Source organism: Globicephala melas, chromosome 16 (assembly GCF_963455315.2).
Source record: "Globicephala melas chromosome 16, mGloMel1.2, whole genome shotgun sequence".
Taxonomy (NCBI): Eukaryota; Metazoa; Chordata; class Mammalia; order Artiodactyla; family Delphinidae; genus Globicephala; species Globicephala melas.
The window spans coordinates 50,962,884-51,251,241 of NC_083329.1; the positions used below are offsets into that span (position 1 = coordinate 50,962,884).

At 37.7% G+C, this 288,358-nt stretch overlaps 1 pseudogene; it reads left to right on the forward strand.

Annotated features, from left to right (window-relative positions):
* Nucleotides 1–5,437: 5,437 nt before the first annotated feature.
* LOC115856282 (serine/threonine-protein kinase MARK2 pseudogene) lies at nt 5,438–9,349 on the forward strand (annotated as a pseudogene).
* Nucleotides 9,350–288,358: the final 279,009 nt, after the last annotated feature.

Below are 288,358 nucleotides of genomic sequence, written 5' to 3' on the forward strand. Positions count from 1 at the left end.
ATTACTTAGTTCTTTATTATTTCTCAGTAGTATTTGTAGCTTTCAGTACACTGCAACTACATATCTTCACATATCTTGTGTTAAATACATTTCTTAGTTTAGATGGTTGGTGATATAAAGAGAATGAAATTTTTAGTTTGATTTTCCATTTCTTCACGGATAATATATAAGCACAGATATTTATTTTTGTAAATGAACCTTGAGTTCTCTGACATTATTAAATTCACTTATTCAGATAATTGTTTTGTCAATTTCTTAGGTTTCTCTATATAAAAAATCATGTTGCCTGCCCAAAAAGAAAATTTTACATCTTTCCATTTCGTGCCATAAAGTCTTTTCTTAGCTTCTTTTTTCATATCTCTTTTGTCATCTATGTCTTTGCTGATATTTTATCTAGTTGTTCTATCAATGGAAAGAGAGAAGTGTTACATCTTCAAAAATGATGACAGAATTGCCAATTTTTAATCACTTAAATTTTTGATTCATGTGATATAAAGGATATAATTTTTTATGTCTTCTTCTTGAATTGACCATTTTATCATGATGAAATATTCCTCATCATTTAAACGTGCATTGACATCACAAGAACAAAAAATCAGAGAATTAAAATTTGTAGTAAAGTCTCCAGGTAAATGATGTATTTTTCTTTATCTTCTGTTGATTTATTTTCCCAAGTTTTCTTTTGGCTGAGATTCTGTGACTACAGAAATCCATTTACTGTAGCAAATGGATAGCTGAATGTGTCATACTAAGCAATCAAAATAGAAGGCTTTGCATGTGCATGGATGTGTAGGTGTACATAGGCAGATCCTTTGAAATAGACCTTGAGAGATACTATGATAGACTCTAAAGAATGTGATGATTGAGAAGACGTAGGTGGGAGAGGAAAATTTGGGAATGATGCCTAGACATCTTGTTTGGACATCTTAGTGGATAGTTATGTCTTTCAGAAAAATAAAAAATACAGAAGCAGCAGCAGGTCTGAGAGTGCAAAATAATGACTACAGCTCTGGACAAGTTAAGTTTAAAGTGTCTGAGGAGTATCAAGGTGATGTCCAGTAGACAGCTGGATATATGGTCTAGTGCTCAGGAGGGAGGTGTGGGCTGGAAAAGAGATTTGGAAGTCATCAATGTCCTGTCAAGGGCTTGTCAAGTGGAAACTCAAGTGAAAGCCCCAAGATTCATTTGATACCCAACAGACAAAATAAAATACCAGGAACTTCTTTGTGCAAATTGTGCATTTCTCTCTGAGAAACCACATTCCGATGGTGGAAAACTTTAGTGTTTTAAAGTTGCAGTCCCCCTGTGAAGTGCAATTTTTGATACGTGATAATACTGTCTCTGTCCCTCTGCCATAAAATCTATATTTGACCAGGTAAAGCAAAAATGGAAATAATAAAAAGAAAATAGTACACAATATTTTAACTTAATAAAAGCAGCTTAGCTGTTTTATCCTGGACTCTGTAATTATTGACATAACTTTTAAGTAAAGGGAGTTATGAAAAACATTGGGAAGAGGAAGATTATAAACGTGTGTGTGTGTGTCTGTGTGGTTTTTTATTGTGGTAAAATGCAAATAACAGATAATTTACCATTTTATTCATTTTGAAGTGTACATTCAGGGTATTAATTATATTCACAGTGTGCAACCAACCTCATTATGGGAAGTCACTGCTAAATGGGTACAGGGTTTCAGGTACAGAGACCAGTAGTTGAAATACACTGATACGTATTAAATGTCCTATTTTGTGATGTGACACACACACGTACACATACATAATTTGGTTTTATCATCACACGCCTATAGTTTTGATATTATTATCTCATTTTACAGAGCGTGAAATTAAGCCTCGAGAAGTGTCTTAAACACAAGGGCAGATCTCACTCTTGGAAGTGAGGGATTAGATCTCAAGCCTCTCCACTCCCACTTTACCTTGCTCTTTTTCAAGACAAACTTTTGCCTAAAACACATTCACTGTTATCTAGCTCCAGAACTTCTTTTTCTTCCTAAATGGAAACCCTGAACCCATTTAGCAGTTACTTCCTGTAATGAGGTTGGTTGCACACTGTGAATATAATTAATGCCCTGAATGTACACTTTAGGCTTCAGGTACAGAGACCAGTTGGTGTGAGTTAGACATTAACTGCCCAGCAGTTTTCCCCTGGCAGTGACCTCCCCTTGAGAGTTGGGCATTACCCCAGCGAAGTGAAAACAGTGGAATAAAAACAAGCAGTGAAACGAATGGCAAAGCTTTACTGTTCTTTCATGGCATAAGTTCAAGTTCATTTGTTACACAGTATATATACAGAAGTAGACTTTGAAATGTGGTGAAGAGATTTAGGAGGATCTAAAAGACATCCACAGAATTCAGGAAGAAGTTGCTGAGGAAGTGCATGATTTAATCAGTAAGCAAATAATGAGGTTATAGTTGAAGAGTCAGAAGCAGAATGAGGCACCATATTGAGGAATTAGGAGAAAAATGAAGGATAGGGGGTGTGGAAGGCAAAAAGGGAAAGAGTAGGAGGGAGAAGATATTGATTTAGTCAGATTTAGCCATTCAGCAAGTCTTCTTTTTGTAGGGAGAGCTGCTAAGTCATGTTTATCCAAAAGCCAGTGAAACAAGGTGGAAGGTCCAGCTAATCAGGAGAGTGGCTTGATTTGTCAATTTCCTGGAGACAGAGCTTTAAAAAAGGAGGGTCCTAGAAACTTGCGGGGGAGGGTGTGACTGTGCATCTCAGAGATAAAGGGAGAAAGATGTCACCTATTGACCACAATGGTGTCATTAGAACTCTGCTCATCAATGCTTAGAACTAAGAGTAGATATTAAATTAAGTCAGAAAATCAACTTTTTGATTCATTGTTTATTCACTCGTGTTCACTTGCTCATGCATTTATTTGTTTAATCAACAAATAAAATTTGAAAATCTATTACATGCATGGTCAAAGATATTCCAAAGGTTTTCTGTTAGGTGTTGGGTGATAGGAAGAAGGAAAGACAAAATTTTAGTGTGAGAGCAAGGGCCTGACCTAAATATAAGAAATTCAAGAATTTGAATCCATTTTCAGATGTACCTGAATGTGAAGATGGTAGGCTCACGTGAGCTTCCTCAGGTGTGCTGTTCCTACCCAGTTAGAACTCACTTTAAAAAAGCATCAGTTACAAAGCCTGGTTATAAGCTCTTTGAAACTTAAATCATATTTCCTCAAAAACTCAATATCATGCATGGCACATTCTAATGTTTTCTCCATAAATATCTCATTAATCCCCAATGTGGCAGGGAATAAAATTACCAGGGTATTAAGGTATGCAGTGAACCTTCCCGTGATATCCTGAGAGTTCTGATTCAGAAATATGGCCTTAATTGGATTATAGCATAGTTGCATTTAACTGTGGAAATTCAACTAAACAACACCGGGGAAAAAGTTAGAGTGGGGCAGCAGTAAAAAAAGGAACATTTTAAATAGCAAATGTTCCCATATGACAGTTTCTTCAAAGAGATGACGTCAAAGGATACACATGAGATGGTGGCTTAAGGCTGTGGTGCCTTCAGTGTGTCTCATCCCCACGCACCTACCTTTCATAATGTGAATGTCTCCCACTGCTAGAAGTGATCCCTGAGTTAAAGATACGCAGGGGGCTTTTGAGTTGGGAAAGTTCTGTGTATGGAAGACAGAGCCACTGTTGCATCTCCTAGGAGCTTCATGCATCTTTAAGATTTATCTCTTGGAAATTTTTGGCTTCCTCTCCAATTATAATGGGTTCTCCAATAAGAAAATCTCTGTTTCTCCCTGAAAACTCCCACTTTCCTCCTTGATGACCCAAATTTCCTGACTCTCATATCTGTATTTTTAGTACAACCAAAATTCTATGGCAATTCTGAGTGGTCCTGTGTGTTCTCCTTTTCTCAGTGACAGAAGCCAGGGGCAGTACTGTTCAGTTCTTTCCTATGTGCTTTCTTTGACCATATGTGTCCAAACTGATATTATCTCAAATACTAGAGATTTGACATTAGCACTGCATCTACATTGTGAGTTTAATAGATACCTGAGAACTAGATGAACTTTACAGTTCATAATAAGTTGCATCCGTTGTATAAGTAAATGTATTTTTCCTCAGGAATCAATTGTCTCAGTGGCAGGGTCCACTTGTAAAGGCCTCTGTATCAAAAGCAGACTCCGGCTCAGTCACTGAATCTGTTTGCTCATAATGGCAGCAAAAGTATAGGGATTAGAAGTGAAAGTACAGCCACTGCAAATGATTGTCGGAGAAAGGTCTTTGTTTTCGATAGAATGTGGTAGGAAAAGCTTTGACCCCTGGTGGAAGAAAAACAGTACCTATCAATAGACCTGGCATATAGCCTGTAGTCAGTAGATACTGCACTGGAGGACAGTGGGCCAGAATAAAGTGGGAAGCCCCGAGAGTGAAGAAGCCCACATATTTCTTGATGTGGATTAGTATATTTATTTGAATTTAAGTTAAAATCTATCATAGTGTTATTATTTTATGAACAACAAAGGAAGATAAAGTATAGTCAACTTCCAACACAATACTTTCTGACATAGAAATTTAATTTATTTTTTAAATATAAATTTATTTATTTTTTTGCTTTTGGCTGTGTTGTGTCTTCATTGCTGTGAGAGGGCTTTCTCTAGTTGCGGTGAGCAGGGGCTACTCTTTGTTGCAATGCATGGGATTCTCATTGCGGTGGCTTCTCTTGTTTGGAGCACGGGCTCTAGGCACGTGGGCTTCAATAGCTGTGGCCTGTGGGCTCAGTGGTTGTGGCTCATGGGCTCTGGAGTACAGGCTCAGTAGTTGTGGCACACGGGCTTAGTTGCTCCACGGCATGTGGTATCTTCCTGGACTAGGGCTCGAACCCGGTTCCCTGGCATTGGCAGGCGGATTCTTAACCACGGCACCACCAGGGAAGCCCTAGAAATTTTATTTTAGATGTATTTAGATATAGTTCTAATATATATCATGCTGCTCTATTCTATAATGCTTTGAATATACAATATCATCTGTTTCACTGCTTAGTCATAGTGTATTATTTTTGAGGACATTTTAAAAGGCAACTAAACGCAACGCATCTGGTATTAGCAATGTAAATAATACATAGAACCATGATACAATGGATGGCTACGGCCAAGCATGCCCATTTCAGGCAATAACACCCTACCTCCCAAGTAGCTCCTGGCCTGCTGCCTGGATGGTGCATATTGAAAGACTCCATTGATTTGAAGGGATATCAGACTTCAGGAATTTGTACTCTGAAAAAAAACATGAATCTTAGAACTTTTGAAATGGCAAAGATGAAGTAAAACAAGCTCTCTGCTTTTATTGTGATGAACTTAATAAACGTAAGTGTAGCTGTACTCCAATCAAATGATGTGCAGATATGTGGGACAAGAATTAATTCTGAAGAAATTGATTCGAACATGTCGAAATTTGTCACCATGACAGGAAAATCGTTATTCCAGGGGATTTGCTGTCTGTACCTGGTAACAGATACCAAGCTTTGCATTAGAGAAAAAATACAGAGGTGCAGTGAAATCTTGAGCATCTAGGGGACATTCTGCCTTCTACAACACGGATGGCTAACATTTGCATAGAGAGAGTGCATTGTATGTGCCAGGCTTTGTCATGCACTATTTCTGCTAAACTTCATAGCAATCTTATGAGTTAAGAATCACTGTTAGCACATTTTATTGATGAGGAACAGAGGTGCAGAAAGGCTAAATAACTCACTTCGTTAGCTAGTAAACAGAGGGTCACAATTCAAGATGCAAACCTGAAGCATTTCTCACTCTGCTATGCTGTCTCCTGGCAAGTTAGCCTGGGCTAGTAGCTTTCTCTTTACCTGCTAGATGTTCATAAATTAGGCATTTGTGAGTTGGGAAATCACTCCGCAACTTTGGCTTTCTATCACAAGCAATTACGATTCTCTATTGGCTCCAGCGTGAAACCAGTGAATGCAGGTGCCCTCGGCATCAGAATATTCAAGAGTGAGTGGTGCAAGGCACTTGTTTGTTTTTCTTCATATACTCTTCCTCGAAGTTTTTAGTTGATGGGATTTTAAAATTATTTTTCAACTATAAAACTAATAGAGTTAACTGTTAGAATGCTAGTCAGTATAAAAGTATACAATGTAAAAACAAAAGTGTTTCCCTCTCTTTTTGCCCACTACAAGGGTAAATCACTGTCAACACTTTGCTCTGCGTCTTATATGATGATTTTTAGATTCATATACAAATAAGGTGTAAGGTTTATAAAAATTATACCAAATTATTCATGTTGTTATGAAATGTGCCTTTTTACTCACCAATATAACATCACAACAAAAATTATTGGTTCATGAATTGCAAAGAAGGATTAAATAATTAAACTATAGTATCAGAAGGTGGAGCTGGGCCTCAGTATTTCCTGAAATCAAAAATTTGTACACTCTTCTCTAAACTCAGATTCTTGCATATTGTCAGCTGGATTGTCTCTCTCATTGCAAAGCTAATAATTTCTACAGGAAGGGGAATGAGGCTACCAAAAAATTCCCAGGTTCCCTTTTTTATTTCCACTTCAAAAAAAATCTATGGCATGACTTTAACTGATTCAGCTTGGGTTAGGTATCCATCTCTGGCTCAATCAACTGTATGTAAAAGTCCGGGGAATCATGACTGTCACATCCTTGTTCAATTACCCAAGTCTGGAACATTGGGTAATTGTGGGCCTACAGACAGAGAAATTAAAATATGCCAGTTTCCATCTTAAACCACATTGTTGGGAGCAGGAACTGGGTGTGGTTTCAATAATGGTCTCTCCACATCTCTAAACAAATATCACAAGGATAAAAGTTATCTGGATGAGCAAAATGATAGGAATCCATTAAGCAAAGGATGAATGTACCATACATAATTTGTCATCTCTTTATGGATGGACATTCATCTCAGCTCATGTTCTTCATCATTACAAATATTTTTCATTATTATAAATAATACTGCTGTGATCATCCCTGCACACATATCTTTGTGTCCATATAAGCATTTCCATATGTGTCCATATAAGTATAATAGATTTATAAAAATGGAACTGTAAGTTAAAAGCACATGCATGTTTTAATTTCATAGATACTGTGAAATCCCCACTGAAAGATATTTACACCAGTTTACACTACCACCAATGGTGATTGTTTGTGTACCTAGCAAATCCTCTAAAAACTACTGGATACAATTAACTAGAGGGAAATTAAGCACTTTCTTATGTGGATTATAAATCTGTCACTTCAAGATAAATATTGAAATTCCTAGGCTCTATTTTTATATAACTTCAAGTTATGTATTTCTGAGAGTGAATTGACAGTGAGTATGAATCTCAGTACTAAACTTTAGAAAATTCAGGGTTTATTTTCACCAAGAGAGGAAAAGCTATTTAATCTCAAGACTGAGAAAACATTCTACCTCATCACGGAATATGCTAGTGGAAGAGATGTGTTTGATTACCTAGTAGCTCATGGCACATGAAAGGAAAAGAGGCTTGAAGAAAATTCCACCAGAAAGTATCTGTTGTGCAGTGCTGCCAACAGAAGTGGGTTGTTTATAGAGACTGAAAGGCAGAAAACCTGCTCTCGGGTGCTGACATGGACATCAAGATTGTAGACTCTGGTTTCAGCAACAAATTCACCTTTGGCAACCAGCTACATAACTTCTGTGGCAGTAATTTTGCTACCCCAGAACTACTCCAGGGAAAAATTTAAGATAGACCCGTGTGGGAGGTGTGGAGGCTGAGAGTCAATCCTATATGCAGGGGTCATCTGATTCCTGCCTTCTTATCTGAAGAAGCCATGGGAGAAGTTACTGAGTGAAATATACCATATTCCCTTCTACTTGTCCATGGAGTGTGAAAACCTGCTCAAGAAATTTCTCATTCTCAGTTCCACCAAGAGAAGCACTCCCAGCAAGAGAGGCACTTTTGATCAAATTATGAAAGATTCATGGATAAATTTGGGTCATAACGATGAACTAAAGCCTTATGTGGAACTGTTCTCTGACTGCAAAGACCCCCCCAGAGTTGATGGTGTCAATAGGTTACACACAATAAGAGATCAAGTACTCACTGATGGGCCAGAAGTTCGAGGTGATGGCCGCCCATCAGCTCCTGGGACACAAGAGCACAGAATTGGAGGGCTATACTATCGCCCTGAGGGCCCAGCCTTTACCTAATCTGACCAGCAGCAGCAATCCTTTCCCATCTCACAAGGTACAGAATAGTCTCTGCCAACCCCAACCAGTGGGGTGTCAGCAACAATGCTGGTCCTGCCATTTCCATCTCTAATTCTCAGAATACTCAGAGTAGCAGTGCAGAAAATCAGCAGCCTTCAGATGGCCAGGAACCAGAACAAAATGCTAGCAGCACGGTCAACTTGCCTGCCACCTCTCTGATTGTCTTGGCAAAGAAGAAAATAACTCCTGTTCCCTACGCAAAGAGTGACCTAGGTTCTGGGGCCTCCACCAGCTTCTACTTCTGCTGCAATTGACCCAGCCTTTGCCCTGCCTGCACTAGAAACCCACGACAGCCTTGGTGCAGCCCAGCCAAGCCTCCGGGTGCTGCCTCACAGACAGCAATGGCGAGGTGCCTCGGCACTGCCCCGTCAGCATGTCCCTGTGGCTTCCCACAATGGTGGAGCCCCAGACAGGAAATTCCTTCCAAGCCGAACAGCTCTGACATATACACAACCAGCAGAATTTGCCCTGTGGGAAGACCCGAGCCTCTCCCTCTGGCAACAGTCAGGGCCAGAAGAACTAGTGGAGACTCTCAAACTTCACCTGGTGGGCAGCAGAAGCAATGATAAAAAGAATTTCAAAAGGCTAAGTGGTGCCCACTCTACTTTACATGGAGTATGAAGTATCACAAGCACATGGAGTCTGCTGGGAGATGTGCAAGGTCCTGGATGCAAACAGCTGCCAGTGTGAGCTAAACAAACAAACAAAAATATTGGGCTGGCCAAAACGTTCGTTCGGGTTTTCGTAACATCTTATGGACAAACCCGAACGAACTTCCTGGCCAGCCCAATACTTGCTGCTGTACATGCATAGTTCCCAGGACCAAAAGGACTACATGCAGTGGAAGATGGTGGTGTGCAAAGTGCCACTGAGGTCTCTCAATATGTTTGACTTAAGTGGATATCAAGCATTTCCATGGCCTTTAGAAACGTTGCCTCTAACATCACTGTGGAGTTTAAGCTTGAAAAGGCTGCCACGACCCACCAGAGAGATAAGAGAAGTAGGCTGGCTATAGCTGCTCTGCCCCCGGTGTGGACTAGTGTATTTCCCCCTCTGGCACTTCTCCTCTTCCTGTGACTTTCTCTGTCTTTTCTTCTATTTTTGCAGGGGAGAGGAGATTGGTCTACTGAAATAAAGACAAACCATCCAAATGGAAACACAACACACATCTCTCTCTCTCTCTCTCTTCCTGCTATTAACTCATAATGTCTATTAGCATTTCTTTGAGCTGACTAAAGTAAAGCGTTCTTTATAATAATAGACTACATGTTACATAGTAAATGCATTCACCTCATGCCCTCTAGAGCAAAAGGGAAGCATAAGATATAAAATCTCTGGATCAGACGGTTAAAACTGTAATCATTTAAAATCAAGGATGGCATGAGAAAACAGGAAAGCACTGGGCTACTTCTGCAAAGAAAAATAAATTTCTTTTCTCTGGGATAAATATAAGCCAATAAAGCTTAGCCAAATCACCTCATGAGTATAAATGTTTCCCAGGCAAAGTTATAAAGTGCTAAGATGAACACATCTAACCTGTTGCGATAAAGCTGTTCAGTAATAAGAGCCCCTGGATTCCATAGCTCTAGGATGGATTAAATATTTTATCTTCTAAAGAACAGTAATCAGCTGGGGAGAGTGAAGGAATTGGCTTTATTTGATATTTGATTTACTTTCCCTGCCATTTCCATGGGTCACCTTTTGGTGCTGACTTTCAATTCAGCGGCTGTTGTAGCACCAGAATCCTGAATTATGAAAAGAGTGGTTTCATTTAGGAGAAGTAAATATTCTAGCAGCTGTGAATTCAGGATTTAAAAATCATTCTAACTTGCTGAAAACGAACAGTCCCAGCAGAGTCAAGCGAGAAGCAAATGGCAGAAATACCTGTATGAGTCCATTCACTGGGTGTGTAGTGTGTTTCTTATCTACGGCTTACCTTGTTATTTGCTTGTTTTTTTCCCCATTTTCACCTCCCCAGATGCCCCTAACCACTGCATCTCCAACTCTCCTTCTGAAGACCAGCTGATTCCTTCATTCTCTTCATTCATTCAATAAAATATTGCTCATCTATGAAGATACAATATTTAAAATAATTTTCATAGTAGGCACGCATAAACAAATATACTGTACTAAGTGCTATTTTAGGGTACCTACTGATGGCTGTTGGAACAAAGAAAATAATATAACTAACTGTGAGTGGAATGATTAGAAGATGAGCAGAGATATGAATTGCAAATATACAAGGAATCACATTTTAGGTAAAAAGAGCTGTAGTAAAATCACAGAGTCTCAGATGTTCTCTGAAGTAGGTAATAATTGGTTATGACGTAGGGATGACACAGGGTATGACGTGGCAAAGTGGTAGGAGATGACACAGAAAGAGAAGTTGAGATCAGATTCTGAAGAACCCTGAAGAGCAGAAGACCTTGGTCTTTATTCTGGAGGTGAATCATCAATGACAGTGATTAGATGAAGGGTGTATTCTAGGATGATCACTCCATTTTCAGGATAGAGAATTTGCATTAAAAATCCCAGTTTCTAGATTTTTCCACAACATGCAGAAAAAAATATATGAGACCACAGATTTTGATAATACATGCCAGTTACCAAGGTTGTTGCTTTTAAGAGAGATACGTTTTTAGCGAAATTCCCAGTGAGTACAATTCTCCCCACTGTAAGTAGGCTATAGGAAAATGAGGTCACTTCTTCATATCTTAAAGTTAAAGCAAGAGGTAATGTGAGTAGGGAGGCTCTGAGTGTCTGACTCTCTTTTGATCTTCTGTGATGATACTCACCAGTAGATGAAGTTCCTGAACTAAAATCAATACTCAGTGGAAAGTAACTGCTTATAGGAGGCATAATTTAGAGTGTCAGCCTAATCCCAGTCCCTTCCTTGGTGAACTTCCCCTCTCACAGTCCCTGTATATTTGATACAATGAGGAAATTATCCCCAAACCCTGGTCCCAAGTGATTGGACAGATCATAGGCACATGACCTAAGGGCAGTCAAGCCCTTAAACTGGCCTAGTACACTTATTGCCTGACTTGGTAAGATTCTCTACCTTGCACCCAAACCATGATCTGTGAACAAGCATCTTTGGCATCACCAGGTAATTAATTAGAAATGCAAAATCTCAGGCTCTATCCAATACCTCCTGAATCAATCTGCATTTTACCAAGATTCCCAGATGGTCCATATTCATATTAAATTTTAAGTAGCACAGCTCTAGACCAGCAGGTCTAGAGAATTTAAGTTAAGAAATATTAAAAACACGTGAGTGATCAGCAGACTGGAAAGAAACAGACATGCAAGTATAACTGTGTTCTTGTTCATGGCCAGTTACTTCAACAGAAACGCTGTGACTCCTTTTGCTACTGAGGTGCCTGTAGAGCTACCCCATTTCTAGACGCTCCTACCAGTTACAGGTGTTCAAGTTCCTCCTGCAGTGTTTCTGTTCTTAAATGTCCAAGAGAGTCACATCTTTCATGTGGGTATTTGTAATTAAATTCCTTCCTCTTGGAACCAGTTTGAGATTTTGTTTCCTACAGCAAAAGTTGCCAAAAATCAAACACTTCTTATAGTAGCAATCACTGAGGAGTTAATGAGAGCAAATCTCTGATTCAATTGAGTAATTCTAGTAAGAGCAACAATTTCTCTTGTGCAAAAAATTGGCAGCAATTCATTTCCCCAGCCAGACCTGGTCAATGAGGAAGAAGCATATCACTCTCATTTAAGACTTGCATTAATCTCCTTAGTCTAGCATGATGACATTCCTTGTACAGAAAAGGATCATTTACTCAACCTGAAAGAGGGAAAGAAGCCATGTCAAGAGAAAATTGTCCTCCCTTTTCACAGGCAGAATTGGCAGTTTTTTCTGATGCTTCTCTAGGGTGAAGAGGGGGTTCGATGTAGACATTCCAATTTTAAGTTCAGGAGGTTTGGCTTTTTCCCAAGACCTTTGCCAGGAGAGACTGTCTCTCTCTTTTTTTTTTTCTTGTGTAATTTTTTTTTTTAAGTATAGTTGATTTACAGCATTATATTAGCTTTGGGTGTTCAACATAGTAATTCAGTATTTTTATAGATTATACTCCATTTAACGTTATTACAAAATAATGATTATATAAATCAGACAGAGAGAGACAAATACAGTTATGTTATCACTTATATGTGGAATCTAAAAAATAAAACAATCGAATGTATATAGCAAAACAGAAACAAACTCACAGATATAGAAAACAAACTGATCTCAGAGAGGCAGCTGTGAATGGTGGCGTGAAGCAAGATCTTAATTCCCTGTACAGGAATTGAACCTGGGTAGCCTGGATGAAAACTAGGATTCCTAGCCACCACACCCGCTGGCTCCCGTCCCCAGTGAAAAATGCATTTCTCACAGAGGCAAAACTGTAAAAACAGGTACAAAGTTTATTATCAGAGACACAGCACAACAACAAGTGGGAGAGCACACAGAGAAACAGTTTGTTTAGTTAAGATGGAGGCAAGGCAGAGATGCACACCTGGAGAGAAAGGGTGTGGGCGTCCTCCCTAATGAGGAGGAGTGCAGTAAAGAGGCTGTTAAGTCACTTATGTAGGGCAGTTCTTCCAGGTCTTTGTTTACCTTTGGCCAATTATCTGGTTTCTTTTGCTGCACCTGCCCTGCCCTAGGACCCTCCCCAACATGCGTGGGCAACTTTTTTCCAAGATGGATTACAGCCCAGAGGCCTATGGGACGGCCTTAGCATCACATATTATGGAGTGGTGCCCCCTCCTTTTGACCGCCAAGGAGCCTTTCTGCGCATGTGCAATGTTTCCCTTGCCCCAAGGATAGGAAATGTATGACCTCTTGATCTTTTAACAGGGTTTAGTCCCACTCTGTCCCTGCCATAAGAATGTCCAATGTCTGGTTATTTACCCTATTTCTGTTGCTGGTTTTTATATCGAGGTGCAGATCTCGAAATATAGACAAGTGTCCAGTCATAAATATGTAATCCTGGAGCCCGCTTGTCTCTTGCTTCAGGAAATATAAATAGGGGACTGGTAATGAATGTCTGGCCTGGAGCCCATCTTCTCACCCCAGGAAGTGTGAACAGGAGGCCAGTTGTGAATGCCTAGCTTGGAGCCCAACTATCTCCTGCCTCAGAATGAGTGGATATCAGTTGGGAGAAGGATGGGGGGTGGGGGGCAAGATAAGTGTACAGCATTAAGAGATATAAACTACTATGTATAGAACAGAAAGAGTATATTGTACAGCACAGGGAATTATAGCCATTATTAGGAGAACCTGTCTCTTTACTGGCATTTCCTCCTTTGTTTTCATAAACTCCTTTAAAGAAAATCCTATCCATCAGGAACATTCTGTCCTGCCTCATTGCAAGATATATGACCTTGAGCAAGTTGTTTAATTTTTTTGCTTCTTCATTTCTTTATTTATAAAAGGGGGACATAAAAACCCAGTCATTTTATATATATTATTCATTATATAGAAAATAATATAAATACGTATATATCTGTATGTGTGTGTGTGTGTGTGTGTGTGTGTGTGTATATATATATATAAAATCATACTTGGGTATCCACCCTCCATATCCACAGATTCAACCAACTGTGGATACAAGGGCCAAATGTATATGTACTTTTCAATGTCAGTTATATAAATGCAAGATATTCTTAAAATGTTCTGTGATGTCTTAGTACTTTTTCAATATGTTTTAGCAGTGGAATTTTTTGTTCAAAAATATTACATATTAAATAAACATAAGATCTGGTGGTTTGGTTGAATTAGCTTTGTGGTGATGAAGGTAGTGATCTGAGGAATTGACTCTTCAAACATTGTAACTGAATGTAGAGTTTCATAAAGCATAGTGTGAAAATCAGATTTCTATATAATTTGAGTCATCATATATTCATCTCAACAATTATTTATAGAGTGCCTGAATTCTATATCAGGAACATGGCCAAAATACAAAGATCTCAGTTCACCTGGGAAAGAGATAAAAAAAATATATTACATGGTATGTGTTGACAGTTGATTTTGGAGTAAGTATTATTGAAGTACAAATCTCTCATCAGTTACCTCTGCCTAATGAAAGTGGAGTAAAACTTCACTTGCCTAATGGTGGTTGGGAAGAAGAGAAATGAGGTTATATTTGACCCAGACCTTTCAGAATTTGTAGAAAATTTTGTGTTAAATAAGTGAGAAAAGAGTGCTCCAAGCAAGGGAAAACAAAGGTAGGTAAAGCCACAGTGCTATGAGTGAGTGGCTTCAAGAACATCACATAGTCTGATAAGATTGGAGTTTGGTTTATGAGATAGAGCAAGACAGTGGTGGAGAAAAGCTAAAAAGGGTTGGGACCAAGTTGTGAAGAGTTTTGACTTTCATGGAGTTCTGTCTATTCGGCAATAATTGTTTAATAAAAGAAAACAAAAATGACTAAATGTCTATTTTGGAAAAACCTCTGTGGCAACCATGTCAAAAAGAGTTTTCTGGATCATTTTTTTTTTTGCTCCTGCAGTTCCACAAGCCATCCTGTCATCCTGTTTTCTATTTTCCAGGAATCTGACCTGCATAGATTGCATCAATGTGCTGCCATGACCTCTAGCTTCTGGTAAGGATCCATCAATGGGAGACACCCGCAGGAGACTAGAGAGGGGTGGAAGAGAGGGCTGATAGGCAATTCTTTGCCTTCCAGTGTTCTCCCTTCTGGGTAACCACTGGTGAACTGCATCTCTGTGCCAAAGGCCACAGTTCCTGCTGTGTGGCTTTCTTCAGTTTATGGTAGTCATTTCTTCCTTTTCCTTCTTTCCTATTTATTTATCAGGATGGACTCAAACATTGTATTTTTTCCAGTGGGATTATAATCTGCTACTATCATAATCATTTTCAAGTCAGATTGTCAGAATCTTGGCTGTTGAGGGTCCTTCAAGCCCTCGAGCCTTCATGTCCTCTTGACATGTCCCACCATTCTTTGAGTATTTTCTTACTTCGAGGCTCAACACAACATTCAAAACTCTTCTCATACTTTTAGTGCCTCAGCCCTGGAATCAGCCATTTCTTCATGGAGGTCTAGTTCCTCCTAGTGGTTCAAGGTATGCTCATTGCTGTTTTGGTGCTGCTTCTAGGTCTCTCAGCAGGCAGACTTACGGAAGGTCTATCAATTTATATTGATAACTCCAAATTTAATCCAATACCATAGAATTCTGGTCTTCTCATTTCCATATAATTCCCTTCTCCAACCCTCAGAAATCTGGTTGCCGCTATCCTTAGTATATATTTATGTATTTGTCCAATTCTAGAATACATAGAAATTAGTTTCAGAATTATTAATTCATATTACTGAGAAAAGGAAATCTCCTCAGGTTTAGGACATGTTGTCAGTAGGTCTGTGCTGTCATGAGCCCTGGGATATTGCACCATTTCTTCTTAGTTTCCCTTAAACTCCATTACACCTCTGCTAACAGGCTTTTTATTAGACACTCTTTAAGTATCTAATTTGACTCTGTCATCTGCTCTCTACTGGGACAATAACTGATAAAATGTGCTAGAGAATGACTACTTATAAGGGGTTTAGAATATGTAGAAAGAGACAATCTGCCCTAGCTTTTATCAATATTCAGGCACTGAGCACTTTGTGTCAGCACCAGTGGATTTTATCCAGTGCCTGGCATTATCATGAACAAAACTGTAGTGAGCCATGCAAGAAGAACTTTATATTACGAGATGTATGCAGACAGAAATTTAGGGAAAGACATATACCCTTTATACACTTTAGAAAATTAAACACCTAATGTTTTAGTTATTTCCACTCTGATTAATAACATTCTATTATTTTTGCATCTCCACTTGTGTCTGATCTGGGCATGGTTCCTCCATAGCTACCTTTCCATTGGCAAAACTCATGAAGAAGCACAGGACATTACTGAAAAAAGCCATGTAGCAATGTGTCACAAAGACATTCTTGGCTAATGTAGTCTTGCGATTTATAATAGGATATGTATATTTGTTCTTCATCCTTATTTCAGGCACAAAGCTTCTAAAGCCCTTGGATGTCCTGTGAAAAGAGCAATAAAGGTGTCTTTTTTTAGTTTAATGCGGTGATTTTGCAAAGCATCTAAGGATGGAGGCAGGTTGCCAGTGGAGCCAACCATGTGCTTACAGTGTTGGAACTTTAAGTTCCACCCTACTCCCACCCCCACCTTTTGAGAGGGGAGAGGGGCTGGAGTTGCGTTCAGTCACCAATGGCCCATGATTTAATCAATCGTTGCTATGTAATAAACCCCAAATGGCAGGCTTCTGAGAACTTCAGTGTTGGTGGACACATGGTGGTACAGGGAGAGAGGCCCTCGGAGAAGTTCTGCACCCTTTCCTTATACCTTGATGTATAAGTATCTTCATCTGGCTGTTGAGTCATTATTCTTTAACACCCTTTGTAATAAACTAGTAATCTAGTGAGTAAACTGGTTTTCTGAGTTCTGTGAGCTGCTCTAGCAAATTAATGAAACCCAAGAAGGGGGCTGTAGGAAATTCTGATTTATAGCTAGTTGGTCAGAAGTGCAGGTAGGGCAACCTAGACTTATGATTAGTGTCTGAAGTGGAGGGCAGTCTTGTGGAACTGAGTCCTTAGACTGTGAAATCTGATGCTATCTCTCCGTACATAGTATGAGAATTGAGTTGAGTTGCAGGATGTAGTGCTGGTGTCAGAGACTTGCTTGGAGATGTGGGAAAAAAGAATCCCACACATTGGTATTCGATACAGAATTGTGACTTTAAAATTTAAACTTTCTCTAGTAATAACTGGAATATGTACATTATTTGTCTTGAGTGTTCATACATCTCAGAGAAGAAGAGAAATAAAAGTTGACATCCTAAGGCTGAAAAAAAGTTAGCTAGTTGAGTAATGAAAGTTTGTATTAACTATGTGACATGATTTTTCATACATGTCACTTTACAATAATTAGCAATAATATATTGATCATGGTACTGGGAAACATGGAATTCCTGAGCCCTGTGGCTAAGAATTTAAAGTGGTAAATGCTTTCTTAAGGGAAATGTGTTTTTTTAAATATACTGGCTTTGTCATAGATTGCTTATACTATTTGATTCAGAAACAAACTCTTCTCTAATTTATTCTTTAAAATATCATGAAAGGGCTTCCCTGGTGGTGCAGTGGTTGAGAGCCCGCCTGCTGATGCAGGGGACATGGGTTCGTGCCCCAGTCTGGGAAGATCCCACGTGCCACGGAGCGGCTGGGCCTGTGAGCCATGGCCGCTGAGCCTGCGCGTCCGGAGCCTGTGCTTCGCAATGAGAGAGGCCACAACAGTGAGAGGCCCGCGTACCGCAAAAAAAAAAAAAAAAAAAAATCATGAAAAATGACCAAAGAGAGTTGTGATACATCATTTTCATCTCAACATTATTTTTAGTAATTAAATCTTGAAAACTTTTGAAAATATTCAACATTGATATATTTCCTAAATCTATTTTGATGAAGCTTTTATAAAATTATATTTTGGTTCAATAAATAATGGTGGACAATTAAATGCAATACATTAAAATTAAAAAAAAAATAGGACATGAAATCAAAATTTAACTATTAACTCATATTAAGAATTATGGGGGGAACCTTCAAGATGGTGGAGGAGTAAGGCGTGGAGATCACCTCCCTCCCCACAAATACATCAAAAATACATCCACATGTGGAACAACTCCTACAGAACACCTACTGAATGCTGGCAGAAGACCTCAGACTTCCCAAAAGGCAAGAAACACGCCACATACATGGGTAGGGCAAAAGAAAATAGAAACAACAGAGACAAAAGAATAGGGATGGGACCTGCCCCTCTGGGAGGGAGCTGTGAAGGAGGAAAGACTTCCAAACACTAGGAAGCCCATTCACTGGTGGAGATGGGGAATGGGTTGGGGGAAGCTTCAGAGCCACGGAGGAGAGTGCAGCAACAGGGTGCAGAGGACAAAGTGGAGAGATTCCCACACAGAGGATCAGTGCCGACCAGCACTGACCAGCCTGATAGGCTTCTCTGCTCACCCGCCAGGGCGGGTAGGGGCTGGGAGCTGAGGCTCAGGCTTCAAAGGTCAGATCCCAGGGAGAGGAAGGGGGTTGGCTGCGTGAACACAGCCTGAAGGGGGCTAGTGTGCCACAGCTAGCTGGGAGGGAGTCTGGGGAAAAGTCTGGACCTGCATAAGAGGCAAGAGATCATTGTTTCAGGGTGCTGAAGGAGAGGGAATTCAGAGCACCACCTAAATGAGCTCCAGAGATGGACGAGAGCTGTGGCTGTCAGCGCGGACACTAGAGACAGGCATGAGACACTAAGGCTGCTGCTACAGCCAACAAGAAGCCTGTGTGCAAGCACAGGTCACTATCCACACCTCCCCTCCCGGGAGCCTGTGCAGCCTGCCACTGCCAGGGTCCCGTGATCCAGGGACAACTTCCCCTTGAGAACACATACCATGCCTCAGGCTGTTGCAGAGACACTGGTCTCTGCCACCTCAGGCTTGCCCTGCATTCCATACCCATCCCTCCCCCGTTCCTGAGTGAGCCAGAGCTCCCTAATTAGCTGGTACTTTAACCCTGTCCTGTCTGGGTGGGAAAAAGATGCCCTCAGGTGACCTACAATCAGAGGCAGGGCCAAATCCAAAGGTGAACAGCAGAAGCTGTGCAAACAAAGAAGAGAAAGGGAAATTTTTCCGTGCAGCCTAAGGAGCCACAGATTAAAGCTCCACAATCAACTTGATGTACCCTGCATTAGTGGAATACCTGAATAGACAACGAATCTTCCCCAAATTGAGGAGGTGGACTTTGGGAGCAACTGTAGACTTGGGGTTTGTTTTCTGCATCTAATTTGTTTTGGGTTTTATGTTTATCTTAGTTGAGCATTTAGAGGTTATTATCATTGGTATATTTGTTTATTGATTTGGTTGCTCTCTTCCTCTTTTATATATATGTTTTTTCCTTTTTCTCTTTTTGTGAGTATGTATGTGTATGTGTATGCGTCTTCGTGTAATTTTCTCTGTATAGCTTTGCTTTTACAATTTGTCCTAGGGTTCCCTCTGCCTGTTTTTTGTTTGTTTGCTTTAGTATAGTTTTTAGCACCTTATCATTGGTGGATTATTATTATTACTTTTGGCTTTGGTTGCTCTCTTCTTTTTTTTTATTACTTTTTAATTTTTAATAATATATTTTCATTTTAAGAACTTTTATTTTCTTTCCTTCCTTTCTATCTATCTATCTTTCTTTCCTTCCTTTTTCTTTCTTTCTTTTTGATTCTCCCTCTTCTTCTGAATCATGTGGCTGAGAGGGTCTTGGTGCTCCGGCCAAGTGTCAGGCCTGAGCCTCTGAGGTGGGAGAGCCGAGTTCAGGACATTGGTCCACCAGAGAACTCCCAGCCCCACATAATATCAAATGGTGAAAGATTTCCCACAGATCTCCATCTCAATGCTAAGACCCAACTCCACTCAACAACCAGCAAGCTACAGTGCTGGCCACCCTATGCCAAACAGATACCAAGACAGGAACACAACCCCACCCATTAGCAGAGAGTCTGACTAAAATCATAATAAGGTCACAGAAGCCCCCAAACACAGCACTGGACACAGTCCTGCCCACCAGAAAGACAAGATCCAGCCTCATCCACCAGAAAACAGGCACCAGTCCCCTCCACCAGGAAGCCTACACAATCCACTGAACCAACTTTACTGACTTGGGGCAGACACCAAAAACAACAGGAACTACGAACCTGCAGCCTGCAAAAAGGAGACCCCAAACACAGTAAGTTAAGCAAAATGAAAAGAAAGAGAAAGACACAGCAATGAAGGAACAACACAAAAACCCACCAGACCAAACAAATGAAGAGGAAATAGGTAGTCTACCTGAAAAAGAATTAAGACTAATGATAGTAAAGATGATCCGAAATCTTGGAAACAGAATGGAGAAAATACAAGAAATGTTTAACAAAGACCTAGAAGAACTAAAGAGCAAACAAACAATGATGAACAACACAATAAATAAAATTAAAAATACTCTAGATCGAATCAATAGCAAAATAACTGAGGCAGAAGAACGGATAAGTGACCTGGAAGATAAAATAGTGGAAATTACTACTGCAGAGCAGAATAAAGAAAAAAGAATGAAAAGAATTGAGGACAGTCTCACAGAACTCTGGGATATTAAATGCACCAACATTCAGATTATAAGGGTCCTAGAAGAAGAAGAGAAAAAAAAGGGACTGAGAAAATATTTGAAGAGATTATAGTTGAAAACTTCCCTAATATGGGAAAGGAAATAATCAATGAAGTCCAGGAAGTGCAGAGAGTCCCATAAAGGATAAATCCATGGAGAAACACTCCAAGACACATATTAATCAAACTATCAAAAATTAAATACAAAGAACAAATATTAAAAGCAGCAAGGGAAAAGCAACAAATAACATACAAGGGAATCCCCATAAGGTTAACAGCTGATCTTTCAGCAGAACTTCTGCAAGCCAGAAGTAAGTGGCAGGACGTTCTCAAAGTGATGAAAGGGAAAAACCTACAACCAAGATTACTCTACCCAGCAAGGATCTCATTCAGATTTGATGGAGAAATTAAAACCTTTACCGACAAGCAAAAGCTAAGAGTATTCAGCATCACCAAACCAGCTTTACAACAAATGCTAAATGAACTTCTCTAGGGAGGAAACATAAGAGAAGGAAAAGACCTACAATAACAAACCCAAAACAATTAAGAAAATCGTAATAGGAACATACATATCTATAACGACCTTAAATGTAAATGGATTAAATGCTCCAACCAAAAGACATAGACTGACTGGATGGATACAAAAACAAGACCCATATATGCTTCCTAAAAGAGACCCACTTCAGACCTATGGACACATACAGCCTGAATGTGAGGGAATGGAAAAATATATTCCATGCAAATGGAAATCAAAAGAAAGCTGGAGTAGCAATTCTCATCTCAGACAAAATAGACTTTAAAATAAACACTTTTAGAAGACAAAAAGAAGGATACTACATAATGATCAAGGGATCAATCCAAGAAGAAGATAGAAAATTGTAAATATTTATGCACCTAACACAGGAGCACTTCAATACATAAGGCAAATGCTAACAGCCAAAAAAAAGGGAAATCAACAGTAACATAATCATAGTAGGGAACTTTAACACCCCACTTTCACCAATGGACAGATCATCCAAAATGAGAGTAAATAAGGAAACACAAGCTTTAAATGACATATTAAACAAGATGGACTTAATTGATATTTATAGGACATTCCATCTAAAAACAACAGAATACACATTTTTCTCAAGTGCTCATGGAACATTCTCGAGGATAGATCATATCTTGGGTCACAAATCAAGCCTTGGTAAATTTAAGAAAATTGAAACTGTATCAAGTATCTTTTCCAACCACAACACTATGAGACTAGATATCATCAGTAACCAGAAGAAAATATGTAAAAAATACAAACACATAGAGGTTAAACATTACGCTATGAAGTATAACCAAGAGATCACTGAAGAGATCAAAAAATGCCTAGAAACAAATTACAATGAAAACATGACAACCCAAAACCCATGGAATGCAGAAAAGCAGTTCTAAGAGGGAAGTTTATAGCAATAGAATCCTACCTCAATAAACAAGAAATATCTCAAATAAACAACCTAGCCTTACACCTAAAGCAATTAGAGAAAGAAGAACAAAAAAATCCAAAGTTAGCAGAAGGAAAGAAATCATAAAGATCAAATAAGAAATAAATGAAAAAGAAATGAAGGAAACGACATCAAAGATCAATAAAATTAAAGCTGGTTCTTTGAGAAGATAAATAAAATTGATATACCATTAGCCAGACTCATCAAGAAAACAAGGGAGAAGACTCAAATCAACAGAATTAGAAATGAAAAAGGAGAAGTAACAGCTGACACAGCAGGAATACAAAGGATCATGAGAGATTACTACAAGCAACTCTATGCAAATAAAATGGACAACCTGGAAGAAATGGTCAAATTCTTAGAAAAGCACAACCTTCCAAGACTAAACCAGGAAGAAATAGAAAATATGAAAGACCAATCACAAACAATGAAATTGAAACTGTGATTAAAAATCTTCCAACAAACAAAAGCCCAGAACCAGATGGCGTCACAGGGGAATTCTATCAAACATTTAGAGTAGAGCTAACACCTATTTTTCTCAAACTCTTCCAAACTAAAGCAGAGGGAGGAACACTCCCAAACTCATTCTATAAGGCCAACATCACCCTGATACCAAAACCAGGCAAAGATGTCACACAAAAAAGAAAATTACAGGCAGATATCACTGATGAACATAGATGCAAAAATTCTCAACAGAATACTAGCAAACAGAATCCAACAGCACATTAAAAGGATCATACACCATGATCAAATTGGGTTTATCACAGGATGTAAGGATTCTTCAATATACACAAATCAAGCAATATGATACACCATATGAACAAATTGAAGGATAAAAACCATATGAACATCTCAATAGGTGCAGAAAATGCTTTTGACAAAATTCAACACAGATTTATGATAAAAACCCTCCAGAAAGTGAGCATAGAGGGAACTTAACTCAACATAATAAAGGCCATATATGACAAACCCACAGCCAACATTGTTCTCAATGGTGAAAAACTGAAACCATTTCCACTAAAATCAGGAAAAAGACAAGGTTGCCCACTCTTACCACTATTATTCAACATAGTTTTGGAAGTTTTAGCCACAGCAGTCAGAGAAGAAAAAGAAATGAAAGGATTCCAAATCAGAAAAGAAGAAGTAAAACTGTCACTGTTTGTAGATGACATGATACTACACATAGAGAATCCTAAAGGTGCTACCAGAAAACTACTAGAGCTAATCAATGAATTTGGTAAAGTAGCAGGATACAAAATTAATGCACAGAAATCTCTTGCATTCTTATACACTAGTGATGAAAAATCTGAAAGAAAAATTAAGGAAAAACTCCCATTTACCGTTGCAACAAAAAGAATAAAATACCTAGGAATAAACCTACCTAGAGAGACAAAAGACCTGTATGCAGAAAACTTTGACACTGATGAAAGAAATTAAAGATGGTACAAACAAATGGAGAGACATACCATGTTCTTGGATTGGAAGAATCAACATTGTGAAAATTGCTCTACTACCCAAAGCAATCTACAGATTCAATGCAATCTCTATCACACTTCCAATGGAATTTTTCACAGAACTAGAACAAAAAATTCACAATTTTTATGGAAACACAATAGACCCCAAATAGCTAAAGCAATCTTGTGAGTGAAAAATGGAGTGGTAGGAATGAGCCTCCCAGTCTTCAGACTATACTGCAAAGCTACAGTAATCAAGCCAGTATGGTACTGGCACAAAAACAGAAATATAGATCAATGGAACAGGATAGAAAGCCCAGAGATATACCCACACACATATGGTCACTTTGATAAGGAGCCAAGAGTTTACAATGGAGAAAAGACAGCCTCTTCAATAAGTGGTGCTGGGCAAACTGGACAGCTACAAATAAAATAATGAAAGTAGAACACTCCCTAACACCATACATAAAACTAAACTCAAAATGGATTAAAGACTCAAATCTAAGGTCAGACAGTATAAAACTCTTAGAGGAAAATACAGGCAGAACACTCTATGACAGAAATCACAGCAAGATCCTTTTTGACCCACCTCCTAGTGAAAGGGAAATAAAACATAAATAAGCAAATGGGACCTAATGAAACTTAAAAGCTTTTGCACAACAAAGGAAACCATAAACAAGACAAAAAGACAACTCTCAGAATGGGAGAAAATATTTGCAAACAAAGCAACTGACAAAGGATTTATCTCCAAAATATACAAGCAGCTCATGCAGCTCAATATTGAAAAACAAACAACCCAATCCAAAAATGGGCAGAAGACCTAAATAAACATTTCTCCAGAGAAGATATACAGATTGCCAACAAACACATGAAAGGATGCTCAACATCACTAATCATTAGAGAAATGCAAATCAAAACTACAATGGGGTATCACCTCACACCAGTCAGAATGGCCATCATCAAAAAATCTACAAACAATAAATGCTGAAGAGGGTGTGGTGAAAAGGGAACCCTCTTCCACTGTTGGTAGGAATGTTAATTGATAACAGCCGCTATGGAGAACAGTATGGAGGTTCCTTTAAAAACTACAAATAGAACTACCATATGACCCAGCAATCCCATACTGGGCATATACCCTGAGAAAACCAGAATTCCAAAAGAGTCATGTATCACAATGTTCATTTCAGCTCTATTTATAATAGCCAGGACATGGAATCAACCTAAATGTCCATCAACAAATGAATGAATAAAGGAATTGTGGCACATATATATATAATGGAGTATCACTTAGCCATAAAAAGAAACGAAATTTGAGTTATTTGTAATGAGGTGGATGGACCTAGAGACTGTCATACAGAGTGAAGTAAGTCAGAAAGTGAAAAACAAATACTGTATGCTAACACATATATATTGAATCTAAAAAAAAAAAAGGGTTCTGAAGAACTTAGGGGCAGGGCAGGAATAAAGACGCAGATGTAGAGAATGAACTTGAGGACATGGGCATGGAGAAGTTTAAGCTGGGATGAAGTAATAGAGTGTCATGGATATAAGTACACCACCAAATGTAAAATAGATAGCTAGTGGGAAGCAGTCGCATAGAACAGGAAGATCAGCTCGGTGCTTTGTGACCACCTAGAGGGGTGGGATAGGGATTGTGGGAGGGAGATGCAAGAGGGAGGATATAATGGGATATATGTATATGTGTAGGTGATTCATTTTGTTATACAGCAGATACTAACACACCATTGTAAAGCAATTATACTCCAATAAAGATGTGAATTTAAAAAAAATTATGCACTCAATCCATTAGAGTTTGTAAAAGTAATGTTATCATATGTAAGTGAAAGAAAATAAATTGGTCAATTTGAGAGGATGCTAGTGAAGTTATTTTTTTTGAAAACAGTTAAATTAATGGGAAAGTATACAATATTTGTTTACTTTTTATTAAAAATATACCAGTAGGTAAATAGGAATTGGGGGGAAGATTTTATTTATAGAAGCACTCTAGGTAATACATGAAGAAAAGAATATTAACACTGGCTTATTTTGCCACACTCAATGAATTATTAGTGGACATAAACATTGTTTTCCAATGCTTGCTGTTATCACAAAAAGAGAGATAACTAGACCTTATGTATGCCTTGATGGAAGAATACAGCACTACCTGTAAATATGAGGTATTTTTACTCTCTCAAAAATATCAAAGCTGAGTCAGGTTAAACCTCTAGGCCCAACTATTTATTTAGAGGAAAAAAAGATGCAGAGGAACATATTAAATAACACTTTGATGATATAAGCAGTTTACAATCACTACAGAGGTTTTTAAAAATTTCAAGAGAATCAATAGTATTGGAGAGGAGATGTATAGATTAAATGAGATTTAAGAACTCTATTACCCAGTTGAAAAATGTCATTTTTGTTATTTAGATCCTGAACCAAATTTAAAAATTATGGACTCAGAAAGATCATCAATGTTATGGCCTCTTAAAATTTTAACCAACAAATTTATTGAGTTTTCTTACTGGTTTTCTTTGTGAGAATTTTTTGACTGATTCTCTCGAATTTCCTAGATGTATATTCATAGCATCTTTGGTAATGAAAAATTTCCTTTATCTTTTTCAGTATGTATACTTTTCAATTTTTACATTTTTCAGCTTTATATGGTGATTGATTCCTGATCAGTGTGAAATGTTAGTGAAGAGAATAACCGTTCTTGTTTGTTCTTCATAACTTGTTTTTGGCTTGAGAGATTATGTCATTTACAATTTTTTTAATTTTTAATTTTTTTATTGAGGTATATAGTTTTGGGTGTACAACACAATGATTCATTACTTATTTATATTGCAAAGTGAGCACTATAATAAATCTAGTTAACATCCGACACCCTACATAGTTACCAAAAGAAATTTTTTTTCTTGTTATGAGGACTTTTAACATCTACTCTCTTATCAATTGTAATATGCAATACAGTATTATTAACTATGATTTTTAATAATATTTAATATTTAAAAAATAATACTTAATATACTAATTTTAGTAATACCCTTTTTTCTGTTTTTACAAGAGGTTTACTCTTAGAGTGATGACTTTCATGAAATGACTTTTTTCCCAAATATTATAAATTGATTCAAACACTTTAAGTAACACATATAAATCATAAAAATTATCATCATCATAACAGAAACAAATAACCAAGTATAATTGGTTACCCAATTAAGAAATAGAAAATTATCTTCAAAGCCCAGTCAGATGCATTTTCATCACCTATAAGGTGTGTTTTTTGTTTTGCATTGTTTTCTGATTATAGATTTTGTCTAGCTGTTAAAAGTAATTTTTTAAATACTGCAAAATATGAAGAATGAAATTAACAACCAATTTCACCACCTAGCAATGAGCACCCTTGTACTTTGTATAAGTACTTTGTACAAGTGCACCTTGTACAAGGAGCACTTTTGTACACTTCGAATGTTTAGTATATAGTACATATGATTATGTGTTTAGAAAATATAATCATACTCTTTTCACTTGAAATTTTAAAAATATTTATAAATTTTTTTTATTATAAACATTATTATTGAATGTTAGATCTCTATGAGCATCTCTGACTATTTCCTTATATAAGGTTTTTGATGGTGAAAGTAGTGGATTCACGAGTACAAACATGTTTTAGTTATTAAGTATTCCTAAATAGCTTTTCAGAAAGGTGAAACCAGCTACATTTCAACAGCGTTATATTTTGCAATTCACTGTATGCTAATTTCTTACATATAATAACACACTAACTTTTTGTTCAGAATTCATATATTTAATGATTTTTAAAATAATTTGAAACATCCACACTGTTTCCTTAGGCAATAGACAAATTATTTTTATTTGTCTTTCTTTTAAGTTTGTTCTTCTTCATTTTTATTCAACATTTTACAAATTCACAATTAATAAATGTTGGCATTTTCTTATTAAAAATAAAGGGGTACAGACCAAAGTGAAAAATCAAAGTCTTTATGTTTTCAAGTTCTACATGTTTATTGTCGTATGATTGCTTCACAATACTGTGTTAGTTTCTGTTGTATAACAAAGTGAATCAGCCATATGCATACATACGTCCCCATATCCCCTCCCTCTTGAGTCTTCCTCCCATCCTCCCTATCCCACCCCTCTAGGTCCTCGCAAAGCACCAAGCTGATCTCCCTGTGCTATGCTGCTGCTTCCCACTAGCTAACTATTTTACATTCGGTAATGTTCATATGTCGATGCTACTCTCACTTTACCCCAGCTTCCCCTTCCCACCCCATGTCCTCAAGTCCATTCCCTATGTCTGCATCTTTATTCCTGCCCTGCAACTAGGTTCATTAGTATCATTTTTTTTTTTTTTTAGATTCCATATATATGCATTAGCATGCAGTATTCGTTTTTCTCTTTCTGACTTGCTTCACTCTATATGACAGACTCTAGGTCTATCCACCTCATTACAAATAACTCAGTTTCGTTTCTTTTTATGGCTGAGTAATACTCCATTGTATATATGTGCCACATCTTCTTTATCCATTCATCTGTCGGACATTTAGGTAGGCTCTATATCCTGGTTATTGTAAGTAGTGCTGCAATGAACATTGTGGTACGTGTCTCTTTTTGAATTATGGTTTTGTCAGGGTATGTGCCTAGTAGTGGGATTGCTGGGTCATATGGTAGTTCTATTTTTAGTATTTTAAGGAACCTCCATACTGTTTTCCATAGAGGTTGTATCAATTTACATTCCCACCAACACTGCAGGAAGGTTCCCTTTTCACCACACCCTTTCCAGCATGAAATGGTGCACTCCTGATGCTATGTTGGTAGTAACGTTTGACTGATATATTTTAGGTCAGACTTTACAAAGTTAACTGGAATTTTACAGGTGACATCAAACCAGGTGTACTGTACTCCCACAATATCTGTACTATACATCATACTTGTCTATGTTAAAAATTCCATTCCACCACTTTTTCCATAAGTCTGACATGTTGAGAACCACAGAACAAAGTTAAAATGACAGATATTTATTAAACGTCTGGCTGCTGTAGCATTAATGGGCTTAGAATCTTGCATTTCTAGTTTTCAGCTGCCAGTTCCCAAGCAAGTGATTTTACTGATAAAGGATAGCTTTGACAGGGAAGAAGGGAGAAGGGCAACATGATTTGGAAAATTGTACAGGTTTAATGGAGGGTATTTTCAGAGCCAAAAAGAGAAATGCCTTCAGTTTTTTTAAGCTTCTCTTAAGTTGATTCCAGGATACCAACACTGCCTTCCTTATCAAATGTAGCCCAAGGAGGTCAAGAAAAACAGCCCACCCAGTGAGGCAGACAGGCTTTCAAAGAATTGAAAGTCTTAGATGATTTTGGCAAGGGAATTTGGATAGGATACAGGTAAAATGATTCTCTGAGAGATTCTTTTGACCTCACAATTTTAATATTTTATTGTATTTATTTTCTTTTTCTTTTTTGACCTACCTCCTAGGCACTCTATAGTTCAAAAACTCAAAGTACATTGTATGCTCCATGTGGAAAAAGAGGTTGGGAAAAGTTAATTTAACATTTTTAGCAGAGCCCATATCTGGAGATTGTCCATGCACACAGGGATTTGGAGTCTTACTTCACCATGAACATGCTCTGCCATGAATGTTCCACCATGGCCCATTAGACTTCAGCAAGATAATGCCTATCTGACTCAATCAGTCCTCTTGACACACACCTGAGCTCAAGTATCTAACTGTTTGGCTGGGCTTCCAGCCAGTTTTCTGTGTCTTTTCTGTGACTGCATTGCACAATCTCTATTCCTTTTCTACTAATCATTTCTCTTTCCCACAGATAATCCAAACCTAAATTCACATTTCAAATAATTATTCACAGCAGTTGTTGGGTTTGGCCTAACATGAGTGATTGATTTTTTTTTAAGTCTCTTGGACACACACAAGGATTATATGCTTAAATAATTAATACGAAGAATTATGAGCACAGCACTCTGGGGCTCCTATGTTGCTCTGACTGCTGTTTTCTCCCTGGGCGCACATGCAGCTGTACCCTTCTTTGGCCCATGCGGGAGTGTGTGCAACTCCCTGCCATTTGTGGACCTCTGGTACCTCCTGTGCAAGGACCACAGGATTTCTCTTTTCCCATGAGGGTTAGCCTGACTTTTCACCTCAATGCTTCTATCTCCCACCACCTCCCTGCGGTTATGTAATTTCATTCAAGAACCCACATTAAATAGAACAATAGGCAGGAAGGGATTTTACCTTCAATCACCTTTTGTTTTGTACTGCATCATAAACCTTCTCTAGATCGATAGATAGATAGACAGACAGACAGATATCTTGGGTATGGAGATAAAAGGGAAGATGTAAAGGAATCTAAGCACTACGTAGGCATTTGGGTAGATGAGTCATAAAAATGAGTAATCAAACCTCTTCCCTTTCTTGGCATATAGTTTAATTCCATTTACTTCATATATTTAGATAATTTTATAGAAAGAATTTTAAAACACTTTGACAACAAGACTCGGCAATAATCGGGACTTTTTCAGATGATTTGACTGAAGCCAATATACCCAACATATGCAGAATATATTTTTGAAGATTTGTTAGTAACACACTGAAATTTTATTTTCAACACACAGCAGTTGGGCAGCAGTAGAATTGGATGTGGTTGCACATATCTGAGTGTATTCTATAGAATCTCTTCCCTAGGAACTTCTAGCTGAGCTGCTGATGTTTCAGCAATGTTTTTCAGCACACAGAGTTGCATTTTAAAAGGATTTAAATGCTAAACCTAACCAACAGTCTTTGAAAAATTCTATTTTGCCATTAATTTACTTAATAAGGATCCACAGTACACTACTTTAGGAGACAAATACAAAACAGTAGGAACAACATAGCCTGAGTCTTTCTAGAATCTAGAGAATCATTTTAGATTCTCTTAAGAATGAAAGAAGCAAATAGATTTGGAGCCAGTGAGATGTAATGGAAGGTGCCAGGAGATCTAGGTTTATGTCCTCCTCTATATTTTATCTATTCGATCAGAGATTAAATACATGTTGGCATTGTTTAAACACTAAATTTCTGTATAAATACAGATTACTTATATTATTCCTAAATCCTAAGATACTTAGGAACGAGTTCCATCCTCCATAAAATAAGAATAGGGTGTAAGGTTTTCCTCCCAATATTGTGGGAAGTTCACAATAGTGTACCTACATGTATTTAATCCAGAATTCTCTGATCCAGAATATGAAATAGGGATTCCATTATCTACATTTTAAAAATGAATGAAATCGTAGAGATTTTAAACTTAAACAAGATACATAACCAATATCATGAGATGCTACTTTAAAATAATGTATTGAGGGGCTTCCCTGGTGGCGCAGTGGTTGAGAGTCCGCCTGCTGATGCAGAGGACACGGGTTCGTGCCCCGGTCCGGGAGGATCTCACATGCTGCGGAGCGGCTGGGTCCGTGAACCATGACCGCTGAGCCTGCACGTCCAGAGCCTGTGCTGCGCGGCGGGACAGGCCACAACAGTGAGAGGCCCGCGTACAGCAAAAAAAAAAAAAAAAAAAATGTATTGAGCTCCCTGTTAGAAGAAACCTGAACTATATGGAATATCTTTCTCCCTCCCTCCCTGATCCTCACTCAAGCAATTAATAAAGTAATAGCAACAAGCTTTCATTAATTGCTTACTATAGGTTAAGTGCTATTAAAATGCTTTCTTGTAAAATGCTTTCTTATATCATTTTTTTAAAAAAGCCTGCATATGCCAGAAGCATCAAAATGTTTTTGCCTCAAGTAGTGCTGTTGGCGCAATATGATATGATGGGATAGACCCAGGGCTCAGGTATTTCCTCCTCTGAACAAAGCAGCAGAGATTGGGGAAGTAAGTAAAGAACATCCTAAAAGAACAATATTAATACGAAGGGTAAGGAGCAAAGATAAGCGTGACTTCAATGCAGTAGATAGAGAGAACTCCACATTGAGCAGCTTAATTCCATGAAATACTAATAAAAATACATAATATCAAGACAGAAATTGCTTCTAAAATTCCATGTATTCATTCATTAGTTCAACAGATATTTGTTAAGGTTTCTGAACCTTACATCTGCGTTAGGTTCTTTTGTGAATTCTTTGGGTACAGAACTGAAAAAAATATTACTTACATAGAAGATGTATTTTAATCAAGATTAGAATTAAGTGCAAATAATATTAGAAAACTAAGTAAATTTGAAATATGTGACAACATTTTCTCAGGAAAAAGTAGAAAACTTGGCAAGGTAATAGCCATGAAAAAAATGTCTTTAATGGGTGTTATGTACTTAATTTCACATGTTTTAACAAAGTTGTGTCATCAGTGTTCCTGGTGGTAAATATTCCATAATTTCTGAGTATCTTTGTGGCTTACTGTGATAAAGCTAAAATAAAAAATATATTTTATGTTTATAAGAGGAAATAGATACACACAGACACTTAGATAAATAGTATTGTTTAGTAAACCTTTATAAATTTAATAATTTTTCAAAAATTATTGGGGTATAGTTGATTTACAATGTTGTGTTACTTTCTGCTGTACAGCAAAGTGAGTCAGGTATACATATACATATATCTAATCTTTTTTAGATTCTTTTCCCATATAGGTCATCACAGTGTATATATATATACACAATATATATATATATATATATTTATACAAAACAAGTATGCAACAGTGTTTGCTTTTATATATATATTTTTTTTAAAAAAATATATATATTTTAAAAAGTAAATATATTTAAAATATATATATTTTTTAAAACATATTAAAAAAATATATATATATCCAATCTTGACCTTCTTTAATTATGTTAATTTATTATTGTAACAAAGGTAACTAGCAGTTAGGTCAAATACAAATACCATTGATGGTCATTTTCAGTGTCATATAGCAAGAATTATTAGTAAGTACTATCTTTATGAAACAAATTTCTCAAAATAGATCTTAATTAAAAAATAAACAGCTTTATTGAGATATAATTTACATGCCATAAAGTTGACTCATTTAAAGTGATTTTTAATGCTTTTGAATATATTCACAGAGTAGTGTAACCATCACCATAATCATTTTAGATCATTTTTATCTGGTACCCATTAATGAACATTTTAATTTGTTTAAATTAAACAAGCTTTTGCTCTCCCACCCACACAATTCCCACTCAGCTCTCAGCAACCACTAATGTACTTTCTGTTCCTACAAATTTGTCTGTTCTAGACATTTCATATAAATAGTATCACAAATGCATGGTATTTTATGACTGGCTTCTTTCCCCTATCATAACACTTACTGTTTTTGCTATTCATCCATGTTGTAGCATGTATTAGGACTTCATTCTCTGTTATTAGCAAATAAATTTCATTATATGGACATGCCACGTGTTGTGTATTATTTAATTCATCCATTGATGGACATTTGTGTATGAGTTTTTATGTGGAGATATATCTTCATTTCTCTTGAGTGGAGACTTAGGAGTGGAATTGGTAGGTCATATGGTAACTCTACGTTTAACATTTTGAGGAATGGCTAAATTGTTTTCCAAAGGGCTGCACCGTTTTATATTCCCACCAACAGTGTATAAGGGTTATAATTTCTCCCAATCCTTGTCAAAACTTGCTATTGTCCGTCTTTTTGATTATAGCCATCCTACTGTTTGTGATATGGTATCTTATTTTGTTTTTTCTCCAGTGACGCCTCATACTCAGTCATATTGGGTATCTATTCATGTGCTTATTTGTTATTTTAAAATCTTCTTTGTAGAAATGCCTATTGAAATCCTTTGCCCATTTTTAAATTGATTACTGGCCTTTTAAAAACTATTGAGTTATAATATTTTTAAAAAATAAATATATTATGGATATAATTACCTCATTAGATTTATGATTTACAAATAATTTCCCCATTCTGTGGGTTGTCTTTTTCCCTTGTTGATGGTATTCTTTGAAGCACAAATATTTTCAGTTTTGATTAAGTCAAATTTTCAATCTTACAGCTTATGCTTTTGGTGTTATAACTAAGATATTATCTAATGAATGGTTGTGATTTACTCTTGTATTTTCTTCTGAAAGTTTTATAGCTTTACTCATACATTTAGGTTCATGATGCACTTTGAGTCACTTTTTGTGTATGGTATGAGAGAAGGGACCAAATTAATTATTTTGTGTGTGAACATTTATTTGTCCCATACAATAATTTTTTTTGTATCTTAACATCCTCTTCTCCTTCTGTGGTTATCATATTTATTTCCCTTAAATCTTAATGAAGTGAATGACATCAATATTTTCTGGTATTGTACCATTCTTCTACTTCTGTTATGAATTTAACTTGATCATAATATTTTATTTTAATACACTACTAAATTTCATTTGTTAATATTTTATCTAGAATTTTTCATCTCATTCTGTTATAATTAAAATATCCATTTATTTTACAACCCTTAAATTTTTCTGACATCGGTTTTACCACCTTATGAAATGAACTGGACAATTTGCTAAATTTTCTACTTTTGAGCAATTTTATTTATTAAATACAATGAAATATTATCTTAATGTAATGGCATCCCTCTGTGTGTGTGTGTGTGTGTGTGTGTGTGTGTGTGTGCATGCATCCACATGCACATTGGCTTACAGGAGAATAAGAAAGGATTTTTGAAAACAAAATAAGTAGTAAAATAATATTTTTGCATTTTTATTACTTTAACTCAATTTATGTTATGTTCTCCTAAAAACTATTCTGTTCAGTCTATTTTCAAACACATTTACATTTCAAATTTTATATAATGTTCACTCTACATGGTTTTGGATCCCATTTTCATTCACAGTATTTTCTTTATTTCAATCCTGTTTCTTCAGTCTTACTATGTTTCTTTATTTTCAGTCTTTTTCCACAAACCAGTTTTTAGTTTTGTGTGTCACTTCTATCTTTTAAAATTTTTATGATTTAAAAAAATTTTTCGTTACAAGTCCACTCTTTTCCATATTATTTTCTTTCTACATTTTGAAGTGGGGAAAAGGTAGGTAAGGAATGTAACTCTTTTTTGATTTACTTAGTTGATTCTTTCAAATGCTATACTACTTCATTTTTTCTTACTCTTAACTGAACTTAATGCTGCAATTTTTATGTATTACTTCAGCTGCAAGCCACATGGTTTTAGTATATATTACTTTTGTTACTGTTTAGAATGGAACCTTATAAATTCTGTTACACTTTCTTCTTAAACCATGGAATAATTAAGGTATCCTTTATTTTCTCACTATGTAGAGTTTAGATTGTTATTTAATTGAAGATTTCTAACTTATTTTATTGTAATAAAAATGTAGTCGGGATAGTGTTGATTCTTTGAAATTGGTTAGATTTCATTGATAGCCTCATATTTTGTCATTTTCTTTCTGAAATGTTACATTTGTCTTTGAAAAATCAATTTATCCTTTATTTTAATATTGCTAATTGTCTAACTTTATTTAATTTTACTTTGCAAATCTCCAGCCATAGCTTCTGCAGCTTCAAAATGTATAAATCTAAGAGCCATTCTGTCTTCAGCTTACAGTGTTTGCCTTAATTCTGAGATTCTTCTTCATTTATAATGCTTGGGCATTTCCACCTTTTAATTCTTAATTCTGCTATGTATACCAAGACACATTGTTATATTTGTCGAGAAGTATTATATGTTTAGAGAGAGAAGGTTGAATAATCAGCTCATCTTTTTTTTCAAATTTACCAGGAGTCCATAAGAGTAATTTTTAAAGTTTTCAAAATAGGATAATTTTTTAAAAACTGTCCAGTCCAAATAGTAAACAGACAAAAATTGCTTATAACTTTGAAGAAGAAAGATTCCAATACTTCAAAAGACATTACAGATTACATAAAAATAATCCTTCTCAATTCATTTTAAGGAACTAAAAATACCACTTTAAAAAAGGTAAAGATAATACAAAGTAGACAATTATAACACATATCTCATTATTTTAGAGGTTAAATGTTTATATAAAAGTGAGCCAAAGATTTTTATAATAAAACAGCAAAACACTATAAGGTAGTGTTTATCCAATAAATAGAAAATACATGGATGGTTGAGGTTAGAAATCTGGTAATATCTAAAAATATTTTAATGGATCTCAAATGTGTTTATCCAGTTTTACAATGAAGAAACATTTAACGAAATGCAAAGTAAAATATCTGTGCTGCTAGAAATACTAAGACTAGAATGATACTTCTTTAAGATGATGTCACTTTTAAACCATAATAATAAAAACAACAGTCATAAATACTATAATCATCATTTTAATGCTTGAAACATTCCCATTAAATCAGGTCTATAACAATGTCATATGTAAACCACTCTTTAAGAGTTTTCTGGAAATTGTAAGCAATCCAATTTTCAAAGTATGAGAAAATGGAAGCATATAATTGGAAAAGGCTGGGAAATTAATCATTATTTGCAGATCATATGACTCTACCATGAGTAGAGCTTAAACTGACAAAAATTATTAATTACAATAAGAAATTTAAGTAAGGTGTGAATAAAGAATACAAAACAACTATCTTTCTATGTATGGCAGCAATCAGTGGTAACACTTAAGTAAATAAGAATAAATTCTAAAAGAAAATTATAGCAACTATATGAAGAAAACAAATTACTGACTCACATACAATAAAAAGATGTGAATTTAGAAAACATAATTTAAGATATATATATTCTCATAAAACTTAACTATGAAAACTATATCAGGTTTCTTTTCAAGAAATACACAGTTTTAAAATTCATTTTGAAAGATAAACGCTCTAGAATTCTCATATTTCAAAGAAATAATATAATAATAAAGTATGAGCTGTTCTTACAGATACAAAGCCCTGTTAGGATTTTCTGGTCTTGTATACTTTCAGCACATTGATTGTCACCCTTAAACTGTACTTCTAGGGGCCAGATTCACACTTTCCTATAAGAGTGGTCTAACTAACGCCATGATCCATTTTGCAGAGGTATTATTTTTTATCAACTCTGGCAGTACCAACATCTTTGTACAGTTGTGTTGGTGCAATTATTAGGATAATTTATTTGCCTTCTTGCACTATTTTTAAAAACCTAATGAAGAACAAAAATTTATATCTCAAAAACTTAACCTTGTTTAGATGATGATGAATATCACTGGATTTGGAAAAAAGTGATCTTTGACCTTGGTCTTACACCCAGAAGATTGAGCTTGATGTACCATTTTTAATAAAGATTAAAATTCAAGAACAGATTTCTGGAATGGAACGTTGCATATATATACTGAACCCTTTAAGTTAGAGTGAAGCTGTGTCTGGTACCTCTCTCACTTCTTATGTCTTTTCACTTGCTTATCTTCTTCATTACCATGTAACCTCACTGAGGGTAGGGACTTTATTTATTCCATACTCCTAGAACAATGCCAGACACATGATATGTACCTCCTTAATACATGCAGGGAAAGGGGAAGAAGAACCTACTTCTTATGTATCTCACATGGCACCGTGGGAGGCTAGGAAACTGGTGATGGTGTGAAGATGCAGTCGGAAGGGAGAGGCTAATGTGTGGGCAAGAAGAAGGTGTGTTGAAGTCCTGGGCTGTGCAAGTGGACATTTCAGCTCTTTCTGTCTCATTTCCTTTCCCAAGATAAAGGTCAGAAAAGCAGTGCCTACAGAAAAACCCACAAATTGGTCAAGGGACTACTCACTAGCATAGAGCATCACAATTTGAAGGCAATGACTAGAACCAGTTCTGGAGCTGTTGTGACAAAGTACAAAATCCAGTATCCATTGCTGTGAACACTGGTAGTGGCTACACTTAAGCACCAGGGGAGCATACCCTGCCCATGGAGCACATCTCAGCACCCAACAGCTGTGGTCTCGTGATTCCTGCTGTCAGTGTACTTTTGTGAGTTCACCCTCGAGTTCTGCGAATACTGGGAAAGGGTAAGAAGAGAAAGCCAGCACTTTACCCGGCTGAAGGAGTGGAGTGCAGAAAGTTTTAGTTTTTTCTGTTTTTATGAACCCATTGTACCTCCCAACTCCTCTAAGCTGGGAAAACACCTGTTATGCCTCCCTTGAGCTGGCCAATTTTTTTCTGCATTACAAGTGGAAATACAATTCCCTTTAGGCTTCAGAGTCTACATTTATAGGGAAATTTCCTGCTTGTTTTTCTCTTCTCAGTTTCCAATTCAAAATGTCTCAGCAAGTTTTTCTGTAAGCACGCTATATATAAATGAATGTGTAGGAGCCTTCACTACATATTAGAGTCCAGGGTATTGTGATACACATCTGGGAAGGATGTAGAGGAAATCCTCTAGGGTGAAGGCAAGAGCAGGCTAAGGCAGGCTCTGAAGATTAAGAGCTGCAAGTATGTCATTATCACACTCTGGCTGACCCTGCTGAGCCCCATTCAAAAACTGAATATACATTTAAATTGGTAGAAAGGCTTTCCTACTAGGAAGAGATTTCAGACTGGAGGGGTGCAGTTTCTGACTGGGCTTGTTTATCTTGTTATACATCAGCAGGATGGCTGCAACAGTTCTTCCTCCTGTCCCACCATTCTTGTTAACAATTTGAGGGGAAGCATCTTTATATGATCTCCTTTTAAAATGTTAGTATAATAAGCCAATGAAAAGAAATTGATTTATAGAATATTAAAGTGGTATTTAAAATTTTTATTTTTATACTATGTGGTATAACACTTTACAAGTAACTCTGGTAATTTCAAAAAGGAAGGAAAATTATTGCTACCCTATCACCTGTATCCAACTTTTCATGGTGAATTTTATTACGTGGTTATCCTCTATCGATTTTTTTAATCATAAATGTAAGCATAATTTCTATATAACTATGTTGTTGAGTTTTAAGAGTCCTTTGCATATTTTGGGTAACAGTCCTTCACCAGAAGTGTCTTTTGAAAATATGTTCTCCCAGTTTGTGGCTTCTTCTCGTTCTCTTGATATTGTCTTTCCCAGAGCAGAAATTTCAATTGTAATGAAGCTGAGCCTCTCAATTATTTCTTTCATGGATTATGTCTTTAGTGTTATATCTAAAAAGGCATCACCATACCCAAGGTCATCTAGGTTTTCTCCTATACTATCGTCTAGGGGTTTTATTGTTTACATTTAGGTCTATGATCCAATTTGGGTCATTTTTATGAAGGGTGTATGTCTGTTTAGATTCATTTTTTTGTATGTGGATGTCCAGTTAGCCCAGCACTATTTGTTGAAGAGACCATCTTTGCTCCATTGCATTGTCTTTGCTCCTTTGGTCAAAGATCAGTTGACTGAATTTATGGGGGGTCTGTTTCTGGGATCTCTATTCTGTTCCATTGGTCTGTCTTTCCTTTCCCCAGTACCACACTGTCTTCATCGCTGTAGCTATACAATAAGTCTTGAAGTCAGGCAGTGGAACTGCCTCCAGTACCTTGTTCAGTAGGGTGGCCCTGGGACAATGGTCTGCTTCTGGGTCCACAGTTAGGTACTCAGTTGGCCCACAGTGTGTCTATTACCAGGTGGGTGGCTGGTGTGGCTCCCACCAAGTCTCAGTGAGGTTCTGCCACATCATTGAATGGGTCTCTGGGTGAGCAAAACTGGTCCTGGACCATGGCTGAGAGGAGATAGAATCAAGCCCCCAGGGATGTTTCAAGTTCCATAGACACATTTGAAGCCTGCAGGCCTGGTTTTAGAGGCATAGATGGTTGTGTCTCCGGCCAGATCCCAAAGGAGGCTAGACTGGTCCATGACCATGGCTGGAGGGGTTGGAACTGAGTATAGAGGGGTGTGTGTGTGTGTGTGTGTGTGTGTGTAATATATGTATATATCTGATATCTACATAAGCATACATAATCTAATATACTGTTGGTATTATTTTAAATAAACTGTTATCAGTTAGATCATTAATAAGAAGAAAAATAAAAGTTTTTTATTTTATCTTATTTCTTCTTCAGTACTCTTCCATTCTTTGTGTAGATACAAATTTCTGACCTATATTATCTACCTTCTTTCTAAAGAACTTCCTTTAATAGGTCTTGCAAAACAGGTCTACTGGCAACAAATTCCCTCACTTTTTGTTTTTCTGAGAAAGTCTTTATTTTTCCTTCACTTTTTAAGGGTAATTTTGTGGAGTATAGAATTCTAGGTTGGTGAGTTTTCTCTTTGAACATTTTAAATATTTCCCTCCCCTCTCTTCTTGATTGAATGGTTTCTGAGGAGAAGTCAGATATAATTCTTATCTTCCTTTATAGGAAGGTGTTTTTTTCCTCTGCCTTCCTTCAGAGTTTTCCCTTTATCTTTGATTTTCTGTAGTTTGAAAACTGTATGCCTAGGTATAGATTTTTGGGGGCATATTTCTTGCTTAGTTCTCTGAGCTTCCTGGATTTGTGGTTTGGTACCTGGCATTAACTTGATAAAATTCTTAGTCATTATTGTTTCAAATATTTTTTCTCTTTTCTCTTTCTTCTCCTTCTGTTATTTCCATTATGTATATATTATACCTTTTGTAGTTGTCCCACAGTCCTTGCATAGTCAGTCTTTGTTCTCATTGCTTTTTACTTTTTGAGTATACCTCTAGTTCAGAGAGTCTTTCCTCAGCTATGTCTAGTCTACTAATAAGACCATCAAAAGAATTCTTCATTTTTATTACAGTGTTTATTTATCTTTAGCATTTCTTTTTATTTCTTTCTCAGGATTTCCATCTCTCTGCTTACATGTCTATCTGTCTATTGCAGGCCAACTGTTTTATCCATTATAGCCCTTAGTATATTAATCCTAGTTGTTTTAAATTCCTAATCTGATAATTCCACTGTCCCTGCCATGTCTGGTTCTAATGCTTGCTCTGTCCCTTCAAACTGTGGTTTTGGCTTTTGGTATGCCTTGTAATTTTTTCTTGATAGCCAGACATGTTGTGTTGTACCAGCTAAAAAGAACTGTTATAGATAGGCCTTTATTAATGTGGTGGCAAGTTATGCGGGGAGGGGAAGTGTTCTACAGTCCTATGATTAGGTCTCGGTCTTTTAGTGGGCCTATGCCTCTAGACTGGATTTCACAAGTGATTCTCAGGTTACTTTTCCCACTTTAAATGGGGCAGGATAGCTAGATTGGGTTGGAGTTGGGTATTGCCTTTCCTAGGGTCAGTTAGAGTCTGATTCCCTAGCATTTTAGGTTCTGGTTAACTAGTTTCCCCCAAGGGTAGACTTTCTTAAGAATAACAGTGTTCTCTGGTGTATTTCAAAATGGTCCCTTTTCTCCTCGTTCTGCACAGTAGTTTGACCTGTGACTCCCCTCTCTTATGGATCCAAGAAGAGTCGACTTTTCAGTCTGTTCAGCTTTTTACTTGTTATTAAGATGGAGTGGTGACTTCCAACCTCCTTACATGTGGAACGAAACTAGAAGTCCTATTTATAACTTTGTACTTTTTTCTAAACTAATTTCTTCTAGTAAATATTGATCTATATTTCTTGAAATGCACCATCTTACTGGAGCTTGTTGTGGAAATGAGGTAGTAGAGATTTAGTCCACTTCTGTTATTTTACAGATGAAGAAAATGGGGACCCTCAAAGAGCAGTGACATGCCCAAGTTCCTGCAGCCAGTGACCATTCAAGGCTGAAGCACACTGAGGGTTCTTCTCATCCAGGTAACTTTCTCTGCAACAAATAGGAGGGGAGTGAGTGAGTGTAGGTGGGTTAGTGGCTCCAGCAAGCCTCTCCTGACTCACAGTGTGTCTAAATGAGGTGTGCAAAAGGCAAGAACAGTGACCACATGTTGCAAACCCTGAAGGTACTGAGAGAAATTCAGTTGATGGATTGAATTTTTAAAAAATACAATTTCAAGAAAATGACTACTCCACATTCACAGTCCAGATCAAAGGTGAGTTTTTAAGGGACTGAGCAGAGTACTTTTCTCCTTCATTTGCATTCCTATATCGTTTTGTTTTAACTACATTTGACATTTACCACATTTTATTTTAATTTCCTGTTCAAACGTCTTCCTCCAGGGAGTGTATTAAGCAGAGCACCATTTATTATTACTTTTTCTAGTCCTAATATTTAACTCTGGCACATGATAGTTGATCAATATATATTTGGTGAATTGATTGCTACGTATTATCATCATAGGTAGCTTTAAGCACGTAGGTTTTCTCAATTTTCGCAAAAGCATGAATTGATTGAAATTCTTCCAAAACAACCATTTAATAAATGTTTATTCAATATTGGCTCCTACTTATGTGCTGTGTTAAGAATAAAGATAGAAAGATGAACCAATGCTGTCATCCTTGTCTTCAATGGACTTTCATCTTAATGGGGCATACAGAAAAAGCATCAATAAACACAGTATGCTAAAACTATAATAGAGAAGTACATAGACACAGGACAGGCACCTCCTACACATAGGAACTCTCCCAATAAGCTTCCAAGAAAATAATAAAATTTGAGGTGGGCCTTGGCAGACAGATACAAATTTAACCATGTGCATATGCTAGGAAAGGGTCTTCCATTCAGGGAAAAAAAGTGTATTCTAAAGGGACGGATGTTAGTGTGGGTGGCAAGGGGATGGGACAATGATAGAGTGGTTGGAACAAAAGTTAGTCTGGGAAGTGAGGGTTAATAGATGAGTAGATGAACTCTTGCCGCAGTGTGGAATGGGGTAGCAGGAAGTGGACATAAGTTTTCAGGTTTTTGGTAGGAGTGTTGATTTTTGACCCCTAAAATTAGTTGTGAACTTTTCCTTTCCCAGATGTTTTCCTACATTAATCTACTACCATTTCAACACATATATGAGATTCTTACCTACTCAGTTAATCTTGGTGGAAAGCAGCCAGAATTATTAGCTTTTCACTTCCTGTGACCCACTTAGCCAAATACCTTGAACACATTCACTTCTCCCTGTCTCTGAAGTCACTTCCCAAGTCCAATTACTGTGTCTCTAACCTAATCTACATTGTTATCATCCTTTCTCCCTATTTCCATTCTTCTTGTCCTTTAATAAAATTCCTACACAAAAGCCACAGTCAAATCTCTTATAAATGTCAAATGAAAAGTGTTTCCTCTACCACTTTGACTCTTTATAATATCTTAATTCATGTAGAATAAAACTCATACTCATTTAAATCTATAATCTTGCATGCTGTGGCTCATGCTTAATTTCGTGACACTGTTCCCCAAGTTTATCATGCTGCAGTCACAGGGACCTGGTTTCAGTTTTCCCACATGCGTCTATCCCTGTCTTTCCATATTCTTCATAAGACCAGCTCCTTTTTATCCTTCAAGTCTCATTTAAATCTCATACTCTCGGAGTCTTCCTCAAACATGTTATATAAAACAGATTGCTTTGATTTATTTTTAAACTTATTTATTTATCCTCACTTGTTGTAAACTAAAATACAGATGCAGAAAACTGCTATAGAATGCATGTACAGTTATTTGATTATTGTGAGGCTAACATCTTTATTAGCACTTGACCAATCAGGTAAAAATATATTGTCAGCCATACCAGAAGCCCCTCAAAATGCCTTGTTCTCAGCAATACCTCTCATATTCCCCATAAACAAATATTCTCCTAAGTTTTAGTAATCACTTCCTTGCATGCTTTAGTTTCATCATACAAGGGTACCTCCCTAAATCTTATGCTTTGGCCTCATCCATTTGTCTCTGTTTTGTTTTGTTTTGATATATCTTTCCAATGGATTTTGATTTATAGGTTTTACTTCTGTCATTTTTTCCTTATGTTTTATTTTTTAATTGAAGTGTAATTTACATAAAATAAAACACACAGATTGTAAATGTACATTTCAATAAGTTGTTTCGAATCTATGCATCCCTGTAACCACCAGTTCATCATCTCAAAAGGTTCCCTCATCCCTTTTTTCTGTCAATTCCATCTCACAGAGGCAACCATTGTTCTGATCTTTATCACCATAGTTTTTCCTTGTTCTTGAATGTCATATAAAGGGAATTATGCAGTGTGTACTCTTAAGTTTCAAAGTTCTTTCACTCAACATAACGCTGTTTCATGTATTAGTCATTTGTTTTCTTTCATGGCTAAATAGTATTCCATTCTATAAACATACTATATTATTTTTAATCCATTCTCTTGTTCATGGACGCATCAAAATATTTCAACTTTGAGAAGATATCAATAAAATGTGGACATTCTTATAGACGTCTTTTCATGACTGTGTTTTCTTTTGGGGAAATTCCTAAAAGTTAAATTGTTGGATTGTATAGTAAGCATACGTTAAACTTTATAAGAAACGAACTGTATTTCAAAACGTTTGTACCATTTTACATTCCAACCAGTAATCCACGAGCATATCAGTTGCTTCACAAATTTGCCAACAATTGGAATGGAATAGCCATTCTAGTGGGTGTGTGTAGTATCACATTGTGGTTTGTTTTACATTTATTTGATTACTAATTCTCTGAACATCTTACCATGTGCCTTTTGGAGAACATTATTTGTGAAGTGTCTGTTCAGGGTTTCCCCTATTTTAATCGGATACTGGATTATTTTGTCTATTCTTATGTTACAGAAGTGCTTTATACACAGACACATACATGTTCACACACAGACACACAGGCCTCACAAGCATACACATCTGTCAGCCGTTATGATGGTGGATGTATGTATTGAGAATATTTTCTCCCAGTCTGTGCCTTGTCTTTTTATTTTCTTACTGGTATCTTTTGAAGAGACTATTTAATTTTAATGATGTTTAATTCATTGACTTTTTATTTGATGTTTAGTACTTTTTGTACTAAACATCCAAGAAATTGTTACCCACTCCAGGTTCACAAAAGTATTCACCAATGTTTTTATCTAGAATGTTCATTGTTTCAGCTTTTATGTTTATTTATATTGTAAGTCTCACATTAATTATTGTGTATAGTATGATGTACAGGTCAATTTATTTTCATACGAATGTCTAGTAGTTTCAGTGCCATTAAAAAAACCCCAAACTATCCTTTCCTCATTGAACTACTTCGGAAGCTTTGTCAAAAAATATCAGTTGACCTTATATGTGCAAATTTATTTCTGTAATGTGTTAGCCTATGTTTTTTTAACCCTTAACCCAATATACTCTGTGTTGAGCCCTCTAAGTTTCTTCTTTTCCAAATCTTTTTTCACTTTGCTAAGGCCTTTGAATTCCCATGTAAATTTTAGAGTTATCTTGTCAATTTAATAAAAGCCTGCTGGAGTTTTGCTTGGAATTGTCTTGAATTTTAGATCACTATTTCTCAATCTTTTTAAAAATTGTTTCACCCCTCCCCCCACCAACTTCAAGGAGAAAAAGTAAATTCTATTTAAATCCTCTCAAGCAAGCTACATTAAATAATAAAGAATAACATTCTATCAGGTAGGGTTGAGCCTTGGAAAATGACAAGCCATTGTAATATCTGAGGATTTTTTTGAACAAATTTTCATCCTTTCTAAGGGGTGATGTTGTCCCTGCTGAGAACATATGCTTTAGATCAATGTGGGGAGAACCTTAACAATGTTTAGTCTTCCATTCTATGAGCTTGCTATCTCTTTCCATTTATTTAGGTCCTCTTTAATTTCTCTGGCAATGTCTTCTAGTTTTCATTGTACAGCTATTTCACCTTTTTTGGTTAAAATAATTTCTAAACAAGAATTTTTGTTTCCTTGTGCCTTCAAAAAGTAGTATTTTCATTGTATTTTTAATCATCTATTGTTAATATATAGAAATACCATTAATCTTACTACATTCCATGGTAACTTCTGTCATTTCAGTAATAATTCTGGTAATAGAATTTAGTCCTTTTTGACAGATTCCTCCCTTAGGATTTTAAACCTAAACCATCAAGCGATCAGCAAATAAAGGCAACATCCTTGTGCTTTATTTCTGTTTTCTTCTAGTAACACCTTCCTGAGGGGAGGTTTATAAAAATTTAAGTGAGGAAATACCTTATAAAGTGAAAAGTAATAGGTGTAAGTATTTTTGTTATTTTTCCTTTTCAGTCTCCTCTCAATATCAACTAGCACCAACTGCAATCAGCCAGTGTGCCCATTCTTGTCTTTTTCCTCTCTCGGAGCAGTGTGTCTGCCAGAATGGATGGACTGATTTCCTGGATGAACAAAGGTAGGATCACAAAGCTTTACCTTCATTAGAGGGCAGCTGAGAAAAGGGGAGGCTTCCCAGCTGGCCTCCAAAAGAGAATACAACAGCAGGATTTGGCCAATTACTACAAGTTTGTATAAAACAGTGTTTTCTTTCAGGCTACCTCCCTGGAGTGTAAGTCTACTATTGTGGTTCATAGCCAGTTTCTCTCAGTGCTGGCTGACTTTGATATCCCAGGAGGCATGTGAGAAACTGCAGTCCTGGCTGAATTAAGGTCAGGAGAAATGAAAAAATGCAATTACAGTGGAGACACGTTCTATTCTATCATCTTGTTTTTGTGTATGGCTATGTTCGCTTCAGTATTGTGCAAACTTGATAATTAGTTCCTTGAAGATTTCTGGTACTGGCTTGAATTAAATTGAGGAAAACGCTTTCATCAAACATAGATCTGGATATAGAGGAGCAAATATGTAATACAATGGGAATAAAGAAAAACAGAGGTAAATGCACATGAGACTGGAAATAGAATGGGCTTGTAAAAGAGAGTATAAAAAAGGAAAAAAAGAGCTGAAAGGAAGTTCCAAAACATATCTTGAAAATCTACCACATAGCATATATTTTATATATTTTTCTTGCCTTTTCATAAGCTTTTTTTTTTCTTATTGTTGAGTTGTAAGAGTTCTTTACAGACATACTTCATGTTATTGTGCTTTACAGATAGTGCATTTTTTACAAATTGCAAGTCTGTGGCAATTCTGCATTGAACAAATCTGTCAGTGCCATTTTTCCAACAGCATTTACCCACTTCATGCCCGCCTGTCACATTTCGGTTATTTCTCACAGTATTTCAGACTTTTTCATTATTGTTATGTTTATTAAGGTGATACGTGATCATTGATCTTTGATGATACTACCATAACTCACTGAAGGCTCAATGATGGTTAGCAGTTTTTAGCAATAAAGTATTGTTTTTTAGTTTCTTTTTTTAACATCTTTTTTTAAAATTTAATTTTATTTATTTTTTTATACAGCAGGTTCTTATTAGTCATCAGTTTTATACACATCAGTGTATGCATGTCAGTCCCAGTCGCCCAATTCATCACACCACAACCACCACCACCCCGCCACTTTCCCCCTTTGCTGTCCATACGTTTGTTCTCTACATCTGTCTCAATTTCTGCCCTGCAAAGCAGTTCATACGTACCATTTTTCTAGGTTCCACATATATGTGTTAATATACGATATTTGTTTTTCTCTTTCTGACTTACTTCACTGTGTATTGACAGTCTCTAGATCCATCTACGTCTCAACAAATGACCCAATTTTGTTCCTTTTTATGGCTGAGTAATATTCCATTGTGTATATGTACCAACCGTCCTTTTCCATTTGTCTGTCGATAGGCATTTAGGTTGCTTCCCTGACCTGGCTATTGTACGTAGTGCTGCAGTGAACATTGGGGTGCATGTGTCTTTTTTTTTTTTGAGGAGAAACTTTCATTTATTTTCCAGACATATAGCATTCTTTAAACTTTTTTTGTGCAAACTACTTATACTAGAAAATGAATCACAGAGATATAATGTACAACACAGGGAATATAGTAAATAATATAATAATTTGGTGTGATGTGTAATCTAGAAAAATATTGAATCACTATGTAATACACCAGAAACTAGTATTATATTGTAAGTCAACTATGCTTCAATTAAAAAAATTAAATTTCTCTTGTAAAACGTAACATAGATAAATAAAAATGAACAAACCTTGAAGTGGAGGTGGATTTAATCTCAAACAAACATTAAGTACCACCACTTAAATCAAGAAATACAAAATGGCCAAACTCTGTAATCTCCCCCTGTGCTCCCTCTTCCTTACTACTCCTCTCTGTTCCAAAGTAAAAAACTATCATGACTTTTATTGTCACTACATCTAGGCTATTCTGTAGAGTTTGCCACCCATGCATGAATTTTCACATATTAAAGTATTGTCCTGCCTGTTTGTGAACTTCATATAAATAGAATAATCCAATATGAATTCTCTTGTGCTGACTTCTTTTTTTTTTTTTTTACATCTTTATTGGAGTATAATTGCTTTACAATGGTGTGTTAGTTTCTGCTTTATAACAAAGTGAATCAGTTATACGTATACATATGTTCCCATATCTCTTCCCTGTTGCGTCTCCCACCCTCCCACCCTCCCTATCCCATCCCTCCAGGTGATCACAAAGCACCGAGCTGATCTCCCTGTGCTATGTGGCTGCTTCCCACTAGCTATCTATTTTATGTTAGGTAGTGTATATATGTCCATGCCACTCTCTTACTTTGTCACAGCTTACCCTTCCCCCTCCCCATATCCTCAAGTCCATTCTCTAGTAGGTCTGTGTCTTTACTCCTGTCTTACCAATAGGTTCTTAATGGTATTTTTTTCCTTAAATTCCATATGTATGTGTTAGCATACAGTATTTGTCTTTTTCTTTCTGACTTACTTCACTCTGTACATCAGACTCTAGGTCCATCCACCTCATTATAAATAGCTCAATTTCATTTCTTTTTATGGCTGAGTAATATTCCATTGTATATATGTGCCACATCTTCTTTATCCATTCATCCAATGATGGACACTTAGGTTGCTTCCATCTCCTGGCTATTTGTAAATAGAGCTGCAATGAACATTTTGGTACATGACTCTTTTTGAGTTATGGTTTTCTCAGGGTATATGCTCAGTAGTGGGATTGCTGGGTCATATGGTAGTTCTATTTGTAGTTTTTTAAGAAAACTCCATACTGTTCTCCATAGTGGCTGAACCAATTCACATTCCCACCAGCAGTGCAGCAGGGTTCCCTTTTCTCCACATTCTCTCTAGCATTTATTGTTTCTAGATTTTTTTGATGATGGCCATTCTGACTGGTGTGAAATGATATCTCATTGCAGTTTTGATTTGCATTTCTGTAATAGTTAATCATGTTGAGCATTCTTTCATGTATTTGATGGCAGTCTGTATATCTTCTTTGGAGAAATGTCTATTTAGATCTTCTGCCCATTTTTGGATTGGGTAGTTTGGTTTTTTTTGTTATTGAGCTGCATGAGCTGCTTGTAAATTTTGGAGATTAATCATTTGTCAGTTGCCTCATTTGCAAATATTTTCTCCCATTCTGAGGGTTGTCTTTTGGTCTTGTTTATGGTTTCCTTTGCTGTGCAAAAGCTTTGAAGTTTCATTAGGTCCCATTTGTTTATTTTTGTTTTTATTTCTATTTCTCTAGGAGGTGGGTCAAAAAGGATCTTGCTGTGATTTCTGTCATAGAGTGTCCTCCCTATGTTTTCTTCTAAGAGTTTGATAGTTTCTGGCCTTACATTTAGGTCTTTAATCCATTTTGAGCTTATTTTTGTGTATGGTGTTAGGGAGTGATCTAATCTCATACTTTTACATGTACCTGTCCAGTTTTCCCAGCACCACTCATTGAAGAGGCTGTCCTTTCTCCACTGTATATTCCTGCCTCCTTTATCAAAGATTAGGTGACCATATGTGTGTGGGTTTATCTGTGGGCTTTCTATCCTGTTCCATTGATCTATCTTTCAGTTTTTGTGCCAGTACCATACTGTCTTGATTACTGTAGCTTTGTAGTATAGTCTGAAGTCAGGGCGCCTGATTCCTCCAGCTCCGTTTTTCATTCTCAAGATTTCTTTGGCTATTCGGGGTCTTTTGTGTTTCCATACAAAATGTGAAATTTTTTGTTCTAGTTCTGTGAAAAATGCCAGTGGTAGTTTGACAGGGATTGCATTGAATCTGTAGATTGCTTTGGGTAGTAGAGTCATTTTCACAATGTTGATTCTTCCAATTCAAGAACATGGTATATCTCTCCATCTGTTTGTATCCTCTTTAATTTCTTTCGTCAGTGTCTTATACTTTTCTGCATACAGGTCTTTGGTCTCCTTAGGTAGGTTTATTCCTAGATATTTTATTCTTTTTGTTGCAGTGGTAAATGGGAGTGTTTTCTTGATTTCACTTTCAGATTTTTCATAATTAGTGTATAGGAATGCCAGAGATTTCTGTGCATTAATTTTGTATCCTTCTACTTTACCAAATTGTTTGATAGAATTCGCCTGTGAAGCCATCTGGTCCTGGGCTTTTGTTTGTTGGAAGATTTTTAATCACAGTTTCAATTTCAGTGCTTGTAATTGGTCTGTTCATATTTTCTTTTTCTTCCTGATTCAGTCTTGGTATGTTGTGCATTTCTAAGAATTTGTCCATTTCTTCCAGGTTGTCCATTTTATTGGCACAGAGTTGCTTGTAGTAACCTCTCATGATCTTTTGAATTTCTGCAGTGTCATTTGTTACTTCTCCTTTTTCATTTCTAATTCTGTTGCTTTGAGTCTTCTCCCTTTTTTTCTTCATGAGTCTGGCTAATGGTTTATCAATTTTGTTTATCTTCTCAAAGAACCAGCTTTTAGATTTATTGATCTTTGCTATCGTTTCCTTCATTTCTTTTTCATTTATTTCTGATCTGACCTTTATGATTTCTTTCCTTCTGCTAACTTTGGAGTTTCTTTGTTCTTCTTTCTCTAATTGCTTTAGGTGCAAAGTTAGGTTGTTTATTCGAGATGCTTCCTGTTTCTTAAGGTAGGATTGTATTGCTATAAACTTCCCTCTTAGAACTGCTTTTGCTGCATCCCATAGGTTTTGGGTCGTCATGTCTCCATTGTCATTTGTTTCTAGGTATCTTTTGATTTCCTCTTTGATTTCTTCAGTGATCACTTCGTTATTAAGTAGTGTATTGTTTAGCCTCCATGTGTTTGTATTTTTTACAGATCTTTTCCTGTAATTAGTACCTAGTCTCATAGCGTTGTGGTCGGATAAGATATTTGATACAATTTCAATTTTCTTAAATTTACCAAGGCTTGATTTGTGACCCAAGATATGATCTATCTTGGAGAATGTTCCATGAGCACTTGAGAAAAATGTGTATTCTGTTGTTTTTGGATGGAATTTCCTATAAATATCAATTAAGTCAAGATCATCTTGTGTAATGTATCATTTAAAGCTTGTGTTTCCTTATTTACTTTCATTTTGGATGATCTGTCCATTGGTGAAAGTGGGGTGTTAAAGTCCCCTACTATGAATGTGTTACTGTTGATTTCCCCTTTTATGGCTGTTAGTATATGCCTTATATATTGAGGTGCTCCTATGTTGGGTGCATAAATATTTACAATTGTTATAACTTCTTCTTGGATCGATCCCCTGATCATTATGTAGTGTCTGTCTTTGTCTCCTGTAATAGTCTTTGTTTTAAAGTCTATTTTTTCTGATATGAGAATTGCTACTCCAGCTTTCTTTTGGTTTCCATTTACATAGAATATCTTTTTCCATCCCCTCACTTTCAGTCTGTATGTGTCTCTAGGTCCGGAGTGGGTCTCTTGTAGACAGCATATATATGGGTCTTGTTTTTATATCCATTCAACCAGTCTGTGTCTTCTGATTGTAGCATTTAATCCATTTACATTTAAGGTAAATATCCATATGTATGTTCCTATTCCCATTTTCTTAATTGTTTTGGGTTTGTTATTGTAGGTCTTTTCCTTCTCTTGTGTTTCCTCCCTAGGGAAGCTCCTGTAGCATTTGTTGTAAAGCTGGTTTGGTGGTGATGAACTCTCTCAGCTTTTGCTTTTCAGTAAAGGTTTTAATTTCTCCATCAAATCTGAGTGAGATCCTTGCTGGGTAGAGTAATCTTGGTTGTAGATTTTTCTCCTTCATCACTTTAAATATATCCTGCCAGTCCCTTCTGGCTTTCAGAGTTTCTGCTTAAAGATCGACTGTTAACCTTATGGGGATTTCCTTGTGTGTTATTTGTTGTTTTTCCCTTGCTGCTTTTAATATGTTTTCTTTGTATTTAATTTTTGACAGTTTTATTAATATGTGTCTTGGTGTGTTTCTTCTTGGATTTATCCTGTATGGGACTCTCTATGCTTCCTGGACTTGATTAACTATTTCCTTTCCCATATTAAGGATGTTTTCAACTATAATCTCTTCAAATATTTTCTCAGTCCCTTTCTTTTTCTCTTCTTCTTCTGGAACCCCTATAATTCGAATATTGGTGCATTTAATGTTGTCCCAGAGGTCTCTGAGACTGTCCTCAGGTCTTTTCATTCTTTTTTCTTTATTCTTCTCTGCAGTAGTTATTTCCACTATTTTATCTTCCAGGTCATTTATCCATTCTTCTGCCTCAATTATTCTGCTATTGATCCCATCTAGAGTATTTTTAATTTCATTTATTGTGTTGTTCATAGTTGCTTGTTTCATCTTTAGTTCTTCTAGGTCCTTGTTAAATGTTTCTTGCATTTTCCTATTCAGTTTCCAAGATTTTGGATCATCTTTACTATCATTATTCTGCATTGTTTTTCAGGTAGACTGCCTCTTCATTTGTTAGGTCTGGTGGGTTTTTATCTTGCTCCTTCATCCGCTGTGTGTTTTTCTGTCTTCTCATTTTGCTTATCTCACTGTGTTTGGGGTCTCCTTTTTGCAGGCTGCACATTCGTAGTTCCTGTTGTTTTTAGTGTCTGTCCCCAGTGGCTAAAATTGGTTTGGTGGGTTGTGTAGGCTTCCTGGTGGAGGAGACTAGTGCCTGTGTTCTGGTGGATCAGGCTGGATCTTGTCTCTCTGGTGGGCAGGTCCACGTCTGGTGGTGTGTTTTGGGGTGTCTGTGGACTTATTCTGATTTTAGGCAGCCTCTCTGCTAATGGGTGGGGTTGTGCTCCTGTCTTGCTAGTTGTTTGGCATAGGGTGTCCAGCACTGTAGCTTGCTGGTCGTTGAGTGAAGCTGTGTGTTGGTGTTGAGATGGAGATCTCTGTGAGATTTTCACCATTTGATATTCCAAGGAGCTGGGAGGTCTCTTGTGGACCAGTGTCCTGAAGTTGGCTCTCCCACCTCAGAGGCACAGCAGTGACTCCTGGCTGTAGCACCAAGAGCCTTTCATCCACGCAGCTCAGAATAAAACGGAGAAAAAGTAGAACGAAAGAAAGAAAGAAGGTAAAAGAAAATAAAGTAAGGTAAAATGAAATAAATTTATTAAAATAAAAAAATTATTAAGAAAAAAAATTTTTTTTTAATTAATAAAAAATAAATAAATGGACAGATAGAAACCTAGGAGAACTCGTGAAAGCAAAGGTATACAGACAAAATGTCACAGAGAAGCATACACATACACACTCACAAAAACAGGAAAAGGGGAAAGAATAATATATCTTGCTCTCAAAGTCTACCTTCTCAATTTGGGATGATTTGTTGTCTATTCAGGTATTCCACAGATGCAGGGTACATCAAGTTGATTGTGGAGCTTTAATCCACTGCTCCTGAGGCTGCTGGGAGAGATTTCCCTTTCTCTTCTTTGTTCGCACAGCTCCCAGTGTTCAGCTGTTGATTTGGCCCCGCCTCTGCATGTAGGTCGCCGAAGGGCGTCTGTTGTTTGCTCAGACAGTACGGGGTTAAAGCAGCCGCTGATTTGGGGGCTCTGGCTCACTCAGGCCGGGGGGAGGGGTGGCACGGATTGCGGGGCCAGCCTGCGGCGGCAGAGGCCAGTGTGACATTGCAACAGCCTGAGGCACGCCTTGCGTTCTCCCGGGGGAGTTGTACCTGGATCCCGGGACCATGGCGGTGGGCTGCACAGGCTCCCTGGAAGGGAGGTGTGGAGAGCGACCTGTGATCGCACACAGGCTTCCTGGTGGTGGCAGCAGCAGCCTTAGTGTCTCCTGCCCGTCTCTGGGGTCCGTGCTGTTAGCCACGGCTCGCGTCGGTCTCTGGAGCTCCTTTAAGCAGCACTCTTAATCCCCTCTCTTTGCACACCAGGAAACAGAGGGAAGAAAACGTGTCTTGCCTCCTCGGCAGGTCCAGACTTTTTCCCGGACTCCCTCCCGGCTAGCCATGGTGCACTAACCCCTTCAGGCTGTGTTCACACCGCCAGTCCTCTCCCTGCACTCCCGACGACCGAAGCCCGAGCCTCAGCTCCCAGCCCCGCCCACCCCGGCGGGTGAGCAGACAAGCCTTTCGGGCTGGTGAATGCTAGTTAGCACCAATCCTCTGTGCGGAAATCTCTCTGGTTTTCCCTCTGCACCCCTGTTGCTGTGCTGTCCTCCGCGGCGCCGAAGCTCCCCCGCTCCGCCACCCGCAGTCTCCACCCGCGAAGGGGCTTCTAGTGTGTGGAAACCTTTCTTCCTTCACGGCTCCCTCCCACTGGTGCAGGTCCTATTCTTATTCTTTTGTCTCTGTTTATTCTTTTTTCTTTTGCCCTACCCAGGTACGTGGGGAGTTTCTTGCCTTTTGGGAGGTCTGAGGTCTTCTGCCAGCGTTCAATAGGTGTTCTGTAGGAGTTGTTCCACGTGTAGATGTATTTCTGATGTATCTGTGGGGAGGAAGGTGATCTCCACATCTTACTCTTTCACCATCTTCCCCCTCTCTCTGCATGTGTCTTTTTGAATTATGGTTTTCTCTGGGTATATGCCCAGTATTGGGATTGCTGGATCATATAGTAATTCTATTTTTAGTTTTATAAGGAACCCCCATATTGTTCTCCATAGTGCCTGTATCAATTTACATTCGCACCAACAGTGCAAGAGGGGTCCCTTTTCTCCACATCCTCTCCAACATTTGTTGTTTCCAGATTTTCTGATGATGCCCATTCTAACTGATGTGAGGTGATACCTCACTGTAGTTTTGATTTGCATTTCTCTAATTATTATTGATGTTGAGCAGCTTTTCATCTGCTTCTTGGCCATCTGTATGTCTTCTTTGGAGAAATGTCTATTTAGGTCTTCTGCCCAATTTTGGATTGGGTTGTTTTTTTTTTTAATTTTGAGCTGCATGAGCTGTTTATATATTTTGAAGATTAATCCTTTGTCTGTTGATTCATTTGCAAATATTTTCTCCCATTCTGAGAGTTGTCTTTTCGTCTTGTTTATGGTTTCCTTTGCTGTGCAAAGGCTTTGAAGTTTCATTTGGTCCCATTTGTTTATTTTTGTTTTTATTTCCATTACTCTAGGAGGTGGATAAAAAAAGATCTTGCTGTGATATATGTCAAAGAGTGTTCTTCCTATGTTTTCTAAGAGTTTTATAGTGTCCTGTCTTACATTTAGGTCTCTAATCCATTTTGAGTTTATATTGTGTGTGGTGTTAGGGAGTGTTCTAATTTCATTCTTTTATGTGTAGTTGTCCAGTTTTCCCAGCACTACTAATTGAAGAGACTGTCTTTTCTCCATTGTATACCCTTGCCTCCTTTGTCATAGATTAGTTGACCATAGGTGTGTGGGTTTTGATCATAGGTGCGTGGGTTTATCTCTGGGCTTTCTGTCCCATTCCATTGATCTATATTTCTGTTTTTGTGCCAGTACCATATTGTCTTGATTACTGTAGCTTTGTAGTGTAGTCTGAAATCAGGGAGTCTGATTCCTCCAGCTCCGTTTTTTTTTTTTCCCTCAAGACTGCTTTGGCTATTTGGGGCCTTTTGTTTCTGCATACAAATTGTGAAATTTTTTGTTCTAGTTCTGTGAAAAATGCCAGTGGTAGTTTGATAGGGATTGCATTGAATCTGTAGATTGCTTTGGGTACTATAGTCATCTTCACAATGTTGATTCTTCCAATCCAAGAACATGATATATCTCTCCATTTGTTTGTATCATCATTAATTTCTTTCATCAGTGTCTTATACTTTTCTGCATACAGGTCTTTGGTCTCCTTAGGTAGGTTTATTCTTAGGTATTTTTTCTTTTCATTGCAGTGGTAAATTGTAGTGTTTCCTTAATTTCTCTGTCAGATTTTTCATCATTAGTATACAGGAATGCCAGAGATTTCTGTGCATTAATTTTGTGTCTGCTACTTTACCTAATTCATTGATTAGCTCTAGTAGTTTTCTGGTAGCATCTTTAGGATTCTCTATGTATAGTATCATGTCCTCTGCAAACAGTGGCAGTTTTACTTCTTCTTTTCCAATTTGGATTCCTTTTATTTCTTTTTCTTCTCTGATTGCTGTGGCTAAAACTTCCGAAACATTGTTGAATAATAGTGGTGAGAGTGGACAACCTTGACTCATTCCAGATCTTAGAGGAAAAGATTCAATTTTTCACCAATGAGAACAATGTTGGCTGTGGGTTTGTCTTATATGGCTTTTATTATTTTGAGGTAGGTTCCCTTTATGCCCACTTTCTGGAGAGCTTTTATCATAAATGGGTGTTAAATTTTGTCAAAAGCTTTTTATTCATCGTTGAGATGATCATATGGTTTTTATTCTTTAATTTGTTAATGTGGTGTATCACATTCATTGATTTGTGTATATTGAAGAATACTTGCCTCCCTGGGATAAATCCCACTTGATCATGGTGTCTGATCCTTTCGAGGTGTTCTTGCATTCTGCTTGCTAGTATGTTGTTGAGGATTTTTACATCTATATTCATCAGTGATATTGGTGTGTAATTTTCTTTTTTTGCAGTAGTTTTCTCTGGTTTTGGTATCTGTTTGATGGTGGCCTCATAGAATGAGCTTGGGAGTGTTCCTTCCTCTGCAATTTTTTGGAAGAGTTTGAGAAGGATGGGTGTTAGTTCTCTTCTAAATGTTTGATAGAATTCACCTGTGAAGCCATCTGGTCCTGGACTTTTGTTTGTTAGAAGATTTTTAATCACAGTTTCAATTTCATTACTTGTGATTGGTCTCTTCATATTTTCTATTTCTTTCTGGTTCAGTCTTGGAAGGTTATACCTTTCTATGAATTTGTCCATTTCTTCCAGGTTGTCCATTTTATTGGCATAAAGTTGCTTGTAATAGTCTCTTAGGATGCTTTATATTTCTGTGATGTCAGTTGTAACTTCTCCTTTTTCATTTCTAATTTTGTTGATTTGAGTCCTCTCCCTCCTTGTCTCGATGAGTCTGGCTAATGGTTTTTCAATTTTGTTTATCTTCTCAAAGAGCCAGCTTTTAGTTTTATTGACCTTCGCTATTGTTTTCTTTATTTCTGTTACTCAGTTTGATTGATCATATTAACTGATAAATTTTGTTTTTAGTATTTTTAAAAAATTATTCTCTATTTTAGGAATCTACAGTCTACAACATGTGGCCCAAACGTGGTCCAGCACCTGTTTTTATATGAGCTAGAATGTTGTTACTTTTGGAGAGTAAATGGAGAAAGAAAGGAAAAAGAAAAATATGTGAGAGTGACCATATGTGGCACACAGAGCTTAAAATATCTACTGTTCTTTTCAAAAAAAGCTTGCTGACCCCTGCTCTGTTTTATTTCAAAACACAGTTTTTAGCACATGCTGTCACAACCCTACTCATGTTCTGTGTATGCTTATCCAATTGCTGGTACATGTGCCTCTTGACTTAGGTAGTGGTGGTTCCATTCCATGTGCAATGGCCATTCATTCCTTGACACCTATGAAGAGTCCATAGGTGCCAAAAAATGAATGCCCCCTGGCAGCAGTCTTCACTAGTGGATAAACATCCACCCTCTTGCCCCTCAAGTGGGAGAGAGAGCTCTAAGGCACGCATTCTAAGCTAGCTCACAGGGCCCAAAGGGATGAAGCTCTGGTTGACAGGGTAGTGGCACACTTGATACTACATACTTTATGGCTTCCTTCTGTCCCCTGTCCTGCTTCCTGACTCCCTGCTGGTATTCTCTCCCAAACAAACTACTTACATTCCATTCATGTGCTGTTGCCTAAAATAGTCTTTGGAATGTTATCTTCTATTTTTTCTGCTTCCTTGAATTTTACCCAGTTCCTTAATTTCATACATAATGCAATCCTGAAAACATGTACAGGTTAAATATGTATACTTTCAGAAGATAGACTTACATTTTATAAGTTCTTAGATAGCCAAATATATCATTTAAAACTTTCTCCTGACAGTAACCTTTAGTCACTAATTTCAAAGGCATATTTTAGATATCTTATAACTAAGTTTTAAACTTATTTTTCTTCACAATTTCTCACACAGTTGACTGTGCTCATCCCATGACTAACTCAGCCTAAAGATTCATCTCTTTAGATACCCTTAATAATGTTTACCTCTGAGTTTTATCCTGTATATTATATTTGTACTGCCTATGACAAGTAACTTCATTTTTAATTTTCTTCTCTTTCCACGTTTTTAATTAAAACAATCAGATCCAAATGAAATTAAGATAACTGGAAAAATACTATTCAGATAAAGACAGTTGTGCTGCTGCTAAAATATGTGTTTGGCGAACTGGCAATTTCACCTTGAAATATTTCAGTGTTGCTATTCATCAGAAGAAGAATGAAAACCATAATTGACTTGAGAAAGGTATTTCAGAGCGAACAATGCATTTTTCGAAAGAATGCCATACATACAAGTTAATTTTTTTTTTTTTTTTTTTAAATCAAGAACCCCCTGCTAGCTTTTTTCTCTGTTTCTTCCAGGAGTTCCTACAGCTTTGTGTTGCAGGAGCTTTTTAAAATTCTAGTGGTTTTTCTTGCTCTGCTTATTCTTGCAGAAGGAGACATTTATTTACCTTGTGTTTATTTAGCCTGGTGGTTCCCAACCATGATTGTACAGTGGAATCAGGGGTGCTTTAAAGACAGTACAGAGGCCTGGGTCTCCCCTCCTGAGATTCTGATTTAATTAGACTGCGATATGGACTGGCCATTGGGAATCGTGAAAGCATCCTGGATGATTTTAATTCACAGACAGAATCAGCTAGGAGTTTAGGCAGATTCTATTGGACTTTGATATGTTCTTGTTTGAATCATGTTACAAGAGGAAAAATGATGCCGTACATAAATTCACAATATAATCCCAATAGGGGGCTCTGTTTCTCTTCTGACGAGTTTCTTTTCCTTGTGTTTTATTTGAAAGATGGAAGTTGTATGTTCCTGGCTCTTTGCAGAGTGTGGCCAAGTGCTCACCTACTGTCACTCTGTCTTCCAGGAGGATGCACCTGTACCACCAGCTCATTGCTTGGCACTCCTACTCTGAGCACCAGGAAACCAGAGACTTTCTATTGCCACTGCTGTAGCATAAGCATTGAGCCTAAGTCTAGAGAGATTCTAAACAGTTGTTGCTTTAAGGACCTCCCGTCCTCATGTCTGCCATCACTTTGCCCTCTCATGGCCCCCTTGTTTATCAGGCATCTCTTCTAGACAGCAGAATATAAGGGTTTTACTGGGCTCACATCCACTTAATTCTTTGATTATCTAAGGCAGACATGGTTCCAGAATTTTCCTTTTGGAGAAACTTAAGGCATTCCACTGGAAGGGCACTAGAGCTCTTTTTTTGTGTCTTCTTGTGTACAGCAAGCATGGTGTTGTCATCAGTCTCAAGTGTTTGTTTGGCGTTGCTTAAGAGAGGCTGGTGGAGACTGTCATTATGACTTTAGGGAAAATTGCAGAACTTTCTTCAGTTTAATCTGATTACACTTTCCTAGTCAACATTTTTGAAATTTTGGTACATGGCTGTCAAGATTCCCTCATTGCTAATGCCAATGAAGGTTCTCTTTAACTCCTACCTTGTTCACTTCAGTGGCGATCTAGGAGTCAGGAGATAACTGTGGCTGCTCTCTTACATTCTAAGGAAAATGTGGTTAGGGACTTTTGATTGAGCAGTTCGGGTGGACAGAGTACTCTAGTGGGATATGGTACATTGTCAATGAAGCCAGCAGACATGGGTTCATCCCAAGAGGATGGTCTGTTCTAAGATCAGAGGAGCTGCCAACAGTGGCAGCCTTGCCATGTAGGTACATAACACATACGTGTATAATATGTAGTGTCAGAGATGGAACTTCCACTCCTAACCCCTGCCACTGTGTCTTCCAAATTATTTCATGTAGCGTACACTGCCTTTTCTATCATTATTGGGCATCTGCCTGAGCAAGTCGGGCCAATCATAATAATTTACCTGATAGGCACAGTTCTTTGGTTTGTGGATGATCTAAGCGGGACCAATCAGAAACTTCCCGAGGACATTTGCAGAGAGGCAGAGCTTCCATCCCAGTCTCTCTAGTGATAAAGTTTGAAAATGTGAGACAGAGGAGTCATCAGTAGCCATATTGCCTGCTCTGTGGATGAATACAATTGACAGCTGATGCTGTCAAGCAAAGAGAAGGGATGAGACTCAGAGAAGGTACTGGGTGTGTCAAGTTTCTGAGACCCAACCACCCAGTTGTATCCAGATTTCCATCTCTTGTGTAGCCAGTCAATTCCCTTTCACCTGAAATGCTTTAAGCTGGGTCTCTGTCACTTCTAAACCAAAGAGTTCTGAGTAATAACAGCACTCAAAGTGTAATCAGAGGATCTGAGTTTGAGACCTGCCTCTGACCTTGGGAATTTATATTATAGGCATTCCGGCAAAATGACAATAACAATACCAGCACGTTAGAGATAAGGTGAGAAAATTCTTGCCTCGGTGTCTGGTATGTAATTATAGACTAGAACAGCACTCAGAAATTAGTTACCTTCCTCTTTCCGTTCCCACTCCTCTCCAACCACCAGCTAAAAGAGCAACAGAGTGAGATCCCAGACACCCAGCAAAGTCCCTGTTCTTACTTTCAGTCCTAAGAAAGGCTCTGCTGTGTATGTTTTAGTTTGGGATCCAGTATGGTTTCACCTGAATCAAGTCCTACACTGTTAAAGAAAAATATAAAAGCAAGTCTTTTTGATCATTTTCCTTGCCTGAGAATCCATATATTTCCCTCTTTCTGAATAACTTCATGCCTTTTCTTAATGTCTGTGATAATGTACAGATCTACAAGCAATTAACCTGCTCCTTGTGGCTCATGTTCAGAACTAAACTCTCATGTTCAGGAAGTAAATGCTGGCAAAGTCTTAAAACACCCACAGAAGTCAGACAATGCAACCGTCAACAGAAAAATAAAAGAACATTTCATGTTATTCAATTTCAACAATATCTGTAAACATCTTGAGGAAGCCAAAGTCTTCTATTGATCAGTTTAATATGTCATTCTACTCCAGAGGAAAATGGTAATAAAATGAATGTCGTTAAGTGTTCAGAGACTACATCACAATATGCTATGTGTGACAGGTCTCTCTGTACTCAGAATTTTCCACATTTACAAATAAAAATCATCTCGTCCGCTTCCTAAAATTGTTCCCTGGTATAAAATTATATCTGTGTAATTTTATATTTCAAACTCTTGTCTTGTTCTCATTTGTGCATTTTCCTCCTGCTTCTACTTTGGTGAGGGTAATATATTTATATCATCACTTCGAGTTCAGAGACAGCAGAGAGAATGAGATAAACACACCAGGGGCCTGACAAGGCCACGGAATACCTCACTCTGTTCCTGTATACTGCCTTCTATTACAGAAATGCACTTGTCCTTGGAAAAGTATCTGTTTATTTCCTACTTTTGAATAGCTCACTGTCTTTATGCCACTCTACTGCCGAAGTTCCATCAGATAAAAAATAGAAACTAAGCCAGGAAAAACAACAGACAGGCTTTGGTGTCTCAGAAACCATGTACACTTGTCAATTAACATGGAGTATCATTTCTTTGCATACGAATATAAACATCTGGCATTTAAAATCTGCTTTTAGCCACTGATATTTAGAAGAAAGATTATGAGCTCTGTGGTCAGTAGATAGCTAGTTCCAGTCCAATTTCTGTTGACTAATTATATTTCTCCAATGAAAAGTAATTTATCCTTCTGAGTATTATGTCTCCACGTTTTGTAAAATGGGAATAATAATTACACATGACCAATAAGTGGTTTAAGGTAGAAATGAGATAAGGCATGTGAAATAAAATCTAAAGCATTTTTGCAAATACCATATTTTAGAGTAAAATCAACCCAAGTAAACTTCCCAGAAGGGTCATTGATGTTGTCTTCTGGAAGAATAATCCTCACAAGACAAGTGTCAAATTGCTTCTTCTTTGCGGGAGGAGGGGGAAGTTAAACCACCTAATTAGCCATCCATATTTTTTTTAACCACTCAAAGTCTCACTTTCCACTGACATTTGAATGACCTAAGAACACTTCTGAATTGCTAATGGAAGAGAGGCACAGAGGTGACTACAGTAAAAACACCTGCTGGGGGCTGTGACAGAACTGTTACTCATAATGACCCCAGAATCAAGAATCAATGCCCCATATATCAGTCAAATGGAATTCTTACTTGGTATGCGGTTAACTGAGGGAGCTCTTGAGATTCTTAAGTAACTATTTTAGAATTGATCGCATGCAGGCTTGACGGTTTGCACCATGGGACTTTAGAAAGCCAGCGTGATGCTTCTAAGATCCAGCACTAAGCATGGTATTTATCTGTTCTACATGCTGCAGTGGCTCCCCACGTAGGGCTTAATCCTTCCATACGATACCCCAAATCTTTTCCATCTGACTTCATTCTCTCTCCTCTCATGCCACTATTCCCACACGGTAGGCTGGCCTCTCCAAGTTTCTATGCATGTCATACCCTCATTGGTGTGTGTAAACGGAGGCTTTTTTTGTCCCATGGAACTGTATTATCAGTATCTCTAAAGGGCACTTCCTACTGCCCTTTCCCAGTAGGAAGTGAATAAGTGCTGATGAAGCAGCCTGTAAGAACTATATATTCTATTTCAATGTGAAAAGAGCAATCTCCCGAGACAGCAGAGACTAGATGGACCACCTTTTTGCTTTTCGTCTGCTGTGTGGCTGTCAGGAAGGCCATCTGGGCTGCTCTAGCTTTCAGTAGAAAGGAATCTACCTTACATGCCACCAGGCAGTTGTCATTGAATTCATGATCCTTTCTTAACTCATGATTTTCGTTATCCTCATGTTGCGAAAGCCAGGGATTTGGTTGTTTAACAATTTCATACCAAACAAAGCCAGACAGTCATTTATAAAACATGTAAGTCTCTGAGAGTGGCAGAATATGGTTTAGAAAAACGTAAATCTTGGATAAATATTTTAAAGTATGTCATACCTTTTAAAAGACATTAACTCACAGTAGACTCCTTGGAAGGCTCCTTTTTAGCCATGAAAAAATGTCAAAAATACTATGCACTGAATCAATATTTCACAGAATAAATAAACATAGTCCATTATGAATAGAAAGAACCCATCAGTAAATTTGGAAATGCTTATACAAAAAGATTATTGCTTACACTTAAAAGGATGTGGTTATCTTACACTTTTGACAGAAATATTTGGCCTGGGGTAGAGACGGGCCTCAGGCTAGAGAGTAGAGTTAGGCTGCATTTGCCTCAGAGGGCTGCTGGTGTCCTGGCAAGATCAACTCCAAACCCGAAATATGTGAACATTTCTTAACTTTATGGAATACAACAGGACACCAGCACCGTCCACACCACATCCTTTGATTTGTTTCAAGATATTTCTCTGTAGGAGAGAATTTGAATCTGTAACTGAAGCTGAGATATATAGAAATATATCTGTGGGCCTTTTTCACCAGTGAGAATGAATATATAAAAATTGCAAAAAAGCTTTAATTTTTAAATGCTTTAATGCCCTTCTGTTTGATTAGCAATAAATGCAATCTTTCTCTGTACCCTGCTCTCTCATTTTCCCCCCTCCGCTGGTGGTAGAACAGATGTTCACCTTTGTAGGGGTCGCAGATGTCCTCATATCTACCTTGGGTGGGTATCTCTCTATTCCTCTGGTACCTGAGGTTCTGCTCACCCTTTGCCCTGTTGGAGGCTACACCTGGGGTGCCAGGCTGTGGTTTTTTCAGCTACTGATTTTCTACTCCATCCTCTTTGGCCAGCAAAATAGTTGTTTGTTTGCTATCCATCTTTCCAGGTATTGTTGGAATAAGCAACATTTAGGAGTTTCCTATCAGAGAGTTATTGAGCACACAGAGCTCACAGGCATTAGGGAGAAGGGATGATAATGATGGGACTTGGTGATGGTCTGGGTTGGGCAGAGAGTAGTCAGAAGAGCTTCCTAGGCATCTGAGAGCTCTGCAGTTTAGGGTGTTAAGAGCAGAAGCCTAAGAATCAAGCGTCCTAATTTTAATCCTAATTAACTAGCTCTGTGACCTTGGGTAAATTATTGAATCTCTCTTCTCCTCAAATGTAAAATGTGAATAATGAAAGTTCCTGCCTGATGGCCTAATTGAGAAGCACTTAGCCTTATAATTGGTGTAAGGTAAGCACCCTCGGAAAGTCTCTTGATATATAGCCTTCTAATGTCAAGCACAGTAATGATGGCGTACCTCCATTTTTTTCTATTGAAGTGTAATTTACATATAACATTATATTAGTTTTGGGGATACAACATAATGATTCAATATTTGTATATATTGGAAAATGATCATCACCAAAAGTCTAGTTACCATCTGTCACCATACATGGAAACAATTTATTTTCTTATGATGAGAGTTACACCTCCATTTTTAATTATTAATCCATCAGCAACCTATATTTGATGAACTTTTCTCTTTTATAATGGGCCAAACATTGCCTTTCATTAACTTCATCCATGAATTCTGCCATCAGTTGCTGTGGTAAGTGAGAGTTTGCTCTTTTGCATGTATTGGTTTTTAAAATATCTGAAGGCAACTATCCTTCCCCCATGAGCTTTCATCATTTCGGGGTAAAATGACCCACTATTTCAAAAGAAAAATACCAAGTCCTAAAGCCATTTTGTCCTCCTTCTTGTCTATACACATTCTAGTTTATCAGTACCTTATTAAAGTGTATCACCCAGAATATTCCAAGTGTGATTAAAAATATGCAGTGCAATTGAACTTCTACTGGAGCAATTCAATATCATATTGGCCTTCTCACCACTGCTGGCACACTGGTGGTGCAAAGTGAGTTTTAAATTACCCAAACCTCTAGAGTTTTTCACATTCCTGTATATCTTGCACTTGTGCAATTGATATTTTTAAGTTACACACTGGATTTATACTCCCCTTGGCTAAATTGAATTTATCAGATTCAGCTGTTTCAAACTGCTGAGAAATTATGGATCCCTGATTTGATCATTCACTGTAACACAGTTCTCCCTCCTTTGTGTCATTCTCAAAAATTATAGGCATGCCATGTATCTTTATGTCATTTATAAAAATCTTGTCCCCAACTTCCAGTTAAATCTGATGAATTAAACAGAATTATCTCTGCTCCTTTCTCTTTTTTTTAATTGAAGTATAGTTGACTTACAATATTAATTTCTGCTGTATAATAAAGTGATGCAGTTATATATATCTTTTATATTCTTTCCATTGTGGTTTATCTCAGGATAATGATTATAGTTCCCTGTGCTATACAGTAGGACCTTGTTCTTTATCCATTCTATACTGAATAGTTTGAATCTGCTAACCCCAAACTCCCAGTCCATACCTCCCCCTCCCCCCCTCCGCCTTGGCAACAACAAGTCTGTTCTCTATGTCTGTCTGCTCATGTCTCGTAGATAGGTTCATTTGTGTCATATTTTAGATTCCACATATAAGTGATATCATATCCTGTTTGTCTTTCTCTTCCTGACTCACTTCATACATAGTATGATTAGTTCTATCCGTGTTGCTGCAAATGGCATTATTTCATTCTTTTTTTGTGGCTGAGTAATATTCCATTGTATATATGAACCACACCTTCTTTATCCATTCATCTGTTGATGGACATTTAGGTTGCTTCCATGTCTTGGCTACTGTGAAGAGGAATGCTATGAACATGGGGGTGCATGTATCTTTTTGGATTATAGTTTTGTCCAGATATATGCCCAGGAGTGGGATTGCTCTTTTCTGAAAGTCTGTTTAAATGACAGATAAGAGGGAGAAACTTAACTACTTGCAGAGATGGCTGCCAACAAGAAATAACCCCATTCCTGTGTAGAATCTTAGAGAGGCTCTGGAACTGGAGGCACCAGATGCTCTGAGAAGCTGGGTTCAGATTTGGAGCTGGGAAATTGTGTGAATTCTACAAAAGGATCATTTTGACTTTCAGTTCCTCTTCCTCATCTCATCCATCTCAGGGGTTTCCCCTCTACTGACTTTGTGGTATTGAAGCCATTTTGCCCTCCTCCTCCATATTCACTCCAGTTTATAAATAACTTGTTAGAGTAAATGACCCAGAAAATTCCAATTCCAAATCAAATAAGTGTTCCAACGAACACTTTTTTTTTTTTTTTTTAAGAAATTGAATCAGTTAAGTCCTGGATTTGGGACTACCAATGGAGATTAAGGGTGGAGGTGAGGTGATATACTGAAAGCAAAATGATGCAGTTAAAACTATCAGAGTGAATCATGAAAACATCCCCCCAGAATAATTTCTTGCTCAGATTCAGAAAGTTACATCAAGATTTCTATCTCCAGGCAGAAGATTGGGAGCTGCTTCTTCTTTTGTGGTAGCACTGACTACCACAAAAGAAAAGGTTTAGAGACACTGAAACGTGAAGCACCCATTACGCTTTCCAAGGCCTCACTCAGATATGAATGAATGGCCAAGAATCCACAAATATATAAATAAATCTACAACATGAAAGACAGTTTCTATCATATCTATTTATATTATTCCTAAAGCAATGATAAAATATATCAAATCCATGAGACAAGAAAATATAGAATACTAAAAAAGGAAGAAAATAGTAAGAAAGAGTTCTTCCAAATTAATATAGGTATGCAAATTTTTAACGCAATCGAAAGATTGAAAGGTAGGAAAAAATCTCATGTAAATTAGAGCAAAAAGGCAAACTATGTCCCATAAATAACTAACAGGAGTTCCACAAAGAGGAGAAAAAGGGTCGGGGGGGGGGGAATTAAATAAAGAATAATACTGGAAATTTTCCCATTAGTAAAGAATTCAAGGTTATAAAACCCCAAATTGTCCAGATCAGTAAATGTAAAAATAGCACCCCAAAGCATATTTTCATGGTATCTGAGCACCCTGGCTCTGAAGAGAAGTCCTCAAGAAATGCCAGAGTGGGAAAGAAAAGGCAGGCTTCTCAGCAGACTTGGAAGCTGCATGGCATTGGATGTCTTTATGTTCTAATTTCCTAGAAAGCTGAAAGTGAGAAAATGATGATGTAATATCCTCAAAATTCAAGATAAAAACTATATCCAACCTAGAATTAAAATTTTTACAAGACTGATGATGAAAATATGAACATAGTCTTTCTTTCAGAAAGAATTACCAGAGGATATAGTCTTGCCAAAGGAAGAAAAAACCCGAGAAAATGAAAGCATTGTAATTGACTGACCTAGGCCAGCTCTGACTCAAGCTATGAGGGGGGCTTTACTCAGTGAGGGGAGAACAGGCTGAAGTGGGAGAAAACCAGGGGAAGGTCTCGTTCTTGAACACCACAGTACAGGAAGAAAAACCTCTTCATACTAACAAGTTTTAAGCTTCTATTCAAGTCAGATCCACTAGCATTCTGTTAACCTAATGGTTCTCAACACCTTCAATTTCATCCCCTGCCCAGGGGACATTTTACAAAATTTGGAGACACTTCTGGTTGCAACTTGTAGGGAGACAGGGGCACAATTGGCATCTAGTGGGTAGAGACTATGGGTACTGCTAAACATCAGTGCTCCACAACAAAGAATTATCCAGCCCCAGATTAAACTTAAGGCTGACACCAAGGAACCCTGTGCTAACCTAATCAAGTCCCACGGACAAGCCCAATGTCAAGTGGTTAGGAAAGACCCACCAGGAGGTTAGGGCAAGGGTCTAAATGTATAATACTGCTGAAAAGGGAGTGAAGAATCAGATGGGTAATTTGATCGGACTCATTAGTGTACAAAAATTGAAAATTCCTTTCCAAGAATGTGGACAAATCTTTCATGGGAAATGGGTATTGCGTTTATTTCCTAGAAAGGAAACTAGGGATTATTATTGAATTTCTTTGATTCTAAGATGCGTACTTCTTTTTCACATTCAAACATCTCTTACTATTGATGGTGTATAGATTTAATGAAACACATTAAATGCTTATTATGTACGTGGCCCAAGATAGGCAGTAAATTCAGAAGAACTCTTAGAGATAGAAATAATTACATTTTGCAGATATAAGTGAGGATGAGAACCCCACTCCACATGCTAGGTGGACAACATTGAAGTCATAACATCTCTATTTGTGTTTCTCACCTACCTGCAAAATGAGGATACTGGTTTGATATTGCTAACTTGTACATTATATGGAATAACACATGCAAAGTAACTCACAGTGCCCACACAGAAAGCATGCATGATAAAGTACCACAAATATATCTCACATGGTGTTAGACTCCTGGCAACTACCACCTAAATTCAGTGGTCTGATATTTTTGTTTTCTTACAGGGCTCGGGCTTAACACACATATTCCTTAACATGTATAAAAACAGCAGGCTAATCAGTGCAGCTCTTTTGGGGGTTCAGAAATACATTTATAAGGTAATGTTGAAGTCAGCATTTGTAAAGAGGAGTTAAAACAAATCTTGTGACACATTTAAAGAAGATAAATGAGTAACACTTTAGCTGGCTTCAATATTTATTCCTCTAGATCAAAACTTACATCAACCTTCCCATTAAAATTTACTCTGAGCACCTTATATATTAGTTAATATGAAAATGCAGTTTTTCCTTATACTCTAAATTGTCATGAATATAAATACATATTATTATGAATAGATAGACCTTGGAAATTGACTGCATTTATAAAGGGGGGAAATCACATAGCAATAACTTTCTATTACCATGACTGTGTAGGGAAGAAATCCTATGTTACTGTGGTACAAAAACAAAAATATGTTTAGCAATGAAAGATAAGTCATAGGTGGGAGTCCTGGGAGAGCTGCCTGCTCCTTTGACTGATGTTCCAACCATATCTTATGCTTGCATCTTCTCAAGCAGATCAAATTCATTTCTAACACATTTTTGCTTCTGAGTTAACATTTTAAGATTGACTGTGGCTTGGATCATCTGGCTTTCCAAATAGATCTGGGAGTGTGTAGCTGCATACCAATGAGGACTTACAATTCATTTCAAATAAAGCTCAAGGCCACTGCAGTAAAAGTCCAGGGCTATCACAGAAAGTGACTACTTACTGATAGGATATGCGCTATGTCAATTTGCCTGTATTTTGTGTTTCTCTACCGTTAGGTACCACATACAGTCTTGTCACTGTGGGGAGTTAGAGAAAGTGGTTGGCACAATTTTGTGATGATTATAATTCAGCCTCAAATTACTGAGAATAAGATTTTTGGTTGATTTACCTTTGTATTATTAGAACCCCCGTGGTTTGCTGTCTTAACAATGAGGACTCTAATGACTGAATGACATACCCAGAAATACTTGTTCTGGGCTTTCTTCCAAATTGTAAAGAAGATGGCAATGTCATGGCTGCCTTATTTTGACCGTGTAATCCTAATCAAGGTCTCAGGTTAGATTCAGAGATGGTGGCACTGAATGGGGAGAAAGAACCATAAATTAGGAGATGAAAACTGGTTTTAGTCTTGATTTTCTACAACTCTGGACTGTCACTCAACTTCTTTGGATTTCCTAGGCTGGGTTGATGCAGTGACTCTCCATCTTGGCTGTACATCCTAATCACCATAGAATTCTGTAAAATATGCTAATGCCTGCCTTACTCCCAGGTTATTTGGTGGGAATCTCTTTAGTAGAGACCTGAGTCTCCATATTTTTTAAACATCCCCCAGATATTCCAGTGGAAGCCAGGATTAATCCCACTCCTCTGGCTGATTCCTAAGAGCTTTTCCACACTACTTAGTACAGGTGGGGGACTTGCTATCCATTCACCTTTTATTCCTTTCCACCAGATTTTTATTTTACCCTCCACTTATTTTCTTTTTCCTTCTTATATGACTGACTTACCAACCCCTACCCTAAAATTGTGAGCTCATTTTCAACATAAACCTGTATTACTGGTAAAATCAGGCAATTTTTAAATCAATATTTTCCTCATACGAAGACACAGTGCTGAGGTTCCTTCAGGTTCCAGAGCTGAAATCTGTCCTGGAAAAAAACCCAAAAACATAGTTACATGGCAAATGGGGTGGGATAGACATGGCTCGCATTTGTTCTTTTTCTGAGTCTTCTGATGGAAGAATTTCTTTGGGAAAAAAAGGTAACTACTTGACAGAAGAGTTACTTCCTGTTGAAAATTATTCCTTGTAGCTTTAAAAATACAATTCTTCCTTGTATCTTTAAAAATAAATTAGTTTGGTTATACTGTGTTGTTTATGAACTGTGCCTGTGAAGACCACCGGCCCCACATACAAGGGATTTCTCAATTTCTCCTACTAAAGAAATCCTGGAGCATATACCGTTTTATATTCTGATGGTGAGAGTCTGAGTTGACAGTCTAGATTAATGCAGCCTTCAGCATCCAAATCAGGAGATTAGCAAATTGTAGGGAAGCTGTGATTGGTGGATACAACATTGCTATCTGATGTGCTCTAATTGACACCTGGTGGATAGAATTTTTTTCTATGTCATTGCTTATAAAATTCTTGTAGATAAAAACTCTAATAAAGAGCTCGCTTTGTTATTTATTTTGACTTGACTTTACCAAATGCACTGCAATCAATCATCATCTACTTCATTTCTCTCTTTATAGCCTAGAATGAATAACCTTAAATTAATCAACTGATTACAAATTCCTTAATTCTATGCATTACATTTCTCATTCTTTGCAGTTCTTTTAAGTAAAACTAGGAATTAGACTCATGGGGCTATGCTGTCAGTACTGGCTAGGTATTTAGTAGTGACAGACTTACATTGTTTCCATACCTCTGGGAAGTTTCCAGGAAGGACAAAATTACATTCATTAAATATCTGAATTACTTGGGAGGAGAATAGAATTCTGTCTGGTCATGCCCTTGAGAAGTGTACATTTTTATTGTCTCAGTCTCCCTCCAGTGGTTCTTTGGGGAATCAGGAAAAATCCAGTAAGTCAACCCCTTCTCTTGGTTAAATAATCACCTAGAGCATCAGGTAAATATATTCATTCATTCATTCTTTTTTTTTTTCAACAAATATCTATGAGTGCTGACTGTGTGTCAGACACTGTCACAGGCAGGCCCTAGGGATGAGAAATTAACTAAACAAAGACTCTGCTTCCGGGATTCAGCTAATAGAGAAAGGTCAAGTGACACTAAGTACTATGGAAGAAAATAAAGAGAGTAATGGACAGAGAGGGAGGGAGAAAGTGCTGTGTCATGTATCCAGTAGTCAGGGAATTTCTCTCTAGTACAGTAACATTTGAGCAGTACATAAAAGAAACAAAGAAATCAATCAAGCTGATATCTAGGGAAAAGTTTTCAAGGCAGCAGTAACATAGTGTGCAGAGGCTCTCAGGCCACAGAGTTCTTGGTCTGTTTGGGGAACAGCAAGAAATCTGGTGTGGCTGGAACAGAATGATGAAGAAACAGGGTTGCAGAAAGGTCAGATGCTCAAAAAGGATCAGGTCATTAGGGCTCTGTAGGTCATGATAAAGACTTTGCTGTTTATTCTGAGAGAGATTGTTGAACTCCCTCATTCTTATTTTTGAAGGATCAGTCTGGCTTCTGTGAAGAGAATAAGCTTTGCAGGCAGTCTTTGGGGCAGAGAGACCAGTTCAGAGGCTTCTTACATGGTTCAGGTGAGCAATGGTGATGGGTTGGCTTAGGGAAGTGTGACTGAGGTGGTATTAGGTGGTCAGATTCTGGACTCATTTTGAAGATAGACCTGAGAAATTAGATGATGGATCGAGTGTGGCATGAGAAAAGAGAAAGAAATCAAGAACACTCTCAGTTTTGTTCTACAGATCATTGTCTTGAGTTCTATTATAGAACTATCTCAGGTTTGAGAGGGAGAGAAAACAGGATTCAAAATCTTCTGTAAGTTCTGGATGATTTTCTTAAATGTTATGAGCCTCAGTTTCTCCAAAGGTACTTTACTAATAACTATATCTAACACATTAGTTTAAATTAAGTAATAACCATAACTGTATTAAACTCTATATGTACATCTTAATCTTCACAGCAACACTATGAGAGAAGTGATGTTATCCCAGTCATATGGATGAGGGAACTAAAACATGAAGAGATTACAGAATTTGTTCAAGGTCATACAGAGCTAGATCTAGAATTTGAAATCAGGTCTGTTTGATACCAGAACCCAAGTCCCCACACAGTTCATTGACAACCATAAAAATAATAGTAATCATACTAATACAATAACTAACATTGTGTACAGCATGCGATGTCTTCTGTTTATTTCCTCACATACATTATTCCTTTTAATTCTTGCAACTCCGTACCAGGTCCATGTATTATCTTTCTCTTACAAATGAGGAAGTAGAGGTTTGTAATGCTCATCTATACCACATAGCCAATCAGATAGCACACCTGGAAGACTGGCTTAAAACTCAGATCAACACTACACAGAGCTCTCTCCTCAACTAATGCCAAGATGCTTCTCTACCTCAAGGATTTAGTGTGCATTCCTTCCGTAGATGTGGGGAAAGGGGGAGTGGCAGGAAAGCTGAATGTGGAGATTCTTAAAAAAACCCCGCCAGAGCAATAAGCAGGGACTGGCCACTTCAACTCTCTGGCACATTTCTCTGAGGTTAATACTGCAAGATGTTAATCTGCTTCTTCCTCCAAAACCAGAATTTATTTCATTTTTCATTGCTTAATTTTTCAGAAATGATAGGTATTTATCAGACAGAACACTTTTGCAATTCATAAGTACTCTCCTTTCACCAGCAAATCCAATAGTTTCATGTTGTCAGGAAAAAAGAGCTCAAGTAAAAACCGGGTCATTGTTGGAATTTTTCTTTTCCTTGGTGGAATGAAAGTAAAAAAAAAAAAAAAAAGAAGAAGAAAAAGAAAGAAAAGAAAAAAAACGTCAACTATTTCAAAGGTAAAATCTAACTGCATTTGGAGGATAATAAAGAAATGTAATTTATTATAAAACAACATTAATAGATTGGTTTCCATTTGTTTTAACCTCAGTTGTTATGAAGTCCCAATATAAATCCAGCTGAATGTTTTTTCAGTGGACTTGTAGTTTTCTTCTTGCCACCATTTGGTCAAAATCTCAAAGGAATTAAATCAGTTCTTGAGTATGAAGTGTATATGATATTAAATTGTGAATTAGTGGGACTTACAATGTAACAGCATATCAATATTTGAAGATATTGGTACTTGATATCCTGTCAAGGAAAATTTCCCTCCAAATTTTAAGCTGGAAAGTCACTGGAATAACTGTTCAGAAAAGAATCACAACTACATGATTTTTTAGATTTTTGGTATGTATGTTGAGAATTGTGTACAAATTGAAATGTCTATATACTGATCCTCAAAACAACCAGTAACACCTCAATTATGAAAGAATTTCTTGAAGCAAAAAAAAAAAATCAGTTCTTTATAAACCTACTTTTAGAAAGGCAGAGATTAAGGCAGTTATAGAGACAGCAGTAGACAGAACTCGTTACAACTGTCATTTAAAAGGGAGAATCCATTTATCCTGATGCTGAAATGCAGCTACAGGGATATTTCTGTATATTCTGTAGCACCATGGAAAAAGGTATGAAGGGAGTAGGCAGGATGCTTAATGGCGGTTGAGGTATGATGTCTTGATTTCTAGAACATTAAAGGTGCAAACATTTGTTGAACACCCTTGACATGGCTGACACATGACTAAGCACTCTCATATGCTAATTTAATCTTCAGGACTACCACCAGAGCGAGAGAGTTTTGTCCTTCCCATTTCAGAGATGAGGAAACAGTCTCAGAGAATTGAAAATGTCTAAAACACATATGGAGTATATGGGGAGCTGCTAGGATATACATCCATATCCGTATGACTTCTCCTCATGGCTGCTGTACATTGCAGTGCCTTTTCTTAGCATCATAACCATCCGCTAACTTCCTTGTAAAATGGGAGTATTTTTCTGAAAAGATTAACTTTAGACAACATGTGTAAAGTGTACGGTATAATGTCTGGCATGTTTTAGGAAGTTTTATTGTTTTGTTGTTTTTGTTTTTTACTGAGAATGCTTTCTATTTTATGGAGTTACATGACCAGAGTGCTAAGGGCAAACCATCAAAGTTCATAATGGTCTCTTGACATTGAAAAGTAGAGAATGCAAATTACTAGAGTTTAAATTAGTAAAGAGCTATTAGTTATATATTATGTGTAAAATATATATAATATAATACTGTATATGTATTTTAACCTTAAAGGTTTTACCTGGTGCATGTACCAGTCAGGGTTGTACAAGAGAAAAAGAACCAGTAGGATGGAGATATGTATACTATAATATTATGTAATGTTATACAAATATAATACTACAAGGTACAAGATTATAATATTACAATGATGTATAAAAATTATAATGTTACATATATATATGTAATGTGTCTGCAGTCCACAGACAGAATTTCTTCTTCCTCAGGATACTTTACATTTCCCCTTAAGGTCTTTCAGCTGATTGGATGAGGCCTACCCCTACCCAGGTTACCAAGGATAACCTTCAACTGATTGCAGATGTTAACCACATTTACATAATATCTTTATAGCAACACCTAGATTAATGTTTGATTAAATAACTGGGTCCTATTGCCTATAAATTTGACACATAAGACTATCTATCACAGTACTTATTTGCCTCACTGTGCAAAAGCAGGAAACTTGCCTGAATCGTTTTGTCACACTTGATAATCAAGGTATTTTTTAGGTTATCTCCCATGTGGGTGGGGGAACCAATGGGGGAAGAGGGATGGCTTTTCCTTGTGTCTGCACATTTTCCTTAAAAAGTAACTATTGTAGTATTTGTTCTTGCTTATTGAATTATTTGCAAAATGCCCTGAATTCCATATTTTCTTGAAGGCAAACACTTGTTAAATTATTCATAGTGCTTCTTTCTAAGAATAATTTGATTACCTGCTGCCTACGTCAGCTAGGAGACTGTAGTACAAAACTTTGAGGTTTATAATGTTTTATGTGCATTTTTCCTTGACTAATCTAACCTGTATTTAGAAATGGGAAAATGATAAACTCTGAAAGCAATTTATGGAGTATGCTTTATGCTAATGGGGATTGGGATTTTAGAAAAGGTGATCAGAGAAAGCCTTGCTGACAAATTGACATTTGAATAAACATCAAAAAGAAATGAAGAGGAGAGTCATGTAGACAACTGAGCAAAAAGTATTCTAGGCAAAGTTCCTCTGATTGGAGCATGTCTGGTGTGCTCCAGCAAAAATGAAGAAGTGGTGTGGCTAGAGGGGAATTAATGAGAGGAAAGTGATAGTAAAAGAGAGCAAAGACAAAGAGAAGCCTGATTCATGTAGACTTTTAGGTCTTGTTGGTGTTAATTAGATCATTTTTAAATAATACTCTCTTCCCTACTTCCATGGGAGGATATACTTCCTTGCCCCGATTTTGTTGACTTGGCAATGTAACTGACATTGTAACCAAATAAATATGCTGCTCAGATCTCCTTCAAAAAAGCCTGCTTCAGCCGTCATAATTGGAACTAGAGCTTCTAGTATGGTCCCTCTGATACATTACTATGTTCACCCAGAGACTGTACTTCTACTGGGCTGTTCTTAGCCAATTACTGAGCATTGCATGTGCATGAGTATCATTTTTGTGGAACGCAAGTCCCCTGGCATGGGACTTTTGGCTCAAAGTTTCCACATTGGTCTAGCTGACACTTTCTTAGAACTGCACTGCAATCTGATATTCACACTACCCATTTCTTCTTCCTTCCCCACTCCTTATAAAATTGTCAGACCTGCATTGCAACTTTGCACTGAAAATTCTTCCTGCCTACTACTATCCAATTCTTTGTCCTTCACTGGCCTTCTTCTACTGAATCTCTTGCATGTCTAATCCCTTTCTAGCATCTTGTTTTTAGCAGATCTGAACAGACACACTTAACTTGGCTTCATACTGTTATATTGTACTCCCTGCACCTTGATTTTGGCTTCTCATGTGACATGCGTTGACCAAAGGTAAGGGCTAGGTGAAGCAGAACTGGACACAATCTCTAGCTTGAATCAATTGCAGCTGAGCCTAGACTACCATCACAAAGTCACAAACAATCATTCCACAGCCATGAGCATAGATAAAGTATTGTAGTTTTAAGCCATTGAGATTTAGCATAGTTTGTCATACAACATTATTGTGACAACAGCTAATTGATACACATAGTAAAATTTTGACTTTTCCTCTGAATTAGATGGAAAACCATTAGAGAGGTTGAAACAAAAGATGACATAATCTGAATGATCCTGTTTTAGCAGGTTTATTTATTTTCTTTTTTTAAATTGAAGTATAGTTGACTTACAATGTTGTGTTAATTTTTGCTGTACAACAAAATGATTCCGTTATACACATATATACGTTTTTTAGTATTCTTTTCCATTATGGCTTATCACAGAATATTGAATATAGTTCCTTGTGCTATACAGTAGAACCTTGTTGTTTATCCATTCTTATTTAATAGTTTGCATCTGCTACTATTACATTAGCAGGTTTATTTTTATTACAATGTTGATAATAGAGGTGAAGAGATAAAGGGCAAAAACAGAGAAATCCACTATTTGGCTTATGAAATAATCTAGTCAAGAGATAATGGTGGTTTTGACCAAGATGGAGAGAAGTGGTAGAAATCATGATATTCTTCAAAGATAGGAAAGACTGGATTTATTGATGGGATGAAGTGTAGTGTGCAATAAAGAGGAGAAAATGACAACACCAAAGTTTCTGACCTGAGCAATTGGAATGATGGAGTAGTCTCAACTGAGATAAGAAACAATCTGAAATCAGGCTTTATAGATACTTGAACATTTCAGCTGCGATCATCTGTATTTCCATCACACTTTAGCCACCCTCTCCCACAGTTATTTCTCGGGCTTTGTCATCACCAGTAAATATATCACTTCTAGAATCTAGATTTTGCGTATGTGCCACTCCAGTAACTATCTCTTATTTTTCAAGTTTACCAAATCCAGTAACCCACTTTGAGAATGTTTCAATGTTATCAGGAGTTACAAATTTTATACTATCCACCTCATAATCTATTTTTTTTCCTTCTAACATAGGACACCATACTTTACTATTAAGACTCCCAGTATAAATTTTTCTCAGGAATACCCACCCACTTGGTAAAATCTCTATCCTGCTCAACTGTTCACATCTAAGGCCAGCTCTCTCCCATGCTCAAGCCAATTGCTCCTGCAATTACCCAATCTATCTACCAATGTACCAGCTTCTGCTCTGCTACTAAATCATTTCCATCAGCAAACAAGTATGCCTAAATAGGTCTAGTATGAAATATCTACTTCTCTTTCCAACCACCCAGGGTGTCCCATGGTGGAGGGTAGAGGTGAAACTAACCACATGAAGAAGACTGGCCACCCCGCCAGTCAACTCACTGGATCTTATGAGTCCTGATATCAGGGCTCCCTCAGCTTCACACACACAAGCAGCCCCAACTGCAATCTAGGGGCCAGTTATTCCTGTTGTCCAGGCAACAACACTGTCCTACCACTAAGCCATTGCATCTTTCAAGTCAGCTTGTTACAACACTGATGACTGTGACTGTCATGATTATGGACCCAGAGCTGTAATTGATGTATTGATGGCATAGCTTATTAGAGCTTCAGCTATCATATCAGTAAAATGGGAAGGATAATGTAACCCAATCCAAAGGACTGCTATGAAACTTAATTGTCCCCATGCACAGTAAACTCTTAGTTTATTTTAGGAATATCTATAAAGACTTTACTTCGTTTAGATTTCACCAGGACACATGACCAATTACTAAAGTGATCATGTGAAATATATATCCAGCTTAAATTTGGGAAACATACTGAAGTAGATAGATCAGGTAAGATAAAGATAGCAAATAAAATATAGATATATGTAGTGACAGATGAGTATTATAAAACAAGAACCAATGTTTTCAAGAAACATCCCATTGACATGTAATCAGACACAAATTAATACATGGATACAAATAGCAATTATGCTGTTACTTAACATAATATAAAAATGTGTAAACATCATGGCCAACAGATGAGACTTACAGCACCTATAAGAAAATTTATGACCAATAGCATAAAATAAGAAGACCCATGGAATTAGAGGTTTGTTTGTATTGGCGTTTCATGACAAGTTTAATTCATTCACATATAAAAGGATTATATAACATTAGAAATGAATTAATATAATTCACCCCAATAATAGATTAAAAGAATTTAAAATAAGTGAAAAAGTATATAACTGCTCCAACGTACATAGAAAAGGCATTTAATAAAAATCAAATTTATAACTTAAAGAGGAATAGAACAGAATTCCCTTGACATTATTATATATAACAAACGTCATGCTTAATTTTGAGACTACAGAACTATTCCACTTTGGAAAATGATTTAGTGATTATCTTAAAATTGAAAATATACATTTCCTAAAACCTATGCACAACAGTAGTCATTACTTCTTAATATTCTTCAAAAGATAAATGCAGTGTGGTAGGTTCAGATGATACAGTACAATGCATCTCAAGGAGAACAAATCTCAAGGCGCAATTCTAGGGGAAGAAAGAAATTTAATCCTTTAGGTACCAGTGCAAGACCAATGTTGTCAGGCTGTTTTTGAGCATCAGAACTTTGCTACCTAAGATGATATGCAATTAAGACTGTGAGATTCCCTTATTTTATTTGGAACTATGATACATTTATAGTGTCATGTACAAATCTAGAGGCAAAAAAATTATATATTGCAAATGTGGAAGGTCTCAAAATTTTTTGACATGTAATGTTCTAGAATAGAGGTTAGGAAACTTTACTGTAAAGGGCTAGATAGTAAATATTTCAGTCTTTGTAAGCCACAAATGGTCTCTATCATAAATTCTTCTCTGTTATTTTTTCAACCGGCTAACATGTTAAAAAAATTCTTAGCTCTTTTATCTGATCCAGTGTAAGGACACACAATAATCTATTAGGTAAATTGGGCCTTTGGATGGAGCATTCAACATATTTAGTTACTGTGATTGTTTTATAGGCTTTATTCTTATAAAAATCTCTGGGGTTTAAAATGGGAACTATTCATAAGAAAGTCTTCACGGAACTTATGTTCAACTATTCATAAGAAAGTCTTCACGGAACTTATGTTCAACACTCATAGTAATACCAAATAAGTAACTATTGTTCCTCAGTGTCTGATATATTACACAAAATGCATTTGATTTCAGAAATTAAAGTCTGAAAAGTGTAGAGCTAGTTTTTAGAATGCTAAGCACTATAGCTACCTCACCCCTTTGGTGGTTCTTTCTCTACCATTTTTGTTCTTCCAAAACCCTTTTGTCTGCCCAAATTTAACAGCACTGAAAACTTCATTACTTTCAACACTGTAATCTGTTTTTATGTCTCTTCTCCAACGTTTTAATCATAAAAGAGAAAAACCAAATATTGATGGTGAAAAAAACTGTTTTCTATGCTCCCATGAAGAACTTACAAATCTTGGGGTTTATATTTTCTAAAGCTGTTAAATATTTATGAATATACCTGTTTATTTAAACAAAGCAATGATTATGTAATATAAATAGAGAAAACATTTGGGGATTTATTATATAAATTATATATTGCTGACCCTCAACACATCTCCACACCAATACAAAAAATGATTTATTTTCTCAATGGTGAGAGTTCTTTAATACCTACCAAATATTTCAGAAGTCTTATTTTTGGATTCTCATTTTGCTGTAATGAGAGTTCGTGAATTTGATACTATTAAGGTATACCATATGTGACAGCTAAGGAAACTGAGTTTCCAGGAGGTTAAGTAACTTGATTGAGGTCTCTTAGCCTATCAGGTTTTCCTTTTATCCTCAAGTCAGCATCAGCAACATGTTGTACATTTAATTGGACCTGAGAAGATGGAGATGAAACCATAAGAGTTTTAGTGCAGTGTGGGCCAGGGGACTAAGCTCAATTCAAGACTTTGCAAAAAAAACAGGACAGTATAGAAGACAGTGCTTTTCATTATATAAATTCCATACTAAGTCAATTAATAATGATGTAGTGATTTCTACTATATTCTAGGACAACGTTAAGTTCCTTGGTGGATGGCAAAGACATGTAAACACTGTACCTGACCTCAAGGAGTGTATACATGATTTGGTGAAAAAAGACCAATAGAGACAGTTAATAATTCACAACAATCGATTGATAAGTCAACCTGATTGGACCTAAAATAAATGCTGTATGTTCAGTTGGGAGATTTTACAAATTTCCCACTGAGAGTAAACTTGTCACATCACTTGCCCTTTGCTGTGCCAACATATATTATAAAATTTGAGCAGAGGCAAAGTAAGCTGAATGATGGACATTCAATTAAAAAATAAAAACAGGTCCCCTTGGAAAGAGTAGAGAATAATATTGCTATTCAGCCATTTGTTTAGGAAATACTTAATAGTTGTTGACTTGAGGATTTTCTTCTTATACCAACCAATTCTCTGATTCCCCAACACCAACTTGTGTGTCCAAAAATTCAATTCAATTCTGACACTAATTATCCAGAGTTAGCCCAGCCTCCTTTGGTTAATTCTCAGTCCCATAAAACTGCCCTTGATTTAGACATCAGTTACAAATATGGTGTCCAAGGTACCTACATTTCTGCCTGGCCAGCTACAAATTCAGGTGTTCCCACAACACCCCTCAGGTTTGATAATTCACTAGAACAACTCAAAGAATTCAGGGGAGAACTTTACTTACTACTATTTATTATAAAGAATATAATTCAGATTAATATAAAGGATACAATACAACTTGTTACAAAGGATACAACAGCCAGATGGAAGAGATGCATAGGGTAAGTTATGGGGGGAAGAATTAGGGTTGTGAAGCTTCCATGCTCTCTCTGGGTACACCACTTTCACAGCACCTGGATATGTTCACCAGCCCAGAATCTCTCCGAACCCCATCCTGTAGGTCTTTTTCTGGAGGTTTCATTACATAGACATGCTTGATTAAATCACTGACATTGGTGATTGAACTCAACCTCCAATGGAGGTCAGAGATGGGGCTGAAAATTCCAACCTCTAATGACATGGTGGGTTCCTCTGGGAATCAGCCCCCATCTTGTGCTATCTAGGGCCCACCAATAGTGAGTTCATTAGTATAAACTCAGGTATGGTTGAAAGGAGCTCATTATGAATAACAAAAGATATTTCTATCCCTCAGGAGATTCCAAGGATTTTAGGAACTCTGTGCCAGGAGCCAAGGACAAAGACTAAATATTATTTTTTTACTATACCACATGACTGAATAAAATGTCTTTAGACCAACTCTTTATTTATTGTCAAGATTATCAAACAATGTTTGAAGAAATAGCTAAAGCCTGGAAAGATACCATTTTTAATAGCTAATAAAAGAAACCTCGGGGCTCTTATGGGGTAGGCAGATCCATGCAAATTTCAGATTGAGAATAAGACTATGCACTCCCATCCTATAAAAGTCAATATGTGTCCAGGCTAATATATATATATATATTTTTCCTGTGAATTACAAAAGGGAAACTTTTTTTTTTATTATTAAGCTTCTGCCTCTGGGCAATTTTCCCTGAGTGGAAAGTTAAAAACTAGAACTGGTGAATCAAGAAAATTTATGTGCTACTATCTACATGCTATCCTGGATAATCTCTGCATTTTTCTCTTTGTTTTTATACTGAATTGAACACAGATATTCTTCATATCTTTGTAGACTCCTGAGTCTACCAAATTATAATCGAAAACTTTTCTTTTTCCACTAGTGACAAGAACCTAGCTGATTAAATCGTTTCCCTCTAGAATAGTGCTTGACGTTTATAGTAAGAGGGCTTTTTTATAAAGGTAAAGAAATCTTAGGGTCACTGAATTTGTGAAGTTTTCTGTTGATTTCTCATTACAATTTTTATAAATGTTTTCATCATGTGAGTCTCGTATTTTAAAACAGATGGGCCTGCATAATGACCTTAATAAAATTCTTGTTGTAGAAGTTCATGGATCCTAGATTTGATTTAAAATTATCTATTATTATTATGTTTTTTATCAAGCATCTGATGTTTTTTATATTTTTCATACTTCATTCATCTTGTTTTAGTTTTATGTATGTATGTATGTGTATATATATATATATATTTTTTTCAAATTATTTTCCCATATAGCTTATTAGAGACTATTGAGTAGCATTCCCTGTGCTATTCAGTAGGTCCTTGTTGATCATCTGTTTTATATAGAGTAGTGTGTATATGTTAATCTCAAAATCTGTCTATACTGGAGGGTGTTCTCTGTGCACTTGAGAAGAATGTGTGTTGTGCTGCTTTTGGATGGCATGCTCTATAAATATCAATTAGGTCCATCTGGTCTCATGTGTTATTTAAGGCCTGTGATTCCTTACTGATTTCCTGTCTGGATGATCTGTCCATTGATGTAAGTGGGGTGTTAAATTCCCCCACTATTATTGTGTTATTGTCGATTTCTCCTTTTATGGCTGTTAGCATTTGCCTTATGTACTGAGGTGCTCCTATGTTGGGTGCATAAATATTTACAATTGTTATATCTTCTTCTTGGATTGATCCCTTGATCATTATGTAGTGTCCTTCTTTGTCTCTTGTAACAGTCTTTATTTTAAAGTCTATTTTGTTTTATATGAGTATTGCTATTCCAGCCTTCTTGTGATTCTGCTTGCATGGAACATTTTTTTCCATCCTATTACTTTCAGTCTGTATGTGTCCCTAGATCTGAAATTGGTCTCTGGTAAACAGCATATATATGAATCTTCTTTCCGTATCCATTCAGCCAGTCTGTGTCTATTGGTTGGAGCATTTAATTTATTTACATTTAAGGTAATTACCAATATGTATGTTCTTGCTGCCATTTTATTAATTGTCTTGGGATTGTTTTTGTAGGTCTTTTTTCTTCCTTTCCTCTATTGTTCTCTTGTCCTGTGATTTGAAGTCTTTCTTTAGTGTTGTGTTTGGATTGCTGTTCCTTTTGTGTGTGTGTGTGTCAATTGTAGATTTTTGGTTGTGGTTCACTGAGGTTTTGATATAGCAGTCTTTATATATAAAAGATTGTTTTAGGGCTTACCTGGTGGTGCAGTGGTTGGGAGTCCGCCTGCCGATGCAGGGGACATGGGTTCGTGCCCCGCTTTGGGAGGATCCCACATGCCGCAGAGTGGCTGGGCCTGTGAGCCATGGCTGCTGAGCCTGTGCTCCGCAATGGGAGAGGCCGTGGCAGTGGGGAGCCCGTGTACCGCACAAAAAAAGATTGTTTTAAGTTGCTGCTCTCTTAATTTCAAATGCATTTCCAATATCCTGCATTTGTACTCTCCTGTTCTCACAATTGCTGGTTTTTATATCATATTTGCATGTGGATGACCTCTTACCTTTACTGTATGTTTGCCTTTACTGGTGAGCTTCCCAGTTCGTAATTTTCTTGTTTCTAGTTGTGGGCTTTTCTTTTCTGCCTAGAGAAGTTCCTTTAGCATTTGTTGTAAAGCTGGCTTGGTGGTGCTGAATTCTGTAACTTTTGCTTGTTTGTAACGCTTTTGATTTCTCTGTTGACTCTGAATGAGAGCCTTGCTTGGTAGAGTATTCTTGGTTATAGTCTTTTCCTTTTCATCACTTTCAATATATCATGCCACTCCCTTCTGGCCTGTAGAGTTTCTGCTGAAAAATCACCTGATATCCTTATGGTGATTCCCTTGTATGTTATTTGTTGCTTTCCCCTTGTTGCTTTTAATATTTTCTCTTTGTCTTTAATTTTTGTCAATTTGATTAATATGTGTCTCAGCATATTCTTCCTTGGGTTTATCCTTTATGGGACTCCGTGCTTCCTGGACTTGGGTGACTGTTTCCTTTCCCACATTAGGGAATTTTTCAGTTATTATCTCTTCGAATATTTTATCAGGGCCTTTCTCTCTCGTCTTCTTCTGGGACCCCTATACTGCAAATGTTGGTGCATTTAATGTTGTCCTAGAGGTCTCTTAAACTGTCTTCATTTCTTTTCATTCTTTTCTCTTTATTCTGTTCTGTGGCAGTGATTTCCACCATTCTGTCTTCCATGTCACTTATGCATTCTTCGGCCTCATTTATTCTGCTATTGATTCCTTTTAGTGTAGTTTTCATTTCAGTTATTGTATTGTTTATTCTTTAAATTGTGTAGCTCTTTTTTTATGGTATATAATACTCTAGAATTCTTTATTTTTTTTTTTAACATCTTTATTGGAGTATAATTGCTTTACAGTGGTGTGTTAGGTTTTGCAGTGTAAAAAAGTGAATCAACTATACATATACATATATCCCCATAACTCCTCGCTCTTGTGTCTCCATCCCACCTTCCCTATCCCAACCCTCTAGGTAGACACAAAGCACCGAGCTGATCTCCCTGTGCTATGCACCTGCTTCCGACTAGCTATCTATTTTACATTTGGTAGTGTATATGTATACATGCCACTCTCTACTTCATCCAAGCTTAACCTTCCCCCTCTCCATGTCCACAAGTCCATTCTCTACATCTGCATCTTTATTCCTGTCCTGCCCCTAGGTTCTTCAGAATCTTTTTTTTTTTTTTTTTAGATTCCATGTATATGTGCTCTCATTCTGTATTTGTTTTTCTCTTTCTGAATTACTTCACTGTGTATGACAGTCTCTAGGTCCATCCACCTCACTACAGATAACTCAATTTCGTTTCTTTTTATGGCTGAGTAATATTCCATGGTATATATGTGCCATATCTTCTTTATCCATTCATCTGTTGATGGACACTTAGGTTACTTCCATGTCCTGGCTATTGTAAGTAGAGCTGCAATGAACATTGTGGTACATGACTCTTTTTGAATTATGGTTTTCTCAGGGTATATGCCCAGTAGTGGGATTACTGGGTCATATGGTAGTTCTATTTTTAGTTTTTTAAAGAACCTCCATACTGTTCTCCATAGTGCCTGTATCAATTTACATTCCCACCAACAGTGCAAGAAGGTCCCCCTTTTCTCCACATCCTCTCCAGCATTTAATGTTTGTAGATTTTTTTGAAGATGGCCATTCTGACTGGTGTGAGGGGATACCACCTTGTAGTTTTTATTTGCATTTCTCAAATGATTAGTGATGTTGAGCACCCTTTCATGTATTTGTTGGCAATCTGTATAGCTTCTTTGGAGAAATGTCTATTTAGGTCTTCTGCCCATTTTTGGACTGGGTTGTTTGTTTTTTTTGATATTGAGCTGCATGAGCTATTTGTAAATTTTGGATATTAATCCTCTGTCAGTTGCTTCATTTGCAAATATTTTCTCCCATTCTGAGGGTTGTCTTTTCATCTTGTTTATGCTTTCCTTTGCTGTGCAAAAGCTATTGTTTCATTAGGTCCCATTTCTTTATTTATGTTTTTATTTCCATTTCTCTAGGGGCTGGGTCAAAAAGGATCTTGCTGTGATTTATGTCATAGAGTGTTCTGCATATGTTTTCCTCTAAGAATTTTATAGTGTCTGGGCTTACATTTAGGTTTTTAATCCATTTTGAGTTTATTTTTGTGTATGGTGTTAGGAAGTGTTCTAATTTCATTCTTTTACACGTAGCTGTCCAGTTTTCCCAGCACCACTTACTGAAGAGGCTGTCTTTACTCCATTGTGTATTCTTGCCTCCTTTATCAAAAATAAGGTGATCAAATATGTGTGGGTTAATCTCTTGAGCCTTAAATCCTGTTCCACTGACCTGTAGTTCTGTGTTTGCGCCCCTACTGTACTGTCTAGATTACTGTAGCTATGTAGTACAGTCTGAAGTCTGGGAACCTGATTCCTCCAGCTCCGTTTTCCTTTCTCAAGATTGCTTTGGCTATTCGGGGTCTTTTGTGTTTCCATACAAATTGTGAAATTTTTTATTCCAGTTCTGTGAAAAATGCCATTGGTAATTTGATAGGGATTGCATTGAATCTGTAGATTGCCTTGGGTAGTAGAGTCATTTTCATAATGTTGATTCTTCCAATCCAAGAACATGGTATATCTCTCCATCTGTTTGTATACTCTTTAATTTCCTTCAGCAGTGTCTTATACTTTTCTGTATACAGGTCTTTTGTCTCCTTAGGTAGTTTTATTCCTAGGTATTTTATTCTTTTTCTTGCAATGGTAAAGGGGAGTGTTTCCTTAAATTCTCTTTCAGATTTTTCATCATTAGTGTATAGCAATGCAAGAGATTTCTGTGTATTAATTTTGTATCCTGCTACTTTACCAACTTCATTGATTAGCTCTAGTAGTTTTCTGTTAGCATCCTTAGGATTCTTTATGTATAGTATCATGTCATCTGCAAACAGTGACAGTTTTACTTCTTTTAGGATTTGGATTCTTTTTATTTCTTTTTCTTCTCTGATTGCTGTGGCTGAAACTTCCAAAACTATGTTGAATGATAGTGGTGAGAGTGACAAGCTTGTCTTTTTCCTCATCTTAGTGGAAATGGTTTCAGATTTTCACCATTGAGAATGATGTTGCCTGTGGATTTATCATATATGGCCTTTATTATGTTGAGGGAATTTCCCTCTATGCTTACTTTCTGGAGGGCTTTTATGATAAATGGGTGTTGAATTTTGTTGAAAGCTTTTTCGGCATCTACTGAGATGATCATATGATTTTTCTCCTTCAGCTTGTTATTATGGTTTATCATATTGATTGCTTTGCTTATATTGAACAATCATTGCATTCCTGGAATAAACCACACTTGATCATGGTCTATGACCCTTTTAATGTGCTGTTGGATTCTGTTTGCTAGTATTTTGTTGAGAATTTTTGCATCTATATTTATCAGTGATATTGGCGTGTAGTTTTCTTTTTTGGTCACATCTTTGTCTGGTTTTGGTATCAGGGTGATGGTGGCCTTGTAGAATGAATTTGGGAGTGTTCCTCCCTCTGCTATATTTTGGAAGAGTTTGAGAAGGATAGGAGTTAGCTCTTCTCTAAATGTTTGATAGAATTCACCTGTGAAGCCATCTGGTCCTGGGCTTTTGTTTGTTGGGAGATTTTAAATCACAGTTTCAATTTCAGTACTTGTGATTGGTCTGTTTATACTTTCTTTTCTTCCTGGTTCTGTTTCAGAAGGTTGTGCTTTTCTAAGAATTTGTACATTTCTTCCAGGTTGTCCATTTTATTGGCATATAGTTGCTGGTAACAATCTCTCATTATTCTTTGTATTTCTGAAGTGTCAGTAGTTACTCTCCTTTTTCATTTCTAATTCTAGTGATTTGAGTCTTCTCCCTTTTTTTCTTGATGAGTCTGGTTAATGGTTTATCAATTTTGTTTATCTTCTCAGAACCAGCTTTTAGTTTTATTGATCTTTGCTATCATTTCCTTCATTTCTTTTTCATTTATTTCTGATCTGATCATTATGTTTTCTTTCCTTCTGCTAACTTTGGGGTTTTTTGTTCTTCTTTCTCTAGGTGCTTTAGGTGTAAGGTTAGCTTGTTTATTTGAGATGGTCCTTGTTTTCTGCCGTAGGATTGTATTGCTATAAACTTCTCCAGAGAAATGCTTTTGCTGCATCCCATAGGTTTTGTGTTGTCAGGTTTTCATTGCCATTTGTTTCTAGGTTTTTTTAATTTCCTCTATTATTTCTCCAGTGATCTCTTGGTTATTTACTAGTGTATTTTTTAGTCTCCATGTGTTTGTATTTTTCACAGATTTTTTCTTGTCATTGATATCTAGTCTCATAACACTGTGGTCAGAAAAGACTTGATAAGATGTCAATTTTCTTTAATTTACCAAGGCCTGATTTGTGACCCAAGAAATGATCTATCCTGGAGAATGTTCCATGAGCACTTGAGGAAAATGTGTATTCTCTTGTTTTTGGATGGAATGTCCTATAAATATCAATTAAGTCCATCTTGTTTAATGTATCATTTAAAGCTTGTGTTTCCTTATTTATTTTCATTTTGAATGATCTGTCCATTGGTGAAAGTTGGGTGTTAAAGTCCCCTACTATTGTTGTGTTACTGTCAATTTCCCCTTTTTTGGCTGTTAGCATTTTCCTTATGTATTGAGGTGCTCCTATGTTGGGTGCATAAATATTTACACTTGTTATATCTTCTTCTTGGATTGATCCCTTGATCATTATGTAGTGTCCTTCTTTGTCTCTTGTAATAGTCTTTATTTTAAAGTCTATTTTGTCTGATATGAGAATTGCTACTCCAGCTTTCTTTCCGTTTCCATTTGCATGGAATATCTTTTTCCATCCCCTCACTTTCAGTCTGTATGTGTCTCTAGGTCTGAAGTGGGTGTCTTGTAGACAGCATATATATGGGTCTTGTTTTTGTATCCATTCAGCCAGTCTTTGTCTTTTGGTTGTAGCATTTAATTCATTTACATTTAAGGTAGTTATCAAAATGTATGTTCCTATTACCATTTTCTTAATTGTTTTGGGTTTATTATTGTAGGTGTTTTCCTTCTCTTGTGTTTCCTGCCTAGAGAAGTTCCTTTAGCATTTGTTGTGAAGCTTGTTTGGTGGTGCAGAATTCTCTTAGATTCTGCTTGTCTGTAAAGCTTTTAATTTCTCCGTCCAGTCTGAATGAGATCCTTGCTGGGTAGAGTAATCTTGGTTGTAGGTTTTGCCCTTTCATCACTTTAAATATGTCTTGCCACTCCCTTCTGGCTTGCAGAGTTTCTGCTGAAAGTTCAGCTGTTAACCTTATGGGGATTCCCTTATGTGTTATTTGTTGTTTTTCCCTTGCTGCTTTTAATATTTGTTCTTTGTATTTAATTTTTGATAGTTTGAGTAATATGTGTTTTGGCATGTTTCTCCTTGTATTTATCCTGTATGGGACTCTCTGCACTTCCTGGAATGACTGACTACTTCCTTTGCCATATTAGGGAAGTTTTCAACTATAACCTCTTGAAATATTTTCTCAGTCTCTTTTTATTTTCTCTTCTTCTTCTGGGACCCATATAATTCGAATGTTGGTGCATTTAATGTTGTCCCAGAAGTCTCTGAGACTCTCCTCAATTCTTTTCATTCTTTTTTCTTTATTCTGCTCTGCAGTAGTTATTTCTAGCATTTTTTCTTCCAGGTCACTTGTCCATTCTTCTGCCTCAGTTATTCTGCTATTGATTCCTTCTAGAGAACTTTAAATCTCATTTATTCTGCTGTTCATCATTGTTTGTTTGCTCTTTAGTTCTTCTAGGTCCTTGTTAAATGTTTCTTGTATTTTCTCCATTCTATTTCCAAGATTTTGGATCATCTTTACTATCATTACTCTGAATTCTTTTTCAGGTAGACTGCCTATTTCCTCTTCATTTGTCCGGTCTGGTGGGTTTTTACTTTGCTCCTTCATTTGCTGAGTATTTCTTTGTCTTCTCATTTTGGTTAAGTTACTGTGTTTGGGGTCTCCTTTTCACAGGCTGCAAGTCTGTAGTTCCTGTTGTTTTCGGTGTCTGCCCCCAGATGGAAAATTTGGTTCCTTGGGTTGTGTAGGCTTCCTGGTGGTGGGGACTGGTGACTGTGTTCTGGTGGATGAGGCTGGATCTGTTTCTGGTGGGCAGGACCACATCCCATGGTGTGTTTTAGGTTGTCTGTGACCTTACTATGATTTTAGGCATTCTCTCTGCTAATGGGTGGTGTTGTGTTCCTGTCTTTCTAGTTGTTTGGGATAGGGTGGCCAGCACTGTAGCTTGCTGGTCATTGAATGGAGCTGGGTCTTAGTGTTGAGATGGAGATCTCTTGGAGAGCTTTTGCTGTTTGATAGTACGTGGAGCCAGGAGGTCTCTGGTGGACCAATGTCCTGAACTCAGCTCTTCCACCTCAGAAGCTCAGGCCGGACACACAGCCGGAGCACCGAGACCCTGTCAGTCACACAGCTTATTTGTAGGTCTTGTGCATGTAATGAGAAATATCATTGGAAATTCCTGATAGTGTTGGAGGGTCTCCTGCAGAGAAGGAGGGTTGCTGTGGCTCATTCCAGGGACCTCTAGCTCTGTTTTAAACATTTCTTACATCTTCTCAGTCTATGCCTCCATTCTTTTTCCAGGATTGTGGATCATCTTTACTACTGGGTTGGCAAAAAAGTTCATTCAAGTTATTCCATAGCATCTTACGGAAAAACCTGAAGGAACTTTTTAGCCAACCCAATACCATTTGTGTGAATTCTTTTTCAGGTAGATTGCCTATCTCCACTTCACTTGGTTGTTCTTCTGGGGATTTATCATGTTCCTTCATCTGGAATATATTCCTCTGTCATCATATTTGTCTAACTTTCTGTGTTTGCAGTCCCACAGGTTGCAGGATTATAGTTCCTCTTGCTTCTGGTGTCTGTGCCCTGGTGAATGAGCCTGTTCTTAAGAGGTTTGTGTGAGCTTTCTGATGGGAGGCACTGGTGCCAATCCACTGGTGAGTGGAGCTAAGTCTTGTCCTTCCATTGGGCACGGCTGTGTCAAGAGCTGTGTTTAGAGGTGGCTGTGGGCTCAGGAAGACTTTAAGCAGCCTGTCTGCTGATGGGTGGGGCTGTGTTCCAATCCTTTTGGTTGTTTGGTGTGAGGCATCCCAGTAATGGAGTCTTTGGTCTGTTGGGTGGGGCCATGTCTTGGCATCAAAATTGTGGCCTCCAGGACAGCTCACACTAATTAGTACTCTCCAGTACCCCCGCCCTAGTGTCATCTGAGAGCCATAGCTGCACCCCATCTCCCCAGGAGACCCTCTGAGGCCAGCAGGTAGGTCTGGCCCAGGCTCCTGTGAAGTCACAGCTTTTTCCCCTGGGTCTCAGTGCACACAAGAGTTATGTACACCCTCCAAAAGTTTCTGTTTTCCCTAGTCCTGTGGAGTTCCTGTGATCAAGCCCCACTGTCCTTCAAAGCCAAATGCTCTGGGGGCTTCTCTTCTCGATGCCAGACCCCCAGACTGGGGAGCCTGATGTGAGGCTCAGAGCTCTCACTCCTGTGGGAGCATCTCTGCAATATACTTATTTTCCAGTTTGTAGGTCGCTCACCCAGCGGGTATGCAATTTCAGTGTTTTGCAAATGCGTCCCTCCTATCGTCTCATTGTGGCTTCTTCTTTGTCTTTGGAAGTAGAATATCGTTTTTGGTAGGTTCCAGTCCCTTTTGTTCAATGGTTGCTCAGCAGTTAGTTGTGATTTTGGTGTTTCGTGAGAGGAGGTGAGCTCAGGTCCTTCTACTCCACCATCTTGTCTGGGGATCAGCCAAAAATTATCTATTATTTTTAAAATGACCTATGTCATTATTTGATTTTTTACTTTATCCAAAATAAAGTATATGTTATTTAAAATTTTCATAAACTTTAAAAAAATGTCTTCTTTTGGGGTTTGGTACTTGCAACTTTGAAGCAGCTTCAATTTCTAAGAAAGATAAGCTTCTCCTGTGTAGTGAAAGAAAGAGATAGTTCGGTAAACCTAGATGCATGGTCAGGTAAGGAGGATGACCTCAGGAAAGGGACAGACTTTTAGCAGGACTGGGAACTGTGGTTTAGAGATTGAGCTTCTGAAAGCTGAATAAGAAATATTTTGGGCTAAGATGGAGTCCATATATGATAATGATAGAGTCCCTCCAAATAACAGAAAGAAAGGGATTTAATCCTAGAATTAAACACATTTACTGAGAATTTTAAATGGAATAAGATCTATTCTAGGAATTTCAAGAGCAGCTTTCAAAGCTGAGAGTCCAGGGAAACCAAACCTATTGAAAATCTGAGAGAAGCAGAGATGTGCAAGGTGTTTCAGAAATGACTCTCTCTCAGAGAAGATCTAAAACTTCACTGACAAAGCTGCATAATCTGGAGTCGTTTTCTGTTGTACAATTCTATGAATTTTAGCACATTCATGGATTAGTATAATTAGCACCAAAGTTAGGGTACAGAAAAGATCCATCACCCCTCAAAATTCTCTCATACTACTGCTGTGTACTCAAACACACTCAAGAAGAAATATAAAATCTGAATACTTCTATATCCAGTAAGATACTGAGTAATATAATTTTATCCTAAGGTATATTCCATATATAGGTGATTTCACCAATAAATTTTAAGGAAGAAATGATGCTAATCTCACACAATCCCTTCTAAATAACAGAATAAGAAGAAGGTTCTTTTACTAGTTTATGGAGTCAGGCTAACCTTGATAACAGAACCTCTCAACATGGCAACTTAGGAAAACTGAATGAATTTTCACTCCGGAATATGTGTAAACAGCACATAAACATTATTATCACACCAAATACAAGTTCTATTAAAAGGGTAATAGATGGCAACAAAGTAGTGTTGATGCCAGTAAAACAAGTTTGGTTTAACATTTAAGAATAAAATTCACTGCATTAACAGGATGGAGGGGAATAAAGCATAAATTTCATCAGTTGCCGAAAACAGCATTTGATAAAATTCCGCATGAATTCATACTTTGAACTCTTAGAAAACTAGGAATAGAACTTTCATAATTTGATTTAAAAAAGTATCTATAAAAATATTCTTAATTTTGAAAGTATTCTAAACTTTCTCTTTGAATTCAGAAGTGAGGCAGAATACACACTTTACACATCTGATCACTTTTAATCAACATTCTCTTGGAAAACAGATGGTACAATAAAGCAAGAAAAAGAAACATTTTTAAGAACTGGAAAAGAGGAAATAAAACTGTCATTATTTATAGACTAAATAATTGAGTATACACAGAAAATCCAGAAGAATCTGTATATGAACTTATTAAAATTAATCATGAATTTGTCATGATTTGTAGCTTGAAAGTCATATCAAAATCAATTATATATCTATATAATCAACAATTGTTTAGAAAATATTTTAAAATGTTTTTTGTAATATAATTAAAGTCTGCTATACTTAAAATATGGAATTCTGTTTGATATTATCTAGTAATGTTGATAACCGTATTCCTAAGACCCAGAAATTACACTGCCCTTGGAAATTCTTCATATACCCTCAGGAATGAGTATATCACTATTTCAGGAACAATAACCTAGAGAATCCAATGGGAAACGTCTTTGAAGTAACCAGAACTCTAAAACTAGCCTCCAAGAAACGCTGGCACTATAAAGGACATAGGGATAGCCAAATTTACAGGAAAATATGATAGGACTGAATTTTGAAAGGTTAAATTTCAGAGCCATTCAATGTGAAGCCTGTTGACATAAGCACAGTGACCAGAGCCCCCATGAGGGTACCAAGATAAAATCACAATGAGGTGTTGCTGGGTCTGTTCTTTTGGCTACATCATCCTTGAACTGAAAATAAAAGGGAAATAGGAATATCTGAGTCAGATTGGATGAGACAACCAAGATTCAGGCCAGTCCAAGAATAATTTTGCACAATTTCTCCTTATCATCTTCAAATATTGCTGTCTTTAGAGTATGCGTTCTTACAGACATTCATGATTTGAGAAACTAAGGTATCCCTTTTAAAGTGAAAAAAGCTGTGCCTTCCACCCAAGGGGCTACAGGTTAGTAGAGTTTTAGTAATTAGTAGGATGACTAGTGAGTTCCCAGGCCAGCCCTCTATCAGAGGCTACTGTATCACCATAGCCGATTGTCTGAAGCTTTCGTCATCATGGGTCTTAATATATGCCTTGCCAAATGAAAACATTTGAATTTGTCTCTCCTGCATTCAAACATCACTCTACAAGGTCAGTGTGCATCACATATTTGTCATTTCACCTGTGATGTCTGATTAAAGGGCATTTTAGCTATTTACTGAGAGCAAATAAAATCTATTTCATATAATACCAACTTTGTTCATTTATTCATTCAACAAACATGAACGGAACACCTACAAGAACCAAAAATTATTCTAGGTGCTAGAGAACTGTAGCAATTAAAACAAAATAAAGACACTCTGTTCCTTAGGGAACTTAATTGGTGGGAGACACCAAAGAAACAAGAAATATGTAATATACTTACTATATTAGTTGGTGATAATTCTACATCACTGTGCAAATAGTTTCTACAATCCACTCATGAGGGAATGTTGCATCAAAGGCAGATGCAGTCCAATTGAGCCTTATGAAAATCCAATTACTATGAACATAATAAGAAGCCTAATTGTAACATAGGCTCATGCAGTTTATTTACTTATGCCAACCATCAACATTCAGAAACTAGAATCATCAGGGACATTATAAGCCATACAAGATTAATTTAAAAAGTGAATTTTATAAAGTCAGTGGCTAAAAATTAAATAAGCTTAAAACCATGACAGAAATGCCTATGAGGAAAGAAGAATTTGACAAGGACACACATTAGTACGTGCATATAATGAAGACAAAATATGAGATTATCAGAAATTCAACTTCCCTCATGTTTGAATTTTCCTTAGGACAGGATGGTAGATGAGTTTCATTTTGGTGCCAAACCTGATTGTTTACCCCGGGCGGCCCAAAGCATTGTGTTTGAGGACTCCAGCTCCTATTGAAAACTTATGTGAGATTGTTTTCTGGCCTGACAATATGCAATACAAAGTCTGTACCTGGCAAGCTGCCTTCCTATGCTAGGCAAGGTACGCCCAACTTCACTGCAGCATTAGACCTGACATTACCAACTCAGAGACTTCCGGTTAGTCATGCTCTTTGCATATTTGAAATCATAGCCCAGTCATCTTCATTCCTAGTTTTTCTGAGGCTTTGGGCAGAGAGTCCCTTCAGATGGCTCAGCTGACATCACTTAATGGGGGCCAGGAGGTCAGAAGAAACTGCAAAAATTTCTTCCCACTCACAATCAGTAACCAGTAATTTTCCATGCTTAGTCTGACCCTTTCGCCATTTCCCCAGGCCTCTGCCCGGAAAACAACAGGGATTTTTGATTGGGGCTCTCATCAGTTCGACAACCTCCACCTGACCCTCCACCCGTGACCCTTTCCATGGAGGAGAATAAAAGGGGAATTAAGTTGGTGCCTCTCCGTTTAGCCAGTAGTTTAGGCAGTCTCGCCCTGGACCTGAGGGTTTCACATCCTCGGGTTTTGCGTCCACGGATTCGATGACCAAGGGCCTTCGGTTGGTGAATTAGCGGATGTGAAACGGAGGATTCCTAAGGCCGACTGTGTAATTGTACGAGGCCATTTTAAATAAGGGATTTGCGCATCTGCTGGTTTTGGTAACCCCGCGGGTTCCTGGAACCAGTGCTCCGAGGGAGGACTGCGCTATGTCAGTAAGTGATGCAAAGCTTCACCATTATTTTCATCTGAGCACATTGTTAGAGGCTACTCCGGCACGTAGCAGGCTCTCCGTGTCTGCTGGGCTGCTGGTAGTGTGAAGCCAAGTCTCCCTTTAGCTCTCAGGATATCTTTCCAGTGATGGGCACCTGCCTGAAGCAAGCCCTAGGCGACTGGCACCTTCATGTTCGACCACTCGGGTGTGTGAAGAGGGTGGCCTGGGAATCAGCCCTTTGTGCGGTTTAGGTTGCCAGGGGCCGCTGTTTTCCCGTCCCACTTTGTCTTAGCTGCACCTGATGCCCTCATGTCTGAATGGTTTGGGTCTAGCGGGAGTTTTCACCCAAGGTGCCTCAAAGCTCACTCCTATCCGAAGCCACGTTCTTCTCACTCAGGGATAGTTGGAAAACGTCTTCGATTGTCCAGTTCTAGCAATAAGGACGTGTGAAAGGTGATATAACAGGGAGGAGAGAACTACAGCTGACCCTCAAACAACATGGGGGTTAGAAATGCAGTCCCTCCTTCACCCCTATGCCACATTCAGGAGGGAAAAAGATCCCTGTACTGCTACCGCTCCCTCAAAAACGAAGGGATTGATAAATGACTCACCCAAATGCACGAAGCTGAAACAATTTGCCCCAAATTAGGATGCACACCCTCGTTCTTTTGATTTCACATGCTGTGATATGCGGTCTATTAGAAACTTTGCCCTCCCTTTTAGTTAACGTAAAGATCTGTAAAATGAAAATACGCGTGCTGTATTTGTTGAAAAATACCACATTTAAATGGACCAGAGCATTTCAAAGCTCTGTGGTTTAAGGGTCACCTGTAGTCACATGTGATAACGGGCTCCTCAAAATGGAATATGCTTTGAGTGTATGCATTGAATAGTCCAGTCACTTTCATTCTTAGGTGTACTTTGTTTTTGGAGGCTTTGAGCAGGGGTTCTCCTCAGGCGCCTACTGCTGAGATCTCCTTATGGGGTCCGAGGAGGGCAGGAGAACCCGCAAACACTTTTCCTCGCTCTGACTCGGTACCCAGTACTTTTCCACGCCTAGTCTGACCCTTTGTCCATCTCCCCAGGCCTCTGTTGGAAAACGGCAGGGATTTTTGATTGGGGCTGTCATCAGTTCGACAACCTCCACCTGACCCTCCACTCGTGACCCTTTCCATGGAGGAGAATAAAAGGGGAATTAAGTTGGTGCTTCTCCGTTTAGCCAGTAGTTTAGGCAGTCTCGCCCTGGACCTGAGGGTTTCACATCCTCGGGTTTTGCATCCACGGATTCGATGACCAAGGGCCTTCGGTTGGTGAATTAGCGGATGTGAGACCGAGGATTGCTAAGGCCGACTGTGTAATTGTACGAGGCCATTTTAAATAAGGGATTTGCGCATCTGCTGGTTTTGGTAACCCCGCGGGTTCCTGGAACCAGGGCTCCGAGGGAGGACTGCGCTATGTCAGTAAGTGATGCAAAGCTTCATTATTTTCATCTGAGCACTTTGTTAGAGGCTACTCCGGCACGTAGCAGGCTCTCCGTGTCTGCTGGGCTGCTGGTAGTGTGAAGCCAAGTCTCCCTTTAGCTCTCAGGATATCTTTCTAGTGATGGGCACCTGCCTGAAGCAAGCCCTAGGCGACTGGCACCTTCATGTTCGACCACTCGGGTGTGTGAAGAGGGTGGCCTGGGAATCAGCCCTTTGTGCGGTTTAGGTTGCCAGGGGCCGCTGTTTTCCCGTCCCACTTTGTCTTAGCTGCACCTGATGCCCTCATGTCTGAATGGTTTGGGTCTAGCGGGAGTTATCCCCCAAGGTGCCTCAAAGCTCACTCCTATCCGAAGCCATGTTCTTCTCACTCAGGGATATCCTCAGGGATAGTTGGAAAACGTCTTCGATTGTCCAGTTCTAGCAATAAGGACGTGTGAAAGGTGATATAACAGGGAGGAGAGAACTACAGCTGACCCTCAAACAACATGGGGGTTAGAAATGCAGTCCCTCCTTCACCCCTATGCCACATTCAGGAGGGAAAAAGATCCCTGTACTGCTACCGCTCCCTCAAAAACGAAGGGATTGATAAATGACTCACCCAAATGCACGAAGCTGAAACAATTTGCCCCAAATTAGGATGCACACCCTCGTTCTTTTGATTTCACATGCTGTGATATGCGGTCTATTAGAAACTTTGCCCTCCCTTTTAGTTAACGTAAAGATCTGTAAAATGAAAATACGCGTGCTGTATTTGTTGAAAAATACCACGTTTAAATGGACCAGAGCATTTCAAAGCTCTGTGGTTTAAGGGTCACCTGTAGTCACATGTGATAACGGGCTCCTCAAAATGGAATATGCTTTGAGTGTATGCATTGATAGTCCAGTCACTTTCATTCGTAGGTGTACTTTGTTTTTGGAGGCTTTGAGCAGGGGTTCTCCTCAGGCGCCTACTGCTGAGATCTCCTTATGGGGTCCGAGGAGAGCAGGAGAACCCGCAAACACTTTTCCTCGCTCTGACTCGGTACCCAGTACTTTTCCACGCCTAGTCTGACCCTTTGTCCATCTCCCCAGGCCTCTGTTGGAAAACGGCAGGGATTTTTGATTGGGGCTCTCATCAGTTCGACAACCTCCACCTGACCCTCCACCCGTGACCCTTTCCATGGAGGAGAATAAAAGGGGAATTAAGTTGGTGCCTCTCCGTTTAGCCAGTAGTTTAGGCAGTCTCGCCCTGGACCTGAGGGTTTCACATCCTCGGGTTTTGCGTCCACGGATTCGATGACCAAGGGCCTTCGGTTGGTGAATTAGCGGATGTGAAACGGAGGATTCCTAAGGCCGACTGTGTAATTGTACGAGGCCATTTTAAATAAGGGATTTGCGCATCTGCTGGTTTTGGTAACCCCGCGGGTTCCTGGAACCAGTGCTCCGAGGGAGGACTGCGCTATGTCAGTAAGTGATGCAAAGCTTCACCATTATTTTCATCTGAGCACTTTGTTAGAGGCTACTCCGGCACGTAGCAGGCTCTCCGTGTCTGCTGGGCTGCTGGTAGTGTGAAGCCAAGTCTCCCTTTAGCTCTCAGGATATCTTTCCAGTGATGGGCACCTGCCTGAAGCAAGCCCTAGGCGACTGGCACCTTCATGTTCGACCACTCGGGTGTGTGAAGAGGGTGGCCTGGGAATCAGCCCTTTGTGCGGTTTAGGTTGCCAGGGGCCGCTGTTTTCCCGTCCCACTTTGTCTTAGCTGCACCTGATGCCCTCATGTCTGAATGGTTTGGGTCTAGCGGGAGTTTTCACCCAAGGTGCCTCAAAGCTCACTCCTATCCGAAGCCACGTTCTTCTCACTCAGGGATAGTTGGAAAACGTCTTCGATTGTCCAGTTCTAGCAATAAGGACGTGTGAAAGGTGATATAACAGGGAGGAGAGAACTACAGCTGACCCTCAAACAACATGGGGGTTAGAAATGCAGTCCCTCCTTCACCCCTATGCCACATTCAGGAGGGAAAAAGATCCCTGTACTGCTACCGCTCCCTCAAAAACGAAGGGATTGATAAATGACTCACCCAAATGCACGAAGCTGAAACAATTTGCCCCAAATTAGGATGCACACCCTCGTTCTTTTGATTTCACATGCTGTGATATGCGGTCTATTAGAAACTTTGCCCTCCCTTTTAGTTAACGTAAAGATCTGTAAAATGAAAATACGCGTGCTGTATTTGTTGAAAAATACCACGTTTAAATGGACCAGAGCATTTCAAAGCTCTGTGGTTTAAGGGTCACCTGTAGTCACATGTGATAACGGGCTCCTCAAAATGGAATATGCTTTGAGTGTATGCATTGAATAGTCCAGTCACTTTCATTCTTAGGTGTACTTTGTTTTTGGAGGCTTTGAGCAGGGGTTCTCCTCAGGCGCCTACTGCTGAGATCTCCTTATGGGGTCCGAGGAGGGCAGGAGAACCCGCAAACACTTTTCCTCGCTCTGACTCGGTACCCAGTACTTTTCCACGCCTAGTCTGACCCTTTGTCCATCTCCCCAGGCCTCTGTTGGAAAACGGCAGGGATTTTTGATTGGGGCTCTCATCAGTTCGACAACCTCCACCTGACCCTCCACTCGTGACCCTTTCCATGGAGGAGAATAAAAGGGGAATTAAGTTGGTGCCTCTCCGTTTAGCCAATAGTTTAGGCAGTCTCGCCCTGGACCTGAGGGTTTCACATCCTCGGGTTTTGCATCCACGGATTCGATGACCAAGGGCCTTCGGTTGGTGAATTAGCGGATGTGAGACCGAGGATTGCTAAGGCCGACTGTGTAATTGTACGAGGCCATTTTAAATAAGGGATTTGCGCATCTGCTGGTTTTGGTAACCCCGCGGGTTCCTGGAACCAGGGCTCCGAGGGAGGACTGCGCTATGTCAGTAAGTGATGCAAAGCTTCATTATTTTCATCTGAGCACTTTGTTAGAGGCTACTCCGGCACGTAGCAGGCTCTCTGTGTCTGCTGGGCTGCTGGTAGTGTGAAGCCAAGTCTCCCTTTAGCTCTCAGGATATCTTTCTAGTGATGGGCACCTGCCTGAAGCAAGCCCTAGGCGACTGGCACCTTCATGTTCGACCACTCGGGTGTGTGAAGAGGGTGGCCTGGGAATCAGCCCTTTGTGCGGTTTAGGTTGCCAGGGGCCGCTGTTTTCCCGTCCCACTTTGTCTTAGCTGCACCTGATGCCCTCATGTCTGAATGGTTTGGGTCTAGCGGGAGTTATCCCCCAAGGTGCCTCAAAGCTCACTCCTATCCGAAGCCATGTTCTTCTCACTCAGGGATAGTTGGAAAACGTCTTCGATTGTCCAGTTCTAGCAATAAGAATGTGTGAAAGGTGATATAACAGGGAGGAGAGAACTACAGCTGACCCTCAAACAACATAGGGGTTAGAAATGCAGTCCCTCCTTCACCCCTATGCCACATTCAGGAAGGAAAAAGATCCCTGTACTGCTACCGCTCCCTCAAAACCGAAGGGATTGATAAATGACTCACCCAAATGCACGAAGCTGAAACAAGTTGCCCCAAATTAGGATGCACACCCTCGTTCTTTTGATTTCACATGCTGTGATATGCGGTCTATTAGAAACTTTGCCCTCCCTTTTAGTTAACGTAAAGATCTGTAAAATGAAAATACACGTGCTGTATTTGTTGAAAAATACCACATTTATATGGACCTGAGCATTTCAAAGCTCTTCTGGTTAAGGGTCAACTCTAGTCTTGTGTGATATCTTGCTACTAAAAATTTCATATGCTTCGTCTGTATCCATAAATATTATTGCACGGTTTCACCTAAGATTAAATCCGATATGACTTTGTGGCTATGAAGTGTTGGAGGCGTTATTTAGTCCCTAAGGCGTTTGTTGCCCTTGTGGATAATGCTATGTGACAGGAAGTCCAGTCAGTCATAGCAAGGCCCACGATTTTGTAAATTTCCTAGAGTTCAGGCAGATTCACAGATTAGTACTGCTGGAGATGTGATAATGTGGATGTGGGTAGTGAACCTTCTATAATTATTGTTACTAGACTAGGAAATAAAGAGTATTAGGTCATTAAGGAGACTTCAGTGACTTTGTAGTGAGAACACCTAAACTAAATTCCTGGCTCCATCCCTGGATAGAAATGTGACTTAGGGACATTATTGTTTCGTATCTGAAAGTCCTCATTCCCATAATAAGTAACATTTTGGCAGTAGGTTATGGGGCTCTTGTGGTGATTAAAAAAATTAATGTATTTAAGAATTTTAACCCTACAAAGGGTGCAGAGCAGCAGGGATTCAACAATAAAAGGCATCTCCTCCTCAGAGAAAGATAAACATAGAAGGGCAGTGGCCGGTTATTGGAAGAGACAACTGAGGAAGTTGAGTTCATCTTGCAACTCGCAGTGGAATTGTATAGATTTAGTATAGTCGTATCCTTTATAAAGCAAAAAATTGGCAATGCAGCTAGGACCCAGGAAAGATTGGAGCCAAAACAGAATGACAGTTTATAGGCATACCTTGTTTATATTGCAGGTTTGCTTCCACATCACCATAGTAAAGCAAATATTGCAGTAAAGTGAGTTTCAGCAATTTTTTGTTTCCCAGTGCATATAAAAATTATGCTTACAATATAATGTAGTCTGCTAAGTGTGTAATAGCATTGTCTAAAACATGGTACATACTGTAATTAAAAAGTTTTATTGAAAAATGTTGCCAATCACCTGAGCCTTCAGTGTATCGTAATGTTTTTGCTGAGGATATGAAATATTGTGACAATTACCAAAATGTGACAGAGACATGAATGGAGGAAATGCTTTTGGAAAAATGGTTCCAATAGACTTGCTCAGTGCAGGGTGGTCACAAACCATCAATTTCTCAAAAATGCAGTGTCTGTAAAGCACAATAAAACGGGGAATGACTTACACAAAAAGGAATAACAGCATCTCCTCATTTGCTGTCTTATTTTCTGGTGTTTCATGACCTCTTCACTTCTCTAAGCTCCTAATTCTGTGTGTTTCTCTTTGCAATTTAAGTACAGTTTCTCTGCACCGAAGTATCTTCTTAGTTTATCTGTCAAGAAGAGACAAACCAGCCTCATAAGCAGGTCTTAAATCTAAATTGTCAGTGAGATCTGATTGGTTCAGCATGGATCAGATGCCCAGGGCTGGACCAATCAACTTTATCCAAGGTGCCTGGATTATATAACTGTACTTACAGCTTTGGCTGTAGTTGCAGAATGTCGTGAGAGAGGATATGGAAATACTCTTTGCAAAATGAATATAGTAGAGATGTCCATTTTTTTCTTCTCCCTCTGTCAGAGAAAAGTTATCAGTATTTCATTTGCTCATAATCTAATTAAATACATGTTTTTACCTGAGTTCTTAATGAAGGGCAGTGCGTTGCTCATGTCTGTAACACACTGAAATAAAGCAAACAACAAAAATGAACCAAAAGGCAGAGGTAGAATTTTTATGTAGGAGAACTTTTACCTGGTTAAAGGTGAGGCGAGCAGCAGCTTTGAAGCCATGTGTCTATTAAGAATTGAGAAAATCCGAATTGTACATATCAAGGAAGGATGGTTTGCTTCTGAAGCAAATTGTGGGTATGTTAAAACCAATCTTATTCTCCATCCAATCCACTTCTTGCTATTACCATTGAGGGAAAACCACACCATGAAACCAAAGGTAAGGGTATTAAAACAATTATCTTCAGAAGTCTCTATATGCTTTGTTAAAATATATATATATAACTTTGCATGAGTACCCATTACTGTTGTCTTATTACATATATTAACAGACATTTATATCTGCACATATATATTGTTTTCAATAGGAAGTACATTGTATACTTACATCGAGCTTTTACACCTAATCGACATCTTTTCATTTTCATAATATGAGCAAGTTATAAAGCATACAGTTTAATTCCTGTTTAAAACAACACATACATGTATTAAAGATGTATATATGTGTGTATAAGGTAAAATCATATTAATGATAAACATTTCAATTTCTAAATATAGGCTTGAACTCTAAAATTTAAATCAACTTTCCACAATAGTATCTCGAATGCTAGGCAGTTCTGAGGATCTGAATTTTTCTTCTGTGTTTTGAGATACTTTTTATATTCTCCATGGTAGTAAGAACATACTATTTTACTAGTTAACTGAATTTTTTTTAATGTTAAAGGTTTGTATGATCGTATCTTCTCTCAATTAGTCTTGCAAGTGATTTTTTTTTTTCCCTCAAAGAACTTGCTCTTGGGCATTTTAATTTTTTCACTCAATATCTATTTTCTAACTCATTATGTTCTGCCATTATCTTTATTGATCCCTTTCCTTTTTTTTCTTTTTTCTTTTCTCCTTGCGGTATGCGGGCCTCTCACTGTCGTGGCCTCTCCTGTTGTGGAGCACAGGCTCCGGACACGCAGGCTCAGCGGCCATGGCTCACAGGCCCAGCTGCTCTGCGGCATGTGGGATCTTCCCGGACTGGGGCAGGAACCCATGTCCCCTGCATCGGCAGGCGGACTCTCAACCACTGCACCACCAGGGAAGCCCCTGATCCCTTTCGTTTGAGTTTCATAAAACTGTTCTGTTTTACAAAAGATTTGCATTAAATTCCTAGTTTATTTAATTTTATTTGTCTTGTTTAATCATAAATCATGTATACAGATGGATTATCCACCTAAGAAGACGTGGCCTACATAGCTCACATTTTGTTATGCAGTGTCTTTTTATTGTCTTTTTAAAAATATACTTTGTAATTTTTTTGGTTTCTCTTTTCCCAATCTTATGAAATGTCTGTTGAAAATATAGCAATCAAAGTTTATTTAAATTATTATACTCATTCTTAGCTTTTTTACGTTTTGAGCATTGAATACAGCTCTAAAATTTCTGTTTAATTACATTGATTGAGACATTTTTCATGTCTTAATACAGCATTAGTGTTATATATGCAACTGGACAGTGAAATACAGATAAGAAAGGGAATTCATGAAAAACATAACTTGAATGAAGATCTTCTTACCTGAAAAAGTAAAAACCATCCAGAATTGAGAAAGAAAAAATCAGCCCTGTTGATAATCACACTATAGCTGACCCAGAAAAGGCCCCTAGCAAAGCCAACATAAAACAGTGTTTCTCCCAAGGCCACAGTATAGGTGCAAAATTCCTTCATGAATGTACCCAATTCAGAGCTGGTCCTCACTTCCCGTTTTTCAGAATCACCCAGCGCAAGCTTAAAACCCATAAAAATCTCCGTCCTGCCTCATAGTGAGGTGCTCCATCTTTCCCCTTGTCTTTTCTCCTTGTTACTTAGTAAACCCACTTCAGTTGGATTGTGTGACCAAGTGTTCCTGGTTCTCATTCTCATACGGCTTTACCTCCCCTAATTCCGTAAGTGAGCTGAAATTACATATACTAAAATTATTATAATATATAGAAATATGAGAAGATCTGCATAGGCACTAAATATGACAAAGGGTACCAATAATGTCCCATACATTTTAGGGATATTCTGTTGTATGAAGTACTGGTGGAAGAAAATGGAAGGAAGACAATGAGGGCAAGTTGGTAACGTCCCTTGATGTTTCCTTTTGATTCTCTTTGAGCCTCACAGACACCCTGTGTGGTGTGGAAGTTTGTGCTGCAGTGGTGGTCTCTGGGCACACTTTTTTTTTTTTTTTTTTTTTTGGCGGTACGCGGGCCTCTCACTGTTGTGGCCTCTCCCGTTGCGGAGCACAGGCTCTGCACAGGCTCAGCGGCCATGGCTCACAGGCCTAGAAGCTCCACGGCACGTGGGATCTTCCCGGACTGGGGCATGAACCTGTGTCCCCTGCATCGTCACGTGGATTCTCAACCACTGCGCCACCAGGGAAGCCCCACACTTTCTTATTTGTCCAAATTCCGTGTATATTTCTGTCTGAGTCTCTTGCAGTTGCTTTTGAGCTGTGTTATTTACCTTGTGACCTAGTGACAATTTCAATTTCTTCAGAATGAAGAAATCATACCTACCTCTCAAGAGCGTTTTAAAATCAAAAGAGTTCATGCTTTTGAAAGAAATTGAAACCTTTAATTGCTACTGTTTGGGAGGGGGGAAATTTCCCCCTACTCTTCTTAGTCCTTTCAGCTGATATAATAAGGCAACACAAGACAGATTAACAGGAGAAAAAAAAAATTTGTAAGGACAGAGTTCTTGTAGAAATAGAACTTCTGAGGTGACCAAAGTAGAGTGTTCGTGTATTATTTTTAGATAAAGAAACAATTATTTGTTAAGGTTTAATTAAACAAGGGGGTTTGTATTTGGGGTAGTAAACTAGTGAAGAAGTAACAAAGTTTGTTTATATAGCTTTCTGAGCCTTGAGTTCCCTAACCCTGGTGATAAGGATGCTTTCTATCCTCCTGGTATAGAGAGGATACCTTCCCATGTGAGATATATTTCCCACTATTGGGGGGAAAAAGGAGTGTCAGATTGGTTTTTGATTATTTTTTATTGAAGGATAGTTGATTTACAATGTTGTGTTAATTTTTGCTGTACAGCAAAGTGGTTCAGATATATAATACATATATATACATATACTTTTTAAAAAGTATTTTCCATTATGGTTTATCACAGGATATTGAATGTAGTTCCCTGTGCTCTGCAGTAGGACCTTGTTGTCTATCCATTCCATATATTATAGTTTACATCTGCTAACCCCAAACTCCCAGTCCATCCCTCTGCTCACTCCACCTCCCCCTTAGCAACCACAAGTCTGTTCTGTATGTCTGTGAGTCTGATTCTGTTTCACAGATAAATTTATGTGTCACATTTTAGATTCTACATATAAGTGATATTATATGGTATTTTTCTCACTTCACTTAGTATAAGAATCTCTAGTTACATCCACAGTGCTGCAAATGGCATTATTTCATTCTTTTTTTATGGCTGACTAGTATTCCATTGTATATATGTACCACATCATCTTTATCCACTAATCAGTCAGTGAATGTTTAGGCTGTTTTCATGTCTTGGCTGTTGTGAATAGTGCTGCTGTGAACATAGGGGTACATATATCTTTTTGGATTATAGTTTTGTCTGTATATGTGCCCAGGAGTAGGGTTCCTGGATCATATGACAACTCTATTTTTAGCTTTTTGAGGTACTTCTATACTGTTTTCCATAGTGGTTGCACCAACTTAAATTCCCATCAACAGTGTAGGAGGGTTCCCTTTTCTCCACACTGTCTCCAGCATGTTATTTGAAGACTTTTTAATGATGATCATTCTGACCAGTGTGAGGTGATACCTCGTTGTAGTTTTGATTTGCATTTCTCTAATAATTAGCAGTGTTGGGCATCTTTTCATGTGCCTATTGGCTAACTGTATGTCTTTGGAGAAATGTCTAATTAGTTCTTCTGCCCATTGTTTGATCAGGTTGTTTGTTTTTGTGTTGTTGAGTTGTATGAGCTGTTTGTATATTTTGGAGATTAAGCCCTTGTCATTCTCATCATTTGCAAATATTTTTTTCCCATTCTGTAGGTTGTCTTTTCATTTTGTTTATGGTTTCCTTGGCTGTGCAAAAGCTTGTAAGTTTGATTAGATCCCGTTTGTTTATTTCGCTTTTATTTCTTTTTTTTTTTTTTTTTGGCTGTACGTGGGCCTCTCACTGTTGTGGCCTCTCCTGTTGTGGAGCACAGGCTCCAGACGTGCAGGCCCAGCAGCCATGGCTCACGGGCCCAGCCACTCTGCAGCATGCAGGATCCTCCTGGACCAGGGCATGAACCCATGTCCCCTGCATCGGCAGGCAGACTCTCAACCACTGCGCCACCAGGGAAGCCCTATTTTGCTTTTATTTCTGTTGCCTTGGGAGACTGACCTAAGAAAACATTGGTACGATTTATGTCAGAAAATGTTTTGCCTATGCTCTTTTTTAGGAGTTTTATGGTGTCATGTCTTATGTTCATGTCTTATGTTTAAGTCTTTAAGCCATTTTGACTTTATTTTTGTGTATGGTGTGAGGGTGTATTCTAACTTCATTGATTGACATGTGACTGTCCAACTTTCCCAACACCCTTTGCTGAAGAGACTGTGTTTTTCTCATTGTATATTCTTGCCTCCTTTGTTGGAGATAAATTGATTGTAGGTGTGTGGATTTATTTTTGGGCTCTATTCTGTTCCATTGATTCATATGTCTGTGCCAATGCCATGCTGTTTTGATTACTGTAGTTTTGTTGTATTGTCTGAAGTCTGGGAGGGTCATGCCTCTTCGTTTTTTCCCTCAGGATTGCTTTGGCAATTCTGGGTCTTTTATGGTTCCATATAAATCTTAAGATTATTTGTTCTAGTGCTGTGAAAAATGTCATGGGTAATTTAATAGGGATCACATTAAATTTGTAGATTGCTTTGGGTAGTATGGACATTTTAACAATATTCTTCCACTTCAGTTCTATTTCTTTGAATCATCTGTGATTTCCTTTATTGTTTCATAGTTCTCAGCATATGTCTTTCAGCTCCTTGGTCACGTTTATTCCTAAGTATTTCATATTTTTTTTGGTATGATTTTAAAAGTATTTTTTTACATTCTCTCTCTGGTATTTCATTTTTAGTATAAAGAAATGCAACCAATTTCTGTATGTTAATCTTGTATCCTGCTACTGTGCTAAATTCGTTTATCAGTTGTAGTTTTTGTATGGAGTCTTTAGGGTTTTCTCTATATAGTGTCATGTCATCTGCAAATAATGACAATTTTACCTCTTCCCTTCCAATTTGGATATCTTTTATTTCTTTTTATTGTCTGATTGCTGTGGCTAGGACTTCCAATACTATTTTGGATAGAAGTGACGAGAGTAGGCATCCTTGTCTTGTTGCAGATTTTAGTGGGAAGGCTTTCAGCTTTTGACTATTGGCTGTGGGTTTGTCATAAATGGCTTTTATTATGTTGGGATATGTTCCCTCTATACCCACTTTGGTATGAGTTTTTTTAATCATGAATAGATGTTGAATTTTATCAGTTGGTTTTTCTGCGTTTATTGAGATGATCATGTGGTTTTTGTCTTTTGTTTATGTGGTGTATCACATTGACTTGTGTATATTGAACCACGCATGTGAATTTGGGATGAATCCAACTTAGTCATGGTGTATGATCTTTTTGATGTGTTGGATTTCGTTTGCTAATATTTTGTTGAGAATTTTTGCATCTATATTCATGAAAGATACATTGGCCCCTAATTTTTCTTTTTTGGTGGTATCTTTGCTTTTGGTATCAGGGTGATGGTGGCTTCATAGAATGTCTTTGGGAGTGTTTCTTCCTCTTCAATATTTTGGAAGAATTTGAGAAAGATTGGTATAAGTTCTTTGTATGTTTGGTAGAATTAACCTGTGAAGGCATCTGGTCCTGGACTTTTGTTTGTAGGGACTTTTTTTTATTATTACAGTTTTTATTTTATGTCTAGTGATCAGTCTGCAAATTATGTATTTCTTGATTCACTTTTGGTAGGCTGTATGTTTCTAGAAACGTGTCCATTTCTTCTAGGTTGTCAAATTTGCTGGCATATAATTGTTCATAATATTCTCATTTTTTAAAAAATTTCTGTGGTATCAGTTGTTATTTCTCCTTTTTCATTTCTTATTTTATTTGGGTTCTCTCTCTTTTTTTCTTGGCAAGCCTGGCCAGAGGTTTGTCTATTTTGTTTACCCTTTCAGAGAACCAGCTCTCGGTTTTATTGATTTTTTTCTCTGTTTTTTTAAATCTCTTTTATTTATTTCTTCTCTGATCTTTATTTACTTCCTTCTGCTGACTTAAGTTTTCTTCTTTTTCTAATTCTTTTAGGTGGTCAGAGTGGTTTTTAAATCTTTTTTTTTCACTGGTTGTTTCTCAAGTAACTTTAATTCAAAGTAATCAATATGTCAATGTGGCTTATTTTGGGGTGGCATGTCCTGAGTCCCAACACTATGCAACAAGTGTCCATTATTATTATTTCTATTATTCTTATATAAATTATATCAATAAAGGAGCCAAGGTCTGGAAAAGATGAGAGACTTTCTTGTTTCCATTATTTATTAACAAAGTGACTTTGGGAAAGTGACGTATCCTCTCTGAAGATCAGTTTCCTTACCTCTGAAGTGAGGAGCATAATAGCGCCTAACTGAATGGCACTGTGAGAAGGATTAGATTACTAAAGTCATATGTAATGCACAGGAGGTGCCTGGGCACTTAACATGTGCTCAGTTAATGTTAGCTGTTATTGTTGGGAGGGGCAGCTTAGAGCCAAAACTCCAACTTTGGGTCCCAAGTCTTGTTCTCTTCTGGTAACTTCTCACCTTTCTTTGGAAGTAAGTGGAAATAGGTAACATTTTAAATTTGCTTTGTAAATTGTGAAGTGTGCTACACTGGTAAATGTTGGACCATAGTGTGTGAGGTGGCATCTTTTCTGTTATCCCAACATTTGTTCAGACCCTACCTTCCATGTTTACTTTTTAAAAAAAATTTCTTCTAGAACTCATTTTCAAGTTAAAAAGTTTTTTTTTTTTTTTTTTTAATTTACATGAAATGTAAGGGCAGAGCACGCTAAAGACAGCTTTTCTCTTCAAAACCTTTAGACAGTCTCTGATTTGGTTGTCACTGAATATCACCTCTGCTGCTATGGGGATGTCTACATATTTTAGCAGGTTTTATCAGTGAATTTCCTAAAAGCGATTTGCCAGTGGTTTTAAGACTGTAGCTAACAGGATAAAGTCAAATTAGAGTAATGCCAGTAGAAGAAAAACTATTTTTGCAAGATGTTAACCATATAATTGTTCTGAGTCATGGTATTTATTCTGGTTTTGCCCCTTATCATAAGCTGAACATTTAATGAGCTCTTGTCATTCAAATGTACATTTTGCTTTATAAAAAAAAATCCTGCCATTAAACATAATTTAGGATGCTCTATTTTCCCTCCATGACACACATGTCATCTGGATAGTAAGCATAAACCAGATAAAAAAATCACTCTGCCTGGGCCTCACTGAACAGCAGGGAAACGAGATACACAAAAGACATATCAGAGAGGAACACATTTTGTTTGGGCAAGGAAAGTAACCCCTTACCTGCTTGGCCAATCTGGCAAAATAATTTTTGGTTCAGTGGACTTATATGTTGCAGATGTTAGGGGTTCCTTTCCTTGGCAGTACCAGAAGATACCCTTGTACCTGGAAACTCTGGAATGAAAAACCAGGCATCAGTTGTTTAATACCTGAGTCAAAAGTAATGAGATGAAATGAATGTAATCAGTTTCAGTTACCTTCTGCTTCAACAATGAATAATTAATACATGGCGTTTTTCTAGTGTTAGCTCCGGTTCCACCACACTTAGGGATGGTGGAAACTCTGAGCCTGGGGTACCTGAGGGAAATTCCTCTATAATAATTATATTTGGATCTTCTTGTTAAAACCAACTTAGTGAGCTTCAAGGCCACCTCAGGGCTAAATAACAGGCTATTTTTAAAAATCTCCCATCTTAAAAAAAAAAAATCTCCCATCTTCTTTGTCCATTTCCCTCCAGGCATTTCCCAGGTTTTGTTTCCCAAATGCCCTGACCCAAATAAAAATTCCTTTCTTGTTCTCTGCCTGCCCTCTCAATCTTGATGAGTCAAGTTTTATTATGCCATCTGGCCAGTTAAGACCTAGATTCAGCCTCCAGTCCCTGTTTCTCTTACACTCCTCAATATATGTCCCACTTTCCCCCTTAATCTCTTCTCTAAAATCCACCACACAGGGCTTTGCCACTTGCTGGCGCCTAATGGGGGGATACCCTCCCATCTTCCATCCAATTCCAGGTTGATCCATGTGAGGGTTTTCACTCTGTGCCCCAAATTCAGATACAATATAAATGGGGTTGCCAGTTAAAATCAGGATGCCCAGTGCTAGGGACTGTTTGTCCTGCCCAAATTTACATGTTAAACCCTAATCCCCAATGTGCTAATATGTGGAGATAGGGCTTTTGAGAATTGATTAGTTCATAAGAGTAGAGCCTTCATGATGGGATTAGTGCCCTTAAAGAGGCGGGAGAGAGCTTGCTTCTCTCTGCTCTTGGCCACGTGAGGATGCCACAAAAAGGCTGTGAACCAGGAAGAGAGACCTCACACGGACCTGGCCACTGGGACTTTCATCTCAGACTTTCCAGCCTCCAAAACTGTGAGAAATAAACTTCCATGGTATTTTCTTATAGCAGTCTAAGACACCCATATAAATTTGAATTTCAGATTTTAAAAAATGGAACACAATCAGTGTTTACAAATTATTAGGTGTTTGCCTGAATTTCGAATTTAATTGTGTTTTTTATTTGTTACGTCTGGCAACCCAAATTGTAAAATATTCCCCTTTCTATAATACTTAGCTATGTTCTCCCAAATCGCTTCTGATATCTGGAGACTAAGGAAATGCAAGTCTCAGTTCTACACAGCAGGTCATTGTCCCTGTCAGGGTTTATGTCCTGTCTATGGTCAGTAGCACTCTGGCGAGAGGGATTCACATAGACTTTTCTGCGTTTTCTCAGGAAGAAAATGTCTGTGTGTTTGAAATCTACCTAAAACCATCACCCACACTGTGCAGAATGTGTTCGTTCTGAACTTACTTTAGGAAACCAGTTTGCTATCCAGTGTCCTCCTCCCTGACATATCTTGGAATGTGACTGTTGACCCTACATGTGTGGTGTGCTGGGGCTACAGCCTGTTCTGAACTTGCAAGGCAGAGGCAGGAATCGCAGCATGCACCTTCTAACTCACGCATCAGTCAGGCATCTCTGTTCAGGACGTCTGTAAATTGAAGGTTTCTTCTGTAGTCATCTCTCCTTGCTGCTGAAAGGAATTTTTGTTTTGGTTTGGTTTCATTTACCAGAACAGAAACATTACGAGCTTCTGTATTTCTATGCATTAGAGAGCCAACACAAATTTACTACTTTGTTTCTTACCTTTATTTTCAGTCCTGCTTAGAGGCTCTTTCAAGCTAACAGCAGGATTCCTTTGCCTCACTAAGCAGTGTCGCCACTGCTCTATGTCTTCCTCCTCTTCTGTTCCCCTTCCTTTTTCTCCTTCCCTTTCCCCTTTCTCTTCTTCCCTCTACTCCTCCTCTTCCTTCTAGCACTAAGTAGGGCAAGAACTGCATGGGTTTTACCCTCAAATAGATATGCCTGTAAATTTCAGTTCAGTCACTTACTAGACAAGATCTTGGGAACATTGCCTGGGCTATGTCTTCTCATCTAGAAATGAAGATAATGTAGCACACTACTCTCACAATGCTCTGAAGATTAAATGAGGTAATGTATATAGAGTTCTTGGCCTGTAGTAGTTGCTTAACAAATGGTATATTCTTTCCCTTTCTTCCAGTTAGCAACACATGAAATATATAAGTATGTAAAAATACTTTTGCACATATATGTCAACGTAGCTAGTTTACACCTTAGCCCTGCTTGCTCTTTGAGGACGTAGTTCAGGTTCATGAAGACGTTTTCTGGAATCTCCAATTTCTAACTCCCAAAATGCTTCCCTTTGAAATTGGAATTATCTACTAATTATGAGATGAGTTATTTAATATGTGTCCTCACACTGGAATGCAACCTTTTCAAGAAGAGGAACAGCATCTGTTTTTTGCCCTGCTCTTTTCCCCTGAACCTAGAACAATGCCTGTCATGCACTAGGTACTCACAAATGTTCCCAGAGGGAGGGCTCAAGGTAATACCATGCAATAGCCATGGTGTCCACATGCCAAGAGTCATACATACGTTAGGAATAAGGCATCAAAACGGACTATAGACTGCTTTAAACCCAGCTTTATGTACATCACAATTTACATCAGTTCTAAAAATTGCTGACGGTATCACAGTGCTTTCAGCATAGACTTTAAAATTCTAAGTGATCAATAAGGAATCAAGAAATGTCCTCCACTTATTCCATAGAGCCAAGAAGTGAGATGAAATAAATATGACATAGGTCTTGCCCTCAAGAACTAAAACTTCCTGCAAAAACTGAAATGTTCCTACTCATGGGAATCAAGTCTCTGACCTTTTGATTTTATCCAAATGACTAAAAAGAGGTGTAGACTCACATCAGGGATTCTTGGCTAATTGATGAAATTTAGTTTTTTACCAAAAAACTTTTTCTACCCTTGCCTCTCTCTCTGTGAACTGAAGTTGAAGGGTGTAGTGTGTTTTCTGCTACATTATTTCCCATCTTCTAAATCCCATCTCAGGAAGAAACTCTATTTGATGCAAAGGCATTGGGAGGGTGAGGGGAGCTGGCAGATTTGTGATTTGTGCGGGGGAGGGAATGGCCACCTTGCCCAGGTAGGACAGAAGCTGCCCAGGATGCTGAATCGTCCTGGTACCATCTGCTTGGCTGACCCACTAATCTGCCAGCCGGTTTTTGTGAACAGCAGCATTGTTTCCCAGTCGAGATTTCTTGACACGTCTCTTACGTCAATTAAAGACTAGAGAACAGATGGTGATTTCTTGAGACAGTGAAGTGTTTAACTGATTCATTACTCATGTAGGGAACAGTGATGACAACCAATTTGGCATTGTGTGCTTTGGCTTACTTTTCTTTTCCAGTTTCCAGTTTCTTTTCAGTTTCCAGAATGTTAGGAGATTTCAGGCTTAAAAAATGGAAATACGCTTCTCCGCTTCAGACGGTGGAGGCTTATCAGGATGCCCTAGGAAGTCAGCGAGCACAGGGATCTGTCTCAATAATGTCAAAGTCAGGCTTTAATGGAATGGAGGTGGTATTCACCACCCTTCAGGTACCAAAGCAGCTCCAAGGACACTCATCAAAACTAGCGACTGCCATCGAATTTGATCATGTCTGCCAAAGCATAGCACTGTGCCCAGCACACAGAAAGAACTCAGCAAACTACATCTGTTACACTACAACAACTATTTTTCTCTGACCCTACCCCACTAGTTTCTGCTGCTTTCCTTCCTTTCTCTCTTTCCCATCCATCTCTCGGTCTCCCTCTCATTTACAACCAGAATTCCCTGAGACAGAGAATCTGATGAGGCCTGGTATTCACTCTCCATTGTCAGAACACACCCACTAGATATTCTTGTGCCAAATGACTCCTTAAATTGCCCCTTAAAACTGACCCATCACTACTCCTCTTGGATCTGAGTATAGACCCATGATGCACTCTATCCCAGCCATGTTAAAAGGTCCACAGGACAGAAAGCATGGGGAATTACAGATGAGTCACCCTGAGGGATTCTGCTTAGATTGAGACTGGGGATACAAGGTACATTGAGTTTCATAGACTATTATATACACCAGTAATTCTGTTTTCTTTTCCTCTGGAAGCTGGTAATCAGTTGCTTTTTTTGTGTGTGTGTGGTACGCGGGCCTCTCACTGTTGTGGCCTCTCCCGTTGCGGAGCACAGGCTCCGGACACGCAGGCTCAGCGGCCATGGCTCACAGGCCCAGCCGCTCCACGGCATGTGGGATCTTCCCGGACCAGGGCTCGAACCCGTGTCCCCTGCATCGGCAGGCGGACTCTCAACCACTGCCCCACCAGGGAAGCCCAGTTGCTTTTTTTTTTTAAGTATAGGAAGTTTTATTTGGTTGTTCAACATTTTGTAAAACTTTTTAAATTGAAGTATAGTTAATTTGCAATATTCTGTTCATTTCAACTGTACAGCAAAGTGATTCCGTTACATATATATGTATATGTATGTAATATATATTCTTTTTCAGATCCTTTTCCATTATAGGTTATTACAAGATACTGAGTATAGTTCCCTGTGTAAATCTTTGTTTATTTTATATATAGTAGTATATTTTAATCCCAAATTGCTAAGTTATATATATAAGTTGCTTTTTATACTGGGGTCAAGCCTTTAAAAATCTGTCAGTGAGCACAAACTGTTGCTCAGGAGGTTGTTGAGTGCCAACCTCGTTAGACTTAGGGAGCTGTTTGGAAAGTCTGCAATAGTTCACAAAGAATCTTCCCATCATGCGTGTCTCCAGGTGCCTGGAGCCTGGCTGGACCACATCAGCTCATTTTGGGCTCAGGGCTAAGTAAATGCTCCCAAATTCCTGGCAGGGCAGGATAAGGTATCAGGGATATCAGAAGGTAGATAAACTTTGGTTCAGATCAGTGTTCTGTCGGCAGCTATCTAATATGTCACTCAGCCTCTCTGGGGTGTAGTTGATTCACCTGTAAAAAAAAAAAAAAAAAAGTAGGTTGTTATGTGGCTTTTATGAGATAATGTATACAAAACACCTAAGCAATAAACACGAACACTTTCCCCCTGTGAGCCTTATTCTGCACATACTTAGCAGCGCTTCTAGCCTCTCTTTGCTTCTTAGACAGCAGTGGGCCCTTCCAGTGTTTGTATTTACCGGGTTGGAGCTCTGCTGATGTTCTGTGGAGACGTGTAGTCACATTGCGCATTGAGGTGCTGGCAGTGCAGCATCTGCTGGTAGGAAGTGGGCATGAGGAGATGCCAAGGAGGCAACCCTGAGTGACTTGTGTGATGGGGTAGGGTGGATGGAACCCGGGTGCAGCCTGGGCTAGACCTGGCAGATCAGGACCTGGGCCAGACATGACGTCCCCATTGATCTGGTGAAACCCAGCCTAAAAATCACAACAAGAGTGGAAATCATGGCCTTGGTTATGAATTGCTTTCTGTATGTGCTCAGAACACTGCAGCCCACCTTGATTCTGAGCTTCCAGGCACGCACCTTGATGATTTGAAGCCTTACCCTCCTGCCTCTGTGTCTTCCCTCTTTGAGGGCATAGGGACACCCTCTTTTGGTGAAAGGATCCCAAAGTAGTAGCTTACACAAATCTTTTATGAGTACTCTTGATACCATCAATTTCTAAGGAGTATACTTTTAGGGATCAGAAGTTCATACAGCATTCCCAAATATCAGTGCCAGATGTTAAGATCTCATTAATTAAATAGAGACAAACTGCTGGGACTTTGGCTTATTCAGATGAAAACTCCTATTAGAATGTGGTGTATATACATTCCATGCTAGGTTTTAATCTGTGTCTAAGTAGAATATAAGTTTAGAGGAAAATTTGTGACAATGTCATTTTTAATTTCCTTAATAACATATGTATTTCTTGAAAAATGAAACTTTCTTATTTATCTTGGATTTTTTTTCCATCGGTGGTATCACAGTGACTTGAAGATATTGGGCCCTTGACATATATTTAATGGGTACATACTGATCATTTTATTAACGTTATGGCTGCTCTTGAAGTTAATAACCAACCCAGAATATTACTGCTACGCAACACCATCTGTTTGGATTACAGAATATTCTGATCACTTCTCTCTGCGTCATCCACCTTCATATGTTCATGAAGATCTTAAGGTACTTATTCTCCCCCAAATCGTAGACCTTCCTACTCACACCTTCTCTCTCAACCCAAAATTGCAACACATCCTCATAAATTTTAGAACAGTAAGACTAGCGCAAGCAAAGTAGAGGGGAGGGAATAAAATACTTTAAATGCAGACTCTCATGATAGAAAAATATAGTAAAACTTATAAATAAGTACTACTTATTTGCAAAATTGAATAAAATAGATCTCTGGCAATCCTTTAAAAACAAACAATAAGAGAAATACAAATGCCCTAAGGAGGAATAGTCAGCAGATGTAAAATAGATGAAGATGCAACATTTCCAAGTTCCTTGCTAAAGGATACTAAAATCCAAAATGGGATAAAGAGAGCATAACATAAGAAAACCCAAGACCAGTGTCCTATCATGTCAAACCCTAAATCATAATAAAATATCAAATATCATCTAGCATTATATTAAAAGAATAATGATAAATATAGTTTATTCAGAGATTGCACATATGGTTTGACATTAGTCATTCTATTAATATAATTCATCACAAGAGTTAAAGAAACTAAAGCTATTTATAAAACCCTGGTGTCAGAAATAAATAAGCATTACATTAAAAACTGAATCACACCTGAAGATATTAAGAAACTTGACTACATACAAATCTAAAATGTCCATATATTATCCTGGGGTAGCTGCTGACATCAGTTTGTTGTGTATATTTTTAGATTTTTTTTTTGTGCAACATACATACGTGCACCTGTAGCAATATATGGCCAATTATTCTGTAATTATTTAGATTTCACTATGTAAAAAAGCACACCAAACTTAGTTGTATAAAATAATACACACTTATTATTGCTCAGGGGTCAATGGGTCCATGGTTGGTAGGATAGGCAGCACTGCTGAACTTGGTGGGAGTTTCTTGCATGTTTTGGGAAGTTCCTGGCTAAGGCTGGTTCAGACTCTTGTCCTTACACACACATTGTTACAGTGAAAGAGGGGTCCACACAGGGAGGGTAATAATTGCAGCCTTTTTTTTTTTTTTTTTTACAAGCATTATATTTCGAGACCCAAGAAAGAAATACTGTATCATATCCATGTATTCTGATAAAATCTTGGTGAAATTTAATGTCCATATGAAGAGGAAAAAAAAATCCTTAGTGGGTCAGGAAGAGAAGTATTTCCTAAAATGATAAAAGACATGGAACTCATAAAAGATATGGAACGACATGTTTAATGATAAAACATTTTATGAATTCGTACTAGAATTAAGACAGGGGGCTTCCCTGGTGGCGCAGTGGTTGAGGGTCCACCTGCCGATGCAGGGGACACGTGTTCGTGCCCCGGTCTGGGAAGATCCCACATGCAGCGGAGCGGCTGGGCCCGTGAGCCATGGCCACTGAGCCTGTGCGTCCGGAGCCTGTGCTCCGCAATGGGAGAGGCCACACAGTGAGAGGCCCGTGTATCGCAAAAAAAAAAAAAAAAAAGGGGGTGCCCTCTATCATTACTAGGGAAGAACTGGGCAGATCAATAGGGAGCTCTTGCCTCTCCTACCCTCATCCAATTGACTAATTGACCACAATAGAAATAGTTTATCCCCAGTGCTGCTTTAATTGAAGGGTGTAAAGGAGATTTCTTAAGAGGCGATTTATTAGAAGGATGCCAGAAAACTCGGATGGTTCCTGGGGTTGGTCTTTAAGCAGGTTGAGAACTTGGCACTATTGGTGCCAGTTTTATGCGCTGTTAGCAGTTTCTTCCAACAAAAAATTAGTAAAGTTAATTCTAATGATGGTTTTCATTTAGTACACTACGTCAGAGGAAAGTCTGGAATTCTGTTAAATTTGAAACATCTGACATTATTGTTGATACTATTGCAAATGAAGGTTAAAAACTGCATTGAAGCTAAGACGATATTTTTCTGTGTGTGTGTTGATGATACAAACATAAATTTTGGTGATGCACAGTATTATGGTACAGAGAAAACTCATAATTAAGAAACTTTTGGAACAAAAACATTTTTGGAATTAGCTATGGTACACATATAATTGTATCCAAACTTTTTATACCATTGCAAACGGAAATTATAATTGTAGAAATTTACGTATTTTTTAACATCTTTATTGGAGAGTAATTGCTTTACAATGTTGTGTTAGTTTCTGCTTTATAACAAAGTGAATCAGCTATACATATACATATATCTCCATATCTCCTTCCTCTTGCGTCTCCCTCCCACCCTCCCTATCCCACCCCTCTAGGTGGTCACAAAGCACCGAGCTGATCTCCCTGTGCTATGTGGCTGCTTCCCACTAGCTACTTTACATTTGGTAGTGTATATATGTCCATGACACTCCCACTTCATCCCAGCTTTACCCTTCCCCCTCTCTATGTCCTCAAGTCCATTCTCTACATCTGCATCTTTATTCCTATCCTGACGTAGGTTCATCAGAACCTTTTTTTTTCTTTAGATTCCATACATATGTGTTAGCATATGGTGTTTATTTTTCTCTTCCTTACTTACTCTATGACAGACTCTAGGTCCATCCACCTCACTACAAATAACTCAATTTCGTTTCTTTTTATGGCTGAGTAATGTTCTATTGTATATATGTGCCACAAATTCTTTATCCATTTATCTGTTGATGGACACTTAGGTTGCTTCCATGACCTGGCTATGGACAGGACAATAGAGCTGCAATGGACATTGTAGTACATGACTCTCTTGGAATTACTGTTTTCCCAGGATATATGCCCAGTAGTGGGATTGCTGGGTCATATGGTAGTTCTATTTTTAGTTTTTTAAGGAACCTCCATGCTGTTCTCCATAGTGGCTGTATCAGTTTACATTCCCACCAACAGTTCTCCACACCCTCTCCATCATTTATTGTTTGTAGAATTTTTGATGATAGCCCTTCTGACTGGTGTGAGATGATACCTTATTGTAGTTTTGATCTGCATTTCTCTAATGATTAGTGATGTTGAGCATCCTTTCCTGTATTTGATGGCAATCTGTATATCTTCTTTGGAGAAATGTCTACTTAGGTCTTCTGCCCATTTTTGGATTGGGTGGTTTGTTTTTGGCACATTGAGCTGCATGAACTGCTTGTAAATTTTGGAGATTAATCCTTTGTCAGTTGCTTCATTTGCAAATATTTTCTCCCATTCTGAGGGTTGTCTATTCATCTTGTTTATGGTTCCCACTGTGGTGCAAAAGCTTTTAACTTTATTTAGGTCTCATTTGTTTATTTTTGGTTTTATTTCCCTCTCTCTAGGCGGTGGGTCAAAAAGGATCTTGCTGTGATTTATGTCATAGAGTGTTCTGTGTATGTTTTCCTCTAACAGATTTATAGTGTCGAGTTACATTTAGCTCTTTATTCCATTTTGAGTTTATTTTTTTGTAGGGTGTTACGGACTGTTCTAATTTCATTCTTTTACAGGTACCTGTCTAGTTTTCCCAGCACCATTCATTGAAGAGGCTGTCTTTTCTCCATTGTATACTCTTGCCTCCTTTATCAAAGATAAACCCACGTACATATGGTCACCTTATCTCTGGGCTTTCTATCCTGTTCCATTGATCTATATTTCTTTTTTTGTGCCAGTACCATACTGTCTTGATTACTGTAGATTTGCAGTATAGTCTGAAGTCCGGGAGCCTGATTCCCCCAGCTCCGTTTTTCTTTCTCAAGATTGCTTTGGCTATTCGGTGTCTTCTGTGTTTCCATACAAATTGTGAAATTTTTTGTTCTAGTTCTGTGAAAAATACCAGTGGTAGTTTGATAGGGATTGCACTGAATGTGTAGATTGCTTTGGGTAGTAGAGTCATTTTCACAATATTGATTCTTCCAATCCAAGAACGTGGTATATCTTTCCATCTGTTTGTATCTACTTTAATTTCTTTCATCAGTGTCTTACAATTTTTTGCATACAGGTCTTTTGTCTCCCTAGGTAGGTTTATTCCTAGGTATTTTATTCTTTTTCTTGCAATGGTAAGGGGGAGTGTTTCCTTAATTTCTCTTTCAGATTTTTCATCATTAGTATGCAGGAATGCAAGAGATTTCTGTGCCTTAATTTTGTATCCTGCTACTTTACAAATTCATTGATTAGCTCTACTAGTTTTCTGGTAGCATCTTTAGGATTCTCTATGTAGAGTATCATGTCATCTGCAAACAGTGACACTTGTATTTCTTTTCTGATTTGAATTCCTTTTATTTCTTTTTATTATCTGCTGTGGCTAAAACTTTCAAAACATTGTTAAATAATAGTGGTGAGAGTGGACAACCTTGACTTATTCCTGATCTTAGAGGAAATGGTTTCAGTTTTTCACCATTGAGAACGATGTTGGCTGTGGGTTTGTCATATATGGCCTTTATTATGTTGAGGTAAGTTCCCTCTATGCCTACTTTCTGGAGGGTTTTTATCATAAATCGGTGTTGAATTTTGTCGAAAGCTTTTTCTGCATCTGTTGAGATGATCATATGGTTTTTCTTCCTCAATTTGTTATATGGTGTATCACATTGAATGATTTGCGTATATTGAAGAATCCTGGCATCCCTGGGATAAACCCCGCTTGATCATGGTGTATGATTCTTTTAATGTGCTGTTGGATTCTGTTTGCTACTATTTTGTTGAGGATTTTTGCATCTATGTTCATCAGTGATATTGGCCTCTTTTCTTTCTTTGTGACAACATTGTCTGCTTTTGGTATCAGGGTGATGGTGGCTTCGTACACTGAGTTTTGGGGGTGTTCCTCTCTCCTAGTTTTGGAAGATTGGGGAAGGATAGGTGTTAGCTCTTCTCTAAATGTTTGAAAGAATTCACCTGTGAAGCCATCTGGTCCTGGGCTTTTGTTTGTTGGAAGATTTTTAATCACACTTTCAATTTCAGTGCTTGTGATTTGTCTGTTTATACTTTCTATTCCTCATTCAGTCTCGGAAGGTTGTGCTTTTCTGAGAATTTGTCCATTTCTTCCAGGTTGTCCATTTTATTGGCATATAGTTGCTTGTAGTCATCTCTCACGATCCTTTGTATTTCTGCAGTGTCAGTTGTTCCTTCTCCTTTTTCATTTCTAATTCTGTTGTTTTGAGTCTTGTCTGTTTTTTTCTTGATGAGTCTGGCTAATAGTTTATCAATTTTGTTTATCTTCTCAAAGAGCTACCTGTTTTATTGATCTTTGCTATCATTTCCTTCATTTCTTTTTCATTTATTTCTGATCTGATCTTTATGATTTCTTTCCTTCTGCTAACTTTCAGGGTTTTTTTTTTTTTGTCCTTCTTTCTCTAATTCCTTTAGGGGTAAGGTTAGGTTGTTTAATTGAGATTTTTCTTGAGGTAGGATTTTATTACTGTAAACTTCCCTCTTAGAACTGCTTTTGCTGCATCCCATAGGTTTTGGGTCGTCGTGTTTTCATTGTCATTTGTTTCTGTGTTTTTCTTTATTTCCTCTTTGATTCCTTCAGTGATCTCTTGGTTATTTTGTAGTGTATTGTTTACCCTCCATGTGTTTTTTTTTTTTTTACTGTTTTTTTCCTGTAATTGATATCTAGTCTCACAGCATTGTGGTTGGAAAAGATACTTGATATGATTGCAATTTTCTTAAATTTACCAAGGCTTTATTTGTGACCCAAGGTATGAACTATCCTGGAGAATGTTCCATTAGCACTTGAGAAGAAAGTGTATTATGTTGTTTTTGGATGGAATGTCCTATGAGTATCAATTGATATTTGATATTGTTCCATTCAAAACAAGTCCATCTTGTTTAATGTATCATTGAAACCTTGTGTTACCTTATTTTCATTTTGGATGATCTGTCAATTGGTTAAAGTGGGGTGTTAGTAGGGGAGTTTATGATCCCGTTACTGTCGGTTTCCCCTGTTTTGGCTGTTAGCATTTGCCTTATGTATTGAGGTGCTCCTATATTGGGTGCATAAATATTTACAATTGTTGTATCTTCTTCTTGGATTGATCCTTTTATCATTATGTAGTGTCCTTCTTTGTCTCTTGTAATAGTCTTCATTTTAAAGTCTATTTTGTCTGATACGAGAATTGCTACTCCAGCTTTCTTTTGAGTTCCATTTGCATGGAATACCTTTTTCCATCCTCTCACTTTCAGTCTGTATGTGTCCCTAGGTCTGAAGTGCGTCTCTTGTAGGCAGCATATATATGGGTCTTGTTTTTGTATCCATTCAGCCAGTCTATGTCTTCTGGTTGGAGCATTTAATCCATTTACATTTAAGGTAGTTATTGATACTCTTACCATTTTCTTAATTGTTTTGTGTTTGTTATTGTAGGTCTTTTCCTTCTCTTGTGTTTCCTCCCTAGGGAAGCTCCTTTAGCATTTGTTGTAAAGCTGGTTTGGTGGTGCTGAATTCTCTTAACTTTAGCTTGTTTGTAAAGCTTTTAATTTCCTCATCGAACCTGAATGAGATCCATGCTGGGTAGAATAATCTTAGTTGTAGGTTTTTCCCTTTCATCACTTTAAATATGTCCTGCCACTCCCTTCTGGCTTGCAGAGTTTCTCCTGAAAGATCAGCTCGTAACCTTAAGGGGATTCCCTTGTATGTTATTTGTTGTTTTTCCCTTGCTGCTTTTAATATTTTTTCTTGTATTTGATTTTTGATAGTTTGACTAACATGTATCTTGGAGTGTTTCTCCTTGGATTTATCCTGTTCAGGACTCTCTGCTCTTCCTGTGCTTGATGAACTATTTCCTTTCCCATATTAAGGAAGTTTTCATTTATAATCTCTTCAAATATTTTCTCAGTCCCTTTTTCTGTTCTTCTTCTGGGACCCCTATAATTCAAAGGTTGGTGTGTTTAATGTTGCCCCAGAGGTCTCTGAGACTCCTCGTTTCTTTTCATTCTTTTTTCTTTATTCTGCTCTGCAGTAGTTATTTCCACTATTTTATCTTCCAGGTCAGTTATCCGTTCTTCTGCCTCAGTTATTCTGCTATTGATTCGTTCTAGAGAGTTTTAAAATTCATTTATTGTGCTATTCATCATTGTTTGTTTGCTCTTCAGTTCTTCTAGGTCCTTGTTAAAGGTTTCTTGTATTTTCTCCATTCTATTTCCAAGATTTTGGATCATCTTTACTATCATTATTCTGAATTCTTTTTCAAGTAGACTGCCTATTTCCTCTTCATTTGTTAGATCTGGTGGGTTTTTACCTTGCTCCTTCATGTGATGTGTGTTTCTCTGTCTTCTCATTTTGCTTAACTTCCTGTGTTTGGGGTCTCCTTTTGGCAGGCTGCAGGTTCATATTTCCTGATGTTTTTGGTGTGTGCCCCCAGTGGCTAAGGTTGGTTCAGTGGGTTGTGTAGGCTTCTTGTTGAAGGGGACTAGTGCCTGTTTTCTGGTGGATGAGGCTGGATCTTGTCTTGTGGGCAGGACCACGTCCAGTGGTGTGTTTTGGGGTGTCTGTTACCTTATGATTTTAGGCAGCCTCTCTGCCAATGGGTGGGATCGTGTTCCTGTCTTGCTAATTGTTTGGCATAGGGTGTCCAGCACTCTGGCTTGCTGGTCATTGAGTGGAGCAGGGTCTTAACGTTGAGATGGAGATCTCTGGGAGAGCTTTTGGTATCTGATCTTGTGTGTGGCCGGGAGGTCTCTGGTGGACCAATGCCCTGAACTTGGCTCTCCCACCTCAGGCACAGACCTGACACCCAGCTGGAGGACCCAGACTGTGTCAGCCACATGGCTCAGAAGAAAAGGGAGGAAAAAAGAAAGAATAAAGTAAAATAAAGTTATTAAAATAAAAAATTGACATAATTATGAAAAAATGAAAAATTTAAGAAGTGATAAGAAAAAAAAGGAAAGAGAGCAAGCAAACCAACAAACAAATCCACCAGTTATAACCAGTGCTAAAAAAACTGTACTAAAAAAAACCCAAAATACAAAAAAAAAAAAACAGAACCCTAGGACAAATGGTAAAAGCAAAGCTATACAGAAAAAATCACACAACATCCACCACCTCAATTTTGGGATGATTTATTGTTTATTTAGATATTCCACAGATGCAGGGCACATCAAGTTGATTGTGGAGATTTAATCTGCTGCTCCTGAGGCTGCTGGGAGAAATTTCCCTTTCTCGTCTTTGTTCACACAGCTCCTGGGGTTCAGCTTTGTATTTGGCCCCACCTCTACGTGTAGGTCGCCTGAGGCCCTGTGTTCGCTCAGATAGGACAGGGTTAAGGTAGCATCTGATTAGGGGCTCTGGCTCACTCAGGCCTGGGGTAGGGAGGGGTACAGAATGCAGGCAGAGCCTGTGGGGGCAGAGCCTGGCATAACGTTTCAACAGCCTGAGCCATGCTGTGTGTTTTCCTCGGGAAGTTGTCCCTGGATCACAGAACCCTGGCAGTGGCCAGCTGCACAGTCTCCTGGTAGGGTAGGTGTGGATAGTGACCTGTGCTTGCACACATGCTTCTTGGTGGCTACAGCAGCAGCCTTAGCGTTTCATGCCCATCTCTGGTGTCTGCGCTGATAGCCGCGGCTGGCACCCATCTCTGGATCTCGTTTAGGTGGTGCTCTGAATCCCCTCTCCTTGGACACCTGAAAACAATGGTCTCTTGTCTCTTAGGCAGTTCCATACTTTTTCCCAGACTCCCTCCTGGCTAGCTGTTGCGCACTAGCCCCCTTCAGGCTGTGTTCATGCAGCCAACCCCAGTCCTCTCCCTGGGATCTGACCTCTGAAGCCTGAGCCTCAGCTCCCAGCCCCGCCCACCCCAGCGGGTGAGCAGACAAGCCTCCCGGGCTTGTGAGTGCTGGTCGGCACCGATCCTCTGTGTGGGAATCTCTCCACTTTGCTCTCTGCACCCCTGGTGCTCTGCTCTCCTCTGTGGCTCCGAAGCTTCCCCTGGCCCCACCCCCCATCTCTGCCAGTGAAGCGGCTTCCTAGTGTGTGGAAACTTTTTGTCCTTCACAGCTCCCTCCCAGAGGTGCTGGTCCCATCCCTATTCTTTTGTCCTTTTTTCTTTTGCCCTACCCAGGCACGTGGGGTAGTTTCTTGACTTTTGGGAAGTCTGTCGTCTTCTGTCAGTGCTCAGTAGGTGTTCTGTAGGAATTGTTCCACATGTAGATATATTTCCGATGTATCTGTGGGGAGGAAGGTGATCTCCACGTCTTATTCCTCCACTATCTTGAATGTCTTCTCCTACATATTTTTATATATGCACATTTAGAGTAATGTTAAAAAAAAAAAATTCATGATACAAATGATGAATACACAAATGTACATTAGCAGAGTAGTACATGATTTCTGTCTTTGCTGCCCATTATCACCAGTATGTAAAAATCATTTGAACCTTTAAAAATCAACTTTGTAAACCAACCTATACTTCTTAAAATGTTATTAAACTTTTTTGTACATGAGTTGTCTATACTTTGGTTGAAATTTCTTTAAAATTTGTGGAAATGTTTACTCAAATAATAAAATAAATTATCTGTTTATCCTATTTAGAAAGCCAAACTGTATACAAAAAAAAAAGAAAAATCCAACATAGATAAACTGCAGTGATTTTAGATACCCAGAATATTCAAAAGAAACTTATCATCTAAATATGGGGTAATAATAAATATATTCTTCATGCATATAATACCACATACATTTTGCCATATAGTGACCAACATTAAGAACATTATTAACTGAACGATTCCAGTAATGAGAAAAATTGAATGCTAGAAAAGATTTGGGAATTAATGTGATCAAACAACAGTAGAATTAGTTGTTGTCTCTGAAAAATTAAGAAATGAAGAAAAAGTACCTTACTTCATGGAGTCTAAGATTAACGTGTTCACATATCAAAATTTTTGAAATTTAAATGAATCTCATAATCGTTTTATCATTTAAAAAATTTATTGGAATAAAGTTGATTTACAGTGTGTTTCAGGTATATAGCAAAGTGTTTCAGTTATACATATATATATACATTCTTTTTCAGTTTCTTTTCTCATGTAGGTTATCACAGAATGTTGAGTAGAGTTCACTGTGCTATACAGTAAGTCCTTGTTGGTTATCTATTTTATATATAGTAGTGTTTGTATATTAATCCCAAGCTCCTGATTTATCTCTCCCCACCACGTTTTCTCTTTGATAACCATAAGTTTTCGATATCTGTAAGTCTGATTCTGTTTTGTAAATAAGTTCATTTGTATCATTTTTAAAATTAGATTCCACATATGTGTGATATCATATGGTATTTGTTTTTCTCTGTCTGACTTCACTTAGTGTAATAATCTTTAGATCCATCCATGCTGCTGCAAATGGCATTATTTCATTATTTTTTATGGTTGAGTAATATTCCATTTGTATATGTACCACATTTTTATCCATTCCTCTGTAAGTGGACATTTGTGTTGCTTCCATGTCTTGACTATAGTAAATAGTGCTGCAGTGAACATTAGGGTGCATGTATCTTTTTGAATTATGGTTTTCTCTGGATATATGCCCAGGATATATGTCCTTCCTCTTTTGTTCTCTTATGATTTGTTGTCTGTATTTAGTGTTGTGTTTTGATTTGTGTGTGTGTGTGTGTGTGTATCAATTGTAGTGTTTTTGGTTTGTGGTTCCCATGAGGTTTTGATATAGCATTCTATATATGTACAAGATTGCTTAAAATTTCTGGTCTTTAAATTTCAAATGCATTTCCAATATACTGCATTTGTACTCTCCTCTTCTCACGACTGCTAGTTTTGATATCTTATTTTTGTGTGAATGATTTCCTGTCTTTACTTTATGCTTGCCTTCACTGGTGAGCTTTCCCATTTGTAATTTTCTTGTCTAGTTGTGGCATTTTCTTTTCTAGCTAGAGAAGTTCCTTTAGGTTTTGTTGTAAAGCTGGTTTGGTAGTGCTGAATTCTCTTAGTTTTTGCTTGTCTGTAAAACATTTTATTTGTTTTGACTCTGAATGACAGCCTTGCTGGGTAGAGTATTCCTGGTTGTAGGTTTTTCCTTTTCATCACTTTAAATATATCATGCCACTCTTTTCTGGTTTGCAAAGTTTCTGATCAAAAATCAGCTGATAGGGGCTTCCCTGGTGGCGCAGTGGTTGAGAGTCCGCCTGCCGATGCAGAGGACACGGGTTCATGCTCCAGTCCGGGAAGATCCCACATGCCGCGGAGCGACTGGGCCCGTGAGCCATGGCTGCTGAGCCTGCGTGTCTGGAGCCTATGCTCCACAACGGGAGAGGCCACAGCAGTGAGAGGCCCACGTACTGCAAAAAAAAAAAAAAAAAAAAAATCAGCTGATAACCTTTTGGGGATTCCCTTGTATGTTATTTGTTGCTTTTCTCTTTCTACTTTTAATATTTTTTTCTGTCTTTTATTTTTGTCAGTTTGATTAATATGTGTCTCGGCATGTTCCTCCGTGGGTTTATCTTGTATGGGACTCTGAGCTTCCTGGACTTGAATGAGTGTTTCCTTTCTCATGTTAGGGAAAGTTTTCAGCTATAATCTCTTCAAATATTTTCTCTGGCACTGTCTCTTTCTCTTCTCCTTCTGGGACCCCTATAATCTGAATGTTTGTGCATTTAATATTGTCCCAGAGGTCTCTGAGACTGTCCTCATTTCTTTTTCTTCTTCTCTTCTGTGGCAGTGATTTTCCAGCTCACTTATCTGTTCTTCTGCCTCAGTTATTCTGCTATTGATTCCTTCTAGTGTATTTTTCATTCCACTTATTGGATTGCTCATCTCTTTTAGTTTATTCTTTAAATCTAGCTCTTTGTTAGACATCTCTTGTAACTTCTCCATCTGTACCTCCATTCTCTTTCCTATGTTGAATCATCTTTACTATGATTACTCTAAATTCTTTTCCAGATACTTTGCCTGTCTCCATTTCATTTAGTTGTTCTTGTGGGTTTTTATCTGGTTACTTCATCTGGAACACATTTCTCCGCTGTCTCATTTTGTTGAACTTTCTGTGTTTGCGGTCTCCTTTCTGCTGCCTGGAGGATTGTAGCTCCTCTTGCTTCCTGGTGTCTTTCCTCTTGGTGGGTGAGGTTGGTCCTGTGGCTTGTGCAGACTTCCAGGTGGAAGTAGATGGTGCCTACCCACTGGTTGGTGGGGCTGGGTGTTGCCCCTCTCTGGTGGACAGGGCTGCGTCAAGTGGTGTGTTTAGAGGTGGCTGTGAGCTCAGTATGGCTTCAGGCACCCTGTCTGCTGATGGATGGGGCTGTATTCCTATCCTGCTGGTTGTTTGGCATGAGGTGTTCCAGCACTGGAGCCTGTAGGCTGTTGGGTAGGGCCAGGCCTTGATATCAAAATGGTGACCTCTAGGAAAGCTCACACTGATTAATATTCTCTGTGGCCTCTGCCACCAGTGTCCTTGCCCCCCACCAGCCACAGGTGACCCCTTCCTCCCCAGGAGATCCTCCAAGACTCGTACATAGGTCTTGCCCCAGCTCCTATGGATGTACTGCTTTTTGCTGGGTCCCAGTGTATGAGACCTTATGTGTGTCCTCTGAGATGGAGTTTGTTTCCCCCAGTCCCGTAGAACTCCTGCACTCATGCCCTGCTGGCCTTCAAAGCCAAATTCTCTGGGGGTTCCTTCTCCTGATGGTAGTCCTTCAGGCTGGAGAGCTTGACATGGAGCTCAGGACTCTCACTCTTGTGGGAGCACTTCTGCAATATAATTATTTTCTAGTTCGTGTGTTGCCCACCTGGCAGGTATGGGATTTGATTATGTCATGAAAGCACCCCTTCTACCGTCGTGTTATGGCTTCTTCTTTGTCTTTGAATGTAAAGTATCTTTTCTGGTAGGCTCCAGTCTTTTTTTTGTCAATGGTTGTGTAGCAGTTAGTTGTGATTTTAGTGTTTTTGCGAGAGGAGGTGAGCTTCAGTCCTTCTACCCTGCCAGTTTTTCCAGAGCAAGGAGCTGCTTTTAGTTTGGATGTTTGCTGCCTTTTCCCTCATCGCATGCCGGCCGTTATCCCCTTGATAATGGTGTGTGTAGGCCTGGTGGCCCTTGCACGCTCCCAGGATGGTAGGGGCAGGGCTTGGTGCCTGCACCTGGGTCTCCTACCAGTGGCTCTGGTCCACTCACTCCTAGGACAGTGGGGGCAGCGCTTAGCATCTGCTCATGGGTCTCCTAGGGGTGACTGCTATCTGCACACTCCCGGGGCCGCAGGGGCAGTGTTTGGCACCTGCTTGTGAGTCTCATGGGAAGCTGACCTCTGTGCCCTCCTGAGACAGCAGAGGACAGTAAAACTTTCGGTGTGGAGAGTTGGAGGTAATTTCAAGTATCCAAGTGAAGACACTTAGTAAGCAGTTGAATAAAACTTTCTGGGCGCCAAGCGAGAGATCTCTGTGTCAGGAAATCTACAAGCTACAGTGGTATGATCCTACAGTGGGCGAATTTCACCTCTCTGGTCCTGAGTCCCCTCACCTTGATAGTCCAACAGAACATGTGATCTCTCTGGTGAAGGATCTCAAATCACACTGCAGGGTCAAGTCAGAAGAAGTCACTCATCTTGGCTGTTCTGGGCATCTCTCAATTGTTTTTAGCCAAGAAACAGCCATGATAGAGTTGTCACTGCTGGCTTCTGCTCAACTTGAACATAGCTATTCATGCTGTCATGTATCAGTCGAACTATGTGCATTGTTGACACTACATGTGGGGAGTTAAGTTGTTTGAAATGTCTTCTAGCAGGACTAATATGATTTAAGTCAAAATGAAAAGTTGTATTCAGAAAGGTGTAGAAATACAACATTAAGTTATAAATTAGATATTGTTAAAGCAAATATCCATCATAGGAAGGCTAACAGCAATGTCATACTTTTGTTTTCCAAAGCAGTAAGCAAGAGATTTACAGGACGTAAGAAAGGAAGTTAGTCACTAGTAGAAGGAGCTACATTACTTATTTATTTATTATTATTAAGACTTTTTTGGTGGCGTTTTACTACTTTTTGCTACTGAGTTGTATGCAGAGGTATTGACTTTTATAAGTTTAGCATGCCACTGAAGCCTGAGAAATTGTCAGTTCCCTCAAAATGTTGAATGGAATTTCAAATCTAAGAGCAACATTGAAGGATTATCAAAGGTACTGTTGTAGATTAATTGGCAGCACTTTTTAAATGTTCTTGAAGGAGATAAGATAATAGTGTCTTATGATTTATATTATTTTTAAGTTTTTATATAAATGTATTCATAACAAACCAGGACAGACTCAAGGCAGTAACAGTAAAAGGTAGGGAGGCAGTACTGCTGACTGTAGAATGCTGGGGGAAATGTAGAACATTGTCTTTTACAGAGGACTGTATAGATGTTGATAAACTTAATATATAAAGTGAACCCATACAAGAAAAATCAAGATTTGAAGTTGTTTCAATTTTACTAAATTCTAAATATTTTCCAATTTTACATTTTATTTCTCCATGATCCCTGAAGTATTCAGAATTGTGGATTTTATTGTATAAATGTCTGAAGTTGAATTGACCAGCATCCTAACTACAAAGGGATTGCTTGGAAAGGGTGATTGAAGAAAATATTTGGAATTTATGATTTGAAAGTAGGGCCCACAGGATTTATTGATAAATTCGATTTAAGTTCTGAGATAACTTTAGATTTATCTTTAATCCTTTATGTCTTCCTGAGCAAGTAAACTTTAGATTTATCTTTAATCCTTTATGTTTTCCTGAGCAAGTAAGAGGATGGAGTTGCCAGTATATGAGATGGTGAGAGAGAAAAGAGATCAGGTTTTCAGAGGAGGTCAGAATTTCAGTTTTACATCCACTTAATTTGAGATGTCTATGAGACATCTTAGTAGGTATGTTGTAGGTTTTGGATACAGGAATCTCAAGTTCGCAGGGGTAACTTGAGATGGTGATATAATGTTTGGAATCCTCACCATAGAAATAGTATTGAAAGCCATTAGAGTAGATGAAATTTGCTCAGATAGAATATAGAGCAAGAAAACGTTTCAGGTTGAAACCACAGATCATGCCAACATTTACAAGTCAGATGGAACAGAAGGAAGAAGCAAAGGAGAATGAGAAGGAGTGGCCAGTGAGGCAGAAAGCAAACTAGAAGAGTTTTGGAAGGGAGGTGAAGAACTGAAAACCAAATGAAGAAAGTGTGTTTGAAAGCAAAGGAAGTCATCCACTGTGTCAAATGCTACTGATGAGTCAAGTATGGTGAGGACTGAGAAAATTGATTATAGTATAACAAAATGGAAATCGCTGGTCACCTGGATGAGAATAGTTTCAGATGACAGGTGGTTATGAAAGCCCAACCAGAGCAAATTTTAGAGAGAAAGGGAGGAAAAGAATTTAAGATAATACAGACAGACAACAATTTCTGAAAGTTTCATAGTAAAGGAGAGAAGACAAGGTGGGTAATTAGCTAAAGAGAAAGGTGCCCAAGATAGTGTTTGGTTTAAAAAAAAAAAAAAAACGAGAAAATAATAGCAGGTATGTATGTTGCTGATGGAAAAGAGAAGAACTAAATGGTGGTGCTGCAGAAAGGAGTATATCTGCAAGGAATGGTGCATAGTGTACAAGTGGAGAGGTTGACCTTTGGGAAGACTGTGTAAAGATCATTGACAGTAACAGGAATGGAAGCCAAATCTGTGGGCACAGAGCCCTGCGGTTGTGCAGACATAGAGGTGGAAACTCGTGAAAGGTACTTGTGCCTTTGCTTTTCTTATGAAATAGAAAGAAGTGTATTGACTGAGAGTGAAGATGGGGGACATGAGAGCAAATTATTTTGTCCCCTGCAACATGTGTTTGAAAAAGAATTTATAAATGTTTTCTCAATAATGCCCTATATGTGTATGATATAGCAAACTTGCTGATTGTTTTATCGTTTATATATTTGCTACATTCTTTGTCTCATTTATTGCTCTTTACATCTGTAGAATTGGGACAGTAATGCATATCTTAGAATATTGTTGGGATGTGTGAAGTTAATTTAAATGAAAATGTATAAAAATATCTTTAACTTGGATTGCGTGATATAACAATGAGATTATTTTCTGTTTTCTTTTTGGTTTTGTTGCCACTGAAATCAAGAGGAGGCTTTCTTTTGAGAGAAACTTATTTTGTTTTATAAAGTCTCCAGTCTGGGACCTTGTGAGCAAATGAGGACTTATCCTGGTTGTTAATTAACGGTGCACACCAGGCCAGTTATAATGAAATGCGTCCTCCCTGTCACTTGCAGGTGAAACACATGGTTCATGGTATCAGACAGGAGGAGAAGCTTTATGAATGGTGCTCTCAAGTGTAGTCTGTTTCACAGTAAAAATTTATTGCTCTTGGCAACATAATTATAGGTTGAAAAGAACTGAGGGGGAAACAGTTCAAGGTATGGCAGAAGCCATGACTACCACAATCGGGGTGGCAGCCTGGCAGGAATCTGTGCTAGTGGGACTAGATTGCCATGACCTCTGATGCCAGCTTTGTCTGTGTCATAAATTTTTTCATCCATAGTGATCAGGTGATTGATTTTTTACCCAAGAACAATGACTTCACTCTTTTTTTTTTTTTTTTTTTTTTTTTTGCTTAAAACAGCAGAATTTATTTTCTCAGTATCCTGGAAGCCAGAAGTCTGAAATTAGAGCTAAAATCAAGGTGTCAGTAGGGCTGAGCTCCCTCCTGAGGCTTTAGCAGGAAATCTGTTCCTTCTCATTTCTGGCTTCTGGTGGCTGCTGGCTTCCTTGGCTTGTGGCTGCATGATTCCTGGATGGTGGGCAAGTAATTAGCATATAATGTACGCCTACCCAAACCTCATGACTCATACTCCATCCAAAACATTATTTCCTTTTTTTCTCTCATGTGAAGTTTGGGTTTCTACCCATTCAAAGCATAGATGATGATGCATAAAGGTCTTAGAAAAAGGAATAGTCACAATCCAAATTGGTTTCAGGTACTCGATACCAGGTAATAGCTTTCGAGCCGCAAACTCACAGAAATACTTAAAGTTACTTTTAATGAAGTGCTGGAGGCTGAGTGTGAACTAATGTGAGAGGGAGAAACTCTTGGAATCTGTGGTCTTAGAAGAGGATTGTGGGCTTTACTTCCAGGAACCTCACCGTGTTCTCACACTGTAGGTCGGAAGAAGATCCCTTCCTGGATCTGATAGGGAGAGGGGAAGAATAGTCATTGTGAAATAAGCCCAGAGTATTCTCCACATCAAAGGCCTATGGTGCAGGGAGAAGACCCTTCACAGAACCTTATCCTACCTGGGAGAAGGGCAATTACCCTACTCTACTAACCTTCCTAGGCACTTAAGAGGGAAGGAAGGAAATACACACTTGTATTGATAAATCACAGCCCAGGGACACCAGCCCCCTAAAAGATGGAGTTTAAATCATAAAGTTATAGAACACTTCCTCCCTACCCATATAACCACAAAAACAACACGTCTCCAGCATAAAAACAGTGGATTATAACCACAGAGCTGTAAGGTGCAAACTCTATTTAAAGAGAGTTCTCAGATAACAGGGGAAACAAAGACAAGTACTTTTGAGGAATGTCTACTTTTGGGGAATGTCTCCCTCCACTCATGAGCTATCAGTTTAACATCCAGAACTCAACTTGAATTTTTATTTTTCTGTGTTTCTTCGTGAATACTTAACCATGCATGCCTTCTCCACTTTCTATTAAATTTCCATAGTACTTGCAAATATCTCACTAATTAGCCCCCCTATTTTGACTTTAGTTTTTTTTTGTTTATACATATTTTTATTTTTCCCAACTAAATGAAACTCCTAGAGGAAAAGTTTGCGCTTATACATCTTTGAGTTGTTCACAGGGCCTAGCCTATAACAGACACAAAACGTTTTTTGAGAATGTTATTTTATAACCTCACTTACCTTAAACTTCTGGCTGTGTGTGAAGATTGTTTCATTGGACCCTGGCATCATTAACTGTAAGAGGAATATCTGGTCTATGAATTGCATGTGTGGATGCTAACTCTGCCCTCAACCCTGGCCCCACTAAACATCACAACTGTTGTGTTTTTGTCTTCTTTTTATCCCTGAAACTTTTGGGGGGGGGCGGGGCCTGCTGAAAACGTCTAGTGTACATGATTGATCAAAAGTTTTTCCAGTATGACTTTTATCAGAATATGTGATTTTAATTTTCTGGATGAGAGATGACTCATATGCCATAACATAACAAAATTGTATCAATATATAAGATCTCAATATATAGAAAAAGAGATATTTTACTTATTGCCTAGAGTCCCCAGAATCTGACAAATGAAGGACACGGCAAGTGGCAGATTAGTTAACGTTATGACAAAATGGAAATAGCAGTATGGGATACGCTTGCAACACATATCACGCTTCTTTCCAAGTTCAAAAAGAAAAATAGGGCAATGCTGTGTCATTTAGGAACTGGACTGTGGAAATGAGTCTTCATTAGAATGACAATCTGAGATTTTTTTGGTTGAAGTACAAAAAAAAATCATTAGCATTTGCAGCATGAAATGTTATTAAAACTAAACCAGATGTTACATTCATATTCCAAGTTGTGAAGTCTTCCTAGCAGTGACAATGCATTAGCAAACAAAGTAAATAAACAGTGTGATAATGTTGGAATATTGGGCTTGCTGCCAACAAAGGTAAAACATAATCTCAAACAAAATCACCCAGAATAAGGAAACCAGAGAATACTGTTATTGGTATTTAACTGAGGAAATCTAGATAGATCAAATATAGATATGGCTCCCAAAAGAATGTTCTCTAAATTCACGAAGACAATCCAAGCTGGATTTTGTTTTTCTCAGATGGAAAATTGGAAAAAAAATTTTAAGGACTGGGACTCTAAGTGAACCCTTAAGAACAATTGAAATGAAAGAATGTATTCTATGGGCAGAATTCAAAACATTGAATACTTTGATACGTTGCATTTTATTTTTGGCTACATATATTACCTGAATACACCTGGGACAGTGGCCAGGTGAGATAGATAGACTTTGGTGTCAGATCTTATTCCAAATCATGATATAAAATGTGACAGTAAGATAAAATCAAGTCTCAGCATTCTCATCCTTAAAATAGAAATGATAATTATCTTATAGGGTAGGATGAAAGTCTGAAAACGATGCAAAGTAAGAAATGCATCAAACCATGTGCCTGGCACCCAACAAGCAGACACTAAATGTTACCCCTTATTTTGTGGTTTTCAGTACAAAATCATAGCCAAAGAAAGAATATTAAAAAAAAAAAAATTAGCAGACAGATGTAAACACACAAAATACATGCAGTGGCCACCAAGCTTCTTTGAGTGCTTCAAGCTATCCCACTGGGAATGCCTCCTCTAGCGCCTGAGAGCTCTCAAAGGACCAAAGCTGGGTTATGCTGTTTTGTGAAATGATTCCCCACTTTGTGTGTGTTGTATTTGGAAATATTTGTTCGCATTGTGCTACATACCATATAGAACATTTAGCAAACCAGTGCTTTAATATTCAAGTTAAAACTTCCCTTATCCATAGGGTTGGTATGCGAATCTGAAGACTAATGGGAGGAAAGCTGATGGTGATTGTCATACTGTATTCGGAATTCTCTTCTCCCCTCTGAGGCTTAGTTATGGTGTTAGGTTCGGTATGCCTGGCTCCCTGTACTGTTAGGTAAAGTTGTTGCTCATGGGACTCCTCAATCTTTTATTGATAATGGACATTTGCCTGGCATTCCCTTCCTTCAGTTCAACTGATAAAAGCTTTATTTAAAATTTCTATTTTGATCAGTCACACCAAAAATATGGCAGTCATAAATCTTTACATAATCATCAACATAAAATAACAACATAGCCTAAACTGCCATATGTACAGATAATCTGATCATAATAAAAAAATGGATAAATGAATACAAAAGGATAACTTCACCAGCCCCCAAAATAAAACTACTTTAAGACAAAAGGCAACAAATTTAATCTCAAGCACATTGCCACCTGTTAAAGAGAAAGTAGAAACAAGCTGGATATAGGATTTCAGGCTAGCTTACAAACAGACTTTCTGGACCTGTCTTCCAGGTCTCTAATATTTTCTCATATATTTTCTATCCACAATGTGAAAATTTCCATGACTTTATATATCAGATCACTAATTTCACCTGAATTCACTTTCAACCTATTATTACATATTTTTATTGATTTCAAAATTTCGATGTTATTTTTTTTAATTCCACACTCTAATTTTTGCTTTTTATTATTACTTTTTTGGCTAATATTTTTACATTTTATTAATTTAATACCTTCTGTAATTTCTCTGAGGATGCAAAGCAGAATTACTTAAAATTGCATTTGTTCTCAGCAGAATTTCCAGTATCCTCCAGAGTGAGATGTTGGTTTGCTCATTCTGGTTCTTTTCTTTCATTTATGTGTTTCTTAAATATCAATTGATCCCTGATTCTTTCACTCATCAGATATTGTCTGATTTGTATCATCTAGAAATTCTGCAACATTTTTTTTGGTCTTCTAATGATAATCTCTCCTTATTTTGACACAGTTGTGAATTTGTTCTTTTTTCATTTACTTTTTTGTGTTCCAGTTTGATTTTGGGAGAGAACACAGTTAAACTTGCATACTCAGTTTACCATCTTGATCTAGAATTCTGCTTTTAACTCCTTTGGGGTAAAACTGATCCTCTTTTGTAACCCAGGATTGATTATCCCCAAGTGACTGATGATTCCAGCCCATTGGTTTAGATCACAGGTCTGGATCACTGTCATCATCTAACAGGTTAACTGCTGGATTCTAATGAAGAGAGATCACCTACTAGTTCAGTTTAGTGACACCCCCCCACACACAAATGTCCCAGGATGTGTTTCTCTCTGCCATCATTGTACACACATTTACCTATATATCTGAATCAATGCCTATACAATTATTGCTACTGCAGCAACTCAGGTTTAAACTTGAATGATTGTTTTACTATCATTCTTCATTGTATATAATTCACTGAGAAAAATGACACCCTGATTTTGCCCTTTTTCTTGTTTTATAAATATTCATTTCTTCCTGGTAATATGAAAAATGTTGAAATGAAAGTTTCAGGTTTTCCTGGGGAGAAAAAAAATGACAGTTTTCAATTACTGTACTGCTTATCACAAAAGCAGTTTCATTTGCCTGCTGGCTTCACTGACTGGTGTCAAGATAATGCCAAAGAGAATGTTTTGCTAGCCTAATGCCACCCACAGAGGTAGACAAAATATTGCTTTTCATATACTTTACAAAAACAGTAGCTATTAATTGTGCTGCTCAACCATAAGCTGGTCAAGCTATAGAAAACAAAGGTGGCATTTACAGTATTGGAAGCCACTTCCCTCAGATTTCTAGTCACTAACCCATAGTTTAAATCTTGGACTTAGGAATATTTACCAAATTCTTCTAGGTCCCCTAATCTACTGAATGTTTAGTTATTGCATGTAAACGAAGTAGAGTTCTAAAGAGGTTTGAGGACACTAAGATTTACTACAGTATTGTAACTTAATGTGTTTTTGTACTCTGGTTTAATTGTATTAAAGGTTAAAATAAGAATTGGTACATAATTTTTAACAATTACTGGACAATCATAGACAGTTTTCTTCAACAGGAATTTATTGGTGCTTATGCCATGTCAGATACTATTTTAAGCACTGTGGAATATAAAATGGTAATTTCAGAATTGTGTGTATAGATTTTAAAGAAAGACGAGTGTTTAAGGTGCAAGGAGTATAATGGTAAAATTTTCTAGAAAACTAGACTAGGACTAGATTGCAAAAAACCCTGAATGCCAGGTCAAGGGATGTAGATGTAGAAGGAACCATTGTAGACATTACCCAGGAGAGTGACATAAGAGTCTGTGTATGTTTTAGAAATGTCATTTTTGTCAAAATTCGAAGGATTCCCAGATATGCAATGAGACTGGATGCAAGGAGTGTAGAATTACATCTACTAGAGGACATAAATAGTGAACATGTGGATGGAGAACAATCACAAATATAGAGGCAATGTAGTTTTGCAACTGACTAGTAGACTGAAACAGAAACATGAGTAGATTATTGTCTGGAATTACAGTAATACATGTGACATGTCTCTTGGGAAGTCATGACATTGAAACTTTTATAGTCAAACTCACCCTTTAATACTACAAGCTAATTTTCCATGTAACAGAGTGGAAAGATAGATAAATATGCTGGTTATCTTAATAAGAGATCCTTAAAAGAACTACAGTGTGGTGGTTAAAAAAAAAAAAAAACACGTGTTGAGACCTCATTTAAAATTCTGACTGTGCCATTGCAACTCATATGACCTTAGGAAAGTTACTTAATCTTTCTAGCCTCAGTTTCTTCACTTTCTAAAAGATAGGCATGACAATATCATAGAATTAGTAAATTTAAGTGAAATATTATACATGGAACACTTAAGGCAGATTCTGGCAAATAATAATGGCTCAAAATTTTAGTCATTACTATGTAGACAAATGAATTTCAAAGTCATCTTATGATACCCTATTTCAATTCAACTCTTATACAGAATTGCAATATATAAAACATATCAAAGTAAAACTTAGTGTCTATTTATTTTGTAAATTCAGATGCATGACTTTTTTTCTTAATAGATGAATTACTAGGGACAAACCTTAATATAGACTCTAACGTACTAATATTTGGTATAGTCCATTTGATTACGTGAGCGTTTTTATTGAAGTTTTTAAATAAAATATTGGTAAATAAATTAGGTAAAATTCCAAGGAAATGCTTGCAGAATCATGGAAGCATCTCTGAGGAATTCCAATCTTCTTTGGAAGACAATTTTTAAAAATTTAAAAACCATGAATGTAGTACAAGCCCCATCACCCTCATTTTACAGATGGGAAACACCCTGAGAAAGCAATGATGTGCTCAGGTTGACACAGCAGGTTACTGGCAAGGCCAAGACTTGTTCTGCTTTGTTCTTGGAAACGTGTAGAGCGTGGCAGTGGAATACTCTTCAGGTAATTAAGACACATTCCTTCAAGCAGCACCTTCTCTGCATTTTCAGTTTTGTTCTCCAGCCCTCTCAGTTGCTATTGTCTCCTTTTCACCTTCATAGTAAAGCTGCGGAGGAAACTGTGAGTGATTGAGCAAAACTCACAAAAATAGAACCCCCCCAAAAGGCAGGATTTTTGTCTGTTTTCTTCACTACTGGATCGCTAATGCCTGAAACAGACTCTGACTTATTACCAAGCTCTTATGTTTGTGGAATTAATGTTCTTTTGGGGACTAGTGGATGGATGTTACTTCAATTAAAATAATGATAATTAAGATAATGATACCACTTTTAAAAGATTTATTACCGGCTAGGCAATATTACAAGCACTTGATACCTAATAACTTTTTTAATCATCTCAGCAGACCTACTGGGTAGGTGGTGGTGTTATCTGCATTTTGCAGATGAGGAACTTAAGGAATGTAAAGTTTAAATCATTTTTCAAAGCTGTACAACGAACTGAGTGGCAGAGCCAGTATGGGAACTAAAGAGTTTGGCTCTAGAGTTTACTCTCAACACCACTAGAAAACGGCTACACGATAAGTCTGGAGTTTCATTTTCCTTCTGCAAGTTTTCTGTTGTTTCAGAATGAGACAGTGCATGAAATTTTATATTGGTATTACAGCCAGAGCAGTAGGTTGTCTTTTTCTAGAGGAGGAGTGAGTCCCTGGAGGAGGGCTCGGTGAGCACGTCAGGACTGACAACAGATCTGGGCCAGGGATGACCTGCAGTGGGTGATTATCCGGCTGAGGTGGTTTTAAGCAAATTCTCACAAATAATTTGATGCTTCTCCCTTCAAGAAGAGGATCTTTACTGTGCCCAATTTGAATATGAGCTGGACTTATGACTCACTTCTAATGAATAGAATACAGCACACTAATGATACGTCACTTAAGAGATTAATTTATGAGAAGACTGGCTTATGCCTTGGGGTCTCTCTTGGATCACTTGCTCTGGGGGAAGCCAGCTGCCATATTGTGAGGAGCCCTGTGGAGAGACCTACATGGTAAGGGACTTAGACATTCAGCCAACAGCCAGTGAGGAACTGAGGCCTGCCTGTACCACTTGAGTGAGCTCCACAGGACTGCAGGCCTGGCTAGCAGCTTGACCATGACGCCTTGACGGATCCTGAGCCAGGACTTTACATCTAAGCTACTCTCAGACTCCTGAACCACAAACAGTGAGACAATCAGTGTTGTACTAAGATGCAAAGATTTGGAGTAATTTTTACACATCTATATAGATAACTAAATATTGACCTAAGTTATCTAGAGAAGGAAATGTATAACATGAAGTGAAGAAAGGCAACCTTCTTTGTGATAGTGATTCTTTTTACCTCCTTAAGTTTAGTCTACTTCATAAAGTATGAATATCCACTTCTCTGAAGGGGTCCTTAAGAGGCTGCAGTTTTATAAAGACCCCCTAGGTGGGTCTTTATACATGCCCCATATAGAGTTTGATATGAGGACATAAGAAGCATTTTCTACCCCATTTGCTCTATTTATTGAAAACTCAGAGGCCCAAACCACGCCCATTTTAGTGATTATTTTTCCATTGTATCATTGATAAAGGAAGAAAGTACTTGCTGGTCTGGGAGAAGACTAATTGATAGAGGGGAAGGAAATAAACAAATGAGAGTTGGTAATTCTATTGTGATAAAATGTCTTAATGCTAAAATTACATTGTAGAGCTGGGTCATATAATTTTCAAGGGAGGCTTTTTAGTGTACATTGCTCATTAAAATGCATTTGTATGTGCATTTTAATTTGATGAATGGTGACACCTTCCCATTCAAAATGTCAAGTAATGGTTGACAAAGGTTCAGGAGGGACTAAAACAATAAGAAAAAGTCTGTAAAAAAAAAAAAAAAAAAAAAATTGTGATCCCCAATCAGAACATGCAGGGGCCATATTCAGAAACTCTTACTAAGGTATCAGAATCAGTGCCTCCCTCACAACCATGCATCAGGCGTTATGAATTTTAAGTGTGTAGCCATGGAGAAGTTTATTTAATCTTAAAAATATTGTATTTCAAAATGTACTGGCAAATTTAGGTCCTTGTTGATAGCAGAAAGAAAAAGTATTTCTTTTTCTATAATTCAATTTTCATGTGATGATAGTAGCTTGGATAAGAGCGATAGTTAGGTTATGAAAAGTGAAAAAATATTGGTATCAGAATGTTTTTGAAGGTAGAGTTGACAGGCTCATTGGTCTGATGTGGAGTATGAGACAGAAGAACCAAGGTAGAAATCCAGGTGCGGCCTGAGGAGCAAAATAATGAGTAGTGCTAGTAACTGTAATTGAGATGAACAGATGAGGTGATGCTCAGAGTGAATCAGGAATTGTGTTTAACCTTTACTGCTTATTTATACCTAAGTATAGTTGTCAAGTATACAGTCAAATTTACAAATCCACAATGCAAGGGAAAAGTTGTCATTGAAAAGATAAATTTGGGTATCATCGGATTGTAGATAGTTGTGATAGCCAGCCTCCAAAGTGGCCCCAAATGATTCCTGGCCCCTGGTATTCATGATCTTGTTTGGTCCCCTCCCTCATTTTATCAGGGTTGGTCTGTGTGACTAATAGAATATGCAAAGGGAATGAAGGATGGCTTGCCACTTCTGAGATTAGGTCATTGTTTTAGTCAAAGTTCTCCCGAGAAACAGAAGATGGGTATTGAGAGGGACAGAGAGAGAGAGTCATTCATTTAAAGAATTGGCTCATACGGTTATAGAGACTGGCAAGTCCAGAATCCAAAGAGTGGGCCAGCAGGCCTGAGACCCAGGGAAGAGCTGTTAAAGTCCAAAGGCCGTCTATTGGCATAATTCCTGCTTGCTCAAGAGAGGCCAGTTTTTTGTTATATTCAGGCTTTCAACTAGTTAGATGAGGCCCACCCACATTGCAGAGAGCATCTGATATACGCAAAGTGTACCAATTTTTAAATGTTAATCTCATCCCAAAACACCCTCACAAAAAAATCCAGAATAATGTTTGACCTAATATCTGGACCTCATAGCCCCGCCAAGTTGACACATAAAGTTAACTATCACAGTTGTAAAAGACATATGGCTTCTTCCTTACTCTTTCAGATCACTTTCTTTTGGGAAAGCCAGCTGCCATGTTATGAGGATACTCAGGCAGCCCTGTAGAGAAGTTCATGTAGTGAGATATAGAGCCTTCTGCCACATAAACGAGCCATCTTCAGAGCAAGTCCCTCTGCCCTAGTCAAACCCTCAGATCACCTCAGCTGTAGCCAAGAGGTTGACTACAACCTCGTGAGAGAGCCTGACTAAAACCACCCTGCTACACTGCTCCTGGATTCCAAACCCTCAGAAAACGTGTCATATAATAAATGTAGCTGTCAAGCTGCACAATTTGGAGGTAATTTGTCATGTAGCAATTGATAACTAATACAGGTTTTGGTGCCGGAAGTGTTTAAGTATTAACTAACACTTAAAAACGTGGAAGTGGTTTTGGAACAAGTCAGTGAGTGGATGTGAGAAGCAGGGATGAAGGTGTTTGTTAAAGCTTGAAGAGCCCTGAGGAAATTTTGTAGGAACATCATGGCCCTTGAGGAGGCTGTGATTGATGAAAGTAAGGAAAATCTTTTTGGAAACGGGAGTGAGGGAGATCCTTTTATGTGGTGATGGAATGTTTAGCAACACCATTTTCTACATTAATGAGGAAAGTAAAAAAAAATACCTAGTGAATTGGATGATGTCACTAACGAGATTTCCAGCTAGAGTGGTAGAGGGACCACTTGTTTTTATCTTGCTGCTTATAAGTAAAATGTGAAATGAGAGGAACTAGAAGAAGCACTGTTAAACCTGAAGGAGTTGGGACTTAATAGTGTTGAAAATTTTCAGGTTTTCCAGTGGAAAAATGATAAAGAAATGGCTACTAAACAATGATTAAACACAGGACATTACTAGGAAAACATGGGCTAAAGATAAGGCATAAAGTGTGACTGTAAATTCCTCTAAGACCTCAGAAAAATAAAAGTGGTACAGCAGAATATCATTCTGTCAGACAACAGGTCCTCTAACGACAGTAAGTGTGTAGCTCATAGATACTCTTAATCAAACCATAAAGCTTCCAAGAAGCTGGAGAGCATTGTTTCTCAGCTGGCTCAGAATCAGCCCAAGTAGAGAAGAGCTTATCTAAAAGAGGTGTGTAGGTGTGTTTTTGTCTAACATGTAGGGCAGGTGACTTCTCTCTTTAGTTTCACAGGTCTTCAGATTTAGAAATGGCACTCGAGAGAGATCCTTAAGGAATTAAATTCAAGAAGCTTCATTTAAACTGGGCACGATCCCTGCCTTCTGGTATTCACACCCTTGTTTAGACCTCTCACACACCATATTGAGGTTAGTCCGTGTGAACAACAGGAAATGACAAATGTCTTAGTATGTTACTTCCAAGGCTATGTTATATGACACTGTGGCTTTTGCCTGGTTCTTTTGCAATACTGCTCTGGGGAAATCCAGTGTCATGTTGTGAGGACACTCAAGTAGCAATGTGAAGTGTGGCCCTTGTCAGGAAGAACTGAGGCCTTCTTCCGCAATCCAGGAAGAAACAGGCCTATTTCCAGTAACCACATGAGAGATTCATCTTGGAAGCAGATCCTCCAACTTGAGTCCAGGCTTCAGGTAACCTTCACCATAGCTGATAGCTAGACTCTAACTCCAGGAGAGACCTTGAATCAAAACCATCCACCTAAACCACTGATGAATTCTTCACCCTCAGAAACCATGTGAGATAATAAATATTTGTGGTTTTAAACTGCTGAATTTGGAGTAATTTGTTACACAGGAATAGGTAACTAGTAGAGTGGTGTTTAAAGCCATTTGGGGAGATCTCCTAGAAAGTGAAGGTAGTAGGTAGGGAAGTCATGCTGTCAGGGAACTGGTGCCTGAAGCCTGCTGGTGTATCAGAAATGAGGGGGAAGATAGAGCTGTATAACTCTGGCAAATCAACTGGCATCTATTTTCTGTGTCCATCAAATAGAGATAGAATAGCCTACAGTGATGTGGGTGAAGATTAATGAGATATAATGTTTGTAATGTATATAATGTAGTGTCTGCAACATTATAGAGTCTCAGTTGGTATTTTCCTTTTTTCTTATACCCTACTTACCATCGTTTTAGGTTTTCATTATCATTAATAGGACAGGATCTCAGATGTTCAGATGAGCATCATGAGCTGTGTTAAATTTTCAGAATTATTTCGAATTAGGTTGACTGTGCTCTTTGTAGATATCTTCCTTTCCCTTTAAATTGGTGTGTTCTGAAATCCATTTTCCAAGGTCAGTAAAAGAATGTTATCTTATCAAAATATGCATCTATACCTTTAGAATTATATATAAGAAATATTACTGGGGAAGGGGCAGATTAAGGACTTAGCTACAGAATGATTTAGATTTTACTTTTAGTTTTATTCATGTTCATTTATATTTTGTCTATCTGTTGAGAAATTTCTATTCAGTAGTTTTTTTTTTTTTCTAAGTTTAACATCCTGGGAAATTTTTTAAGCAGTGAGAAGTTAGAAGGTATCTATTTAAAGCAGATGGGTAAAAAATGTACTTTCCTCAGAAATCATTTAATGTCACACTTAGGAATGCTAAAAATGAAATTAGCCATCAGGCATCTGACAATTTTCATCCTTATCTGCCAGTCAAATGCTTCAAAAAGACTTAATGTTCCTGAATGTCATAGAGTATGGGCAAAATTATATTCTTGTTGATGGGAGAAAATGCAGGGCAATTATTTACTTCTGCTTGACTCCCTTAGAATTTTGGAATGAAGACTATAAAACTTGTTCTCGTATTGTTGTGAAATAAACTTGATGACCAGATCACAAACTCCATTTTAGATGATGATGCTTATGTTTTCAAAACAGTGGGCTCAAAATATACTTTAAAATTTTTTAATACAAACCTACATAGAAAGTGAATTGTAATCTTGTCAGGGTAACATTGTAAATCTTAAATGGTGAGTGTGTCCACCACATAAACACGTGGCATGTTTGCACTGCTGACATGGATGTTGGAATTACTTTTCATTACCCTTTTTGCCTGTTGATTTTCTAATGCTTTAACTTCTACTCTTTACTGGTACATTAAGCATGTGGAAAATCATTCACTTTTTGCTTCCTAAAATATAAATTTCATTCTTAGGAAAAATGTTTTGTGAGGGAAGAGAATGAAGTTTTTTTGTTGTTTTTTGCGAGGGGACTCTACATGGCATAGGTCTAGTTCCCTGAAAACAGACTCTGAGATGAAAATTTATGTTGAAGAAGTTCATTAGAGCTCTTCTATGGAAGTGTCTGTAAGAAGGAGGAAAACAAGTTTGGATGGAAGGAGAAGTTAAACTGGTGAAGCTATGTAACAGAAGCATTCTGTAGATGTATTTGACCTTCATATGTGTCCTAGTACCCCTTCATTGGCTAGTCATTGGATGCAGGCTGCCCCCAGAGGGAAGTGCAAACCTGTAAGCCAAAACTGCTAGATACCCAAGAATTTGCAAACTGTTATTAAACTGTTGATACCTTGACATCAGCCATCATGGGACTATTTCAGGGCTTTGCTTTCGGAGCACCAGTTTACCAGCACAATACTGGGTGCATCCTTGGGCAAGGTGGTTTCCTTCAGCAAAACATAATACCCAGAGAGGTATATAGCTGTGATCCGTTAGCAGGCAACAGTCCCAGAAGCCAAAGCAATGAGTGCTCCAGTCATTAAAGAGGAGATTTGGGTAGTACAGCACAACACATGCTACAGTCCACACCATTTATCACCCACATTCACTTGCTTTGTACAGTAAGTTCTCATCATATGAGAAAGATCCCTCCAGAAGTCCAGGTGCTCTCTTTTCTTCAGGTAATTTAGAAAATGAAGATTAGTTAGTAGACCTTTAAACCATACATGATGCTCATCAACGTCCTTCCTCTCTCTTCTACAATCACTTGTATATTCCCCTTATACTTGGCTAGAATCTCTGCAGGTCTAGGTGGTGTATCTGATGGGGTGAACCTTATCTTCATAACTGAGTGCGAAACGACTCCCAAATGGATCACCTGGGTGCCAGATTTACTTATCCCTGACCCCACAAGCCCTATCACCTATTGATGGTCAGGGTGAATTACTCCTGGCGGTATGTTGCCTCCTTTCTTTGCCTCTGGTCTCTCGACTCAAAGGACTCGAAGTGAGTAGATGGAAGCCTGAAAATAAGTTTAGTGAAACTGTATATCTCCTGGTGGAAGTGTTACGCCTTTGGGAGCTAGAAACTCCAGATCCTAAGATTCTAGAGAAGAGAAATACAAATTTCCTACATGGGTTATTGTGAGTGATAGTAACTAAGGCTACTCGTATTCCTACCCGCTTAGTTCTTGGATTCATCTATTCTAACTGGAGACTTTACATGCTTCTGTCTTTAAGCTGATACTCCAGCTGGGTCAGGGAAACAGTTTGGGGATAGTATCATGTGTAGTACAACACCCATGGTCATGTGTCCACTGCCATATCCCCTTTGGTATGAAGGTGGTCCCATGGTCTATGGTGTTATGCAGGATTCTGTGCTGGTGCATCAAATATTCTGAATATCTTTGAATAATGTGTTAGCTGGGGCCCTGTTGGCAAGAAAGGAAAAGCCATACTTAGAATACATGCTGATTCCAGTCAAGATGAATAGCTTTATTCTAAGGTAGGAGGAATCCAATGTAATAAACTTGCCACCAAAAAGTTTTTTTGGTGGATAATAATTAGGGTGTAATGTTGGTTTGTGTTGTGGCAGGTTTAACATTTGGCAGAAGCAGTACCTATCAGTCTTAGTGAGTGAGAACGTACGCTGTGTATTTTCTATCTCTGACCTAACGCCTGATCCATTTATGAGCTTATTATATGAGGAATGGGGTGGCAGATGACAAGGGCTGACTGATGGCAAAATGCAGAGTTGCTTTGACTGTTTGGTAGTTCAGTACTTATTTCATTGAGTGTGTTTTTGGATGGGTATTTTTACACAGTACAAAGTCTTCAAATACTGTGACCACTTCCGTTGGTACATCCTTATGCTTCTTTCCCAGATCTCCCTGTCCTCAATCTTCCAACTTTCCCCTTCTAGGCCCGTGGAAATTCAGCCAGTCATTTGCCATTTCTCATTAGTCCATTTGCATTCTTATCTTGGATTGCTTCCTTTTCCACACAAAGTGGGTAACCAGTTGTCTGAAGCTTGGCCTTTTTCTTTCTCTATCATCTGGTCAAAAAAAAAAATTCCCTCATGTGGTCACAGATATGAGCAGAGAGAGAAGCACAAGTGCAGTATTAGTAAATTATATGGAGTTCTGAGCTATCTGCTTATGCCAGGATGCTACCTTACTTATGTCTGAACATACCACTTTCATATTATAAGGAATTGCTGTTGGACTGGTCCAACCAATGACTTCATGAGTTTGACAGGATGTAGTTATGGTCACATGGTCAAATGATTTCCATGGTTAGATATTCTATCAGTGTGCAGTAGCAGACCAGTAGCTGTTTGTCAAATGGTATATAGTAATTCACTTCAAGGCAGGAACTTGCTGCTGATCCCTGGAGGTCTGATTGTGATTTTTCTATTGGAGGATTTAATAAATGCCACATTGTACCTTTACCATGCAAGTGGTATCCTCTAGGATTTTAATTGAGTAAAACCACGTACTGTAAAAGTTAAGAGTTTAGGATATGGAGTATGACAGACCTTGGTTGAAACCTTAATTCTGCCATTTTTTAGTAAGTTACCTTGGATGAGTCATATAAGCTAATTGTTGATTCTTTCCCCTGAAAATGGGGAAGAGGGGAAGAAGAACATAATCTAATAAGTTAAGGTAAAAATAGCCAAAAGTATAGCAAAGCATCTGGTGTGGTGTGGTGCTGGCTTGTAGAAAATGCTTAAGGAGTAGAATTTGAATTTTTATAAGAATTATCAGGATTATCATTTTAAAATTTTACCTGAAAACCAGAAAGATGTGTTCACTCAATTTTCAGATGTACATTTGGTGGATCTGAATATTTTTGTTTGTTAATATGTGTTAGTGTGGATGTGTGTGGATGTTTTACATGCATAAGTAGATACTCACCTGTATCACCTTGATTGACTAAATGAAAATAAAGACTGTGTCTAGACAAGAACAAACATCTGAGTATTGAGATTGTGGGAGATGAAATGTTCATATCATACTTCATTCATAATTTATTAAAATATAAAAGAGCACAAATGAGTTGTCACACCAAGAAATTAAGAGAACACAAAATTAAAATGTGAATTGTTAAAATAGCTAGGGGTACTGCTGAATCACACGAAAATATATGTTCTATTTATTTCTCCCAGTCCATGATGTATTCAAACTATTGGCCTGCAAACTTGTTATCAAAAAGAGGCCACTATATATTATCAGTAGAAATTAGAGAAAGGCTCTAAAGAGCTATTTTCTTTATTTCCTTCTTTCGTTATTGTGTTTCCTTTAGCAAAATGTAAATTGTGATAGTTTAATTTTTGTTCCCATTTGAAATGATGCTTTGAAAATTACTGCGATTACATGGCAGATAGGAAATCTCCCAATTAAAGTCTATATTACAGAATAAAAATATAAACAAAGCCTCTAAGCATTTGCTTCCCTACTGTTCCCCCATTAAACTCCACCTACAGTTAAATAAAAAGTTTATATTGTCATTGGATGTACTGTATATGCCAAGGCTACAATCATTTTATATATACCAAAGAATCTGGGTATGGTTTTTAATCTAGAGGGGAAAGAGCTAATGGAGAGGGCAGGTAGAAAGAATAGCACTTGAAATCCCGCTTGACACTGCTGATGGATAACACTAGTGAGTCCTTACTTTGGGGCAGCCCAAGGTTGGTGCTGCATCTTCAGCCACAGGAAACAGTCCTAGTACGGGGATTCTCCCTCAGGTTGCGGAGACAGTTGACCAGAAGAGGTTCTGTGTTCCTAGTCAAGCAAAAAAGTCATGTAGAGAAATCACCCCAGCTCAGAGACCTTGTCAACAAGAAAAACAGTGGAGGCAAACGTCCTAGCTCTGCTGCCTGCATATCTTGCTCTCTAAGCACACCATGTCTGGACCTCAGAACTCACCATGTAAACTTACATCAGCCAGCTGTTGAGCTTAAGGTCTGATCAAAGGATGCTATCAGAAATCAAGTGGTACTGAGGAAAAAGATAAAGGAAATAGGTCCACCCAATTAATGGATAAACATGTAGGTGATCTGGATGGCCATCCCTTCATTCAGAATAATTATGTAAATAAAAACTGGCATAAGACCCATGGAAAGGTCCACATCATTAAGGAAGGAGAAAAGTATAACTAGCAAGATTGAGAGGAATGCATACATGTATATGGGCCTCTATTCCCATATCCAAATTTATATGTACATTTTACATGTCTATTTCTATATATCTATAAAAGTTGCTTGCCTTATTCCAGTCTTGTGTGCTGATGAGATTTCTCAAACTATACTTATTAGAAAAGAGTATGAAATGCAATTTTAAGGTTATGAATAAAAGAGATAAATGTATATCAGCATCAGACAAGATGCTCCTGGGTGACATCCCAGTGGGTTCCGTCCATACAGAAGGCAAGCAGCCAACACCAGCTTCAAGATGGCGGAAGAGTAAGACATGGAGATCACCTTTCTCTCCACAAATATATCAGAAATACATCTACATGTGGAACAACTCCTACAGAACACCTACTGAACGCTGGCAGAAGACCTCAGACTTCCCAAAAGGCAAGAAACTCCCCACGTACCTGGGTAGGGCAAAAGAAAGAATAAACAGAGACAAAAGGATAGGGACGGGACCTGCACCAGTGGGAGGGAGCCGTGAAGTAGGAAAGGTTTCTACAGAATAGGAAGCCCATTCACGGGCCGACACTTCAGCTGGCGGAGACGGGATGCTTCAGAGGCACGGAGGAGAGCACAGCAACGGGGGTGCAGGGGGCAAAGAGGAGAGATTCCTGCACAGAGGATCGGTGCCGACCAGCACTCATGAGCCTGAGAGGCTTGTCTACTCACCCGCCAGGATGGGTGGGGGCTGGGAGCTGAGGCTCCAGCTTTGGCCAGATCCCAGGGAGAGGACTGGGGTTGGCTGCCTGAACACAGCCTGAAGGGGGATAGTGCACCACGGCTAGCCAGGAGGGAGTCTGGGAAAAGGTCTGGAATTGCCAAAAAGGCAATAGACTTTTTCTTGCCTCTTTGTTTCCTGGTGCGCAAGGAGAGGGGATTAAGAGCGCTGCTTAAAGGAGCTCCAGAGATGGGCACGAGCTGCGGCTATCAGCGCGGACCCCAGAGACGGGCATGAGACGCTAAGGCTGCTGCTGCCGCCACCAAGAAGCCTGTGTGCAAGCACAGGTCACGATCCACACATCCCCTCCTGGGAGCCTGTGCAGCCCACCACTGTCAGGGTCCCGTGATCCAGGGACAACTTCCCCGGGAGAACACACAGCATGTCTCAGGCTGATGCAACATCACGCTGGCCTCTGCTGCAGCAGGCTGGCTCCGTACTCCGTATCCCTCCCTCCCCCATGCCAGAGTGAGACAGAGCACCTTAATCAGCTGTTCCTTTAACCCTGTACTGTCTGAGCCAAGAACAGATGCCCTCAGGTGACCTACACACAGGAGGCGGGGCCAAATCCAAAGCTGAATCCCTGGAGCTGTGTGAACAAAGAAGAGAAAAGGAAGTCTCTCCCAGCAGCCTCTGGAGCAGCAGATTAAATCTCCACAGTCAACTTGATGTACCCTGCACCTGTGGAATACCTGAACAGACAACGAATCATCCCAAATTGAGGAGGTGGACTTTCGGAGCAATGATACATATACTTCTTTACCTTTTTCTCTTTTTGAGATTGTGTATCTGTATGCTTCTGTGTGTGATTTTATCTGTACAGCTTTGCTTTTACCACTTGTCCTAGGGTTCTGTCTCTCCGGTTTTTGTTTTTTCTAGTATAGTTTTCAGTGCTTCTTATCATTGGTGGATTTGTCTTTTGGTTTGGCTGTCCTATTTCTTTTTAAATAACTTTAAAGTTTTTTAATTTTTTGTTTTTTATTAATAACTTTTTTTTTCTTTCTCTTTCTTGCCTTCTTATTTTCTCCCTTTTATTCTGAGCCGTGTGAATTACAGGCTCTTGGTGCTCCAGCCACACATCAAGGCTGTGCCTCTAAGGTGGGAGAGCCAAGTTCAGGACATTGGTCAACCAGAGACCTCCCAGCTCCACCTAATATCAAATGATGAAAATCTCCCAGAGATCTCCATCTCAAGGCCAAGACCCAGCTCCACTCAACGACCAGCAAGCTACAGTGCTGGACACCCTATGCCAACCAAAGATTTGAAAGATTTCTTTCAAGTAAGAGGGAACTTACCTCAGCATAATAAAGGCCATATATGACAAACCCACAGCCAACGTCATCCTCAATGGTGAAAAACTGGAACCATTCCCACTAAAATCAGGAAGAAGACAAGGTTGCCCACTCTCACCACTATTATTCAACATAATTTTGGAAGTTTTAGCCAAAGCAATCAGAGAAGGAAAAGAAATAAATGGAATCCAAATTGGAAAAGAAGTAGTAAAGCTGTCACTGTTTGCAGATGACATGATACTATACATAGAGATTCCTAAAGATGCTACCAAAAAACTACTAGAGCTGATCAATGAATTTGGTAAAGTAGCAGGAGAGAAAAGTCTCACAGAAATCTCTTGCATTCCTATACACTAATAATGAAAAATTTGAAAGTGAAATTAAGAAAACACTCCCATTTACCAATGCAACATAAAGAATAAAATACCTAGGAATAAACCTACCTAAGGAGACAAAAGACCTGTATGCAGAAATTTATAAGACGCTGATGAAAGAAATTAAAGATGATACAAGTAGATGGAGAGATATACCATGTTCTTGGATTGGAAGAATCAACATTGTGAAAATGACTCTACTACCCAAAGCAATCTACAGATTCAATGTAATCCCTATCAAACTACCACTGGCATTTTTCACAGAACTAGAACAAAAAAATTCACAGTTTGTATGGAAACACAAAAGACCCTGAATAGCTGAAGCAATCTTGAGAAAGAAAAACAGAGCTGGAGGAATCAGGATCCCAGACTTCAGAGTATACTGCAAAGCTACAGTTATCAAGTCAGTATACTAGCTCAGAAACAGAAATATAGATCAATGGAACAGGATAGAAAGCCCAGAGATAAACCCACACACCTATGGTCACCTTATCGTTGATAAAGGAGGCAAGAATATACAATGGAGAAAACACAGCCTTTTCAATAAGTGGTACTGTGAAAACTGGACAGCTACATGTAAAAGAATGAAATTAAAGCACTCCCTAACACCACACACAAAAATAAACTCAAAATGGATTAAAGAGCTAAATGTAAGGCCAGACACTTTCAAACTCTTAGAAGAAAACATAGGCAGGATACTCTATGACAGAAATCACAGCAAGGTCCTTTTTGATCCACCTTCTAGAGGAGTGGAAATAAAAACAAAAATAAACAAATGTGACCTAATGAAACTTCAAAGCTTTTGCACAGTAAAGGAAACCATAAACAAGACGAAAAGACAGCCCTCAGAATGGAAGAAAATATTTGCAAATGAAGCAACTGACCAAGGATTAGTCTCCGAAATTTACAATATCAAATATTGTAAATATTTGATTTTGTAAAGCTCAATTGTAAAGCTCAATATCAAAAAAACAAAACAACCCAATCCAAAAATGGGCAGAAGACCTAAATAGACATTTCTGCAAAGAAGATATACAGATTGCCAACAAACACATGAAAGAATGCTCACCATCATTAATCATTAGAGAAACGTAAATCAAAACTACAATGAGATATCATCTCACACTGGTCAGAATGGCCATCATCAAATCTACAAACAATAAATGCTGGAGAGGGTGTGGAGAAAAGGGCACCCTCATACACTGTTGATGGGAATGTAAACTGATATGGCCACTATGGAGAACAGTATGGAAGTTCCTTAAAAAACTAAAAATGGAACTACCATACAACCCAGCAATCCCACTACTGGGAACATACCCTGAGAAAACCGTAACTCAAAAAGAGTCACGTACTACAATATTCATTTCATCTCTATTTACAATAGCCAGGGCATGGGAGCAACCTAAGTGTCCATCAATAGATGAATGGATAAAGAAGATGTGGCACATATATACAATGGAATATTACTCAGCCATAGAAAGGAATGAAGTTGAGTTATCTGTAGTGAGGTGGTTGGACCTAGAGTCTGTCATACAGAGTGAAGTAAGTCAGAAAAAGGAAAGCAATTACCATATGGTAACACATATATATGGAATCTAAAAAAAAAAAATGTCACGAAGAACCTAGGGGCTAGACGGGAATAAAGCAGCAGACCCACTAGAGAATGTACTTGAGGACACCGGGAGGGGGTGGGGTAAGCTGGGACAAAGTGAGAGAGTGGTAGTGTATATATGGACATATATACACCACCAAATGTAAAATAGATAGCTAGTGGGGAGCAGTCGCATAGCACAGGGAAGTCAGCTTGGTGCTTTGTGACCAGCTAGGATGGAGGGAGGGAGACGCAAGAGGGAAGAGATATGGGGATATATGTATACGTATAACTGATTCACTTTGTTGTAAAGCAGAAACTAACACACCATTGTAAAGCAGTTATACTCCAATAAAAACGTTAAAAAAAAAAGAAGGCAAGCAGCCAATTCCCATGACGTAATGTCATACGTGTGTTTGTGTCTGTGTATATTCAGATATAAGCCACTACTGTTTATTGCCCAAATCAGTAATTGGTGGTTGTCTACAGACTGCAAAAGTAGATCTGAAAACCGTTTTCTCCTTGACTTTTCCCTTGTTGTAGTTGAGACATATTTTAGGACAAGAAATGGCTTCCCCACAGCGGCCTCTTGCAGTTAAGACTTCTCTGGGAGAGATACAAGAAAATATTGCCCGTGCAACCGGCATTAATACATTTTTTAGTTTCTGTTTGAAAAACAATGGAGAAAGGTCACATAGCCAAATGTGATAAACCTATCCACTGCTGTGTTCACCACTCAGATTTTCTAAAAGCAAAATGTAAGACGCCGGGGCTTTTAAAGCAGGGATGGTAAACATTTTCTGTAAAGGGCCGGATAGTAAGTACTTCAAGCCTTGTGGGGTATAAGTTGGTATCACGGCTATCGGCTCTGCAATTGCAGGGCAGAGCTACCACAGACAGTATGTAAATGAATGAGCATCATCCCTGTGTGATAAAAACAAGCAGCAGTCCCTATTTGTCCCTTGGGCCATAGTTTATGGACCCTGATTTGGTGGGTATATGGACCTTAGTGGACCTTATGGTACTGACCACAAAAAGGCAAAATAAAACGATACAATTCTGTATGGAATTGAAGCTTTTTATACTGGGACAGAGCGAGGGAAATTGAGATGATTAAGGAATGGTGCTATAGTCCAATAATGGAATTATCTTGATTTCTTTTCTTTAGAATCACTTCAGAATTGACACTTCAGGGAAAACAGCCATGTTCCAGTAAGAAGGCCAGCTAAGCTCTCCTGTAGCAAAAAGGTAAATATGCTGAGTAAATTGTGCTTTTAAAAATACATTACAAAGCTTTCCAAACCAGCGAGTGGGAGAGGGAGACAGAAGAGTCTCCAGTTGCCAGAAACATAGAGAAAACAGAAAGCAAAATAGTAAGTATGTGACCTGATTACACCCAGCACTTACGTTGTGGGTGTGTGTATGTCTTTGTGTTGGGGGAATGCTTTGGGAAATACTGTTAACTAAAGATTGGAAGGTTGTTTTTCTCTTTTTTTAATGCTGAGGTTTGAGTAAGTATGAAATATTTTAAACATACAAATAGTAATAAAATGACACAAGGTGCAGCATTGTAGTGGAAGCTGTGGTTGGTATACTGCACAGTTGTGCCTTGCAGACCGAAGCAATGCGTACATGACCCCACAGCTGAAGGCTAGAGCTGTGCCTTGAATTGCTCTTGGCTGAAGCAAAATGCCTTGCCCAGGCTTTGACCTCCTTCTCAGGGTCAGCCGAAAGCTGACTGGTCAAGGCAAAGGTCTCAGTACTCAACACCCTTGCCTCAATTTGGGAAATCTCTGAAGCGTCATCCCAGCTTCAGACATCCCTGTGGGTTCAGATGGTGCCCCTATTCTGATCATTTTTCCCTGTGCCCAATCCTTATTTCCTCATTTTCTTTTAGGAGTTATTCTCAAGTGTCTACAAATCACTGTCTCAAATTCTATTCCCAGGGAAATGGACCTAAGACAATCATCACCCAGCTTTATAAATTAGCATTGTTTCTTATATATTTCAGATACTATTTTTATTTTCATTCAGGAATTAAATATTTTAGACACAGTTGAAAACACTTCCTTCCCATTATCTCTAGAGAAATTTGCAATCTGCAACTCAGTGTTTGTAATTCTCATGAACACTTCTGTATTTTAGCATATATTTGTGAATCCACAAACATTGTGTGGTAATATTTGCAGGTGTCTAAACTTTATATATGGTACTATAGAATACATTCTGCAACTTGATTTTTGTTTTTACTCAAAATTGTTTTTGAGATCTGCAGTTGCTGATATAATTAACTCTTTAAAATATGATCTAAAGCAAATATGTCAAAATATTAATAGCTGATAAATTTCAAATTAAGGCACATGCGTATCTGGTGTATTGTTTCCTGTATACTTCTTTCTATTGAATGCTTCAGGGTTAAACATTTTTAGGAAGTAAACTAGTTTAGTTCAAAGAAAAATAAAAACATGGAAATCCATTGTTTTCCTTCTCCACATGCATCTAGTCAGCAGAGTACAAACTCTATTGCCCAACAGCCTTTCACAGCGTGATTCAAACAAACCTAACTAGCTCTATCAACAGCTCCATGCTGGCCTGGTCTCTGCTCTGGCCCATCATTTTCAAAGGTGTGCTCCACAGAACGGTAGCCTTGAAAAATGCTTTATGAAAAAGGTATTCCCTAGTCAAATAATCCATTAATTCTGCAAGCTCTAGACCTCTCTTGGATGTACATTTGCTTCTCCGTATTAAAGGCAGAGAGAAATTCTGCAGTAAATAAATCTATTCAATTTTTATTTAACTGTTATTTCCTGATTTTGTTTTTTCATGAAATTTTTTGCTTACAGAGCTCCTAGTCGACTTCCCATAGAACCAGTGCACTGTAGAAGGTTCACAGTCACCACTCTAGTTATATTTTGTGTGGTTGCTGTCCATCCTCAAACATCTCATGAATTATTGTGTCTCCATGTTGTGTACTATTTGTCATCCATTTGAGTTTCTTTATCTGCCCAGTACAAAGCTTGCTGTGCTTCTAAAGCAGTTTAATATGTCAGTTCTATTGTGTGGACTATGCAAGGCACTCGCTTATCCACTAAAGAAGATCCTAATTAGTTAGAATCTCAGGCTGGGTCAGTATTTGTCCTGTTTACTCTTAGTGACTGACTAGTACCTGGCACATAGATGGAATTCAATAAATGTGTGTTGAATGCCTGGTGGGTGGATGGGTGAGTAATATGCGTTCTCATAGAGTTAGTGCATGATTATCATATTAAAATCATTTGTTTATACATTTCACACACTAGACTGCAAGTTCCACAGTGGCAGGGATTATGGCTGATTCATGATTGTGTCCGCAGTGCTTAACACGACATCTGTTATGTAACAGGTGCTCAAGAAATACTATTTGAAATTCTGGGGAAAGTGAGAGAATGAATTTAGAAGGAACTCAAACAATTGATATGGAAGTCAATCTTGAAATATTCTTCGAAAAGTGTAATAGGGGAAGAAGTGAAAAGAATCTGGTTAGAACAGTTAGCCTATTTAAATGTGTATAAATTATCTTTAACTCTTTCGTGCAATTTTCTTTCTGTCCCATTGCTCTCATTTTTATATGGAGAGAGTAGCTCTTAAAAGTAAGTTGCTCAGGAGTCCAAGTATCAAGTCTCAGAAGACACTTGTAGAAAAACACTTAGTTTGTACAACTTATAAGCAGCTTCCAACATTTGTAACATGCCGGCCTAGCACCAGGATTACAGTCCCTCAGAGGCACAGTGTACTCAGGGCATGGATGACTTCTTCCAGAGAAGTGAAAATCCTGCAGTCCAGCAGTGACCAGGAGCTAATGGGTTTAGAAGTTTTGTTATTGGCTAACCTGTGATCATTCAGATTATCGTTTTTCTTCTTGAATGGTCCTAGTCAAAAGTATCTTGGTTCAAATATTCTCTCTGATTATCTCAGCTTCATCATGCTTGATAATTCTTTCTTCTCATCCAACTATTTGATCCATCACTTTTGAACCTGGAGCCCAGTATCGTGTGGCAAATATTTTCTCTTGTATTTTCAGTCTCTTCATAGAATTGAACTCTTAACTCCATGTCTTTAGAAAAGATCTTTCATGGAAGGTACCATTCATCTTCTCTCTCAAATCAATCACATGCATATCACACTCCTAAAATAACTTGGGGTAAAGAAGTGAGTTTGGCACCTTCATCCACTGTGCTATTTTTCTGGACTATGTCTTTCTTTACATTATGCAATACTCTCTATTGCTTGAGATTCGTGCCAGCCTATACAGTGGCTACCTCTCTATGCTGAGGCCACCTACTCACTCGAGTCCACTTCTCTTGGTCTTTTCTCTGCCCATCCCCAGAGGCTGGAGTAGGAGCTTTTCAAATGTGCTCTTGTAGAACCCTGTAATTTCCCAAGAATGAATCAGCATATGATTCTGTATCTGCTTGTGTGTATTCCTTAGTAGAATGTGACTCCTTGAGAGTAAATATTGTCTTTTTTTCATCAAATGCTCTAGTATTTGGCACAATGCCTGCCCCCACATTTTACGCTAGTAAATATTTGTTGAAGATCTGAATGATTATGGGGTACAGCAGGGCAATAAGATCCAGGGCTTCATCCCAAACATATCATTAACATTGTTGATATTTTTCACCAGTGATCCTCAGGTCTCCACAAAGCTCTCCTAATTGCCACTGGCTGCTGTGTTTGCTGGCCTTCTGCTCAGTTATATTTCTCAGACAGCTTATCTTAGTACATGACTTTTGTTTTCTTTTCACTGATTTCCTGGTTCATGTTCTTTGCTGTAAGGTGAATTATCAGTATTCAGAAGCTGGGTTAAGGGAGAATATTTAGGTGGATAACTGTTAATTCAGCTTAAAGAGGACATATTATCAAGTAATCTAGAAATTTTTTGCTGCCCTGACCATTATGGAGAGACCTTCAAAACTGCTACCTACTAACCCCACCAAGCTGGTATATCATCACATCCCAACTCCAGTACTTAAGCAACTATACCATCCGTGGGCGGGGCACTTCACGTTAAACTTATACTTACGGGATGTTTGTGTTTTAATTTGGGGCTGGATGAATAATGAAAAAAGATGGTCTCATATTAAGAAATTTGGTTCATGAAGACTTGTAGGTGTCTTCCTCAATCTCACTGCTCCTGTGAGATACTCCGAAATCTACATAACTTTTAGAATTATTCATATTACTTTATATAAACTCTTACACTAACTTCCAATTTGCCCTGCTCTCTTCTTCATATCTGCTTATTCAATGTTGAGTAATCATTCTGTAAGGGCACCAGAGTCCTTACCAAAGCTTTATTTATTGTTAATAAAGTCTGACCAGTGAAATGTCCCTTCCTCCCAGTGGCCCACAGATTTCAACTCATGTCCTTCTTAACTGAATCTTACCTTGATTCCAGTGGCCCTGGATTAGATTGAATTTCAGTTAAAAATCCTATTGTTCAACATTGACTCTTAGTTACAATTTTTTCCTAAACTCTTATGAGTCAACTTAAGTTAAATCAAATTGAACACCCTTAAACTGAAGCTGTTCAAACAAAGAAAAATTATAAAGACACAAGGAGCCTGATATATTCTCTTCTCCTGTCTCCACACGTGAGATATATGGGCCATCAGCACCTGAACCCTCTAAAGGTATGGCAATAAATATTTCAGTCCTCTTGACCTATCCCTGACCACACTGTGTCTGTCTGGTCATTTGTCCTGGAGAAAACTAAGGAGGAAGGAAAGTAAGGTCTCAGTTTCCTTTCCAAATGAGCAGTTTTCACAAGTATCTTCACAGTTTTACCTTGCTACTTGCAGCTTCTTAGCTAGACACTGGCCATTCACTATGCCCTCATCCACTCTGCAGGATGGAGCTGATAGTTTATATCGTGTGGTCCAAAGGGAAGAACCCATTCCTACTCCACTGCAATGTCTGCCTTTATTTTCCAACTCTGGCAGACAGAATCTGGAGTCTCGTCTTAGCTCATTCATCACAGGCTTAAAAGGGCATGTATGAATAGTAGCTTCATTTGTCATCAGTTGACTGAAATACACATTAACAAGGCCATCTGTATATAGCACACTTTTTGCTCTCTATGCAGTATTTGGCAAAGGAAAACATCACAGTATATATTTTTCTATACATATGACATGAGGAAACAGCGTATATAATGAGAAGCCATTGTAGCTGAAAAAAGTTGTCCCTATATGGTCCCTGAGCTAGGGACCATATTTTCCTCAATCCCTCGCTAAGTTACTTGGCTTTTACTTTTTACATTCAGATGGACCATCCTCTGGCATTCAATGGGCTCAGTCACATATTCACATTCTATTGTATGCTCTGAAATACCAAGTGATGTTCTATAAAATTTCTCCCTAAACAACTTGTTCTCTGATTCTCAGAATACCAACACGATAATGTTTCAGAGCTAGCTAGGATATAAATGTGCATCACTTATGTTCTTAAAGAGCACCACTTGAAAAATAAGGGCTTTAAATCATTATCATGGGAAAGGAACTCCTATTTCAAAGCCAAAGATGTGACTGTTCAGTACATTTAAGCATTTGATATACTGCCTAAGATGACTAAATACATCTTTGGTAGTAAAAGGATGTTGCTGTTTTAAAAGCTCTATTTGATAAAAATGTACCTGGACAAGTCATAAAAGAAGCAAACCAAAAAAGAAAAATTCTAATAGGAAGACCTTGGGCGTATATGGACTATGGCAAAATTCATACATTGCATCCCAATGCAGGGAGTACGGTCACTGTTTTTCATATGAAGCCACATTAATTTTCACTCTGATCTGGTTTTAAATTCTGTCTTTCTAATTAATTATGTGAACATTTTGTGAATGAATTTAGCAGAGTAGTGAACAAGTGTTGGTGATCAATGATCATTAGCTTTCTATAGTACATTAACTGCAAAAAAAATCCTTGGATATATTTCTTAGAAGGTATCCTTATTAAGGAGAGAATCATTAAAAATGATAAGTGTATGGGGAACGTAAGCAGAGATAAATGCATTTAGGAAAATGATGTCTACACATAAAGCACATTATCTTTTTCCTTTAACTTTTTGTTTTATATTGGAGTATAGTTGATTTACAATGTTGTGTTAGTTTTAGGTGTACAGCAAAGTGATTCAGTTATATGTATACACGTATCTATTCTTTTCCAAATTCTTTTCCCATTTAGGTTGTTACATGATACTGAGCGGAGTTCCCTGTGCTATGCAGTAAGTCCTTGTTGGTTATCCATTTTAATATAGCAGTGTGTACATGTGAATCCCAAACCCCCTAACTGTCCCTTCCCCCCACTCTTCTCCCCTGATAACCATAAGTTCAGTTCTCTAAGTCTGTTAGTCTGTTTCTGTTTTGTAAAGAAGTACATTTGTATAATTTCTTTTTAGAGTCCACATGTAAGTGATATCATAAGATATTTCTCTGTCTGACTTACCTCACTCAGTATGACAATGTCTAGGTCCATCCATGTTGCTGCAAATGGCATTATTTTATTCTTTTTAATGGCTGACTAATATTCCACTGCATATATGTACCACATCTTCTTTATCCATTCCTCTGTTGCTGGACATTTTGCTTGCTTCCATGTCTTGGCTGTTGTAAACAGTGCTGCGATGAACGTTCGGGTGCATGTATCCTTTCAGATCACGTTTTTGTCCAGATGTATGCCTAGGAGGGGGATTGCAGGATCATACGGCAACTCTATTTTTAGTTTTTTAGGGAATCTCCATACTGTTCTGCATAGTGGCTGTACCAATTTACATTCTCACCAGCAGTGGAGGATGGTTCCCTTCTCTCCATGCCCTCTCCAGCATTTATTGTTGGTGGATTTTTTGATGATAGCCATTTTGACTGGCACGAGATGATATCTCATTGTAGTTTTGATTTGCATTTCTCTAATAATTAGTAATGTTGAACATCTTTTCATGCGACTCTTGACCATCTATATGTCTTCTTTGGAGAAATGTCTATTTAGGTCTTCTGCCCATTTTTTGATGGGGTTATTTGCTTTGATGATATTAAGCCACATGAGCTTTTGTAAATTTTGGAGACTAATCGTATGTCAGTCACGTCATTTACAAATATTTTCTCCCAATCTGTGAATTATCTTCGTTTTGTTTATGGTTTCCTTTGCTGTGCAAAAGCTTTTGAGTTCAGTTAGGTCCCATTTGTATATTTTTGTTTTTATTTCCATTACTCTGAAAGATGGATGAAAAAGATATTGCTGCAGTTTATGTCAGAGTGTTCTGCCTATATTTCCTCTAAGAGTTTTATAGTGTTTGGTCTTGCATTTAGGTCTTTAATCCATTTTGAGCTTATTTTTGTATATGGTGTTAAAGAATGTTGTAATTTTGTTTTCATTACATGTAGCTGTCCTGGTTTCCCAGCACCATGTATTGAAGAGACTGTCTTTCCCCCATTGTATAGTCTTGCCTCCTTTGTCGTAGATTAATTGACCATAGGTGCGTGGGTTTATTTCTGGGCTTTCTATCCTGTTCCATTGATCTGTATTTCTATTTTTGTGCCAGTACCATACTATTTTGATGACTATAGCTTTGTAGTATAGTCTGAAGTCAGGGAGCCCAATTCTTCCAGCTCTGCTTTTGTTTCTCAAGATTGCTTTGGCTATTCAGTGTCTTTTATGTCTCCATACAAATTTTAAGGTTTTTCTAGTTCTGTGAAAAATGCCATTGGTAATTTGATAGGGATTGCACTGAATCTGTAGATTGCCATGGGTAGTATAGTCATTTTTACAGTATTGACTTTTCCAATCCAAGAACATGGTGTCTTTCCATCTGTTTGTGTTGTCTTCAGTTTCTTTCATCAGCATCTTACAGTTTTTGGAGTATAGGTCTTTTGCCTCCTTAGGTAGGTTTATTCCTAGGTATTTTATTCTTTTTGATGCGATGGTAAATGGGATTGTTTCTTGAATTTCTCCTTCCAGTCTTTTGTCGTTAGTGTATAGAAATGCAATAGATTTCTGTGTATTAATTTTGTAACCTGCAACTTTACCAGATTCATTGATGAGCTCTAGTAGTTTTCTGGTAGTGTCTTTAGGATTTTCTACGTATAGTAGCATGGCATCTGCAAACAGTGACGGTTTTACTTCTTCTTTTCTAACCTGTATTCCTTTTCTTTTTCTTCTCTGATTACCATAGCTAGGACTTCCAAAACTATGTTGAATAATAGTGGTGAGAGTAGACATCCTTGTCTTATTCCTGATCTTACAGGAAATGCTTTCAGTTTTTCACCATTGATGATGTTATTTGTAGGTTTGTTGTATATGGTCTTTATTATGTTGAGGAATGTTCCCTCTATGCCTAATTTCTGGAGAGTTTTTATCATAAATGTGTGTTGAATTTTGTCAAAAGCTTTTTCTGTATCTATTGAGATGATTATATGGTTTTTATTCTTCAATTTGTTGATAATGGTGTATCACACTGATTGATTTGCAGATACTGAAAAATCCTTGCATCACTGGGATAAATCCCACTTGATCATGGTGGGATTTTAGCAATTCAGATGCTAATATTTTGTTGAGGATTTTTGCGCCTACGTTCATCAGTGATATTGGCCTGTAATTTTCTTTTTTTGTTGTAACTTTGTTTTAGGTATCAGGGTGATGGTGGCCTCACAGAATGAGTTTGCGAGTTTTCCTTACTCTGCAATTTTTTGGATGAGTTTCAGAAGGATAGGTGTTAGTTCTTTAAATGATAGAATTCACCTGTGAAGGAATCAGGTCCTGGAATTTGTTGGGAGTTTTTTAATCACAGTTTCAATTTCAGTGCATGTGATTGGTCTGTTTATATTTTCTATTTCTTCCTGGTTCAGTCTTGGGAGATTGTACCTTTCTAAGAATTTGTGCATTTCTTCCAGGTCATCCATTTTATTGGCATACAGTTGCTTGTAGGAGTCTCTTATGATGCTTTGTATTTCTATGGGGTCCATTGTAACTTCTCTTTTTTTGTTTCTAATTTTACTGATTTGCGTCCTCTCCCTTTCTTGATGAATTTGGGTAGTGGTTTATTATCAATTCTGTTTATCTTTTCAAAGAACAAGCTTTTAGTTTCATTGATCTTTGCTATTGTTTTCCTTGTCTCTATTTCATTTATTTCTGCTCTGGTCTTTATGATTCCTTCCTTCTACTAACTTTAGGTTTTGTTAGTTCTTCTTTCTCTAGTTGCTTTAGGGGTAAAATTATGTTGTTTATTTGAGATATTTCTTGTTTCCTGAGGTAAGATTGTATCTCTGTAAACTTCCGTCTTAGAACTGCTTTTGCTGCATCCCATATGTTTTGGATCATTGTTCTATCATTTTCATTTGTCTCTAGGTATTTTTTGATTTCCTCTTTGATTTCTTCAGTGATTCATTGGTTGTTTAGTAACGTATTGTTTAGCCTCTACACATTCGTGTTTTTACAGTTTTTTCTTGTAGTTGACTTCTAATTTCATAATGTTGTGGTCAGAAAAGATGCTTGATATGTTTTCAGTTTCGTTAAATTTACCAAGGCTCGTTTTGTGGCCCAGCATGTGGTCAATCATGGAGAATGTTCCATGTGCACTTGAGAAGGAAGTGTATTCTGCTGCTTTTGGATGGAGTGCTCTATAAATATCAGTTAAGTCCATCTGCTCTAATGTGTCATTTAAGGCCTATGTTTCCTTATTGATTTTCTGTCTGGGTGATCTGTCCATTGATGAAAGTGGGGTGTTAAAGTCCCCCACTATTTATTGTGTTACTGTTGATTTCTCCCTTTATGGCTGTTAGTATTTGCCTTATATATTGAGGTGCTTCTATGTTGGATGCATATATATTTACAATCGTTATATCTTATTGGATTGATCCTTTTTGATCATTAGGTTGTGTCCTTTGTCACTTATAACAGTCTTTATTTTAAAGTCTATTTTGTCTGATATAAGTATTGCTACTCCAGCTTTGTTTTGATTTCAGTTTGCATGGAATATCTTTTTCCATCCCCTCACTTTGTCTGTGTCCCTAGATCTGAAGTGGGTCTTTTATAGACAGCATTTATATGGGTCTTCTTTTTGTATCCATTAAGTCTGTGTCTTTTGGTTGGAGCATTTAATCCATATACATTTAAGGTAATTATCGATATGTATGTTCCTATTGCCATTTTCTTAATTGTTCTGGGTTTGTTTTTGTAGGTCTTTTTTCTTCCCTTCCTCTTGTTCTCTTGTGGTTTGATGACCATCTTTAGTGTTGTGTTTGGGTTGCTTTTTCTTTTTTATGTGTATATCTATTGTAGTTTTGGGGTTTACTGTTCCTATGAAGTTTTGATATAGCAGTCTATTTACGTACAATGTCGTTTTAAGTTACTGGTCTCTTTCCCGCCTAGAAGAGTTACTTTAGCATTTGTTGCAAAGCTGGGCCGCGGTGCTGAATTCTCTTAGCTTTTACTTGTCTGTAAAGCTTTTGATTTCTGCATCAAATCTGAATGAGAGCCTTGCTGGATAGGGTATTCTTGGTTGTAGTTTCTTTGCTTTCATCACTTTAAATATATCATGCCACTCCTTTCTGACCTGCAGAGTTTCTGCTGAGCAGTCAGCTGATAACCTTATGGGAGTTTGCTTGTATGTTATTTGTCACTTTTCCCTTGTTGCTTTTAATACTTTTTCTTTGTTTTTAGTTTGCTATCAATTTGATTGCTATGTGTCTCAGTGTGTGCCTCCTTGCGTTTATCCTGCCTGAGACTCTGTGCTTCCTGGACTTGGGTGACTGTTTCCTTTCCTATGTTAGGGAAGTTTCCAGCTATTATCTCTTCAAATATTTTCTCAGGTCCTTTTTCTCTCTCTTCTCCTTCTGTGATCCCTGTAATGCAAATGTTGGTGTGTTTAATGTTGTCCCAGTGGTCTCTTAGACTGTCTTCATTTGTTTTCATTCTTTTTTCTGTATTCTGTGGCAGTGATTTCCACCTTTCTGTCTTCTAGGTCACTTATTCGTTCTCTGCCTCAGTTATTCTGCTATTGATTCCTTCTAGTGTATTTTTCATTTCAGTTATTGAATTTTTCATCTCTGTTCTTTAGTTCTTCTAGGTCTTTGTTAAACATTTCTTGAATTTTCTCGATGCATGCCTCCATTTCTGAGATCCTGGATCATCTTCCCTATCATTATTCTGAATTCTTTTTCTGGAAGGTTGCGTATCTCCACTTCACTTAGTTGTTTTTCTGGGGTTTTATCTTCTTCCTTCATCTGGGACAGAATCCTCTTCTGTTTCATTTTGTCTAACTTTCTGTGATTGTGGTTTTCATTCTGCAGGCTGCAGGATTGTAGCTCTTCTTGCTTCTGTCTGTCCTCTGGTGGATGAAGCTATCTAAGTAGCTTGTGCAAGCTTTCTGATGGGAGGGACTGGTGTTGGGTCTTGTCCCTCTGATGGGCAGGACCATGCGCAGTAAAACTTTAATCTGCTTGTCTGCTTATGGGTGGGGCTATGTTCCCTCTCTGTTGGTCGTTTGGCCTGAGGCGACGTGGCACTGGAGCCTACAGGCTGTTTCGTGAGGCTAATGGTGGCCTCTGGGAGGGCTCAGGGCAGTGAGTACTTCCCAGAACTTCTGCTGCCAGTGTCTTTGTCCCCAGAGTGAGCCACAGCTGCCCCCCACCTCTGCAGGAGACCCTCCAATACTAGCAGGTAGATCTGGCCCAGTCTCTTATGGGGTCACTGCTTTTTTCCCCTCAGTGCTGGTATGCACAAGACTTTGTGAGTGCCCTCCAAGAGTGGAGTTTCTGTTTCCCCCAGTCTTGTAGAAATCCTGCAATCAAATCCCGCTGGCCTTCAAAGCCAGAATCGCGGGGGACTCCTCCTCCTGTTGCTGGGCCAGCAGCCTGGAAAGCCTGGCGTGGGGCTTAGAACTTCCACTCCAGTGGGAGAACTTCTGTGGTATAATTGTTTTCCAGTCTGTGGGTCACCCACCTGGTGGGTATGGGATTTGATTTTATCCTGATTGCACCCCTCCTACCATCTTGTCATGGCTTCTCCTTTGTCTTTGAATGTAGGGTATCTTTTTTGGTAGGTTCCAGTGTTTTTTGGTTGATAGTTGTTCAGTAGTTAGTTGTGATTCCAGTGTTCTTGTAAGAAGGAATGAATGCACATCCTTCTACTCAATCATCTGCTCCACCAGAGCACATTATGTTAAGCCAGTGTAAAAGGAAATGAATTTCCATCCTTTCTTTAAAATAATCATTCATTCAGAAACTATGGAATAGTAGTAATGACAAAATACATGGAACCAGGAAGCTTGAATAAATCGTAGACCCTCTCTGAGCCTCAACTTCCTTATCTGTAAAGTATCTAACTCACTGTTGGCTTGAATGGGAAGTAAAGATATCAAATAATAGGTGAGAATTAAGTGCGAACCATAGAGTACTATACAATATAGGGAATCATTCAGTTAATCCATCAACATGAATTTAGTAACTGCCTCCTAAGAGTTTTATTCTGGACTTAGTTCTGTCAAGCATTCCAGGAAAAATCCTACTAGGATCGAGTTTCTGTAATTTCAATATACATTGGGATGTATGATTAAGAGAAAGTTAAATAAAAGTGTATTATATGGTGTTTATAAACCCAGCTGTTATTACTTTGAACAAACTGTTATTATAAATAAGAAAAATATTGTATTTTACCTTCCCTTATCCCTTTTTCAATGCTCTTCCTTTCTTTATGTTGGTCTGAGTTTCTGGCTTATATTATTTCTTTCTGAAAAAACTTCTTTGAACATTTCTTTTAAGACAGATCTGTTGGCAACAGATTCTCCCATTTTTTTGGTCTGAGAAAGTGTATTTCCTTCACATTTGAATGACAGTATTGCAATGTATAGAATTCTATGTTGGTAGGGTTTTTTTCCTTAATAGTTTAAACATTTCACTTCATTTTTCTCTTCTGTGCATGGTTTCTAGGGAGAATTCAGATGTAATTCTTACCTTGTTACTCTATAGGTAGAGTGTTTTTATCCTCTGGTTCTTTCAAGATTTTTTGTTTACCTTTGATTTTCTGAAGTTTCAATATATATCAGTGTAGTTTTGGGGTCTTTCTTTTTAACATCTTTATTGGAATAAAACTGCTTTACAATGCTGTGTTAGTTTCTGCTTTCTAACAAAGTGAATCAGCTATACATACACATATATCCCCATATCTCTTCCCTCTTGTGTCTCCCTCCCTCCCATCCTCCCTAACCCATCCCTTCAGGTGGTCACAAAGCACAGAGATGATCTCCCTGTGCTATGCAGCTGCTTCCTACTAGCTATGTATGTTATATTTGGTAGTATATATAAGTCCATGCCACTCTCTCATGTTGTCCCAGATTACCCTTCCCCCTTCCCATGTCCTCAAGTCCATTCTGTAGTAGGTCTGTGTCTTTATTACTCTCCTGCCCCTAGGTTCTTCATAACCATTTTTTTTAGATTCCATATATATGTGTTAGCATATGGCATTTTTCTGTTTCTGACTTACTTCACTGTGTATGACATAGTCTAGGTCCATCCACCTCACTACAAATAACTCAATTTCGTTTCTTTTATGGCTGAATAATATTCCATTGTATATATGTGCCACATCTTCTTTATCCATTCATCTGTCAGTGGACACTTAGGTTGTTTCCATGACCTGGCTATTGTAAAGAGAGGTGCAATGAACATTGTGGTACATGACTCTTTTTGAATTATGGTTTTCTCACGGTATATGCCCAGTAGTGGGATTGCTGGGTCGTATGGTAGTTCTGCTTTTAGTTTTTTTAAGGAACCTCCATACTGTTATCCATAATGGCTGTATCAATTTACATTCCTACCAACAGTGCAAGAGGGTTCCCTTTTCTCCATACCCTCTCCAGCATTTATTGTTTGTAGATTTTTGGATGATGGAAATTCTGACTGGTGTGAGGGGATACCTCATTGTAGTTTTGATTTGCATTTCTTTCATGATTAATGATGTTGCGCATCCCTTCATATGTTTGTTGGCAATCTGCATATTGTCTTTGGAGAAATTTCTCTTCCCGTCTTCTGCCCATTTTTGGATTGGGTTTTTGTTTTTCTGATATTGACCTTCATGAGCTGCTTGTAAATTTTGAGGATTAATCCTTTGTCAGTTGCTTCATTTGCAAATATTTTCTCCCATTCTGAGGGTTGTCTTTTCATCTTGTTTACAGTTTCCTTTGCTGTGCAAAAGCTTTTAAGTTTCATTAGGCCCCATTTATTTATCTTTGTTTTAATTTTCCTTTCTCTAGGAGATGGGTCAAAAAGGATCTTGCTGTGATTTATGTCATAAAGTGTTCTGCCTATGTTTTCCACTAAGAGTTTGATAGTGTCTGGCCTTACATTTAGGTCTTTAATCCATCTTGAGTTTATTTTTGTGTAGGGTGTTATGGAGTATCCTAATTTCATTCTTTTACAGGTAGCTGTCCAGCTTTCCCAGCACCACTTATTGAAGAGGCTGTCTTTTCTCCACTCTATATTCTTGCCTCCATTATCAAAACTAAGGTGATCATATGTGCGTGGGTTTTTCTCTGGACCCTCTATCCTGTGTCATTGATCTCTCTTTCTGTTTTTGTGCCAGTACCATACTGTCTTGATTATTTTAACTTTGTAGTATAGTCTGAAGTCAAGGAGCCTGATTGCTCCAGCTCCATTTTTCTTTCTCAAGATTGCTTTGGCTATTTGGGGTCTTTTGTGTTTCCATTCAAACTGTGCAATTTTCTTTGTTCTAGTTCTATGAAAAATGCCAGTGGTAGTTTAATAGCGATTGCACTGAATCTGTAGATTGCTTTGGGTAGTAGAGTCATTTTCACAATGTTGATTCTTCTAATCCAAAAACATCATATATCTCTCCATCTGTTTGTATCTTTAATTTCTTTCACCAGCATCTTATAGTTTTCTGCATACAGGTCTTTTGTATCTTTAGGTAGGTTTATTCCTAGATATTTTATTCTTTTTGTTGCAATGGGAAATGGGAGTGTTTCCTTAATTTCTCTTTCAGATTTTTCATCATTAATGTACAGTAATGCAAGAGATCTCTGTGCATTAATTTTGTATCCTGCTACTTTACCAAATTCATTGATTAGCTCTATTAGTTTTCTGGTAGCGTCTTTAGGATTCTCTATGTAGAGTATCATGTCATGTGCAAACAGTGACAGCTTTATGCCTTCTTTCCTGATTTGGATTCCTTTTATTTCTTTTTCTTCTCTTATTGCTGTGGCTACAACTTGCAAAACAATGTTGAGTAATAGTGCTGAGAGTGGGCAGCCTTGTCTTGTTCCTGATCCTATTGGAAATGGTTTCAGTTTTTCACCATTGAGAATGATGTTGGCTGTGTGTTTGTCATATACGGCTTTTATTATGTTGAGGTAAGTTACTTCTATGCCTACTTTCTGGAGGGTGTTTGTCATAAATGGGCGTTGAATTTTGTTGAAAGCTTTTTCTGCATCTGTTGAGATGATCATATGGTTTTTATTCTTCAATTTGTTAATATGGTGTATCACATATACTGATTTGTGTATATTGAAGGATCCTTGCATTCCTGGGAGAAACCCCACTTGATCATGGTGTATGATCTTTTTAATGTGCTGTTGGATTCTGTTTGCTAATATTTTGTTGAGGATTTTTGCATCTATGTATATCAGTGATATTGGCCTGTAGTTTCTTTTTTTGTGACATCTTTGTTTGGTTTTGGTGTCAGGGTGATGGTGGACTCATAGAATTTGTTTCGGAGTGTTCCTCCCTCTGCTTTGCTTTGGAAGAGTTTGAGAAGGATAAGTATTATCTCTTCTCTAAATGTTTGATAGAATTTGCCTGGAAGCCATCAGGTCCTGGGCTTTTGTTTGTTGGAAGATTTTTAATGACTGTTTCAATTTCAGGGCTTGTGGTTGGTCTGTTTATATTTTCTGTTTCTTCCTGATTCAGTCTTGGCAGGTTGTGCTTCTATAAGAATTTGTCCATTTCTTCCAGGTTGTCCATTTTATTGGCATATTGTTGCACGTAGTAATCTTTCATGATCCTTTGTATTTCTGCAGTGTCAGTTGTTACTTCTCCTTTTTCATTTCTAACTCTATTGATTTGAGTCTTCTCCCTTTTTTTCTTGATGAGTCTGGCTAGTGCTTTATCTATTTTGTTTATCTTCTCAAAGAACCAGCTTTTAATTTTATTGATCTTTGCTATTCTTTCCTTCATTTCATTTTCACGTATTTCTCATCTGATCTTTGTGATTCCTTTCCTTCTGCTAACTTTGGGGTGTTTTTGTTCTTCTTTCTCTAATTGCTTTAGGTGTAAGGTTAGGTTATTTGAGATGTTTCTTGTTTCTTAAGGTAGGATTGTATTGCTGTAAACTTCCCTCCTAGAACTGCTTTTGTTGCATCCCTTAGGTTTTGTGTCATCATATTTTCATTGTTATTTGTTTCTATGTATGTTTTTATTTCCTTTTTGATTTCTTCAGTGATCTCTTGGTTATTAAGTAGTGTGCTGTTTAGCCTCCATATGTTTGTAGTTTTTACAGATTTGTTCCTGTAATTGCTATCTAGTCTTATACCATTGTGGTCGTAAAAGATACTTGATACGATTTCAGTTTTCTTAAATCAAGGCTTGATTTGTGACCCAGTATATGATCTAGCCTGGGGAATGTTCCATGAGCACTTGAGAAGGAAGTGTATTCTGTTGTTTTTGGATGGAATATCCTTTAAGTATCAATTAAGCCCACCTTGATTAATGTATCATTTAAAGCTTATGTTTCTTTATTTATCTTCTTTTTGGATGATCTCTCTCTTGGTGAAAATAATGTGTTAAAGTCCCCTACTATGACTTGTTACTGTCAATTTCCCCTTTTATGGCTGTTAGCATTTTCCTTATATAGTGAGGTGCTCCTATGTTGGGTGCATAAAAATTTACAATTGTTATATCTTCTTCTTGGATTGATCCCTTGATCATTCTGTAGTGTCCTTCTTTGTCTCTTGTAGTAGGCTTTATTTTAAAGTCTATTTTGTCTCGTATGAGAATTGCTACTCCAGCTTTCTTTTGATTTCCATTTGCATGGAATATCTTTTTCCATCCTCTTACTTTCAGTCTGTATGTGTCCCTAGGTCTGACGTGGGTATCTTGCAGACAGCATATATATGGGTCTATTTTTGTATCCATTCAGCCAGTCTTTGTCTTTTGGTTGGAGCATTTAATCCATTTACATTTAAGGTAATTATCGATGTGTGTGTTCCTACTACTATTCTCTTAATTGTTTCGGGTTTATTATTGTAGGTCTTTTCCTTGTCTTGTGTTTCCTGCCTAGAGAAGTCCCTTTAGCATTTGTTGTAAAACTGCTTTGGTGCTGCTGAATTCCCTTAGCTTTTTGTTCTCTGTAAAGTTTTTAATTTCTCCATGGAATCTGAGTGAGATTCTTGCTGGGTAGAGTAATCTTGTTTGTAGGTTTTTCCCTTTCATCAGTTTAAATATGTCCCGCCACTCCCTTCTGGCTTGCACAGTTTCTGCTGAAAGTTCAGCTGTTAACCTTATGGAGATTCCCTCGTATGTTATTTGTTGTTTTTCCCTTGCTGCTTTTATTTTTTCTTTGTATTTGATTTTTGATTGTTTGACTAACATGTGTCTTGGCATGTTTCTCCTTGGATTTATCCTTTATGGAACTCTCTGTGCTTCCTGGACTTGAACTATTTCCTTTCCCACATCATGGAAGTTTTCAACTATAATCCCTTCAAATATTTTCTCAGTCCCTTTTTCTCTTCTTCTGCGACCCCTGTAATTCGAATGTTGGTGCGTTATAGTTGTCCCAGAGGTCTCTGAGACTGTCCTCAGTTCTTTTCATTCTTTTTTCTTTATTCTTCTCTGCAGTAGTTATTTCCACTATATTATGTTTCAGGTCACTTATCCGTTTTTATGCCTCAGTTATTCTGCTATTGATTCCTTCTAGAGAATTTTAAATTTCATTTATTGTGTTGTTCATCACTGTTTGTTTGCTTTTTAGTTCTTCTAGGTCCTTGTTAAATGTTTCTTGCATTTTGTCTATTCTATTTCCAAGATTTTGGATCATCTTTACTATCATTATTCTGATTTCTTTTTCAGGTAGACCGCTTATTTCCTCTTCATTTGTTTGGTCTGCTGGGTTTTTACCTTGCTCATTCATCTGCTGTGTTTTTCCCTGTCTTCTAATTTTGCTTAACTTACTGTGTTTGGGGTCTTTTTTTCTCAGGTTGCAGGTTCGTAGTTCCCGTTGTTTTTGGTGTCTGTCCCCAGTGGCTAAGTTTGGTTCAGTGGGTTGTGTCGGCTTCCTGGTGGAGGGGGCTAGTGCCTGTGTTCTGGTGGATGAGGCTGGATCTTGTCTTTCTGGTGCGCAGGTCCGTGTCCAGTGGTGTGTTTTAGGGTGTCTGTGACCTTCTTATGATTTTAGGCAGCCTTTCTGCTAGTGCGTGGGGTTGTGTTCCTGTCTTGCTAGTTGTTTGGCACTATAGCTTGCTGGTCGTTGAGTGGAGCTGGGTCTTGGTGTTGAGATCTCTGGGAGATTTTCATCATTTGCTATTACGTGGAGCTGGGAGATCTCTGGTGGCCCATTGTCCTGAACTCGGCTCTCCCACCTCAAAGGCACAGGGCTAACACCCAGCCGGAGCACCAAGGCCCTGTCATCCACACAGCTCAGAATTAAAGGGAGAAAAACAAGAAAGAAAAAATAAAAAAATAAAATATAATAAAATAAAGTTATTAAAATAAAAAATAATTATTAAAAATAAAAAAGTAACAAAGAAAAAGAAAGAAAGAAAAGAGAGAGCAACCAAATCAAAAAACAAATCCAGCAACGATAACAGGTGCTGAAAACTATACTAAAACAAACAAACAAGCAAAACAAAACCAGGCAGAGAGAACCCTAGGACAAATGGTAAAAGCAAAGCTATACAGACAAAATCGAACACAGAAGCATACCCATACTCACAAAAAGAAGAAAAGGAAAAAAATATATATCATTGCTCCCAAAGTCCACTGCCTAAATTTGGGATGACTCATTGTGTATTCAGGTGTTCAACAGATGCAGGGTACATCAAGTTGATTGTGGAGATTAAATCTGCTGCTCCTGAGGCTGCTGGGAGAGATTCCCCTTTCTCTTCTTTGCAGAACTCCTGGGGTTCAGCTTTGGATTTGGCCCTGCCTCTGCGTGTAGTTTGCCTGAGGCGTGTCTTTTCTTCGCGTAGACAGTAGGAGGTTAAAGGAGCAGCTGATTTGGGGGCTCTGGCTCACTCAGGCTGGGGGGAGGGAAGGGTATGGAATAAGGGGTGAGTCTGCGGTAGCAGAGGCCGGCATGATGTTGCACCAGCCTGAGGTGTGCCGTGTTCTCCCAGGGAAGTTGTCCCTGGATCACTAAACCCTGGCAGTGGTGGGCTGCACAGGCTCCCGGGAGGGGAGGTGTGGATAGTGTCCTGTACTTGCACACAGACTCCTTGGTGGTGCAGCAGCAGCCTTATTGTCTCATGCCCGTCTCTGGTGTCTGCGTTGATAGCCGCACCTCGTTCCCGTCTCTGGAGCTCGTTTAGGTGGTGCTCTCAATCCCCTCCCCTTGCGCACCGCAAAACAATGGTCTCTTGCCTCTTAGGCAGTTCCAGACTTTTTCCCGGACTCCCTTCCAGCTAGCTGTGGCGCACTAGCCCCCTTCAGGCTGTGTTCACACAGCCAACCCCAGTCCTCTCCCTGGGATCTGACCTCCGAAGCTGGAGCCTCATCTCCCAGCCCCCACCCACCTTGGCGGGTGAGCAGACAAGCCTCTCGGGCTGGTGAGTGTTGGTCGGCACCGATCCTCTGTGCAGGAATCTCTCTGCTTTGCCCTCTGCACCCCTGTTGCTACACTGTCCTCCATGGCTCCAAAGCTTACCCCCACCAACCCCTGTCTCCGCCAGCGAAGGGGCTTCCTGGTGTGTGGAAACTTTTCCTCCTTCACAGCTCCCTCTCACTGGTGCAGGTCCCATCCCTATTGTTTTGTCTCTGTTTATTCTTTTTTCTTTTGCCCTACCCTCTTACGTGTGAAGTTTCTTGCCTTTTGGGAAGTCTGAGGTCTTCTGCCAGCATTCAGTAGGTGTTCTGTAAGAGTTGTTCCACATGTAGATGTATTTCTGATGTATTTGTGGGGAGGAAGGTAATCTCCACATCTTACTCTTCCGCCATCTTGAAGGTGTCCCATGGGGGGTTTTGTTTTGTTGCATTTATCATGCTTGGCGTTCTTGAGCTTCCTGGATCTGCAGTTTGATGACTGATGATAATTTGTGCAAATTTGCAGTCGTTGTTGCTTCAGATATGGCTTTGGTATCTTTCTGTTTCCTTTCCATCTGATCCCATTATGCATGTTATACTTCTTGTAGTTGTCACATATACAAGAGGCTGGAGTTGGGTATTTCCCTTCCTCAGGTAGGCTAGTCTCTAATAAAACCCGAGAAGGATAGGCTCTGGTAAAATAGATTCTCTTGAGGACAGGCCTTATTAGGAAGAACAGAATATTCTAGCATGCTTCAAGATGGTTCCTTTCCTCCTCCATCTGCCAGAAGCATGAAGGGATTTTTCTCTGATAATCACTGGACCAGTGGTCCCCAGCCTTTTTGGCACCAGGAACTGGTTTCACGGAAGACAGTTTTTCCACAGACTGGGGTGGAGTGGATGGTTCAGGCGGTCACGCGAGCGATGGGGAGTAGCAGATGAAGCGTTGCTCACTTGCCCACCACTCATCTCCTGCTGTGTGGTCTAGTTCTTAACAGGCCATGGACCAGTATCAGCCCAGGGGTCATGGACCCCTGCACAGGAGGACCTGGTAGAGCTCATGGAGGTGAAACTCACAAAACTGTGGGGGACTCCAATGGCTAGGCCCTGCAGAGTTTTTAATACTAAGACTTACTTGTTCATACTAATCCTGTAGCAGCTTATCAATTACAGTTTAGATTTTCCTACTCTGGCATTGGTTACTGCAGAGGTTTCTACTTGTGAGTTTCTGCTCGAGTGAGTTGTGATTCTCTGTATCTGTTTGTCTTTCTCTCCAGTTTTTTAAGCAGTGGTTTGCCCCACGACCTTGCTTCTCTGATAGATAAGAAATCTTGTAGGTTTTCAGTCTGTTCAATGTTTGACGTGTCATTAGGATAGAGTGGTAACTTCTAATCTTTTTAAATGATGAATTAGAAACAAAGTCTCAGATTAGAGGATTTAAATTTTAAAAATCCTTTGAATATATGGAAACAAAGCTTATGACACGTACGTGAAATAAAACTAGATTATTGATAGAATCTTCAACAGTGTTTTATACCAGAAGAAAATAAAGTAATATATTTAAGATATGTGAGAATAAACGTATAACTAAAGATTGGCTTTCTATTATAAAGGGAAAAAGATAAAAACTGTTATCTTATACATATGAAAGAACAAATCTCACTGGAAAGGTGTGTATATATATATATATGTATACAAAGCTAGCATGAGAGTTAAAAGGAAAAAGTAGTAAAAATAACATTACAATAATTAAGGGGTAAACTAGATAAAACATGTAAAATATGACATTAAAAACAAAATACTGGGGAGATGAGTGTAATAATATTGAGCTTTACAATGGGATCAAACTTAGGTTATTATCAACTTAAAATAGACTGCTATAGATATAAGTTTTAATATGTAGGCCTCATGGTAACTACAAAGCCAAAACCTATAGTAAATATGCAAAAGAGATAGGAATGTAAGCATACTAGTAAAGTCATCAAATCATAAAGGAAGAGAGCAAGAGAGGAACAGAGAGGAAATATAAAAATAGCCAGAAAACAATTAACAAAATGGCAATGACACATACTGATCAATGATTAATTTAAACATAAATGGACTAAATTCTCCAATCAAAAGACAGAGTGGCTGCATTGATTTAAAGAAAAAAGACCCATCTATATCTTGCATAGAGGAGACTCACTTCCCATGTAAGGACACACACAAACTGAAAGTGAAGTATTGGAAAGAGGTATTTCATGTAAATGGACACCAAAAGAAATCTGGAGTGTGTGTGTGTATATATATATATATATACACACACACAGACATATATATATATCACACAAAATAAGCTTTAAAGCAAAGATTATAATAAGGGACAAGGGCATTACATAATGATAAAGAGGTGAAGTCAACAAGAAAGTGTACTGTTTGTGAGTATTTATACACTCAACATAGGAGCACCTAAATATATAAAGTGAATATTAACAGACCGAAAGAAAGAAATAGACAGCAATACAATAATAGTAGGGGACTTTAATAGTCCATTTGCATCAATAGATTATCCAGACAGAAAATCAATAAGGAAGCATTGGCCTTCAACAACATATTAAACCAGATGGAGTTAAACATATACAAAACATTCCATCTAAAAACAACAGAATACATATTCTTCTCAAGTGCACATGGAATATTTCAAGATAGATTGTATGTTCGGCCACAAAACAGGTCTTAATAAATTTAAGAGGTTTGAAATTATATCAGGCATCTTTTCCAACCCCAATGGTATAAAACTAGAAATTACCCAAAGAAAACTCGAAAATTTTAAATTATGTGATTAAACAACATGCTAGTGAACAACTAATGGGTCAAAGAAAAAATCAAAGGAGAAATAAAAAATACCTTGAAATAAATAAAATGGAAATATACCAAAATTTATGGAATGCAGCAAAAGAAGTTCTAAAAGGGAACTTCATATCAATAAATGGCTACCTCTAGAAACAAGGCAATCTAAAACAGCCTAACTTTATGCCTCAAGGAAGTGGAAAAAAGAACAAAGCCAAAAGTTAGTAGAACGAAAGTAATAACAAAGATTCAAGAAAAATTAATGAAATAGAGACTAAAAAATCAGTAGACAAGTTCAGTGAAACTAAGAGCTCGTTCTTTGAATTAGGTAATCAAACCTGAAAAATCTTTATCTAGGTTCATTGTGAAATAAACAGTGAGGACACAAATGAATAAAATCAGAAATGAAAGAGGAGATATTACAACTGATACCACAGAAACACAAAGGACTCTAAGAGGCTGTTATGAACAGTTATACTCTAACAAATTGGACAACCTAAAAAACGGATAAATTCCTAGAAACATAGAACATAACAGGACTAAATCATGATGCAGTAGAAATGCTGAAGAGACTGATTTACTAGTAAAGAGATTGAATCAGTAATTAAAACCTCACAACAAATAAAAGTTCAGGACCAGAAGGCTTCACTGGTGAATTCTCCCAGTCATTGAAAGCAGAATGAATAACAGTCCTTCTCAAACTCTTCCAAAACAGAGAAGGAACACTTCCAAATTCATTTTATGAGGCCAGCATTACCCTGATACCAAAACCAGACAAAGATGACACAAGAAAAGAAAATGACAGGCCAATATCTCTGATGAACGTTGATGCAAAAAAGTCTCAATATAGTATTTGTAAACTGAGTTCAGCAATACATTATAAGTATCATATACCATAATCCAGTGAAATTTATTCCAGGGCTGTAAGATGGTTTAACATCTATAAGTCAGTCAATGTGAGATACCACATTAACAACTAAAAAGTATGATCATCTCAATAGACACAGATAAAGCATTTGGCAAAGTTCTACATCCATTTATGATAAAACTTCAGCGAAGTGGGTATAGAGGGAATGTACATTGACATAATAAAGGCCATATATGACAAGTCCACAGATAAATTCATACTTAATGGTGAAAAGCTGAAATCTTTCCCACTAAGATCAGGAACAAGACAAGGATGCCCACTCTTGCTACTTTTATTCAACATAGTATTGAAAGTCCTAGCCAGAGTAATTAGGCAAAAAAAACAAAAAACCAAAACAAAAAACCCTAAGAACAAAAGATATCCAATTGGAATGGAAAAAGTAAAACTGTTACTATTTGCAGATGACATGATATTATATACAGAAAACCCTAAAGACACCATAAAAAAACCTCTTAGAACTAATAAGTGAATTCAGTATAGTTGCAGGTTTCAAAATACACAAAAAATGGTTGCCTTTCTATACCTTGATAATGAACTATTGGATAAGTTAAGAAAACAATACCACTTATAATTACAAAAAAAAATAAAATATCTAGGAATAAATTTAACCAGGGAGGTAAAATTATTTTAAATTATTTTAAAATTTTTAAAAATTTCAAAATACCTGTATTTTGAAAACTAGAAGACATTCATGAAAAAACCCCTATCAAGATCCCAATGACATTTTTCACAGAAATAGAACAAATAATCCTAAAATTTGTATGGAACCATAAAAGATCCTGAATAGCCAAAGCAGTCTTGAGAAAGGAAAAGAAAACTGGAGGCATCACAGTCCCTGATTTCAAACTTTATTACAAAGCTATAGAAATTAAAAGTTTGGTATTGGTGTAAAAACAGACACACAGATCAGTGGAACAGAATAAACAGCCAAGAAATAAACCCATGCATATGTGATCAATTAATTTATAACAAAGGGGCCAAGAATATACAACGGAAAAGGAAGATTCTCTTCAACAACTAGTGGTGGAAAGATTGGGCAGCCACATACAAAAGAAGGAAACTGACCAGTATCTTATACAGTACACAGAAAGCGGATTAAAGACGTGGATGGACACAGGATCTGAAACCATAAATCTCCCAGAAGAAAACCTAGGCAGTCAGCTCCTTGACATAGGTCTTGGTAATGGTTTTTTGAGTTTGAAAGCAAAGGCAACAAATGAAAAAAATAAACAAGCGGGACTACATCAAACTAAACACTTCTGAGCCGCAAAGGAAATGCTCAGAAAAATAAAATGGCAACCTACTGAATGGTAGAAAATACTTCCAAATTATGTATCTGATAAAGGGCTAATATCCAAAGTATATGAAGAACTCATACAACTCGACAGCAAAAAAACACAAACACTCCTATTACAAAAGAGGCAGAAGATCTGAATAGACATTTTTCCAAAGAAGACACACAGGTGGCCAACAGGTACATGTGAAGATGCTCTGTATCATTAATCATACAGAAAATGCAAATCAAAACCACAATGAGATATCACCTCACATCTCATAGAGTGGCTATTATCAAAAAAACTGGAAATAAGTGTTGGCAAGGGAGTGAAGAAAGGGAACCGTTGTGCACTATTAGTGAAAATGTAAATTGGTGCAGCCACTATGGAAAGCAATACAGAGAGTCTTCAAAAAGTAAAAATAGAACTACCATATGATCCAACAATTCTATTTCTGGGTACTTATCCAAAGAAAGCAAAAAATACTAACTCAAAAAGATATATGCACCCCCATGTTCATTGTAGCATCATTTACAACAACCTAATGTTCATGTTCATCAGTGGATGAATGGATAAAGAAATTATGTATACCCACACATGCACACACAAACAATAGAATACTATTCAGCCATAAAAAGAATGAAATCTTGGCATTTGTGACAATATGGATCAACCCTGAGGACGTTACGCTAAGTGGAATAAGTCAGAGAAAGGCAAACACCATATGATCTCTCATATGTGGACTCTAAAAAGTAAAATAACAAACAAGCAAACAAACTAAGCTCATAGAAACAGAACAGATTGGTGGTTGCCAGAGGTCAGGGGTGGGAGAAATTGGTGAACTGTTTATCTCTTTGTTTTTTTTAGTTTAAATAAACAAATTAAAAAATAGATGTCAGTTACAGAACAGTAGCAAATATGCTAAGGGTAGTAGAGCAGAAAGATGAAAATAACCGGGATTTTACTTCGTTGAGTCTGCAAATTAACCAACCCTTCAATTGCCCTATCTTCAAACTTCTTATTTGACCTAATAAAAATGTACAGTTTGCACCACAAACACACACATAACATTCTTATGCAAAAACTCCGGAAACTTTTTTGCCACGCAACCTTCTGCAAGATTCTGCTACAAAGTGAGCTTCAAACTACCAAATTGACTAGAGAGAGATCATCATAAAAACTGATGGTGAACATTAAATATGTAGTTTCCTGTGAAACTAGGAATAAATCAGGAGTCCCAAGTACCATGGGAGGACACATGTTCCTCATTATATAAACACTGAAAAATCATCCCTGTCAGCTCTGTTCTCCACCCCATAGCCTCAAAGCTCCAGTCTTCTGAATAGCTTCCATTTACCTCCTCTCCTTCCAGTGTCTTTCTATGGACATATCTAGCTTTGTAGGCTCACCATGAGAGCCAATTGTCCTGGCTCCCCAACCTTCAAGATGAGGGAAAAACAAAACAAAACAAAAAAACCCTGAAATATAAAAGAAACAAAGCTACGCTGGCTATAGCTGCAGTCAAAATTTCTTCACTCAGGGTCCTCTCTGGTATTAGAAGGGTGAATACCAGATTAGATTACTTTAACCTTAAGTCTCCCAGATCATGTTAAAACAATTTATGGACATCTATACTTCAAAGATGAAATCCATATATGCTATCATTTCAGGATTCACTTAGGCATCTCAGATAATGTCAGAACTCAAATACACATTCATTGTTTTACAGAAATGGGCAAGTTTTCTGCTCTCCACTTTTTATTTAGTATTGAGGAAGAATAAAAGTCCATGATTCAGTGGTTGAAGTTCACCAACTGTGCTAATTTGGCCAACCTAGAAATAAAATAGGGCCTATGTGAATGTAGTTTGTATAATAGATGAGAAAACAGGCCCCCTCCTTTTAATGAAGAACTCATTTTGGAATATAAGTAAAACAATATTTGATTTTATTTTATGCATTATATTTCTAATGTTCAGGTAGTTCCAGAATCAGAAGCTCAAAAAAAGGTGAACTGCCCCCTAGTAGTATAATTTTGCTCCCCAATAAATATCTCAAGGGGGAATTTTCAGAATTTTTCTCAGTGGTCCTCATTGTATAAGCCTCCAGAAGTCCAGGGTCATCACCATTCTAATGCCTCAAGAAAAAGAAATGAACACAGGTGTGGACATACAATGCATGATGTCATCTGCTGCTTCTGGTTCAATTTGCTACAACAACATATCAGGGAATGAGCCGCCTAATCAACAAAGAAGCATTCCACCCCCCCCCCACCCTCTGCCAGCATAAAGAAGAGAAGAGGTGACAGGCAATTAAAGAAAAATTGAGTGTAAATTTATCTGGAATGATACACTGTTTTTGATAATCACAGATTTCTTTGTATTTATTTATTCACTCATTCATTTAATGAACATTTATGAGTATCAGTGATAAACCAAACACTGTGATTGGTACTGGGATTGCAAAAGGGAATAATCTGGTATTTATTACAAAGGCAGAATGGTATCCATAGGGCAGGAGTCAAATGAAACAAAAAGAAGCAAAAAGGGCAATTTTACTGAGTTCTAATGGAAATGTTTTGATATACTCTTTGGGCTTAATGGAGTAATAATTTAATTTAGTCTTTTGGGAGCTGGAAGTATTTCACAGAGAAGGCAGTGTTAAAGCTAGACTTGAAACAATGGGGCAACCTTTAGGATTAAATTTTGCTAAACACAACAAAAGAGCTATAAATCACAGTAAACTTCATAAAAGCTTTTCTCTTTTTTGTAAAATAATAAAAATAACAATAATAGAAGACACACCAATATTTGGCTTGCTATGAGCCAAGCATTATTCTAGCACTAACATATATTAACTTACTTAATGCTCAAGCCAACCCTTTGAAATGGATGATACAATTAGGCCCATTTTATTTATTTATTCCACCCCCCAATCTATTTATTTATAAAATTTTTATTGGAGTATAGTTGATTCACAGTGTTGTTTTAGTTTCTGTTGTATAGCAAAGTGAGTCAGTTATACATATACACATATCCACTCATTTTTAGATTCTTTTCCCGTATAGGTCATTACAGAGTACTGAGTAGAGTTCCCTGTGCTGTACAGTTACCTATTTTATATATAATAGTGTGTATATGTCAATCCCAATCTCCCAGTTTATCCCCCTCTTTCCTCCTTGGTAACCATAAGTTTGTTTTCTACATCTGTGACTCCATTTCTGTTTTGTAAATAAGTTCATTTGCACCATTTTTTTTAGATTCCACATATAAGCAATATCATATAATATTTGTCTTTCTCTGTCTGACTTCAGTCAGTGTGACAATCTCTAGACCCATTTTTAAATATGAAGAAATTGAGACCCAGAGAAGACAAGTAATTTACCAAAGGTCGCACAGTTAGTAAATAGTAGATCTGGAATTTGAACCCCGGCAACCTGTTTCCAGAGTCAGGAGTTGGTCCTCACTTTTCTTGTGCATTATGTGATGTTGAGGCAGTGAGAGAGACAAAAGCATGGTATTTTTATTGAAGCCTTATAAATTCTACTGCAACATGTGGACACACTCAGAAATGTGTGATTGAGATAATCTCTCAAAGAAACAAAAGGCCACATTTCCTGAATGTGAAAAGCACAGTAAGATAGAAGTCCTGGCTTGTGTATGTCCACTGGCTCCTTGTATAATAGTATCAAAGGGAAAGCAAGATGCTTTGTAACATGAACATAGTGAGTGTGTCATGAAATGTGTACTTCCCTCTCATGCTGTTTAGCTAGGAAATAAGAGATGATTTCTAGTCTTACAAAATTGCAAAATTTGTCAGAAGTTTTAGAAGTTTGTATACTAAATTTAACAAGTAAACTGAAGCAAGGAAGGAAAGAACGAATGAAAGGGAATTGCCTCCTTCAAAATCTCCCAAGTTTAGAAAACAATTGGTATATCTGTAGAGGAACTTGGAGGTGGAGGTGCAAATCTGCATATTTTAGCAACAACAAAAATCTGCCCCATCAGGAGGTAGTTCAGGATGGGGCTGACTGGGGCAGCTGGTGTTCATTTGGCAGGTAAGAGTTCTGAGTATCAGTCATGTACTTGATGGAGAGAGACTCTAAATTATGCAAACAAACAAACAAATAGGTTAAAAGCCTGACTTCTCAAATGAGACTCCAGAAAACTAAGTTTCTTTCAAGGTACACTCTTAATCATGAGAGCCATTCACTATCTAGAGAGGTAGAGCTCAGCTCATCTAATTGTTCTCACCCACCCATCCATCCCAAATTTAAGTTAATTTCCCATCTAGTGTTAATTTTATTAACTTCACGCAAATGCACACGAGACTATGTCACTTCTTCATTAAGTGGGTTTTAATAGTACTTAATGTCTAGCAGGAAATGGCAGGCTCTATATTTACATGCAAATACCATTTAAATAACTCAAAAGGAGAATATCAATACCCAGAAATAGTGTCTTTGCCAAAGTTAAAACTCATCATGGTATTTTGTACATTTTATACGTCCTTCTGCAAAACCCCTGTAAATCTAAGCAAAATGTTTTCGACGTTCAACTGCTGAGGCAGCAAGGGGTAGAGACACAGGAAAATCCTGCTCACCTGTTCATACTCTGGAGATTCACATGGAGATTGTGATTCTGTGTAAATTTGTTTCAGCCTAACCCTTTGAGATGGGCAAAGATGGCATACCTGCTATTTTCTTAGTCTTATTCTTGAGAATAAGAATTCTCATGAGAATTGGAGGTAGTCATTGGTGTGCAGCAAGTCAGAACATTGAGATAAAGATATAAAGAATGATGGTTTGCAGCTCACCTGGTTCAACTCATTTAACAGGTGAGAAAACTGAGGTCCAGAGAAAGTGACTTACAGGTTGTAGGCTTACATGGAAAAACAAGTTCCTTTGATTGTTTATGATGGGGTAGATGTATATTTATCAACACAAAAATAATTTCCACAAAGATTTAAGCGGTATGGGATTATCATTCCGGAAAGGTATATACCAAACTCTTTTTCTGAGGCTTTTTCTCTTCGAAACTTAGTTTTCAGGTACATATTTTATAGTTTATGGTTCAATTTTGCTTATCATTATTTTCTGGTTAAATATGCAAATATAGCAAACAACAAATCGGCATTACTTGCGTAATGGAGGTAGGCAAAACATATTTGGATATTGGTATTCTTTCTCACCCATAATATTAGCAAAGTTTAGAATCAATTTAGACTGGCCAACCGATGAGGCCACAGTGTGAATTTTGGAAAAGCAATCTGCATGGCGGATGTTTAATAAGGCTTTTGCTAAGAGCTGGAATGTCCCACAGGGAGGAGAGAAAGCACTAGTGTTTTGTTACTCAGTGTGTGGTCCATGGAATACCAGGATAGGCATTACCCAAGAGCTTGACAGAAATGTGGAATTTCTGAACTCATCCTTACCAATCAGATTCTGCATTTTAACAAGGTCTCTGTGTGTTACATAAACACAGTAGAATTTGAGAACCACTTTTCTAAACTAGAACATAAACACTACTTGCATCAAATCGCTGATTGAGTTTGAGGAGGCATATGGAGGAAAGAAATGATAAAAAAAAAAAAAAAGAGGGTGTAACAAATAGAACTGGGGAAATATACAGTCATAGAAGACTTGTGCTATATTTCTAACCTAGCCTAGATTATATAACTTCTTTGACAGTTTCCTTATTTGTGAAGAGGTTAACAGTTTCTATAAAGGCATACCTTGTTTTATAGCACTTAGCTTTATTGCACTTTGCAGATATTACATTATTTACAAATCGAAGGTTTGCAGCAACCCTGAGTTGAGCCAGTCTATCAGCTCCATTTTTCCAGCATCGTCTGCTCGCTTCATGTCTCTGTGTCACATTTTGGTAATTCTCGCAATATTTCAAGCTCTTTCATTATTATTACATTTGTTATGGTGATCTGTGATCAGTGATTTGTTGAGGTTACTATTTTAAAAAGATTTCAACTCATTGAAGGCTCAGATGATGGTTAGTGTTTTAGCAATAAAGTATTTTTAAATTAAGGTATGTGTATTGAGTTTTAGACATAATGCTCTTGCATACTTAATAGAGTACAGTTTAGTGTAAACATAACTTTTATATGCACTGGGAAACCAAAACATTTGTGTGACTCTCTTTATTGCGATATTCCCTTTATTGCCATAGTTTGGAACTGAACCCAAAATATCTCTGAGGTATGCCGGTATCTTATGAATAATTTGAGCATTAAATGTTGAACATGCAGCAACATACATGATGTGTAGGAGATAAGGTTTATTAACGCCATTTTCTTTTTCCTTACTGTGCAAGTGTAGGGACATATTTGGTGGCTTTATAGTCCTAAAGAAAAGAGAAGATATTAAAATACAACTAAAAAGACATGTTGCTTCAGGCTACAATTCTTATTTTCAAATTTTATTAAGTGTTTCAAGTACTGAGTCTAGTACAAAGTCTTGCAGAACTAAGCTTTGGCAAGAAGGGCTTGGACACTTTCCCTTCCTAAAAAGGGAGGTAGTGATGGGTTTTAATTGCAACACAGAGCTTTTGATATCAAAATAATTTTCAGTGATAGTGTTGGTCTTAGCAGAGAGCACAGAATTTATGGGATTAAAGCCCTGTGGGTACATGCACATACTCTTATAGCTTTTTATGCAAATTGAAATTCCTCCTTCATTTTCCATTTTGAGAATCAAAGATTAAGGATAATAAAGCTTTTTAACTTAGCTAAATTAGTTAGATGCATTTTATTACATCAATCCATACTTTATCATAGGCCATACTTGGCAAATTCTCTCCACTTTAATTATTCAGAAGATAATTCAATGATGGAGATACGGTTCTAAATTAAAATTACAGAATTTTAATAAAATTTTGAGCCAGTATCATACCTGTAACCATTGATGTACTTATTAAGCCCATGTGGTTAAGCTAGCATGAATACTGAGAATTTTATATTTATTTAAAAAAAGTATTTTGTATGTTTACCAATAAAGGCAAGTGTCTTGGAATAAAACACTTGTTACAGAAAAAAAATAGCAATGTATTTCATTTTGAATGAACACAGTGTCTCCAAAATTTAGATCATTCAATTAAAACAACAATAGTGTCATAATAACTATAATGAAAACATAGAACCGATCATTAAAATGATAAATCTTAACAGAAATAATTTGATATAATATTAGTGTATAAATCCATCTCCAAAAGAATAGATATTTGTACTGATGTTACCAGAGGGACATAGCTGGATAAGAAGTATGAGACCTTTGATATATTTTTACTCTTATAGAATAATACAATTTTTAAAATGTTTTTTTCATCTCTTCTTTTCTATATTTAAATAGCTAATACAGTCACATAGCTCAAAATTCAAAATATACAAATGTGTACAGTGAAAGTTCTTGCTCCTACCCTGGAATTACCCTCACAGATTTCCTTTCCCTAAAAGAAGTGATAAATACAGTAGTTGTTGAACTGTTCCTGAACCTTTTAAATCAGTTGCCTCAGTTAACCCGCAACACAACCCTTTAGTTGGCAAATTTATTCCCCATTTCACAGATGAGGAAACTGAGGCTCTGCACCAAATACAGTCTACCTTGGTATCCGCCTGGAATTTGTTCCAGGATGCTGCACGGATACCAAAATCCATAGATGCTTCAGTTCCTTATACAAAATGGTGTAGTGCTGTCAGCTCTCCATATCTGTGGATTCCACATCCAAGGATAGGGAGGGTTGACTACAGTTTACTCAAGTATTTAAGACTAGTAGTGACAGTGTTGGAGCTGGAACTCAGAAAATCTGGGTACTTACGTTCTTAACTACGTACCTCTCATAACTCTTAACATACCATCAAACCAAACAATGTTTCTTATGTTTTCTTTCAAAGAAATAGATATATAGGAGTAATTACAAATAGTAAAATTTTATGAATCTTGCCTTTTCCATGTAACTATATATTTTAGACATTATCCAATATTATTGTTAAAGTACTTCCTTATTCTTTTATTTTTTAAAGTACTCAATAGAAAAAATTTTTAAAAATTAATTGTTTTATTGTTTGAAGTAACTAGTCCTGTATGGATGGAAATTATGTGGTCTATAGTCTTTTCCTATCATAAATGATATTGCAATGATTATCCTGTACACTTTATACCATTTTGCACACAAGTGAGTGTAACTGAAGGATAATATCCCATATGTAGAAAGGCTAAGGCAAAAGGTATATGAATTTAAAATTTTGATTTGCATTGCACAGTGATTTAAATTTTGATGGAACGCATAGAGATTGTACCAGTTTTTACCCTGAATGTAATATATTAAGATTTCTGTTTTCTTATACACTGACCAACACTGTGTTATAAAACTATTGGTTCCTGACCAGTGTTATAATAAAAAATATACATTTTGTGGCATTTTAATTATTAAAATTCAGCTTTTCATTTTGAGAAGATTTCAGATGTACAAAAATGTTGCAAAAAATTACTAAAAATCCACTATACACAATCAACAGTCCTCAAATATTAACATCTTAAATAAACATAGTACGTTTACCAAAACCAGGAAATTAACTTTGATACAAAACTAATTTACATAGCTTATCAAAATTCCACCACATACACTACTAATGTCTTTATACTGATCTAAGATTAAATTCAGAATCATACACTGTACCTAGTTACCTTTGATACCTTAGTCTCTTAATCTGGAATAATTTCTATATCTTTTTTCCCCCTCTTTTATGACCTTGACATTTTTTAAGAGGACTGACCAGTTATTTTGTATCATTTTGGCCTGCCTAATGTCTCTTTGTGACTAAATTCTGGGGTAAGAATACCTTAGAAGCAATGAGGTATCTTTCATTGTATCACAAGGAACATGAGTGGATTTGGTTCCTCTACTTATGATCTCAAATTTGATCACCTGCTTCAGACGGTACCTGGCAGGGTTTCTACTGTATGGTCATTTTACCTTTGTAATTATTGGGTATCTTCTGGGAGATACCTTGAGACTATGTAGATGTTTTAAAATCACATATTCATCCACTAATTTTGGAATCTATAAGTGAAGATAAATGATGATTTTCTATTTCTAACATTCATTCTACATTGAGTAGATAGAAATCTACTCTAAGGAAGAGTTTTCCTTCCCCTCCTATCTGCTTATTTATTGCTTATTGATTGATTGATTCACTTGTTCATATCAGTTTAGACCCATGGAATCTTCTATGATTAGCAGCTCATTATTTTCTTTACTTTTCTGCTCAAATAGTCCTACCTTTGGCTTTACTGAGCTTCATCACGCTAGTCCCTGTGGCCTATTAACATAGCCCCATTGTTTTGGAGTCTTTGCTTTGCTTTTCTTATATTAAGAAAAGGAGATTAAGTCACCTAAATTTTACTTTCACTGAAACTTTTAAACTTTTGTCCATTTTTCCATTTAGGTGTTCATTTTTCTTATTAATAGAAATTAGTTTTATAAGTAGGCAAGTAATTCTTTGTAATATTTGTTTTATAGTTGATCATTCATGATTTAATTTTCTTATGTTTTACATTCATAAATTTGTTATTAATGTAATAAAATTTATCAAGTTTTTAAGCCTTCTGGGTTTTGTTGCCATAATTGGACAAGCCTTTCCTACTCTTAAAACATTTTTCCCTGTTCAGCATACTTTGCCTTTAAGTACATTTACTGCTGGTTTTTTAAATGTTTATATCTTTGATCTATTTGAAATTTATCTTACTATAAGATGTTCTATATAAATCTTTTTTCTCCAGATGATTACTTTGAACTAAAAAAATGCACATTTATTGTTTAATTCATCATTTCGACATTTATTTAAAATTCTTCCTATATCTAATAATAACATTATATATTTGGTTTTATTTCTTCCGTTAATTTGTGTCTGTTGATGACTTTGTAGCATATTCTTTTATTTGTCTAGTTTTACAGTGCATTTTAGTATGCTAATTAAGTACCCTTTTTACTTTTTCATATTTTTTCTGCTTATTTATGTTTTCATATGAAATTTAGCTTATACGTGTTCAGATTAAAAAATCAATTATTATTTCTGGAGTCACATTAAGTTAGGAAAAATTGACATTTATACAAATACAAGTCTTATTATCCCAGATCACAGTAGTTAACTTGCTGTATGTTCAAGTCTTCCTTGAGTCTTTTAAGAATGTTTTAAAGTATTTTTCAAATCCAGAGAGTGCATTAAGTTTATTAAGAAGTAGTTTATCACTGTTTAAATTATTTCACAAGGGATGTATTTCCAATTTATATTCTGTTGTTGTTTGTAAAAGGAAAGCTATTAGTTTCTTTTTTTTTAATTTTTGAATTCTATTTTTTTATACAGCAGGTTCATATTAGTTATCCATTTTATACATATTAGTGTATATATGTCAATCCCAATCTCCCAACTCATCACACCACTACCACCATCCCTACCCACCACTTTCCCCCTTGGTGTCCATACGTTTGTTCTCTACATCTGTGTCTCTATTTCTGCTATGCAAACTGGTTCATCTGTACCATTTTTCTAGGTTCCACATATATGCATTAATATACGATATTTATTTTTCTCTTTCTGACTCACTTCACTCTGTATGACAGTCTCTAGATCCATCCACGTCTCTACAAATGACTCAACTTCGTTCCTTTTTATGGCTGAGTAATATTCCATTGTGTGTGTGTGTGTGTGTGTGTATATATATATATATATATATATATATATATATATATATATATACACACACACATACATACCACATCTTCTTTATTCATTTATCTGTCTATGGGCACTTAGGTTGCTTCCATGACCTGGCTATTGTAAATAGTACTGCAGTGAATATTGGGGTGCATGTGTCTTTTTGAATTATGGTTTTCTCTGGGTATATGCCCAGTAGTGAGATTGCTGGGTCATATGGTAATTCTACTTTTAGTTTTTTAAGGAACCTCCATACTGTTCTCCATAGTGGCTGTATCAATTTACATTCCCACCAACAGTGCAAGAGGGTTCCCTTTTCTCCACACCCTCTCCAGCATTTGTTGTTTGTGGAAAGCTGTCGATTTCTACATGTGGATTTTGTATTTAGAAATCTATCTGAATTTCTTCATCATAACAGTTTTTATCTGTTGAATCATAGATTTTCCAAATATACATTCACATCAGTGGCAAATAGTGAAAATTATTATTTTCTTTCTCATTTTCATATGTCTAATTTCCTTTGTGTGTCTATCTACAATGGCCTATACTTTCAAAACGGTATCAGAACCATGGTAATAGTGGCCATCCTTGTCTTAGAATTCTGATGAGAATGCTTCTGATGTTTCCTTGGTAAGAAAAAAATAAATGAGTATGGAGAAGAGATAGCTGTATTTCATCATGTTTAAAGAGCCTCTATGTATCCTTATTTTATTGTTTTTTACTCAAAAAGGGGTACTAAATTTTATCAAAGGCTTTTCAACATCTATGGAAATGATCTATATCTTTTTCCTATAGTCCATCAATATGAAAAAATGAATAGGTTTCTTAATGATGAAACATACTTGCTGTGGTGGAATAAATTTCACTTGGTTATGCCATAGTGTTATTGTTTTAATGTGTGGCTAAACTGTGTTTGATAATACTTACTTAGCATTTTCATCAGTAATCATAAAAATGGTTTGGTTTTTTACAAATTCTTTGTTGGATTTTTATGTCATTGCAAGAGTAGCTTCATAAAAAGAGACTTACTTGGTTTCTTTCTTTATGTTATTGAACAATTTTCAATAGCTTTGTAATTTTCTAATCTGTAAAAGTTTTGTTAACATTTCCCCGAGAAAATGTCTGAGTTTGGTGATTTCTGACAGAGGGTTAGCATTTTCACAACTGTATTCTTTGCATAGTGAGTGGTCTATAGATTGAGTTGACTTAATTTAGTGAAAATTTAAAGAAATATATTCCTTTTCCCCTGCATTTTCAATTGCTTCTGCAGAGTTGAACAACATAGTCTCTTGCCAGTCTTTTAATTTCCTCCAAATATTGTGATTTATCCCTCATCATTTATTATTTTATGAATTTGTGATTCCTACTTCTGCATTAGCTAGTTTATTGGTTTGCTCAAAGATTTGGTGTTTGGTATATTTATTCTGCCATTTTTCTTATTTCTAGTTAATTACATTATGCTTTTTATGTTAAATCCATCCTTCTGCCTTCCCTTGGTTGTTTGTTTTGTTTTTCTATCTTCAATTAAAACTTCATGCCTTGATTTCATAGCTTCTGATATGAATGGCTTTCATGATTGATACTTTTAGGTATTCTACGATTTGGGTTTGGATTTTTTCTTAAATTGTTTCAGAAAAACTTCTTTTTGTAATTTCCAGGTTTTAGGGACTTTTTGGAATATATTGTTTTAATGTTACATTCTTGTTTCAGTTCTGTGTGATCAGAGGACTATCTTATTTCTACTTTGATGTATACAGAGGCTTTATTTGTGGCTTATTATTTGGTTAAATTTATGAATACTCCATATATATTTCATAAAAAGGTGTAGTCACAGTTTTCAAGAAACAAAGTTTTAATGTTTATACTATTTTAAGGTTTTAAATAAAATTTAGATTCATTTTGTTAAATTCCAAAAATATGCATTGTGATTTTTTTTTAGAGATTACATGACAGATAATTGCAAGATTGATTGGTGGATTATTTTTTTTTTTACAACGTTTAAATTTTAAATTCAGGAATATTACCTAGTCCTCTTTAAACAGAATTTGTTTTACATTTCTTAGTGAAAGCTTCTTTAGTTTGGTTTAAGTGTTTTCATATATTCCCTGTTTATTTTCTTTTAAATATTAGCTATTAATTATATAAAATATATATTAGATTATCTCAGTTTCATAAAAAATTTAAATCAAAAAGTAAAATGACAAAGTATAAATATAACATGATATTGTAACTTTTTGTCACTTTTCATGAACACACAGAGACACACAATTACATATATATAATTATTTTAATTTGTTACATAGAATTCCTTTATATAATTTTACAATTAATTTTTTAAAGTGCTCCCCCATTGATTGCCATTTAGGTTATTTCCAACATTTTGCTATTATAAACATTGTATCCCCACAGAAATGGTTATGTGTGTGAATATGTAAATGTATATACATACACACACTCACACATATACCTAGAAAATGCCAGTTCAATTCCAAGGACTCATTTCTATAAGAAAAAAATGCTTTTTCTCAGAATGCACATTTAAAATTGATAGGATTAAGAACATGGATTCTTATTGCCACATTGCCCCCAAGAAACATTTTATTTTGAAGAAATGTACAAAACAGATCTGCTTATGATAGTCCTGTTTCTTTTCCATCCCTCAATCTGGTTGGAATGAAGATGGGTGAGGGAATCGAGTTTAGAACAGTGATAAAGATCGTGTCTCTATATGGCACTATCTGTGGCACAATTTTCCATTTTAAGGTAGCTATTTCTGTGAAGCAATAGCAAAACACTCGCATCAAGAGTGTTTCTTCAGAATGTCTCCAGCAATGAAAAAGCCCTGTAAAAATGACCGTATCAATTCAGCTACATCAAGATGTACTAATTTGTCAATATAGTCACTGTTACTGGTGCTAGCATTATTATTATGGATTTTCTTTTCTCTGTGATGTACTGTGTTTTGCATTTTTTTGGTTTTCGTCATGCATTATTATCATAATTAGAAAAATACTGCAATAAAAATGCAAGATTGTAAAGACAGAGTTTAGAGACAGAGATGAGTAGCCACTGGTCAACTCGGACCTCTACAGCCCCTGTCACCCACCAGGACTCTGAAGGATTATCTGCTTAAGTGAATTGTAGTCAAGTCTGGCTCTACTCACCTAAATAGCTTTATGGTATAGAGCTGCTGTTTGAGGGGTTGTAGAGACTTCAGATTGGCTAAGCTGGCACACAGGATAGTATTTGTTACCCCAGTTACCGACCTCTGTAAACAATTGAAATATAATCTTTATAATTTGGTCTAATCTATGCTTCCAAAACTCACTGCCTCTCCCACAGAAATTCCCAGCAAGTTCTCAAACTGGACAGGTGGCCATTGCTTAGACCCAAGGAGAGGGTCACAGGTCTGCTTCTCTTATAATTGCACAGTCATGCTCCCCAGAGAGCTCCTAGGAGGAAGAGTTTGAGAAATGGATGTAAGCAACACACCTGAAATTTCACTGAGTGGGCTACATTGAAGGTAACATGAAATTTCAAGACAATTTTCAGGAATTCTTCAATGAGAGTCAGAGAGTGTCTTAAGTACCTTGCAGAGTTTATCATTTACATCTTGGACAGTGACTCCTCTGTCTTATATTTATATCCAGCATTTAGGATGTGTCTGGTGGACATGCATGTTACTATCAGACACAGGTGCCAAAATAATCTGGGCAAACAGTGAAAGTGAAGCAGAGTGATGTGTTGGTTCTGAGTTGTCCCTGTTAGAAAAAGAAAGACTTCTTTTGCCCTAGGATATCATAATTTCATAACCCCTGTGACTGTTGCAGTTACTAAGACCCACACATGAAGAGGGAAAAGGATAGGGACTCACACAGAAGGGAGGATTTAGCTTTGATACAGGATATTTGGGTTCATCTTGATTCCAGACCCCAGCACAAGCCTTTGTGATCTTCTAGGTAAGATGAGATTTAGATGGCCTCTTATAAGTTGACTGGAATCCATCTTTACAGACTTACCTCTCATCAGGACCCCAATTCCTGCCTTCCCTCTGTTGAAAACAATGTCTCAAATAACATCTTCCTGAGCATGGCAGCTTTCAGCTTTTCTTTTGTCTCTGAATTTATGCAGACACTGTTCCCTACACAAAATGCCTTTCCTCACCTTATTCTTCTTGAAATACCTACCCATTGTGAACATACGGCATGACAGCTCTGGTTGCCTAGAACCAGAACCTGAGGAAGGGGTTGGTTGTACGTCATTTATCAAAGGGGAATGTTTTAGGGGAAATCTGGAAGAGGGTGAGGAAAGTGGTGGAGTGAAGGGGAAAGATTTGAGCAATGATACGGTCATGGGTAATCTCGGATGTCCTGTTGCCCAGGGACCTCTGGATCCATGTCTCCACCTGAGGCAAGGGCTTTGGTGTGTTTTATTCTCAGAGCAGTCAACCTTTAGCTGTGGGATGCCTCCTGGGAAAGACAGAGCCTATAGACTGAGGGAAATGCTCCTGAGAAAGTGGAAAGTTGTGAGTTCTTAGCAACAAATATTTATAGCAGCTGTCAGGTGGGTGCACCAGCGTGGTCAACAGGCTCTGGTGAGGATACCAGCAGTGTCTTCCATGCTTGCTCTGAACTATCATGTGTATGGGGATTTGACAAGCAGATACCCCAAAAATGTTAATGCAGAAAAATTAAAGGATCAGAAATCAATTCTGGAAGCCATTTAGTTTTCTTTTTGTTGTTCTTTAAAGATTTTCAAATACAACAACTTGGCCGTCTCTAGAAAGTACTTAGGTATTCACAGATGAGCATTTTTTAGTTGTGTTTTAGAAAAATACATATTTTCTCAATTAATATCCTCCAGCTAAATGGAATTCTGCTTTTTATAGTGCTTTAGACATATTGCATTTTGTTTACTAACTAAAAATAATCTATTTACAGCATTTTTCAAGAAATGAGTAGTTTTTTTTCACCAGATATCCCAAAGCACTTACTGATAAAATTGAACCAAGATTGAATAGGACAAAAGTAATTCCAATTTCACTAGATGGTATGCCTTTTTAAAGACAGACCTAAGACACTAAGCTAAGAGGAGATGAATCATCTTCCTGAGATAGCTATTGGTTGATGAAAACAAAATTCATATGGTTTTCCCAGGAACCTGTCCTGGGGTTTCATAATCACATTAACTGCTGAGACATTTAGAGAAATAGCCAAATATCTACACGTTCTTCCCACATCTTCAAGAAAATCTTTACTAGCTTGGTGAATACTCTTTGGGGTAATAAAAGAACAATATCCTAAAGCAAAGAAAGATCTTAACTGTGTCACTGTCCCCAAAGGACAAAGCTCATATGCTCAGTGCAAACACAACTTGGATCCTATAGGTAAAGAGAACAATATCAGAATCAGGAAATAGGATTCTTATCATGTTTTTCATTAAAATTATTGACCTCTGAACATAATTTCCAAATAGAACCATTCTCTACTGTGCCCTTTTCACCAATCTAATAATTAATTGACGCTAGGTACAGTGGTTTTTTCATTAGATGTACATGCACAGTTTTCTGTTGGCAGAGAACTCTAATAGCCACTTGCAGAGAAAAATAGAGTAATAACATCTACTTTAAGTAAGTTTTCTTACCTTTTAGGTATGAAACAGCTTCACGGAATGACTCTGAGTTCCCCCTACCTTCCACTAAACAAATGCAAGTTAACGTTTTTGTCATCACCGTGACCTGAGTTCCTCCCAAAATCTGAGAAATGCCCTGGGGCCTAATAGAGAACCAACACTTTGGAGAATTTCCTCTCTTTGGTGGTTACCAGTCCTCACTGGAAACTCTCAAGGTAGAGATCGTTCCAATCTATGTCACTTCAACACTGCTGCCTGGGCCCTTTGTGAACCATATTTGAGTCATAGGATTCTTTGGGGCTGCCAGGTCCCCCTGTGCCCCAGCTCCACCTCTCCTTGACCATTGTGTATTCACTGCCTCTAAAATCTTGCCATCTTATCAAAGAGCTGCCACCAGGGAGCCTGTGTGTCTTTCCCTCCAGTCTGATGCCCTCAGTGGCACTCTCCTCTCCTTATTGCAGCAAAGAGCCATTTGTTCCTTGTCTCTCTCAGAAGGACTATCTTTTCCATAAATATCAATCTCTTCAATGAGTGTAGGCTTTTACAAAAGTAGCAATGTGTATTGACTTCAAAGTGCTCTTCCTCTTCCACCCTGAATAAAAGGGTGCAGTAAGAATAATTTAAAAATAAAAACCTGCTTTAAAAATGTGAATTATAGGGCGTGAGTGGGGAATGGGGTAGCGGTAGATTGGGAAGGGAAAATACAGAGGAAAGACACAAATATATCCTTCACATATCCTCTAACCTCAACTGAAAAAATACAATAGGCAACATTTTAAAATTATGAGTTATCCAGTGAAGGGAGGAAAAAGTGTAATACTAACTTGGTTTCATATGCTTCCATTTTTTCTTTCCATTGGTGGGATGACTATACGTTGATGCAACCCAAAATGGAGAGCAAGTTGGCAAGTATTTATCTGTCTAAACTGCAAATGCTCTTGCTCTTTTACCCAGTAATTCTACTCCAGCAAATTTATTTTGCATTTTAAACTAATGCTAAGAGAGAGGTATCTACAAGTATATGCATTGCAGCATCTTTTTAAATAACAGAAGCTAGACATAGCATCAACCAGATTAGTGGATATGGTGCATCTATCTAATGTAAAACTTCGTAGCCACAGAAAAGGAGAAAGCTCTTTATATACTAATATGGAGTGCTAACAAGACCTTAAACAACATTTTTAAAAGCTTGGGCTTTGAAGCTAGATATTAAACAAGGAAAATATTATCTCTCTGCACATCATTTTTCTTATTTAAAAAAATGAAGATAACAATATTGCTCCCCTCGTGGGATTATTATGAGGGCTATATGAATAAATACTCGAAAAGGGCTTAGAATAGAACCTGACACATAGATTCGTGCTATGTAGTGTTAGCTGTTTTCATTCCTGAGACAAATTAAATGGGGGAAAAAACATCAAAACAGTGTGAATAGTATGTTTCTATTTCTATAGAAGTGGGAAATACAACTGCACATTTTTACTTATGTTTACATATAATGCATTTGGAAAGTTATGCAAAAAAACATTAACCCTGGTTGTTTATGGGAAGGAGAATTGGACTGTGTGTAAGAGGAAAAAAAAATTTTCAATGTATGCCCTTTTATGTGGTTAAAATTAGGAATAATGTTAATTTATTATCTATTTAAACTAAATAAATAGATAAAAACAAGACCTTCCATGCAGCAAAATTACAAAAAGGAATTTGCTATTTATGCTTCTAGTTTTTTGCCACTTTGCTTCTGTATTTCTTAGGAATTTACTTCTAAGTTTGATACTTATTAGAGAATCTATCAAGTACTTAATATTATCAAATCACTCTAGTCCTGTATTGTGTTGATTTTATATCCTGAAACCTTATCGAATTGTTGATTAGTTCCAACAGTTTTTTGGTCCTCACTGTGGAGTTGACATTTAATAAATTATGACTAAATAAGTGAAAGAAGGAATACATGAAGAAAATCATCTATACACTTCTGACCAAATCCCTTCCCTTTTAAACCTTTAAACCTTTCACTGGCTCCCCATCAGCTTTACAGTAGAGTTTACATGATACGCAAAGCTCTACCCATCTCTGTCTCCTGTCACTCTACTTGTTTCCCACTCTGTGCCCCGGAAACACTGAGCTTCCTGTAGCTCCTTACAAAAACCTGGCTGGTCTCTTGCATTATAATTTTTTCAGCTGTCGATGACCATGATGAAATAGATTGTGTGTATATTTTCATAGGCAGGGATAGGGGTGTAGAATTAAGGGTACTTGCTTATTTTTAATTAAACACAGGATGAAGTAACAAAATGAAGCATAATTCTCTCAAGAATACCTCCAAACTCCAGTCTCCCAGCTGGGTTAGATGTCCCAGCTTGTGGCTCATTATCTTATCTTATTGCATTATAATCATGCCAGGCTGAACAGTTTGAGAGCATGGGCTCTCCCACACCCCATGCAGGTTATAGAGTACACCTTCAAATAGGAGTGGAGAAATAAATGAAACTCAAGTGACTAAAAGATCTTAAATACAACAATGATCTGAAGAATATTAGCACATCTCCCTACTAATGAAATACCTGTTCCCTTTTGTGTATTTTCTATTTAATGTCCCAAACCAATAAAACAAAAGGAGTTATCTTTATATTGTGATTTTTCTTACCATCAAGTCTCTCTTATCTATTGATTGCTCACAAATAAGCTATGATATTTATAACGGGAAAGCGTCTTCCTACTTGATCATTGTGTAGAATGAAAATGGTGTGCATCTTGAATAAAAGGGGAATATTCTGCATTATAGTCTAAGTAATAAAGCCTTAGGGAGAAATAACCATTATAAATCATAGGAAGAGGAAGTTCCCTGGTGGCGCAGTGGTTAAGAATCTGCCTGCTAATGCAGGGGACACGGGTTCGATTCCTGGTCCGGGACGATCCCATGTGCCGCGGAGCAGCTAAACCCTTGCGCCACAACTACTGAGCCTGTGCTCTAGAGCCCGCGAGCCACAACTACTGAAGCCCGTGAGCCTAGAGCCCCTAAGAGCAGCCCGCGCACCACAACCAAGAGTAGCGCCCACTCACCACAACTAGAGAAAGCCTGCACGCAGCAGCAAAGACCCCAAACGCAGCCAAAAATAAAATAAATAAATAAATCAGGAAGATGCTCACATTTATTAGTAGTTAGAAAATTTGAAATGTAAATATAATGAGATGTTATTTTAGTCTTAATAGTTGGATAAAAATTACAATACTAGATAACTGGCAAATGTTGGCAAGGATGTGGGCATGTAAGAACCTTCATGCATTTTTGGTGGTCATGAAGTCTAGTGTAGCCAATCAGCTTAAATCCTTTATGCAAAGTAAATAGCATATGTTCACTGTAAACATGCAGTTCTGCTCCTGGATGTATAGTTTTCTGTGTATCTTGTAGACAAGGGTCTGTTAGTGAACATGAATAAGTATGTTCAGTGTTCCTTTGTCTTTGATGGCAGAAACTGGGGGCCATCTAGGAGTCCTTGTGGAGGATGTGCATGACCAACTGTAAGGTTTGGATAATGCCTATCTTCCAAGAGATTTTGTGAGCATGAAATGAGTCAGTGCATGAAAAGCACTTAGCTAAATGCCTGGGACATAGTAAATGCTCTCTAATACTAGTTATTACTCATTTTTATAATACAAATTAGTGATACATGCAAATCACCATTTGACATAAATGCATACCTATGAGAAATATACATCAAACCCCTCAGAGTTGTTGCTGTGGAATGAGAGTGGGAAATAGGGATTAAAAATGGTTAAAGGGGGCACCAGGGGCAGTGGTTGAGAATCTGCCTGCTAATGCAGGGGACACGGGTTCGAGCCCTGGTCTGGGAAGATCCCACATGCCACGGAGCAACTAGGCCCGTGAGCCATGGCCGCTGAGCCTGCGCGTCTGGAGCCTGTGCTCCGCAACAAGAGATGCCGCGATAGTGAGAGGCCCGCGCACCGCGATGAAGAATGGCCCCCTCTTGCCACAACTAGAGAAAGCCCTCGCACAGAAACGAAGACCCAACACAGCCAAAAGTAAAATTAAATAAATAAAAGAAATGCATTTAAAAAAGGATAAAGGCACAGCTATCGCAAGAGGAGGTCATGTGTCAGGAACTGAGGAATACGAATAAACTTTCTGCACCAGAGTTCCAAAAAGCAGGTAAAAGATGCAACAAAGGGTTTGCTTCTTGGGAGCATGTATGTTAAAGGTGATTTCAGCTGCAAGTGAGATAATGTCCAGTTGAAAGTGGCTTAATCATAGGTGTTATTATCTCTCAAAATAGACATTTGGAGGTAGGTAGTCCCAGACTCGGTTCAGTTCTAAGCGATACTATTCTTCTGCCTCCAGTCTTTAAAGCCCTGGCTTTCACACTCTGCCTTTGCTGTCCAGATCATAAGAGAAGCCATATCTCAGAGTCCAAATGGTAGGGAAAGGAGAGGACTCAGGACGTCTGTCTTTTAACTAAGAAGAAAACATTTCCAGAATCTCCACCACCAGCAATCATACCATCAACTCAGATCAAGCCCATTACTCTGGATGCGTTAGATGCAGCGGAGCTGTGAGGAAAAGCAAATCTAGCATGGGATATTGGCAGCCCCTCTGACAGAGTGTTGGCTCTTCTTACAAGGCAGAAGGGGGTGGGAATGGCTCCTGGGTAGGTCACCAAGTGTATCTGCCATATGAGGGTGAGGAAATGGGGTATATAAAGGATGGGTTGACCTCATACCACCTGAGTTAAAAATCACCACTTCACCACTTACAGGCCTTCGACCTTATGGAAATGATTCAACCTTTCTGTGCCTCGTTTTCCCCAACTGTGAAAAAGGAGTAATAATATCCACCTTATAATTGTGCACTAAATAAATGTTGGTTATTATTACTATTTATTAGTAATTATTTAAACAATTGAGGGATTCGTAGTTTTTTGGTTCTCCATTAGAATCCTGAGATTGTCGTTTACTTGCAATGGCTATTCCTATGCACACATGCTCTTACTCCAGGGTGATATTGTCAGATACCCATTAAGGGGCAATGTCTTTTGTTGTCAGGGGGTAGGGATAGTTCTGTGGGAATGTAATTTAGTACCTGGTAGGGGCCAGGGATGCTACTAAACATCCTGCAGTGTAAGACAGCCTCCACAGTGGAGAATTACTCAGTCCAAAATGTTAATACCGTAAAGACTGAGAAACCCTTTTATGTAACTGAGACTCAAATAGGTAAAAACTGGACATTTTAACCACCTATATCAACCACATTTTTTGTCTACAAAATGGAGATAATGATTCCTTCTTTATAGCATCTTTGAGAAGATTAAAAATCCAACATGTGTACAGTGTGCCAAACAGAGTGAAATAACAGTTCACTGTGGCTTAGTTTCTTCAACTATAAAATGTGATACTACTTCATTGTAAAGTCACTGTGAGGATTAAATAAAATATGCTTGGGGTTCCCAGCACATAGTAGGTAATGTTAAGTACTAGCTACTTTCTTTTTTCCCGTCTCATTAATCTTCAAAAGACAGAACTTTGATCCTCTTAAGTGATTAGGTAATGAAGGAGCTACTGGGAAAAAAAATACAACTTAAAGCAAAGCTTGGATCCCTGGAGTTGAGAAATTTTTTCACTATTCAGTTGTCACAAGATATCACTTATGAATTGTATTAGATCAGTCATGCTGTAATAAAAATTTGTGCATCCAGTTCCAGAGTTAGAAGCATGAATTATAGGAAAACAAAAATAAAATCAGTTCTTAACCCTGTTTTCCTTTTGATTTTTACAAGGTCATTACTTCTTTAATGGTATTTACGACAATTTTTAACACTGAAGTTCCACATTCTTACTGGTCAATTCACTGTAAACACCATAGTGCATATTTACTGTACAAAACTCCATATTATTCATGTAATGAGTCTTGGTAATAAAAGAGCAACCAATGTTTCATTTGTCCATGTTACTCCACGCAGTGCACTTTTGAGGTCTCAAATACAGAAAGCACCTTCTCTGAAAAGGAAATATCACAGAAAAGAAAGGCACTATCATTGTGCCGGTTGAAACCAAATGAGACTCGAGGCTAAAAAAACTCTGAAGCTTGACCTTGCAGACATCCCTACACCTTGCACTTTCAAACTCAGGCAAGGGATAATGGCCAACGTAAACCAGGCTCAAATCCTGTTACTACTTAAAGATTGCAAAATTGCTAGTCAATAAAATGGGAGAGAACTTGTGCATCCACATGTAGGAAAGAAAGATGGTTGAAAAAATGTGGTGGCTAGCATTGGGAGGAGGGGATGGGGGCAGGGGTGCTCAAGACAAAGCACCAGATACCAGCAGTAAAAGAGGAGTGCAGCTCACTGTGGCCCTTCTAATTGCCATGGAATCAAGCCAATGGGGTTAATGAAACTAGTCTGAGCTTTTAGTATTTCATCCTTTGCTGCTTGAACTCTGTTTTGTTTGCTTTTTATCTTCTGTAATGATTATGAAGGCAGACATCCAGTAAAATGAGAAACATGTAAAACACATGAAGTACCTGCTGTTATTAGTTGACAAAATAGATATTTATGGATTTCTTCTTTCCTTCCTTTTCTGTTTAGGGTTAGAGAATTTACAGGTAACATCTCCATCACCTCCCTTAAGTACTTAGATAAATTTTTCCCTTAAGGGATTCTACTTTATATTGAGCTAAAACACATTTCTTCTTTTTTTGTTTCTGTTTTACTCACTGGTCCTATTTTTAACACTTGAATTCACATGCCAGATCTTGAGTAATTTGAAGAAAAAGCCATATTCCTGGTACATTATCCTATCTCTTGGCTATACATTCCTGCTTCTTGTGATATGTCAAGTTTCCTCACTGTTATATTTTTTCAAATTTTTCCAGGTGGTTCAGATTTTCTTAAGAGAGTCATACTCTGAAGCAAAAGAAGGGTTTTAAGGGTGGCCTAGAGTAGTGCTTCTTAACTTTAAATGTGCATTCCAATCACTGGGAGGTCTTTTTTTTTTTAATTGAAGTGTAGTTGATTTACAATGTTGTGTTAATTTCTGCTGTACAGCAAAGTGATTCAGTTATATATACATTCTTTTTTTAATATTCTTTTTCGTTATATTTTATCATAGGATATTGAATATAGTTCCCTGTGCTATACAGTAGGACCTTGTTGTTTATCCATTCTGTATATAAGCGCCTACATCTGCTAACCCCAACCTCCCACTCAACCCTCCCCCAGCCCCCTCTCCCTTGGTAACCACAAGTCTTTTCTGCATGGCTGTGAGTCTGCTTCTGTTTCGTAAATAAGTTGATTTGTGTCATATTTTAGATTCCACATATAAATGATATCATAAGATATTTCTCTTTGTCTGACTTCACTTAGTATGATAATCTCTAGTTGCATCCATGTTGCTGCAAATGGCATTATTTCATTCTTCTTTGTGGCTGAGTAGTATTCCATTGTATATATATACCACATCTTCTCTATCCATTCCTCTGTTGATGGACATTTAGGTTGTTTTCATGTCTTGGCTATTGTGAATAGTACTGCTATGAACATAGGGGAGCATGTATCTTTTTGAATCATAGTGTTGTCTGGATATATGCCCAGGAGTGGGATTCTTGGATCATATGGTAATTCCATTTTTAGTTTTCTGAGGAACCTCCATACTGTTTTCCATAGTGGCTCCACCAATTTACATTCCCACCAACAGTGTAGGAGGGTTTCCTTTTCTCCACACCCTCTCTAGCATTTGTTATTTGTAGACTTTTTAATGATGGCCATTCTGATTGGTGTGAGGTGTTACCTCATCATAGTTCTGATTTGCATTTCTCTAATAATTAATGATGTTGAGCATTTTTCCACATGCCTATTGGCCATCTGTATTTCTTCTTTGGAGAAATGTCTATTTAGGTCTTCTGCCCATTTTTCGATTGGGCTGTTTGTTTTTTTGTTGTTGAGTTTTATCAGCTGTTTGTATGTTTCAGAAATTAAGCCCTTGATGCTTGCCTCATTTGCAAATATTATCTCCCACTCTGTAGGCTGTCTTTTCATTTTGTTCATAGTTTCCTTTGCTGTGCAAAAGCTTGTAATTTTGATTAGGACCCATCTGTTTATTTTTGTTTTTATTTCTATTGCCTTGGGAGAATGACCTAAAAAAACATTGGTACAATTTATGTCAGAGAATGTTTTGCCTATGTTCTCTTCTAGGAGTTTTATGGTATCATGTCTTAAGGTCTTTAAGCCATTTTGAGTTTATCTTTGTATATGGCGTGAGGGTGTATTCAACCTCATTGATTTATATGTGGCTTTCCTACTTTCCCAATACCACTTGCTGAGGAGACTTTTTCTCATTGTGTATTCTTGCCAAGTGGGATTCATCTCAAGTTCACGAGAATGGTTCAACATATGAACATCCATCAATGTGATACACCACATCAACAAAAGAAAAGGCAAAAACCACATGATCATCTCAATAGATGCAGAGAAAGCATTTGACAAAGTTCAACATCCATTCATGATAAAAACTCTTACCAAAGTGGATATATAGGGAACATATCTCAACATAATAAAAGCTATGATAGACAAATCCACAGCCAGTATAATACTCAATGGTGAAAAACTTAAAGCCTTCCTGCTGAAATATGGAACAAAACAAGGATGCCCACTCTCACCTGTTCTATTCAACCTAGTATTGGAAGTCCTAGCTGTAGCAATCAGACAAAAAAGAAAAAAAAGAAAAGAAAATGTGTCCAAATTGGAAGGGAAGACATAAAATTGTCATTATATGCCGATAACATGATACTATATATAGAAAACCCTAAAGACTCTGCACAAAAACTATTAGAACTGATAAATTCAGCAAGGTAGCAGGATGTAATATTAACATACAGAAGTTGGTTGCATTTCTTTAGACTAACAATGAAATATCAGAAAGGGAATGTCAACAAACAATACCATTTAAAATTACACTCCAAAAAATAAAATCCTTGGAATATATATGAAGTGTTTTATTCCTGACCAAGGAGGTGAAAAACATGTGCTGAGAACTATAAAACATTAATAATAGAAACTGAAGATGATCCAAAGAAATGAAAAGAGGTCCCATGCTCCTGGATTGGAATAATTAATATTGTTAAAATGGCTATACTACCGAAAGCCATCTACAGATTTAACGTGATCCCTATCAAATTACCCATGACATTTTTCACAGAACTAGAACAAAATTCCTAAAATTTATATGGAACCATAAAAGGCCCGGAATTGCCAAAGCAATCCTGAAGAAAAAGAACAAAGCAGGAGGCATAACCCTCCCAGACTTCAGACAAATACTACAAAGCTACAGTAATCAAAACAGCATGGGAGGGCTTCCCTGTTGACGCAGTGGTTGAGAGTCCGCTTGCCGATGCAGGGGACGCGGGTTCATGCCCCGGTCCGGGAAGATCCCACATGCTGCGGAGCAGCTGGACCCGTGAGCATGGCCACTGAGCCTGCGCGTCCGGAGCCTGTGCTCCGCAACGGGAGAGGCCACAGCAGTGAGAGGCCCGTGTACTGAAAAAAAAAAAAAAACAGCATGGGAACTTCCCTGGTGTTGCAGTGGTTAAGAATCTGCCTGCCAGTGCAGGGGACACGGGTTCAATCCCTTACCTGGGAAGATCCCACATGGTGTGGAGCAACTAAGCCCATGTGCCACAGCTACTGAGCCTGCACTCTAGAGCCCGTGAGCCACAACTCTTGAAGCCTGTGTACCTAGAGCCCGTGCTCCGAAACAAGAGAACCTGCCACAATGAGAAGCCCATGCACTGCAACAAAGAGTAGCCCCCACTCGCCACAGCTAGAGAAAGCCCATGTGCAGCAACAAAGACCCAACGAAGACAAAAATAAATAAATAAATTTATTTTAAAAAAGACAGCATGGTATTGGCACAAAAACAGAAATATGGATCAATGGAACAGACTAGAGAGCCCAGAAATAAACCCACACACCTACGGTCAGTAAATCTTTGACAAAGGAGGCAAGGATATACAATGGGAAGTCTTACTGAGGTGCAGATTCTGCTTTGCTAGGTACGTGAGACCCTAAAGTTGTTTCTAGCAAGCTCCTCTGAGATGCTAAAGCTGCCGGTTAGCCAACAACTAATTGAGTAGTGATGGTCTAAGAATGCAGAGTAGATTATGAATTTCCTCATTCTAAGTACTATTCATCTGTGAATTCAGGGTAAGACACACATTTTTCTGCACATGTGAAAGAGCCCCATCACCTTTCCTGGACTCTGGGACAGTAGCAGGATTTTTAAAAAATATTTATTTGTTTTAGCAGTATTGTATCAATATATTCTCAAGAACATGAACCTTACTACTCAGGTAAATAGCTCACCATCCTTCATTTCTCAGGGCAACCACTGAACCATTTTGGTGGGTAACTAGTGGCTACCTACATAACCGCTTCCTTTGCAATTGGTGCCAATTAGTCTTTAAATTTTAATGTAAAATTCACTCTCTTCCTGCACTAACCTGTTATGTCCAAGGAATGGCAATGCCATACAGTCAAGTGTTCAAAATGGAAACTTTGGAAATTATTTGATATTCCCCTCCGCTTCATATTCTTAGTCAATGAATTTATTGCCAAGACCTGTTGATACTTCCTAAATAGCTTGTAGTATTACACATGCTACAGAGCTCAGCTTAAAGATTGCTTTCTCTAAGAAGCCCTCCCATTTTCTCTACCATCCACGACCACATCTACACCCAACCAGTTGACCCCTTATGCTCGATTATGTCTGAGCTACTCATGCTTCTCTCTTAATCTTAGCATATTTATTATTATAGAGGCTTTATATGTTTTTTTCCCATTATCACCCCCAGTCCCAGCAGCGGGTCTAGAACAGAGAAAAGGTCTAACAAGAGCCTTTGGGGGCGTGGGGAGGGTGATGGGCAAGATAGGGGTATGGGATTAAGAGATACAAACTATTAGGTATAAAATAAATAAGCAACAAGGATATATTGTATAGCACAGGGAATTACAGCCATTATCTTCTAATAACCTTCAATTGAGTATAATCTGTAAAAAATACTGAATCACTATTCCGTACACCTGAAACTAATATTGTAAATCAACTATACTTCAATTAAAAAAATCTGTGGAATGTTTAGTAAATATTGAAAAGACCTGTGCTTGATTTGGCACTGTCTAGGTGGATTGCACTGACATTCACTTGGAATGAAGTCTAACTCTAGTTGCTTATCAAAATAACTTTATTTTGCAATTTGAAGTGCTTTCCTGTAAGTGGGGATCATTAAAAGTGAATTTTTCTGTTAATATTCGAAATCCTTTTAAATGGTGCTTTAACCTGAATAGTGTTAGTACATAGCCTTCATAAACAAAATCTCTCACTTGCTCTTAACTTAAAAAGTAAAACAATAATTACATCTCAGCACATCGTATATTTTAGAAGATTGTACTGAAGCAGTTTTTACTGATGCATGAAGGATGGATGACCTGCATGCTTGTCTGGAACCCGTTTATATTTGCTCTCACACACACAGAAGTACGTTGTGCTGAATGCTGGTACCAGCTGTCCATGAAGATTGTGATCTAGGAGTAAAGTGGTCAACTATGCCAGTTTTGCCCAGGATTTCAGGGTTTCTTAGGATATGGGACTTTCAGTGTCAGAACGAGGACAGTCTTTGGCAAACTGGGAGGGTTGGTCACAATAGCCAGTGTTGGCTGGCTCTGGGACCTAACATTTTCTCATGATACCAACCTAGTTCCAATGTCCATAACAGCCAGGCCTGTTAAAGGAAGTCACAATAGCTGGGGTAGCTGCCTTCTAGATACAAAAGGGAAATTTGACTTGGAAAGCTTTCCTGGCCGATCTGCCCTTTCACCAGATTCATTCCTTGTCACCTTGTATTGAGATCGTTGCCATCAAAAGGCCAGCCGTGGCAGAAAGATACCCCCCCACTTTGTTTTAAGCTGAGGACTTATTTTCTACTATTTATAAAGAACCAGATTCTATCCTTTTCTGTAATATCCGTCATGGCAGCCATCTGATGGTAATAATTTAACCATCTGCAACTGCAGTCATTTAGTAAACTGTTTGCAAAAAATAATCCATAAAATGAAATGCAAATTGGATGAATTCAGAGGCACATTTTTCTCTAATTAATATTGCATCCTTAGGGAATTATAGGTTCCTTTTGGCAACATTCATTTCACTGAAATCTTCTCTGGAAATGCCATTTAAACAGTGGAACATTAAAATTTTAGAAGGAAATAATGTGATTTCTTCAGAAATGTCTCCAACTTAATTAAGTCAGTATTTTCAAAACAGGGCTCTTTTATGAGTGGAAGTTTAGGTACAGAGTCTGTTCTCAAAAGAGAAAAAAGAAAAATGGAATGGCTTCCTAATGCCTAGTGCCTAATTCAAAGTGCTTAATCTGGTTTTCAAAGGCTTCTTTCAAAAGAGGCCTGAAAATAACCATCCCAAAGTCTTTCACCATCTTCCTGGAAACTTTCTCCGTTTCTTCCTGGTAGGTCAACGACTCTTCAGACACTACTGGGACTGTGTCTTGTACATAGTAGGCACTCAGTAAATATAGATTAGATGGATGAATAACTGATGGACAATAAATGGAGTCAAGCTTTTACTCACAGAATATGTTCCTTTTTCCTGTTTACATATGCTCATTTTTTTGACTAGAACTTCTCTGATGTCTTTTAATTCTAACATGTTATAATTTAATAAACTATTGTTCCAAGTGTTTGATGTATGGTTTAAGCTATTTTAATTTTTTTCATCATACCTCTAGCAGCCGTCTAGACCTTAAGCTCCTTGAGGGAAATGTTCACAGTGAATGCTGCTGAATGTTTAGGATCTTTATCCCAGAATTGGTCATGTTATCATTGTCAAGATGACAGACTATCTCTGATTCTCCCCCTCTCATATTCTACTCTCTTGCTCCTTCTCTTTTTTTCTAGCTTAAACATACCCCATACTAGGTCTCTCCTTGCCAAAGGACTGCATGCTGAAAATCCCTCTCTCTCTACTCTTTATTTTTCCTGTTATACTTCTTAACCCAAATTCCTGTTTAAATATCCAATTGCTACCAAAAAAGTAGAAGTAAAGAATTTGACTAAATCATCGAAGGTGATTACACCAAGGTTAATAACAAAAATGGAAGTATTTTAGTTTTTAAAAGGCCATTGTTAAACCAAATACATGTCTATATAATAAATGTTGAAGTATTGGGAATTGATAGTTTTCAAACAGTTTGAGGTAGAAGAATGAATGTATGTATGCGTGCTTTCTTTAGGGAGACAGATATTTCTCTTTTGCCATTAGCAGTGCCTGAAACATGAATAAGAATAAGGATTAAGTGGTGGTGAGGGGGCATGGGCCAATAGCGGCTGGTAATAAAGAAGAATTGAACCTTCAATTAACTGAATTGTTAGTGGTAAGGAGTAAGGTTTGTTATATCTTGCTGTTATTAAAATTGAGAAATTTAAGGGAACAAAATAGTCACAGGAAGATCCTTTTTCAATTCTTGGGAGTGCTCTACTGAGGTCAGAATAATATCACTTAATTGCCTACATTTTTTATTTCCCGAGTTCTGACAATTGGCATAGATGTCCTAAATGATGAGCTTAAATCCCAACATGGGCTATAATGATGAGACAATGAGATAACGTGAGTAAAAAACATTTTGTGAGTCACAGTGCACTGTGCAAATATAAAAAAGACCTTTTAAGATATGCCTATCTAAAAATTAGTATTTCTTTGTAAAATTGTTACTTGCTCTTTATGGAATTACTTAATATGAGTAGATAACCATGTTTTAAGAATGCTGTAGTAAAAGTTCCTTAAAGGGTCAGAGGTCTGCCTAAATCACTTCCATTATTCCTTGTACCTCTGACATTTCATAATATATTGTAACATGAGCGAGGGAGATACTATTTCAACGATTAGTATGTATTCAATATGAAATATATGTAATTTCTTTCTATTAGCATCCCACCTGCCTTCTGTCAAGCAATTTAGTCTGCAAACTATCCAGGTAATGTCTAATCCAGGGAATCTTCATGAACTTGGGATGTATAAATCAGTTTTAGTTCAATCCTTCTCCATACCTGATCCTCCCTTCTCGCCGGACACTGTTCTCTCCTGGCCACCGAGCGGCCACTATTGCCAGGCAGACCAGTAACAACTAGAGCTGGAGGGTTAGCTTCCATCATTGGTACTCTGGAGGGAGTTGTTCACTGAGGGCTGGTATCACGCACTGTGATAGCCCACAGCTGATGTACTCAAGGCACAGAGATCCTTGGTACTGGTGGGAATGAATGGGCAATGATAGGTTCTTCAAGAAAAGATTCATTTCCTGTGCAATTTTCTCCACTTCGGAGGCCCTCTGAAAGGTTGACCTGGAACTTCATTATGCCTCAAGACAGGCAGCCCACCATAGCATTCCTCTGAAAGACCTCCCCTTGTCTGCTACCCAGAGAAATATTCAGAAAGTTACTCCAACTCGTATGGTACAACTATTGACAATCAGAACAGATGATGGCCAGAAGAGTGGGATGGAGTCTGTGCTAGTTTTAGTCTCTACTTCATGGCTTATGGGGAGTCCTCTCAGAATGGTACTGAGAGGTGGGAGGCACTCGGGCTAGGACAGCTGCTGGTTTTTCTATGAGTCAGAAGGCTTTCCATTTTAATAGCCAGTGGAGCCATGTTGGGACACTTTGCCAAGGAGCTTTCTATTGTGCATTGGAGTGGGAGATCACAAGAGAACATCAAATGAATCTGATTTCCTTGGTAGGTCTGGCTAAGAAATTGGGATGGGGGTGTGTGTCCACCTTAAGAAGACTCTTTGTGACTTTTTTTTCCCAGTTGTTTTGTGTATTTCTTCTATTGCGTGAAAAATATAGTACATATATAGTCTGTTCTTTGGCCAGGTGTTTATCTTAATTATCATCTGTTAGACATGATATGACCAGGTTTTTTTGTTCTTCCTTTATCCAACTCTAAATCAACCAAAACCTTAAACCACCCCCCACCGTCCCTTACTCTTCTGTGAGATATAGCATGCTCCAGTCTGTCAGGAACTGACTTTTGAATCCCCTGAGTGTCCATACAGTTGACCTTTGAACAACACCTGAGGCACCATCGCCCCCGCAGTTAAAAGTTCACATCCTGCTCCAGATTGTATCCCTAAATCTCAGGATCATAAGGCATGCCAGTTGCCTCACTGTAAATCAAATCTACCAAAGCCAGTTTTACTTAACGAGGGTTTTTTTAGTTTGGAAAATACCTTCCTGAGAGTATTTAGACTGCACAAAATGGGACAATGGGGGATGGTTGGTCTTAAAGGTTTTTGAACTTTTTCTGCTGTGATTTAATTGATAGAGCTAATACCCTATAATAATCTCTATAAATGAGGTGGGATAGGGGAGAGGAGGAGGAGGAAGATGGGAGAGTAAAAGCAAGAAGGCTTATTATTTTCTCAAGAGTTCCTTTTAAATGAGTCAACTGGAGGGTAGCTCAACTGAAACTTGTGAGGGATTCCATAACCCTTTGAAGCAGCTCTGCATACCAGGTGTTACCATCCCAGAGAACACAAAGCTGAAGTTCAACCCAGTATATGGCCAGCCTCTACATTAACAGATCTTTCCTTTACTGGGGTTTCATTTATCCATTCCATGAATGTATATTGTAGAACAAGATAGCTCGTCTCCCTGTTCACTTGTAAGTTTGTCAGCTGAAGTGCATTTGGAAACATGTGCAGCCCTGAAAACAGCAAACAGTTCAGAGCTAGGATGATTTCCTTACCACGTTGAGTTCATGTTTTATGGTACATTTTGTTTTTTAAGCAAAATGGCTGGAATGGTGATTTAATGAAATGTATTTGTTTATTTAACAAATATTTACTGAGCACCTCCTATGCACGTGGCACTGTCAGGAAATAAAGACATACTAAAATATTATCCCTAACTTGAAAATCTCCGTATCAGTGGATGTGATGGTTAATTTTATGTCTACTTGGGGTGCCCAGGTAGTTGGTTGAACATTATTCTGAGCATGTCTGTGAGGGCATTTCTGCATAAGATTAACATTTGAATTGGTAGACTGAGTAAAGCAGATGCTCTCCTCAATGTGTATAGGTTGGAGGCTCAATAGAACAAAAGGCTGAGTAGGAAAGATTCTCTCTTTCCATCTGATTGTCTTCACATTGGGACACTGGTCTTTTCCTGCATTCAGACTAATACTTACACCATTGGCTCTCCTAGTTCTCAGGCCATTGGTCTCGGACTGGAGCTGAACCTTCAGCCCTCCTGGGTCTCCAGCTTACAGATCACACATCATGGGACTTCTCAGCTTCTAAAATTAGATGAGCCAGTTCTTATAATATCTATCTATGTATCTGTCTTATTCATGCTGTTTCTCTAGGGAACACTAATACAGTGGGAGAAGCATGATGTACACAGTCCTAATCCTACATCAGTTATTATTTGTGAGTCATGTGATAACAGATACAGAGTGCCTTGGGAGCACATAAATGGACATGAATGCATTATTTGAGGGGCCAGTCAGGGAAGGATTCATGGAGGAAATAACACTGAGCTGGCTCTTCTTTTCGATTTTTCCAAGCAGAGAAGGTGGGATATTATGTTCCAGGGACTGGAAACAGCAGGCACAAAAATGAGTCATTCACTATCCATTTCTTCAAAGAACAGTGAGGGTTTCAGAATGACTCGATTTTACACCATATGGGGAGCTATCAGAAAGATGCATGGGGCATTTGTAAAGTAAAAAGACCATATTATATTCCATAAGGAAAGCAAGGCACGCTTGAATCTCATCAAATCAGACCTACTTTTTGGGAAACTGAGCATCATTGCCTGGTTGCTAATTTACCTATAATGAATGATCTTCTTACAAGTTCCTGAGATATCTGTCTTCTCCTATAAAATATTCCTCAACTTTCCTTTATGCTGCTGTCCTTACCTAGTTGAGCTCTTCTGGACTTCCGACCAACAGAAAGTGTTAGAGGATAATTTTGTATAGTTTGAAGCCACTGAATTTTTTACAACAGCAATAAAGATCTAATTCACTACTGCCTGGTTTTACACAGGAGAATAAACTGTTCAGTTTGTGTTTTTAAAATATAATGTAATTCTCAGTGGAAACATTAAGGAATACAGCAGAAGCCTGAGCCAGTGGTAACAGTATTTTGGATTAGGATGGTGGCATAAGAGATCCAGAAAAGTGTTTGGATTTGATCATTGGAAAGTAAGAGCTTCCAAGTTAGTGACGGATCAGATATTCAAGGAGAGGGAAAGTGATAGGTCCACAATTAGTCTTAGGTGTCAGGCTTCTGGAACTGGTGAGTGCTGTTTTCAGCTGAGGAAAAGGAAGTACTTCAGGGAGAACAGGCTGAGAGGAAAAGGTTTTCTGCCCTTCAACTAACTAACTGGAACTAACTAGCGAACTATGTATGTATATATAAAAGATGTATATATAAAGTACATACATACACACACATGTATATATAATTTCTTTAAAGAAGTGTTGTGCTTGTAGGGGAAAAAATACCTTTTGCAAATACTTCTCTTGAACTGTTCACCCAGCATTCTTTATCTTGAGCTACAAAATGTTCCAATGCCTGTGTTATATTTCAGCCTCAGAAAATAACAAATTTGCCTTTGTCTCTTCACAAAAATTAGCAAACTCTGTGAATTCGCTTACTCAATCCTGAAATACACAGCTGCAGACTAATTACTAGAAGAGATTAAATGTACTTTTGATATATGCAGGATGACATATTTATCCAAAGAAATTCTCCCCATGTACATTTACCTGTGGGAAATGTAATGAGTATCAGCCCCCTGGTGCCCCTCATCATCCGTGGTCCAATTTTCTGAGTTCAGTAGTTCAGTGCCCATCAAAACATGAGTCTATTTCACTTGGAAGGGCTTGACTTATAATATGATATAATATATTAAGTGTGATATATATGTATATACATATATATTTATACAAAATTTTATTGGTCTCAGCAACTGTTTTTGCTTTTGTCACTCTTTCCACAGAGCAGAGTCTTAGAGGCAGAAGAATGCAAAGGTTAAGAGAATGCTCACTGACCTCATTTAGTGGTTGTGTGATTTGAGGAAGTGATCTCTCTGTACTTCAGTTTATTCATACATATGATGGGGATAAAAATAACAATTATTTCAATGTGTTCTTGTTTGATGCTAAATGATTTCATGCCTGCAAACACTTAGCACAGGGCTTATCACCTAGAAAGCATTCAGAAACATTCTTGTAGCTATCCTCAAGATCATCTAACTGAACTCATTTAACTGACAGAGAAGAAATTAAAATACAGACACTTCACCTTACACATACTCATATGCGCTGAGTCCAGATTACCTGAATCCTATCCCTGGACACTGAGATCCCATGCTGCTAATCATTGCCTTGCTTGTGCTTGAGAGTCACACGAATCAGAGTCACCTGAAATTCAGATTACTGGGCATGACCCTCAGAGTTTCTGATTCATTAGGGTTCTAGCAAATACTCAGATGAAGCTGATGCTGCTGATTCAGGAGTCATGTTTTAGGAATTGCAAAGTTGACTTGAGGCAGAGACCAGTTAAGAGTCTATCTCAACGTGTGCTGGATTAGGTCAGGGATTTAAGAGGTAAAATAGTTAGAAACTTAATGTCCCGTGGGAAGTAAAGGAGATGAATGAATGTTGAGATGTCTGTCTCATACAGCTAGGAAACTGCTTATTCATTTAGATTAGGAAAACCGTTAGGCGTAGATGGTCTGGGAGATGATTGTGGGCCCAGTTTTGGATAAGCCAAATGCGAGGTGCCCAGAGCCTGAAAAACAGGAAGAAGTGCTAAATCATCAGTAACAGTTTGAATCTATAACTTTGGCAAAAGCACTGAGCAAAAGTTAAAATCTCTAGCTATATATGTGATCATTGAAAATGTGGAAATGAAAAAAAAACTGTATAAATTGAAAAAGAAGGATAAGAATAAGAACATCACTGTTCAATACAGGCACAGAAAGAGACTAAGAAATATTTGTCAGGGGAGTTAGGAGTGAGCAGTAGGATGGGTGACATCCTCCATTACCAGCAGAAATTGCACCTTAGAATACAGGAATATATATATATATATGATTTAAGAGGTTTCAAAAGAGTAATGGGACAGAAGCCAGACAGTAGATGGTATGTCCTACCCGTGCATTTGCTAGTAAGCTAAAGCAGCTTAATTACAAAAAAAAAAAATTGATTATGAACAGCTCTGAATTTGCTCCAACACTCCAGCCACGTTCTTACTTGCTTACTGAACATCTCTCATTGGCTATCACACATTTAAAGACTTCTTGAGACTTGCAGGTTGATTTGACCTAAAAATTAAAATTGCCCACAGGTAAACTGACTATCTTGGCTCATTTGCAAGCTGACCATGGCACTTGTAGACATTTTTCTTTCTATCACTATCCAATTCTAGTTCCTAAGATAGTCATATTGATTCTATCTTTCCAGCAGTTCTCATATCCATCTTTAGCACCTTCCTGATGCTACTATCTTAGTAAGATTTAAGTGTCTCCTCTATTTCTACAGTTGACACTTAGCATGTTATTCTTCCTCCAGCTCCAGTCCCTTCCAATCTGTCAGTCACAATCACACAGCTGTCAGGGTGACATCTCTAAAAGAGAAATCTGCTCAGGCCACTCTCCAGCTCAAAATTCACTGACCTTAGGTAAATTCCAAATGGTTTGGGCCTATGATAGAAGGTCCTCCTTTCCTTCCCAGCTTTAGTTTGCATTGAAATTCCTTTAACATGGTAAACTATTTGTAGATAAAAAATAGTTCTTATAACTGTAATGAAAGCTGATATGTACTTTCCATTGTGTGTCACAAACTGATAAATATATACATTATAATATTTAATCCTTGGCTCGTCCCACTCTACCCCACTTCTGCCCTTCCAGGCCAGCAACCGTATTAAGATCTCAGACATCATGCCTAAAGCATAGATAGGCTCAAGCTAAATAGAGCCATATAGAAAAGACAGCCAGGTCTCAGAAACTAGGACCCAAAAGTTTCATTATTAATTAAAATTTAATGGAAAGCACAATTTGGAAGGCTGGTGATCATGCCTATGATCTTACACCTTGGTTCAAATTTAAAGGAAATATCATCTAGTAATCAAATTCCGGTTGGATGCGGGCTGGAAGAGGATTTGCATTTCTAATTCTCTGAGTATATGTCAACAATTTTGGTAGTGTGCATTTTTATCCTGGATTAAGAAATAAGCCTCAGGAAATTTAGGTGACTGTCCACATATGTACATTAAATAGAATGCAGATAGAGTAATTTACATGTTTATTTTTTATGACTTTCAAGATTTTTCTTATTGAGATAGAATCTAACTGTGAACTACATATACCTTAAGAGTATAGTACAATGAGCTTTGACCCACGTAAGCCACATCGTAATCTTGATTGCTGTACCGTTATAATAAGTATTGAAGTCAGATGGTATTAGGTCTTTTGTTTTTCTTCTTCAAAGCTGTTTTGTCTAATTTAGGTGATTTGTATTTCCATATAAATTTTAGAATTCGCTTGACAACCTCTACAAAAAAATCCTGCTGGAATTTTGATTTATATTTAATTTAAAGACCAATTTAGGATAATTGACTTATTTATACTGTCGGGACATCAGTCTATAAACATGGAGTACCTTGTTATTAAGTTGGGCTGCATTTAATTTCTGTCAGAAATATTTTACAGTTTTCAATATAGAGTTCTTAGAAGTGTTTAATTTTTTTTTTAACAAATTTATTTATTTTATTTATTTGTTTTTGGCTGTGTTGGGTCTTCATTGCTGTGCGCAGGCTTTCTCTAGTTGCGGTGAGTGGGGGCTACTCTTCATTGCAGTGTGCAGGCTTCTCATTTTGGTGGCTTCTCTTGTTGTGGAGCATGGGCTCTAGGTGCATGGGCTTCAGTAGTTGCGGCAAGCAGGCTCAGTCATTGTGGCTCACGGGTTTAGTTGCTCCGCGGCCTGTGGGATCTTCCCGGACCAGGGCTTGAGCCCAAGTCTCCTGCATTGGCAGGTGGATTCTTAACCACTGTGCCACCAGGGAAGCCCAGAGTGTTTAATTATTAAATTTCTTCCTAAGTATTTAATGTTTTAGAATGCTATAGTTTTAAATTTCTTGTTGTAAATTGTTTATCCCTAATGTGTAGAACTGCAATTAATTTTTGTATACGATTGCTATTTGTATTTGGACACCATGCCTTATAACATTGCTAAATACTATTATTAGTTTTAGTAGTTTCCCTGTCCCCCACCCCTCTTTTAGCCTCCTTGGGATTTTCTACATATACTATCATACCATCTACAAATAAAAACAATTTTACTTCTTCCTTTCCAACCTTAATTCTTTTATTTTTCCTGCCTTATTAAGCTAGCTGGAACTTCGCATACAATGTTGCATAAAAGTGGTACAGTGGACATTGTTTCCTTATTCTTGATCTTACAAGGAAAGCCTTCATTATGTTTAGTGTTAGGTGTAAGTTTTACATAAATAGACTGTTTAAGATTGAAGAAATTTCAGTTCACTTCCTAATTTCCTGAGGTATTTTATTTTGAAAGGATGTTGAATTTTGTCTACTGCTTTTTCTGCATCTATTTAGCTGATATGATTTTTTTTAAACCTGTAAATGTGGTTAACTATACTGAATAAGTGTCTAATGTCAATTGTATTCCTGGGATAAAACCTACTTGATTAAATATTTTGCATCCTTTTATGTATTATGTAATTGATTTTCTAATATTTTAATTTTTAAAAAATATTTGTCATCATGAGGGTTATATTTGTAATGTCTGTGTCGTTTCCTGTAATGCACTTGCCTGTATTTGGTATCAGTTTCACTGGCTTCCTAAAATGAGTTGGCCAGTGGGCTTCCTCCTCAATTTTCTGAAACAATTTGTGTAAAATGAGCATTATTTCTTCATTACTGCTAACACAATGCACCAGTGAAACTACCTGGCCCTGGAGGGGTTTTTTTCGTGTTGGAAGTTATTTTAATTACAAATTCAATTTCTTTAATAGATATGCAGCTACTTCTGTTTCCTATTTCTAGCTGTGTTCATTTCGATAAGCTGTTCTAAAAAAATTCTGTCCGTTTCACATAACTTTGAATTTATTAACCTAAAATTGTTTATAATATCCAATGATTATCCTTTATCCTGAGGAACAGTAGTATATTTTATTTCTAATGTTGATATTTTAGTTCTTATTTCTTTCTTCATCTCTCTTGTTGGAAGCTTAACAGTTTAAAACTCTTCAAAGAACAACTGTGGTTCACTGACTCTACTGTTTGTCTCTTTTTGATGTTGTGGGTTTGTGCTCTTTTTAATGATTTCCTTTCATTTATTTGTTATGATTTCACTTTCCTCTTCTTTTTCTACCTTCTTAAGGTGGCAGCATAAATCATGGAATTTATGCCTTTCCGTTTTTCTACCATAATCATTACAAACAGTAAACTTCCCTCTGACACTACTTTATCTGCATCCTTCAACTTTTGATACATTGTATTTAATGGTCATCTTAATATTTTTAAACTCCTCTTGCAGTTCTTCTTTACTCATGGCTTACTTATAAGGTTTTGCTAATATGCAGATATTTGAATTTTTTCTAAATATATTATTGGTTATTTGTTTTCAGTGTAAGACCATTTTGATCATGGATTATACTCTTGTATGATTTTTCAGTCCTTCGAAATTTATTGGGAGTTGTTTCATGGTCTAGAATAATACCTAGATAAGTGAAAAGAACCTGTCCTTTTGTTTTTGGATAAAGTGTTCCTTATGTAAGAATGATATCAGGTGACTTATAGTGTTTAAGTTTTCTAAATTGTTACTGATTTTTTAACATACTTGTTCTCTAAGTTTCAGAGAGAGTAGTGTTAAATTTTCAATATTTTATATATATTGATATATTTCCCTTTAGTTCTGACAACTTTGTTTCATGTATTTGGGGGTGTAGATAGTTTAATAGACATATAATATTTCTATATCTTCTTGATTAACTGATACTTTCATTGTTATGCATGACTGCTCTATCTCTGGTAATACTCTTCATTTGAAGTCTACATTTTCTGATATCAGGATAGCCTTACAAAATGTGTCATGTTTAGTGTTTCTCTGGTATTTACTTTAAACCTGCTTGTATCTTTATTTTTAAGGTGTGTTCCTTATAAACAATTTATACTAGTTGGTTGTAGTAGACAGAAAATTCCCCCCCACCAAAGGATGTCCTTTGTGATCCCCAGAACCTGTGAGTATGTTACTTTACATGGCAAAAAGGACTTTGCAGCTGTGATTAAGGATCTTGAGATTGGGGGAGTATTCTTCATTATCCAGGGAGGTCCAATCCTCATAAGAGAAAGAGGGAGGCAGGGTCCAAAGAGATGTGAAGAAAGAAACAGAGGCTTGAGTTGCACAGCCAAGACCTGAGGAATGTGGGCTGACTCTACAGGCTGGAAAAGGTAAAGAAACAGGTTGTCCCATAGACCCTCAGAAGGAACACAGCCTTGCCAACCCACTGTAGACTTCTCACCTCCAGAGCTATAAGGTACTGTATTGTTTTAGGCCGTTAAGTTTGTGGTAAGTTGTTACAGCAGGGATAGTTAACTGTTGGTTGTTGCTTTTACCCAGTCTTGTAACTTCTCTCTTGTAGTTAGAGAAGTAAGTTTCTCTTAATTCTGCCAACTTGGTATTTGATTTCTATTTATTACATCTGCTCTTTGCTCATCTGTTCTTTCTTTTCTGCATTGTTTGGGTGAATCAAGTATTTTTTATTCTTTTTTACATCTTTTATTGCCCTTTTGGATATACACACCATAACATCTTTAATTTTCATCATATCCCTTCAAAAATATTCTATTAACTCATAAACAGTGGAAGAAATTTATAGTAGTGTAGTTCTAATTACCACCCTCCTGTCCTTTCTGTCCTTGTCGTGTATTTTAACTTCTCCCTTCACTAAAAACTGTCCACCTTCCCCAGTAAAAGCCACAGGCTCCTTTTATTTTTAAAAATTATTTTATCTGTGTGCTTCAGATTAGAGAATTTATACTGATCTGTCTTCAAATTTACTGACTCTCCCTTTCGTAATACAATGAATTTATCATTTCAGGTATTGTACTTTTGCATTACAGAGTGTTGTTTTATTACAGTTTTCATTTCTCTGCTAAAATTCTCTACCTTTTCACTCTTTATGATCATGTTTTCCTAAAGGTCTACAACATATTCATAGTGGTTGCTTTAAAATGTTTTTTAGCAACTAAATTAAACTTCTGAGTTGACTAGGGATGTTGCTATCATCTGGTTTTTTTGTTTGTTTTGATTATGAATCACTTTTTCTGTACTTTTTTTTTTACATATTTCTTTATGAATGTATGTCTAATGATGTATTATTTTATGCTTAATATCGAAATACTTTGTAGACTTTCTGGGTTATATTGTTTCCTTTAAAGAGCATTATGTTATATTCTGGCAGGCAGTTGTATCCCTGGTTGATTCTTTTGTGTCTCGAAGGTTATTTTTATTAGTGTTATGTCGGTCTCTTTTGGTATGTCCTCAGTCTTAGAGAGTGGCTCTTATTCTATGACATATTCTTTACTTCAAATGATTTCAAATGAATGGCCAAGGCCACTGAAGCCTCTGTACTCTGGCTGGGCTAGAACTTCAGAGTTTCGCAGCACATGGTGACTTCTGGAGTTCCACTGAGCTCTCAGCTCCATTGAGCTCCTTTCTTCTGGGATTAATGGAGTGTTGCTCTGCTCAAGAAAAGCCTAGCAGCTTCCTGCTTTCCTAGATCCTGTCCCACATATTGGAACTGCTTCAACATCCCAGAACTCTAATCTCTTCCTCCATTTAGGAAAAGTGTCGCTTTACTTGGGTTTTCTCTACTTGCACCACAGTGGGGGAGTGCTCCTAATTAGAGAACCAAGACAAATAGGGGCTTTATTCCTGACTTTCTCTTTTCTCAAGGATTATAGATATATGTTTCCCACTTTTTTTCAATGCATGAAAATAGTTGTCTCATAGATTTTGTCCAGTTTTATAGTGTTTATGGCGGAAGGGCAAGTCCAATTTCAGTTATTTTGTCATAGAAGGAGGTTGAAGTCTTACCCAAGCAGCCATACTTGACTTCAAGGTACGTGGTTTTCTGTTATACATTCCAAGAACTGTTATCTGAGCCCTGCCAATACTTCAGGCTCAGAAGTCTCCAGGGCAGAATCTGTTTCCTTGCCTTGCCCAACTTCTAGAGGCAACCTCCATTCGTTGGCTTGTGGCCCCTTCTTCCATCTCGAAACCAGAAGTGTAGCATCTTCAAATCTTACATCACATGACTCTGACATTCTGCTTCTGTTTTTACATCTCTTTCTATCTTTGACTCTTTGACCTTTCTCTTATAAAGAGAGATTACACTGGGCACAATTGGATAACCAAGATAATATCTGCATCTGAAGAACCTTAAGCAGATCACATCTGGAAAATCTCTTTTGCCTTGTAAGATAATATACTCACTGTTTATGGGGATTCGGACATAGTATCATTAGAGGGATATTATTCTACCTCACACACAATTTTTTTTTAAATTGTCTTTGAATTTCCACTTTGGTGACCCAACATTATGACAGGTGGGGATAAGATAATGACCCTAACCTAATGAAGGAATCAGCCACATTCCTATGAGTGATTTGGTGTCTTTTGGTGGTTATGAAGAAAGTAGATAAGGAAGTTTTTCTTTGCTATTCAAATCTGTGGACAAATGTTTCTTTTCTGTCTATTACTCATTTCTTTTCAAATAGTCCTAAAAAAAAGACTATCAATCTACAGATAATAAGAGAATAGAAAAAAAAAACCTTCACATATAAGTTCCTAGGCTGTAGTCAAAAAATACATTAGCGGTAAAGGTCCCAAGCTGTCCAGATCTTTTCTGAATGAGAGATGTTGATGATTGCAAGACATGCAGGTTTATAACTGATCCACTGAGCAGCAAAAAGTTACCACCACATTTATCCCTGTAATCCCAAGTTTCTGGAAGCCTGTTGGAGCCTGTTGCCCTCCTCCTAATAATTTCTTAAAGCCATCTAGTTGTCCAAGTTGATATGCTGTAACCGTATCAGAATTTGGAACATATACATGAATGCTAATCATACAAAGGAATATGAAAACAAATAAATGCATCTAGTTGCAACTTTACAAAAATTTGCATGACCATAGAAATGAAATAACCAAAATGAGAATACGGTAGGTAGCAGGTATTTTCTGCTTTTATTTATTCATTTGACTTTTAATTCAGGAATTCTTATTTAGCTCCTAATATGTGCCATATATTATGATGGGTGCTAAGGAATCAGATATGAAATATACAACTTTGGGCTTCCCTGGTGGCGCAGTGGTTGAGAGTCCGCCTGCTGATGCAGGGGACACGGGTTCGTGCCCCGGTCCGGGAAGGTCCCACGTGTTGCGGGGTGGCTAGGCCCGTGAGCCATGGCCGCTGAGCCTGCGAGTCCGGAGCCTGTGCTCCGCAACGGGAGAGGCCATAGCAGTGAGAGGCCCGCGTACCGCAAAAAAAAAGAAAAAAAAAGAAAGAAATATACAACTTCTACCCTAAGGAAACTGGCAAATTACCAGGCCAAAGAGTAACAACAATTATAAAATGTATGAGAGTTGTTATGAAGGTTTTCACATGAGGTATAATTGAAAATTAGAGATGGAGCTTTTGATAAAGTTGGCTGGGGAGTCAGATATAGAGCTTCCAAAAAAATTAAACCTTAAAGAAAGTATAGTGATTCTCCAACTGAGGTTAGGGAAAGATTTGTAAACAGAGAACAGTAATGTACAGAGGTGTGGAGTCAGGTCAATATGGAGATAAACCTGGAGACATGCTGTCATTGTGGATGACTGGAAAAGACTCTGTATGGTGAGGGTCAGTTAAATCACACTGTCGGGCAAGTAAGAACCATATAGGATATGTTAAAAATAGGTTTTGAGTTATTTAATACTATGTATCCATTTTCATAATGTATAAAAATCATGCAAGGAAAATTGTTGAGTGAGGAGTCATGATGTGTGTTTCTCCTTTGGCTCTCTGCAGTTCCTTAAATGCGAGGTCAGCTCACTAGAACATTCCTTTAATCCTCACAGTACATTCTGCATTGTCTTGGAGCCATAGTTGCATCTCAATCCATAAAGATTTTCATTCCCTTCCATTGGATTGATACCTGCAAAGAACAAACTCTTGAAGCTGAGGAACACCATTTTTATTATTTTACTAATATTTAATTTCAAATCCCATTTAGAGGTCGTATGTGGACTTTTCTACATTTGACTGGACCCAAAACCACTACTCCTAGTATCCATGTCAGCAGGTGGTATTACCAACGTTCACCTACTCTATGAAATACCTTTTGCTATTGGCAATCTTATCTCCCAACCTCCAAACTAAATATAAAGCATTAGAAAGTGAAAACTTATATGAATGTGGTAGCATGAATTGGTAATTGAAGGTTCTCTTCCTATAGTGGAAAGAGGTCAGACTAGAGTCAAACAGATCTGGTTTTGAATCCCAGCATTGTTACTTAATGTGTGACCTTCAGCAAATTACTTCACCTCACTGAACTTCAGCTTCTTCATCTCTAAAATGAGGTTAATGAGGATGCTTAGTTATTTTTGTGGAATAGAAATAATATGTGGACTGCATCTGACACTAAGTAGGATTCAATAATTGGTAGCTCTTATCATCATGGTCATTTCCCACAGTAAAGAATTTGGTCTCTTTCCCTTAAAAAGTATTAATCTCTAATCCCAGACATAAAGGATTTCCATAAACTTGGAGTGGGCAGTCACTGAAATAATTACATGCATACACTTTTCTTCTGCCAGCTATTCCTAGTGATTAAATGTATTTGCATATGCAAACTAAAACACTGTGTACTCATTACTTTATGTTTTTCATTAGGTAAATGAAATGCTTATTGAAGATGATATAAGACTAAAAGCAGAATATTGTCAAAACAAGTTACAAGATGTATTTTTTAATTTTTTTTAATATGGCAACACCACTTTTACTTTTAACCATACAGTGTGTGTGTGTGTGTGTATATATATATATATATACACACACACACAGACACATTTTATTGAATATTTTTCATCAGTACATGTACTAGTCTATAACTAAATTCCATTAACAATTATGGTTGTTGTAGCTTCATTACAGGTGTACTTTAAACTTTTTTTAAATTTCATGTTAATTATACAAGGATAATTCAGGTATTTTCCTCTTTTATTCTTGACCACAGGCTAAAGCAGAAATGAAGACAAAGTCTTCATTTGTCAGAAAAGTCTTCAAAGTCAGAAAATGCTCTCCTTAAACACTAAAGCCAATAAAAATTTATTTTTTTAAAAAGACAACAGATTATCTCTCTGTGCAGCATCTCCACCAAAGAGACTTGAAAGTTTCCCAAATGTTATTAAGTGATTGGAATAGCTGATGCCTTTCCTCTCTCTTTCAGCACTTCAGTCAACGTCTTTGCCTCACTGGTCCTATCTCAGTGTACGCACACCTTCATTTACCATCCCTATTATTAGAACAAACAAGCAAAATTGTTCTCTGGTCCCCTTTTTTTCCCACGGGTGATTGCCCAGGCTTTTTCCTGATGATTTTCTATATATTTTCACATGTATATTCTGGCTCTATCTCCATGCTTTTCTCTCAACTCAGCTTTTTCAGAGGAGTCTTTGTTAACTAGACTCGTTTTCAATTTCCTATGTCTCAACCCACGAGTCCTCAACTTACCTTTGCTGCCTCTGCTTTCTCATCTCTCTATAGCTTCTCCCATCCCCAGTCTAAACCATTCCACAGTTAAAGATCTATTCGGGTTGGAGACTAAAGGTGTAAAGAATAGCCAATCATTCCTTATTAATTAATTAATGCATTTAATGCCTCCAAGCTCTATGTAAGTTGCTTTTTGTTGTTGGCTATGAGGTTCACTGCCTGTTCTTGGGTCTTTAAGTACCTGACTATCCTCCTGTGTAGTTCACATTATCCTCTTAATAGGCGTTATTTTCTTGGACTTTTAATAATTTACGAAGGGTGGTTTCTTGGATTTTGCCATTCCAGTAAGGTTATTGATCATAGCCATACCTGAGAACATTAAAGATTTCATGTAAGCAGCAAACACACATTAAACAGGAAAGAAAAAAAGAGGAGATGAGAGTCTCCAAATACCCAATAAAGAATAAAAAGATAATGAGAGAATCAGGGAGAGTCTAACTCTGTCCTCTCAATCAAGCTGCCATCTGAATTCACATTACCGACCCCTGTCCTCAGCAGTGGTGCTTTGTTGCATCATTGAGGTTTATCCTCCAGTATGTCAGATCTTTAAAAAAGGCAATTAAAGTTGCTTGATTATGTAATATCTGAGTCAGGTAAGTCTTTCGCCTTGGATTACTCTCACCTGCGAAGAAGAGGTCTTTTCTTTCGGTAATACTTTCTTCTACTCCTCTCATCCAATTCCACCCCCTCCCTTTTCTCTGAAATTTTTACTTCTGATCAGTTTCAGTCTGTTCACACACTAAAATATGTAGTATAAACGCACTACCATCTCAACAGCTTTTATTCTTGCTTCATGCTCTGAAGCAAAAGCAGCACAAGGTTGTACTTGTGTGAAGTTTGAAAGACAGAAAATGTGGCCCCACCACAAAGGATATGATATATGTGCTGTTATTTCAGGGCTCTGTAGCTCCTGTGTTGTTGTTATTTTTTAATCCCAAATAACTCAAGTATTGGTCAAAAATATTTTGGATCTGTGTAGCACTCTGAAACAGCTTAAAAGTTCCCAAGGAGTTGTTCTGTCCTTACTGGACTCTCATGATGACAACATTAAAAAAAAGGGAAAAAATGCGGAAGCACTTCCTAAAATGGTTTGTGTGCTACAATCTCGTACTCTTATAGCCTCATACTCTTAAAGCCTCATATGAGTTCTGTGCATTCTATCTAGAAGAGAGCGTACAGAATCTTCATGTTTGATCTCCATAGTATTCCAGAGTCATCTTTGTTCAAGGCCAGAGGCCCACAAAAGATTAGGCTCTTTGAAGGACGAGATAGGGAAGATTTCTTTGGGCAAATGTCCTGGAAATGCAAATGTATGGACTGTCCTTCTGTCATGGCAATTTTTCAGTATCTGCGTAAAAGTCGAGGTCCTCTGCCATCTCTAATTCTGGAAATATATTTATTGGAAAAAGTTAATTCTAACTATGTCTTAGGTTCCCCAAAGATGTTGGCTGATTTCCCGTCTTCACATGAATATCTTTCCTGGTAAACAATACATTCTCTATTTTCCAAAGGTTTGGTGAAGATACAAACAAGGTTATGTCTACCATTTTCTAGTACAGAAGGCCTTCACGTGCCCCTGCTGAGCTCCATTTTATTTCTAAGAAGAAGACCATGTCGGTCTGCCAAAACTTCAGCCTGCAATTTTTGTGGATTTTAGATCAAAATGATCCAGATTTTCCCTGGGTTTGCTTTTAAGTCCTGTGTGAGTTTGAACCTGGTGTGCAAGCCTCTGAAACTCAGACAGTATAGCCTGAGATTATCCAGTAGAACAGGGGATCCAAAGAGAAGGAATACAGAGAAAAGATTGATTTTGATGACGTGGATGCCAGCCAGAGCCTTGGAGAAAATGCTTGTAGTCCTTCATTTAAATTTTCCATCTAATATTGATTCTTAATGTCTGTGGATGATTTTCTTCATGTATTCCTTTTTTCATTTATTCAGTCAGAATTTATTAAATGTCAACTCCACACTGAGGACATAAGGATAGGATTACTTTCTATGAAAAGCTTGTAGTCAAGGCATCAAATAGCCACTTTATCAAAACACGTATAGTAGACTCTTGAGTCAGCCAATTACTGTAAGAAAACAAATGGTACAGTCAATTTAGGGTTAATTTACACAGGGAGTATTTACAGAGGTACAGTGAGGGAAAAAAACAAGGATAATTCAGTATCCTGCAGCCAGTAGTAGCACAGCTGTTAACACCCAAACAGATGACAGGAGTGAGTGGTTACAAGAAACTGAAGAAAGAATTGCTTAGCAGAGACAATCTCTAGAAAAGCCTTTGCTCAGACAAAAAGAAAAAGAAAACAGTACAAAATGACTTTTTTATTTAATTAACTTATTTATTTATTTGGCTGTGCTGGGTCTTAGTTGTGGCACACGGGATCTTCATTGCTGCCTGTGGTATCTCTCATTGCAGCATGCAGGATCTAGTTCCCTGACCAGGGATCAAACCTGGGCCCCCTGCATTGGGAGCTCGGAGACTTAGCCACTGGACCACCAGGGAAGTCCCCAAAATGACTTTGAATGGAGGAAACCAGGGAGTTAAAAAAGATGTCATTCTTCCTCCAATCTCCTGAAAGGATTCCCCATTGGCTGAAGTCAACCAGAAGACAGAGGATTAGAGAACCCATCCATCCATATATCTGTGCAAGTCAGCTGTGCAGTTGGTGAGCTGAAGAGAGAAAGGGAAAGAGTAGATCTAGAAGGCAAGTGAGGACATCTTTTATAATTTACCCTTTTTTACTGCTTAACATCCGCCCTTTCCTTTTATCTGGGGAAAACTCTGTAATAATTAAACACATAAATTTCTGTTGTTGTGAAGGGGAACAGAGTACGTCACCCCAAAATGAGTTACTTTGGCATGTGGATTCTTTTGAGCTGAAGGCAATTTGGACCCAGCAGACTCAGGAAAGTTTTTCTTTTTTTTCTTTTTTTTTTTTAGCCTCCGCCTTAACTGCCTAAAAGAATTTCTAATAGAAGGCTTGTGCCAAAAGAGAGCTAACACCAGAGAGAACTTATTATATCAGAAACACTTAACTGCACGGCATGGCAAGAATTGGTTTAGCAGAGATGCGTTCTTCTCATTTTCCTGTGCATTGTCTTCCTCTCCTTGGATTCCCCAGACCCCTACCCTTCTCCTTAGCTCAAGAGGGCATATAAACCTCTATTGCCTGAGTGTCTTTGAGCCTTTTACGTTTGGGGGATCCCGTACGTATGTAATTACATTTGTTTTTCTCCTGTTAATGTCTTAGGTCAATTTAATGATTAGACCAGACAAAGAACGTCGACGGGAAGATGGGGAAAGTTTTCTACCCCTACATCAGCCTTCATATTATAAAAGATGAATCATTTTGGTCTCACTAATACCTGAAACTTAACTCGTCTACTAATGATGCTCTTGGTAAAAAGTGGTGGGGATGAGGGTGGGAGAAAAGTGGAATAGAAACAGTAATATAAAATGCAGCTGCTATATTTAATGCAGGATTTTTAGAAAAAACATTTTATTAGAATCACATATACCATCATATATCGGAAACGTCTGTATCTGTTGCTGCTGAATTATTAAGAGGTCTACCACGTATGTACACCTCATTCTTTATGGTGTACAGAGCAGGGCTTGGCAACTTATTTTTCACTTTGAAAAGGAATTCCATCATGCCCCAGACTACTACATCCCTAGAAATGTTACTGACATGATAGCACTCTTTACTTTCTCTGGGTCTGTCTCTCACACACTGAGTCTATCAGTAAAACATTTCTTAGTAATGCTACATAACAAGTAATCACAAACTAGCAGGGCATAATATAATAAGCATTTCTTACTACGTTTATAGATTAGCTGGTATGACTCTGCTTTACTCTATGTCAGCTTGAATGTGTCATCTTCAACGTGCAGGCTCTGCTACACAGGTTTCTCCTTGTCCTGGTATCTAGTGTGCCAGTGAGAGCCCTGGCGGTGGCAGAGGGGTGAGAAAACAAGGAGCAGCACACAAAGCCTCAAACTCAGGGACAGAACAGATGTTCTGCCATTTCTGCCTCCATGCTGTCAGCCAGGGTAAGGGGCATGGCTGAGTCTAATGTCAATAGGTAGCAAAAAATATTCCACCTTTATGGGAGGAATACAAAAGTCACATGGCGAAGGGCTTAGAAAAAGGGAGGAGTGAAGTTTTAGGCCAGTAATGTAATCTACCACAAGGATCCAAATGGTTCAAAATGTCATCAGTGGCATGGGCTAGCATTAAGTTCTATGAGATATCAAGAAGATTAAGGTCATTTCAGGCTTTGATAGGACATTGAGGTTAACATGTTGAAACACTGAGACTGACAAAAATGGTATACTTCTGTCCCTTCCATTAAAACTAAAATTACTTCTAAATTTCCTTACTTAAGGTAAGATCTTATAACTCTTACGGTGGATAGGCTGTCTCTTCCTGTACTGTTTGATCTAGGCTGTTTTGGAATCTAACTCTCCTTGGAAGGAGCAAAGACATGATACAGGTGAGCTTGTGAAGCAGATTCCCAGTTGCAGATTTTGGAAGGCTCTTTTGCAGGCGAGAGCTGCGTTCCTCAAATGAGAGAGAGGTTCTGCCAGCAAGGGGTTTACAGAGAAATTTGGGGACTCAAGCTTTCAACCTTATCTATGCCTGCCCAAATATCTCCATGTCTTTTCTTAGGATCTCATGTCTTTTCTTGACTTAGTATCAAAGACTTGGCAGGATTGAATTGGTGCAGCTTTTATCGTTGTTATCTTATTGTCTGCAGCTCTTATTACCAGACCCTGGACTTTATCTAAACCTTTTTTATCATGGAGCCCTAAAGTTCATACATGTTCTTAGCTACATGTTCATAGATTTTATTTTCTCTTTGCCCTTATGGATGCTCACTAGCACTGTTAGAAAATACATGATTCTGCGAGTTTTATAATTACTGTTCTTGCCATCGCAACTAATTATCACATTCAGTGATCCTCTAATACCTTGCCTTCTACCTCCTTTGCATCTAATACCAGCACTGGTGATATTATGATTAATCATGGTGTGATTATATGCATTAGATAATTCATATTCCATTTCCACCCCCAAAAGTAGATTAACTTTGTACCCTTGAATATACAATTAATTCAAATGCAAAATCTCATCTTAAAGGTCTGTTTCCTGAAGCCTCTTATGATACCCATTACTGTATCAGTCACCCTCTCAGCAGAAAACAGATGGCATATTCAAATTAGGATCACTTTTTTCCAAAGGCTTGTTTACAAGGGGATGTGGTAGATTTAAAGAGGCTGCCAATTCTTTGAAACTCCTTCACTGTGAGAGCTTCCCCTCCTTTTGAACTTGGATTAACCTGTGACTGCTTTGACCAAGAGACTACCAGTAGCACTATTTGAGTTCTGGGCTTAAGCTTTAAGAGGACTAGTAGCTTCCATCTTGGTCTATCCAAACGCTAAACGACCAACTAAGAAGGCTAACCTGTACGAAAGACCAACTGGATGTCGTGAGACCGCAGTGAAAGGGAGAGGGGCCCCATCAGCCCAGCTCTTTAACCATCACAACAAAAGTGCAGAAATGTTAGTAAAATCTGTATACTTATGTTTAGTTAAAGCCATGTGGGGCAGAAGTGGCCAGCCAAGCCCTGCCCGTGTTCCTGACCCACAAAATTGTGTGGTATCACATAACAGTTGTTTTAATCCACTCTGTGTGTAGTTTGTCATAGGGCAACTGATAATGGGAATGGAACTTGGTACCAGAAAGTGGGTCTCTGTTCTAACACAAAACAAAGCTATGTGACATTGGCTTGGGGCAAGTTGCAGGATGGAAGCTAGAAGTAACCCAGGAGGTTCAGTTGGAAGGACCTCACAGAGCCTGCTGCTGAAGGCTTGGAGGACATCAAGAAAATGTTATGGGAGGCTGGAGGAAAGAAAGACTATTTGTATGTTGTGACAGGCAACACAGTTGCCTATGGAAACATGGAAAATACCCAAGGCACTTAATATACTTGTAGAGGGTGATGGAAGTATTTCTAGAAAGTTATAACTCGCTTTTTCTGGCTACCTATAAGAAAAGAGAGATACAAGAAGAGAGAGGTAAACTAAAGAGGAATTTTGGTTTTAATTTGTAAGCAGAATTTAGCAAGCATAGATGGTCAGTGATGGGCTTTCGATCTTTCAAAAGGCTCGCGAAGTAAGAATTGGCCTCAAGGCAAAGTTCAAGTCCAGAGCAGTAAACTATGACCTCAGGGGAAAGGTGAAGTCAGGGTGTGCTTATAAGGTCCTTATTAAGACCTAAGAAAGATTCAGCTTTCTAAGAATATTAGGGTATGCGTTGCAGGTGGTTTCAGTTATACATGAGGGTTTCTACAAATATTAAGCACAGTTTCCTTGTTATAGGTTAAATTGTGTTCTCCCAAAGTTCCTATGTTGAAATCTTAACCCCCAGTACTTCAGAATGTGACTTTATTTGGAGATAGATGTTTTACCAAGTTAAAATGATATCAGGGTAGGCCCTAATTTATTATAATTCTTGTCCTTATAAAAGGGGAAATTTGGATACAGACTCACAGGGAGCTATTATGTGAATGTTAAGGGAGACATTCAGATGATGCTTCTACATGAACACCAAAGATTGCCAGTGAATCCCCAGTAGCTAGGGGAGAGGCACTGAACAGATTTTTCCTCACAGCCCTCAGAAGGAAACTACCCTGCCAACAACTTGATCTTGAACTTCTGACCTCCGGAACTTGTGGGTAACCAATGTCTGTTGTTTAAGCCACCCAGTCTGTGGTACTTTGTTAAGGTAGCCCTAGCAGATTAATACAGTCCCTCATCAGCCTTACATGGTTCCCAAGGATAGGAAAACCTATTTATAAGAGTTTTTATGAGTATGGTTTTGTTTAATGGAGTAAATTACAATTTGACAGAAAGGCAGCCAGTACATTCTTTTAAGTGACTGAGACTGGAAAGGCCAGAGACAGAAAAAAATGAAGAGAGAGACCCTCAATCAACTAGGGGCAGGTAATAAGCTGAGAAACATGCTCAGCTGAAAACACCATTTCTTACTGAAAAGCGTGGATGTGGTCGAGGCAAAAGCCACAGAGACTCACTCCCAGGGAGAAAGACTGGGCTCTAATTAAGATAACCAGATGTGCCCAACTGGGTTTTAGAATCATCATGAGTCAGTAACTGCTATGTGCCTTGCACTTCCCCTCTTTTGGAACAGAGGAATCTATTACGATTATCCTTTCTCTATTACCCCATTGTATGTTTTGACGTATGAAGACTAGGAAACATGTTAGTTTTTTATACCAAGAGGAACCGTAGTCAACGAGCTGCACTCAAGCAGCCCCATTTACATGGGCCTAATTTAGATGATGAGATCCTGAACTTCAAGCTAATGACAGAAAGGGTGAGACTCTAGGTCTCTTAGAAGGAGGTAAATGTATTTTGTATATTATAGATATCTAAGTAATTTGTGGCCAGAACAGGGACAGAGGTAGATGAACATTGGTTACCCATCCTTTCAGACAAATTACCATCGAGAAGTGAGGTCTTTTCCCCGACTGCTTGAATCTGTGAAACCTATGACTGCTTTAGCTCAAAAGGTACGATAGAAATTACACTATGGCAATTGGTAGGTGAAATTTTAAGATGGCCCCCAAGATTACATCTTCTTGTATGTGCATCATATATAATCCCCTTCCCTTACGTGAGAGTAGGAATATCAATATGATGGGATATCACTCCCATGATTATGTGACATGTTGAAGGAGAGGAATTTTGCAGATATAGTTAATACACCAAGTGTGTTGATTTTGAGTTAATCAAAAGGAACATTTTCCTGGGTGAACCTGAATTAATCAGAAAAATCTGTAAAGGAATAGGCCTTTCCTGAAGGAAGAGATTCAAAATATTAGAGAACTTCTCTTGCTGGTGTTGAATTTGCAAAGTCTATGGCATGAAATACATGACACAACTGTGAGGCTTTAGGAGCTGAGAGTAGCCCCTGGATGACAGTGAACAAGAAAACAGGAACCTTGGTCCTACAACCACAAAGAAGAAAGTTCTGTCAGAAACCTAACAGAGCTTGGAAGAAGACCCTAAGCCTCAAATGAGACCCCAGTGCAGCCAATACCTTAATTTCAGCCTTGCGAACCCTAAGCAGAGAACCTGCCAGGCTGGGCCTGGACTTCTGACCTACACATCTGTGAAATAATGAATTTTGGGTGATTTATTACACAGCAATAGAAAAATAATACATGTTTTATATCAAAATGGGTTGCTACTGTCACAAATACCTAAAATATGTTCGCAGCTTTGCAATTGGACAATAGGTAGAGACTGGAAGAATACTGAGTTGAAATTCTTAAATGCCTTGAACAGACACACCTAATAGAAACACAGACATTGAGGATGTTGTCAGTAAGGTCTCAGAAGGAAATGAGGAACATGTTATTGGAAACTAAAGGAAAAGGGACTTTGATATGTAGCATGAGAAATCTTAGCAGAATTGTTCCTGCAATTACGTTGACAGCAGAATTCATAAGTGTTGAATATAAATATATAAAGGAGGAGACTTCTCAATATATTTTGGAAGTTTCTGCCTAGTTTCTCCTGCTTGTAGTAGAATGTGAGAGACATAAGTTGAAGGAAGAATTGTTAAATGAAAAAGAAGCAGGGCTTAATAATTTGGAAAATTCTTAACCTCTCTAGGTGACAAAAACACTAAAAGTAAAAAAATTACTGCCATAGTGTGGCATAAAGAAAAGGCTGAATGTTCTGTGTTCTTTTATGTGCTGGTCAGTTAGGTATGGTCACAAGAGGAGATACAGGAGAGGCTCAGGAAAACAAAAGTTTATTATATTTAGCCCTCAAAAGGGGAGTCACCACATGGCACTCGAGAAGCATCAGGTTTTGGTTAGCAGAAGTGAGGAGTAAGGGGCAAGTGAAGGTCAGGGCCTTCATTGGGATTTCTTCAGCAAAGGCAAAGCAGGACAGAGTAAACATCTTAGGGGAGTGGCTAGTTTGAATATTTCCAGTGGACTTTGGGCTATAGCTGTGGTCTCTAGTTGCCTGGTACCTGGCCCTGGGATGATTGAGGCAAGGGAAGACTGTTCTCTGGGTTGTAAGGGCCAGATAGAAGAGGTATGGATTGGTTAGTTTTCATATCAATGCCATGCTCCTAGCTGAGCCCTTTGCTATCTCTAAGAACTGACTCATCTGAGAGGGGAAGTCTCTGCCTAGCCAGAAAGTTTTTTTAAGATGTCAAAACATCACAATATACAGCAAATGAAATATAGAAACAGTACACTGAATTTATGACTCTGCAACCTTTTGCCTGTGCATGTAACTTTTGCCTAATGGACTGAAACCCAGTAAAATCCGTTGAAGACCCCCCCCCCCAATGTTCTTGAGAAATTTTTTTCAACAGAAATAGTGCTAGCTTGGACTGGAAGGGACAGAGAATTTGAAATGAAAGGCTTTCAGACCACCAAAACTCTATGGGCAGCAATGTAGGCTGATAAAACTACTCAGCTTCAAATACTTGCTACTTTTCAAGAAAAAGGAAGGATGACTCAGAGTGGAAACAATAGCACAGAGGGCAGAGCCTAGAGACCCAAAGGATTATTCCTAATCTTTGAAAAGGAGTCAAGGAAAAGCTCACTATTTGCCCAGCTCTTACAGAACTTTTAGGAACCAGTAACTCCTTTCACCTATTTTTTCCCCCTTTTGAACTGAAATATCTATAATTGTTACCTATACTTGTCTCACCATCATGAATTCCACCACCCACAGAGGAAGAAAAATTTTGCCCCACAAGCTGAATTTAACAGATTATACCCCAGAGTTTCATCTTTACCTGATTTAGATGATAAGTTCTTGGACTTTGAGTTGATGCTATTATGATACGACACTCTTGAGTACCTTTGGAGAGGTGAATGAATTCTCATTTTGGAGGGATATGAAACCCTGGGGACTTTGGAAGGACTGTGATAAGCAAACTTCTAAGGTGGGTCCCCAAGATTCCTGCCCTTTGGTGTACATGCTCTGTGTAATCCCATTCCCTTGAGTGTGATTAATATTGATACTTGAGGATATGATGGGATGTCTGTCATACAGCAATAGAAGACTGATACAGCCAGATACTAACCTGGTTTTTAAGAGGACTGGCAGCTTTCAGTTTGGTCTATTCAAGCCAGATAAGAGCCACCATGTAAAAAGTCTGACTACCCCACTGGAAAGACAAGGTGGAAATGCCCTGAGACCACATGGTAAAGGGGAAGGGTCCACCTGAGCCCAGTCTTCCATTTGACCCTACCAATGCTCCAGGGATATAGATGAAGCCATCTTGGACACGTCAGACCAGTCCAGCTTTCAGCTGAACACCACCAAATGAACCATGTCAATGCTACATGAGGCAGAAGAATTGGTCTGCCAAGTTCTGCCAGAATTCCTAACCTAAACATCGAGAAAAAGTAAAATGTCTGTTGGTCAATTTGGGAGAAGTTGGCTACGCAGAATGGATATCTTGAAGGGGAACTATTTACAGAAATACAAACGAGGCATGATCATAAGGGATCAAGCCATAACCCAAAGTCAGTGAATGGCAGACTTATAAAGACCACTGTACTAAAGAGGAAAGGGGAGGAAGAGTTAGTATAACCCTGCAGTGGGTGGTGGTTTATAGGAGACCACCTTGAAAGAAGTACAGATTTGGGGGTTGAAGAACACAGTCAGTCCAAGGAAACATCCATGGGAATAAAACCCCTGACCTTATCCTCCTTTCTCCTTCCGATCTCCTGCTTCCAATTGGTCAAAACTCTAGAAGGCACAGGTTAGGACAGTCCCTTGTGGTTTATAGAAGCCAGCCTTCTGGGGCAGAAAGTATGGTAGAGATGAATGAATAGTAGTTCTGACAGAGCCTAGGGAAGATATCCAGCCCAGCTGTGATGGAGAGACACACAAGATGTGCAGGTGCTAAAAGCTCATCAATGCATCTCAGGGATTAGGAATTCAGTTGGCTTTCTTGAGGATCCATTGCTTGAAAGATTGTTAAGAGTTCTATAAGCAAAGAGTTAAAGAGGAGACAATTTATAAAAAGAAAACAGCGGGCAATCACAAGGAAAAACGTAAAGATACTGTGCTTTATTGTACTTCTGAGTAATTAGAGCAAAAGCAATTAGCAATAGCATTTACCATGATACACCATGACTACTTTTGTTTATTGCTAAACCACTTATTGATGAAATAAGTTGACTGTCAGCTTTTCAACAATATACCACATCCTGTCTGTCATGTAATTGGCATTTTCAGCAAACGGAATCATGTGGAGACACTCTCTTGCTTTGATACTCACACATTTATTTTAGCCTCTTCCCTTTTATAAATGGTTTCTTTGTAAATCAGCATCTTTAAAAAAGGAAAGAAAAAACTCAGCAGGATTCAGTGGGACACAAAGTTGATAGCTGGAAGTAAGGAAACAATATATTAATCTGGACTTCTGCAGCAGAACAGCACTTCTTACCGACCTTTTGCTGGGCCTCTTTCACAGTATTTCTGCGGTGCCCCACTTAACTGAGCAGGATAGCAGGTCCGTGGTCATAACTGTTAAGCCCATGAAGCAAAGCAGATATTACATCTGTAAAATGAATGCAACAATCTCACACTAATTAGATTTCCTTTCAAAAGATAAAAGTTAGGGGGAAAAAATTGTTTTTCTGCACCAGGTTACTGGTGTGGCAGGAACACAACAGGAGACACCTACTTGGTTGAGCCAAAGGTATGAAGAAGTGGACATGTGTTTGTAAATACTTCACGTGTAGCTTCCGATAAAAGCCATAAAGGTTTTATATTCTGCCAGATTTGATAAACACTTCTGTCTAGTGTTTGTGGTCAGATGTAAAAAGGCAGTGACTTGCATATGTGCTTAAGGGCTATTTTCTCTCATAGTTTCTCAGCTGCTGTGCTTCTGCATTGGCAAGAAGCCAAATATTCAGCATAAATTTATTTGTAGGACAAAACAGTTGCAAAAGGCCCAGCCTGTTGACATAATGATGCTGATTGCTCCCTTATTGAAGCAAACTGAGGTTGTTTTCGGGTTTTTGCTGAGCGACTTGAGCTGAGAGCATGAAAATATTCCTGTTTAATGCCCAAGGAAAGCTTACTTTAACTTCATTTTTTAACGCATTTTCTCACATTTAAACATTCTTCTTCGTAAAGGGGGTCCTGGACCCAGCTCCAAATTGTGTGTATGGAGGCTTCCCCACACCAACAAGCAACTCTCAGATGCCAGCAATTCTACCCAGAGATAGAATCAGATTCCACGGGTAAAGGGCTCACCCCCCCCCCAGGCCTGCCCTCTATTTCAGATGCCAGTTGCAAGCCCAGGTTGCTACCTATGCTTCTGACCAACAGGCTACATACAAATTGGAGGTTCCCTTGATGCCCACGTCAGGTTCAATTAATTTGCTACAATGGGTCACAGAACTCAGGAAAACCAGTCTACTCACTAGATTACTGATTCATTATAAAAGGATATTAAAGGACATGAATCAACAGCCAGACAAAGAGATAGACAAAGCGATACACAGGGCGAGGTCCTGAACAAAGGAGCTTCTCTGCTCCTGGCACATGGAAGCGTTCTGGTTCCCCAACATGGAAGTTCTCAAAAAATGAGCCAAAAAGCTGTCCTTCAGGGATTTTATGGAGACATCATTATATAGTCATAACTAACAAAATCTCTTGGTCAGTGATGATTGATTCAAACTCCAACCACTTGCCCCTCTCTGAAATCAGGGGGTGGGAGGACTGAAAGTTCCAACTCTCTAATCATGTGGTTGGTTCTCCTGGCAACAGGCCCCCATCCTTGGGTAGGACTGAAAAGTCACCTTCCCTGAAGCATTTTCATGAACTGAGGACAACAGACCAAATATTATCCCACTGTTCTTCTCCCTCAGGAAATTCCAACGGTTTTGGAAGCTGTGATGATGAATACAAAGACAGAATATATATATATATATATATATATATTTCTCGTATATATATTTGATCAACTGAATCACCAAATAAATATATTTTTCCTATAAATCACATCACATTTATCTACCCTGACATTTAGAATACCTTTAAACTCACACCGTTGTTATTACAAAGCACATCATACTTTCTTTCCTCCTACCACTGTAAGGGGAAGAGCAATGTCTTATATTAATTTTGAATGACACAAACAATAAACTGATTTCTTTCTTATAAATGAATTCAACCGTAGAGAATACAAAATGTACAAAGCACAAGTTATCGTCACACACTTCCCCACACATTATCCCTCACCTTTCTCCAGAAATAACCACCATTATCAGTTAGAGATGTCTCTGGATAGCTCTGAAGCCTTGCTGCCATTCCCCTTATGGTGTTTATTTAGCTCAGCAGGTCTTAACCAGCCCCAAGTGAAGTGGAGTTTACTCAGTTGATAAGTTCCAGAAGTTTCCCCCTTCTAACAAGACTAGTTATGCCACTGGGGGCTTTCATTGTAACCTATTGTTTGACTATATATTCCATACAATCTTTTACAACTTTCTTACAAATTTGTAGAGAGATTTGGGTATAATTTCCTCTCCTGGACCCTTTCCCAAGGGACATCAACACTAGAACTAAACAAACCTTTCTGTGGAATTCTCTTCCTCTTAGATTTTCCCAATTTTATATTGCATTGGCACTAGATGTATGTGTGTCTGCATGAAGTATATATCTTTTAAAACATTTTCCATAGTATTTGAATCTATATATCTAAATCTATATCTAACCATAATAATGTAAAATAAATATATGCAATTTTATATATTATGGTTTTGTTTCTTCCGTACCAACTGTATATTAGAGTATTCTTCTATATTCACATCAACCAGCACGATGATAGTTTACATTCCTTGCAAGCTGACGAGGAAAGAAAAAACATACACATCCTTTATTTTTATTTTTCCTAGTTGCTAATGAAGTTGACCATACAGCCTACTGGACATATTAATCTTTTTCTATGATTTTTTTCCCTTACCATTGATCATTTCTCAATAAGGTTTATTATCAGTGGAAATAATTAGGCTAACAAGTTTTCCCAGTGGAGTTTATTTATTAGAGTATTCTTTCCCCATAGAGTTGAACTATCAATGTTGTCATTCTTTTCTGTCAGCAGCTACATTACTCTATGTTTAATATTATTCAAATATTTATCCATTCCTGTGTCAATGCAAACATGTCCAGATCATTACAGCTCCTAACATATTTTTAGTGATAGTAGTTGTTTGACCTCATTGTTCTTCTTGATCATTATAGCATCTATAGAGTTTCATATATATGCTTAACCATCCCAGTTTCTTAAATATTTTGTTGAAGTTTTAATTGAGATTAAAGTAATATTTTCACCATAGTAGGACTGTTTTCTCTGTTCAGGTTTTTATATGGTTCTTGTTAATTTACTCTTATCTAAATTAAATTTTAGTTTAGTTATAATCTTTTTTTTTCTTTTACATTTTCAAATTGCTGGTATACATCATATGTGTATATATATATTTATATACATATATTTATTATCTAGAAATCTCATTGGAATAATTTGAATTTTATAAGGGTGATAATTTATTTAAATAGAAAATTTCCTACCTTTTTGATATTTATTAGTCTTTATTTTTCTCCTTATTATATTTGCATGGTTATCTAATACAAAATAGTGGTGGTAATAGCCATCATCCCTGCTTTTCTCCCATTTTAATATAAAGTTTTTATAAAATTTGAATGAAACATTTTTATAAAAAACAATTTTTTTTTTTTTTTTTTTTTTTTTTTTGCGGTACACGGGCCTCTCACTGCTGTCGCCTCTCCCGTTGCGGAGCACAGGCTCCGGACGCGCAGGCTCAGCGGCCATGGCTCACAGGCCCAGCCACTCAGCAGCATGTGGGATCTTCCCAGACCGGGGCACGAACCCGTGTCCCCTGCATCGGCAGGTGGACTTTCAACCACTGAGCCACCAGGGAAGCCCTAAAACAAATTTTTAAACCTCAGAAAAGCATAGAGTAGGAGGGTTCTTGTGTTCCCTCTCCAGGCAATACTTTGTATTCTCCAGCTCTCCAATTATTTTTCAACTGATGAATATAAAATATTATTACGTATTTCAATTGGTTAAAGACCTAAATGTAAAACACAAAACTATGAAACTTCTAAAAGGAAACATGGGGAAAAAATCTGAATGTCTTTGGATTTGGCAATGAGATTTTAGATAAAACATCAACAGCACAATCCAGGAAGTTTTTGGGTTTTTTTTTTTTTAGATAGCTAATTTGGACTTTGTAAAAATTAAAAACTTCATCCCTATGAAAAACACTGTTAAGAGAATGAAGTGATAAGCCAGACAGCAGGAGAAGTTATATGTAAAACTTGTATGTGTGAAAGGACTTGTATCCAAAATATATAAAGAACTCTTAAGACTCAACAATAAGGAAACAACAACAACTTCATTTAAAATGCCCAAAAGATTTGAACACACACTTCACCAAAGAATATATACCTTTACAGGCCTAATAAAATGAGTAAAATCAAAAAACATGACAATACCAATTGCTGGCAGAGTTTAGGTGCAATAAGAACTCTCATTTATTGCTGGTGGGAATGAAAAATGGTAGAGCTATTTTACAAAATAGTTAACAGTTTCTTATGAAGTTAAACATTGTTTTACCATATGATCTGGCAACTTTGTTACTAAGAATTTACTCACCTGATTTGAAAACATTCAGAAATCTGAATGCAGATGTATATAGCAGCTTCATTCATGATTGCCAGAAGCTAGGTGCATACATCATGACCTTCAGTAGGTGAGTGAACAAACTGGTATATCCATATAAGGTAAACGTTATTCATCTTACTTGCAAGCTAAGAAGATGGACTGCCACATTTTCAAGGATACTAGGAAAAGATCCACATCCCTTGTTCAGAGACAAAGCACTTCATTGGTCCTGACACAGCAGTCAGCTGGAGTTTCATATTAGCATTAGTTCCCCATGGAGACAATGTAGAGCTGCTCAGGTGACATTATATATGGTGGGCACATGTCCATATATTCTGATAGTTATTAGGGACTTACTACAAGAGGATGGTTTTATAATTAAATCCAATATCATCAAAACTTTGATAACATTTTTCCTGTATTTATATTTTCCGTACTTCTTCAGCTTATGGTATACACTTAATAATAATATTTTCATTATACTACATGAAGAACAAAGTTGATAGTAGCTTCCTCATGTATAAAACAATTCATACTTAGTCTTAAATCATATTTCTTTTTCTGGAAATACCAGTGACAAGATATCCAGAGAAATATTCCTACTAGGGAAACACAAACACTCTGTATAGAATTAAAAAGAGTACCTATTTACATATCCATTCTCTGTATAGAAATCCCTATCTGCAGATAGAAATTCCTCATGGCTGGAAACTGGAGCAGTTTACTGGAGCAGTTACTGGAGCAGTAACACTTCTGTTGTGAATAATCCTGCTGACATAGGCTAATCAATGAAGGCTAAAGCCAAGTTTTAATATGTGTAGGAGGACAGCAGACAAATGTGTTAGGTCTATACAGAGTGGTATTGGAGTGAAATGCTTGAAAATACCTGCTTCATTCTCAGCTTTTGGTAAATGTGGAAAGAAAAGCCAAGTCCAGAAATGTGGTGACCCAATGTATTTGACAATGTATCTGACAGAAGCAAAAATAAATACTATATGGAAGGACAGACTTGAGACCCAGGTCTTCTTTGAATTTCAATAAGAAATATGCCAGTAGAAATGAGCACAAAGTTTAAAACAATTCCAAGACCCCTGAAGAAACATGTCACCATGAGCAAGAGTCAGCAGAAACAACAAGCTGATGAATTGGGCCTGCAAAAGTTTTTTTTTGCAAAATCAAGTCAGTTGCATATTGTATGTTAAAATTGGAAAAAGACAACTGAAGGAATTCCAATTAAATTATTGATAAAATAAATTATCAAAATCAGTATAACAATATTAATCAGAACCTGCTTAATCAGGTTAAATGGAAAGAAAGCAAAGTATAGCTAAACAGACAATAAATTTATTCATTATATGGAAAAATGGCTAGTAATTTCATTATTTACTCATTATATAGCTATATATCTCAAAAAATAAAGGGGTTATTTAAGAACACTATAGTATTAAAGGAACTTAGTGTCTGGTTACAAGGTAAGTGTAGAAATAATTACTGTTTAATATGTGTCCCAGCAATTACCAGCTAGAAAATAATTGAAAGTAAATGAAAGAAATTATAAGAGACATAATATCAACTAAATGTATTTTGAAATACGCATATTGTAAAATGGGTATTACTTGTAAAGGAAAATCCACACAAATTCACTAAGATAGTAAATCAGGGTTATGAAAGTGGGAACGCATAAGCATAACAGGTGACAGCAGACATAGAGCCATAGTGTCTGGGTTCGAGTCCCTACTCTGCCAGTTACACCTCTGTGACCTTTGAGAAATTTCATAACCACTGTATCGCTCAGTTTCTTCAACTGTAAATTCCAGATAATTAATAATACCTATCTCATTGGGTTTTACAGAATTTGAATGCATTAATACTGTGTACCTGTAACACTGCCTAGAATAACAATGTTATAAACTTGTCAGTTATTCATATTATGGGTAAAACCTGAGAATTTTAATATTTTGCAAATAAAGCCCAAGCCTGATACCGACATTCACAATCAAACTCAAAAGGATTTTCCTTTGCCTTCAAAACAATAATTTAAAAATCAAATAAATTTAAAACAAGTATGAATAATAAGGGCACTCTATAAAAAATAGCCAGGTATATCTGTCATTATGAGCTATTAAGTGCAAAGTTAGATAAAATGGGAAGATACTGGGAGTATTAATAGAATTATAACCCTGGACCTTTCTATAAAGATGCATTAAGATATTAGCAATACCAAGTACCATGGATTTTAGGCTTGATACAGGTCAGATATTCCAGTAGGCTTTTTAAAAAAAATAATTTTTATTGGAGTATAGTTGATTTACAACACTGTGTTAGTTTGTGCTGTACAGCAAAGTGAATCAGTTATATATATACATACATCAACTCTTTTTTAGATTCTATTTCCATGTAGGTCATTACAGGGTATTGAGTAAAGTTCCCTTTGCTATACAGTAGGTTTTTATTATCTATTTTATACATAGTAGTGTGTATATGTCAATCCCAATCTCCCAATTTATCCCTCCTCCCCTTCCCCCCTTGGTAGCCATAAGTTTGTTTTCTACATCTGTGACTCTATTTCTGTTTTGTAAATAGGTTCATTTGTACCCATTTTTTAGATTCCACATAGAAGTGATATCATATGATATTTGTCTTTCTCTGTCTGACTTAGTATGACAATCTCTAGGTTCATCCATGTTGCTGCAAATGACATTATTTCATTCTTTTTAATGGCTGAGTAATATTCCGTTGTATATATATAGCACATATTCATAGATATACCAGTAGGCTTTTAACCAGAATGCACCAACACAATAAGGCAGGTGATTTGTTACTATCTCATGCTACAGGTAAGGACGCAGAAGAAAGCAGGGGCATTAAATAACTGTTGGTAGCTATAGCCTAAAAAAGGCAAGAAAATATTTTAAGTATGAAATCGTAAATGTCAATCATATATTACATCCGGTATAATTTACTTTATTAAATATATGAAAAATTATATAAATAAAACTGAACAGGGCTTCCCTGGTGGCGCAGTGGTTGAGAGTCCGCCTGCCAATGCAGGGCATGTGGGTTTGTGCCCCGGTCTGGGAAGATCCCACATGCTGCAGAGCGGCTGGGCCCGTGAGCCATTGCCGCTGAGCCTGTGCATCCGGAGCCTGTGCTCCGCAACTGGAGAGGCCACAACAGTGAGAGGCCCGCGTACCGAAAAAAAAAAAAAAAAAAAAACTGGACACCTCATGCATCAGGCTGGGCCCAGAGTTTTAGTCTAATAAATGGTAAAGCCAGCCCATTAAAGCCTTGGTGAATAATGTCAGCCTTCCTACTGTTTTCTTTATGAGGTCCGTAAACAGACACACAGAGTAAAATAGTGTTACCAAATCCAAGCTCACCGCACGAGCTTGGCCAGTAAGTTGAGAGACAAGGTGTTGGGGCAAGGAATAGTGACTTTTTTTGAAGAGCTAGAAAACCGAGAAGATGGTGAACTAATGTCCTAAAGAACCATCTTAACTCCTGGTAGAATTCAGGCTTCTTTGATACTAAGGGAAAAGGGGAAGTGGGAGGGTTTAAGATTAAAGAGTAAAGGCAGATTGCAGACTTCTCCAAGCCACCTTGCCCCAGGGAAGCATAACCTTTCTTCTTCTGCTTGCTCATGTAGGCTGGATCACAAGGCTCCTGCAAAACTTGAAGTTGTTAGCAGTTATTTTTGCTTTACCGTCTTTTGCTTTTTGCGAGGTTTCTAGGCTGAAAGCAAACTCATCTACAACAAGTAATAGCCATAACTACCCCAGGGGTGGGATGGGAACTTTCTTCAGGGAACTTAATGAGCTATTTGGGCACAAGCAATATTTCTCTAGTGCTTAACTCTTGACGTGCAGGGCTAAAGTAATAGCATATATAGGCTGAAGAATGGGGGAGGCACAGTCAACATGGTGTTAGTTTTTTTCTTCCTCTGTTACAATAAGCTAGAGGACACCTTAAGCCTCCTCTTTACAGGTTCCCGTTCTCCGGCTCATCTTTCTCCTGTCACCTCCACACCTTCGCCCACTGCCTTTCTTTTTCCCCCTGACATCACTGTACTCCCACATCTCCCATTTCTGGGAGATGCACCTGATACCCTGATCTGATAGCATCTCTCGATACAATTAGCAACCCCTCCTTTTCTATTTCCACAATTTCAACCAATAAATCTGGCAAGTAATACAATAATTTATTTCTTTTCATAACATATTCATTTAAACATATAAGTCTGTCTGTCTCTCTTTGCATACAATTTTAAACATACTTCAACGTCCATATATAATTATCTCTCACATGATATTTCAATGGCGTAGTAATCTTCCATTATATGCATATTTACTGTTGTTTCTAACCAACTCTCAGTTGTTGAAAACTTTGGTTGTTTCACATTTTTCACTGCTGCAAAAACTGTAAAACAGCCCTGCAGTTAATTATACTAAAAGTCTGACTATATGCCTAATTATTTCCTTAGGATAAATTTCTAGTAATTGAATTTTTGATTCAATGTTTATACATATTGTTAAGGCTTTTGATACACATAATCAAATTACCCTGCAGAGAGTTTCATACACATTTAAATTCACTCCAGCAGTGACTGATAGTAAAAAAAAAAAAAAAAAAAAAAGTATCTCATTGCTGTTTTAATTTGCATTCCACAGTAAGGTGTGAAATTATTTAATGTTACTTTTACCAATAATATAGCCAGTTGTCTTCATAGCAGTTGTTGATTTAACCAGTTGAGACTGAAGCTATAACAACCCAGAATAGTATACACACATAGACATACACACAAAACATATTTCTTATGCATTAAATAAACACACCCACATGTATACACATTTCGGATCGCAGGCTGAACACCTAGAAAGTCAAATAGATAGTTGTCTAACTTCTAAATACTAATATTTACCATACAGAGCAGTGTTTTTCAGTGTGTTTCCAAGCCCATGAGTGGTTTGTGTAATAAATTTAGAGGATCAAGATAAGCTTTTTCCCAACTACCAAAAAACAGAACAGAGAAAAATATATATGTGTGTATGTTTTCTTTTTCTTCCATTTTGTTTTATTTAAATTTTTATTTTATCTCGAAGCGTAGTTGATTAACAATATTGTGTTAGTTTCAGGTATACAATAAAGTGATTCAGTTATACATATATATGTATCTATTCTTTTTCAAATTCTTTTCCCATTTAGGTTGTTAAATGATATTGAGCAGAGTTCCCTGTGCTATACAGTAGGTCCTTGTTGGTTAATCATTTTAAATATAGCAGTTTGTACATGTTAATCCCAAACTTCCTAACGATCCCTCCCCCCTCCCCTAAACCCCTGATAACCATAAGTTTGTTCTCTAAGTCTGTCTGTTTCTGTTTTGTAAATAAGTTCATTTGTATCATATTTTTAAATTAGATTTCACATATGAGTGATATCATATGATATTTCTTTCTCTGTCTGACTCCACTCAGTATGCCAATGTCTAGGTCCATCCATGTTGCTTCAAATGGCATTATTTCATTCTTTTTATGGCTGAATAATATTCCATTGTATATATGTACCACATCTTCTTTATTCATTCCTCTGTTGATGGACATTCAGGTTGCTTCCATGTCCTGACTGTTGTAAGTAGTGCTGCAATGAACATTGGGGTGCGTGTATCTTTTTGAACTATGTTTTTCTCCAGATGTATGCCCAGGAGTGGGATTGCAAGATCATAGGGTAGCTCTATATTTAGTTTTTTAAGGAACCTCCATACTGATCTCCATAGTGGCTGTACCAATTTACATTCCCACCAACAGTGTAGGATGGTTCCCTTGTCTCCACACCCTCTCCAGCATTTATTGTTTGTGGATTTTTGAGGATAGTCATTCTGACTTGTGTGAGGTGATATCTCATTGTAGTTTTGTTTTGTATTTCTCTAATAATTAGTGACGTTGAAAATTTTTTCATGTTCCTCTTGGCCATCTGTATGTTTTCTTTGGAGAAATGTCTGTGTAGGTCTTCTGACGATTTTCTAATTGGGTTGTTTGTTTTGATGTTATTAAGTAGCATGAGCTGTTTGTAAATTTTGGAAACTAATTCCACATCAGTCACATCATTTGCAAATATTTTCTCCCATTCTGTGGGCTGTATATTTTGTTTTGTTTACAGTTTCCTTTGCTGTGCAAAAGCTTTTGAGTTAATTAGGCCCCATTTGTTTATTTTTGTTTTTATTTCCATTACTCTGGGAGATGAATCAGAAAGATATTGCTGGGGGGACCTTCAACATGGCAGAGGTGTAAGACAAGACTCCTACAGAGCACCTACTGAATGCTGGCAAAAGACCTCAGACTTCCCTAAGGGCAAGAAAAATTCCCCATGTACAAGGGTAGGACAAAAGAAAAAACAGAGACAAAAGAAATAGGGATGGGACCTGCATCTCTGGGAGGGAGCTCTGAAGGAGGAAATGTTTCCACACACTAGGAAGCCGCTTTGCTGGTGGAGACAGGGGTTGGGGGGGTGCGGGGGGAGCTTCAGAGCCATGGAGGAGAGCGCAGCAGCAGGGATGCAGAGAGCAAAGCAGAGAGATTGCCACACAGAGAATCGGTGCCAACCAGCACTCACAAGCCTGAGAGGCTTGTCTGCTCACCTTCCAGGGCGGGTAGAGGCTGGGAACTGAAGCTCAGGCTTCTGAGATCAGATCCCAGGGAGAGGACTGGGGTTGGCTGTGTGAACACAGCCTGAAGGGGGCTAGTACACCATAGCTAGCTGGGAGGGAGTCCGGGGAAAAGTCTGGACCTGCCTAAGAGGCAAGAGACAGTTGTTTCAGGGTGCGTGACAAGGGATTCAGAGCACCGCCTAAATGAATGCCGGAGATGGGCGTGAGCTGCAGCTATCAGTGCAAACCCCAGGGATGGGCGTGAAATGTTGATGCTGCTACTACAGCCACCAAGAAACCTGTGTGCAAGCACAGGTCACTATCCGGACCTCTCCTCCCAGGAGGCTGTAGAGCCTGCCACTGCCAGGGTCCCGTGATCCAGGGACAGCTTCCCCAGGAGAACACATGGTACACCTCAGCCTGTTGCAATGTCATGACAGTCTCTGTCGCTGCAGGATCACCCCGCATTCCGTACCCCTCCCTCCCCCCCACTTCAGTGAGCCACAGCCCCCTGATCAGCCGCTACTTTAACCCTGTCCTGTCAGGGTGGGGAACAGATGCCCTCAGGCGACCTACATGCAGAGGCAGGGCCAAATACAAAGCTGAACCCCAGGAGCTGTGCGAACAAAGAAGACAAAGGGAAATTTCTCCCAGCAGCCTCAGGAGCAGCGGATTAAATCTCCACAATCAACTTGATGTACCCTGCATCTGTGGAATACCTGAAGACATACAGATCATCCCAAAATTGAGGTGGTGGACTTTGAGAGCAAATGTAGACTTGGGGTTTCCTTTCTGCATCTAACTTGTTTCAGGTTTTATGTTTAGCTTAGTGTTAAGTATTTAGAGCTTATTATCATTGGTAGATTTGTTTATCGATTTCGTTGCTGTCTTCCTTTTTTATAAATATATAATTTTTTCCTTTTCCTCTTTTTGTGAGTGTGTATGTGTATGCTTCTTTCTGTGATTTTGTCTGTATAGCTTTGCTTTTACCATTTGTCCTAGGGTTCTGTCTGTCCATTTTTTGTATTTTTTTTTGGAAAGGTTTTAGTGCTTGTCATCTTTGGTGGATTTGTTTTTAGGTTACGTTGCTCTCTTCTTTCTTTATTACTTTATTTTCTTTATTTTAAATGTTTTTTAGTATTTTAATAACTTTATTATATATTTTCTTCTTTTTTTCTTGCTTTTTTTGTGTTCTCCCTTTTCTTCTGAGCAGTGTGGCTGACAGAATCTTGGTGCTCCAGCCTGGTGTCAGGCCTGAGCCTCTGAGGTGGGGGAGCCGAATTCAGGACATGGGTCCAACAGAGACCTCCCAGCTCCACGTAATATCAAATGGCAAAAGCTCTCCCCAGAGATCTCCATCTCTACACTAAGACCCAGCTCCACTCAACAACCAGCATGCTACAGTGCTGGACACCCTATGCCAAACAACAAGCAAGACAGGAACACAACACTGCCAAGTAGCAGAGAGGCTGCCTCAAATCATAATAAGGTCACAGACACTCAAAATCACACCACATGACGCAGTCCTGCCCACGAGAAAGACAGGATCCAGCCTCACGCACCAGAACACAGGCACCAGTCCCCTCCAACAGGAAGCCTACACAACCCACTAAACCAACCTTAGCCACTAGGGGAGCACAACAAAAACAACGGGAAATATGAACCTGCAGCCTGCAAAAAGGAGACCCCAAACACAGTAAGTTAAGCAAAATGAGAAGACAGAGAAATACACAGCAGATGAAGGAGCAAGGTAAAAACCCACCAGACCAAACAAATGAAGAGGAAATAGGCAGCCTACCTGAAAAAGCATTCAGAGTAGTGATAGCAAAGATGATCCAAAATCTTGCAAATAGAATGGAGAAAACACGAGAAATCTTTAACAAGGACCTAGAAGAACTAAAGAGCAAACAAACAGTGAAGAACAACACAATAAATGAAATTAAAAATTCTCTACAAGGAATCAAGAGCAGAATAACTGAGGCAGAAGAACAGATAAGTGACCTGGAAGATAAAATAGTGGAAATAACTACCACAGAGCAGAATAAAGAAAAAAAAATGAAAAGAATTGAAGACAGTCTCAGAGACCTCTGGGACAACATTAAATGCACCAACATCTGAATTATATGGATCCCAGAAGAAAAAGGCACTGAGAAAATATTTGAAGAGATTATCATTGAAAACTTCCCTAATATGGGAAAGGAAATAGTCCAGGAAGGACATGAGAGTCCTATACAGGATAAATCCAAGGAGAAACATGGCAAGACTCACATTAATCAAACTATCAAAAATTAAATACAAAGAAAAAAAAATTAAAAGCAAGGGAAAAGCAACAAATAACATACAAAGGAATCCCCATAAGGTTAACAGCTGATTTTTCAGGAGAAACTCTGCAAGTCAGAAGGGAGTGGCAGGACATATTTAAAGTGATGAAAGGGAGACACCTAAAAGCGAGATTACTGTACCCAGCAAGGATCTCATTCAGATTCGATGGAGAAAGTGAAACCTTTACAGACAAGCAAAAGCTAAGAGAATTCAGCACGACGAGGCCAGCTCTACAACAAATGCTAAAGGAACTTCTCTTAGCAGGAAACACAAGAGAAGGAAAAGACCTACAATAACAAACACAAAACAATTAAGAAAATGGTAGGAACATACATATTGATAACTACCTTAAATGTAAATGGATTAAAAGACATAGACTGGCTGAATGGATACAAAAACAAGACCCATATATATGCTGTCTATCGGAGACCCACTTCAGATCTAGGGACACATGCAGACTGAAAGTGACGGGATGGAAAAAGATGTTCCATGCAAATGGAAACCGAAAGAAAGCTGGAGTAGCAATTCTCATATCAGACAAAATAGACTTTAAAATAAAGACTATTACAAGAGACAAAGAAGGACACTACATAATGATCAAGGGATCAATTCAAGAAGAAGGTATAACAATTGTAAATATTTATGCACCAACATAGGAGCACCACAGTACATAAGGCAAATGCTAACAGCCATAAAAGGGGAAATTGACAGTAACACAAACATAGTAGGAGATTTTAACACCCCACTTTGACCAATGGACAGATCATCCAAACTGAAAATAAATGAAGAAACACAAGGTTAAATGATACATTAAACAACATAGACTTAATTGATATTTATAGGACGTTTCATCCAAAAACAACAGAATACACTTTCTTCTCAAGTGCTTGTGGAACATTCTCCAAGATAGGTCATATCTTGGGTCACAAATCAAGCCTTGATAAATTTAAGATAATTGAAATTGTATCAAGTATCTTTTCTGACCACAATGCTATGAGACTAGATATCAATTACAGGAAAAAAACTGGAAAAAATACAAACACATGGAGGCTAAGCAATACACTACTAAATAACCAAGAGATCAGTGAAGAAATCAAAAAGTACCTAGAAACAAATGATAATGAAAACACAGTGACACAAAACCTATGGGGTGCAGCAAAAGCATTTCTAAGAGGGAAGTTTATAGCAATATAATCCTACCTCAAGAAACAAGAAACATCTCAAACGACCTAACCTTACACCTAAAGGAATTAGAGAAAGAAGAACAAAAAACCCACAAAGTTAGCAGAAGGAAAGAAATCATAAAGATCAGATCAGAAATAAATGAAAAAGAAATGAAGGAAATGATAGCAAAGATCAGTAAAACTAAAAGCTAGTTCTTTGAGAAGATAAACAAAATTGATAAACCACCAGCCAGACTCATCAAGAAAAAAAGGGAGAAGACTCAAATCAACAGAATTAGAAATGAAAAAGGAGAAGTAACAACTGACACTGCAGAAAAACAAAGGACCATGAGAGATTACTACAAGCAACTATATGCCAATAAAATGGACAACCTGGAAGAAATGGACAAATTCTTACTAAAGCACAACCTTCTGAGGCTGAACCAGGAAGAAATGTAAAGTATAAACAGACAAATGACGAGCACTGAAATTGACACTGTGATTAAAAATCTTCCAACAAACGAAAGCCCAGAACCAGATGTCTTCACAGGCGAATTCTACCAAACATTTAGAGAAGAGCTAACATCTATCCTTCTCAAACTCTTCCAAAATATAGCAGAGGGAGGAACCCTCCCAAGCTCATTCTCCGAGGCCACCATCACCCTGATACAAACACCAGACAAGGATGTCACAAAAAAAGAAAACTACAGGCCAATATCATTGATGAACATAGATGCAAAAATTCTCAACAAAATACGAGCAAACAGAATCCAACAGCACATTAAAATGATCATGCGGCATGATCAAGTGGGTTTATCCCAGGAATGCAAGGATGCTTCAATGTTTGCAAATCAATCAGTGTGATACAACATATTACCAAGTTAAAGGAGAAAAACCATATGGTCATCTCAATAGATGCAGAAAAAACTTTTGACAAAATTCAACACCCATTTATGATAAAACAAACAAACAAACCAAAAAAAACCTCCAGAAAGTAGGCATAGAGGGAACTTACCTCAACATAATGAAGGCGACATATGACAAACCCACAGCCAACATCGTTCTCAGTGGTGGAAAACTGAAACCATTTCCACTAAGATGAGGAAGACAAGGTTTCCCACTCTCACCACTATTATTCAACATAGTTTTGGAAGTTTTAGCCACAGCAGTCAGAGAAGAAGAAATACAAGGAATCCAAATTGGTAAAGAAGAAGTAAAACTGTCACTGTTTGCAGATGACATGATACTGTACATAGAGATTCCTAAAGATGCTACCAGAAAACTACTAGAGCTAATGAATGAGTTGGGTAAAGTAGCAGGATACAAAATTCATGCACAGAAATCTCTTGTATTCCTATACACTAACGATGAAAAACCTGAAAGAGAAATTAAGGAAACACTCCCATTTACCACTGCAACAAAAAGAATAAAATACCTAGGAATAAACCTACATAAGGAGACAAAAGGCCTGTATGCAGAAAACAATAAGACACTGATGAAATAAATTAAAGATCATACCAACAGATGGAGAGATATACCATATTCTTGGATTGGAAGAATCAATATTGTGAAAATGATTCCAGTATCCAAAGCAATCTACAGATTCAATGCAATACCAATCAAACTACCACTGGCATTTTTCACAGAACTGGAACAAAAAATTTCACAATTTTTATGGAAACACAAAAGACCCCAAATAGCCAAAGCAATCTTGAGAAAGAAAAACAGAGTTGGAGGAATCAGGCTCCTGGACTTCAGACTATACTACAAAGCTAGCAGTAATCTTGACAGCATGATACTGGCACAAAAACAGAAATATAGATTAATGGAACAGGATAGAAAGCTCAGAGATAAACCCACGGACATATGGTCACCTTATTTTTGATAAAGGAGGCAATAATATACAATGGAGAAAAGAAAGCCTCTTTAATAAGTGGTGCTGGGAAAACTGGACAGCTACATGTAAAAGAATGAAATTAGAACACTCCCTAACACCATACACAAAAATAAACTCAAAATGGATTAAAGACCTAAATGTAAGGACAGGCAGTATAAAACTCTTCGAGGAAAACTTAGGCAGAACACTCTGTGACATAAATCACAGCAAGATCCTTTTTGACCCACCTCCTAGAGAAATGGAAATTAAAACAAAAATAAACAAATGGGACTTAATGAAACTCAGAAGCTTTTGAACAGCAAAGGAAACCGTAAACAAGATGAAAAGACAACCCTCAGAATGGGAGAAAATATTTGCAAACGAAGCAACTGAGAAAGGATTAACCTCCAAAATTTACAAGCAGCTCATGCAGATCAGTATCAAAAAAATAAACAACCCAATCCAAAAATGGGCAGAAGATCTAAATAGACATTTCTCCAAAGAAGGTATATAGATTGCCAACAAACACATGAAAGGATGTTTAACATCACTAAGTATTAGGGAAACACAAATCAAAACAACAATGAGATATCACCTCACACCAGTCAGAATGGCCATCATCAAAAAATCTAGAAACAGTAAATGCTGGAAAGGGTGTTGTGAAAAGGGAACTGTCCTGCACTGTTGGTGGGAATGTAAATTGGTACAATCACTATGGGAGGTTCCTTAAAATCAAAAATCGAACTACCATATAACTCAGCAATCCCACTACTGGGCATATACCCTGAGAAAACCATAATTCAAAAAGAGTCATGGACCAGACAGTTCATTGCAGCACTATTTTCAATAGCCAGGACATGGAATCAACCTAAGTGTCCATCAACAGATGAATGGATAAAGAAGATGTGGCATGTATATACAATGGAATATTACTCAGCCATAAAAAAACGAAATTGTGTTATTTGTAGTGAGGTGGATGCACCCAGTGACTGTCGTACAGAGTGAAGTAAGTTAGAAAGACAATAACAAATACTGTATGGTAACACATATATATATAGAATCTATAAAAAAGAAAAAAAAATTGTTCTGTAGCACCAAGGGGTAGGGCAGGAATAAAGACACAGGTGTAGAGAATGGACTTGAGGACATGGGGAGTGGGAGAGTTAAGCTAGGATGAAGTGAGAGAGTGATATGTACATATATACACTCCCAAATGTAAAATAGATAGCTAGTGGGAAGCAGCCAGATAGCACAGGGAGATCAACTCCGTGTTTTGTGACCACCTAGAGGGGTGGATAGGGAGAGGGGCAGGGAGACGCAAGAGGGAGGAGATATGGGGATATATGTATATGTATAGCTGATTCACTTTCTTATAAAGCAGGAACTAACACACTGTTGTAAAGCAATTGTACTCTAGTAAAGATGTTAAAAAAATGTTATTGCTGAGATTTATGTTAATGAGTGTTCTGCCTATGTATTTTTCTAACATTTTTATAGTGCCTGGTCTCACATTTAGGTTTTTAATCCATTTTGAGCTTATTTTTGTGTATCATGTTAAAGAATGTTCTAATTTCACTTTTTCATATGTAGCTGTCCAGTTTTCCTAGCACTATGTATTGAAGAGTCTGTCTTTTCTCCATTGTATGGTCTTGCCTCCTTTGCTGTAGATTAATTGACCATAGGTGATTGGCTGTATTTCTGGGCTTTCTATTCTTTTACATTGATCTACATTTCTTCTTTTGTGCCAGTACCATACTGTTTTGATGACTGTAGCTTTGTAGTATACTCTGAAGTCTGGGAGTCTGATTCCTCCAGCTCCGTTTTTCTTTCTCAAGATTGCTTTAGCTATTCGAGGTCTTTTGTGTCCCCATACAAATTTTAATTTTTTTTGTTTTAGTTCTGTGAAAGATGCCATTGGTAATTTGATAGGCATTTCATTGAATCTGTAGATTGCCTTCGGTAGTATAGTCATTCTGACAATATTGATTCTACCTATCCAAGAACATGGTATATCTTTCCATCTCTTTGTGTTATTTTCGATTTCGAGGTATAAGTTTTCGAGGTATAGTTTTTGAGGTATAAGTCTTTTGTCTCTTTAGGTAGGTTTATTCTTAGGTATTTTATTCTTTTTGATGGGCTGATAAATAGGATTGTTTCTTGAATTCCTTTTTCTGATCTTTCATTTTTAGTGTATAGAAATGTAACAGATTTCTGTGTATTAATTTTTTAACCTGTAACTTTAACAAGTTCATTGATTAGCTCTAGTATTTTTCTGGTAGCATCTTTAGGATTTTCTGTGTATAGTATCATGTCATCTGCAAACAGTGACAGTTTAACATTTTTTTTTTCCAGTTTGGGTTTCTTTTTTTTTCTTCTATGATCGCCATAGCTAGGACTTCCAATACTATGTTGAATAATAGTGGCGAGAGTGGACATCCTTGTCTTGTTCCTGATCTTAGAGGAAATACTTTCAGCTTTTCAACATTGATTATGATGTTAGCTGTACGTTTTTCTTATATGGTTTTTATAATGTTGAGGTATGTTCCCTTTATGCCCACTTTCTGGAGAGTTTTTATCATAAATGGGTGTTGAATTTTGTCAAAAGCTTTTTCTGTATCTATTGAGATGATCATATGGTTTTTATTTTTCGGTTTGTGGATGTGGTATATCACACTGATTGATTTGCAGATATTGAAAAATCCTTGTATCCCTGGGGTAAATCCCACTTGATCCTGGTGTATGATCCTTTTAATGTATTGGATTCAGATTGCTAGTATTTTGTTGAGGAGTTTTGCGTCTTTGTTCATCAGTAATGTTGGCCTCTAGTTTTCTTTTTTGTGGTATCTTTGTCTAGTATTGGTATCAGAGTGATGGTTCTCTCATTGAATGAGTTTGGGAGTATCTCATCCTCTGAAATTTTTTGGAAGATTTTCAGAAAGGTAGGTGTTAACTCTTCTATAAATGTTTGATAGAAATTGCCTGTAAAGCCATCTGGTCCTGGACTTTTGTTTGTTGGGAATTTTTTAATCACAATCTCAATTTCAGTCCTTGTGATTGGTCTGTTCATACTTTCTATTTCTTTTTGGTTCAGTCTCAGAAGATTCTGCCTTTCTAAGAATTTGTCCATTTCTTCCACGTTGTCCATTTTATCAGCATATCTTTGACTGCAGTAATCTCTTATGATTCTTTGTATTTCTGTGGTGTCCATTGTAACTTCTTTTTCATTTTTAGTTTTATTGATTTGAGTCCTCTGCCTTTTTTTCTTGATGAGTCTGGCTAAATGTTTATCAATTTAGTTTATCTTTTCAAAGAACCAGCTTTTATTAAGAGTCTACCAAATCATGCACATATATAACTGAATGATTAATAAAGGACTATGAAAACATTCAAAAAAACAGAGTCAGCTTTTAGTTTCATTGATCTTTTGTATTGTTTTCTTTGTCTCTATTTCATTTATTTCTGCTCTGGTCTTTATGACTTCTTTCCTTCTACTAACTTTGGGTATTGTTTTTCTTCTTTGTCTAGTTGCCTTAGGTATAAGGTTAGGTTGTTTATTTGTGATTTTTCTTGTTTCCTAATGTAAGATTGTATTGCTGTAAACTTCCCTATTAGAACTGCTTTTGCCACATCACATAGGTTTTGGATCTTTGTGCTTTCATTTTCATTTGTCTCTTAGTTTTTTTAATTTTCTCTTTGATTTCTTCAGTGATCCATTGGTTGTTTAGCAGCATATTATTTAGACTCCACGTGTTTCTGTTTTTACAGTGTTTCTCCTTGTAGTTGATTTTTAATCTCAGAGTTGTGGGCCAAAATTTTGTGGTCCAAAATTGATATGATTTCAATTTTCTTAGATTTACTGAGGCTCACTTTGTGGCCTAGTGTGTGATCAATCCTGGAAAATATTCCATGTGCACTTGGGAAGAATGTGTGTTCTGCTGCTTTTCTTTCGAATATTCTATAAATATCAGTTAAGTCCACCTAGTCTAACGTGTCATTTATAGCCTCTGTTTCCTTATTGATTTTTTTTCTTGATGATGTGTCCATTGATGAAAGTGAGATGTTAAAGTCCCACACTATTATTGTGTTACTGTCAATTTCTCCCTTTATGGCTGTTATTATTTGCCTTATATATTGAGGTGCTCCTTTATTTGATGCATTTATATTTACAGTTGTTATATCTTCTTTTTGAGTTAATCCATTGATCATTATGTAGTGTCCTTCTTTGTCTCTTGTAATAGTCTTTATTTTAAAGTCTATTTTGTCTGATATGAGAATTGCTACTCCAGCTTTCTTTTGATTTCCATTTGCATGGAATATCTTTTTCCATCCCGTCACTTTCAGTCTGCATGTGTCCCTAGATCTGAAGTGGGTCTCTTATAGACAGCATATATATGGGTCTTGTTTTTGTATCCATTCAGCCTGTGTCTTTTGGTTGAAGCATTTAATCCGTTTACATTTAAGGTAATTATCAATATGTATATTTCTATTTCCATTTTCTTAATTGTTTTGGATTTTTTTTTAGGTCTTTTTTCTTCTCTTTCTCTTTTGTTCTCTTGTGATTTGATGGCTAAGTTTAGTGTTGTATTTGGATTCTTTTTCATTTGTTTTATGTTTATTTATTGCAGATTTTCCCTTTGCAGTTATCTTCAGGTTTTGATATAGCAGTCTATATATAAACAAGATTGTTTTAAGTTTTTGGTTTAATTTCAGATGCTTTTCCAATATCCTGCATTTGTGCTCTTCTCATAATTCCTTGTTTTGACTTCATATTTGTGTGCAGATGATTCCCTACCTTTACTTTATATTTGCTTTGTCTGTGAGCTTTTCCATTCATAATTTTCTTGTTTCTAGTAGTAGCCTTTTCTTTTTCACTTAGAGAACCTATACCATTTGTTGCAAAGCCGTTCTCATGATGCTGAATTCTTCTAGCTTTTGCTTGTCTGTAAAATTTTTGATTACTTTGTCAAATCTGAATGAGAGCCTTGCTGGGTACGTGTGTATGTTTTCTTAGTAGCATGTAAAATGTGTTTCTTAATGCGAGCTGGTGTCAAAAGAAGTTTGAATGCCGTTGATACACATATTTTGTAGAATTAAATGTGCTAATGCATGTAGTGAGGTTTGTGTAATACTTGGCATACAATATGTACTCAGTACATATTTGTATAAATGTTATGATCATTAACTGCATATGCTTCTGTGTGTACACCATAATTGGGAAAATGTAAGGCTTTTTAAATGAAAATATGCCTTCTGATATTCATATAATAAACCTCTGCCAAAGAGTTCAGCACTGCCTACTTCTCCTAAAATAGGTGATTCCTCCTGAACTTACAGCTTTATCACATAGTCTGAAAAATCTAGTTTCTGTTTACTGAGCCCTGATTTACACTAACTAGGGTTCGTGTGGCTAGGCTATTCATTCCATAACATGCAGCTGCTCATGTGCATAAACTGAAGCTGGCAAGTCTCTTTTGTACCATTGACCCTCTATATGGGACACTGTTCATAAAAGCCAAAGTAGCAGAATTCTCCTCACTTAAGTCCAAGGCTTTTAACTTGTTCCTGGGAGGAAGTTCTTAGCTCAAAGAGAGGTAAAGGAGCAGGTGTCTCAGTAAACTCAAGACATTTAAAACATATATTTATGTATACATATATATAATAAATTTTCTGTATTCTTAAGTGAATTATTCTCAGATCTCAACTTATTTTCCTTTTATACATTGTTCTTTAAAAATCCCTTTCTTAATCAGTTTAGAAAGTTTTGTGAGAATTTTGCCCTTGAAAGGGATATATCTTTCTATTAATATTCCTAATTTAGATTTAAGTGAGACCATTCATTTTTCAGTGATTTGATGCTTATAATCCTTTTTGCCTAGGAAAAAGCTTAAAATGCATTAATTCTGCAGTCTTAACCCGAGCATCCATCACGTGATAAATGGATTTTAAAAGTTATGCTCATTAATCAAAGGCTTATGGCATGACCAAAGCAGGAGTGGTAGTGATGGGCACATTGAGAAGCACTGGGAAAATGGCTCCCTATTCCAATCCAAACCATCTTCTTAACCAGAAGTGTGTTGCCCTATACACCAGTGACCCTCAAGAGGTCTCTGAATATAGCTTGGAAAGCCCTGCATGATCAGGCCACTCTTTACATTTTTATCTCCAGCTTGGCCATTTTACTCTCCCTTAATCATGTTCAAGTTCTAGTCTATGATTCCAAGTTTCTCAAACGTTTCTTTTTCTGTCCTGCCTCTGGACTCTAACCTCTGGTCTCCTCTATGTCTAGACCTGTGTCTCTGTAGATGTAAGACACGTACCACCAGTGGTTTAAGGAATCATTTTAGATTGATGCTCAAACAGAGCTTTGAATATCATTGTTTCATAGTATAAGGAAAGTTATCTTCTGATTAGATCACTTAAATGAAAAAGTCTCACTTCCATACTGAGTGAATTTATTTGTTTGTTTGCTTAACACTTTGATTGCTAATATCCCCTTTTTATTGGGAGAGGGAAGGTCTGAGGCTCAGAAATTTCTGCTGGAAGTAGTAATTAGCCAAGATTTAATTGTATGCTTGTGTCAGTGTATTTATTTTCAGAGATTCCTTCTGCTTATACTGCATGATTTTTATTTTCTTCTTATGGGAATGATATAAATGTGTCTTTTAAAACAATTTTAATTTAAATTTTAAAAATGAATTGATCAAAATAAGTATTCAGTAAATAATGTTATTGTATGTATGTGAATATGCAAAAGTCATGAGCTTGGTAGGCATATAAGTAAAGTTTTATAAATCCTGACATAGAATATTCTTCCCCACACTGTTTCTGTATCTTCAGTTCTCATTTGAAATATCACTTTTGTCAGAAAGACATCTTTGACTCTCTCTAGAATCTGGTTCCATTACCTTTTTTCTTTATTCCCTAATTCCCTCTACTCATCTATCAAATGATTTATTCCTTTTCATAAAGTTGCCTATATACTCACCTTTATCTCCTGTTTCAAATTCTGTGAAGGCAGATGCCATTCAAAATGTCAGGTGATAAATATTTGTTGAATCAGTAAGTGTAGAACTTGGATGAACAAGCACTTAGGTTGTGAAAAGGGTGGAATTATCATGATTAATTCTCTAAAACATGGACTTAAATAGTCGCTCCTTTGTTTTACTCAAGACTTGGTTTTTCCTTAAAAAAATATTTTTTACCCTAGTATCAATCACAAGATAAAGAGGTTGTAACTTGAGACTTGCTAGACAATGGGCATAATAGGAGCACACTGATACCAGACTTGATTTACAAGCTGCCTGGGGATTCCGTATAGTCCCTCAGCCTGAGAGTCCCCAAACTCAAGGTTTGGTTGAGCTGAGTCACCAGAAAGCTTGTCATACTAAACACGTGGTTGGGCCTGAGACTGAAAATCCACCACCCTGATGATAATTAGTCTCAGAGTCTTTGCAGTTGTTGATGCTATATTCTTGACATTCCAGACATGTTATACATCCATGAAAAGGAGCCTGATCTAGGGTGGGTGTGATTGTGAACAGAAACTTGTAAACCAGGGCTATGAATAGAAATGAATGGCAGGGATTTAAGATACCCTTAGTTTGTAAGGGACTGATGGATGCTGAGGGGGAGTCAGTTAATGTTGGCGATTGCATTCAGAGAATATCTGTTATTGGAGAGATGGTGACTTATCAGTTAGTCAGTAATTGAGGATTTGATTAGCCAATCAATAATTTATTACCTTAAATGTCCATAAAATATTTCATTGCGAGATCTTAAATGAGTTTTGAAATTACTCATGTTAATTAAATTTCTTTCTTAGGCTGTGCCTATGAAAGCGTAATACTCTTTTATTATAGCAAACTAAGAGCTAATTTAAAGAGAAAGGCCACTGCACAAAGAAAAAATGTTACATATTGTGTGCTTCATTTATGTAGCATTTCACCGTATAAATCAAATTGTTATTACATTCTGCAGCATAACATATCTCTTAATGAAGAAACAAATTACCCCCACAAACATGCAGTTTCTTTTTCCCTTCTGGGTATTCAAAGTTTTAAAAAAAGGTAGCGCATTGTTCTTTTTTTATTATTATTAATTAATTTCTATTTTTGGCTGCATTGGGTCTTCGTTGCTCTGCGCAGTCTTTCTCTAATTGCAGCAAGCGGGGGCTACTCTTCATTGCGATGTACAGGCTTCTCATTGTGATTGGCTTCTCTTGTTGTGAAGCATGGGCTCTAGGCGTGTGGGCTTCAGTGGTTGTGGCACATGGGCTCAGTAGTTGTGGCTCACAGGTTCTAGAATGCAGGCTCCGTAGTTGTGGCACATGGGCTTAGTTGCTCCACAGCATGTGGGATCTGCCTGGACCAGGGATTGAACCCATGTCCCCTGCATTTGCAGGCAGATTGCCAACCACTGAGCCACCAGGGAAGTCCTAGGACATTGTTCTAACAAGCCTAATTGTCACCCATGGGAACCATTATATTGTATGAACGTACTGAATTTGCATTTCATAAGACATTCATGGACACATTATCTAATCACAAATATTAAGATATCACTTATTTCAAAAATTACAACAAAAATGGAGCAAACATGTAAATGATATGTGATCCCATATGACTTTAGAGATAGGTAGAGGATTGTATTTCTTCATTCATTCAATATTGATCAGCCTATGTGTCATGCACTGTACTATATGGTCTCTGTCTCCTTGGAAGTTTAATTTATTAATTTATTTTTAATTTGTTTTATTGGTGAGATTCATTTTTTAAAAAATATTCATTTTGGAAAATATAGGATCTCAGGAGGTCACTGTGATGGACAGCTAGCTGTGCCTCTTCTCATGCACCTGGATTACATTTCTTATCCTCCCTTGCAATTAGTCGTGGCTAAGTTAGTGAGATCTGGACAGTGGAGTATTAGTGGCAGTGATTGTGCCTGACCTATGAGAACTTTCCAGTTGTGCTCCATGATGTTCTTTCCCCTCTACCAATTGGATACAGAGGATGTAAAGTTCTGGGGAAGGAAGGATCCTGGATCCCTTAACTACTGAGAAGTGGAAAGCATACCACCAAACAAGAAGAATGCCACCTTTGCAATATGGAAAAAACAAATGACCTGATAGGTTCTCACCATTATACATTTGGGAGGCTGTTAGAACAGTTTAGCCTACCCTAATTACCATAGTCACATAGACTCAGACATAGATGCACGGTTTTGACACTTAGTTCCTTCACTTATACTTCTGTCACTTTGGACAGTTGTGTAATTTCTCTGTCGTGTGTGTATGTTCATCCGAAGCACCCGATTTATCCTTCACCGCCACCCCCCACGTTTCCTCTTTGGTAACTAAGTTTTTATTTTGATATCTGTTAAGTCTGTTGCTGTTTTGTAAATAAGTTCATTTGCATCATTTTTTAAAATTAGATTCCACATATGAGCGATGTCATATGATATTTGTCTTTGTCTGATTGACTTCACTTATTGTGACGATCTCTAGGTCCATCCATGTTGCTGCAAATGGCATTATTTCATTATTTTTTATGGCTAATATTCCATTGTATATATGTACCACATCTTCTTTATCCATTCCTCTAATGATGGACATTTAGGTTGCTTCCATGTCTTGGCTATAGTAGATAGTACTGCAGTGAACATTGGGATTCATGTATCTTTTCAGATTATGGTTTTCTCCAGATATATGCCCAGGAATGGGACGGCTGAATCATAGGGTAGTTCTATTTTTAATTTTTTAAGGAACCTCTGTACTGTTGTCCTTAGTAGTTGTACTAGTTTACATTCCCACCAACAGTGTAGGAGTGTTCCCTTTTCTCCATGCCCTCTCCAGCATTTATTGTTTGTAGACTTTTTAATGATGGCCATTCTGACAGGTGTGAGGTAATACCTCATTGTAGTTTTGATTTGCATTTCTCTGATAATTAGTAATGTTGAACTTCTTTTCATGTGCTTTTTGGCCATCTGTATGTCTTCTCTGGAGAAATGTCTATTTAGATCTTCTGCCCTTTTTTTGATTGGGTTGTTTGTTTTTTTTTTTGCTATTGAGCTACATGAGCTGTCTGTATATTTTGGAGATTAATCCCTTGTTGTTTGCTTCATTTGCAAATATTTTCTCCCATTCTTTGGGTGCAGTAACTTTTTAAAGGCAGTAAAGTGAACTGAAATTGCATAGAAATTTCAACCAAAAGTTCATATAGGCTATACCACTTTAAGGTTCCAGATTTTAATTTAAAGTTCTTTATAAGTAGGCATTAAAAATGTGCCTGTTCCAACCAGTGGACACCGAGAAGGAAGAAACCCTGAAGGCCACTGCGTGGCTACCTCTTTTCATACTATATATCTAGGCTTTAAAGAATCCTCCTAAAGGAAACTTTCCTGGCCCCTTCCCTAATAGGACCCCACCATTAGGCTCTAATATTGCACCATATGTTTCCTTGTAGAATTGATCAAAATGTCTGCTTACTTATGTTTTGGTCACTCTTCTAGATTATAAGGTCCATGAGGGGCTAAGACTACATCTGTTACATTACCCATTCTGTTTCTAGCATGTAGCACATTTCTTTCTATAAATAGGTGCCCAGGAAATATTTATTGCATAAATGAAACTAATTTATTAATTATAAATAAGTGACCTTTTAAAAGAGAACACAAGAAGACCTTCAAGTATGCAGCTGGCAAAACGAGTTATTTTTTGTATTTAATAATAGGAAGGAAGGGGCAAAGTGTAAGGGATAAGTCGAGTCTTAGAAAGGGGATCATATGGATAGTGTTCATTTTATACAACCTAAATGTCACTGAAAAAATAATATTGAGTCCAGTCTGGTTATTTTATAAACAGCTGTTCCACTGGGGGAAAAAAAGTTTATAGAGAGCTTCCATATCAGTCAGTATAACTAACTTACTGTCTCTGTGTGTGAAACAGGGTCTAAAGAGGAAGAAGTTAAAGCCTATAATCTATTTACTCCCTTTACCAGGGGGAGAGTTTTAGGGGAAGGGAAAAAAAAAAGGTGACACAGTCTGATATCCTTGACAGCATGATATCTGGACCTGCGAGCAAAGAGATTACAATATTTGTTAGGAAAGGAGTTCTAATCTATTGAATAAGGGTGACTCTCTTTTTAAAAAATTTTACTGAAGTATAGTTGATTTACAATGTTTTGTTAATTTTTGCTGTATAGCAAAGTCACTCAGTTATAGATATACATTTTTTTTCATATTCTTTTCCATTATGATTTTATCACGGGATATTGAATACACATCTCTGTGCTTTTCAGTAGGACCTTGTTGTTTATCCATCCTATATATACTAGTTTGCATCTGCTAATCCCAAACTCCCAGTCCTTCCCTCCCTCACCCCCCAAACCCCCTTGGCAACCACAAGTCTGTTCTCTATGTCTGTGAGTCTGGTTCTGTCTTGTAGATATGTTCATTTGTGTCATATTTTAGATTCCATATATAAGTGATATCATATAGTATTTGTCTTTCTTTTTCTGACTTAGTTCGTTTAGTATGATAATCTCTAGGTCCATCCTTGTTGCTGCAAATGGCATTATTTTGTTCTTTTTTATGGCTGAGTAATATTCCATTGTTTATATGTACCCCATCTTCTTTATCCATTTATCTGTCGACGGATATTTAGGTTGTTTCCATGTCTTGGCTATTGTAATTAGTGCTGCTCTGAACATAGGGGTGCATGTATCTTTTCAAATTATAGATTTGTCTGGGTATATAAACAGGAGTGGGATTGCTGGATTATACGGCAACTCTATTTTTAGTTTTTTGAGGACCCTCCATACTGTTTTCCACAGTGGCTGCACCAACTTACATTCCCACCAACAGTGTAAGAGAGTTCCCTTTTCTCCACATCCTCTTCAACATTTATTATTTGTACACTTTTTAATGATGGCCATTCTGACTGGTGTGAGGTGATAGCTCACTGTAGTTTCAATTTGTATTTCTCTAATAATTAGCGATGTTGAGCATCTTTTCATGTGCCTATTGGCCATCTGTATGTCTTCTTTGGAGAAATGTCTATTTAGAGCTTCTGCTCATTTTTCAGTTGGGTTGTTTGTTTGTTGTTATTGAGTTGTATAAGCTGTTTGGAAACAAGGCCCTTGTCAGTTGCATCATTTGCAAATATTTTCTCCCAGTGTGGGTTTATTTCTGGGCTCTCTATTTTGTGCCGTTGATCCATATGTTTCTTTTTGTGCCAATACCATGCTGTTTTGATTATTGTGGCTTTGTAGTCTTGTTTGAAGTCTGGAGAGTTATGCCTCCTCCTTTGTTCTTTTTCCTAAGGATTGCTTTGGCAATTCTGAGTCTCTTATGGTTCCATATAAATTTTAGGATTATTTGTTCTAATTCTGTGACAAATGTTGTGGGTAGTTTGATGGGGATCACATTAAATCTGAAGGTTGCTTTGAGTAGTATAGGAATTTTAACAATATTCTTCCAATCCAAGAGCATAGGATTTCTTTTCGTTCCTTTGAATCATCTTCAATTTCCTTTATTAATGTTTTGTAGTTCTCAGCATGTAAGTCTTTCACCTCCCTGGTGAGGTATATTTCTAAGTGGTTTTTGTTTTTTTTGGCTGCAATTTTTTAAATGGATTGTTTGTTTACAGTCCCTTTCTGATATTTCATCATTAGTGTAAAGAAATGCAACTGATTTCTGTATGTTAATCTTGTAACCTGCTACCTTGCTGAATTTGTTTATCAGTTCTAGTAGCTTTTGTGTGAAGTCTTTAGGGTTTTCTATATGTAGTATCATGTCATCTGTATATAAGGACAATTTTACCTCTTTCCTACCAATTGAGTACCTTTCATTTCTTTTTCTTGTCTGATTGCTGTGGCTAGGACTTCCAATACTAAGTTGAAGAAAAGTGATGAGAGTGGACATCCTTGCCTTGTTCCAGATTTTAGTGGGAAGTCTTTCAGCTTTTCATTGTTGAGTATTATATTGGCTGTGGGCTTATCATAAATAGCTTTTATTATGTTGAGATATGTTCCCTCCGTACGCACTTTGGTAAGAGTTTTTATCATGAATGAATGTTGAATTTTGTCAAATGCTTTTTCTGCATCTATTGAGATGATCATGTGGTTTTTGTCTTTTGTTGATGTGGTGTATCACATTGATTGATTTGCATATGTTGAACCATCCCTGTGTCCCTGCAATGAAAGCAAGTTTGTTGTGGTGTATAAATTTTTTTTATGTGCTGTTGGGTTTGGTTTGCTAATATTTTGTTGCATCTATATTCATCAAAGACATTGGCCTGTAATTTTCTGTTTTGATAGTGTCTTTTTCTGGTTTTGGTATAAGGGTTATGGTGGGTTCATAGAATGTCTTTGGAAGTGTTTTTTCCTCTTCAATCTTTTGGAAGAGTTTGAGAGCATTGATATAAGTTCTTCCTTGTATGTTTGGTAGAAATCACCTGTGAAGCCATCTGGTCCTGGACTTTTATTTGTAGGGACTTTTTTTTTTAATTACAGATTCTATTTCACTTCTAGTGATCAGTCTGTTGAAGTTATCTGTTGCTTCTTGATTCAGTTTTGATGGGCTGTATCTTTTTAGAAAGTTGTCTTATTTCTTTTAGGTTGTCAGATTTGTTGACATATAATTGTTCATAGTATTCTCTCTTTTTTTTTTTTTTTTGTATTTCTGCAGTATCAGTTTTGATTTCTCCTCTTTCATTTCTTATTTTGTTTATTTGGGTCTTCTCTCTTTTCTTCTTGGTGAGTCTTACCAGAGATTTGTCAATTTTGTTTACCTTTTCAAAGAACCAGCTCTTCATTTTATTGATATTTTTTTAATCTCTATTTTATTTATTTCCTCTCTGATCTTTATTATCTATTTCCTTCTTCTGACTTTAGGTTTTGTTTGTTCTTTTTCTAATTCTTTAGGTGGTGGGTTAGGTTGTTTACTTGAGATTTTTCTTGTTTCTTAAAGAAGGCCTTATTGCTATAAAGTTCCCTCTAAGAATTGCTTTTGCTGCATCCCATAGATTTTATATGATTGTGTTTTCATTGTCATTTGCCTCAAGATATTTTTAAATTTCTTTTTTGATTTCATTGTTCACCGATTGTTATTTTTAATTTATTTTTTTGGCTGCATTGGGTCTTCATTGCTGTGTGCAGGCTTTCTTTTAGTTGTGGTGAGCGGGGCTACTCTTTGTTGTGGTGTGTGGGCTTTGCATTGCGGTGGCTTCTTGTTGCAGAGCATGGGCTCTAGACACATGGGTTTCAGTAGTTGTGGCACGTGGGCTTAGTAGTTGTGGTTCGTGGGCTTCAGAGAGCAGGCTCAGTAGTTGTGGTGCATGGGCTTAGTTGCTCTGTGCCATGTGGGATCTTCCTGGACCAGGGACGAACCCATGTCCCCTGCACTGGCAGAAGGATTCTTAACCACTGTGCCACCAGGGAAGTCCAACCTGCTGGTTTTTAAGTAGCATCTTGTTTAGTCTCCATGTAATTGTTTTTATCTCATGTCTTTTTCTGATTTCTAGTTTCATGCCATTGTGGTCAGAAAAGATGCTTGAAGTAATTTCTGTACTCTTAAATTTATTGAGGTTTCTTTTGTGTCCTAGTATGTGTTCAATCCTAGAGAATGTTCCATGTGCACTTGAAAAGTATGTGTATTCTGCTTTCTTTTGCAGGTAATGTCCTGAAAATATCAATTAAGTGTAACTATTCCATTGTATCATTTAGGATCTCTGTTGTCTTATTGATTTTGTGTCTCAAATATTTGTCTCTTGATGTGAGTGGGGTGTTAAAGTCTCCTACTACTATTGTATTCCAACTAATTTCTTTTTTTATATCTTAGTATTTCTTTAGTGTATTTGGGTGCTCCTAATTGGATGTATATATGTTGATGAGTGTAATATCCTCTCCTTGGATTGATTCTCTTATCATTTTGTAGTGTCCATCTTTATCTTTATTTATAGTCTTTGTTTTAAAGTCTATTTTGTCTGATATGAATATTGTGACCCCCTCTTTCTTGTCATTTTTGTTTACATGAAATATCTTTTTCCATCCTGTCACTTTCAATCTATGTGTGTCCTTTGCCCTAAAGTGGGTCTCTTGTAAGCAGCATATTGTAGGCTCTTGTATTTTTTTTTTCCAATCTGCCACTCTGTGTCTTTTGATTGGAGCATTTAGTCCATTGACATTAAGGGTAATTATTGACAGATAGGTATTTATTGCCTTTTTAAACCTTGTTTTCTTGTAGATTTTATATTTCTTCTTTGTCCCTTTCTTTTTGTTTTTCCTTTTGTTGTTTAATGATTTTCTTTTGTATTATGCTTCTTTTCAGTTTTTGTGAATCTATTGTATGTTTTTGACTTGTGGTTACCCTGTTTTTCAAGTATGTTAACCCTTTCCTATATCTACTTGCCTTAGACTGGTAGTCATATAGGTTCAAACACATTCTACCAAAGAAAAAAAAAAATCTACATTTTCTTATTCTCCTATCCCACATTTTATGATTGTGATGCCCTCTTTTACATCTTCCTGTTCATCCTTTTGGTGTTCATTGTGGTTATCATCAATTTCACAGAAATTTTTAAATATTTTTTTAATCTGTGTACCAGCTTATTTAAGTGATTTACTTTCCAATTGTGACTTTCTGTTTCCTATAGATTCTTACATCTTTTCTATTTAGAGAAGAGCTTTCAGTATTTCTTTTAGGATAGGTTTAGTATTGCTGTATTCTTTTAGTTTTTGCTTGTCTGAAAATTTCTTTATTCTAAATGATAATCTTGCTGGGTAGAATATCCTAGGTTGCAGATTTTTCCCTTTCAGGGCTTTGAATATATCTTTCCAATGTAGCCTGTAACATTTCTCTAGAGAAATTAGCTGAGAGCCTTATAGGGGTTCCCTTGTAGTTAACTCTTTGCTCTTCTCTTGCTGCCTTTAGAATCCTCTCTTTTGCCATTTTTTATTGTAATATGTCTTGGTGTAGGTCTGTTTGGGTTTATCTTGTTTGAGACTCTTTGTGATTCCTGTATCTGGATATCTTTTCCATCTTTAGGTTTGGGAAGTCTTCAGCCATAATCTCTTCAAATATATTTTCAGTCCTTTCTCAGTCTTCTTCTGGTATCCCTATTATGTGTAGATTGACATGCTTTATATTATCCCATAGGTCTCTTTTTTTTAAGATTTTTTTTTTGATGTGGACCCTTTTTAAAGTCTTTATTAAATTTGTTACAATATTGCATCTGTTTTATGTTTTGTTTTTTTTGGCCCCGAGGCATGTGGGATCTTAGCTCCATGACCAGGGATTGAACCCACACCCACTGCATTGGAAGGTAAAGTCTTAACCACTGGACCCCCAGGGAAGTCCCTCCCATATGTCTCTTATATTGCTGTTATTTTTTCTCATTTCGCTTTCTGTCTGCTGTTCTGATTGGGTGATTTCCATTATTCTGTCTTCCAGATCACTTATTTGTTCTTCTGCATTATTCATTCTGCTATTCATTGCCTTTAGCTCAGCTTTCATCTCAGCAAATGAATTTTCTAATTTTTCTTGGTTCCTCCTTATAGTTTCTAGTTCCTTGTTATAGTAATCCACGTTTCTATCAATAGTCTTTCTTAATTCCTTCAGTATTTTCATTATCTCCTTTTTGAACTCAGTGTCTATTAGACTAAGGAAGTCTGTTTCATTGTTCTTTCAGGGGAATACTCTTGATCTTTTAATTGGGAGTGGTTCCTCTGCTTCTTTTTACTTATATTTCTCTTGCTCTATGAGTTTAGTAGAAACAATTATCTACTGTGGTCCTGGAGGGCTATTTTTTTGAGGGAGCATCCCTGTGTTGCCTGTGTGTGTTTAATATTTTTTGATGTGAGGGCTGTTTTCAGCATGGACACCTGCTGCGTTTTTCCTCAGTGTATGCTGTCCATTATCCCCTTGATTGGAGGTTGACGGGTGTTGTGGCGACCAGAGACTGCACGAGATGTTGAGCAGGGCCTCCTCTTTGCTCTGTGGCTGTCACTACACTTTGAGGGGCTGGGTCTGTTGCTTAGCTGTTGGAGTAGAAGGCCCCAGATCCATTTCTGAGCTGTGTTTCTGAGCTGTGGTGAGAGGTAGATGGCATTGGAGTACTCCCACTGGGAGAGGAGCCACTGAGTATTCCTCTTCCAGAGCTTTTCACTGGTGAGTGTGCTCTATTGTGTTTCCTGCCACCCGTTGTGTGGGCTCACACAGTACACTGTTGTTGGCACTGCCCTCAGCCCTGTCTCAACCTTGGGAATGCTGGCAATCGGCCCTGTCTCAGGAGTTGTTTTCACAGGGCCATCAGCGCAGATCCACTGAAGTCAGATCCCAAGGCTGCAGTAGTCGTGCACCTGGACCCGCTGTGGGAGCTATGGAGGCAGCTCAGACCGTGGCCTGGCCCAGCCCTTATGTGTACACTCACACAAAGCCCACAGCTGCTAACACCAAACCTGTTCCAGATGCGGGAGCACCCGTTGTCCACTCGAATGTCCTGCAGGTGCTGAGTTTACAAAGCCAACAGCAGAGGTGTAAATCTGTGGCTTGTGCAGCCACAGGGAGAGATTTCAGCACTGCTTCCTAAGTCTCACAGCCCCTGGAGCTCAGCTGTGGTTTCAGCCCTGCCTCTACAAGTAGGCAACCCGCTGACGTCTGCTCCTGGAACCTGCTGAGGTGGCGGCTGGAGCATGGGACTCCACTGAGGTAGCCCTACCCCCCAGCGGCAGTTGGGGTGCGAGAGCCTGCTGAGGTGCGCAGGAGCCCGCTGAGGCTGGAGCCCCGGAAGCTGCAGCTGGGGCGTGAGAGCCCACAAGGATGTCTCTTTTAAAGGATTGCTTGTAATAAAGAAAAAGGAGGAAGAGGAGAAGGAGAAAAAGAAGAGGAAGAAGAAAAAACAAGAATCATCATTTATGGATTTATGAGGTATGAGGCATGCCTCCATGGACGATATCACCAAAACTAGGGCATTGAATGGAGATCATTCATAGACTAAATTCTCTCTACTCCTGTATCTAACTTAAGAGACCTCATCTATTCTAGGACAGTACATGTATGTTCAGTGCAGCAAAGAAAAAAATAAAAAAGACCTGAGGAGTTGCCTTGATTTCCAAGACCTCGATCTGCTTCTCGTGAGTTTCTTGATTTTCTGTATTCGTAAAATTACAAATAAAGCTTTCTACAGGATAAGATTTCTCATTCATATGCCTTGTTTGACAACTGGGTGCTTTGTGTTACCTCACCATCTGTGATCCTCTTCTGCCAATGAACATGGCAGTGAATATGTGGAATATTGACTCTGGCCAAAGAGATATTTTTTAAAAAGCACCTCTCTGTGTAAAATTCTAAAAACCTCTTGCTTTCCTGACAAAACGAGACATAGGACTTGGAATGTATCTTTGCCCCTTGTCTTTCCCTCTTCCTGGAATATAGACATGATTTTTAAAAATTTATTTATTTTATTTTTGGCTGTGTTGGGTCTTTGTTGCTGTGTGCAGGCCTTCTCTAGTTGCGGTGAGCAGGAGCTACTCTTTGTTGTGGTGCGCGGGCTTGTCATTGCAGTGCCTTCTCTTGTGGAGCACGGGCTCTAGGCTCACGGGCTTCAGTAGTTGTGGTGCACGGGCTTAGTTGCTCTGCGGCATGTGGGATCTTCCCGGACCAGGGATCGAGCCCATGTCCCCTGCATTAGCAGGCAGATGCTTAACCACTGCACCACTAAGGAAGCCCTAGACATGATTCTTATAGAAGCAGACGCTGTTTTGTTATCATAAGGACAAAAAAATAAAGTCCAAGAGTTTAAAATAGCCCCAAGCTTGATATATAGAAGCTACTGGAATAATGTCATTAGCCACAAAGATCTGGACTTAATATTTAACAAATGTTTAATAGAGAAACAAATCTCTATTAAAGCTACTGTAGCCATTTTCAGTTACTTGCAACCAGCAGAAAAGCATTTCTAAATTATAGAGTACCTATGAAAATGACTGGAATCATCTCAGTTAATGTTTTGGTAGGTCAAATAAATTTTAAAGTGTTATAGATACAAACTCGGAATAAATCCATGTGATTATTAGGAATCTGCAGAATAATCCAGATATGTGTAGTAAAAGACTTACCCAGAAATGAAACAGTGATTTCTTTAACTATTAATTTCAGATATCTTTATCCACCGAATAACTACTTAATCTATATAATCTCCTATGCATTAAACCTATACTGTATATCCCCTGTTCAATATATATGTTGAGTTTCTGTGAGCTTTCCTGACAAGCTCAGGAAATGAAAAAGCTCTCATAGGGAACTCTTATTAACTCTTGATCTTCACATTAATCATACTTCACAGGATGAGCCCATGTTTTTAATTTAAATCTTACTTTGTTCCACAACTGCTTGAAAATCCCAGATTTCATCAAGATAACTGTTTCTCTTTTTTTCCCTTATCACCTCCTTCCATTTCATTTTTTGGGTTTGGAATCAGAAAAATTGAATCTGATTCAGTGGTGATTTGACACATTCTTTTACCTCTTGTGCCAAAGTTTACTTATATCTAAAAGAGTAGAAAGGATTCCTACCTGTTACTTTGAAAATGAGAGAACATTCATTTACAGAGTACGTTTTGTACTGGTAGAGATAAATGCAGAGTTGGTGGCCAAACTCATGAATTTTGAACTGTTATTAGTGCTTAAATTTTTCATTGTTCACTCAAATGAGAAAAGGGGAAAGGCTAAAGATCAAAGAAGCCTAGGCTGAACTCTGTTATTTTGTAAGTTAACTGAATCAAATGCGAAACATAAGTGACATCTCCAAATGACCTCATCATCTTCTTAGAGTACAAAAGTCACATTGTCCTTTGTAGCAGGCAGCATTTATATGGAAATGAGAGTGGCTCAAGAAGCAAGTACAGTATTGCTTTATGCCTGAATATATTGAGCCTAGGATCTCTGTGTAGGGGCCTCCATTACATGTGGTCATTGAAACTTCAGATGAGACCACAGTTATGTAATCATAGAAGAAGTGGCCTCTGGGTCTCTTACCTGGGGGTGATGATCAAACACAGGGTTTAGTCACATACACTCAGAAATGTACTCTTGCCACATAAGGGAATAGAATATAAAGAGAACTGTATAAAGGGATCCCATTTTTTAAAAAGCAGAAAATATTTTCTTGTTTTTTGATTACCTAGATTTATGGAAGGTTCGGGTGAGAAGAGATACTAGAAGTTGTACATTTAAAACCCTTCATTTTACAGATGGAAAATAAAGACTTCAGTGAGGGGAAGTAATAACATAAATCACGGTAGTTAATGGTCAGCAGGAGAACCTAGGTATCATAACCTCCAGCTTTGCATTGGTTTCACTTCCTTTCTTATCATTCTGTTACCATATTTTCCCTTTCTAGGTGAGTGTTAAAACCATAAATAAATGCTGTAGGCAAGAATAGACCATATATGCTTTTGGAGCAAATAAATGTTGTTACAAATAATATCACCTCTAGGAGGTGACTTTGCTGGAAGAATAGAGAGTAGAAGACTTTAATTTTTTTAGACCACAGATGGAATATCTGGTCTTTCAGTGGTAAGCTCCTAGGAATATTTAGTAAAACTGAGCTGATGCCCAACTGTCACTCTCTTTGTGTTTTCTCATGGCCTAGATTTAACTTTGATTTTCTGAGTCTATCCCTGCTTATCTGTGGAAATATCAGTCTGCCTGACTGATCTGGGCACTAATTTTCAGCTAACTTTGTTAGTCTTCAGTCAACATTTCTAGATCTCTGGATATTCTCAATGATAAATTTCCAGAACCATCTAGAAATTAGTAGCCCCACTGGATTTAGTATGAGCCCACTATAAGTGGACCATATTCACGAAAATACATGATGATCATAACTTACCTGGATCAACCTCTAATTTATCAAGATATATTAGGTATTATACTTTGATCTATGCTATGCCCACTTGGATCTCTACTTGAGCATCCATCACTGATCTCTAGCCTAATTCTCTTCTCTCTGTAAGAGTGTCCCTGAGGTCTTAACTATGGTCTACACACTCTAGGGTACCGAGTAGTGATGATATTGTATGGAATTGTGCACCATCATAATATCCTTATAATTCTTCCAAATAAAGTAATCTGTGATGGGGGATAATTCCAACTATAATGATTATCTTAATCAAGTTCCTATCCTAGTAACAGCTTTCCATCACATTTCATCTATACTAATGAAGAATTTCTGATGATATAACTAACAGTTGTTGCTCTATGGCAACAACTGTTAGTTATTTTCCTAATATCTGATCTCCTCTTGTTCCTTAATAAGAAGGCTCTGATTTATTAAAGATAGCAATGTACCCAGCTGAAAGATTACATTTTCTAGTTCCCACTGCATGTAGGCATATCCATGTGCCTAAATTCTGGCCACCGAGATATAAGAGGATATGGGGTGGTTCTAACCTCAAAGGTGCTTCATAAATGGGAAGAGAAACTGGAATGTGCTGCTGCTGTTCTTGCAGTATAATAGACATGCATGATACATACATATACAAGTAAACTTCCAGAAATCAAACACAGGGGACACAGGGACAATTAATGAGAGAATTTATCCCAAGAGAGCAGAGTATGAGGCCACAATTTGGGCAAGCCCAGGCAGTGTCTACACAGTCCCCCATCAGGCTGTGACTAGTGGATGGCCAGTAACTGAGAATGTTTACCAATCTCTTTTTCTGAAGGTATTTTTTATATGGTGACTCTAGGCACCACTCCCCTATCATTGTGTATTGAGTGCACTGGGCAGAGATAATTATATCTTAACTTATAGGTCACTAGATCAAAAGGAATTCTATCTTGAACTAACAAAGAGGACTGGACAGATATTGAGAAAAAATGTTGAATTTGTCTATGTATGGAAAAAAGATTTTCCCAAAGACACAGATTATGGCAAAGATTGCCATTAGTTACAATATACATTGTTTCCTATTACCTTGTTAATTGAACTCTGATCCCTGACTGCCAAAAACGTATCTGTCATCACTGGGGCTCCCCAACATGAGACAATTTTTCATCTGTAGGAAAAAGAAGCCACTTTTAACTTTGTTTTCTGTTACTAGTAACTACAATTATTTCCTTTCTGAACTTAACCCTGCATCTGTTATTATTTTAATCTAGAGCAAGTTCCCATATTCAACCATCATCACAAGTTTATAAAATTAACAACTTATTTTTATTGAAGCATAGTTGATTTACAATGTTGTGTTCATTTCTGCTGTATAGCAAAGTGATTCAGTTATACATATATATGCATTCTTTTTTTATATTCTTTTCCATTATGTTTTATCATAGGATAATGAAAATAGTTCTCTGTGCTCTACAGTAGGACTGTGTTATTTATCCATTCCATGTGTAATAGTTTACATCTGCTAACCCGAACCTCCTACTCCATCCCTCCTCCAACCCCCTCGGCCACCACAAGTCTGTTCTCTATGTCCATGAATCGGCTTCTGTTTTGTATATAGGTTCATTTTTGTCATATTTTAGATTCCACATATAAGTGATATCATATGGTATTTGTCTTAGTATGATAATCTCTAGTTGCATCCATGTTGCTGCAGATGGCATTATTTCCTTCTTTTTTATGGCTGAGTAGGATTCCATTATATATATGTACCACATCTTCTTTATACATCCCTCTGACGATGGACATTTAGATTGTTTCTTTGTCTTGGCTATTGTGAATGGTGCTGCTATGAATGTAGGGGTTCATGTGTCTTTTTGGATTAGAGTTTTGTCTGGATATATGCCCAGGAGTGGTATTGCTGGATCATATGGTAATTCTATTTTTAGTTTTTTCAGCAACCTCCATACTATTTTTCATAGTGGCTTTACCAGCTTACATTCCCACCAGCAGTGTAGAAGGGTTCCCTTTTCTCCACACCCTCTCCAGCATTTGGTATTTGTAGACATTTTAGTGATGGCCATTCTGACCAGTGTGGGGTGGTACCTTATTGTAATTATGATTTGCACTTCTCTAATGTAAAAGTAACAACTTGATCATAATTCCTGTGCATTTTTCTTTTTTTAACATTAAGGTTTAACATCCAGATACACATCTGTTCTCACCCTGATGAGCATCTCAACAAATATACTAATTAACCTATTAAGTAATTAATCAATTAGTAAAGATGTGGATTTGTGTATACTTAAAATAGAGAATGAAACAATAGGTAAATTTCATTGGGTAAAATGTTTTGCATATAGCAGGGAGTCAAATTTTGATTTCATCCTGTAAAGAGCAAAGAACATGTTATCAAGTCCCTGGTGTAATACAACTCTACATGTTCATGTGATTTTCTTTCCAGTTTTGCTTTAGATCCAGGTAAAACCTTTATCATATAGAGAAGATGGAAAATTAATAGAAGAGAAGATAATTATCAATGATAGGGTACATGCCAGGTGCTAAATGCTCTTACTGCATTAACATGTCCTTGTGATTTGGATATTCTTTTTCTCACTAAGTAGATTATTATACTGAGAATGAGAGATCAGATCACTTCTGAATTTTTATGCACCTCATAATTTTGAAGCCAGAATGAGAAAGCAGTTTTGTCTGATTTAAATTCTGTGTTCTTTCCACTACTTCAGACTTGTTATATAGGGGAGGGATTGGGACATATTGCTTGGAGTCATATTAGACAGGCACCTTTTGGAGTGGCCTGAGACCAGGAACTAGGCCTACACACTGAGGTGGGGCAGGAACCAGGAGAACAGCCATTGGTGCTGCAGAGAAGGTGATTTTATCAGACAGAGCCAAATATGGAGAAGATGCTATTGGAGGAAATCTAGTGTGGCAGGCAAAGTTCTACGATGGCCACCATGATCGTCACCCTCTGGCATTACATCCTGGATAATCCCCCCACCTTCGAGTCTGAGCAGAACCTGTTACTGTCTTCTAACCAATAGAATATGGCCAGGGTGATCAGATGCCACCGCCTTGGCTAGGTTACATTATGTAGCATTCATGGGGGGGTGTCACTTCTGTGATTATGTTAACTTATAGAAGACTCTGTCTTCTCACAATGGAGCAAGAGACTTTCCTTCTTGCCTTGAAGAATCCAGCTGCTGTGCCCTGAACTGCCTGTGGAGAGGGCCATCAGACAGGGAAACATGGGTAGCTTCTAAGATCTGAGAACCTTAGTGCTATGGCCACAAAGAAATGAATTCTGCCTATAACCTGTATGAGCTTGGGAGCAGATATTTTCCCCAGTCAAGCCTCCAGATGAGAACATGGCCCAGCCTACAGCTTGATGGCAGCCTTGTAAAATCTTGAACAGACCATCCAGCTAATTCATGCCCAAACTGCAGACCAGTGGAAATTATCCAATAAATGTGGATTGATTGAATCTACTAAGCTTGTGGTATTTTGCACACAGCAGTAGAAAACTGATATAACTAGTGAAGCAGTTGGCATCAAGGAGACTTAATTCCAAGATAACATGACAGGAAGATGGTACTAGATGGAAATTCTTTCCTGCAAGAACAAGAGTACTAGAAAGTATAGAAATAAATGACCCAAGAACAATGTAGGACTTGAGTTTTCTGCACAAGAGCACAATACATGAGTATGGATTGAGAGTAAAGCAGTCCCCAAAATGAGCCAAACATTTGTTCATTCATAAATATTTACTGATGACAAAACTGATAAGGGAATAAATGAATTAAATATGAACAGATTACCCAGACGAGGCAAAGAAAGAAGATGGAGAAAAATGAGGAAGTTGAAAATAAACTTCTTACTCCAGACCTGTGATTCAGAAACTCTGGGGAAGGAGTGTAGCTATCTGTTTTCACAAGCCCTACAAGAGATTCTGATGTGCAGTAGCGTTTGTGAACCACCAATAAAGACTAAAAGAGGTAAAAAATGACATTTTGAGTTTAAAAAGTGATAGGCTATTTTAAAAAAGGGTCAATTTTATTATTCTCTTACTCCTTACAATAATATAAAAGGAAACTAATGTAGGCTCATTAAGTATAACACTGAAACTACAAGCACACCTGAAACTTTATGTTAGAAGTTGTTATGGACTAAATGTTTGTGTCCCTCCAAAATGCATATGGTGAAGCCCTAATGTGATGGTACTGGGAGGTGGGCCTTTAGAATGTAATTAGGTCGTGAGAGTAGGGTCCCCATGATGGTATTCGTGTCCTTATAAGACATGGAAGAGAACCCTTTCTCCAACTTGTGAGGATAAAACAAAAAGATAACCATCAGTAAACCAGGAAGAGGGCCCTCACCAAAAACCCGACCTTGCTGCACTCTGATCTTGGACTTCAGCCTCTAGAACTATGAGAAATAAATGTTTGTTGTTTAAGTCGCCCAGTCCATGGACGTTCTATTGTAGTAGTCCAAATTGACTATGATAGAAGTAAAGGGAATTAGAGAAGTAAAGAGAATCAAAAAAGGGGGCTATGGGAAAATATTGAAATTTTCTCTGTTTTATTGTCACATGGTTGTAAAAGAATTAGATTATATATAAAACAACTGTTTTTCTTTTTATCTGCATACAGTAAGGGACATTTCATTTTATAGTAAATCTTTCTGTTTTAAAATATCACTGTTCTCTTGGGACCTGAAATTTTTCTTCTGCAGATTTTTATTTGACATTGTAGATAAAAAGTCGTATATTCTTTGACGTGCCAAAATAACAATGTATTGGAAATGTCCCAAACTGCAGGCATAATTAATGAATCCAACTGATACAATATGTAAAGTCAGAAGAGTAGATACTACCTTCACACATGCCCATCTAACAGAATGTCAGATTCACTTTGCTTCAGTACTTGCTTAATATCAAAGATTACAAGTACATGACCTCTCAAATAACTTTTAAGTGCTGATTTTTACTTTTTCATTTGTTGAATACTTTTCACATTTTAAAGACAATCTGTTTTGAAAGTACATTTAAAATCTTGAAATCGAGAGGCAAATACTGAAATAAAATTAAGTGTTAGAAAGCAAAAACTAGGAAAAAACTTGTATCATTAAGTTCACAAAACTACGTTTATAGAATTTATATAAATTTAATATTAAAAATCAGAAGACCTACATTTGATATTCTTCCTATAGCAGTGGTATCTAAAATGTTAGAAACTGTGCTTTTCCTAAATATTACTTTATTCGGGAAAGCAAATATCGCTATTTTACAGTTTCCTTAGTATAGACCTTTTTTGAGAAAATGCTGTGATAATTTTGCTTGTGGGGTGTTATGGACTGAATTATATTCCTCACCCAAATTCATATGTTGAAGGCTTAACCCCCAATGTGACTATATTTGGGGATAGGACCTTTAAGGAGGTAACACAAGTTCAGTGAGGTCATAAGGGCATGTCCCTCATTCCATAGGTCTGCTGTCCTCATAAGAAGAGGAAGAAACACCAGAGTTCACTGTCTTTCTGTAAACACAGAGTAAAGGCCATGAAAGGACAAAGCACGAATGTGCCATCTCTAAGTCCAGAAGAAAGGTCTCATGAGAAACAAACCCCTGTGGAACCTTTATCTTGAACTTAAAGCCTCTAGAACTATGAGAGAAGAAATTTCTGTCGTTTCAACCAGCTTGTCTGTGGTATTTTGTCATGGCAGCCCAGGCTGACTAATACAAGTAATCATACATTAATGCCTCTAAAACAACGCCTGGTACAACAGGTGCTAAAAAGATACTTGTCAAATAAAGGAATAAGTGTAAAGAGTTTTCAGTTCTCCATATGACCACAGATAACTTAACTTCACATCTCAAGGACATTCTTATTATCCATAGAAACTGGTCCATAAACATCGAATGAATGCAATTTTATCCTGTTTTGTAAACTGTGCACGTTTGGTTTTTGTAAGTGTGTAAACTATGCTTATATAGCTATGAAGAGTAAATCCTTATAGTATGAAAGACATTTGTCTTGCAATCAAAGTATAAAGATAAAGCAAGGGTAAAAAGATCACCCTTGATGTGCATTGGGCTCTAACTTAAGGGTCTCAGTGCAACATTGTTCAAAGTACTGGAGCAGGTAGATAATTGATCCCTGAGGACAAGACCTTCCCTGTTTTGCCTATAGAAATATAGGAACTGGACAACAAATGATTTAATATCCATTTAATGCCCTGGGTTTTATACCAGGAGCAATGTCAGTACCTTTTTCTCAGAGCCTGTTAGGGTAGAATTAGATCTCAGACCCCACTTAATTGAAAGGAAGATAAGAAGTGTGTGGGAGCACCTGGATAGTAGTTGAACAGTAAATATATCTGCCACATATCAATCTTAGGTTCCAAGATTTTAGTGACTATTTATTGAAACTTTTCTGGTTCTAAATATTTCATCAATCAGGGTTTGCTCCCGAAAGTATTTCAGGGATTTAATACAAGAAATTAGGAACTTACATAATATTTCTAAGGGATGGTATTGTGAAGATTAGGAAAAAACAGTAGCAATGATCTCAGGGAAGCAAGAAGTTGTATGAATGTGCAAGGATACCACCAGATCCTGTAGTCCTAAAGGAGGTGATTGCCTGGGAGATTTTGAGGGGCTGCTGCAAAGCCTCAGATGTGTGGACTGGCCAAATCCTGTGCCTGGCAGTGGTGTTACAGAGGTCCTAAGGATTCAGCCACTCTTCCTACTTCTAAAACTTGTAGCAGTAACTCTCACTGATGGAATGTAAACTAGAATTTACTGGTAATGAATTTTGAGAAATGTATTTTTCAGACTTTCATACTCTGAAACACACGCAAGAGGATAGAAACAAGTGGAGTACATTCCTGGTTGTTAAATAGAAAATACAGTTGTGCATACATGCAGGCATGTGTGACTGACTCTATAATTGCTTGTGGCTCCATTTTGGCTTTGGCTTCCAGGAAATTCAGAAATTTCCCTCCTTTGTTTCTTAATCTTGTTTCTCATATTCTATGAATATTAATAAAACCTGTGCTTGAGTAGAAGGACTGGTAGTATTCAATTTCTTTTACATCTAAAATGCTATGATTGTAATATTGTATCCTTGCCTTTGTCAATATTTAAAATTCTCATCTGTGAAATGCAAAGCTTCAATTCTAGTTACAGTTTCGTGATTAATCTGCATTTACCAACTTCAGCATATGCTAAAGAAAATTATTCCCATTTCAAGGCAAGTCTTGATGCCCATATCTCTGAAGTAAATATTATAAAAACATAAATGGGAAATTAAATGCCCAGTAAAATATTTATGACCTTTGAATTGAGTTTATGTTGCCATAATTCTGAAGGTGTATTTGATTTTGCCTGATAATTGTAGTATTTTATGAGCAAGCAGTAATAGGATGTGGCTGTGAAAATAGTAGTCTTTCCATTGTTGAAATGTTACCCTTTTCTATTTGGAGCTTTCTTGAACAATTAATATGCAATATGATATTTATGAGAAATGCCCCAGATATATTTATGAAAGTATGCAGAGTTGTTTAAATGTGAATTTTCACTGCAGTATTATTTACAGTAACAAAAATCTGAATGAAACCTAACTTTCAGTCAATAGGAAATTGTTTAAATTTATTACAGTTCATTCTTTTCTTTTTCTCTTTATTTTATTTTTTTAACATCTTTATTGGAGTATAATTGCTTTATCCCTATGCCACCCTCCCTATCCCACCCCTTGAGGTGGTCACAAAGCACCGAGCTGATCTCCCTGTGCTATGTGGCTGCTTCCCACTAGCTATCTGTTTTACATTTGGTAGTGTATATATGTCCATGCCACTCTCTCACTTTGTCCCAGCTTACCCTTTCCCCTCCCTGTGTGCTCAAGTCCATTCTCTAGTAGGTCTGCATCTTTATTCCCGTCTACAGTGCAATATTACTCAGCCATAAAAAGAAACGAAATTGAGTTACTTATAGTGAGGTGGATGGACAGTTCATTCTTATAATGGGATACCATGCAAAGACTACACAGACTTAGGAAGGTAGGTTTGTATGTGCTCACTCAGGAAAATGCCTTTCTGGGCCTTACAGTCAGCCATTTCTCCAAAGAATCCATGTTCCTATTAGTGGAACATATTATTCAGAAAGCAAGTCCTGAGCAGTATATGTGCTCATAGCTACTGTATTGTGTCTATTCCCAGGCCCTGTCAGTGGAGACAGCTGCGGAAGTAACGTATGCACACACACACTTCAGTTTATTTTTATTTCTATTCAGATTGAAAACTGTGAGTTCACTCTGACACTTCAATTTCCAGTGCAACACAAGAGGATTCATTCTTGTTTTCCCTTTTCAAATTTGTACCTCCCCTCTCAAACAGCGAGGAAGCTGGTTCCCATTATTCTGAAATATTTACTTGTTTAATCAGTCCCCTTGTGTGTAATAATTCTCCGTTTAGCAGCTCGCTACCTTCTCACATGTGTCCCTTTACCTCCCTTTGGCACTGAATTCCTGTCTCACTGAGAGTTGCCCTTCTTCTCCTCTGGGGCTCCAACCTCCAGCAATGGGCTGCCTCCTCAGTTGCCCCAAGGAGGGCCCTCCTCACTTCACTCAGGCTCTCTCATCCTTCCTCCTAGGGCCAAGCCTGGGGTTTGGCCAGAAGGAAGGCACAGGATTCCTTTAAGAAACGCTTTGTGAATAATTAGGACGCTGATCCTTGGTCATGCATTATTTCAATTCCAGTACACAATGATTTCCATGTGTCAGGTGCTATGACTGGTACTGCAGAATACAGCTCAAGGCTGAGCAAGAACCAGCCTGTGCAAGATTCCAGCTTCCTGACCTCTTTCCTCAGCCATTTCTCTTTTACGTGCCTCTATGCTTGGTCCCTTTGCTGAGCTGGGTTTGTGCATTTGTTTTGTTTTGTTTTTTATCATCTTTATTGGAGTATAATTGCTTTACAATGGTGTGTTAGTTTCTGCTGTATAACAAAGTGAAGCAGCTATACGTATACATGTATCCCCATATCTCCTCCCTCTTGCATCTCCCTCCCACCCTCCCTATCCCACCCCTCCAGATGGTCACAAAGCACCAAGCTGATCTTCCTGTGCTATGCAGCTGCTTCCCACTAGCTATCTATTTTACATTTGGTAGTATATATAAGTCGATGCCACTCTCTCACTTGGTCCCAGCTTACCCTTCCCCCTTCCCGTGTCCTCAAGTCCATTCTCTGCATCTTTATTCCTGTCCTGCCCCTAGGTTCTTCAGAACCATGTTTTTTGTTTTTAGATTCCATATATATGTGTTAGCATACAGTATTTGTTTTTCTCGTTCTAACTTACTTCACTTTGTATGACAGACTCTGGGTCCATCAACCTCACTACAAATAACTCAATTTCGTTTGTTTTTATGGATGAGTAATATTCCATTGTATATATGTGCCACATCTTCTTTATCCATTCATCTGTCGATGGACACTTAGGTTGCTTCCATGTCCCGACTATTGTAAATAGAGTTGCAATGAACATTGTGGTACATGACTCTTTTTGAATTATGGTTTTCTCAGGGTATATGCCTAGTAGTGGGATTGCTGGGTCACATGGTAGTTTTATTTTTAGTTTTTAAAGGAATCTCCATACTGTTCTGCATAGTGGCTGTATCAATGTACATTCCCACCAACAGTGCAAGAGGGTTCCCTTTTCTCCACACCCTCTCCAGCATTTATTGTTTGTAGATTTTTTTGATGATGGCCATTCTGACTGGTGTGAGGTGATACCTCATTTTAGTTTTGATTTGCATTTCTCTAATGATTAATGATGTTGAGCATTCTTCACGTGTTTGTTGGCAATCTGTATATCTTCTTTGGAGAAATGTCTATTTAGGTCTTCTGCCCATTTTTGGATTGGGTTGTTTGTTTTTTGATATTGAGCTACATGAGCTGCTTGTGTATTTTGGAGATTAATCCTCTGTCAGTTGCTTCATTTGCAAATATTTTCTCCCATTCTGAGGGTTGTCTTTTCATCTTGTTTATGCTTTGCTGTGCAAAAGCTATTAAGTTTCATTAGGTCCCATTTGTTTATTTTTTGTTTTTATTTCCAATTCTCTAGGAGTAGGGTCAAAAAGGATCTTGCTGTGATTTATGCCACAGCGTGTTCTGCCTATGTTTTCCTTTAAGAGTTTTATAGTATCTGCCCGTACATTTAGGTCTTTAATACATTTTGAGGTTTTTTGTGTGTATGGTTTTAGGAAGTGTTCTAATTTCATTCTTTTACATGTAGCTGTCCAGTGTTCCCAGCACCACTTATTGAAGAGGCTGGCTTTCTTCCATTGTATATTCTTGCCTCCTTTGTCAAAGATAAGGTGTCCATAGGTGCATGGGTTTATCTCTGGGCATTCTGTCCTGTTCCATTGATCTATATTTCTGGTTTTGTGCCAGTATACCATACTGTCTTGATTACTGTAGCTTTGTAGTATAGTCTGAAGGGAGGGAGCCTGATTCCTGCAGCTCCATTTTTCTTTCTCAAGATTCTTTTGGCTATACCAGGTCTTTTGTGTTTCCATACAAATTGTGAAAATTTTTGTTCTAGTTCTGTGAAAAATGCCATTGGTAGTTTGATAGGGATTGCATTGAATCTGTAGATTGCTTTCGGTAGAAGAGTCATTTTCACGATGTTGATTCTTCCAATCCAAGAACATGGTGTATCTCTCCATCTGTTTTTATCATCTTTAATTTCCTTCAGTGGTGTCTTATAGTTTTCTGCATACAGGTCTTTTGTCTCCTTAGGTAGGTTTATTCCTAGGTATTTTATTCTTTTGTTGCAGTGGTAAATGGGAGTGTTTCCTTAATTTCTCTTTCAGATTTTTCATCATTAGTGTATAGGAATGCAAGAGGTTTCTGTGCATTAATTTTTTATGCTGCTACTTTCCCAAATTCATTGATTAGCTCCAGTAGATTTCTGGTAGCATCTTTACATATCTCTATGTATAGTATCATGTCATCTGCAAACAGTGACAGCTTTACTTCTTCTTTCCCAATTTGGATTCCTTTTATTTCTTTTTATTCTCTGATTGTTGTGGCTAAAACTTCCAAAACTATGTTGAATAATTGTGGTTAGAGTGGGCAACCTTGTCTTGTTCCTGATCTTAGTGGAAATGGTTTCAGTTTTTCACCATTGAGAAGGATGTTGGCTGTGATTTTGTCATATACGGCTTTTATTTTATTGAGGTAAGTTCCCTCTACGCCCACTTTCTGGAGGGTTTTTTTAATCACAAATGGGTGTTGAATTTCGTCAAAAGCTTTTTCTCTATCTGTTGAGATTATCATATGGTTTTTCTCCTTCAATTTGTTAATATGGTGTATCACATTGATTGATTTGGTATATTGAATAATCCTTGCATTCCTGGGATAAACCCCACTTGATCATGGTACATGATCCTTTTAATGTGCTGTTGGATTCTGTTTGCTAGTGTTTTGTGGAGGATTTTTGAATTCTATGTTCATCAGTGATATTGCCCTGTAGTTTTCTTTTTTGTGACATCTTTGTCTGGTTTTGGAATCACGGTGATGGTGGCCTCATAGAATGAGTTTGGAAGTGTTTCTCCTTCTGCTATATTTTGGAAGAGTTTGAGAAGGATTGGTGCTTAACTCTTCTCTAAATGTTTGATAGAATTTGCCTGTGAAGCCATGATTAATGATGTTGAGCATTCTTTCATGTGTTTGTTGGCAATCTGTATATCTTCTTCGGAGAAATGTCTATTTAGGTCTTCTGCCCATTTTTGGATTGGGTTGTTTGTTTTTTGATATTGAGCTACATGAGCTGCTTGTATATTTTGGACATTAATCCTCTGTCAGTTGCTTCGTCTGCAAATATTTTCTCCCATTCTGGGTTGTCTTTTCATCTTGATCCTGGGCTTTTGTTTGTTGGAAGACTTTTAATCACAGTTTCAATTTCAGTGCTTGTTATTGGTCTGTTTATATTTTCTATTTCTTCCTGGTTCAGTCTTGGAAGGTTGTGCTTTTCTAAGACTTGGTCCATTTCTTCCAAGTTGTCCATTTTATTAGTATATAGTTGCTTGTAGTAATCTCTCATGATCATTTTTATTTCTGCAGTGTCAGTTGTTACTTCTTCTTCATTTCTAATTCTGTTGATTTGAGTCTTCTCCCTTTTTTCTTGTTTAGTCTGGCTAATTGTTTATCAATTTTGTTTATCTTGTCAGAACCAGCTTTAATTTTATCAATCTTTGCTGTCATTTTCTTCATTTCTTTTTCATTTATTTCTTATGTGAGATTTATGTTTTCTTTCCTTCTGCTAACTTTTGGTCTTTTTAGTTCTTCTTTCTCTAATTGCTTTAGGTGTTAGGTTAGGTTGTTTATTTGAGATTCTTCTTGTTTCTTGAGGTAGGATTGTATTGCTGTAAACTTCCCTCTTAGAACTGCTTTAGCTGCATCTCACAGGTTTGGGGTCATTGTGTTTTAATTGTCATTTGTTTCTAGGTATTTCTTGATTTCCTCTTTGATTTCTACAGTGAGCTCTTGGTTATTTAGTTGTACTGTTTTGCCTCCATGTGTTTATTTTTTCTCCAGTCTTTTTCCTGTAATTGATGGCTAATCTCATAGCATTGTAGTTGGAAAAGATACTTGATATGACCTCAATTTTCTTAAATTTACCACGGCTTGATTTGTGACCCAAGATATGATCCATCCTGGAGAATGTTCTATGAGCAGTTGAGAAGAAAATGTATTCGTTTTTTCTGGATGGAATGTCTTGTAAATATCAATTAAGTCAATCTTGTTTAATGTGTCATTGAAAGCTTGTGTTTCCTCATTGATTTTCATTTTGGATGATCTGTCCATTGGTGAAAGTGGGGTGTTAAAGTCTCCTACTATGATTGTATTACTGTCAATTTCCCCTTTTATGGCTGTTAGCATGCCTTATGTATTGAGGTTCTCCTATGTTGGGTGAATAAATATTTACAATTGTTATACCTTCTTCTTGAATTGATCCCTTGATCACTATGTAGTGTCCTTCTTTGTCTCTTGTAATAGTCTTTATTTTAAAGTCTATTTTGTCTCGTATGAGAATTGCTACTCCAGCTTTCTTTGATTTCCATTTGCATTGAATATCTTTTTCCATTCCCTCAATTTCAGTCTGTATATGTACCTAGGTCTGAAGTGGGTCTCTTGTAGACAGCATATATACGGGTCTTGTTTTAGTATCCATTCAGCCAGTCTGTGTCTTTTGGTTGGCACATTTAATCCATTCATATTTAATGTAATTATTGATATGTATGTTCCTGTTACCATTTTCTAAATTGTTTTGGGTTTGTTATTGTAGGTGTTTTCCTTCTCTTGTGTTTCCTGCCTAGAGAAGTTCCTTTAGCATTTGTTGTAGAGCTGGCTTGGTCATGCTGAATTCTCTTAGCTTTTGCTTGTCTGTAAAGGTTTTAAGTTCTCCATCGAATCTGAATGAGATCCTTGCTGGGTACAGTAATCTTGGTTATACGTTTTTCCATTTATCAGTTTAAATATGTCCTGCTACTCCCTTCTCGCTTGCAGAGTTTCTCCTGAAAGATCAGCTGTTAACCTTACGGGGTTTCCCTTTTATGTTATTTGTTGCTTTCCCTTGCTGCTTTTAATATTTTTTCTTTGTAGTTAATTTTGATAGTTTGTTTAATATGTTTCTTGGTGTGTTTCTCCTTGGATTTATCCTGTATGAGACTCTCTGCACTTCCTGGAGTCGATTGATTATTTCCTTTCCCATATTAGGCAAGTTTTCAACTATAATGTCTTCAAATATTTTCTCAGTCACTTTCTTTTTCTCTACTTTTTCTAAGACCCCCATAATTCGAATGTTGGTGCATTTAGTGTTGTTCCAGAGGTCTCTGAGACTATCCTTGATTCTTTTCATTGTTTTTTCTTTATTCTGCTCTGTGGTAGTTACTCTCACTATTTTATCTTCCAGGTCACTTATCCATTCTTCTGCCTCATTTATTTTGCTATTGATTTCTTCGACAGAATTTTTATGTCATTTATTGTGTTGTTCATCATTGTTTGTTTGCTCTTTAGTTCTTCTAGGTCCTTGTTAAACGTTTCTTGTATTTTCTCCATTCTATTTCCAAGATTCTGGATCACCTTTACTATCATTACTCTGAATTCTTTTTCAGATAGACTGCCTATTTCATCTTTCTTTGTTTGGTCTGGCAGGTTTTTACCTTGCTCCAACATCTGCTGTGTATTTCTCTGTCTTCTCATTTTGCTTAACTTACTGTGTTTGGGATCTCCTTTTCACAGGCTGTAGGTTTGTAGTTCCCGTTGTTTTTGGTGTCTGTCCCCAGTGGCTAAGGTTGGTTCAGTGGGTTGTGTAGGCTTCCTGATGGAGGGGACTGGTTCCTGTGTTCTGGTGGATGAGGCTGGATCTTGTCTTTCTGGTGCACAGGACCGCGTCTGGTGGTGTGTTTTGGGGTGTGTTTGAACTTAGTATGATTTTAGGCAGCCTCTTTGCTAATGGGTGGGATTGTGTTTCTGTCTTGCTAGTTGTTTGGCATGGGGTGTTCAGCACTGGAACTTGCTGGTCATTGAGTGTAGCTGGGCCTTAGAATTGAGACAGGGACCTCTGGGAGAGCAGTCGCTGATTGATATTACATGGGGCTGGGAGGTCTCTGGTTGTCCAATGTCCTGAACTCTGCTCTCCTACCTCAGAAGCTTGGGCCTGATACCTGGCTGGAGCACCAAGACCCTGTCAGCCACACAGCTCAGAAGAATAGGGAGAAAAAAAAAAAAGAAAGAAAATAAATAAAATAAAGTTACTAAAATAAAAAATTAAAAAATAATTATTAAAATAAAAATATAAAAAGTAATTTAAAATTTTTTTAAAAGAAAGCAACCAAACCAATAAACAAATACACCACTGATAATAAGTGCTAAAAACTATACTAAGATAAACATAAAAATCAGAAACTAGTCAGTAGCATACAGCCAACCCTAAGTCTATAGTTGCTCCTAAAGTCCACCTCCTCAATTTGGGATGATTCATTTTCTATTCAGGTATTCCACAGATGCAGGGTACGTCATGTTGACTGTGGAGATTTAATCCACTGCTCCTGAGGCTGCTGGGAGAAATTTCCCTTTCTCATCTTTGTTCACACAGCTCCTGGCGTTCAGCTTTGGATTTGGCCCCGCCTCTGCATGTAGGTCGCCTGAGGGCGTCTGTTCTTTGTCCAGATAGGAGGGGGTTAAAGGAGCAGCTGATTAGGGGGCTCTGGCTCACTCAGGCTCGGGGGAGGGAAGGGTATAGAACGTGGGGTGAGCCTGCAGTGGCAGAGGCCAGTGTGATGTTGCAACAGCTTGAGGTGTGATTTGTGTTCTCCTGGGGATGCTGTCCCTGGATCACATGACACTGGCAGTGGCAGGCTGCATAGGCTCCTGGGAGGGGATGTGTGGGTAGTGATCTGTGCTTGCACACAGGCTTCTTGTTGGCTGCAGTAGCAGCCTCAACATTTCATGCCCGTCTCTGGTGTCCATGCTGATAGCCACGTCTTGTGCTTGTCTCTGAAGCTTTTTAGGCGGTGCTCTGAATCTCCTCTCCTGGTGCACCCTGAAGCAATGGTCTCTTGCCTCTTAGGCAGTTCCAGACTGTTTCCTAGACTCCCTCCTGGCTAGCTGTGGCACACTAGCCCCCTTCAGGCTGTGTTCACGCAGTCATCCCCAGTCCTCTCCCTGGGTTCTGACCTCTGAAGCCCAGGCCTCAGCTCCCAGCCTCCACCCACTCTGGTGGGTGAGCAGACAAGCCTCTCAGGCTGGTGAGTGCTGGTTGGCACTGATCCTCTGTGCGGTAAGCTCTCCACTTTGCCTTCTGCACGCCTGTTGCTACAGTCTCCTCCGTGGCTCCAAAGCTTCCCATTGGCCCATCCCCCCATCTCTACCAGTGAAAGGGCTTCCTAGTGTGTGGAA